The 276,054-nt window shown below is 41.2% G+C and overlaps 37 protein-coding genes and 1 long non-coding RNA gene across 65 annotated transcripts in view; 18 read left to right on the top strand and 20 right to left on the bottom strand.

Moving 5' to 3' along the window:
- LOC108038743 (Krueppel-like factor luna) overlaps positions 1–35,788 on the top strand; it is a 40,810-nt gene extending 5,022 nt beyond the window's left edge. The window contains exons 5-6 of the mRNA XM_044461863.1: positions 32,796–33,650; positions 34,482–35,788. Of these exons, the coding sequence (XP_044317798.1) occupies positions 32,796–33,650; positions 34,482–34,654 (1,028 nt within the window). The 3' untranslated portion in view covers positions 34,655–35,788. The remainder of the gene's footprint in view (positions 1–32,795; positions 33,651–34,481) is intronic.
- A 14,824-nt stretch (positions 35,789–50,612) lies between these two features.
- On the top strand, positions 50,613–57,470 carry LOC108051007. 2 transcript variants are annotated; one of them, XM_017132950.2, is made up of 6 exons: positions 50,613–50,725; positions 54,181–54,315; positions 54,643–54,787; positions 55,233–55,532; positions 56,059–56,173; positions 56,227–57,470. In XM_017132950.2, the coding sequence occupies exons 2-6, from the start codon at positions 54,264–54,266 to the stop codon at positions 56,374–56,376; spliced, it is 762 nt and encodes a 253-aa protein (XP_016988439.1). In that variant the 5' UTR covers positions 50,613–50,725; positions 54,181–54,263; the 3' UTR covers positions 56,377–57,470. The 2 variants fall into 2 exon arrangements, with proteins under 2 accessions (XP_016988439.1, XP_016988438.1); XM_017132949.2 differs by lacking the exon at positions 50,613–50,725 and adding an exon at positions 51,883–52,059.
- Positions 57,471–66,465: 8,995 nt separating this feature from the next.
- Positions 66,466–67,432, top strand: LOC108051006 (trypsin delta-like). The gene has a single exon (XM_044461205.1). The coding sequence runs from the start codon at positions 66,466–66,468 to the stop codon at positions 67,279–67,281; it is 816 nt and encodes a 271-aa protein (XP_044317140.1). The 3' UTR covers positions 67,282–67,432.
- Positions 67,433–67,551: 119 nt separating this feature from the next.
- On the top strand, positions 67,552–68,322 carry LOC123037079 (trypsin-1-like). Its single transcript, XM_044456554.1, has one exon. It carries the CDS (start codon positions 67,552–67,554, stop codon positions 68,320–68,322), a length of 771 nt encoding a protein of 256 aa, XP_044312489.1.
- Positions 68,323–68,763: 441 nt separating this feature from the next.
- LOC108053803 (hypodermin-B-like) lies at positions 68,764–69,717 on the top strand. Its single transcript, XM_017136528.2, has one exon. It carries the CDS (start codon positions 68,779–68,781, stop codon positions 69,577–69,579), a length of 801 nt encoding a protein of 266 aa, XP_016992017.2. The 5' UTR covers positions 68,764–68,778; the 3' UTR covers positions 69,580–69,717.
- A 310-nt stretch (positions 69,718–70,027) lies between these two features.
- On the top strand, positions 70,028–71,283 carry LOC108051004 (hypodermin-B). Its single transcript, XM_044456552.1, has one exon. The coding sequence runs from the start codon at positions 70,028–70,030 to the stop codon at positions 71,054–71,056; it is 1,029 nt and encodes a 342-aa protein (XP_044312487.1). The 3' UTR covers positions 71,057–71,283.
- A 9,021-nt stretch (positions 71,284–80,304) lies between these two features.
- On the bottom strand, positions 80,305–81,194 carry LOC108053801 (trypsin-1-like). The gene has a single exon (XM_017136525.2). The coding sequence runs from the start codon at positions 81,192–81,194 to the stop codon at positions 80,424–80,426; it is 771 nt and encodes a 256-aa protein (XP_016992014.2). The 3' UTR covers positions 80,305–80,423.
- A 119-nt stretch (positions 81,195–81,313) lies between these two features.
- Positions 81,314–82,280, bottom strand: LOC108053802 (trypsin delta-like). Its single transcript, XM_044461831.1, has one exon. The coding sequence runs from the start codon at positions 82,278–82,280 to the stop codon at positions 81,465–81,467; it is 816 nt and encodes a 271-aa protein (XP_044317766.1). The 3' UTR covers positions 81,314–81,464.
- A 23,172-nt stretch (positions 82,281–105,452) lies between these two features.
- Positions 105,453–108,084, top strand: LOC123038139. The gene is made up of 3 exons (XR_006417789.1): positions 105,453–105,916; positions 107,302–107,368; positions 107,448–108,084. It is a non-coding gene; the product is annotated as an uncharacterized LOC123038139 (long non-coding RNA).
- Positions 108,085–115,448: 7,364 nt separating this feature from the next.
- On the bottom strand, positions 115,449–123,520 carry LOC108043528 (polyserase-2). 3 transcript variants are annotated; one of them, XM_044461107.1, is made up of 8 exons: positions 123,434–123,520; positions 120,215–120,469; positions 120,114–120,159; positions 116,948–117,093; positions 116,392–116,892; positions 116,206–116,254; positions 116,013–116,143; positions 115,449–115,955 (listed from the first exon to the last, which is right to left on the bottom strand). In XM_044461107.1, exons 2-8 carry the CDS (start codon positions 120,423–120,425, stop codon positions 115,579–115,581), a joined length of 1,461 nt encoding a protein of 486 aa, XP_044317042.1. In that variant the 5' UTR covers positions 120,426–120,469; positions 123,434–123,520; the 3' UTR covers positions 115,449–115,578. The 3 variants fall into 3 exon arrangements, with proteins under 3 accessions (XP_044317042.1, XP_044317044.1, XP_044317043.1); XM_044461109.1 differs by lacking the exon at positions 123,434–123,520 and adding an exon at positions 122,111–122,176; XM_044461108.1 differs by lacking the exon at positions 123,434–123,520 and adding an exon at positions 121,064–121,099.
- Positions 123,521–124,054: 534 nt separating this feature from the next.
- LOC108045886 lies at positions 124,055–126,586 on the top strand. The gene is made up of 4 exons (XM_017125352.1): positions 124,055–124,171; positions 124,445–124,498; positions 124,585–124,742; positions 125,520–126,586. Exons 1-4 carry the CDS (start codon positions 124,055–124,057, stop codon positions 126,532–126,534), a joined length of 1,344 nt encoding a protein of 447 aa, XP_016980841.1. The 3' UTR covers positions 126,535–126,586.
- LOC108045887 (PRADC1-like protein) lies at positions 126,540–128,156 on the bottom strand. Its single transcript, XM_017125353.2, has 2 exons — positions 127,756–128,156; positions 126,540–127,092 (listed from the first exon to the last, which is right to left on the bottom strand). The coding sequence occupies exons 1-2, from the start codon at positions 128,049–128,051 to the stop codon at positions 126,798–126,800; spliced, it is 591 nt and encodes a 196-aa protein (XP_016980842.1). The 5' UTR covers positions 128,052–128,156; the 3' UTR covers positions 126,540–126,797.
- Positions 128,157–129,187: 1,031 nt separating this feature from the next.
- On the top strand, positions 129,188–131,227 carry LOC108045885 (CCHC-type zinc finger protein CG3800). The gene has a single exon (XM_017125351.2). It carries the CDS (start codon positions 129,392–129,394, stop codon positions 129,893–129,895), a length of 504 nt encoding a protein of 167 aa, XP_016980840.1. The 5' UTR covers positions 129,188–129,391; the 3' UTR covers positions 129,896–131,227.
- A 109-nt stretch (positions 131,228–131,336) lies between these two features.
- LOC108045884 (uridine phosphorylase 2) lies at positions 131,337–134,272 on the top strand. Of its 2 annotated transcripts, none has more exons than XM_017125349.2 (4): positions 131,337–131,661; positions 132,657–132,870; positions 133,098–133,781; positions 133,970–134,272. In XM_017125349.2, the coding sequence occupies exons 1-4, from the start codon at positions 131,525–131,527 to the stop codon at positions 134,180–134,182; spliced, it is 1,248 nt and encodes a 415-aa protein (XP_016980838.2). In that variant the 5' UTR covers positions 131,337–131,524; the 3' UTR covers positions 134,183–134,272. The 2 variants fall into 2 exon arrangements, with proteins under 2 accessions (XP_016980838.2, XP_016980839.1); XM_017125350.2 differs by having other exon boundaries at positions 131,556–132,609; positions 132,671–132,870.
- A 35-nt stretch (positions 134,273–134,307) lies between these two features.
- On the bottom strand, positions 134,308–142,183 carry LOC108045881 (receptor expression-enhancing protein 1). Of its 13 annotated transcripts, none has more exons than XM_017125339.2 (9): positions 141,763–142,182; positions 141,643–141,698; positions 139,732–139,804; positions 139,267–139,464; positions 139,087–139,200; positions 136,573–136,847; positions 136,042–136,168; positions 135,183–135,972; positions 134,711–134,836 (listed from the first exon to the last, which is right to left on the bottom strand). In XM_017125339.2, the coding sequence occupies exons 2-9, from the start codon at positions 141,672–141,674 to the stop codon at positions 134,817–134,819; spliced, it is 1,629 nt and encodes a 542-aa protein (XP_016980828.1). In that variant the 5' UTR covers positions 141,675–141,698; positions 141,763–142,182; the 3' UTR covers positions 134,711–134,816. The 13 variants fall into 13 exon arrangements, with proteins under 13 accessions (XP_016980833.1, XP_016980829.1, XP_016980828.1 ...); XM_017125337.2 differs by having other exon boundaries at positions 134,722–134,836; positions 135,072–135,975; positions 141,763–142,183; XM_017125338.2 differs by having other exon boundaries at positions 134,722–134,836; positions 135,072–135,972.
- Positions 142,184–142,635: 452 nt separating this feature from the next.
- Positions 142,636–148,499, top strand: LOC108045883 (nuclear pore complex protein Nup214). Its single transcript, XM_017125348.2, has 8 exons — positions 142,636–142,765; positions 142,821–142,959; positions 143,017–144,737; positions 144,797–144,978; positions 145,035–145,376; positions 145,432–146,630; positions 146,802–148,302; positions 148,367–148,499. Exons 1-8 carry the CDS (start codon positions 142,730–142,732, stop codon positions 148,389–148,391), a joined length of 5,145 nt encoding a protein of 1,714 aa, XP_016980837.2. The 5' UTR covers positions 142,636–142,729; the 3' UTR covers positions 148,392–148,499.
- A 649-nt stretch (positions 148,500–149,148) lies between these two features.
- LOC108045880 (serine protease 41) lies at positions 149,149–152,219 on the top strand. Of its 2 annotated transcripts, none has more exons than XR_001769361.2 (7): positions 149,149–149,467; positions 149,526–149,571; positions 149,672–149,817; positions 149,876–150,311; positions 150,894–150,942; positions 151,012–151,145; positions 151,203–151,315. XR_001769361.2 is itself a non-coding variant. In XM_017125332.2 (7 exons), exons 1-7 carry the CDS (start codon positions 149,260–149,262, stop codon positions 151,601–151,603), a joined length of 1,542 nt encoding a protein of 513 aa, XP_016980821.2. In that variant the 5' UTR covers positions 149,163–149,259; the 3' UTR covers positions 151,604–152,219. The 2 variants fall into 2 exon arrangements, 1 of the variants encoding a protein (XP_016980821.2); XM_017125332.2 differs by having other exon boundaries at positions 149,163–149,467; positions 149,876–150,433; positions 151,203–152,219.
- LOC108045879 lies at positions 151,674–177,590 on the bottom strand. Of its 2 annotated transcripts, XR_006417432.1 has the most exons (12): positions 176,971–177,590; positions 167,046–167,456; positions 158,657–158,727; positions 158,333–158,430; positions 156,718–158,222; positions 156,187–156,630; positions 155,340–155,912; positions 155,063–155,279; positions 154,609–154,829; positions 154,378–154,547; positions 153,839–154,140; positions 153,093–153,203 (listed from the first exon to the last, which is right to left on the bottom strand). XR_006417432.1 is itself a non-coding variant. In XM_044457387.1 (11 exons), exons 2-11 carry the CDS (start codon positions 167,245–167,247, stop codon positions 152,547–152,549), a joined length of 4,158 nt encoding a protein of 1,385 aa, XP_044313322.1. In that variant the 5' UTR covers positions 167,248–167,456; positions 176,971–177,590; the 3' UTR covers positions 151,674–152,546. The 2 variants fall into 2 exon arrangements, 1 of the variants encoding a protein (XP_044313322.1); XM_044457387.1 differs by lacking the exon at positions 153,839–154,140 and having other exon boundaries at positions 151,674–153,203.
- A 2,734-nt stretch (positions 177,591–180,324) lies between these two features.
- Positions 180,325–181,631, bottom strand: LOC108053138 (serine protease snake). The gene is made up of 3 exons (XM_017135723.1): positions 181,370–181,631; positions 181,104–181,311; positions 180,325–181,028 (listed from the first exon to the last, which is right to left on the bottom strand). Exons 1-3 carry the CDS (start codon positions 181,620–181,622, stop codon positions 180,413–180,415), a joined length of 1,077 nt encoding a protein of 358 aa, XP_016991212.1. The 5' UTR covers positions 181,623–181,631; the 3' UTR covers positions 180,325–180,412.
- Positions 181,632–181,850: 219 nt separating this feature from the next.
- Positions 181,851–187,302, bottom strand: LOC108053135 (mediator of RNA polymerase II transcription subunit 23). The gene is made up of 15 exons (XM_044461869.1): positions 187,195–187,302; positions 187,035–187,128; positions 186,018–186,982; positions 185,870–185,956; positions 185,605–185,807; positions 185,170–185,546; positions 184,929–185,103; positions 184,380–184,868; positions 183,987–184,313; positions 183,712–183,935; positions 183,576–183,658; positions 183,374–183,521; positions 182,656–183,313; positions 182,453–182,593; positions 181,851–182,393 (listed from the first exon to the last, which is right to left on the bottom strand). Exons 1-15 carry the CDS (start codon positions 187,237–187,239, stop codon positions 182,018–182,020), a joined length of 4,392 nt encoding a protein of 1,463 aa, XP_044317804.1. The 5' UTR covers positions 187,240–187,302; the 3' UTR covers positions 181,851–182,017.
- Positions 187,303–188,072: 770 nt separating this feature from the next.
- Positions 188,073–189,338, top strand: LOC108053143 (probable GDP-L-fucose synthase). Its single transcript, XM_017135734.1, has 4 exons — positions 188,073–188,276; positions 188,331–188,445; positions 188,503–189,060; positions 189,118–189,338. Exons 1-4 carry the CDS (start codon positions 188,152–188,154, stop codon positions 189,283–189,285), a joined length of 966 nt encoding a protein of 321 aa, XP_016991223.1. The 5' UTR covers positions 188,073–188,151; the 3' UTR covers positions 189,286–189,338.
- Positions 189,323–190,378, bottom strand: LOC108053144 (OCIA domain-containing protein 1). The gene is made up of 3 exons (XM_017135735.2): positions 190,207–190,378; positions 189,662–190,151; positions 189,323–189,600 (listed from the first exon to the last, which is right to left on the bottom strand). The coding sequence occupies exons 1-3, from the start codon at positions 190,264–190,266 to the stop codon at positions 189,389–189,391; spliced, it is 762 nt and encodes a 253-aa protein (XP_016991224.2). The 5' UTR covers positions 190,267–190,378; the 3' UTR covers positions 189,323–189,388.
- Positions 190,379–191,204: 826 nt separating this feature from the next.
- LOC108053142 (ATP-dependent zinc metalloprotease YME1L) lies at positions 191,205–194,550 on the top strand. 4 transcript variants are annotated; one of them, XM_017135730.2, is made up of 9 exons: positions 191,205–191,533; positions 191,639–192,024; positions 192,087–192,146; positions 192,202–192,391; positions 192,444–192,536; positions 192,639–192,721; positions 192,775–193,091; positions 193,147–193,537; positions 193,702–194,550. In XM_017135730.2, exons 1-9 carry the CDS (start codon positions 191,507–191,509, stop codon positions 194,363–194,365), a joined length of 2,211 nt encoding a protein of 736 aa, XP_016991219.1. In that variant the 5' UTR covers positions 191,205–191,506; the 3' UTR covers positions 194,366–194,550. The 4 variants fall into 4 exon arrangements, with proteins under 4 accessions (XP_016991219.1, XP_016991221.1, XP_016991220.1 ...); XM_017135732.2 differs by having other exon boundaries at positions 191,207–191,533; positions 192,648–192,721; XM_017135731.2 differs by having other exon boundaries at positions 191,207–191,533; positions 192,778–193,091.
- A 424-nt stretch (positions 194,551–194,974) lies between these two features.
- Positions 194,975–196,850, top strand: LOC108053141 (ER membrane protein complex subunit 8/9 homolog). The gene is made up of 2 exons (XM_017135728.1): positions 194,975–195,266; positions 196,252–196,850. Exons 1-2 carry the CDS (start codon positions 195,069–195,071, stop codon positions 196,663–196,665), a joined length of 612 nt encoding a protein of 203 aa, XP_016991217.1. The 5' UTR covers positions 194,975–195,068; the 3' UTR covers positions 196,666–196,850.
- On the bottom strand, positions 196,731–204,137 carry LOC108053139 (phosphatidylinositol 4-phosphate 5-kinase type-1 alpha). 5 transcript variants are annotated; one of them, XM_017135724.2, is made up of 16 exons: positions 203,814–204,137; positions 203,458–203,492; positions 203,227–203,376; positions 202,367–202,564; positions 202,171–202,313; positions 201,587–202,108; positions 201,429–201,533; positions 201,230–201,362; positions 200,963–201,050; positions 200,536–200,598; positions 200,109–200,195; positions 199,619–199,891; positions 198,451–198,667; positions 198,068–198,240; positions 197,892–197,977; positions 196,731–197,641 (listed from the first exon to the last, which is right to left on the bottom strand). In XM_017135724.2, the coding sequence occupies exons 1-16, from the start codon at positions 203,899–203,901 to the stop codon at positions 197,633–197,635; spliced, it is 2,370 nt and encodes a 789-aa protein (XP_016991213.1). In that variant the 5' UTR covers positions 203,902–204,137; the 3' UTR covers positions 196,731–197,632. The 5 variants fall into 5 exon arrangements, with proteins under 5 accessions (XP_016991213.1, XP_016991214.1, XP_016991215.1 ...); XM_017135725.2 differs by having other exon boundaries at positions 201,429–201,521; XM_017135726.2 differs by lacking the exon at positions 197,892–197,977.
- Positions 204,138–204,663: 526 nt separating this feature from the next.
- Positions 204,664–208,319, bottom strand: LOC108053136. Its single transcript, XM_017135721.1, has 6 exons — positions 207,664–208,319; positions 207,403–207,596; positions 207,166–207,328; positions 205,968–206,076; positions 205,717–205,898; positions 204,664–205,242 (listed from the first exon to the last, which is right to left on the bottom strand). The coding sequence occupies exons 1-6, from the start codon at positions 207,725–207,727 to the stop codon at positions 205,163–205,165; spliced, it is 792 nt and encodes a 263-aa protein (XP_016991210.1). The 5' UTR covers positions 207,728–208,319; the 3' UTR covers positions 204,664–205,162.
- A 625-nt stretch (positions 208,320–208,944) lies between these two features.
- Positions 208,945–211,934, bottom strand: LOC108053137 (fork head domain-containing protein FD3). The gene is made up of 2 exons (XM_017135722.2): positions 211,166–211,934; positions 208,945–210,460 (listed from the first exon to the last, which is right to left on the bottom strand). The coding sequence occupies exons 1-2, from the start codon at positions 211,510–211,512 to the stop codon at positions 209,422–209,424; spliced, it is 1,386 nt and encodes a 461-aa protein (XP_016991211.1). The 5' UTR covers positions 211,513–211,934; the 3' UTR covers positions 208,945–209,421.
- Positions 211,935–223,181: 11,247 nt separating this feature from the next.
- Positions 223,182–227,797, top strand: LOC108042669 (inactivation-no-after-potential D protein). The gene is made up of 9 exons (XM_017121063.2): positions 223,182–223,397; positions 224,888–225,480; positions 225,550–225,640; positions 225,695–226,050; positions 226,508–226,732; positions 226,794–226,905; positions 226,964–227,103; positions 227,160–227,456; positions 227,519–227,797. Exons 1-9 carry the CDS (start codon positions 223,361–223,363, stop codon positions 227,708–227,710), a joined length of 2,043 nt encoding a protein of 680 aa, XP_016976552.1. The 5' UTR covers positions 223,182–223,360; the 3' UTR covers positions 227,711–227,797.
- LOC108042671 (60S ribosomal protein L23) lies at positions 227,763–229,328 on the bottom strand. The gene is made up of 3 exons (XM_017121064.2): positions 229,273–229,328; positions 228,943–229,154; positions 227,763–228,015 (listed from the first exon to the last, which is right to left on the bottom strand). The coding sequence occupies exons 1-3, from the start codon at positions 229,283–229,285 to the stop codon at positions 227,818–227,820; spliced, it is 423 nt and encodes a 140-aa protein (XP_016976553.1). The 5' UTR covers positions 229,286–229,328; the 3' UTR covers positions 227,763–227,817.
- A 502-nt stretch (positions 229,329–229,830) lies between these two features.
- On the top strand, positions 229,831–230,977 carry LOC108042670 (SUMO-conjugating enzyme UBC9-B-like). Its single transcript, XM_044460156.1, has 2 exons — positions 229,831–229,960; positions 230,021–230,977. The coding sequence occupies exon 2, from the start codon at positions 230,264–230,266 to the stop codon at positions 230,741–230,743; it is 480 nt and encodes a 159-aa protein (XP_044316091.1). The 5' UTR covers positions 229,831–229,960; positions 230,021–230,263; the 3' UTR covers positions 230,744–230,977.
- Positions 230,978–231,567: 590 nt separating this feature from the next.
- Positions 231,568–237,759, top strand: LOC108042667 (spatacsin). Its single transcript, XM_017121060.2, has 6 exons — positions 231,568–232,752; positions 233,048–234,520; positions 234,575–236,047; positions 236,111–237,150; positions 237,227–237,388; positions 237,450–237,759. The coding sequence occupies exons 1-6, from the start codon at positions 231,691–231,693 to the stop codon at positions 237,667–237,669; spliced, it is 5,430 nt and encodes a 1,809-aa protein (XP_016976549.2). The 5' UTR covers positions 231,568–231,690; the 3' UTR covers positions 237,670–237,759.
- On the bottom strand, positions 237,745–241,251 carry LOC108042668 (putative inorganic phosphate cotransporter). Its single transcript, XM_017121062.2, has 4 exons — positions 241,199–241,251; positions 240,593–241,138; positions 238,082–238,746; positions 237,745–237,957 (listed from the first exon to the last, which is right to left on the bottom strand). Exons 1-4 carry the CDS (start codon positions 241,230–241,232, stop codon positions 237,745–237,747), a joined length of 1,458 nt encoding a protein of 485 aa, XP_016976551.2. The 5' UTR covers positions 241,233–241,251.
- Positions 241,252–243,673: 2,422 nt separating this feature from the next.
- On the bottom strand, positions 243,674–245,674 carry LOC108042663 (putative inorganic phosphate cotransporter). Its single transcript, XM_017121057.2, has 3 exons — positions 245,445–245,674; positions 244,311–245,384; positions 243,674–244,238 (listed from the first exon to the last, which is right to left on the bottom strand). The coding sequence occupies exons 1-3, from the start codon at positions 245,601–245,603 to the stop codon at positions 243,984–243,986; spliced, it is 1,488 nt and encodes a 495-aa protein (XP_016976546.1). The 5' UTR covers positions 245,604–245,674; the 3' UTR covers positions 243,674–243,983.
- A 1,686-nt stretch (positions 245,675–247,360) lies between these two features.
- On the bottom strand, positions 247,361–249,320 carry LOC108042666 (putative inorganic phosphate cotransporter). Its single transcript, XM_017121059.1, has 4 exons — positions 249,244–249,320; positions 248,838–248,974; positions 247,705–248,778; positions 247,361–247,638 (listed from the first exon to the last, which is right to left on the bottom strand). The coding sequence occupies exons 1-4, from the start codon at positions 249,263–249,265 to the stop codon at positions 247,420–247,422; spliced, it is 1,452 nt and encodes a 483-aa protein (XP_016976548.1). The 5' UTR covers positions 249,266–249,320; the 3' UTR covers positions 247,361–247,419.
- Positions 249,321–249,635: 315 nt separating this feature from the next.
- Positions 249,636–251,514, bottom strand: LOC108042662 (putative inorganic phosphate cotransporter). The gene is made up of 4 exons (XM_017121056.2): positions 251,493–251,514; positions 251,012–251,148; positions 249,883–250,956; positions 249,636–249,827 (listed from the first exon to the last, which is right to left on the bottom strand). Exons 1-4 carry the CDS (start codon positions 251,512–251,514, stop codon positions 249,636–249,638), a joined length of 1,425 nt encoding a protein of 474 aa, XP_016976545.1.
- Positions 251,515–252,299: 785 nt separating this feature from the next.
- Positions 252,300–254,688, bottom strand: LOC108042665 (putative inorganic phosphate cotransporter). Its single transcript, XM_017121058.2, has 4 exons — positions 254,560–254,688; positions 253,935–254,071; positions 252,786–253,877; positions 252,300–252,715 (listed from the first exon to the last, which is right to left on the bottom strand). The coding sequence occupies exons 1-4, from the start codon at positions 254,579–254,581 to the stop codon at positions 252,419–252,421; spliced, it is 1,548 nt and encodes a 515-aa protein (XP_016976547.1). The 5' UTR covers positions 254,582–254,688; the 3' UTR covers positions 252,300–252,418.
- A 566-nt stretch (positions 254,689–255,254) lies between these two features.
- On the bottom strand, positions 255,255–268,664 carry LOC108042676. 2 transcript variants are annotated; one of them, XM_044458608.1, is made up of 19 exons: positions 268,565–268,664; positions 267,376–267,549; positions 266,076–266,135; positions 265,454–265,614; positions 265,074–265,385; positions 264,281–264,451; positions 264,093–264,184; positions 263,752–263,914; positions 263,042–263,437; positions 261,416–261,589; positions 261,042–261,188; positions 260,808–260,961; positions 260,578–260,735; positions 259,535–259,655; positions 256,920–256,991; positions 256,046–256,582; positions 255,722–255,985; positions 255,571–255,668; positions 255,255–255,516 (listed from the first exon to the last, which is right to left on the bottom strand). In XM_044458608.1, exons 2-19 carry the CDS (start codon positions 267,434–267,436, stop codon positions 255,334–255,336), a joined length of 3,324 nt encoding a protein of 1,107 aa, XP_044314543.1. In that variant the 5' UTR covers positions 267,437–267,549; positions 268,565–268,664; the 3' UTR covers positions 255,255–255,333. The 2 variants fall into 2 exon arrangements, with proteins under 2 accessions (XP_044314543.1, XP_044314542.1); XM_044458607.1 differs by lacking the exons at positions 259,535–259,655; positions 260,578–260,735; positions 260,808–260,961; ... (9 more) ...; positions 267,376–267,549; positions 268,565–268,664 and adding an exon at positions 258,995–259,130.
- A 773-nt stretch (positions 268,665–269,437) lies between these two features.
- Positions 269,438–275,553, bottom strand: LOC108042674 (A disintegrin and metalloproteinase with thrombospondin motifs 16). Of its 2 annotated transcripts, none has more exons than XM_044458386.1 (8): positions 275,436–275,553; positions 275,080–275,316; positions 273,464–274,299; positions 273,282–273,410; positions 271,993–272,242; positions 270,456–271,251; positions 269,698–270,387; positions 269,438–269,642 (listed from the first exon to the last, which is right to left on the bottom strand). In XM_044458386.1, exons 1-8 carry the CDS (start codon positions 275,502–275,504, stop codon positions 269,563–269,565), a joined length of 3,087 nt encoding a protein of 1,028 aa, XP_044314321.1. In that variant the 5' UTR covers positions 275,505–275,553; the 3' UTR covers positions 269,438–269,562. The 2 variants fall into 2 exon arrangements, with proteins under 2 accessions (XP_044314321.1, XP_044314324.1); XM_044458389.1 differs by having other exon boundaries at positions 269,438–269,639.
- Between the last annotated feature and the right edge of the window lie 501 nt (positions 275,554–276,054).

Below are 276,054 nucleotides of genomic sequence, written 5' to 3'. Positions count from 1 at the left end.
GTGGAGTGAAAGGTATAGAGAAAATTACATTGCATTTTTGTAAAACATTGTTGGGTGTATGATATTTAGGGCACGCATGTGCAAATTTTTATCTGGAAATTGTACACATAAAGATTAAATATTTATTTTTGTTTACAATCAAATTTTATTAATGTTAAGTTTCTGAGCTGAATTAAAGCTTAAATGCTAAAAAACTGAGATTATTTAAATCCCTTCAAGTTGGCTAAGTTTAATAAGAAACTGTTAAATGCTTGGGAACTTATATTCTAATGGTCTATCAATCTGAAAGTTAAGGAGCTAAATTAAGGAGCTAATTATAGAGCGAAATTAAAAATTAATCAAAATTCTTATAATACCGACCGATACAATACCAAATACCTTCGCCTTAATCTGCGATACTCAATCAGATCACAAAAAAGATATTCTTGATGAGCAACAAATGATGAACAAACAATCTATTCGATAAGTAAAAGCGCAGCTCGTTTGGAACAATACAGAGATCTATGTTAAAGATATCTATCAGCATTAATATCAACCTATGATCACACTCCCCTTATAAAAAGCCCAAACACTAAATTCCTCAGATCTTCTACGGCCTACCCCGCACAGTCCCCTCTTCCGCGGATATGGGGCCGAGATTATCCGGCAATCTCGCAGACAAGTTCAAACAAAAGAGGAGACAAAACGTTAGTCATTGCCTAATGCTCATCAGGCGGAGCCATTCATACGTGAAAAAGCCTGATGAGCATCGCCGTGTGATCATCAGCAGATCGGCTGTGGGCCCATTAAGTTCATGCTGATTCCGCTGCGAGTATCGCTCCATATCCGACGCCCAGGAACCTGGCCCAAACAAGTGGCTGGGGATTCGGCGGGGGCTTCTCTGTGTTGGTTTACCCACTTGACCGATCGAGCGATCGACCAACCACCAACTGTTTGACCATTTGACCTTTGCCAGCCTTTCTCTTTGCTTCGATGTGAGTGTGTGTGTGTGTATATGTGTGTGAAGTTAACAGCAACGCCCCGAAAAACTGAAAAAGCCACAAAAAATTGACTAGATAAATAGATGGTTAGTTATACGGCCATCTACTCGCAGCTCCTCAGCCGTAGGGTGCCCAGCGGTACACCTAATTTAATTAAGAAGCCAGAGAGCTTACCTTAAATGGCTATACAGTAAGATTAACAGCTAAAAACCTGTGCGCTGCTCCGTTCATTAAAGATATCCAAGCCAAAGCCGGAGTCAAAAAGTTGTTGTCTCGCCGCGCATATTAATCAATTAGGCATGATATTAGTGAGGGCATCATTAATTTTGTCAATGCGCTCACCTGGCCACAAAAGCTATTTGAGAAGCGCATAGAGAGGCGGCGACGGCGAAGGCGACGGCAATCTCTCATGCTAATGGTTTATGGCGTGCTACCAGAGCGTCCACTGATCCACCGATCCACAGATCCGTGGCGAATGTGTTAAATAGCGTTAAAATTTGTAAAACAAACGGCACATAATGGTCCGGGTTAATTTCCAACCTTAACGGTCATCCCAAAAAAAAAACCTATACCACCCGAGCTCAGATTTTTCGGCACACATAAATTATGGGCTTTAAATAATTATGCAATTAGCCAGCGTAGCGATAGATAGCCTCGAATTGCCAATGAATAGAGGGCAAAGCCGTAGGCCCGAGAACGGCGGAGGAGACAGTGCCAAATTCCCACCAACTCTAATTGCAGTACCCGGGAGAGGTGAGAGCTGCGGCCACGGCAACTGCAACTACAACTTGATTTATTTAAGCTACCCAAACAGCCCATAAATAAAGCTGTTGAACTAGCCACCATTCCGGGAGCGGAGCGAAGGGAGCCGGCAGAAGGGTGGAGCCCCAAGACCGGGCAGGAGAGTCTCTGAGCCTGGGACATCCACAGTGCCTTACCCAAAAAACCGAAAAAACACAAGAAAAAAAAAGAAACAGTACAACATCGTACAATCCCACACCACCGGAGCCACTGCTTCATTGCCGCACCACCAACCACCAAACGATCGGCCTCTCGCCACTCAGGGGCATAGGCTTTCCAGGTTAAGTAGATGCGGCGACACGCGGGTCGATCCAGCGAGCGAACGACCTTAAGACGGAGATCCCAACCCGAATCGGGCGGATAGTGGAGGGGAGGGGGGTGAGTCGGCCAGGCGACGATGTCGGAGCATCGGCGCATCCACGGCATCTATCGAATGATATGCAACATTTAGTGAAGTGCTCGAGTACCAAGCATGGGCTGGGGCATATTGATGGCAAGGTGAAAATGTGACAGGCAGGTGGGCGCAGGTTGAGGAAGTGGTTGAAGGGAGAGAATCATGATCATAGCAGGATTGTATCTCGAAAGTATTATATTATATTTCCTTTAGTAACCAAAGCTAATGTGGCAACCAAAGACTACCGAATAATATTATCATAATTCATTCCATTAGCTTGTGTATTATACCATTCGTGACTTTGCTAGATAAGTTTCAACAAATTACATTAGGAGTTCGATTTAATAAGTCATTTCCAGAATATCAGCTTATTATTCAACCCGATAGGCCAGAAAAGACCTTCAGGTGTCAGTGCCCTTCTATCTAATATTTATCAGTGATTTTCTACCCTTATTTGTATTTCCAATGCATATGATATCTAAAAGTACGTCAGACATTTAGTGGGGTGAATCTTAATTTAATGATCAGTAGTTAAGTTTCAAATGATCATTGTTTTATAGAGAAACCTCTGGTCTAATCGCACAACCTCACTGAAGTTGTGTTACCGTTGCTGCACTTCATCGATTTGGGGATCTGGCCGGGCTGCTGATTTGGCAAATGCATCTGCTGCTCCCTCAGCGATAGTCAACTGAAGCCAGATCTCATAATCGCTGGCGGCTCCCAGCGACCTGGAGAGTGGAGACTCCACCGACTGGCCTCGCCCAGATCCGCCAGATCCACGAGATGCCCCAATCCCAGAACCCCGATCCCCATTTGCCAGGCCCGCACAATGCGATTCCGAAAAAGAGGGGAGATACTCACATCCAGTGGAGGGGCGTGTGGAGCGTGGTGATTGTTTTTTAATTATGCTTCAGCTGACACCCGGGCGGATGACCATTGGAGATGGGGAGATGGTCCGGGGATCGGAGGTCTGAAACTGAAACTGGGTGGAGACGCCGAGCCGTGTCTCTGGGCCTGGTTAACATGGCGCGTATGTAGCGCATCGAGTTGACTTGACTTGACTTGACTGAGTGACTGTGACTGGCTTTTGGGGTTATGTGAAAGGTCAAGTTCGTGATCGCATTCAAACATTTTTGCCAACCACTCATCTCGCTGCGCAGATCGGGCCCAGAGACCAGGGACTATAGACCAGGCCCAGACCATGGCCGAGGGACTGAGGAACTGGGGAACCGGGGAACTGAGACCCAGGCTGAGACTAAGACTGAGACTGAGACCAAGACCCGGGAGTAGAGTGCAAGGAACACGAGTGTGAGTCGCCGCCGCCGAAAAAAAGAAGAGAGAGAAGAAATACCCGACCCAAGCGACGTCGCATCGTAGAAAAATTGAAGATGAGCGTGCCACCACCACGCCACGATTCTGCCATTCCCGTCTCTGTCTCTGTGGACCCCATCCCCATCCCCAACCCCATCCCTATCCCCATGCCCATACCCATACCCATACCCATCCCTATCCCCCATCGCAATCCCCATCTGCCGCGGATCCCGCCGCCCTCGCCGGAACCGAATTGAGTGAATGTAAACTGTGGTTTACTTGTTTCCAGCGTTGTCATAGTAATTTTTCTGCACCATAACAACGGCCAGCGTCGCCTCCAACAACATCAAAATATACACGCAGAGAAATATCTCATTAAAAATATATGATAAAACATAATGTCAATGCAGGCAGCTTAAATATTCGTTTCAAAGCTCTCTATCACAAATTCAATTTAGAATTATTCTACTAATTATTGACTTGATTAATATATGTAGGGCTTGTTAGAATAAATTTTCTTTTAAATGCCTCAATTTTTTGCTTATTATTTTTCTCCTTCTCTATTCAAAATACGCTTTCTTCGAAGTTTAAAGTTTATTTATTTGAAGACTTATCATGAATGCGCTGTAATTTGGCATTTTCAAACGGTCAAACAATTAAAAAAAAATTCTAATGCCTAGTCTTGCTAGCACTTTCTCTAAGTGCATAAACTTTGGGGTGCTCTCGGATGTTCGGTGGCAGCACTCACCCGAAAACATTGAAACAAGCGGAGAAAAATGGAGATGCTGATGACACTGGAGACACGTTGTCTCTGGCAATCGTGCAACTGACACACCACCACCACCGACGGCACCACCAGCACCGCTAGTCCCACCAGCACCACCAATACCACCGGCAACAAAATGCTAGACAGCATATGCCACACGAAGTTTTGAAAAGATTACACTGGACAACAGGCGACGCGGATGGGGTGCGGCCAGCTGGAATTTCTGGGAGGGGAGGGGTGTGTCCCGAGGAAGATGATTTGGCAATTGTAATTGAAAGTTTATGCAAAGAGCAATTTCAAAGCTCTTTGGGAGGGGACAAATCAGTGAGGAAACTTCAGTAGCTGGAGAATGGCTGAATGTTTGGAATTTCTCAAATTAGAAACTAACAAAAAATTAGCACTCAATATATAACCTTTAAACCTTGAGCTTAGATCGATAATTGTTAGAAAGCTTTTCAGTTGTAGCTAATAAATTTTTTTGTATGGAAATTGAAATTTGGTGACTTTCCCCATTATCTTTCATTGGGAATACAAAAATCAATTCCATTACGATTATTTTCCGAATCTTTTCTGCCCCTTCATAACAGAAAAAAGGGTGCTGCGAACATTTCTTAGATGAAAACAACCAGAAGAGACTGGATTTTTTAAGAAATAAGACAAAGAATGTTCAAAAATATTTAAAAAGCAATACCCCTCTCCAAATAAAGTGACTTTCTTACCCAGCCAAAATGTAAAGTCTTTCAGAGGGCACCTGCTCTAAAGTGAAACACCCCCAACTCTCCGAATCCCCGGGGCTAATCAAAAGCCACTCAAGAAGTCCCTCTTTAGCCCGTTAAGCCCGGTGCCCTGCATCTTGGCGAGCATAAATCAAAGTGCCAACCGGAGGTGGAAACCAAACCTGTTGCACAGTGTTCTCCCGTGTGCGCATCTTCTCAGACCCAGTCAAAAAACACAAAAAAAAAAAAAACAGAAAAACCGAAAAAAAAGAGGATCATGCGAAGAGATCCAACCGAAAAATATACATCGAAACAAGGAGGCAACAACCACGCAGTCGCAGTTGCAGTTGCAGACAAGACAACACCACACCACGGCAAAGTAGATCCACGCTTTCGTGAGCAAACAATTCGAAAGCTGACAACGACCTGGAGGAGATCTCGGCGACGATCGATTCGTGTTAGTCATCACAGTCAGCTCGGCCCACACGAATCATAATGAGGCTGCTCCTCAAAACTGTGCCATTTATCGGATCGATAAGGCCGAACCGAGATCGCATCTAAGGATCTTGGCCAAACTCGAACGATCCGGCGAGTTTCCCAAGATCTTTTCGTGTAGCTCATTAGCCTGGCAAGCTAATTTCGCAAGCGATAGACAATGCCCCCAGAAATAAGAAATACCCAAAAAAAAACAAAAAAAAAAAACCGGAGGCAAGCTGGCTGCATATTTATTGGTCATAAGTGCGGCAAGCTCACAGACCGACAAACAAATAAACAAAACAAACAAACTGTAAAAATTCAGCAGGCAAAAAATATTTGAAAATTTGTCTCCGACTCGACTGGCATAGCAATCGCATATTAGCAATTTGCATTGTCTACTGGAGCACACTTGGCCTGGCCAAAAGACTCGAAACTGCGGCACTGGTTTACTTAACTCTGCCTTTCCAATAGGTGTATGTTTTGAACCCCTTGTTCGCCCCTCTTGTTCGGAGCTGTGAAAAAGAATTCTCTTAGCAGCGTCTACAAATCGTGCAACGGCAGCAGCTCGTTCTTCGTGTTTGCCAAACAAAAAAATTTGACTCATGACTTCGGAGTTGGAAATAACAAAAAAAAAAAAAAACACAGAGTATAGCCAAATAACCACCAACCACCCACCCATCTACCATTCACATCCTTTTTTGGCCTGGTCCTGGCCTGCTACACTTTTGGTTTTGCTCAAATTAGTCCGTGCATGCGGCGGGGAATGTTTCTACAAATTAACGCCAATTTCGTATCACGTTATTAATAGTTAACCATTAAATTGACCGCCCCCAACTCAGATCATTATCTGTTTTCGGCGGCTAACAAGGCTAACCGGCAGCAGCAACAACAACAACAAAGCATTGAACCGTCCACCACACTGTGATTCCTTTTCGGCCAAAATTGGTCTTGTGGACTGGTGGCCCGAATGCAGCTGCTGGCCAACGTCTTGCCTTAATTATCTGGAGGAGCAAAAAGTAAATACGAATATCTACATATAGACTAAATGCAGGATGCCTGCGAAAATCCGAGGTTTTTGGGGGCGGAGGAACAGCTGCGCAGCGGTCGCGTCACCTTTGTTTACCGTATCGAGCGATAAGCTTGTTAACTGTTAACCAAATCTGTAGCGGCCGATGCAATAAACATCGACGCTGGCCAAAGCCAACTTGGCCAACTCACATGGAGAACGCCCACCAACCAGGTCGTCGTCCATGGCCATGTGCAACCGGCTAATTCCTCATTGAACCCCAGCGGCTAATTAAGTCCCAGATTCAGATTGGAGATGGCGGAGGCCGGCAGATAGCGATCTGAATGTGAAGGTGGGTTATCCTGAGAAAGGAACTTTGACTCTTATCGCAGAATACCTTGAGCGGGGGAGTAGGGAAAGCCCCAAAATGCATATTGGAGGTCAATAAAGGGGAACACATAAGAGGATAGAATGGAGTGGTTGGCTGTAAAACAAATGGTATCTAAATCTATAATAAATTTTAGGGAATTTCTGCAGCTTAATATACTTCTAACCATAAAATCAGCAAAGTTAATTCATGTATGAGAACTGATATACTTTAGAATGCATTAAATGAAAAAGCTGATAGTTATGCCAAACACAACTTTTATCTTTTTTATTTAAGGTGTTCTTAAAATCCTCATAAAAGACAAACCAATCTATTAGAAAATAAGCATCTTTACATTTTTTAAATATTTCTTTAGGTTGAAATAGTATAGAATTAAATTATGAAGAGCTGGCACATTTTCATTGTTCCATATTCAACATTGGCTTGTAATTTAAACACTAAGCACAAACAAGTGTTTTGAATTTTAAAAATATAAAATACTATACTTGGTAACTATAAATTATTACTTTAAAATATTTATTACATTTTCATTTTATTTTCATTATTCAATTAAAATTGAATTGTAAATACAATGAGAACCATCCATAACACTTCTAAGATATGTATCATTGGAAACTTAGTCGCTTCTTATCATCATCATCTAATTTAAATAAATTTATAGATTGATCAAGTTCTGTTCTCAAGATACACCTCTCAATGCTTTAATTTAATTCATGCCATTGATTCCGTGTCAAGTGTCCATCGCTAAGTCATGTGTAAGCTGGCAAACTGACTGCGACCTGGGCTGCAGCGATGCATTAAGATAAACAAATGCGGATCGAAATCGGATAATGTCATGTAGCCATGTCATATGTTAGGCCAGCAAAAAGCTCCAAACTGGAGCACTAAGTCAAGCAAAAACCAACTGACAAAAGACAAAAACCAGCAAACGGAGAGCGAGGAAAAACAAAACAAACCAAAACAAAAACAAAAAAAAACATTCTTATCGATTACACCTGAGACCTCAATCAATAAATTGATTGTTAGCGATCAGTTTAAGGCAGGCAGGCAATGCGGAGCTCCATCGTTCCATCGCATGTGCTCAGCATACAAAAGAGTTTTTCCTCGTCGCCGGTTGTTCGGCGTTTTGTGGATGTGGATGTGGTTGTTGTAGACTTTGCTGCTGGTCGGCTCTTAAGATAAGCCGCCTGGTGGCTGCCAAACGCTCTCCGGCGGAGGCCCGTTCTTCAGATTCAGCCTGGGCCTCAGTCCCAGTCTCGGCCAGATCTTGAGCCAGAGCCCCAGACTGAGCCCGGGTCCAAGCACTTTGATCGCTGCATTGCGATAGGCCAGAGCAGCGTTTGGACCAAGTCCGAACGGGCCAAGCGGCGTTGTTAGGAAGTCGTCGTTGTCGTTTGCTGGTCTGTTTGTTTGTTCACTGGATGCGCTGAGGAAAATATACCATAAATATATTTTATTCGCTTATTTGTTAAAATTCTAAGACTTTTCTAGAATACAATACAATACAATGATTAATACTTTCGATTAATAGTGATTAAACTTATACGTTTTTTGGTTCATTACCTTTCAGTTAATTCAAAGCTAATTCTTAACATAACATTAAACATAAATAATAAAGAAATAATAATGATCTTTCATTTTTTCTTAATAGTTTCTATAAATATGCATTCAACTTCAAGGAATTCCTTAAACTCACAGCTAACTTAACATAATAAAAAGGAAAAATTAAGGAAATAAAAAGAATCTGTAATTTTTTAAATGTCCGCTAATAAATATTTTGACATTTTACCACATTCCTTCATCTTATTTACATTAATCGAATGAGAATGTTTTAGAATTTGTATGCGAAATCAAACGTGGAAAAGGTAATATTAACAATATATTATATTTTTTCTCTCAGTACAGCTCAGTTTTCGTCCATTGTCGCATACTGTTGTTGTTTCATTTCATTCGAGGCATAAAGCAAGATTTGTGTAAATGTCAGGTGGTAATAGTGACACTGTGCGCCACTTGATTGGTTTTACTTTGGCCAAGAGCCACAGGAAGGCCCCTCGCCCTCTTCCCATCTCTCTGTCTCCCTCTGCCCCTCTTTCTATCTCCCTCTCTCCGTGTGTGTGCCAATTTTTTGTTGTTGCTGCTTTTATGGTCGCAAGGTTGTTACGGTTCTCGGTGGTTGTTAGCATTTCTTTAATTGGCTCATTTTCGCGGCACATGTTCAAAAAATAAACAGAAGTCCAACAAAAATTTATTGCAAGTAAATTAAAACTTATACAAAAAACGGAGAGTCTCGCCGCAATCGCATTGCAGCCATCAATTAAACATGTAAATAGAATTTAACAAACATCAAGTCCCATGTGGCGTATGAGTAATGTCCGTAGGTTTTCAGTTGACAGTTTGTCGCGTTGCTTAAATTAAAAGAATTTTGCGGCTGGATTGGATTGTCAGATAGAATGGATCTATTTAAGACCCGTGTGTCTTTTGGGATCTGTAGTGAAACAACTATAATACTAATTATTGCATCATCGATGTAAAAATGGAAAACCAGAATTAGGAGTTATTAGTTGTTTTAAATTTAATTTACTTGCGTTTTATTTAATACAATAAAAATGTAAGGCTTGAGAAAAGTTTAGTGAAATATGATGATGATAAAATATTATTTAGAATTACCCCTATGATGAGAAATTACCTTCTAATTATGTTAACGACATGAAAATAGCTTTTTCGTAATAGCTTAGCTATTTCCAGGACAGCTCTTACTTATTCCGTTAGCCGAATGACCTAAATTTGTACTTTAACTCCACTTTCAAGGCTGGGCTACCTTTATCGTTTTCAAACTATTGCCACAAATCTTTCCTTAACGTTAGCTGCCGAACGTTGATGCAGCAGTGGCCAAATGGGAAGAAAATAAAAATAATAAAAGCGATTTAAGAGACGCCCACGAAACGCAGTGCCAGCGGCAACACCCTCACACCCAGCAGCAACATGAGCAGCACAACAGCAACATCAGCTGCGCAACAGCAACAGATCGAAGACCACAACAACAATTGGTAGTAGAGCCTTGGCAGTCGAGTTGTATTTGTAAATTGAAAGCACACGCTGCGTCATCAAAGTCATTAAACTGTCGACTGCTTACGGAAGTTTTTTTTGTTGCACTTTGGATGCTTGGGTGTTGCTCGTGTGTTGCTATTGCTTTTTGGGTGTGGATCGCTCTTCTGCGTTTTGTAACTGATATGCGACAAAAGAAACAGCAACAACAAGTCCAGCCAGCCGCCTGTGGGAGCATCCATCTGAGCACTGCGAAAAAATCAATAAAATATCAATAAAATTATTTTCAAGGCAAGACTGTTTATTACATAAAAATAATTAACTTTAATGCTCTAAAACTTAATATTCAGAAATCATTAAACAAATAATTCTTTTGTTTATTATTACTTCATAAGAATGTAATTCTCAGCGAATAAATATGTGTTATCGGATTATTAGTGGAAAAAGGTATAAATGTACAATTTTTTTTGACACTTTGTGTAATGCTTTTTTTCTGAGTGCACTTGTGTGTCACAGGAGGTGTAGGTGTAGAATGTGGCAAGCCACTCACTCAGTTGTGGCAGTCGGAAAAAGAGTCTGTTCCTCCCGCACTCTTAACCTCGGATCTGAGTCTGCAATTGGAAGCCAGCTTCAAGTGATTTAGAAAGAAATAATAAGTGGGGAAATCCACGAGGCTTCGTTGATCGAAGAGAGCTTATACTCTAACAATAGATGGAAAATATATCAATGATGTTAAATTTATTTTTTGTTTTGCTATTAAGAATTTTTTCACATGGTTTTTTTACATAAAAACTAATCATTTTGAGCATTTACAGAAATTTAAGAAATAATATTTAAAATTAGAAAAGCACTTGCTTACAAGATTTCATGGAATGTTTTAAGTTAAAAATTTTTTTATTGAAAATTATTAGTTTCCAAGAGTTTTTATTTGCCTTAATAAAACGAATCTGTTTTAAAGAATATTTAACAAATCAAAGAGCTAAGTTCCAAACTACTTTTTGTTTTGAAATCCTAATGCAATGGTTGTGCTCTCAATTTTGTGAGGGTATGCTTTTTTAATAAATGCGGCAAATGCTTAGAGCAGCTCCGGGTTTGGTTCGTCTCCGTCTTTGCGTTTTTCCCTCCCTTCGATCGGGTGTGTCTTCCAGCGGCGACAATTTCGCAATTCGCCAGGCGAAGGTGTGTTCTGTCCCCTCGGATCCCCCTAAAAAATAAGCCCCCTTAGATCCCACCAGACAGCAATTCATTCACTCATTGCAGTCGGTGCATTTCAAACGTCGTCGGCGTTTTAATGACACGCGCAATCCGCTTCGCCTGCCCAATTTGCCAATTTGTCACCGAAAAGTAAAACCGCATCGGGAATTGCCAAATTCTGGATGAATAACGAAATCCGTCTGCAGCCAGAAGAGGAGGCCCTAAGCCGCAGTTCGTCATTCGATTCGGGGAGTGTGACTTTGCTTCAATCGTCGTGACTTTCACAATCAACCTTCAGAAAGGTTTTCGACGACGACGAGTAGCGTGTACAAGGCGCAAAATGGGTTGCAGACAGGCAGCAAACCTCCGAGAGCAGCAACAAGAGGAATAAACTAACAACTTTTCAAAGCGTTTACTTTGGCGCTTCATCGAATAATATTTCTCACGTTCTATTTTTTTGTTGCTGCTGCCGAGGCTCTTTTTTTTCCCCCTTTTTTTTTTTTTTTTTGTTTATCGTCTTTCTGGCACTGGGAGATTGACTCGGTGCAGGGCATCAATAGACAGCCCAGGTCGGATTGGTTTAGTCTATAATTCGATCGCCCATCTGCTTTCTCAGTCTTTTTGTGCTGGAGTAATTTTGATCGCTTCGATATTTCGGGGGAACTTTTTCACGACCGACAATGGAATATAAAGCAAGAAAATTGTATTTCATGCATCGATCTTGTCAAGATTGTCATCGGAAGTGAAGAAAATTCTTACCATGATCATTTCCAAGAACCGAATTTTGGGTTGGCAATTGCTTTGATTTTTGTGATGAGCAACGGTTTACATTATATTAATTTTTGCTTTAATGATCAAATTTTATTTGTGGTATCTGTGTAAGCGAATTATTGCGACACAACTGTCATCTTTATAGATTTGTACGGAATATGAATAAAGAAAATGTTTACTAGTTTCTAATTTATTCTACGAAATCGCTTATAAAATTTAAAAGTCATTTATAATTTTTAAAAGACTTACTTTACATTTTAAAATATAAATATAATAACAGTTAATTTGATTTTAATTACATTTATTTTACTCACATACACATCAGAGCTAAGGGAGAATGTTCTTATTAAAAGGTTTTTACTGAAAATTATTGTAATTGGATTTTAGTGAAAATAACAAATCATTAAACTAACAAACATCTTAATATTAGTTTTTATTAGTTTATCTTCATATATATTATTTTTTCTTAATTAGTTAATTTTTATTTACATTGAAAAATTAAGTTACACACAGAAACATATATTAAAATGTTTAAGTTGTAAAAATGGAGTTTGAATAAAGGACTAATAATTTAAAGTAATTAAAACATATAAAAAATAAATTCATGGCAAACAAAGTTTAAAATAATTATGCTCTTATCTTTATTATGTTGACCTAGTGACTCCGCTCCGGACTTTTTTTAACAGCAACCAATTATTGTTACACAATTATGATATTTTTATTGCAAGGGTAAAAATCCAAATTAATTTCCTAAATGCATTTAACCGTAATGATAGTCCAATTAAATTGATGTATCGTTTAATGGGTATGTTAATGGTAATGGGACATAAAAAACAAACAGGGGGGAGGGGCAACACGGAATCCTTAATCAATTTCCTGTCAGCCATCAACGAGGTTCATTCAAATTCCTGTGTCTGTGTCCGCGGGGATTTAGCAATGGAACAGAGCGAAGGAACTATGTAAATGCTGGCAATCTCCATTTGGAATTGCCGTTTGGCCATTCCCATTCATTAGGTGGCCATTTCAATTAAGCCATAAAAGCCAAATCTGAACTGAAGACCAATTTTCCAAATCCATCCCATTCGCAGACGGTCTAACCGACCGCCTTTTTCCGCCTGTTTTCCCCCTTTTCCCATCGATTTTCCAGCCACAATGTTATTGCCTTTGCATGTTGAAAATCATAAAAATGTTAAATGACAAGCGGGCGCATGTTCATTTTAGCGTTGTCTGTCTGTAGTTGCTGTTGCTGTTGTTGTTGTGTTTGTTCGCATTGTCAAATTGCGATCAAAAACGCAACAAACGAAACATGCCACACGGAGCCTGGCAAGACAAAGTCTCAACCTCGGACCAGCAGCATCATGAATCAAAGCCAAAAGCTGAAACACCATCAAACACTCTTTGCTTTTCACAGCAACAACTTCCCCCCAAAAACAACAACAACAACAACCAGGGACAACCAGAATCAGCTGAATGCGTTTTAACGGCTACTTGTCTTTAGCTATTTATTGAAAGGATTTTCAACACTCGCACAGAGAGTCAAGGAGAGACCTGCTTCAAGAGGCCTAATACACTGGAAATAAAGAATAGGCATACAAATTGGTTAACCGCTGGGACACCTATTATTTATGTATGTTTATTATAATGTTTAGAAATTCTCTTCTATTCCGCAAGATTTCTTAATAAAAAATTAAACATGCAATTATTATTAATTGATTATTCAAATATATTTTGTTCTTTAAAAAGAAAAATCAAACAACATTTTTCCAAATTTTAAAGCTAATTTAATTTTCGTACTTTGCTGGGTTGAATATGGCCTCCCGAATTTTTAAAAAAATATCAATTACATTAAATTACGTGTAAGTGAATACCTGTTTGGAACTACATTTAATATGTTGATTAATTTAAATTAAAGATTTTTCTAAACAGCAAATTTTGTAAATATTATATAATATTTATTTAAACAGTTTGAATTCATAGCACTAGTTTATAATATATAAATAGGTTCTGTTAGAGCCCTCTGGATCTCGAAAATGTCTTTCAACATTTTATTTCTATTTTTTTTTTATTTCAAAATACTCTTATCAATAATTTAAAAAAACGAATGTGGATTTTAGAACTTACAGTTCTTATGTCTTACATTTTGCCCAACATTATCTCTCAGTGTCTTCCTCCGTTCAATCTGCGTTCGCTGCCTAAGTCTTCTGTCGACCAGCCGCCAGTTGCTAGCGTCAGTCATTCATGCATTCAATCATTTAATTCAATTTGAAATTGTACAACAAGTCGCACATTTGCGCCTGCCACATGTCCACAACCCCGAGACGGAGCCTCGACTCCGAGACAGATCCAGACTTTGACTTCGACTTCAACTGCGACTAGGATTGGGATTGGAATTGGGAGCTGTGTAAGCTGAGCATTGATGCCCCAGTCGGGTTGGGAAAACACACACATTTGATTATGAAAAGCCTGCGTCTGCAACTGCAACTTTTGCTGCGTCTCGCGGCTGCAACCAAATCGATAAAAATAATTGGTTGACTGTTGCAGCAGCAGCTGACGGCGACTGCGACTGCGACTGCAACTTCGACTGCGACAGCGACGTCGACTTTGCGCCTGCGCTCGAATTCTGTTGAATTTTCAGTTTGACATGGATTGCTGCTGTTGATCGGTTGGTCCCGATCAGGGATCGATCGGCGGGCAGGGGGCAGACGACCATTACAACACGGACAGCAGACGTTGGCGGTTTTCCCACGTTCGTGAAAATATTTTTTCGCAAATTATTGGTAAAATAAAATTGTGCACATTTCGGCCTAACGATTTGAATGTGCGCGCGCTCGTACAAGGAAATTAAGGCTGGCGAATGGAGTAATCCTAATGAAGCAATCCCAAAACACACACAGACACCATATAAATATGGCTGATGGATTCGATTGTGCAACAAGTGTGAGAAATTTCAGTGATATGCTATCGCTCGATAAAACAAATTACTGCGATATTTTTAGACATTCTGAAAGTAAAAGTTTTAGTAGATAAGAAATGAAAGTAGTGAACAAAAACCTTTAGGAAATTTGTTTTGCTAAAATACAAAATGAATAGAAGTATTTATAAGTTTAGGATTTTATATTATAATTTCTGTTTGGCACTATAGTAAAAGCTTTTTAAAAATTAGTTTCAGAAATTGTTGATTTTCTTTATAGACGCTTCTATTTTAAATAAATTTGTATTAATAATCAATGCACATTCCAAACTGCTTAATCTTAAATTAAATTTCCATTCTTGTGTTTAGTGTTTGATAGATGTACATTTCAAACTTTTTTTTTTGCGTTCCATTGGAGTGGAAGAATTGAATTCTTAAATTCAAATGGGTCTTACATTATTAGCAGATCATCAACCGGAAATGATTCTTTTAACTTGATGTAATCATATATAATAATATTCTTTAAATCGACATTTCTTTATGTATTTTATGCATACTTTTATCAGTTAGTCGATATTTAAAAATTGTCGATAAAATTGGTAAAGTTTATTAAATATTTGATCCCATCTAAGAATACAAATTTTCATTGACACAATTCTATCACAAAACAAGAGAGAACGCTATAGTCGGGTGCCCCGACTATCAGATACCCGTTACTCAGGTAAAGGGAGTGCGAGGGAGATGGAGATAGAAACTTTGATCACGCATAACTTTTTAACGAATGGTCCGATTTGAAAAATTTCTTCTACATTTCGATAGGTATTTATAAACACAATAAAACTGCATTTTTACTTTTCCGAAATATTTAAATTTATCGTATATAAGCGATTGTGGGCGTTAAAGGGGGCGTGGCACCTTTTTGAAACAAACTTGCGCTGCGTAGGAACTCCTAGAATCTGCATGCAAAATGCCAATCTTCTATCTTTTATAGTTTCCGAGATCTCAGCGTTCATACGGACAGACAGACGGACAGACAGACGGACAGACGGACAGACGGACATGGCTATATCGACTCGGCTAGTGACCCTGATCAAGAATATATATACTTTATAGGGTCGGAAACGCTTCCTTCTAGCTGTTACATACTTTTGCACGAATACAATATACCCTTTTACTCTACGAGTAACGGGTATAAAGATTCAATCATACTAACTCCACTTTCTTCTGCGTTACAGAGAACAATGTACGCAATCCGCCAATTAATATCCCTATCATTTAACACATGTTTAGCCAGTTTTACCCTCCCCATTAAACGCGTTGCGTAACAAGTTGTTTGCCCTAAATCATCTTGCAAATCTGCAGGAAAGAGAAACGAGCGAAAAATTCCTGCGCAAATTACGCAAAAGCTGGAAAAACAAATGTGAGCAAATTTTTATTTACTTAACGTGTGTAGCCGGTGACAGTTGTCACGGCTAGGAGTCCCACTCCATCGGACTTGCACTTTAAAAAATTAATTGCCGAGATTTATGAGCCAGTTAGTGGATCGAATCGGGTCCACGGGTCCGCGGGTTCGCGGGTCCGAGTTAAGTTGTATCTGCCGATGCAGTCCAGCTCGGAATCGGAGATGGAGTTGGAGTTGGAGTTGTAGTTGGAGTCGGAGTGCGTGCTCAGTCCGTTAGGAGTTTAGAGTTGAGAGCCTTATAAGGCTGCCGCGCTTTATGCATAAGCTGAACCACATTTTCCAGCCACTTCACACTTTTATCAGTTTAAAATATGAAGCGGCAAGCTATGGGAAAATCTTTTTATAGACCAACCTCTTTGGGACCCCTGAAGACGGAGTTAGCATCGCAGCACAGAGCCCCGCAGTAGAAAAGAGCCGACAGTCAATTGTGTGAGGAGAAAAGATTTGCGAGCTCCGATAAAGCCGAATGCAGTTGGATGCACTCGTGAGATGATGACGATGCCCGTGGAGGAAATGGAGGTGGAGCTGGAGCTGGGAGCTTTAACTGGGACTATAGCCGAATCGCTGAGAGAGTCGTTTTCCCTGGGGCGACTTTCGGTGTATCAACCCCCTCCCCCACTGCGGTTGCGGTTTCGGTCCGACTCTCTATAATTAGACAATAAACAAAGCCACAGACATAAGGCATTGGGTGAGCATAAGGGGCGTGGCCAATACCTAATGGCATACAACACACGCAGACACAGACACTCGGGCACCGATTCAAGCCAATGGGCAATCAAAATCAGCGACAAATTGTGCATTTTGTGGTCACAAATTGAGTTAACGCTGCCAAATTAGCGGCATGAATTTATCGCTCGGCCAACGGCCAACAACAAAACCAACTCACAAAGCGAAAACCAAAGCAAAGACGGAGCGGGATTCGATTCGGGTTCGGACTCGGACTCGGACTGGGGATTGAGAGTGGGCAAAGCCAAGCGCTTTAATTAAGTCTTTACGAGGCCAGCCAGTCGGGCAGCGGCAGCCGTTGTTACCGGGCACTGCGAGAAATCGCCACAGACCACCAGGAGCCGTGTCAAATTGATCCTATCCGTAAACAATTTTTCGGAAACACCAGCTATAATTAACCACACGATTTTCCGCTTAAAGCTGTTAAAAGCTTAGAGACCATGGAAAATCTGCTGTGACAGTGATTAAGTGAAAAAAATTCAAGAAATTTACCATCGATTAGAAGTGGATGGTTAATTTTACAATTTACATATATTTAATAGAACAAGAAAGGAAAGCTAACTTCGGACGGAGCCGAAGTTGATATACCCTTGCAGAATATTCTGTAAATTATATTCTTCAAAATTATTCATACGATGTATTCTTAATACTCAAAAAAAGTCCCAACTTCCTAACTTTAAAAACACCAAAGTTATGGCATTTCCAATCGTTCAGTTATATGGCAGCTATAGGATATAGTCGGCCGATCCTTATGAAATTTTGTATTTCGGATTGATTGGCCAAAAATAAAACCCATAGAAAATCACAACTTCCTAACTTCCTTACAAACACCAAAGCTATGGCATTTCCGATCAATCAGTTATATGGCGGCTATAGGATATAGTCGTCCGATCCTTATGAAATTTGGTAGGTCGGATTAATTGGCCAAAAATAAAACTCATAGAAAATCCCAACTTCCTAACTTTAAAAACATCAACGTTATGGCTTTTCCAATCGTTCAGTTATATGGCAGCTATATGATATAGTCGCCCGATCCGGCTCGTTCCGACTTATATACTACCTGCAATAGAAAGACAACTTTTGGGAAAGTTTCAAGCAGATAGCTTTAAAACTGAGGGACTAGTTTGCGTAGAAACGGACGGACGGACGGACAGACGGACGGACAGACGGACAGACGGACAGACGGACATGGCTATATCAACTCAGGAGGTGATCCTGATCAAGAATATATATACTTTATAGGGTCGGAAATGTCTCCTTCACTGCGTTGCAAACTTTTGACTGAAATTATAATACCCTCTGCAAGGGTATAAAAAGTCGCTGTAAGAAAAAAAATATTATCATTATAGTTAGTCGCTTTTCTACTGTCCCTATCTACTAAGCATTTTTACAGTTTTGAATTAAGCTCCCTAAATTAAATTCTAAAAACAAAATATTATCTTGAATGCTTACAAAATATATAGCTTTCCCACTAAGCAGCATTGATTTAAGCTCACTATAAAACACATTAAAGATAGAGTGTTAAAATTAAAAGTAAAATAAGCAAACATTGTGCCCATGTAAAGAATTTTGAAAATAAAAAATCACCAATTCCAATTTCTCTACCTATATTTTTACTCGTAAAGCAACGCCCACGAATCGCGGGCTTCTGTAGCATATATTAATTTTGTCAATATCTACCACACAACAAATATATTTCAAATTGAGCAATTATTTCGAAACCTATTAAAAAATTAAGTTTAAGATGGCCATATAAAAAAAATAAAAATGATAATAAAAATGATAAAAATACCTTACCGCCAGTTTGCTCCGCATCTTTATTGTTTTGCCGCACCAATAAAATACCAAATTGCGCCGTCTGTTGGGTACATATTTGTTTTGAAATTGGTTATCAGAGTAACTGGTGTTCGTTAGTTTAAGGCACTTGACTTAAGCGTTCCCCTTGTATTTAAATTAGAGTCCGTGTGTTTATTCGAGAGTTCCAAAAAAAAAATCTAGATATTTTCCTTAGATAAACGAAAATCTAATATAGCACTGTTGCCTTGAAGATCATTTTCTCAGACTTTTATGGATCTCTTCATTTTACTTTCCTTAAGAGTTTTCTGCCTTAAAAAAATGTTTCACTCTTATAGCATTTTGCCATCTTGGGCGAACGATTTCTCGCAGTGCACGTCTGGGATAGCCAGCACCATTTGAAATTGGGTGCACCTCGACTCGGATCGCTTAAATAAATAAATCTGCTCCGGCTGCCGCTGCTGCTGCTGCTGCTGTTGCAGCTTACTGTGGCCAGCAACAATTGGCGCTCGCCTCTTGCCACCAATAAAAGATCGCAGCTCGCTGATTTGACAGGTGAACAATTTTGGGGTTGGGCAGTTTTGGATCCAAGCTGCGAGTTGCAGCAGCCCCGGCATGTGTCGCTGCCTGTTGTTGTTGCTGCCGGTGCCCACCCACCTGGCTTCGATTGGCGGTAACATTTGTTTTGCTCGCCAGATTATTTCAACAAACTGGTGACAACAAATTAATTTAAAAGATTGCCCCGATATCAGCTCGGTTTATATTTTACTTGGGTTGTTAGCCTCCTTAGCAGCATCGTCGGTGGGTGGTTGTTAGCTCAATTGATAGCTGCAGGAAGATAGCTGACAGCAGGGAGCTGGGAGATATTTTATGAATACTTAACGGTCGACTGTGGGAATGGTGTGGGATGGTAATCCTTAGATGGGTACTTAGGCCATTTATATTGCCTTTATTAAGTTGGACCTAGCAGGTGAATACTTAAGTTTTTAACAAGGTTTTAAAATCTTTAAGCCCCTTTGTATTAAGATAAAGTATAGTTTTTATATGATGTCTGAATCAGCCTTTTATATAGTAAGCTAAATGTCATTCATTGAATTTAAAATTTGATTCTCATTTTGTTTTTCGCTACATAATCGAATATAAATTAATAAAACTACATCGACAGACTCCCTAATAAACCTCACTTTCAATGACTTCCGCCACAGGAGATCTTCCATCTTCTGTCATTCGCTAAATCTCAATCGCATACTGTTCGCTCTCAATATGCAAAACGTTGCTTTATTTTCAAACCGCAAAAACCAAAATTGATTGCACACTTCAAATACCATTGAAAAGGCGCATGACGGATGCGATCGGATCGGGCATAGAGACAGCCTCAAATAAATATCGCCAGGCCGGGCCATAAATAAAGCGAAACCAGCGAAAAATGTGCCGAAATCGAACATTGAACATCGATTTTGCAAGGTCAAACGGAGGAGTTGGAACTGGCTATGGGATCGCCTGTCTTTTGGGCCAAATCGAAGCTCCCAGCTCGCGGTTAACTGCTGGCCCGGGCCCTTAAACTTTTCAAAAGTCAACAGCAGTTTAAACTCGTTTGCAAAACACTAACGGGCAAAACGCCTCAGTGCCCCCTGCCGCGCTCTACACTCAATTTGTTTGCCCAGCGGCATTGAGAATTGGAGTGTCAAACTTTCAGCTTTCGATGCACGCCAGGATCCCTGGTCCCGGGCAACCCATAGTCGCAAACCGAAACAGAATCGGAGTCTTTGCTACACGAAGAAAAATCCAAAACATTAATTTTATAGCACGATCTGCGTACTCGCTTAATCCTAATACTAATCAAACAAATTGCAATCTGAAATCCAACAATGTTCAAAAAATGTTTATGAAAATAAGCCATTTCTTCTTAATTCCCTTATATAATTTATTTATTGTTTTTAATTTTACATTTGCTAAGAGAAGCTTAGGAATCTGCTATAATAATAATAATACAAGAAGTAAAAATATATTTTTTTCTTTTTCGAATAGTTTTTCTCAGTGCATTGATTCAGAGAAGGAGGAACTGCAGCGGAGGCTGCCTGCGATGGCTTCTTGCTGGTTTTGTATTGACATTAAATGAAATAATCTGCGATGATTGTGCATTAGTTGCAGTCGGATGCTGTCCCATGGCCAGGGACTGGGGTAATAGTTCTAGACTGCTTGCTGCCTCATGCAGTGGGCTTTGGAGGAGGCTAGGGCGGCGATGGGAGGACGGTAGGATGACTGCTCGTGGAGCATCGCTGGGTCGTGGTTCCCATGGCATGATTTTGCATGAAATAATGTGGCGCACGAGTGGGCGGGCAGAACCGTGCGGGGGGCCACTTGTCGTGGAGCAGTCGTTTTGGCATTGCCAAAGATCTAAAGCACAGTGGGGCAATGGCACCATGGAAATCAATCAGATAAGGGGATAATTCAGAAAGATTATTATCTGATCGACAAGGACTACTTTTATTTATGTCTCGAAATACTTACATGACATTCACGCGTTGTTTTTAAATAAATTTATTATTAACGTTAAAAAAAATTGTTATTTAAATTGCAATAAATTTAACTAATACTCTTGGGCAACCTAAGTCTATTTAAATAAAACTAAAACTGTACAGCTGACAGCTAACAACAAACACTTAAACACCTTGGTAACATACTTATTTCAAATGTATCTTGATTACCCAGTTTCAGGATAATACCAAAACAGCTTGCGAATTTTAACGCCACAGTGAAAATTAGGACCTCTTTGAGTGCAAGTTCCTTAGATTAGAAATAGAAGCAAATTTTCAATAATAATTATCTCTTTTAATTATCTATTTTAACTTGTCAAAATCATATTTGGATCAAAATTAAAATAATATAATCCTTTATTGCCAATATTTTTGCTGATCTCAAAATTATTTTTGGAAAGATATATATTACTATATCTCAATCCACAGTACCGCAGGCTAGTGTCGCCCGTTCGCTGTTGCCTTTTGGAAGCTTCATTCAGGCGCTTGTCTTTCGGTTTCTGTTTCTGTATTTTTTCTTCGTTCGGTTCGGGGTTTTCCGTTTTTCTGTTTCTGTTTTCAGCCGCCAAATTTGCGATGAAACAGGAACCGTTAACTGCGGCAATTTGTGCCTTTTCCCTCACTCACTTTCCGTCTCCCTCTTTGGGGTGTCTCTCAGTTAGTTTCCCACGTTATAATTCGTTAGATTTGCAATGCTTTTTTCGGTGTATTTGGACTGACTCTTGAATTTGGATTGCCTTAATTTTGGGAAGTTTTGGTTCTACCGCTGATTGACAAAGATGTTTTTCCATCTACAAAGAATATATTTATATTTAGAACGTGAAGTCCAGAACCCAATGTAGAAAATATTTGTCATCTTAAAACATTACTATTTATTAAGTTAAAAGAGCTTAACTATTTTAAGCTTTAGTTTTTTTAATAGAAAATTACAAAACCAAAAAAAAAGAAAATCGATGTTGATTTTTTGTTGTGCGTATTTTTAAACACATTTCCTTTAATTTCTCAACTTGTTTTTTGACAATTTTTTTAAGAAAAATATTTTAAATAAGGATAGGCGAACTTGTAAAAATTGTATTTTTGATAATAAAGGATATACATACATAAATACATTGAATGAACCAATTAATGGTAATGATATATTATATTACAAATGAAACTGCGTATTTCTCCAACACCTCACATATCTCAGCTGTGTCGTTAAAACTTGTTCAGCTTCTAAGATTAATTGAGGTATTAAGGTATTTTAAATTTCGAACCTCCGACGCTGTGTTCCTTTACATGTTCTCGGGTGTTTTGGGAGGTTCCTGGGATTCCCAGGCCTTCGGTTGACACTTGGACTTGCAGCCAGAGGAATTGGAATTGCGTGAGGCGAGGCCTTTCTCTTTTCACCTCTCTATTTCTCGTTCCCTATCTCCCTCTCTCTCTCTGGCATCACGTGCAAGCAATTATTTTATCAATCATTTAGGCGCTGGTACAAGTAAATGTTGTAGCCGCAGCTCAGCTCCTCTTCGCCTGTCTGGTTTTTTGTGGTGCTGTGGTGCGGTGGTGCTGCGGATCTTCAGCGGTGGTGCTGCTGCGGCTGTGGTGGTGCTCAAACAGCGAAAACGCATTTAATGTCTGCTTAGTGTGATTACGACGCATTAATGCCGTGCTCTCCAGCCAAATGGCCAACAAACGTCCAGGCATCTCCACCTTGTGTATATACGTTTTGTTTTTGTTTTTATTTTTTTTTCTAATTTTTGTTGCTCTTGTTGTTTTTGCGTTTTACTGTTTTACAGTCACCGGCCTCGTCTTCTTCTTATTCAGCTTTTGCCTTTTGGTGTTGTTGTTGTTGCCGTTGTTATATGTGTGTTGACTTTCAAATAAATTAAACATGAAGCTGGGATCATTTATTTCACTCGCTCCACCTAACCAGCGTGCTGCACAGGAAGAAAATTGAGGATGTAACTTTGATTATTAAATTTTAAAGCAAACAATTAACAAAAACATTTGGCATATTATATGACTAGGCCCATTTAAATTCGGCTAAAGCACTTTTAAATTTGAGAGAAACCCAAATAATGAATATTGATTAGGTAAATTACATAAAAACTATTATTATTTATTTTATGCATGTATGCACTATACTTTATTATTTATGCTGTCAAAAACCAAATGAAAGGCAATTAACTTTGTTTGTTTATGTTTGCTTCTTCCTGTCTCAGATTACTACTTGCAGTCTAAATGTGCAGCTGTGAAAATAAAAATTTTTAGTGTTATTTATTAATAATACCATATATTTTTTATTGTGTAACACTGACCAAGCTGACTAGACGCTCGTTTGGGGGCAAACCGTAAGCACATAAATACACTCACATGCACATACACACGGCGCAATGTTTCTTCATTTTCACATTAAATGTGCAATCCCCGACATTTGTTTGAATTAACACGCGGCAATTACCGCTCACCAAACCAAACTCCGTCGCCAGCCCCAAAAACCTGGGAGCTCGGCGATCCAATTATCCCAGCGGCAACGCCGACTGAATCTCGGAAAGAGCCTTCCAAAACGCTTTTCGGTCGTCTGGCGAGGATCGGGCTGAAGTCCATTCGGTGATTTAGAGGGTTGTAAAAGTCGGTGCTTAACTAGACAATCGATCAATCCACCGATAATGGCTGTGGCGATTGCGGGGCGCTAATTTTTAGATAAATAACATTAATTAATCTCGTAAACTTGGTTTATTCCCCGTAAAACTGATTAGGCGGCTACTTAATGGACTTGGACTTCATTCGGTACGCATTAATCAATGTGGGAGAACTGATATAACCACCGAATAGGGGGAGGATCAATATTGATTGGATGGATGTCTTAGAAAGGATATTTTTTATGGTTATTATGTCTTAGAAAGGATATTTTTTATGGTTTTATAAACCGAAATTACGTTCGAAATATACTTTAAAACTTTTAATATTTATTTGAATTTTAGTTAACAGTATATTTCGTATACTTCCTTTGTTCTATAAAGAAAAATAGATTCATTTTAATGAAATATATTAAATGGGATTTTTGATTTGTCTTCCTAACATTCATTCTTGACAATAAGTGTTATGCTGCATGAAAGACAGTTACAAGTTGTTGAAAAATAAATAATTTTCGCACTTTCTCACCCATTCCCACATAAAGCACACACGTGTCGATGGATTTTATAGAGATATTTTGAGCAAGACTAGCATTAAGTCCTCGCCTGCCAGCCCATCGATTACGTATGCGCATCAATAAATCAATGAAATGCTGCATAAAATGATCGTTTAATGCCCTCGCCCGATCGCAGTATCCAAGCCCAATCAGAATTCTCTGGCCATAGCATTTCATATATAGTTGTGCCGACGCAGTGCAGCCGTAGAAAAAACCACTTAAACTGCTTTGCCGCTGTTTATCTCAGCCGGCAGACAAAGAAATGCATAAATTATTTCTCGCAGGCATTTTAAAGCGCCTGTTAGCCGACTGTTAGTCGATTGCCAACTTGCAACTACCAACTGGCGATGTCCGATGGCCGAGAGCGACTCTGCCTACTTACTGGCCATTTAGAAAGCCTTCGCCTTCGCGGCCGTGTCCACGCTTTTGTCCATATTTGTACACAATTAGCAATGACACAAAAAACGAAAAAGCCAAGGAGAAAAACAGAATCGCGGCGGGAAAAAAAAATGCAAACGTAAAGGAAACAAACTTCACACACCATAAATCGATTATCATTGCACACATACCCACACTCAGAGTCACACACACTGACACACACACACACACACACAGTGACACCATGGCGGGACACGCACACATATATAGGCATTAAATCAAATTGCGCATTTTACGCCTCGTCTGGTTTGTGCATAAATTTATTTATCGGCTTGTCCATCGACATCGGCTGCCGTCGCGTTATCGCACACGCATCCACGCCATCATCATTACCATCGGAATAATCGTCATTATCGCCATTGCGATCGTCATCATCGTGATCGGCATACGGACATGGGACTGCGGACGACGGACATTGGACATCGACACGGACATTGCGTATACGCCATGCGCGCGCGATCTGCTTGTGTCTGTGCATGCATAAAATGTATAACAAAATTGTCATTAGCGCAAAGCATTTGTTAAGCACTCACAGATCGGGCGATAAGTCAAAGAAGGGGCCTAGCCGCTTGCAACTCCTTGATCCAGCTCCCAACTTGACCATCCACCTAGCCCACCATCCTTCCATCCATCCATCCATCCAACCATCCATCCATCCATCCAGCCATCCAGCCATCCAACCATCCATCAACGCCAGGAGAGAGAACACGCGCTGACAATCAATGGCGACAAGCGAAGCTGCCTGAAACGGGTCCGGTTTTGGGTTGCAGGCAGGCCAGCTATTTCACACCTTCGCAGTGTCCTGCACTTGGAAAAATAGTTGAAAATTCGAAGGATTTTTGCTATCAGTTTGGATCCTTTTATTGGCCATTAATTCGCCTTTTGACATTTTTTAATATTATATGATTGATATATCATTGCGTATTCGCTTCTTTTTATTTCATATAGATTTCAAGCCCCCTTAAACTTTTTAATTTATTTTATTAACAAGTAATATATATATCTTTGTCAACAAAAAGTTTACTTGATATGTTTTAATTGTTATTTCTTTACTTTGCCTTGATTTACTATGAATATTTTAAATAGATATCATTATTTTGATTAGTTTATTTATTTACTCAGCCAATAGTTATAGTTATATCAATTATTCAAAATTCTTATATTTTACTTTGTAATTTTATATTTTCCAAAATAAAAAAAAATGTGAGATATTTGATATAGAATTGATACTTTTAGGACCATAATCCATTTGTTTTGAAGATCACTGATAGGTTTTTCTCGGCGTGCACATGAAGCTCTGGGATCTTGTCTCTTTGGCTTTTTGGCTCGGACTGGGGGCTTGGTGTAAAATGCCTGCATGATTGGCATTGCTTTTGTATCTTCGGCCATGTCCGTGTGTCGTCGCCAGCTTATTGACAATGCGTCAGGCGTTTGCTCCGCCGGCGGTGGTCAGCTTTGATGACTCCAGTCGGCCTGTTGGCCAGTTAGCCAGAGAGATGGAGCTCAGCTGCGACGGAGCGCGCTCTAAAAACTAGTTGCGTTGACATACCAATTAACTTGACAAATACATAATTGGTAGCAAAAACAATTAAATGTCCGCTTTTTGCTGGCCGTTTGCTACCGCCTTTTGATCAAGAACTCCATGCGAGGCATGCCCCTAAATACACGACTCTGATCGACCATTTCGCTGTCAGCTTATGAGTCTCAGAAATTCATTTAAATTTATCTAGTTGTCAACGTTTTTCTGCCGTCGCTCTAAGATATTTGCACAATTTGCTCATAAAAAACAAATCAACAAAAACCAACAAAAAAAAACCTGTGGGAGGCAGGAGGATGAGGGGCCTGGCTTGGATTGGGGGTTATCTTGGATTGGAGACCGGGAGAGGGAGCAACGGCAGCCGCTAACGAAGCGCCGCCAACGTCTTGGCGATGCTGTTTGCTGATTTTCCTGTGGGCAGCCCTCGCTGGCTGAAAATACCCTTTGGGGTAGGCATACCAGACCGAAGACTTATTTTAATATTAGCAAAAATAATATAGTTCAACTGTTTAATAGATTTTTCATTTTCCAAATTAACTTATTTACAATGGTTGAAGTATTAAAATAAAAGCAATTAATTTAATTACTGAACAAACCAACGCTTAACTATTGAGTTTTGTATTTTAATTTCATTAAGTTTTACTGATATCAAAATTATATAATTTTAAAGAAAATTCTGTCTTGCACTATTTTAATCTTTAAATTCTGATTAAAATTTTTGTACTCTACAAATATTGCAAAAATTTATAATTTAGATAAAAAATTATTATAAATTATAAATTATTGTTTAGATATTATTCTCTTATACATTATGCTCATTATTTTAATATATTTTATTAAAAATTAACGAATCTGAAAATTACATTTAATTTGAAATATTATTTAAGTGACTATAGTCATATATAATTATAATTTTGTATTTCACTAACTTATTTTATTTTTATATTTATATCACATATTATGTTATTTAAATCCAAATACCTAAATAACTATTTTTTATCCTTTTTGTGATTTTTAAATGTCAAAAAGACGAAGTGAATAAGTGATTTAGTAAATTATCCCCTAATTTCCCAGTATTCAGCTAAGACTTAACAGAAAATGATGTAGTTCCCAAGTCTCCTTATCTAAAGGGCATTTTATTTTCACCATCCTATCCTCTGTTTTTACTTTTCTGGGCTGTTTTTTTGTGGCTCCTTTGGCTGTGGCTCTCTTTGGCAGGTGCAGTTTGCATTCGCTGTGTTGTTGCTCATTAGTTTTTTCCCTGCTGCCACAGAGTCTACGTCTGTTACCATTTTGGGCTGGCTGGGAATCGGGCGCTGGATTAGCCGGGCAGGCAGGCAGGTACTAGGTAAGACTAAGACTAGGGTGAGACGATGGTGGTGCAGCCGCCAAAAGGAAAATCGAAATGTTTTGCAGTGTGCAGTGTGGGAAAACTTTTATTTCAAGGTTCAAAAGACGCCCGCAGAGTGTGAAAAATGGCTGAAACAAAAAGCCAGAGCCGCGGCCGATCGGAGGGTATGTGTATGTGTTATAGTGGCGATTTCGACCGACGGCTGCCCCCACGGCGTATGCGCAATGCCATAAATCCAATGTGACTCGTCGGTGGCCCAAAACGTATCGGAGTCAAAGTTGGTCAAATGATGTGGCCCAGAAAGCGAACGGTTCATGTGTGAAAATTGCAGAATCCAATAGACACGGACACGGATACGCAGCCATGTTGTTTCATAATTATAACTTAAATACGACAGTTTCATATAAAAATCAACTAGTAAATCAACGTAAGCGCGCCTGGCAATTAAGTGGCTAGAAACGTAACACACGATGGCTGTGTTGCCCGGTGGTGCCCGGTGGTGCTCTGTGGTGCCTTCTGGTGGCTCGATGCCTTGGTGGTGCTTGGCCAAGCACGTCGCTAAGTTGGGCCCGGAATCGGACTTGGAGCCAAGTTGAGCTGCGCTGCCCAAGCCAGCCAAGCGAACTGTCAATTATAACCAATCGCACACCAAGTGCACATTAAACCCTATCAACTGTTTTTGTAATTTATTGTTCGCCTGGGTTTTTCTCTCTCTCCGCTGGCCGCGTCTGCTTCTCATTTCTAAAGTTGCAAGTTTTGCAGTCGCATTTGGTGCGAGATCCGCATTGCACATTGCACACACCGCGCTGCACAGTGGGCAAAAAGTGTTAGCAGAAGTGATCACCTTGCCAAATTTTATTGGGCAGATATCATATATAATTACCTATAATTGAAATTCTATTTGATATGATAATATGGTATATTTATTTTATTCAAATTTATTAAGGTTGAAATCCCATGAGAATTTCACCAAAAAAGTTACCTTCCGAAGTAGTAAAATTTTGTAGGGTACTAAATTATTAAGAATTGTGAGAAAGCTCAAATATTCTTTCTATTTATTTACTTAAAATCAGTAAATAAAATATTTCCATTGTTCCCTTATGTCAAATTAACTAATTAAAGGATTATCTAAGGTGTATAATTTATATGTGTATAAATAAAATAAAAGTAATTCGGGGATCATAGGGTATATTTATTGATTTAATTTTGTTTGTATTGGGACTAGAAATTGAAAAGCACTGAACATGTTTGCTAGTTACTTGGATTATACCATTTCTCCATTAATTCTCCCTTTTCAAATAAATATGGTATAATTAATGAATGTACTTAATTCACCATTCATTAAAAACAAAGAAGACATAGACGACTTAAAGGTATCCCTTTACCCAGCTACTTATCACCACGGTTGCCTCTCTCCGGCGATGACTGCTTTTGTGGCTTGGTCTGGGGACGATCTGGCCTCATCATAATTATCGCCGACTGCGACTGGGGCGGCACGTTCGACTACGCACACTAACAGTAGGGGCGGGAAAGGGGAGGGGCTGGGGCTAGATGGGGTGATGGGTGGATGGGTGGATGTGGATGGGGAAGGGGCTACTTGCTGCTCAACGTAAATCTAGCTAAGTCAAATGAGCAGTTTATGGCCACAGCGACGACCATTTGAAGACGCGCCAAAGGAGCCCGAGATGGAGGAGCCTGTCTATATAACTTCGCATCGCATCGCATCGCGTCGCATCGCATCGGATCGGATCTGCCGGGTGCCACTTGGGGGCAACATTCACTTTTTTTATTGCACCACTTTGGCAATAGGCACAAGTGTGATTTCAAATCTCTGGGTCGCCCGGTGTTTGGTGTTTGAAGCTCGGTGTTTGGAGTTTGGAGTTTTCTGGCTGTTTGCTGCCTGTGGCCTGTAGCCCGTTGCCAAAGCCAAATTGGCAGAAATATGAAGTCAGCGTGTGCATTTCGGTAAAAGCGGTGATTACAAACACACACATGCGGCTATATACTCGCAGTTGGACAGGAGAATGGCCATTTGGGAGACGAGAAATATATGACAGCCGGAGAGTTGCCACATAATGCGCATTAGCATACGCCAGCGTAGCATCCAGTATCCAGCTCCCTTCTCTCCGATCCCATCCGATCCTCATTGCTGCTGCTGGACTTCCCTTTCCAGCAATTGCAAATGGGGCAAAGCGGAAAAGACACAGAAACAGCACAGCAACAGCAACAGCAACAGCAAACAGCACTGTGGGCTGACGTTGATGGCCAGTTCAATTAAATGCCATCAATTTTAATAACGCGCCTGCCTGGGCTAACGGACCTCAACCCGGGGCTTACTTTACCTGCCTCCCTCGAAAACTACAGTCCAACATCTGCAGTTAAGCCCTCCCCAAGGCATAGTCCCTGTAAATTGAAAAAGATGAATAGCTAATATGCATAGTTCACACATTTGAACATGGTTATCCAGTTTATAAATACAAATTACTTTTGAATTTTTGTTTTTAATTTAATAACGTATTAAGTGCCTTATTAGTTGGTGCAGGGTGTAAGGAATATTAATTTCAAACAATTTAATTTGGAAAACTATATTCTGTAATATATTATAAATAAAGTTTTTGAAAAGGTTAAAGACTGAGCGATTAAATTATATTTTTTTAAACAGTTCTTATTCAAATCTGTAATAAGTTATTAAGTCTCTAAACTAACAAGGTAAGGGAAGTGGATTACAAAATATATATTTAATTGTCATACAATTTCAAGACTCACAGCTTTAAAAATAAATCCATAAAATGAACATAAAATATATTACTGTTAGCAAGGGATTGTACTTCATGTGAAGGTGGATGGAGGTTTCTCTTCACGACGTCCTACTGTAAGTCTGCAACCTCCGTCTGCTACCTTGGGCACTATAACCCGGTGCTGGTGAAACAAAACGCTCGCTGGCATGGAAATTACAAATGCATCAAGCCAGGGCACACATGTGTAGACAGAGACAGTCGCAAACGCACTTGAGGCACTTGAGGCTAAGAAACCAGCGGACTAGCGGACCAGCGGACCCCATTCTCTGCTTGGCCGGTCAGTCTTAGCCCGGTTTGGATGGTCGGGTTGCTGGCTGGCCGCCATGTGGCCCTCGGTCATGTGGAGTTTGCAGGCTTGACAAAGCACTTAAGCCTGGGTCACTTGTACAGTTCGCCTCAATCCCCTTTCGCTTGCCTTTTGTTTTCGACTCTGACAAACGAGTTGCAACGCCAAGAAGAGTGAAAATTGAATGTGCTTAGCGGGCGAAAAAATCACGGGCGGGTTGGGGGCAATGGAAATAAATGTTAAATACTTTTTCAACATGGACTAGGGTGTTTATTTGTCAAATTTTTTCGTACTTAGTTTCAGGGAAACTTATATGGTTTTCCCAAAAAATACATATTTCTTCTGATATACCATAGGATTTACTAAGAACCATAATAAAATTTGTAAAATTTTTTCCTCAATTTAAGCTAATATCTATATTAAAACGTAAGTTATATTTCATTCTTTTTATGCGTTTTCGTTCAGCATCGTATATTCTTAAAATCTTTAGTTTCCCAAATAGAATTTTTGAAGAAACCTGTTTAAAAATTGTTTCAAATTTACAAACAGTCATAAAAGTTGTCATTAAAATTTATATTTTGTAAATTGTTTTGGCATAAATTGTTTGATAGTTTAATTAGAATATTTTGAGGATTTTGAATGTAAATAAATAAGTACTGCAAGTCCAGGAAATAAAGAAGCCAGAGTCTTCTACTCCAAATATCGCAGTAAAGAAGCAACGAAAATCTTGAGCCAAGACAAGTGGCCAAGTTGAGCAAACTTCCCAGCGACTTCGGTTTGCTCGGCGGAATGGAGCACCCTTCAAAATGGGGGGCAGGTGGGGCAGGTGGGGCGATGGCGCTCGGCGACCAGCAGCAGCTGCAGTTTGGCTGGCAATTGATGTTGATGTCGCGGGCGCCAAAATCGACACACTTGTCCCAACTGCAACTGCAACTGGAACTGCAAATGCAACTGCAACTGGCAGCCGAAAGTGGCAGTCGTCGTCGTCTGGAGCCCAGAGTACAGGTTAAATGGATCACGACTGCACGGATTCGCTGTCCGTCTGAATCGGAATCCGCGTCTTCGACTCTTGGAGCTGGAGCCTCCGTCCGTTCGTCGTCGCTGTCTGGCGGCCATAAAATACGCGACATGCAAACGTTTTTGATGCAATGAGGCGGTCGAACGAAATTAGGAAATTGTGTAAAGACTCTCGACTGACAAGCCGAAGTGTTCCCGGCCGCCGGTTTCCCTGCTCTTTAACAAGCATGCTCGGCAAAGTAAATTCTCATTTGGTTTTTTTTTAAATTTAACCCGTCATAACCAAGTAAATTTTTATAAAAAGGCATACTTGTTTTACGTTTATTAATGCTACTCATTCAAATTTATTTTAAATTCATACTTAATTTTTTTTAATTATAATGCTTTATATCTTGTATTTTCCAAAAAGAGCGGTCAGAATTAAAGGACTTCGTTTTATAGAGTTGCAATTATTTGGAAGTTCATTGATGAAATCTTTGGCCCTTCTGAATATAAAATTTCTCAAAATTTATATAAAACATCGATCAATAAGTTTCCCTCTTTATTTTATGGGGTCGTTTTGCAGCAAACGATATGGTATAAATGATTTCAAGCTCAACACGGTGGAATCTCCTTATGCATCTATATGATTCTTTCGTTACACCTTACAAAAAGATAATGTTTATCGTGATTAACTCTTTTCAGTTTTAAAAATGAATATTGCCAGGGTATTTTATCCTTCGACTTATTAAATTAGTATTTGTATGCCTTGGTTTGGCATGGTTGGGAGTTTGTCTCAGTTTGCGGTTCATTTACGAGGCTCATTAGGCTTTTGCGGCCATAAAGTGGCCCCACTATTTTGGCCATTTTGCTAACCAAATCTGAATTGGTTTTTCCCACCGCTCACCCCTCCGTTTCCCCTCTTCCCATTGCAGCGAGCACTTCGCATGGGAGCAGCAGCAGCGGCGGCTCCAACAGCTGCAAATCCTCGTCTGCGACAAAGGCGATTGGCTACAGCAATGGCAAGCAGGGTGGATCCTCCGGCTCATCCTCGTCCTCGGGCTTTGGAGCGGGCTCAGCAGGTGCCGCTTCGTTGGGGGCCTTTGCCCGCCAGCAACATCAGCAGCAGCAACTGCAGCAACAGCAGCAGCAGCAGCAGCAGTCGACGCAGCAGCAACAACTGTATGCCTCCGGTGTGTCCAAGTTGCCATTCTCGCCGTTCTTTGCGGCCTCGCCATTCTTTTTCACCTATCGACGGATCAGCGGCAGTGGCAGCGGCAAGCAGGAGGACAACAACAACAGCTGCAGCTACAACAACGGCAGCAACAGCGGCGGCAGCGGGGCAGGATCTGCGGCAAACAGCATGCAGGACTACGACCGCAAGTTCTCGCTGCTGAGTCTGTTCAAGAATCCGTACAAGTTCGGAGATGGTCAGGCCACGAGGAAGTCCTCGCCCACTGGCGGATCCAGCAAGTCCCTGGCCTCGGGCTGCTCCTCCTCCTCGCCGAGTTGGAAGAGCTACGCCGGCTCGGGCTCACCACATGCCGCCCTCAATCCTGCCTTTGGGGGCATGGCTCTGGGGGCGACGCGCAAGGATAGCAGCAGCTTCAGCGGGATTAACTTCGGGGGCGGTGGATCCGCCTTCGGACGATCCTCCTCCGACTCGACGGCCAACGGCGGCTACAATGATCTCTCCAAGAACCGCAAGGTACACAAGTGCGACACCGAAGGATGCGACAAGGTGTACACGAAGAGTTCGCACCTCAAGGCGCACAAGCGAACGCATACAGGTGAGGTTCAGTGGATTATATTTTATTTATCAATTTTTCACGGTTATCAAGCATAAATGTATACGATTAATAATGAAAATTACATAGGAAATGGCAAGAAAAGAAAGTTTATGTCATGTGTGTTAGATATAATTAGATTAGGTCAGTCAATTTTTAATTTATTTGGTGGCACAGAATTCCAAGAAATATGGTTAGTCCTTTTAACTAATACGTTTTGCAACTAGGTAATGAATTCATCATATTTTAATCATAATTCATAAACTTAAAGCTGTATAGTTAAAATTAATTGAAAGTTTTAAGTTTTATTTTAAAGATTTTAATTTTGTTTGAAGTAAACATTTCTTGACTAACACATATAAGATTTAAAGATTATAATAGTTTTGGCAAAACATATTTTTACACATTTAAAAAAAAATTGAACAGCGCACTCTTTATCGTATAAATTTCCATGTTCTTTTATTATTAATTTATTTATTTAATAAATACTCATTTTTAACATATTTTTAACACAACTATTTTTATGTGAAACCTAGTAGAATTATCGATTTAATTCAACACATTTTTGACTTAATTTTGTTTTTGATTTTCAACCCATATACTAATGCAAAAGACACTTTTGTTAGATTCTCATAAAAAAATTGTCTCACGAAAACAGGTTACCAAATAAGGCAATGAGATATGCTTATATGAGATATGAGCAAGATCTCAATTCTTGAGATCGCAAGAAGTGTAGTTTTAAAGGAAATAAAAAATTTATAAATTTGATTTAATTTTGAAAATGATGAGGAATAACCCACAAAAAAATTAATAAAATGAATCAATCTTCCGCAGGTGAGAAGCCGTACGTGTGCACGTGGGAGGGCTGCATCTGGCGCTTCGCCCGGTCTGATGAGCTGACCCGGCACTACCGGAAGCACACGGGCGTGAAGCCCTTCCGCTGCCAACTGTGCACCCGGAGTTTCAGCCGCTCGGACCACCTGTCGCTGCACATGCGCCGCCACTGAGGATCTGGAACTGCCGAATGGCCATACATACTCGTACTCGTACTCGTACTCGAACTCATATCCGAGAATACTCATCTGAGATGCTGCGGGGAGCAGCTCTTGGTTATTTATATGCACTCGAACCACTTCCATTGATCATTTACTGAGACCAGATATTCCATATCGCTTAAGTAGCTCAATTTACACCTTAAGAGGGCTCAAAGCCCAACTTAGATGTAGTTATACTGTAGTTATGGGGCGGAAAGATTTGTAAAATTTTTCACATTTTAAGCCCAGAGACAATTGCCTTCAGAAGCCAAGTTAACAAAGTGGATTTTTACCTACTACACATAGAAATATCTGCATAGTTAAATATACATATATATACAGATAGTTTTGGATTGGTGCTAGCAACTTGCGTGTACATAGATCTAGATAAACATTTACAGCCTAGTTCGGTAAGAAGAAATTTAACTAATTTTAGATCAAATTTTTATTGGTTATTAAGTAGAAAATTGTATACAAAAACACTACAAAAGAGGCAAAACAACCGGAAGAGCCAAGCAAAGCAATATTTATATAAATATATATATAGAAATTCTCTCATCTGTAGGGTATTTAAAACATTTTGTACTATACGCGTATGATGTGATAGTTGATGAGGATTTTGACCAAGTGGGGATCGGTAAGGAAAGTGCTGAATAGCTAGTATGATACTTCCCAATTATCAGACATATGAAACTAAAACTGTATTTTTTATAAGTTTTAAATCATTCGAATTCAGAATAAATCTATTTTAGAAAGTACTAAAACTATTTTTCTAAAAGAATAACTAATGAAATACTTTCATTTTTTGCAAACACATTTCATTAAACATCTCAGAGCATTTTAAGAATTTAAACACATTTCAATATTTTTTTATCATTGCCTACATTTATTTATAAAACGAACAATATTTGCCAAGAAATTACCAGTAGATAAACCAATGTATACAATTCAAACTGCCTTATAGCTACGGAACGCACTGTATTCCCTGGCGAGCCCCGAACGCAATTTGCCTCATACCAACTGTCATCATAGATTTTAGCACACTCACAGACAAACACAACACACAAAAGCAAAACAAATTGTATTATTTTTTGAGAAATAAAAGAAAAGCGAATACTTTTTTGTACCAAACGAAGCCTTGGCCGTGCTCATTACGGGATCGCTGGCCAAATCCGCGAAGCATTTTCATTTGAATGAAAAATCAATTGGCGCACAATGGGGCTGCGGTCTAACGTTAACCCACAAGTGTGCCCTCGGGGTTCCCGTGATCCCCTCCCCATCCAGCACTGAGATGTGTGGCAAGTTGTCAGCGAGTGCCGGCCGCCTTTTGCTTTTGCTTTTGCTTTGGCTTTGGCTTTTGTGGCACGGCACGCACTCCCCGCCAATTGCAATTGTCCAGGGGAGCATTGTCGTCGTTTGTCGTTTTGCAACTTTGCAACGTACAACTGCGCGTTGTTTGCAATAATAAAGATGACAAATTTCTCGTCATTTGTAATTTCAATGCGAAAAGCCGGAGCTTGGAGCTGGAAGCTGGGAGCTGAGAGCTTGGGGCTGAATCTTGGGCCTGGTACCTGGGCTAATACGCATAACTGGTTGGCTAGATGGCTTGGATTGGATGACACCTGCAGCGGAAATCAGTGCATGAATAACGCTCTCGGTCATTAAGGCACAATTGTGAAATATTACGCATACGCCATGGCAATTTATTGGTAAATTAATAACATAATACAAGGCAGCCGACAGTAGCGACTACTGCTACTGCCGTTTATATTTTTTGCTCCCAACTGCGCTTAGTGGTGTTGCCGTCACCGCGTTTAGCATAAAGGTTAGACAAATATAACAGACCGGTTTTTTGGGTTAATTAATATGCCTTGGGTCAGGTCAATATTGCGGCGACTGTCGACTGTGGAAGATGCTGGAGGATGGGTTTGAATGCCAGTGGCTGGTGGGCTGGGGAGGTCAGGTTTAATGACCCAAACGCATATGCAAATGAGTAAAAGTAAATAAAGTGAGAAGGTGCCTTAATTAACACTGATCGACGCTGGGTATGCCCTGCAGCTGCCATTGGGCAATTCTTTTGTGTCGAGGTAATCCCAAAATGGGGACTTACCCATGGTGAAGAAAAAGGTAATGAAACGAAGTGAATTTGATGGAAAGTAAGGTAAGTGATTTATCAGCGCCATATCAACTTTTAAACCGCACATAACGGATCTTGTACTTTTATATTTATATTGTGCAAGCTTCCATTTAAATACCATCTTTATTGGATACTATTTCATAAATATAGCTGGTATCTCATAAGTTTATTCGCTGTTAATTTATTCCATTATAAACTAGATGTCATAAAAAAATCGTATGCTCATATTTTATGAGTCATAATCCATGATTTAATTATATCGCACATACCCCATGCCACCCAGTGGACAAATATCAACTGAGCACATTTAGATAAGCACTGAAATCACAGCGGTGCTCATTAAAAACCAATAAAGTCGCGTTGCGATGCAGCCAGCTGGCGCTGTCCATCAATCGAAGAAGGAGGATGAGGATGGAGGATGGAGGATGAGGATGAGGATGGTGGATCTGGGATCTGGGAGCGGGATCTATATACATATGTGTGTCTTGGGCTGTCGGCAGATGTCCATCAGACAAAAAGCGCTCCAATAACCAAATCGACCGGCCAGCAATTGAAGGAGTCCCAGTTTGCAGCTTGGATCTTTCGCAGAGTTTTGAGTTAGACCTCGCATCCACATCCACCTTTACACAGGGAATTATTTAGTTAGCAATTAGATTTTAAAACATTCAACATTTGGTTTTTATATTTCAGTCATTTGTAAGTGTAATAAAAGTTACAAATGGTTTTTATTGAAAATCGTAAATTATTTAACCAAATAAACTAACTGAAAACACAACCCATTTGTGTAGATTCATAAAATAAATATTGGAAAAACAAAATGTTACGAAAAATTTAAATATTGCAAATAAAAATAGTTTATGATGAATATTACTTTTCTGATATTAAATAAGTCACTTTCTTTGGTACTTTATTGAAAACATATACAAGATATATGGCAAAAAAATGTTTCCTGTGCACTTAGCCATCGACATCCATTTTTAATTTATTGTTATGCCTTTCTGCTGCCTTTTGGCTGCTGCAGATGCAGTTCGAGTTGCTGCAGGAGGTGGAGATGGAGATGGAGCAGTGCGGCAGTTGCAGTTGCTGTTTGGAGCTGCTGGTCGTCAGGTCATGTGCAATTTATGAAACGGCTTTGCATTGGCCGCGGCCTGATTTTTGAGACACATTTGGATTTGGATGACTGTCGCAACGGCGGCAACTTCGGCAACTGCGGCAACTGCGGGCTGCCGCTTCTGTCCGTTTGATTTGTGATCGATTGTGTGTCGTTAGTTTGCGACATGGGGCATGAAATCTTTGACACCTAACGGTAAACGAACGGGCCGCGAGACCTCGGATCACAGCAGTGGGTGCTCCAGCCCCCTGGATGCCCTGTCCCCCATCAACGGCACTAAATTGGAACGATGATGCCGGGGCAGCAGTTGTCAGTTGGCCAAAGTGTTTGGCAGTTTTGCCATTTATTTTACAGGTGAGTGAGCATAATGGACAGTTGCCCGTCGCAGCAGCAGCAGCAGCAGCAGTTGCAAGTCGCGAGTTGCAAGTTGCAAGTTGCTAGTTGCCGGTACGCTGCTTGCCGGCTGGCGGGTACATGCTGTGCGCTTTGGCTCAATTAAAAATGGAATCGTCTGGAGGAGGTCGCCTCATTTGACAATTGCCCGGTCCCAAATACAGGCAAATAACCGTTTGTGCCTGTCCTCGCTTGGCTTTCTTCCCCATTTCCCCATTTTCCCCCCGCACATCGCTTCTATCCGGCTGTCGCTCGCAGTCCCATGTTTAATTTTGTTAAGCAAAAATGCTGGAAATTAAAATTCCCATCACACCACAAAACCCATAAATCATCTTTTATCTAAGCGAGTCTATCGGCGCATGTGAGCGCGCGCCAACTTCGGTTCGGGTTCGTTCAGGAAAAACAACAGAAAACCTCCAGCGAACGTGGCTAAACTGTGTATACGCGATGCTGCCTGGACGCGATTGGGAACCTGCTCGGACCTCTCCTGCCTTAATGAGAATTTAATATTTTTCAATAAAAATTTGTAAAAGGCGCGTTAGCTGCTTGTCCGGGGAATCGGCCTCTCTGCAGACTCCACTCACCGCATCCACCCGATTGGGTGGGGGCGTCCAGGCGGTGGGGGGGAAGGCGGGGGGTGGAGAGCTGTGGGGCGGTGCACATTTGCCATGTGTGTCTTGGCTATTAACGCACTTTTGCTTGTGGCCTTTGGGTATTGGACATTGGGCTTTGGCCATGGCCTGGCTAAGACCGCGCCGCCGGTGAATCTGCGGCCCGAAACGATGATTTCCAACAAGAGCAGAGGCGGAGGCAGAAGGGGGCGGGGCAAGAGAGGGGTCTTTAATGTGGTTCTAACTACTTTTATGATCCTGTACGTACCATGTTGTAATTGTGGGTATTATATTTATATTTATCGTTTGTTTTGCACTCATTGAAAGGAGGTTCTTATTAATAAACGTCGAGTATATGGGCTTTGAGAAGAAAGAATTAGGTATCAGTTAGCTTAAGTAATGCAAATCGGTGATATTTGTGCGGTGGCTAATATGAATAGTAAATTTACTAATATGAATAATAAATAGTAAGAGAATAAAATGTGCAGTGTTGTATGAATGCTAAAGTAATGTTGGCAAGAAGTCCAGTTCCTTCCCGTTTTCATGGGCAACTGCATTTAAATTATATTTTCTTTTTGGAATAATTAAAACAATGAAAACAATATTACAAATGTCTTAAAAATCAAACTGGTTCAACTAATTTAGAGTAATTTTTCTACAATTTTATTTGTTTTAGCAGTTTATTAACAACTTAGGAAGGTTCAGCATTTTTAATGTTTTTATTATTTAATGTGTCTTAGTGCTAATTTAGGGTATAATATTTGATTAAAAATTGTTCCTTATAAAACAATTTTTTTTTTAATTTTGGTTGGACTGTTGATTGCTTTGCTTTGCTTTGCTTTGTTAATATCCATGTAACCCTTTTCAGTTGAAAGACTCAGCCTCTGTTCGTTGCCTTTTATTTGTTTTTGTTTATTGTGTGGAACTGTGGTTTGGCTTTTTTGTACCCTTGCTCTAGACCTTAAAGCAGTTCCAGGCCCATTTTCCGTTGCAGATCCTAGATCTTAGTTTATGTCCCTCTTTCCCAGTTCCAATAATTGTTCTATTCCCAGTTTTTATTCCACTCCAAAGGCGAGGTCCCTGCAAAATGTAAGGCACACAATGCATACGAAATTGGTTGCTGAAGTTTAACTGACATTAAGCGTATTAATATATAAAACAGGAGCGGCAGCGAGGGATATGAAATGCGGGACTCGGCCAAGAGTGTCAATTGTCAGTGGCTGTCGCCGTTTAGCCGTCTTGTCGGCTGGGTCGAGGCCTTCTGGGCCAGGTCTGCGAGTACGCAGAAGTGGGCCTAAAGACCCAGCCCATCGTTGGCGGCGCGTGCAGACTGTGGGCCTGCTTTAATATGCCAACAATGACAATCAGCTGTCACCTCTGGTGCGCCATGTGTCTAGAGTCTAGACGCCAGACCGCGATCCCGACTGCGGGCCAAAAGAAATTGCATGCAACAACCTGAGCGATTGCAGACTGGGCTCTGATTGTGGCAACAGCAACATCGTGGCAACTGGCAGCAACAACAAATAAATATGTCATTTGGCTCATTATAAAGATAGCAAAAGTCTCTTTCTCCCTGACCAGAACTGAGCTTGCAGGTAGCAGCTAGCAACCAGCAACCAGCCACTTGCAACTGGCAACGTGCAACATGCAGCATGCAGCGTGCGGCGTGCCCCCAGAGCTGCTGCGTCACATTTAAACGTTTAATGATAATTTATGAATGTTGTTGTTTTTTATTGCAACAACAATGCCGTAAACCAATAAATCTTAAGGATCACATAAATCTTGGCGCTAACTGAGACGGCGACTGCAGCGCCAGCAACATCAACATCAACAGCAGCAGCAGCAGCAACGTCCGCAAAACAGAGCAACTTCCACTCACAACTTGCCACAAGTCGCGGAGAACCATTGACCAATTGGCCCAAACTGATATACCCTAATAACCGAAACGCACACACAATTAACATGGGCATTCAGGAAGTAAAAGTACTGGCCATAAGCCAAAAGGTGCAGGTTACAAATTAATTTTTACAGGTGCAAAACTTTCGAAGGGGAAATATGGTTTGGGATGTGTTAAGAAAAAGCAAAAGCAAAACTAATTTAAAGAGGAACTCTTGGGGAAAAAATTGTTTTATGATATTAGCTTAGGTTGATGATATGGTAAACAATATAAAATTAAGGGGGCTTCTGGTGTGATAGACATACAATAAAGATTTATACAATAATTAAAGAAAACATCTGTGAAATAATTGAAAGCATATATTTCCATTCATTTACTTTGCTAGTATTTCCATGCCTCTATTGAGTAAAAATTTAATGGAAGGCGAACAAAATTATGACTTCATTATTTTTAAAAGAAAGCTTTTTTTAAAAACAATTTCTACTAAGGAATTAATTTATTCGTTTGTAAGGAAGATACAAAATTGTTTATAATTAAATACTTAATCAAAAATATCTATTGGATGTACTTTGTTCTATATCCAAAATTCACCGTATTCTATTTTGATTAGGGCCTTAACTAAAATTTTCCAAAATTCGTGTTAACATTTTAAGTATTAAAGCAATTGTGTTATTAAAATAATCCAACAGAGGCTGAGTTTAGATCACATTTTTGTTGAGTATCACCCACCATAACTTATCAATAAACTTAAAATATATTAAAATCCCAAGTAACACTCTTTGTATTTCAAATTAAATAGATCCCTGTACTACCATTCAAATTACCGAAGAATTCCTAAGCTGATCCAAACCAATTTCTAGCGCTCTCAGGCACATGTTGGATCTAAGTTACCCCATATCTCTGAAGGATATAAACAATAATTTGGTTCACTTGATCAAACGGCGGGAGTTGCTATTGACAGCTGCAAAACCTTGACGTCGCTGCCTGGCTGGTAGTGCGTGATTTGAGCGGTGCGATGTGGATATGGATGTGGTGCATTGGTGCAGTGGTGCAGCGGTGCGGTGGTGCACTCCTGCGGTGCCCGGCTTTGTGGTCTTCTAATGTGTTAATAGGAATCGTCCGCTGATGCCGCGACTGCGACTCTGGGGGAGATTGCTCAATTGTTTTTGCTTTTTAGAAAGGCCTCTGGTGTAGGCTAATTTTTTTGCCCGCTTGCGAGTATTGGATTTAATTTAATTTTTGTGCTTTTCATGCTTCGTTAACATATTTTGCTTATAAGGATTTCCCGCGAGCAGCAAAAAGAAATCACAACTGATCAGTGAACATGCCGCCAGGCAGCAACTGTTGCTGCTGCGGCTTCATTGTTGCTGCAGGTGCATGTTGCCCCAACAATGCCATAAATTGTGACATTGGTTTTTGCTCTCCCCCTCGCACTCCCCCAGCATTCCCCTATAAATCCCCCAACTCCCCCTCCTCAAAAAGATACCCACACATACACACACACACACACACACAGAGATCTAGTGACCGAGAGCAAAAACTTAAACCTGGCTAATTCTTTTTTGTAGTCCAGACCGCTGCAGGGGCAAAAAAGCTTAGAACGAGTTTTGGCATTTACGACTCACTCACTCTGGGACCTGCACCACCCCCTCTGCGGCCCCTCCCCTCCCCACCCCGCCCCATCCGCCTCGGAAAGTGCGGTGGTTGCGGCAGTAGCCAACTGCCACCGCCGCTTTTTTCTGTTCTCGTTGTTGTCGCTTGCCGCTTGCCGCATTATGTTGCTGCTTAATTGGTTATAAATTAATTAAACGTCGATTAATAATCCGGCTTCTTGTCAGTTAAAGCCGCCGTCGTCGCCGTCGACGGTTGGTTAGTTGTAGGTTCTGGGCTTGGGAACAAGAACAGTGCAGTGGTAGCAGCAGAACACTGTTAAAAATTTAAATTAGGTAATATGAAATACTTTTCAAAATGGCTTGTAAATGATGGAAAACGAATGTGTTAAGCCTTAATTTGTACATCTCATATGAAGGTTAGGAAAACAAAATATTTTATTTGCTTACAAATAAATATATTATTGTACATTTTCATCACCTTTTTAATATGAAGCACCATACCTTAAGGACTAGAACAAATGTACAAGAAGAAATACTTTTCACTTATTGACTATTTTTTAGTTGACAAATAAATTGAATGCAATCAATATGGGTGATGGTAAATTGTCATTGATAAGTATAAATAAAAAATGTTTTAACTATTTTTTCATTTGAAAGTATCTTATGTCTTATAAATAATATAACTTAAATAAAATAAATATTTATTTAAAAAAGAACGCGTAGAACGTTTTAAAAAAAATTGCAAAATATAAAATAATTTTAAACATAACTTTCGTTTAAATATTCATGCCACATGACAAGTTAAAAGAAGTCAGCAAGCACAAATTCAACTAAAAATTCGCAAATTCTGTAAGTAAATTTAAGTTACATACATTACCATTGCTTCATGATGCTAAACGACTGAGTTTTTGAACACTCTCTATCTTTATGATTACATTATTTAACAGACATTTTTCTCTCTGCAGTGGCTACAACAACCATGGGCAGTGTCCAAGTACCAGCTTAAGTCTCACACACACTCACGTGATGAGTTGGCAATAATGAACTTGTTGTTGTCGCTGGCTTGAACTTTGTGTAGAAGCCAGAACAGCAGCAGCAACAGCAACAACAACAACAACAGCAGCAGCAACAACTTGGGCCACAGCAGCAACATCGGCAAGCACAGCAGCAACAAGAACTCATTAATGGGACTAGACACCGCGTTGGACCCGGAGTATCGATGACCATTTGGGCGTTTGGGTTCAGCAACTGCTGTCAGCCGCTTGTCAACGTTCTTTTGCTCTTTGGCAACGGGCGAACAAAAAGGTTACGGGTTAAAAGCTGAAGGGAAATATGAGAATTTCCCGCTACCAATTCAATAATTGGAAAAACATCGATGCCATAACTGAAATGTTTGCTGTGAGCGCGAGAACAAATTAAAATAAATTAATTATTCAGTGAAAAGTTGAACACGAACATGGGGCGCACTCACCACTGGCTGCAATAACAAATGAATTGGTAATGAGTCGTTAAAGGAACCAGGGCAGATGATGAAATGAACGATGCATTTATTTATGAAACAATTTGTAGAGAATCTTGTTGAATTAATTGAAAGCACAATAAATGTTGAAAATATAGGAACTCAAAAAATGGCGTTGGGCTGGAGGTGTAACTAAATTATTTAATTAAGAAAAGAGAGAAGCAGATAATGAGTTTTTTCAAGCCTATTACCAGACTGGGTAAGTAGCTGTAGCTAAAGATTAAACCCAAAATGCGTTACGCATAATGGTTTTTAAAGTCTTGTTATACCCTTGCAGAGGGTATTATAATTTTGGTCAAAAGTGTGCAACGCAGTGAAGGAGACATCTCCGACCCTATAAAGTATATATATTCTTGATCAGGATCACCTCCTGAGTTGATATAGCCATGTCCGTCTGTCCGTCTGTCCGTCTGTCCGTCTGTCCGTCTGTCCGTCTGTCCGTCTGTCTGTCCGTCTGTCTGTCCGTCTGTCTGTTTCTACGCGAACTAGTCTCTCAGTTTTAAAGATATCGAATTGAAACTTTGCACACACCCTTCTTTCCTTTGCACGCAGTATATAAGTCGGAACGGCCGGGATCGGCCGACTATATCCTATAGCTGCCATATAACTGAACGATCGGAAATGCCATAACTTTGGTGTTTGTAAAGTTAGGAAGTTGGGATTTTCTATGGGTTTTGTATTTGGCTAATCAATCCGACATGCCGAATTTCATGAGGATCGGCCGACTATATCCTATAGCTTCCATATAACTGATTGATCGGAAATGCCATAACTTTGGTGTTTGTAAAGTTAGAATGTTGGGATTTTCTATGGGTTTTATATTTGGCTAATCAATCCGACATGCCGAATTTCATAAGGATCGGCCGACTATATCCTATAGCTGCCATATAACTGATTGATCGGAAATGCCATAACTTTGGTGTTTGTAAAGTTAGGAAGTCGGCATTTTCTATGGGTGTTATATTTGGCCAGCCAATCCGACCTACCAAATTTCATAAGGATCGGCCGATTATATCCTATAGCTGACATATAACTGAACGATTGGAAATGTCATAACTTTGGTGTTTTTAAAGTTAGGAAGTTGGGATTTTTTATGAGTATTAAGAATGCATCATATGAATAATTTTGGAGAATATAATTTACAGAGTATTCTGCAAGGGTATATCAACTTCGGCTCCGCCCGAAGTTAGCTTTCCTTTCTTGTTATCTTTTATTTTCGTTCACTTCAACTCTCACTTTTTATATTTCTTTAATTTAATCACCAATTTTGTTGATTTTCCTATTTTACATACTCAAATAGTTTAATATTTATTATTTTGAGCTTTTAAAATATTTTATGCTGATTGGTTTTAACCATTTTATTTTAAATTAATATTCCTAACACTTGGCTTTACTTACAATAATGGATGTGCAACATGCTCAGACAATTATAAAAACAATAGACTATTAATTACATTTGTAAAAAAAATAGTTCGTGGTTTGGTTGTGGGGACCGATTGGCCAAGAATTTTGAATTCTACCACATTGAATGATTAATATTGAAGGACTTGATGTAACTTAATTATTGCTGTATTATTTTTGGAAAATAAAATGTTAGAATTATAATTTTTTTCTTTGGAAAAAAAAATATTTTCAGTTTTTCTATTATTATATTTAGTAACAAATACATTTTATTTATATATGCCATGTTTTTTTTTTTTGTTAGGTTGCACAGTTTTGGCTGCTAATTAATGTGGCTTTTATTTTGTAATTATAATCAATACATTGTTTCACCTTTAAAATATTGTTGTCAAACTTTTTACATGGGAACGTCTTCCATTGATTTCACTCCGTCTGCAGAGATTCACCTGCTGTTTGACTCTCACTATCTATTTGGCCTTCCCATTTTTGTTTCCTCTTTGAAACCTGCCACTTCACCCAATTTTCCTCCATAAACTTTGAAGTCCCTTCTGTTCTTGCACTGACCCAGCATCACCCCACCATTACCCCCACCATCACCATCACCTGAGGCGAGTGTACACTCTAATCTGACAGGTATTTGATTTGATTTACCAAATAGAGAGGGACGGCGAGAGGCCGTGCTAGAGGGAGAGAGAATGCAAATATTTACACCCTATTGTTGCCGTGCTCTGTGTATTTGTAGTTCATTTCAGCACTTCACAACCACATCCACATCCACTCGAGGCGACATCCAAGTGATGCCTTTTGTTGATCGAGTGCTTGCCACGCACTTCACTCTCTCCGTCTCTGTCTCCGCCTCTAGTCCCGTCTCTTTCCGCCCCATAGTTGGAGTGCCGGACAACGGCGAACTGCTACAGATATTCCAATGCTACTTTACCGCTCACGAAAAGTGTTTCTCGGCTGTCTTTCCTTTATTTTTCGGGGTTTCTGTTTTTTCGGTTATTTGTTGGGCAGTGGCGATTAAATCACGGTCCAGCCCCGAAGAAGGCCACCGAAGATTTGTACACGGAAACAAAATGAAGGCTAAAATATGTAAGAAATTCAATAGATCTAAAGCCAATCTGAATTAACTTTTGTCTTATAGAAAAATTCGGGTGGTCTTATTATTTTATGATGTAACTTAAAGAGATTTTTACTTTGGGCACTAAATTAGGAGGCTCTTTTTAATATAGTAAAACAAAGAAAATAATACAAAAAATCTAACTTTTTTTGTATATTTCTGCGGACGAGTGGAAATTTGTACTTTAGCAAATTAAGTATTATTAGTATAAATTAAGTATTATTTAGTATATTAAGTATTTATTATGCTAAAGTAACTTTTATCCAATTTATAAATACGGCATTTAATTTGTGGGTAGAATGTTAAAAACGATATTCTATCTTATCAAAACGAACACAATCTTATTATTTTTTTTTACGCAATTTCCTTGAACAAATTTATAAATTAGGATAAAAGTTTTCTTAAATGTTGTATGTATTGATGCTTTCACTTGTAATCAATACCATCAGTTATAGATTGTTGGACCCCTATTTCTTTCTGTGTACTTGCCCACATCCCCACCTCCTCCTAGCGGAGTATCTTTTGTGTGGGCAAGTCAAGTGCCGAATGCCCAAATGCTCTTCAACTCATTGTTAACCCATAGACGGGTCGCGTAATGATCCAAAACCGTCAGTCGCCAAAGCTTCTTTCTCACGTTTAGCGCCTGGGCCTAGGCAATGGCCAAAAGCGACTTGAGGCCTGGCTAACAAGTGCCGGCCATTCCGCACACACACACACACACCAACTCGCTCAGGAGAAAAAACGAGCTGTAAAACGTCAAAATATACGAGCACAGAGCGATTTAAACTGTCAACGCTGCCGTAAACATTGTCAGTGGCAAGTCGGTCTTTTGGGGCGGGGAAAAGGGGCCTCTGGCCAAAACTGGAACCATGGAGAGCTCGGCTACTTGTTGCCTCAAATTTGCTTATGAGCAGGCCAAAACAGCCGTCCAGGCGAACTGCACTCCACTCCACTCCGAAGTCTGTGGCCTGGTCTAATGTGGCTCGTAAATCCTGGCCAAAACGGCCGAACGGACAGTGGTTGCTAGCCTCGTTTTTGGCCCGACCTGATGGATGTTGTGATGCGGCTGGGGCGGCACTTGGCCAGATTTACGCCCCGCAATTAACGTTCTAATCGCCTCAATTTGTTTGGTGTGCCGGGGAACGGGGAGGGGGCCGCAAAGCAGGTAGATAATCAGCCCCAACAACCTACAAGTCAATTGAAAGTGTCAACCTGCTGATACTGCTGGTGACGATGGGGAAATCCAACAATTAATTCGAGTTTGTGCATAAAATTAGTAGAGTAATCTCTTTGATTCCGACCGAAATTTGGCATTGTCGTTAAGTGTTTTATTGCTTGATAACAAGAGTTAAATGTATTCACATATAAGAGCAGAAAATAGTTCTGAATAAAAGCAGTCGAGGTTTTTTTAGTGAAACAGACGAAGTAGTAGTTTCAGTAGTTTTAGTTGGTACGACAGTCCAAAGAAAAAAAATTTATATTAATTTACTGCGATAAATAGTTTAATCTTTAGACACCGTAGATATAAGATGATCATTGTTTTGAGTACAACAACAAAATGTCTGATAAGAAAAATTGATAAAACAAATTATCTTATTAAATTAAATACCTACATTTTTAATTGTAATTGTACACAATGAATGATTATGAATTAAAGTTCATTTTTTCCATTCAACTATGTTATAGAAGGTTATAAAATTAAAAGACAGGGATAATAAACCTCCAACAAAATTCTTCTTAAATATCAAAGTGGCGCCTCAGTCGCAAAAGAGTGTTCGGGTTTTGAACTATACTTCGCTTCTACATTTACTTTACTTTTCCACTGTAAAATATTCCTTTCTCAGTGGCGCCATGTTAATAAAGCGGAAAAGCTTGTAATATCCTATTTAGGTGGCGCCAGTGACACATAAAAAACCATTGGGTCCACAGAAATAACAAATTATTCTTAAATATGTATAGATAAGAAATAAAATAATCTGTTCTGTTCACATTTTCATTTGTAAATTCTCAAAGTTTTAGCTTTTTAACACTTATTTTTTTAAAGTACATAAAGCTCAAGTGGATGGATATAACCGAAAGGATGAAGTCATCACATCATCATATGTGAGATGTACAAAAAGATATTGCTTTCGCTGATTCTGTTTAAAAGGCTCTTATTGTTACTTGACAATTTTACTGAGAACGCTTAAGACATATTGAAATATTAAAAAAAATGTACAGACTACTATGATATGAAAAATATGAGTGAAAATATATAAGCTTTTCATTTTTTGACAGTACATTTTAAATGAATGTTACACTATTTTAAATTGGCAGCAAGCTATACTTCATTCTTCAACCATAACCAAAGTAAAACCCAAAGTAATCCCTTTCAAACAAACTCTTTAACACCCAATTTCGGTAACAGAGCATTAACAGTGCTGGCCAACTGTCCATTAATTTCCCGACTGGCCCTTTGTGAACTCATTGCAGTTAAACAAATAAAAATAAACTAAGCGTAAATACTTAAGAAGAGAATAAATGCCACGAGAAGAGTTTGTCCTTTGTCCGGCGCCCACTAAACCAGCCCCTCGCCAAAGGACAATTGACCTTTTGCCGGTTTCGGTTCTGGCGGGTTTTCCCTATTTTGGCCTACTTGATGCGTCTGCGTGCGTGTGTGTGTGTGTGGGTGGTGGGGTGGTTGTGCTAAACTTTAAATTGTCCAATGCTACGTGCCCCGCATGCGGAGTTCATAAATCCAAGCGCTAAATGTAAACATCAACAGTTGCCCTGCTCCGTGGGCAGTAGCAATACTAGCAACACCAATAACAACAGCAACAGCGTGGGGCAACAACAACAATGATGGCAAAAACTTGCAAAGTTCAAACACAAACTAATGCAGCAGCAAAAGCAGGAACAAAAGCCATGCGAGCCACACCCATCTACCGCCCACACTCACTGCCACCCACTCCTTTTGGCCACTTTCACCGTTGTTCTTGTTGCCATTCTCGCACGGGTTGTTGTTGTTGCTGGTGTCCTTAATGCGCGATGGGCAAATGTGTGTGCATGCACAAAGAAAAAAAAAAGCAAAGTCGACAATAAAATAAGATTTTAAGCTTTGCACTTTATACCTCAAAATTATGCAAAATTCTTGAAAAATTCCTATTATCTACAATTTATTAATCGCAACCTAAAAATTTTTGTTAAAATTAAAATATTTCAACACTCTAATCTTTTGTTTGTATTTGTATCACTTACAATTAAAAATAACTGGGAACATAATTTGATTTTGTTTTAATAATTTATCAATATATCTTACCCTATTCCTAACAGATAAGATTATTTTAAAACCATTTGGCAACTGTATTCTTATTTTCGGCGAGTGCATGTGTGGGTATAGGTGTTAGCCGGTTGGCTCTTGGCATGGCCAGAAGGAGAATACTCCTCTGGCAGGTCCGGCCAGGGAAGGCAAGTAAAATAAAATAAACTTGAGTTTTGTTTTCGTTTGTCGTATAAGCAATGGCTTAAAGCTTTGCTCCCACTTCCACCCTTCATCCTTAACCCAAACGCATGCGGCCAGTGGTAATGACCTCCCCACACACACTCACACACACAGGGCTTGTTGCACTTGCCAAGGGTTAAGTTCCGATAATTATGGATGCAAAAGTGGAGCACAAAAACGAAACTGGAAGTGTACAACAATCCACACGGCAGTGAATGTGTGGCGTGCTACACTTAAAGTTGTTTACATTTTTTGCTGCATTTACATATTCCTATTGAAGTTAAGTAGCTTTAGAAAACAATATTCTACCAAAACTATGGTTTTTATTATTTTTATATAACCGGATTTGAAAGATTTAAGTAAAATGTTTGAATTATGAGTCTAGTATAGGTATATTTCAATCAGTAAATAAAGGCTCATCTTTTTTTAATGGCTAAATCTTTTATTTAGAAAATTAGTTTGTTTGTGTAATTTGTTTGTATAATGAAGTCATAAAGTCAAGTATATACGTACGTGTTTTGGACACCTGACTTTCTAGGGCTATTAACCATTTGTATTTATTATTTAAAACGTACTAATAAGCACTATCTAATCTGAGGTGTGAAAGGGTTAGATGGGTCCCAGTTCTTAAGTGGCCGATTCAATGAATTTTGACTGCATATATAGATAGACCGTCTGGTACAATTAACTCTTTGAGTGTTTTGAATCAAGTTGAACAACTTCCTTTGTCTGAACAAATAGTATTAATATTGATTAATTAGGTGAGTGCTAAATATTCTGGTTATATGCGCATTAGCAAAAAAAATTATAATACATTTAGAGTTCACACAATGCTTACAAAACAATTGCAATGGAAATTTTTACATTTAGTGTAAACTCATTGTTCGGATATTTTCAATAAAGATATATTAAATTTAAGTTGGTAGTGCCCAAGTTTAATGATCCACATATATGTATATTATCATTTATTATTATTTTTCATTGCAATCATTATTACTAAGTTCATACTCATGGTTGTTTTTATTGTTTTATCAAAACAATATGAATTGCTTTAGAGGCTTCTAAAAATTCCATTCAACTTTGTCAGATTCATTTAGTCTGTTTTCTTTCTCCCAATTTCACTTCTAATTGACTGCCGACCCACAGACATTTCAAATTCCTTTGTCTTCGATTGCAATGGAATAATCAAACTAACAGGTGTCCAATCCCCGTGATAGTGTCTTCATTGTGCCCAACTATTTATGGTTGTGTCTGGGATTTGTTCGGAACTCCATTTGGAATTCCCCGAGGGCAAACAATCCAAGGACGATGGTGAAAGGAAATCTCCGCCTAATTTAGACTGTGTTTACAGTAAATATGCAAACAGACCGCTAAATTGGCATATAGCAAACAAAAATCGAAGCATTGAAGCGGCGTGGAGGTGGGCAGGAAAAACAAAGGCAAGGACACACGTGTAAATCGAGTACTCTTGAACCTGAAGTTGATTGTTGTTGCTGTTACTTCTATTGGCACTTGGCAAACATAAATAATCAAATATTTCACAAAACGACAAAAATGATTGGCAAAGTGGGATGGATAAACGCCCCTTCCTCGGACAAATAGATTATCTTATCACCGAGGCCCATTTCCTCCTTATTAAATTAATTGAAAGGCAAATAGGCAATGAAGCGCCCATGTCTTGGGATTAGGCTATCATCGGCTATCGGCCGCCTTCGAATGCCAACCGCTTATCATTTGCACTCGTTCAGCGAGAAATACCTGTTGTTGCAGTTGCTGCCGTGCGTCGCATGTTGCAGCCCGCCGGCAACATGTTGCTCGCGTGCGTCCTCGGCTTTTTGGCTTTGCCTGCTCGGCTCCAATGCTCGGCTGCCATTCGCTGGCCGTTCGACTGGCGCCGCTTCTTCTGCCGTTCAGTGTCAGTACGCTTCTGTCACTCGTCCGGCCAACAACACGGCGCGCTTGCTCCGCTCAGGTCCGCTCCGATCCGCTTCGCATCGATCCGCCTCGATCCATACCGCTCGTCGACGTCAGTCGCCCACTGCAGTTGTCGTTCGAAAGTGTCTCGCTCGGCGGCTCCAGCGGCGATCCGATCCAAGTAATCAACCAAATTAAGACCAAAAGCAGTTCAAAAAAATGTATAAATAAACAAAAGAGAAAACCGGCTCTTGAATTTGCACAGGGCGACGAGCTTGCATGCAAGATCGCCATCGAGAGGCTCGTCCGACAGCATTCTTGCATCACGTGCAGGCCGAGCCACGCCCCTGCACCGCCCCCCCTGCCACTTTCAAGGCGAAATTTGCTCTGAGAAAAAAAATTGAGATTTTTCTGCGATCAATGCCTTTTTCATTTCATAGCTACGGTCCCGTAAATTTTTATTTATGCAAGCTTTGCCGGATTGCAGAGTATATCAATTCTTTCCACTAGAAAATAAATATATAGGAAATCTTAGAATGTCATACACTTATATAGTTTTTCTAAATGAATCAGATAGACCGGTTTTAAGTCAGAGTCATTTTGTTTAATTATATGTTTTGATGTTATTTTCTTAATGATTGGATTATTAAAAAAAAAGAAACAAATTATAACAACTTAGAAAATAAAAGGGAATAACTATCTCTTTTTCGTCCTAATCAAAGTCCAAATGTTTTTAATTTTTCTCTCTGTTTTTAATTAAAATCACTTTTAAAAATTGCAAATTTACAGTTCATTGTGCAGGCTGTTTCATTCCACCTCCTCCGTTAAGTGTTTTGTTTTCGTTACTCAATTGAGCCCCAGAACCTTTGAAAACAGCTGGGTAAAGACAGGCGTAAATTGGCGGCGATTTCAATAAGAGGAGGTGCGAAAGGCTCAAGTGTTTTTTCCACTATGTTGCGATTGCAACTTCCTAATTAAAAGTGCAAAACTATGCACATGTAAATTTTTGAAAGCAATGGCCTGTGCAGTTTCCTTTATGTAAACCAAAATAACACCTTAGTAAAAGTAGTTGCGAAAACCATCCGATGTGTTTACCTATTTTTGAAAGCAATGCCCCTTTGCAGTTTTCTTTAAGTAAATCAAAATAATACCTTAGTAAAAGTAGTTGCAAAAACCATCCGATGTGTTTACTTATTATATTGCTTTTATCTCTTACTTAACCCTGACCTGTACCAATTCCATACGGCTCTCATATTTTTCTTCAATCATTTGAACGTCAACAAACGTCGAGAAATCGTTGAGAGGCTTTTAAAAAGTGTTTGTTGTCTGTTTATTTGCGTATCGTTTGTTTATGAGCATTAAATGCATCTGTCCGAGAACTTTGAATGCTCAATATTTATTTGTATTTACATATTGCAATTAAAACATAAACGGCCACAAAACATAATCAAAAGTATAAACAATTTACCTCGTCAAATGTATGAAAATCAACAGCAATTTGCACAATTTTTTCTTTTCATTTGCTTTTGTGCAAATAAAAGGAGAAAGGGAGAAGAGATGCATTTCGACCATGCCAATAATGAAAGTACAAATGCATTTTATTCAATATAGGAATTTGCAATTTAGACCTACTTCAATTATGATAAGTATTCGCTTGCCGCTCATTATATCGAGAGATGTTATTAATATTGTTTATAAATACCTATAAATAATATTTTAAGCTTTTTTAAAAAACTAAAAATTAAAAAATATTACCCCTTTAGTTATTATCATTAGTATTGATCTATCTTTTAAACAGTTTGAAAAACCATTGACCAAGTTAAAAATAACTAAAGTGAGTTTGTCCCACTATTTTGGTTTGAACAGCTCATGTGGGTTGTGTTCCCAAAGTATACTTTGACCTGTCCACGCCACATTTGCAACGATAATTGGCAAAGAGAAAAATAAAAATAAAAGCACCCACAGCAAGAAAAATATTAGAAGGAACCCCAAGTCAAACAGAAAGAGTCCAAAACACAAAATGAAAACAAGAGCGCCTCTGACGCGGTGCTTTCGCTTTTCTATTCATCGCAGACATCTGAGTATTTTTAAATAGATTTTTGTATCGCTTCATTCTGCAGCTTTTATTTGTCAGCGTAAATTCTCTTTTACTGCGACTTGATCAAGCCGTAAATAAGTTAACACACAAGTGGGCTGACATTGTGTCAAACTATTAAAACTGCTGAAACCTATAATCTGCCATTAACATATGCATTTTATAGTTGTCATGATTTTATATTTTTTCCATTGATTCATTATTCAGCCAAACGAGTTACAAGCACTTAGCTGCACTTGCGAAAACAATTACATTGTGCAAATCAACAGAAAGAGACGGAACGTGAGAAAATGCACAATTTGTGGAATCGAAACTGGAGCTGGACTCTGCTGATTTTCCCGGGTGAGTATATAGAAATGTGAACGGATTTGGGGTTATCTTCTATATAAAATCTGACACGATCTGTCCGAGTTACCGTTTAGACAGCAGGAGAAAAAGTTGTTCAAAAAATTTATGAAATGCCAATTTCACTTACGTTTAACTTTATTACCCCCGACGCACATTTGCAACTTTGTTGCAACTGACTGGCTCTGGCTGGTGCTCCTGCTTTTGGCCAAGAGTCTCAGATTGCCTTTTAGCTTTCAGCTTGAGCACTATTTCAATGTTTCTGTTTGTTTGTTTATTTGTCTCTCACCCACTACTACCCGTTCTGGGCTCTCGGGTTTCCAGTCCTGCTCCTTCTCTCGGTGGCAAGTTCGGAGGAATGCGGTCAGGAGGAGTTCTCACAGTGCGCCGAACCACTTGATATGCTGCAGTTAACGTCGAACTTCTCGATTGGCCCGGCCAAGAAGGAGGAACTGGAAGAACTTTGTCAGTAAGTGGCTCCATGGAAAAATTCCCCCGTCGATCTGGACGCTCTGCATCCAACTCCCAAACGCAATCTGTTGAGCACGGAAAATAAGTGCTCCATTGTGATGATCGATTTTGGAATTGTTGTATCTATATTGCCCAAAGAAATTAAAACAATATTGAAATGGTTAAATTTCCTTTTAAGCTAATCCGAAATTAAATGTTCAAATTATTTGTTTTAGATATTGACTGCTAACAGTTTTATTTTTTTGTAAATTTGAATATAATTAAAATTTTATAACTAATCGTTTACCCTTAATATACATAAAAACAGTGCATAAAATATAAAATATCAATTTAAGCCATTCAACTTTTTAAAAAAATATTGTTGGTCAGAAAAAGATACGACAATTTCCAGTTTACAAGCATTACTTGATGAAGAGTAAAAAATAATTTTTTTCTGTCCCCAGTGAGCTGCGCAAGGGAGTGAGGTGCATCCAGAGTTACACCCGCCGTTGCATGGATCTGCAGCAGAGGAGTCAGTTCAACAAGCTCTATCATGGAACCAACCAGTACATCAGGGATCTGTGCAACAAGGGCAAGTTCCAGGACGAGTACCTCAAGCACGTCCGCTGCTCCGCGAAGGCCAAAGAGGAGTTCGAGGTGTGCTCCAATCGGTATAAGGAGACCATGGTGTTCCTGAAGCCGAACAAAAACCAGGAGAACTCGGGAAATGGGACCCTCAACGAGAATATTAAAACCATTTGCTGGTAAGTAAAAATACCGGATCACCTTAATTAAAAAATATTTTTTTACCTAAAAGTGTTCGACTACCATTTATAAAATGAATAAACATTTTTTTCAAAGCAAATTCTTTTATAGTACTTACAGTTATTTTATATCATTAAAATTCTTGATTCTTGTAAGCTTATATAAAATATTATTATTTTAAAATTTTGAAGATCAGTTAGTTTGTATAGTTTATGATAAAAACCTTAATTATTCTTTAAACGAAAGGCCTCGATCTTATTAATATTTTGTTTTCCCTTTAATTCCTTATTACAAAAACAAAAAGTAATTTAATATTAATAAAATGTTGCATATTAGTAAAATGATAAATATTAAAAATGATGTTAATAAAGGGAAAACCAAAAATATTTCCTTTAAAAAATAATATTACATCTTTAAAGGAAATCAGTTTTGTTTTCCCGCTATTAAAATCCATACAAATTGTCAAATAGTATTTTATTTAAATTATAATGTTTCATTACTTCACTTGTAAAATTCTTATTTCAGCTCTATCAATAAACTTGTGGATTGCTCTGAAAGTGCTGCCCGAAAGATCTGCGGCGACGAAGCGGGCCAGTTCACACGTGAACTGGTGGACAAATATGCCAACAGCCTGACAAAAGTAAGCTCAAGGAATCACTCTAAGTGAGAAGTTTTGATTAATTTATTTTGCAGATCTACTGCGAGGACTTCAACCGAAATAAAACCCTGTGCCGGAATGGCGATGAGAACGGCTCCAGTCGAATGGGTCCGAATCTGAGCAGCTTAAGCCTTCTTTTTACAGGGACACTACTTACACTGCTGGTCAGCAGAGTAAACAGATAGATGGAAGAACCGCAGCTAAGTGCAAATATATAGAACCAGTCTTACCAAAACGGAATTATGCTCCGCAAAAGAGGAGAGAAGAAGGAAAAATAGTTAAGGTTTCCCCCATCACACCGAAAGAATTCCACACGCTGTTGCATACTTTTGGCTGTCAGTTTAGGTCACAAAAATCCATAGAAGAGCCCCTGAGAAATCGAAAGGAGTAAGCTATAAAGTAAAGTACTTGTTAAGCATGTTATGTATACCAGTATGCATATAAATAGAGGATCGGAGAGCGGTGTCAAGCATAGCTAAGATCGTATATATACGGATATGTATGTTACTATATAAAGGATATAGGCTAGCTAGTTAGAATCAGTGTTGAGTGTGGCAGGCAGGTTAGTTGATGTTGGCCTTACTTTCCAATCGTCGTCGATCGTGCAATACTAGAGTTTCGTTGAGTTTGTTGAAGTTGTCCAGGCTTTAAGTGTAGACATATTTTAGATAATACCCTTAAGTTTCACAAATCGTTGTTAGCTGAAGTTAGAGCGCGCCCCTACCCACCTTTGGTTAATTTGCAACACCAAAAATGTACTGCGCTGGATGTGTGTGTGTGTCCCCAAAGGATTTTGAAGTGCTGAATCCGAATGTGGCCAAAATGGACTATCACCATCTATTAGGAACACATACCCGCATCATAGTATATTTGCATACGTCAATTTCTGTTACCCAGTGCAATCGAAAAACGCACATACACCTCTAAGCGCACAAGAAAAAATCCCCCGGGGATTTGCTCACATATCGGCAATAACTTTACATAAACTAAAAGTGCATTTCTGTGAATCAGGATTTTATAAATTATTTATAAACTTATTTAGTGGATAGCGTATATTTATTTCAAACACTGTAAATACCTTTAAAAAAAATATTCAAATTGGGAAATATGCATAAAAAATATTAGTTTAACTTAAAAACACACACACACACCTACTTACAAAAACTGTGAATATATATTATGATTAAAGAGTAACATTTATTTTAAGTAAAACACACACATGCATATGCAAGGAAAAACAATAAAAAACGAGAAAATAAATTAACGCAAAAAAGTGTGAGAAGAGCGGCGAAATAAAAGGGGAAACGAAAAAGAAGGGGAGGAATGGAATTCAAAACGAAGCTGGTAATATTCTACAAGTCGCTCAAAAATACAAATTTATCTGTACTGTTAATAGCAGCTAATGGGTAAAGTCGGATTTTAAAATCACTTTTTCGGGTCCTTTAAAAGCAGAATTGATGACAATATATGAAGTTTGTAATATTTCAATGTGGCCGAAAATTAAAAGTTTCGGCTTTGTTGTCCGATTGACTAATCAATGTTTAATCCCTCGAATTGAACTATTTGGACCAGATTAAATAGTTATTGCAATTGATTTAGCTAAAATAATTGAAAATTGTTTATTTTTACTTATATAGGTATTAACGTGGAATTATTAGTACAACTAAATTTAAAAGGGGCAGACTTTAGATAATCTGTATCTATACCATTCTTAAATCTTTGTCTACTTATAACCAAAGTTGATACATACCACATTTGGTAAGAGTATAAAAAGCGAACGAGTGCCGCCGTGCCAAAAATGCTTTTTACTGCAGGATAAAACCGAGCGCAGCCAGAAAGTATGCAACGCGCCCCGTCCGGCGCCCAAAAGTATGCTGCGCAAATATGCCAACTCTGGCCGGCGTTTACCAGAAGCGTTACGAGAAGGGGTTACGGAAGGGGTTACCGAAGGGGTGACGGAATGGGTTACCGAAGGGGTTACGCGAAGGGTTCGCCACCATGGGAAGGCGGCGACCTGCTTCTGGGGCTGGCCATAATTTATGTTTATGTGGTGCGTTCATTAGACTAGCGGCAACGACGTCGCCGACAACGGTTGACTTCTCGCCTGGCAGCTAATTTATAAGGTCGGATTCATGGCTCAAGGACATATGTGGGGCCAAAGGGGGCGAACGGAGCGCCGGTCGGGTGCAATAATTACAGTTATCGCACTTGGCCAGCGGCCGAGTTTGCGTTTGACACTCGCAATCATGGTCGGACATTGATTTCGTCGGGATTTGGCAATGAATTGTGAGTGGTTATTTGGTTAAACCTGTCTAAACTGCCAGGCACTATCTAACACAGTCATCATAGGCAGATAAAATACCTGATTTAGTATAACCAGTTTGTGGGTTAGGTATCTTATGTTGCAGTCAAAATTAAAGTTCATTTTTAATCTACTCTACCTTAGTGCTTTGTTATTATTTTAGGTACGATTAGTTTATCTTTCGATTGCTCAATTTGCCTTTCTACTACAAATTTCATTGCATAAATATCGATACCGAAAATTGAGCTTACGTACTCTACAATTTTTCAAATGTAATTTCGGAATGGATTATTTGCTTGCCAACTTAAAAATCCCTCCCTTTGATGTCTCCCAATCGTTTTCTTTTTCAATAAAAATGCATTGACATCTCTTGCAATCACATCTCGGAATTGCATTTTATAAGAGGCCATGTGAGGCATATTTGGTCTCAGGACCAGGACCGAATGCTTAACCAATCAATAACCGAGTTAAGAGGGGAAGTGACTGGAAGTGAGCTGGGGCCCAGGTATCTCGATTGCAGCTCAAATATTTACGTTTCCATTTCGAGTGGGCAGGGATCGGAGGCTCACAGCTCCCGTGGGTCATTTTCAGCTTCATTTGTTGTGCAAATAGGCGAAATGCATTGCCATTGAGCACCGCACTTCGCATTAATTTGAAGTCATATTTTGTATCTTGAGCGTTTTCGTTGCTGCGGTAAATGCCGTTTGGCCATTTGATTGCATTCGTACCATTTTTTTTAGTTCTTAATTAATTGAAAATATCTTTGGGTAGCTGTCGAAGTGGCAGGATGGCAAACAAATTGACAGCCAGTTGCAGCTCGCATTCATACGGGAAGTGTCGAGTGGCCCTTTCATTCTGCACTCCTTCTGCTCCTGCCCCAACTCCTTTATCCAGCTTTCATTTATTTCCCACCCACATAGTCCTGCGCCCTTGCTGAATCCCGGCAGCTCTTTCACTCATGTTTAATCCTCTTTAAGCGGCAACAGAACGATTATATTTTGATTTTGTTTTCTGCTTTTGTTGCATCCCTTTGGTCGCCGCTCGCTTTTGTTTTTATTTGCACATTTCCGCTGCGACTAATCTGCAATTATGTTTTACATAGAAATCCTATCGCATCCCAAACAACAACGTAGTGCGAATGAAAAGTTTTCAACAGTTGTGTCCAGGCTTGATGGTTTGTCCTGCTGAGATAGTTGCGAAATACAAATATTAAACAACAGCAACACCAGCGACATCCAGAGACAACGGAGCGAATTAACGGCGGAAGCTTTGCCCGGGCCAACGCTGCGTATGCGTATTAAATTTCCTATTTACATCAAATCAAAGCGAAAGGAAATCACAAAGCGCTGGAGATAATTTAATACTAAAAAATAACTGAAAAAGGAAAATAATAATAGCATATGGATGGTTAATAAATCAGTAATGTCATGTCTCTATAAAAAATGCAGTACCTTTTTTTATTAACTGAAAGCTACTTTTACAGCGCGGTGGAATTTACTTTGTTTATATGTCGATTTTCTGACTATAAAGAAATATTCTTATTTTAAAGATGCATAAAAAAATATAAAAATATTTTTGAAATATATTAATAGAAGCAATGAATTAACTATATGAAGTCCATGTTAAATTCAAAGATACCTGACAACTATTTATTCAAACAACAGTAAAAAAAGTTATTATTATTAAATAACACATAACAATCAGAATACCTAAAAAAAAAACATAATGCGTCTGCAAAAGCATCATTAAAATGCACAAACACAACATTTTTTTTGTGTTTAATAATTCGTAAATTAATGCATCACAGTTTCATTGACAAAATTAATAAAATCAGTTTAATTAAAACGAATCAAAACTCAAGCCAAAACTTTTCGTATCACATGTTTATTACACCCGATTGAGCAACAAACAACAATCATAATAAACAATTAACAGAGCTGGCATCAAACTCAAGTTGAGCGCATTAGCTTTTGAACTTGCAGCTAAGACTACTACTGCTGTTTTGTCCAGAATGCTAAGCTACTAAGAATATTTAATAGCTGCAGACATGCTCAAGAGCTCGGGCTGGAAATCCGAAGCCCCTCTTTGAGTATTCGATGCATTAGGAAGCATTTACGTTTTGTTGCTCCCACATCATATTCACTTTGAGTTATTTTCTTTTCTATTTCAATTGCAAGTCACTTGGAGAGATTAAATGGGCAACTTGCCCCTGCAACTCCCAGAACCCCAAGTCCCCTGAATCCCCGAAACCCTTTCGGGCAGGACATCCTGATGGCCATAAATGCGCTTGTGGTTGATAGGTGGTTGCCCAGGAGTTGCTGCTGCAGGTGGGTGAGTGGGTGGGTAAGTGGGTGGGAATGTGGGTGTGTGTGGATGGGTGAGTGGGTGTGAGGTTAAAGGATGGTGGTGGCCAGCTTTGTCAGCTGTTGGCCAGCTGGCTCGGGTCTCGAATGCATTTCGGTCATGATAATCATGTTGGTTTGCTGCAAGTTGCAACTTGCATCTGCAGCATGCGTTGCATTTGCAATTCCTGGCTATACGGCCATGGCCAATGGCCAATGGCCGATGGTCGATGGGCCTGTCTAGCTAAGCCTGCTGTGGCTTGTCGTGGTGTGGTTTATGGCAGCATCTTGTCCAATTTATTACCACTTTCATTTGGTAGCATAATAGGCAATGCACTCGCACGCACACACAAATACACACCGAGAAGAACCAATGAACTTCAAATTAAATTAAGGTATCCCAAACTATATGGTGAATTGTAAACAAATACATCATATAATTGCTATCTGGTTTTATAAAAAGTTATTTTCCAAACTCAAATTAGTTATTCCTTAAAAAAAAAACTCTAAGAATTCGTTTTACAATGACCTGATTCACAAATGGAAAAATAATTAAGGCAATCAAAACTTATTAAACAAGTTTCAAGACACTTAGATTTGATTTTTTAAGTCTAAATTATTTAAATCATGTTTTTTTTTTCAATTGTGTACTAAAATATTTTTCTCAGTGTGTATGGCGCACTTGCGGCGAATGTTGCCAGCCTGCCAGCATACACATAACACATATCTATAACACGTAGCACTCAAAAATACTCAAACATTGAAATTGGAGTTCTAGTTTTTGGTTCTCGTCTCGTTTCTGCTTCATCAGTTACATGCTTTGAATAATTCAAGCGTATTTTAGGCCATAGCAGGCAAAATGTTTTCCGCCTTGTCAACCCCTTTTTATCCAGCCTGCAATGAACAGACGGATTTTGTCTGCCTGAAAGTTATTAAATTATTTTAAAATCACCCCTTCTATTGCACTTCGAAGCCACAAAGGCAGTCTTTTTTGTTTTTGTGAAACATTACCACTTTATAAAAATTGTTGAAAAACTGCAATTAAGGCATTTTAAGGCGAACTGGATTAGCATAATTCAGCGGCTCTATGTTTTCCAGCCTCTTTGCTGCTCCTCTGCCACATAACGTATACGCTTCCTCTGTCACATTACGTATACGCAATGCTTGACGCCAGCCATTTGTGCTGCATATCCCCAGGCGCCACTGGCGAAAAATAAAAGACGAGGCACAGATTTCTCTCACTCTGCGGCGGCTGCTAAAAAACAAAACTCAAGTGTTGAACGCAACCACACCCCCCACCGCTGCCCCCTTTATGTCTTTTGTGGCCTTTCGCTGTTTGTCAACAGCAGCGGCAGCCAACACTTGAGGGGGCGTGTCAGGCGTGTAGGCGCTTTTTAATTGCACTGAAAACAAAACGCTAAACACTTGTTGGCTGCCTGGATGGCTGGCTGCCTTCCAGCTAGTTGTCGCGTGGCAAATGGCGGGGTGTCATCAAAACTCTCCAAACAGAAAAGCCCTGCCGCCGCCTCCAGCAGCAATTTGTGTTGCAGTTGCTGATGTTGCCGCTGTCGCTGCCGATGTTGCTGCTGCTGCTACTGCTGCTGCAGTTGCTTTGATTGTGGGCCATAACTGCGAGACAGCTTCTATGTGCCGCTATTGTGTCGCTTTTTTTCCGCCGACATTGCTGAAGTTTCGCTTTGATCGCATTGTAACATTTTGCGACAGTTTTAGATTGTAATGGGCTCCCTGGGAGAAATGGGAATAAGAACGACTCTGAATTGGATCTGAGATTGCAAGTAAAACTGTGTAGTGGTAATAGTATTTCGATAAAACTAATAAAAGATGAAACGCCGGATGTAACAAAGAACTTTTACAGTTCAACGTTATCGACGATAAGTTGTACGAAAAGTATATTAAAAATTATCAAAAATTATAAAAGAATAAAGTTCAAGCACAAAAAAGGATTACAAAATTTTGATTTTTTTATATTTTATATATATTTAGTCTTATATATTTGATACCAATTTTATGTTGTTAATATAATCTAGAATTATCTACCATCCATAGCTTACAAAAATAATAATTAACAATTTTTATTAATTAATATTTATTTATAAGACTGTCAAGAATTAATACTCAACGCAACAAACATATGTATTTATTTCAAAAGACTAATAACATAACATTAGTATATATTTAATTAATAATACATATTTATATATATATTTAAGAATAACATTGCATAAGCCCGTCGACTTTGACCGATTATTCCTCTACAGTTTTAACAATGTTTAAGTTATTGGTTTAATGACGATCTAGTTAAAGGGTTGAATATAATATAAGTTAATACTATTAAAAAAAAAAACTGAATTTAAAACCAATAGTTTTTTTTCAAAAGAAACCCAAAACCTATAAATTATTTAAGTAACCCTATTTTAAAAACGAGTTCACATTTTATGGTTCAAATTGCATTAACAACATTTATAATCGTTTTTATGTATTTGTAACATATTTTATGCCTCCCTCAGACGTTTGATTGACTTGCCCAAATGATTGCCACATTTAATTACCCCATTCGATCTGATAATGTAGTTAATTTTCAATTTTACTTTTTCCGCACAAACATTTTGCCGTGGAGTTCGATTTATTGTTCGCTTCATTGGGACAACATGTTTAATTAACGAACACAGCGAAGGCGAGTTTGTCACTGACGTTCGGTGAAATTTCTGACTCTCTGGTGACATTTGAAAAGTTTAAAATAATATAATTTTCGACGCTATATGGCAAACTAACAAGTTCGACTCGGAAGCCCTGGACTGAGGGGTGTAGGTGGGGATGGTCTTGGGGATATTTTTGGGGAGTTTGTCTTAGCTAACTTTTCGCCCGGGAAAGGAGAAACTTTTTCTACTGCACTGTTGCACCCACCCACACACACACACACACACTCACACTCACGAAGATCTATTGTAAAATATGTAAGAAAGTTTTCTCAGCTTGGCTGGGAAAACGCTGCGTTTTCGGAAAAGCCAGCAGCAGAAGCAGCAGCATCGACGTTGTCTTTGGGGAAATTAAACATTTTCTATTTGAAAACTTTACCGTGTGGGGGGGCGGAGTTTGGAGCGGTGGATTTTGCTAAGGTTCAAGAGCAACAGTTGCCTTTTGAACTGTTTCGGGTCACACTTTGGCATTACGTTAGTTCCCTTTGTTCCACCAACAATTGCGGAAGTCATAATTTTTGCGCTGGCCAAGTTTTCGGTTTTTTGACAAATTTAGCAGCAAATTGCCGGCAGAACTTTAGTGTGAGCATTCAAGCCTGGTGTCGGGAATGGAGTGGAATGGGAATGGGAATGGGCCCGGGCCTTTGGATCCAAATGTCAAGCGGCTTGCTGTCATAGGTGTTGCATATTTAATGCGCCGACGCCGATGGCAACACCAGCAACAAGAGCAGCAGCCCCAGCGCAGCGATTCAGACAAGTGCACCCAGAGTGCATGCAAATATTTTTGTCAACGATTGTTTTGCCGGATCCCTCGATTCCGAATGGCGAGCTCTGACTGCGGAATGTTCGCGGAGGGGAGGGGAGGGCGGGAAAAGCGGGTCAGGGAAAAGGAAACAAGGACACTGCCCGCGCCCCTTGTTGTTGTCAACGGTTTGAGTAATTGTCGCTGGTGTGAAAATTGGCAACGATGCCATCAAGCTGGAAAAGGATTTACTGGGTTATGTATGAGCCAAAGGCTGATTGAGATGAAGCAGCAGCTGGATCGAGTTCCAAATGGCCATCGATGGATGTCTATGGCATCAGCAATCTTGCCAGGACTGATATAGACATTATCGCAGAAAAAAAGCCAATCAAGGCCATATTTAAAATAGGACAACACTAATGTCTGATTGGATTTACATTGTAAGGTTTTATTTATGATATGATAATGCGAATAATTTGAAAAAAAAGGAAATCAAAACTAGTTGGATGACAACTTTATAATATTTGTAGTAATTACTATTTACCTAATTGAAATAAATAAAAAAAAATATTTATTAATTTTGATTACTCACATTAATATTGGTGAGTATAAAAGATATTTTTTCAAACATTATACTCTAAGAAATAATTTTAAGAATATGAAACTATATTATTTGTTCTCAACAAAAGATAATATTTAAAACAATACAATTTGATTTTCAAAAAAATTTTAAATTAATATAATTGATTGACAAGACATCAATGCTCTTATTACCAAAGCACTAATGCAATAAAACCCTCATAAAGCGAAAGAACTTTTACTGATTTTGCACAAATAAAATCAATTAAATCGAGCTGTAAAAACACCAAAACAATATTTGATTACAAAAAACACCCAACAGATGATTTTTTACCACAGACTGGAAAAAACTTAGTTCCAGAGGCAAATTGAAAACACGATTTCCCGCTGAAGCAAGCAAAAACGCCACAAAAAAGGTGATAAAAAAGCCGGCATCGAAAAATGATTTTCACATTGATGAAAATTAAATGCGAGTCGGGGCAAACCAATGCGATGTGTTGCATCTGTTGGGGCATTATCAAATAATTCAGTTGTAATCTATTTTAATCCGCCGGCGTGGCCCGCAAAACCGCCCCACTTGACATGTCGAATCATCAAAATGTTTGTTTGCTTGGCCTCTGGCCCCACCCATTTACCGCCCACAACTCGTTTCCAACGTCCAACTGTGAAACTATTTATTTCGATATTTTGCTAAACATTGCCCAGATTTAAATTTCCATTCATGTAAAATCGCATAAATACATACAAATGTCGTTTGATGGAAATGTCCAGCTATATTTCAGTCACCCATATTTTTTTTAACTGCGTGGGAATTATTCAAATAATTTAAGCGGCTTAGTGTAATGGCTGGTGAGAATTTTTCAAAAAACATGAGGATGGGGCTAAAGCAGCTCTAAGCGGAAAGAATTCACGCGGTTGCTTAAATTATACAGTATAATTTGGGAATATAGATTACCAACTGCATGAAAAGGCAACTGAATAAATAATTGTTCGGATTTATATTCAATCGATTGGTTAGAAGCTTTTTATCCCCTGAAATGTCAGTACGGCTTAACAAAAACGTTTCTCTTTTTGACTGCAAATGTTAGTTGTTAGACTCGATTTAGAGTGAAACAATGTTTTGGCCTTTTTTATATCATTTTAAAATGTACTTCAATTTTTGGTGTATGGCATCATCGTAAAAGTGGCTTCTGAGCTAAATAATTTCTAAAACAAAGCTATAAGTTGTACTTAATTCTGACTAAATTAAACCTTGCCTTTTTTTGGGACTATTTAATTATCAATGTTGAAAATCAGTTAAGTTAGCCACTGTATACAGCGTACCAAAGCTTAGATATTTTTTGGTACCACTGAAATTGCCCTGTTTCTTGTCTTAAATGAACTTACCCGAGTTAGGTTACCTCACCCAATATTCTTAAATATTTTTTCGATATTATAACATACATTCCTAAATCCTTCATATTCATTAAAAGATACAAAGCAACAAAATTCCAAACGAAATGATGGATGACTTTTTTGATAGTTGGCCTGCTCAATCCACCGCGGATCCCATATAAAGCAGCTCCTATTTGTGCAGAAATCAGTTCGGGAAAATGTTCCACTCCCTGGTCTTGCTCCAGTTTGTGGCTCTGCCTTGGCTGGTTATTGGAGAACATCGCATCATAGGCGGCAATACAGAAAGTATTAAGGTTGCTCCATGGTATGGATCGCTCATAGCAAACTCTAAACTGAAGTGCGGCGGTGTGTTGGTGAAGAACAACTACTTCCTGACAGCCGCCAAGTGTGTGGATGGCTTTGATGTAAGTGATCTGCAAATAAGGTTGGGCACCAGCAGCTGCGAATCGGGCGGATCCAAGGTGGGAGTCTGCAAGGTGAAAGTACATCCCCAGTATTCATCCTGGCGCTTCGACAACAATCTTGCCCTCCTGAGGACCTGCGAGCCACTGGTGGCCACCGATGAAATAAAGCCAATTGAGAGCTCCGACAAGATTCCGGAGGACAATTCACAGGCCAATGTCACCGGCTGTGGTGCCAGAAGGGGCAGTGTGTTCGATATTGACAAAGGCAGGGCGTTCAGCGGCTTTTTCGACCCGTTAACCGATATGTTTCTTAACCTGCCTAAGCAATTGCACAGCGCCGAGGTGCAGATCCTCAACCAAAATCAGTGCTCATCCGACTGGAAAAAGATTGGATTTGGATATTTCTTTTTGCTAAACGGAATCTCCGAGCTGACCATATGTACCAAAACATCCGGCAAGGGAGCCAGCGTCTATGATATGGGTGACCCTTTGGTGGTAGACAACAAGCTCGTGGGCATTTTATCCAAGCCAGGCTGTTCCGCTAGGCCCGATGTGTACGCGAATCTCAACCAGCACAAGACATGGCTCGATGATAATACCAAGGAGTAATCAAGGGCCACTTAAGCTAGTAATAAACTAACATCAAACTACATAATGGAACTTATTCGTAATCAACAATTTATCTTATATTCCCTACACAAAATATTAATTATTTAAGGTACACTTGTAAGATCTCAGAATAAAGAAGAACATTGCGCAACGGTTGAATAATAGTGGGGCCAATCACAAATCAATTTAGAATGTCACCCCTTCTTTCGATTTTCTTCCAGATCTTATAAATACACGTGCCCTGCAAAAGGAATTTAGATAAAAAACAAAATGCTCCAGACAGTTTGTCTACTATTTCTAGTGATCATTCCGTGGTCGGCGAGTGGAGCTCCTGATAAGTGTGGGATCGTTGGCGAACAGGTCATGATTAAGGATGTGCCTTGGATGGCATCGATTCGGTTTGACAAGAGAATCATTTGTAACGGTGTTATCCTCAACACCAAATACATACTCACGACCTCGAATTGCATGAGAAAGAGGGCTCTTTCCAGACTAAAACTCTCCGTGGGAAGTAGTTCTCGGGGCACGGGTGGCACTGAGGTGGGTGTCTGCAAAGTGACCTACCACCCACAGGTCGGCAAGAAGAACTTCGGCAGCAACTTGGCTCTGATGAACCTGTGCGAAGCTCTAAAGCTCACGGACAGCATCAAGGAGATCCAGGTGATCGACAAAGAGCCCGATCTGAAGGCCAAAGCCACAACCTCCGGTTGGAGCACCATCATGTGGGGGGCCTCGCTGAGGGAACCATGCGAGACCGTCTCAGCGTATGTACTACGAAAACTAGATGTCAACCTCCATGATCCGAATTCATGCTCCAAGGATCGAAAGCGATGGTTTAACATCTCCTCCGGCGACACGGTGCAAAACATTTGCGTCACCAGGAAGACCGAGAGCTGCTCCTTCGACAAAGGCGCTCCAATGGTCATCGATGGCAAGTTGGCGGGCATATTGGCCCTGGGCGATTGCTCCAAGGAACCCGAAGTCTTCATCAATTTGTTCCATCACAAGGCCTGGCTGGAAAGTAATTCAAAGGACAAGTAATGCCCAAAAATGAATGGCCATAAAATTGATCAATATAAAACATATACATAACATTTATCTTTCAATCGACATACGTTAGACTATTTTACCGTTGTATACCTATCAAATATATGTATTTGTAGGACCCACCATTTTTACACACAATTACACCTTCTTTAAGCTGCTAAACTGCTTTTAAAATTCGGAAAAGTGCAGTGCCATGGTGCTACTCTATTCCTGACACACTACGACGTGCTGTCTCAACAATGAAATAATAATAATTGCTGATCTACATTTATAAAAGTTCAGGTCAGCATGCCTAATTGACATTTTGATGAATTAACCGCGTAACATTCCGAAACAGTTAAGGGCTATTAATCCATGTTGCATTACAGATTGATTACAGCTTAACAAAACAGTTTCGCTATATTACTATAAAACTTAAAAACACCGGAGTAATCAATTCTATTTGCGATAATGATTCTACCAGTGGCGCTACCACTCTTTCTAGGGCTGTGTGTGCTCGTCCTTTCCGAGGACTCGGAGGACTCGGAAATGGAAGTCGACAAGTGCGACAACACCACTATTGGCGGCGAACCCATGGACATAAAGGACGCCCCATGGACGGCTTCTATTACGGTCAGGGAAAAGGCCAAGTGCGTCGGTGTCATCTACAAGTTAAACTACATCCTAACTGTGGCGCAGTGTGTGGATGGCTATTTGAATAAAGCCATTAGAGTGCGAGTTGGAAGCACCACTCGAAGCGATGGAGTTACAGAAGCCACAATCTGCGATACCATCATTCACGAGAAGTTCAATCTCCAAGCCACTAACTATAATGTGGCCCTGTTAAAGTTGTGCAGTCCGCTCAAGGACTCCGCTACGATAAAGCCGATCCAGTTAGTTGATAAATTTCCAGCCGATGGCTCAAAGGTCTTGGTCACCGGCTGGCCATCCTTCAGGTGGTGGACAGAGTATTTTGATCAGTGTCTGGAAGATCTAGCCCACAAGCTGCAGAAGGCCGAGGTAAAGATGTCCGGCAAAAAGAAGTGCATGAAGGACTGGCCAGAGAAGTATCAACTCGGTAGAAACCTCACGGACGAGATGTTCTGCACAGAGAAGACCGCCAAAAATTCTTGCTCCTTCGACTTGGGAGCACCTTTAGCCTTCAAGGAAAAACTAGTTGGTATCTTGGTCAGGGGCGGCTGCTCCGCCCGACCCGAAATATACAACAATCTACAACTTTATAGGTCCTGGCTGGACAAAAACACCAAGTAACTACACTTCAAAGCGTGAAAGTGAAATAAGGTTCACAAAGCACACTATTAATAAAAACATTGGTATTTGAGTATAAACAAAAAACTATGAAATAGTACCCCTAACTGAGAAAAAAATATATTTTATAGAAAATAATAATCTGTTGTTCAATAATTCCGATTTTATAGCGCTAGGCTCAGAAAAGAAGTTCTACTGCAGTTTTATGCCGTGGTAGTTATGCAATCTGCCTATGTTATGCAGTCACTAACATTTTAAATTAACAAAGCTATGAAAACCTATTAAGATAGAGGCAAATAACACACATCACTTCCTAATTGGCAAGAACAGAAGGCAAACCATCACTCAATTTGAGGTATGACTTAGCAGATAAGGAGTGTAAGCCAGTGCAACTAGAGAATTTTGCCTATAAATTGAGTTCCCCATGCGGTATTAAATTCAGTTTACAACAATGATCCGGCTTGTGTTGCCCCTTCTGCTGGTGGCGCTTCCATGGACGGTGTTCGGTGACCCCGACCCCCAGACCCGCATCATTGGCGGCTATTCCGTGGACATTAAAGATGCCCCATATCAGGCGGCCGTAATTGTGGATAGCAGTGCAATTTGCAGTGGTGCCATCATCAGAACAAATACTATCCTCACGGCAGCTTCGTGTGTATATGATTACTCCATTGATTATATTCAAGTGCGTGTGAACACCACGTCCAGAAACTACGATGGAACTGGAGTTCTGATGCCAGTCTGCGGGGTCACCATCCATCCACAATACTCCTACTGGCGCTACGACTTCAACCTGGCTCTTCTGAAGTTGTGCGAAGAACTGAAGACCTCGGAAACCGTTCATCCAATCACTGTGACCGACCGACTGCCGCCGGATGACGCCTGGCTGTGGGTCACCGGCTGGGGATCCACCTCTTGGTGGGGCAGCTGGTTCGACAGGTGCTTCGGCAGTCTGCCACTCCAGCTGCAGCGGGCATGGGTCAGCGTCTACAATCGGGAGCAGTGCGCCGAAGATCGGGCCGTTTGGTTCTATCTCTGGGATAATGGCATCTCGGGATACACCCTCTGTACCAACTACGGCGCCGGAGGATGTTCCTACGACGTGGGAGCACCGCTAGTGAAGGACGGATATCTCGTGGGCATTCTCTCCGACGGCGGCTGCACCACCAAACCCGATGTCTACGCAAGTGTGATTTGGTTCCAGAGTTGGATAGACGCAAATACGTCCCCTGATCCAAAGGGTACTACTTCTGGGCCTAGTTTTACATCTTCTACGACTGTACCTAGTCCTACATCTTCTAGTTCTATACCTAGTTCTAGTTCTTCTACTTCCAGTGTAGCATCTAGTTCTACCAGTACTAGTACTACAGCTAGACCTATTTCTACTATTTCTATCACTACACCTAGTTCTACAAGTACTAGTATACCTACTACTAGTAATACACCTAGTTCCAGTCCGACAGATGCTAGTACTCTTTAAAGTTCTGCTATAATCATAAAGTTTAGTTATAATACTAGCCTCGATGATGGACACGTAAAGCAACGACATCCGATTAGTTTTAATTTCCATTTACTTTCCTGACAGCAGGTTTAAAGGTTTTTTAAGGGACCAGATCCTTTTACCAAGTTTGTTCTAAAAATATAAGATATAGGTAACTTATTAACACTCCACAATAAAGAAGCTGTGACACTCGCTTTTAAAATCTACCTTAGCTCGTTTTTCCCTCACGTGTTGAGTTTTTTTTATACCGAAACCACAATCCTGGGGCTGCACTCACAGTTTCCAAGGCTGTGTTCATGGAAATGTCCCTACAACAGCCTCTGGTCATTTGCATTATTCATGCTGGTCAAGTCAAACAGAAGAGAAGTACAGTTTGGGGTAGGTCGAAAGTTAAATACCCTTAGTGAGCAGTTATTAATATATTTTTAGAAGCAATAGTGTCGTTACACGACCAATAGTTCAACTTGACCAAGAAATGACAATATTTCTTCGAAAATTAAATCTTTAATATATTTTTTCTGTTTTATTTCCTTTTAATTTCAAGTGGCGAAACACTGTGAAATGTGCTCCATTAAATATTCAGTTTTACATGTATGTACTTAAGTTAATTAAAGTTTATTTTTTGGTCGGCCAACAAGAAGCCAAAGACAAATCGAGGGTGAAAAAGAGAGGGAGTCTTGGTGCGGTGGCAACTCGTGATGAAGAGTCCCCTTAGGTTGACACCATTTATAAGCTGCCTGGCAGCTGCCTGCATCCATTTGTGGCGAGTGCAACCGCGTTCAGGTTCAGCTCGCCACGTTCGGGCTGACAAAATCAAGATCTGGGGACATGGGATTTACTTGGGCCAGGTTGCCCCGAAAAGGAAAATACTTTTAGTGCAAATTGAAAAGTTCTCTCAGCTTGGACAAATATCTGCAAGAGTGGGCAGCTGCTGCAGATGGCAATGCTGATGCTCCTGCCTCAAGGACATCGACACGAAAGCCGTTCTGACCATTTATCAGAATGTTATTGGCCGAAAGACAAAAAAGAGGGCAGCGGGAGGAGGAAAACCAGAGAAAGGACATCCAGGAGAACGAAGACAACTGCAATAAAATGCAATGTTTCTATTACAGCGATTTACGTGCACACACCGAAGCTGAAAGACAGTGGTAACTCTGTAAGTGTACAGGAAACTATTTTAAAATAAATAAATGAGAGATTGAAAAACAAAAATGTATAGAAAGGGCTGTCATAGAAGTGTGAGGGAGAATCCTTTTAGTCCTTTTTTGATAATAAACTTGTTTTACTTCTTTTACAGCTTCTTAAAACTAAGATAAATAAAAATTAAAATTAAAAGCCTTTTTAAAAAATTAAATAATTATTTTTAAAATACGCTTTTAATTCGGGCAGAACTTTTTTAAAATAGTTACTAAAGTTCGAAAACGCTTAAAAATACAATGAATTAAATTTTTTAAATAATAGTGATGGTTGGTTTCTTTTATTTACTTTATGTATTATTTTGGGAATTGCGGAGATTGTGGCAAATAATGATTTCCTATACATTTATACATTTTGTTATATATACTTGTATATCTAATTTATACATTTTTCCGCCACCCTGCCGGTGCTTCACTGTACCCCACACTCCACTCCACCCATTTAGCATCACCTCGCAGCGTGAGCAACATTTTTATGGCTTCTTGGACGAGCGAATGGTCTATTTTGGGCAAAGCAAAGTTTTCATGGGATGCTGTCCTTCGCGAGGCGACTTGTTGTAGTTGTTTAGTTGTTGCAGCTTTTGGGTTGTTTGTTAACTAGCAGCAACTAGAAGATAAGCAGCCGAAATGTTTCTCTTGCCGCTGGTCAGATGCATTTGTTTCCCTTATTCTTCTCGTGCGCATCCTTCGCTGCTTTTTTTCTTTTTTGGCCATTTTAATTGCTGTTGAACTTGGTGTTTTGGCAATTGCCCCGACAACAAAACAAAACCCATTACAACAAAAAGACCAGCAGCAGCAAATCGAAGCAATATATTTGATTTAACTTGTTTGCACAAAATAGTTTTGTTGGCCTTTTTACTTTGGCGCGCACAAATAAATTTGTTGACGCGCTTTGAAAACTATTTTGGGAATTGCGGAGATTTGTGGCAGAAAAGTAAAATTATTATTGCAACCATTGCAACAATTTATGGCACTGAGCTGAATGGCCGCAAGTCGAACGAAGTATTTAAGAATTAAGTTCAATTATGTTAGTGGGAATTGAATGGCGAAAATAAATGCTAACTGTGTTTGGCACTCACTTTTGAAAGCCGAAAGTAGTGCACATAATGGAAGTGTTTAAATAGTGCTTTTTATTTTCAAATAATGTGCTCCTATTGTTCAGTGGCAACCGCACTCAAGTGATTAAATATTTAACCTCGTTTTTGTTGTGCACATTATTTTTATTCATATATTATTTTAAACACATTTTCATTTTCCAATTAGCTTTAATATGTTTTTAATTCATGCACTAGGATATTTAATTGAATTTTTTATGCAAAAGCGATTCTCTTTTCTTTCACCTTTTTTTTTTAGTATGCCCCCCAAAAACAAAGCAATTAAATCCCCCTCTTTATTTGGCAGCCAAATAGGGGGCAAAAACATTTAAATTAGGATTAGTTCCGTATGTGCGTGAGCTTTTAAATCAAAACATATGCCGCGGCCAAAAGGGTGGAGACAGCAGGATGCGTTTTTGGCCATTCGGCATATTTCTTTACGCCGCGGGAATATTGATTTGGCCCAGCTAGCAGGGGGGCACACACATAAATTAATGTCCTAACAACATTTGTAACTGAGCAGCCGGCCGTTGGTCATTGCCCGGACCGATTTCCATTTCCCGCTCCGACACATTTCGACAATTCCGGACAATCAGAGACATTTGGAGCCGGGCACGTCGTCGCGCGCATTTTCAAATTATATTAATTTTGAATGGCTTTTTAGAAATTAATAATTACATATGACAACCATGTGTGCACGTGGGTGTTGTGTTGGTGTTGGTGGGTGTTACTGGGTGTGGATAGTCGGACGTGGCACTTAATTTTTTGTATTATACAACTGTCAGCAACCCGACGGTCAACGGCTTTAATAGCCATTGAAATTGTCACAGCCAACAATAACCAACTAAAGCTTTAAGAAGCTAATAAAAATAAAAAAAGCAAATAATTACTGTGGTTTCAGGCCAATTTAATTTTTTCACAAGACAGGAAATTGCTAGCTTCGAACCTTTAAAAATAATATATAATCTCGATTAGCATCACCAGGCTAGTGTCTTTCAGTGCAAACTAGTCTTTTAGTTTGGTAATGTTTTACCAAAATTCTTTAATATTTCATTTATTATTTATAATATAAATTGATTAATGCATTTTAGTTTTAAAACAAAAGATTTACAAACAACGGCTAGCATATCTTTCTGTACCTTATACTTTCGTAACTTATACATCTTAAAAAATGTTTTTATTATATATTAAAAACAAAAAACTTTTGAAAAAGTAGAGTCTAGTCAATTTATATTTTCATTTTATAATTGTATTATTTTTTGTACTACCTTACACTTTAAAGTTCCTCCAGCTAACAAAATGAATGGCTAAAATGGTGTATGGGTTTCTCTGAACATAATATAACAAATGGATGTAAGACCAAGAAGAAAACAGAATAATTTAATCTATAGTCCTTCGAAAAATTATAAACCAAAATGGCTGCCTTTGAATATTTTTTGTCATTGTATGCCGGCAGGATTTTTTGCACTCTGTTTTGGTTAGCCCACATCACATCCGATTCCTTCTACCATTCCGTTTTGGTGGATTCTTTTTTAGGTCCCCATACGCAGGCCACCAAATGTTTCTCGATCCCGGACTGAGACCCAGAGTCTCTGAATACTTTGGCCTCCCCCATTATTAATTGCTAACGTGCGCTGATTTCTTTGCTACACTTTTTGCGGCTCTCCATCTTCCTGTTTGTTATTTGTTGCTGCCCTCCTTTTAGCCAATGTTCAGTGCGATTTAACCCTTTCGCTGGCTTGGCTGCTGGCTTCTGGCTGCCGGTTGTTCGTTTGGTTGTCTTGTCCATTTGGCTCGGCAGTGACATTCATGCACCGGCGAGCAAACCGACGCTCCAGCAGATGAGCGAGGTCCATGGCCAAAAGGGAGTTGCTAGCGGCGGCTCAGTAGGGCAATAAATCAATGCATGCTGCTCGGTTTGGGACGGTCTTTAAAGGCAGGGTAATTTTGCTGAATTTAATGCATTTTCTGGGCTCTAAAACTAATGACGAAACCATGTCAAACGGAAGCCATGACATCGCGGTCGTGCTGCCTTAATTAGCTCCATTTTTTTGCATCGCACTAAACTGTTGGTTCAACTTTGACTTTGATGAGTCCACCTGCTGTGACATGTAACTGTACTCAGTAATTTCAAACGAATGAGAAATGAAAAATTTATATTAAGACCAATGGAAATTTAATTGCACTTAATTTTTGACACTTTTTATTAATTTGACACAATCTCTACAGAAACAAAGATTTCAATTCGAATGATAAACTATTCAGCAAACGCCATTTTAATAATTTCTGTCTTCAAAACATAGTCTTAAGATATATCTTATAAATGAAAAATACATTTTTAAATGATAAACATTCATTTAAGTAAATCTTGTCTATTGGGCTTTACGAATACAAAATTTCGCACATGGAAATTCTTAAGCAAATCAAAAACGTAAAGTCAATTTTGTATTTGCCTGAAATTTACAGCCATTTATAGGTAAAAACATTTATTAGGATTTCGTAGTACTTTTGTCTTTAGAGTAATTTGGGTTTTAAAATAGTGACATGGGAAGAAGTAGTATGTCTTCTTTTGCTTTTTTAGCTAACGATGAAAACGGCTCGAAGTTTGCTAAAGATTAAAAAAACAATATAAAGTTTGGTTAAAGGCAGTAATCATGCTGAAATGCAACAAGCAATGGCCAAACAATAACACATTATAAATTCTTTTGGTAAATTCGCTTGAACAAATGCATTTAAGCCGGGAATGCAACTGCAGCTGCAATTTAGTTACTTTCAGCGGTTTGGCTGCCATCGAATGGCGGATTGTGGTGCCAAGGCCAACAATGGGCCATCTCCGAAATATATTGGAAAAAACTGGAAACCAAAAACTGAATGGCAAACACACCGAGGCGGGAGCCGTGAAAGGAGGCCCTTTTCCGGCTGCAATAAATCTGAGAAGGACGAAAGGAGGCGGGCAGGATAAGTGGTGTTGCCTTACAAGTTGCCATGACATTGTCATGCATATGAAGTGCCTCGTGCACGTACTACGTACTGCATATGCATCTGTGTGCACAACATAAATGCACACTCACACAAATGCCCAAGCACACATTGTCTGGCGGCCTTTAATTGCAGTTACAGTTGCAGCAGCAGCAGCAGCAGTTGCCGTTGCCTTGGCTTTTGGGCCGTGTTTACAAGCTGCGCCAATATCGCGCTGCTATTAAATATATTTTCCACTGACCCCTGATCCCCTCACACCCTTTGCCTTATCAGTGAATTTGTTGCACAATTTAAGCCGTGATTGTTTCGGCCTCGTCGCTGCCAGCGACTCATTTTAATTTAATTTCTATTTAAATTCATGTCATCTATGCGCGAACAAACTTTCCGCCAACAAATTTTACGGCCAACACTCAGCTCGCAGCTCTGGGCTTAATTACCCCTTGCTTATCAAAACATCTCGAAGAAGAAGCAGTAGATGTGGGCCAGCGCCGACGACAGTCGAGTTTCCTTAATGAATTATTTAATCTGCGCCCCTGCATCTCCGACCAACGCCCCCGCCCCGCCCCTCCTTTGGCGTCTCGTCTGCCACTTGGCGACATTTTCTCGGTTCGGCTAACCGACATTTTTTGCGCCCGACTTGTCAGCCCCATCAGCACGGTGGACAAATAGAAAAAAAAGCAGTTTTGGAAAAACTTACATTAAGGTAATTGGCCCACCGAACTTATATACACACTACGAAAAGCGGCTAATTACATGAATTTATTTTTGGTCTTAAGGCAAAAAAAAGATACTGCATTAACTACATAGTTGGAGCTAACTAAAAGCATTGCAGCTTATTGATTTAAAAAAATGGTAATGTAAAATTTGTTTATCTCACAAAAACTTTAAAAATCATATCGTTAAGCTACGCAATCATCTCGCTCTTTTAAAAAAATCCATTAAGTGGAAGGTAATATTTTTTAAATGAAGCTCTTTTAACGATATTTTGGATTATTCTATTAATATGTTAGAAAGTGAGCTATAGTTAAGAATCTATTAAATAGATTTAAGGATTTGTAAGTTTATCTATCAAATTTTGTTTTTATTTTATTTACCAATTTAGGTTTAATATTAAAATAATTAAGGAAATTCACATACTTGCACTTGAAATCTACCACATTTTATTATTAAATCAAATCAGAATTTAACCATCTAATCATCCTTCGAAATTCAAGGTACTTTATCAAAATCACTAACTAATTTTTAACCTGTCCTTAAGTCAATTTATTCCTTGCCAAAGCCAATACTCCCCCTTAAAGGTGAAAGGAGAAAAATGCTGCAGCTAACGCAAATAGGCCACAGAACCTGGCCGACTTGCGGTTGGGGCTGCACCAGCCATAAGGCTAATAAGTTAAACGACACCGTGACACAGTTACGGGGGCACATATTAATGCCAAGGCGGCATGCTGCCCGCCAAACTGAGATGCCAGGATATCGGGAGGTGCTGGAGGGAATCCTTGGTTTGTTCGGCTGAGTGAGCGTATTTGTTTACCTATTTACCGCGCAAATGAAGTTGAAAATAACTGTGAAATGAAGATGAAGTGCTTTGGTCAACAGGAGCAGCCGAGCAGAGCAGAGCAGAGGCAGTGGCAGTGGCAGAAGGACATCCCAGACAGACCGGCGCCTAAATGGAATGTAAATATTTGAGCAGCGTCACAGCTACGGTAGCCTTAACGGTCCTGAGGAAAAGAGTGAGGGCTGGGGAAAAACCGAGGAGCAGCAGCTTCAGCGCTGACTTGTTGGCAACTTAAGTGTCCGTGTGTGAGTGCCACGGCACATGTACATCTATGCATGTCAGCTTAGTATATACACGGTGAAAAACTTAAGCAATTTCATGTTTTTGAAAAAGTTCCTGAGACAGGAGTTTAAGTTAGATATTACAGTTAGTTCGATAGATCTTTTTAAAGCGTTGGCAGTGCTCTTTCTCTTTTATCTATTCTATAATTTATTTAATGCTCATTATAAGTTATTATCAAAAGCTTACATTTTTAAAATTTGTCTGCTGTTTGTTTGTTGGTTTATAATGACAATGACTTATCAATGGGTAAAATAATTGCATTTGTAAAGGAATGTTTAATCGGTAAAGTTAGAAAATAGAATAACCAAAAATAAATTTCTTCAAAAAGCAAATACATATAACCTACCCTAAAACCCAAAACACATAATAAAAGAATTCATCCCAACCGTAACTGTAAGTGTCTCTAAACAATAATAGCCGAAGGCCTCGTAGTTAGTAATTTGCCCTGTAATATTAGCTTTGGTTTTGTATTTATAATAAATAAACAAATAAAATTTGTTAAGTTAATTTAGAAAATATATAACTTATTAACTTAGTTCGCCTTGCTTGTAATTATACTCCAAACAGATATATCTTCAGCTAAAATCCTTTATTTCGATATAATTATAATAACATATATTTAATACCATAGGGCTATGAAAAAGCTGCAAATAATAAATATATTTCATGATTTCTCTAACAAAATATTCTCTTTCCCCCGGTTTCTCCACGTGTATGTGGTAATGTGTGACTGTGTTTAACTTGGCAGCCGTATGTTTATTTTAGCGCTCTCCCGCCTGACAGCTTCGCTCCCCAAAAAGGCCTTAAGCGGCAAAACAATGGCCAAGTGAAGCCATTGAAGGACGACGTGCTTACCGGCTCCAAGATCAGTTTGGGTGTTGGAAATTAAAGCCAATTAAAAGACTGGAGATGTCTGTACTTATGTGTGTGTCTGTGTGTGGGTGTGGGAGTAGGTGCTGGGCAACTTCAGTCATATTTTTTGGCATAAATCAAAACGAGCATCTTCTAGAAGGACTTGGTGTATGACTAAGTTCAAGGCAGAGCACTAATGCGCATGGAGGGCCCAAAAGTAGGCAACACTTTTGAGGCCAAGCAAAGGGGGTCGAGCATCCTTGCTTAAATGTGAATGGCGTCTCTAACTGAGACTAAATGTCTGCCAAACCCTTCCAGTCAAGAACTTAATTAGTATTAAAATATTCCTTGCAAGCTAACGAACATCAAAGCGAAATGCATCAGCGCAAATTAAGGAACTATTTAAAATAGAGCAAGTCTAATAGCCTAATTTTGTAGCATAGCCTTTAATATGGCACCACAGTTTTTAAATATTGTAAATTAAGCGATTATGTCTTATTATTAATTGTAATACTAAATAGAAGCTATGAATAATTAGAACAAATTTGTATGTATATATTATAAATGAATGAACAAATTTAATTTTGCATTTATTTAAAACACTTTAATATTTATTTATTTGTAAAATGTAAGAAAGCGAATTTAATTACGAATTTTTTTATAATAAAAAAAATTTTATTATTATTATTCTTGACAGGAAAACAAGAAAAAGCAAACTTCGGCAAGCCGAAGTTTATATATCGATTTATATGCCTATATTACTAAAAACAATGAAGCAATGTCGATTTTGAAATGCATTTTTCCATCGTTTCTATGCTATATGATATTGTTGTTTGATTTTAACTGAATTAAAACCATAATTCCAAAATATTAAAATATTAGTTATAAATCCCAAAGAACAACAAAAAAAGTTATGATTTGTTTGAATTGTTTTTCCAATTGCTCCTATGGGAGCTATATGATATAGTCGCCCGATCCGTCTCGTTCCGACTTATATACTACCTGCAATAGAAAGACAACTTTTGAGAAAGTTTCAAGCATATAGCTTTACAAATGAGGGACTAGTTTGCGTAGAAACGGACAGACGAACGGACAGACGAACGGACAGACGGAAAGACGGACATGGGTAGATCGACTCTCCTGGTGATGCTGATCAAGAATACATATATTTTATAGGGTCGGAAATGTCTCCTTCACTGCGTTGCAAACTTTTGACTGAAATTATTATACCCTTTGTACAAATATATAAGCTATATTGGGTTACTATCTTTAATAAATATATTCGATAGGTATAGGTACAATTGTCCAACAAATGTGGATATTTAGATAAATGTTAGGTATATGTTTGTAGATAATTGATGTAGCCAAAAACCTATTCATTTTGGGCATTACTTGTCCTTTGAATTACTTTCAAGCCAGGTCTTGTGATGGAACAAATTGATGAAGACTTCGGGCTTCTTGGAGCAATCGCCCAGTGCCATTATGCCCGCCAACTTGCCATCGATGACCAGGGGAGCGCCCTTGTCGAAGGAGCAGCTATCGGACTTCTTGGTGACGCAAATGTTCTGCTCCGTGATGCCAGTGGACATGCCAAACCAACGCTTTCGATCCTTGGAGCATGACTTCGCATCCTGGAGGCTAACATCTAGTTTTCGTAGTACATACGCTGAGACGGTCGCGCATGGTTTCCTCAGCATGGCCCCCCAACTGACGATGCCCCAGCCGGAGGTTGTGGCATTGGCCTTCAGATCGGGCTCCTTGTCGATCACCTGGATCTCCTTGATGCTGTCCGTGAGCTTTAGAGCTTCGCACAGGTTCAGCAGAGCCAAGTTGCTGCCATAGTTCTTCTTGCCGGACTGCGGGTGGATGGTCACTTTGCAGACCCCTACCTCAGTGCCACCCGTGCCCCGCGAGCTACTTCCCACGGAGACTTTTAGGCTGGGCAGTGCCTTCTTTGCCACGCAGTCGGAGGGCGCGATTATGTATTTGGTGTTGAGGATAACACCGCTGCAAATGTTCTTCTTGTCAGATCGAATCGATGCCTGCCAAGGCACATCCTTAATCGTGACCACATCGCCAACGATCTCACAGTTATTAGGAGCTCCACTTGCCGACCACGGAAGGATCACTAGAAATAGTAGACAAACTGTCTGAAGCATTTTGTTGTATATCTAAATTCCTTTTGCAAGGCACATGTATTTATAAGATCTGGAGGAAAATCGAAAGAAGGGGTGACATTCTAAATTGATTTGTGATTGGCCCCACTATTATTCAACCGTTGCGCAATGTTCTTCTTTATTCTGAGATCTTACAAGTGTACCTTAAATAATTAATATTTTTTGTATTGAATATAAGATAAAGTGGTGATTATAACAAAGTTCCATTATGTAGTTTGATGTTAGTTTATTACTATTATAAGAGGCCCTTGATTACTCCTTGGTATTATCATCGAGCCATGTCTTGTGCTGGTTGAGATTCGCGTACACATCGGGCCTAGCGGAACAGCCTGGCTTGGATAAAATGCCCACGAGCTTGTTGTCCACCACCAAAGGGTCACCCATATCATAGACGCTGGCTCCCTTGCCGGATGTTTGGGTACAGAGTGTCAGCTCGGAGATTCCTTTTAGCAAGAAGGAAAATCTAAGTCCAATCTTTTTCCAGTCTGATGAGCACTGATTTTGGTTGAGGATCTGCACCTCGGCGCTGTGCAATTGCTTAGGCAGATTAAGAAACATATCGGTTAACGGGTCGAAAAAGCCGCCAAACGCCCTGCCTTTGTCAATATCGAACACACTGCCCCTTCGGGCACCACAGCCGGTGACATTGGCCTGTGAATTGTCCTCCGGAATCTTGTCGGAGCTCTCAATTGGCTTTATTTCATCGGTGGCCACCAGTGGCTCGCAGGTCCTCAGGAGGGCAAGATTGTTGTCGAAGCGCCAGGATGAATACTGTGGATGTACTTTCACCTTGCAGACTCCCACCTTGGATCCGCCCGATTCGCAGCTGCTGGTGCCCAACCTTAGTTGCAGATCACTTACATCAAAGCCATCCACACACTTGGCGGCTGTCAGGAAGTAGTTGTTCTTGACCAACACACCGCCGCACTTCAGTTTAGAGTTTGCTATAAGCGAACCATACCATGGGACTACCTTAATACTTTCTGTATTGCCGCCTATGATGCGATGTTCTCCAATGACCAGCCAAGGCAGAGCCACAAACTGGAGCAAGACCAGGGAGTGGAACATTTTCCCGAACTGACTTCAGCACGAAATAGGATCAGCTTTATATGGGATCAGCGGTGGATTGAGCAGGCCAACTATCAAAAAAGTCATCCATCATTTCGTTTGGAATTTTGTTGCTATGTAACTTTTAATGAAAATGAAAGATTCAGGAATGTGTAATATAATATCGAAAAAATATTTAAGAATATTGGGTGAGGTAACCTAACTAAGGTAAGTTCATTTGAGACAAGAAACAGGGAAATTTCAATGGTATCAAACAATATCTGAGCTTTGATACGCTGTATAAAGTGTCTAACCTAACTGATTTTTCAGCATTGATAATTCAAAAGTCCCAAAAAAAGGCAAAGGTTTAATTTAGTCAGAATTAAATACAACTTATAGCTTTGTTTCAGAAATTATTTAGCTCAGGAGCCACTTTTAGGACTAATACTAATAACTTTCAGTACAAAAAAGGCTCAGAAATAATTTAATGATATAAAAAAGGCCAAAACATTGTTTCACTCTAAATCGAGTCTAACAACTAACATTTGCAGTCAAAAAGAGAAACGTTTCTGTTAAGCCGTACTGACATTTCAGGGGAAAAAAAGCTTCTAACCAATCGATTGAATATAAGTCCGAACAATTATTTATTCAGTTGCCTTTTCATGCAGTTGGTAATCTATATTCCCAAATTATACTGTATAATTTAAGCAACCGCGTGAATTCTTTCCGCTTAGAGCTGCTTTAACCCCATTCACTGCGTTGCAAGGGTATAATTAATAATATTTTTATTAAACTATATAACTGTTTAAAAGCAAAAACAAACTATTGGTATTTACCAAATAATGTTTACTATTTTTATAAGTCCCCAATAATATTTCTTACATTTAGACACAACAATATGATACAAATGCTTTTTGCATAAACCATTACTTTCTATTTTAAGCAGATAAAAACAATACAAAACAAGAAAGGAAAGCTAACTTCGTGCGGAGCCGAAGTTGAAATACCCTTGCAGAATATTCTGTAAATTAATTCTCCAAAATTATTCATATGATGCATTCTTAACACTCATAAAAATCCCAACTTCCTAACTTTTAAAAGTTATGGCATTTCCACTCGTTCAGTTAAATGGCAGCTATAGAATATAGTCGGCCGATCCTTATGAAATTTGGTATGTCGGATTGATTGGTCAAAAATTAAATCCATAGAAAATCCAAACTTCCTAACCTTACAACCACCAAAGTTATGGTATTTCCGATCAATCAGTTATATGGCAGCTTTAGGATATAGTAGGCCGATCCTTATAAAATTTGGTAGGTCGGATTTATTGGGCAAATATAAAACCCATAGATAATGCCAACTTCCTAGCTTTACAAACACCAAAGTTATGGCATTTCCGATCGTTCAGTTATATGGCAGCTATAGGATATAGTCGGCCAATCCCGGCCGTTCCGACTTATGTACTGCGTGCAAAGGAAAGAAGGATGTGTGCAAAGTTTCAATTCGATATCTTTAAAACTGAGAGACTAGTTTGCGTAGAAACAGACAGACGGACAGACAGACGGACAGACGGACATGCTTATATCAACTCAGGAGGTGATCCTGATCAAGAATATATATACTTTATAGGGTCGCAGATGTCTCCTTCACTGCGTTGCACACTTTTGACCAAAATTATAATACCCTCTGCAAGGGTATAAAAACTTAAAATTAACTGAAAGCTGGATATTTTGTTAGGTAAAATTAGTAATCCAAATTAAAAATCCGCTTTGTAATAATCCGTCCTTGACTTTCGGCCTGTTAGAGTAGAAGCAAAGAACATTTATTGCTATTAATGAATTGCATTGATTGCAATATTCGAGCTTTTATCCGTCACATAAGTCACAGGAAAGCGGATTATTTATTTTGAATGAAGAGACACACTCAACTGTGGACTACCTGCCTCAGAGAAGAGTAAATACCCCACTTCACTTGCACTTGCCTTTGGATCCCCGGATAATCTACTTAGAATCAACTGCAGTCTGTTTGAGAATCTTTTCAATCGGCTGGAAAATCGCTTATGGACAAAACTCCCCCTCAGCTGCTCCTTCTGGCAGAGCTTTCATTTAGCTACATTTAACGTCAATTGTTTTATGACTACCAGCAGCAGGAAAAACAAAGTCGGACAAAAGGAAAAAAGACTGGCATGCCGAAAAAAAACGATGATTTATTCAGCGCGAAACGGTTTAAGGAGCAAAGAAAAATCTTAAAAAAGAAACACAAACTAAAAACTTAGCACAGAGCGCAAAATTCGCTAAAGTTGCATTTTCCTTGGCTTTTCCGTTTGGCTTTCCTCCGGCGCCAGTCTTTTGTGGAGTTTATCTTGCGGCTGTGGTTGTACTGCGTTCACCTGAATTGGACCATGGAGCAGGTGGCTATTCAGGTGGAGCCTGCTGCTGCGGTCACGCTTTTCTAAGCGTTTTCTTATCGGCAGGGGAGGGTGTTTTCGGGTGGGGGAAAGGGGGTAAGGGGGGTAGCGGTACGACGGCCACGTGACCGCACGCTTTTCCAGATTTTTCACTAAAAGATTTGCAGCATTTCGGCTGCGGCCTTTTGTTGCAGTCGCCTTTTAGCCTTTTCGCATAAAAACGACGCTTGGATGCGGTGCCTAATGGGCAACTGTGCGGCTGAGTGGTTTGGCTTAGCGCCGAGTCCTTGACAAGGCTCTCGCTTTGTTTGTAATTAATAACACTCGATGCTCTTTCAGTTCGGCCGCACATTTCCATAATTAAAAGGCTACAAAATCCACCACTCGCACCCACCGAGATGCCGCTTAAAGATTTAAGATTGCAGAAGGAAAGACGGTTGCATTCCTACTCGTAAAAGGGGTTTAATTTCATGCAACTCGAAAGTGGCAATAAAGACTGGGCCGGGCATTCCAACACGCACACATTGCAGGTGGAATCGAGGATTCTGCGAGTCGCAGGCCATCAAATGGCAATGAAGATGTTCAGGCATTCCGACTCCGACCCTGTGTTCGTGCAACAGTTTTGCCATAGAAATCTTTCAATTTGCCTTCAGCTGGCCTGAACGGATAATGTCCCCGAGTGTCGAGCGCAAAAAAATAAATACTCAGCCGGAGAAAAGTCGAGAAAAATCGGGGCGAGAAGGCGAAACAAAAGTGAGATGAAGGACAGTGGTAACGGGGAGGGGAGAGGGGGTTGAGGCAGCTCAATTGCAGGACAATCAGCACAATTGATTTCCCCAAAGTGCCCGCTTCCGGGCCCCTCTGGCAGCCCAGCATTAAAAGGATTTAATGCCATTTAAGCCAAACAATGTGAAGACAGTAGAAGCCGTAGTGGCAGCAGCAGAAAGCAGAAACGTCAAAAGAGTCGGCGAAACGGGGCGAATCAGCGATTCCGCCCCCCCCCCTCCCACCCTTCTCCCCCATCGCTGACTTGCTCCTTACTCACTCGACAAAAAGTTTATCAATAAAATAACTTGTCGGCGAGCGGACTCGGGAAGTCTTGAGAGCCAGAGCTTGACTCCCCGATTCCCCGTCAAGTCAAGTCGAAAATTGCAGCAACTTTCTGTCACAGAGAGCTCTCGCCCCGTCTCGCTTCCTCTTGGTCATTCCCCCCTCTCGCTCTGGCTAACGGACTGGCAGCTGGCTTGTCAACAGCCAAAGGACAATTCAAGTGCTGCAATCCTCGAGAAGTAACTTCAATTGCACTCATAGTTTCGGTCGTAGTACAAAATTGCCATATGACGTATACGCCATGTATGACAATGGCAAACCAACCTGCTGTCTTGTACCAACCGATTCTGAGCCCCTCTCGAAGCCAACTTTCTGGGTCCGGCAATTAGTGCAGCTTGTAGGGGGCGTGGTTCACTGGGCCCGCCTTTCATATGCCCTGATGGAAATGAGTCTTCAAATTGATTATGCATCTCGGTGAAGTAATGCGAACAGGATTGATCCTTCTCAAAGGGACAATTCTTGGGCACACAAATACAACAAACATCTTTGGTAACTTTAGTCAAAACATGTAAAGAACTTTAATTCAAAATCGATTGAATAATTGTTAGGCTCAGAGATCAAAATCATCGAAGATTCATTTTTAAAGAGCATGCTTGAAAATTTAAAAGGAAATAAATTCTCTTCTGTGTAAATTCGTCATCATAAACAATTTTACATCATTTAAAAATAAACTTTTCCCTCAAGTGGAACAGGCTGTTAGACAGCATTTAATTTAATTACTTAAATATTTTAAATCTTGGTGTACAGAATTAAAGTTATTTAGTATTATAAAATATTATTTTATTCCTAAATAATATATTTTGAGTACATGCTACTTTATAAGATCATTTTATTAAATATTTTATTATTAGACTTTCATAAATAAGTTTTTAAATAAACAAATAAATTGTAAAATACATTTTAAAAGCAAAAATCGTTTTTAAATCAAAATTGTTGTTTTTTTCTTTCAACAACACTAAAGTTTAAATCAAACGAACACCTTTTAAGCAATTTTTTCTTGGGGTAACCTTCACCCTTCCGTGGCAACAAATCTCCCTATTTTTGATGTCACACAAATCCGGGTGAAAGCGACCAATAAATTATTTAATAAACATCCCTACGTGACTCTGTCTGTGACCTTCCGGTGGCCACTTGAGCAGAGACCAGGTGAGAATGCAAGGGCCACCAATACCAAACCGATCCCAATGCTAATGACCAATTCCGGACAAAAAGGCAAGGACGAAGCCAAGTGTTGGCCTCGGACTGGCGTTGCATTCTTGACTTTGGATTGTCTCAAGTTGCCTGTTCTCTTATGCACGAGAACGTGCAACATTTTGTAGGCCTTTTGCCCAATTTGGAGCCAAAGAGCGGAGGGAAATGTGTGGAAATGGGGGAAAAGTTCGCTGGGCGTTTCGGCAATTTGCAAGTTGACTCTCCGCCGGGTAAGTGGCAAATGTGAAATTGTTTTGCTAGTGGCAATAAAAATGAAGGCAGAACAAAGGCAGCCTGACAGCCGAGAGACAGCAGACGAGATGGCTATAAATGGCTTGGCTTTGCCCCATCCTCAACCCTTCTGCCCCGGCTTCCGCTCACATGGCTGACTTAAACAAATGACTTTGGGTAACGTCCTTTTGCTTGTTTATGCATAAATTCTAAATAATCCTGAAAAGTGAAATGCGCCAAAAATGCGCTGCGCTCTTTGCCACATTTTCGTAATGTTTGCCAGCTGGATTAGTTGACTCCAAGTGGGTTGAACCTCTGCATTGCTTATTTCCTCTATCCGTCTCTTTCCAGCCACGCCTCCTCCGCACCCCGCTGATACTAAATATCCCTGGCATATGCGTAATAATGCTGCGTTATCAATTTATCCCGGTTTGGTCTTCTTTCGTTGTTGCTTCAATGAAATTTCCATTTTTTCTCGTTTCAATTTCATTCTGTTTTTTTTTTTGTTGCTTTTGCAAAAAATTCAAATTACGTCAAAAATATCAAGTGAACCGCAATTTTCGTACAACAGCCATTATCCTTATTTTGTCTGTGTGGCCTTGTTTTTGTATATTCTGCAACCCCCGTTCACGGCAAATTTTCAATCAATTGCTACTCTTTCAATTTCATGCATGAGAGCTGCCTAAAAGGTAAAATGTTAGTTGACCAGCCAGCAAGCTGCCACCCCTCTTCAACACCGAAATAAACCCGACACCCCCTTTCCCCCATCTATTGTTGCGGCTACAATTGAGGTATTCAAAAACTTTTACGGCCCAGACGGAGATTGCCAAGCTGGCTCGGCTTGCATTCAACCAACCAACCAGCCAAACCCACCCAACAACCCAAGCCCACTTGAATCGTTTATTGTTTTAATTTTACTCACAGGCCAGCAGCAAAGGCATTTGCACATTGTTTACCATTCTGGCATTTGGCTTAGAGCGCACATTTGATGGCTGAGAAGGGGAACCGGTGTTGTTCGCATGCCATAAGTGAAATTGACTGACGCCTGTGCGTATGCATCATGAAATTACACAACTCGATGGAAATCTCCTACTCCTCGTATTTTGTATCACTCATTTCAAAACTCCAAAGGCTTTATTGGCAATGTAAAGACCGCCTGACTACCTGTCTATTACCATCTTCGGAAATCTAAACGGATTTGCGAAAGGGGGTCGCTATTAGTTAAATGAGGCAATAGCTGACTCCAATTAGTTATTGCACACAACAGTCTTGGTTTCGAGTTACCGAAATATAATTATTCGGAAAGGAGTATTGATTTTAATTGCATTAAACAGTAGTTTGTTACTGACCAAAATTAACTTTTGTTTTAATCTCACATGTAGAATAAGATAGAAATGTCGGCAATTAAATGTATTAATCCTGGTTTACATTTACTGAAATATAATTATTCGAAAACGGCTTACGGCAATTTTGAATTTATTGGCCGTCATTAAATCGTAAAAAGTCACTGGTTATAAAGAAATGTACTTTTATGAATTATTTATTTATTCGGTCTTGTTCATTTTTTTTTTTTAACGGACTGTTGCTTTGTTTTTTATTTTGTTATTTTTTCTGCTTAAATTCCCGAAATCACACCTTTTATAAACAAAAAAGGAAAGGATGAACTCAGCTTTTGAATTAAGCATTTATTGGCCTTAAAGGCATTGGCAATCAACAATGCTTGTTGGTTAAATGGAGCCGAACGGTTGCAACTGCCACATGCCCATTCCATGCCCCTTCGGCAACGAAGCCAAGGGCAGCCAGCCGTCCAGTGGGCAACTGCTTTATTTTAGAAAATTTAGTGGCAGCCACTATGGCCAGTGCAACAATTTTTGCACTTCTCTATGGCAACGGTCAAGAAGTGGCCGACAGCAAACAAAACAAAATGGCAGTGGCTATTACAAAAAGTTGTTAATTTTTACGTAATGGGAAAAGTTTTTAATCTCGCCAGCTAACCCGAAACAAACACATGCGAGAGCCCAATAAAATCCGGCTTTATGGTATCTCTGGCAGCAAATAAAACCTCAAATAGAGCAGCGAATAAACCAAAACCAAATTCAGTTGCAGATGCATTAACGGCAAAAACAGCAGCAACTGACGAGTTGGAAATAAAAATTAAATTTTTGTGGCCATTTCAGCCATTTACAATTAACAGACCGAATGGAGTCGAAACTAATTTAGCCAGCAACCTCTAATTAGTTATGCATCCCAAAAATTCGATTTGCAACCCATAAATAGTTGCCGTTGTTATCGTTGTTGCCATCAATAAGTGATAAACTTCAGACAAATTTGTCAAAATTAACTGTCACAACATTTACAAATTGCGGTTGGATGTTTGTTGCAGCTGTTGCCGCAGTCGCAGTAATGTTGTTGCCGCACTTGGCTGGCGGCCAGCAACATGTTGCTGGTGAAAACCATGTTGCCATGCGGTTAGGAAGCAACATGTGGGCCACCAAAAAATAATAAGTGGGTAATAAACATTAAAGTAATGTATTAAACATTGACAGCATCACGCTCGTATTTATTTCCAAAATTAAAAATAATTGTTAAATTAAAAAAATAAAAATGTAACTATAATTGTAATTGACTTAAACCTCTTATTTTTTAAGTTGCAAATAAAAATGTACATATAACTCTTATATACAAATTTCAAAATACAAAATAATGGAATGAATTATTAACACTACCTTCTGCCCGTTCAGCTACTTGTATATTTTCGAACAATATTAGAAATTTTGAAATTTTGTAAAAAGTATATTTTTAAACTATATCCTATAGGTGCCATATAACTGATTGATCGAAAATGCCATAACTTTGGTGTTTGTAAAGTTAGGAAGCTGGGATTTTCTGTGAGATTTATATTTGGCCAATCAATCCGACCTACCAAATTTAAAGATCGGCCGACTATATCCTATAGCTGCCATATAACTGATTGATCGGAAATGCCATAACTTTGGTGTTTGTTAAGTTAGGAAGTTGGGATTTTTATAAGTATTAAGAATGCATCATATGAATAATTTTGGAGAACATAATTTACAGAGTATTCTGCAGGGGTATATCAACTTCGGCTCCGCCCGAAGTTAGCTTTCCTTTCTTGTTTTTGTCTACTTTTATTAAAAATTAAAATTTAAGTTAAAAATTAATTAATTAATTAAAAATTAATTTTTTAATTTGTATAATATAAGTTGTAATGTAATTGTCCTCGATTAAAATAGCTGAAACTAGCAATTATCTAAACATTTATTCTACTTTCACCAGTAAAAACATATGTTGGTTACATTTCCCTCTTAATTGATTTTCTTCACCATCAAACTGTCCTGATCAGTTATACTGCATATTTAAAAATAATGTTATGAAACCGATGTGATACCTTGATTAAAACATATTATTGCACATTCTTCCTAAAATGTAAGTCTCTGGCATAAAAATGAAAGTCATAAGTGGCCTATACTATTTACACTTAGTGGTAGTATTATTAGTGTGAAAGTGTCTCTAATTGTGCAATTGCCATTTAAAGTCCCTCGACATCTGTTATTCCATTGCTTCATTAGCAGCCAAACCAACTTTTTATCATATAAGCCAAAAGCGACACATATCAGCCACAAAAACTAATCAGCACGCACTGTTGAGCTCGGTTCGGTTTGAGTGCGAATTGGGGCTTGCGTTTCCCTTTTTTATTTGAAAACTTCTTGAGAGCATAAATTTCAATCCCGCGAGATATTTTCAGCAGCTGCAAAGTTGGCCAACAACAGCTCGAAATTAAGCTGTGACAGTGCCAGCGTGGCTATCACTTGTGCCAGCTTCAAGTTCTCCAAAACTGAAGTTCCAGTTCCAGTTCTCTGGAGTTCGGATCGTTCTTTGGCCCCATGGCGGGCATAGCTGGCAAAGTATTAAAAGTGTCCAAATGATGATTGTTTTGGTTATGGCCAAGCCCTCGGTTTCAGTTTCACACCCGGCTAAGACCGTCGAGTGCACTGGGAATTGCGCTGTCTGCGGTCGCTGCCTGACAAATGTCTTCCGTCTGCTTCTAGGTTGACTTTTGTTCCGGTCCTGGATTTATTTCGATTTGCAGCAATTTCAGAAGTTAAAGCCTGCTGAGCCGGCCGAGATTGTCCTGTAATTATTCTTCATATTGATTTTCATTCCCTTGGCCAAGGAGGTGCAGCCGCAAGCAGTTGTTAATCATGCACGCGTTGCAAGGAAAATTCTCCAGTTCGCGAGGGTCGCTATTGCAGTATTTACACGGGCAAACCACACCCTTAAATTCTTAAATGTATTTATTATTGTTTCCATCATTTGTTTACTTTTTGCGACGCAAAAAAAAAATGTTGTTCAACGCATTTGACGAATTTTTTACCAACATCCATGTTTTTGGCAGCGGGTGGAGCTACCCGGGTTGTGAAGTCAACGGCATCAGAGACAAGGGAGCATATAAAAAACCCGCAGAAAGCAATTATGCTTAAATTAAAACTCATTCATTTTTGGGGAGGAAGGGGTGAAAAAAATTGCAAAACCCATAACAGAATCGTTTGTTATGTGAGTAATATACACAAATGCGCATATACAGATGAATGATAAATATGTGTGAACATGAAAATTCAATGCCAATGCCCAAATAAGTGAAAAATTTATGCAATTCTTTTATTTCGTCGGGTTTTTTTCTCATTTTCCCTTCCACAATTTTTTCAAATTCAACGGATGCTGTGGCTTGTCGTTGTTTGTTCTATCCCCTGCCATCGTACCCTATTAAAATGAGTCCAAAAGCAACAGAGAAATCAATGGCTACGAAAAACATTCGGTCGCTTGGCTTGCATGGCGTATGCTTGATTTGTCGCACATTACGCATACGCAATGACTTGCCAATTGCAGCCAATTAGATGCTGAAAAGATGCCTTAAAGTTTTCAGGTTATCCCCAACCCCAACATGTATCATACACAGAATTTTGATTTGAAGTTGGGGCCATCATTTCGCTTGCTTTTGTGTTTTGTTTGGGGTTTTCTGTTTGTTCTGCTGCTCCTACTTATTTTTTGCCTCCTTTTATTCTATTCTTTATTATGCAGTAAACTTTCTCGGCAGCCGAGCAAAGTTTTCCTCAAGAACGAGAAAAAAGGAAAATAATTTGTGAAAAAAATAAAGTTTTTGGCGACCATATCCAGGAGAAAGTACGTGACGGGTACCTTAGACTAAATTCAATTCCATTGTGTTCAAAGCGGGTGGTCGAAGGGGGGTTGTAATGCATACTTTGTTGCCTGGTTACGTGAGCCTGCTGAGCCTATTTCCCCCGAAGCGAATCATCGCGAAATTCCCCTAATTAAGGATGGCCAAAGGACCCTAGGATCTGCAGTGTGATAACTCTACCTGCAAATAATGGGAATAAGGCAAATGGAGAGTGAGAAAAATATACAAACCTTTTGGCCATGCTGACATTCTCGCTTTGGGGGCAGCATTATGGCTATCATAACTCAGTCAGTCAAGTCCTCCATCTTCATCGTGGTCTAAGCTGCACTTTGCCAGTTTCTTTCTCTCATTTTTTTCGGTACGCTATTCTCGGCTTTTTTATGGCCTTGTCAGGCGAGACTTGTTTGTTGCTGCTGCTGAACTATTTAATAATGTTCTCCCCACAGGAGAGCCAACAATGGGACAAGGTCTGCCACCTTTCATGGGAGGCCAAAGTTCATTTGCAAGTGCTGGATAGTGGGTAACGATAAGCTGGCTTTGGGGTATGTCCAATTTTAACCGGTTTCCGATCTGCAACTTTTGTTGAAAGAAGAAGACTTTGTTTAAGATTTTCACTTATTTTAATTAATATTTCTGTTACAGTCTACAGTAGCCATATAGCTAAATAATAGATAAAATGAAATATTAAAATACAATTACATTCATTGTTAAATATGTTCTTACTTTAGAAGCTTTGAATTTTACATTTGTTGAATTTGAAAGTGTTCTTCTAATTTTGTTCGGCTTTTATTTTTATTTTGCAGCTTATTCAAGAATTCAAAATTAAAAAAAAAGGTAAAATTTTACTAATTCTGTTTATGAAATCCAATATATTAGGACACATTCGTCTTTCACACTTAGTTAATAACCATGGTAAGGATCAGTTGAAAAAAAATTAACTTTGATTAATACAGAACACGATATTAATGGCAAATTTTATTATCTATAAAAAAAATAGCTTATAGCAGTTTTATTTCACAGTGTTCCTTCACTTAAAAACATAAGCCTGAAGAAAATCAAAGAAAGTTCGACACAATTTTCTAGAGGCCCGCTGTTTTAGCCCAAACTCTATTTATAACCTCAAGTAGCCAGAAGCTCATACGTGCCAACAAAATGGTAACAGAAAACCATTATATTTGAATTTTAACGCTTTCCATTCTTATTAATTAAATATAGCTCGCTGACTTTAATTGACATAAACTCTGAGACGTCGAAAAAATGTTTAACAGATTTTTAAGCTAACGAATTTTATAACCTGCCCGTTTGTTGTGCACTGTTTTTTTTACTGGGTACATCACTAGTCTTTTTTATCCCAGTCGCAGTATTTTTTCTGCACCAGGCGCTGCAGGAGCGCATCCCAACTGCAATCCACTTTTGCACTTAGCAGGGATAACGTGCGGCTTTTTGTCAGGACACCAAAGGGGCGAGGGGAGGGGATGTCAGTTCAGACAAAGGAGGTCTACAGGTTGTCGCAAATATCACACCAACTTGTCATGTCCAAACAGTTGATGGTCGTGTCAGACTGTCCTAAAGCCTCAGCCTCCTCGCCATTGTTTTTTGTTACACAACAAAAAGTGGGAATGAATTTTGTAAAAACTTTACGATTTTTCTAGATTATCAACAAAATTTACTTTAAAAACGATCTATATATACATATATATATAATATTGTCCAATATCACAGACAAATAAGTATTTCAAATTTGTAATTATTTATATATATACTTTTTATTAAGATTTTTTCTCCGTGCACTCAAGAAAATTCCCATTTCAATAGAAGAAAATACGACCAGGATGGATGGGTATTAAGTAAATTTCAATGATTTCTATGATAGCTCATATCAGTTTGGCTCGTGGCCATTTGCCTTTTCGCCGCTAACAAGCGCTGCTAATTGCACTCGCACACACACACACACACACACAGATGCGCACGCACACACGCCCATAATGAGGCGGTGGCCACAAAGCAAATCCAGGAAGGAGCGGGAAGACGGAGGACTACGGTGGACGCAGGACTCGGCAGGACTAATGGCTCTCCGCTTCCGATGCCGCATCAGTGCAGTGCGCAGCACAAAAATTTGCAGCTTCTTTCGGCGTTGGCAAAAATTTAATTTAGAGCCAAAAACGTAACGCAGTGTGCAGTCCCCTGTAACAGACCTCCTCCCTGGTGCACATTGCACTGGACCTAAAGGATCTGAAATGGGTCCCAGACTGCCACGCCCCCTGCCCCGACTGCCCCCCACCGATGGCCCATACCGCTCGCCTTGCCGCTCTGCCGACAACGTAATTTATGGCATTCCAGGACGGCCTTTGGACACTGTAACCGCATTTCTTGTTGCCACGACTCCGGCTCCGACTCTCCGCTTTGGACCATTGCCGTGTTTAGAGTTGTCCAGCATCCAGCACCCAATCGGTAATGGCCAGGGGGGGAGGGGGAAAGATCTAGGAAAAGCCAACTCGAAGGAAGGAAGGGGGAAGATAGGGAGCTACGAGCTGTGCGAGTCAAGAGTCGGGAGCACCCCGAAAATGCTGTGAAATTAAAAAATGTGCTGGCCAAAATTAACGAAAATGGGCTAAGGATTTCACCGGCACCATCCAGCAATTCACCCACAAATGGGGGCTAAAAATGAGGTTTTGGGGGCAAGTGGTAACTTTTATCGCTTTTGCACGCTGAAGGTACAAATGAAAATGTTCCTCATAAATGAGAAATTGATATTAAAGGTGTTAGATGCGTGACTGCGATACAGTACTAAGTTAAAGAAATTCGAACCATTTATTAGAACATTTAATTAACGACAGAACTTTCTAAAGTTTTAATTCAATTTTAAGTCATAATTAATTAAATTTTGTTAAATAAGGTTTAGAAACTAACTTTCAAATAACTTTGTGGTAAGAACAACTCCAAAAATTGTTAGTAAATCTAAACCAAAACATAGTTTTAATAATAAAAATTAAGTTTAGCCAATAGCTCGCTTAGCAATAACTTTTGTTTGCCAACAATAAGCGAAAGATAATTGGAATTAAATCCAAACAAAATCAAAAATTAGTTTGGCACTTTAATTACAAAATGCAGCTAGGGAGCCCAAATCACATTTTTTTGAAAAACAATTCCAATTAAATCCGACGTGGAACTCAAAGGAACCACAGGGGGAGGCGAAAAGGGAGGGGGATGGGCTACATTTCACACCTCAAGTTCATAATTATGTGCATTTGATTTTCGCTCACAGAACACACGAAAGTTTCCACAGGACAGGACGCACGCATTTTCCACTTGGTTGCACTCATCTGCCCCTCGCTGCCCAGTTTTTCGCAAATGGAGAAAAAGTTTAAATGTTTATTTAGTTGTTTATTTGTTTGCTGAGCTTTGCTCGACTATTTGTTGTTCAGTTGAGTGTGCAGAATTTTCGCCCGGCTAAATATTTTCCCGGTTACCTTTTCAAAGGCTGTTGGCCAACAATAGTTTTTCCCCTGGTTTCCCTAATTTTCATCTATCTTTTCTTGGGCGGCTTTTTTGTTGTTGTGCAACAAGGCAAAAAACTAATTTTGAAGTCAATTAGAAATGTTTTTACATTTTTCTGGTAATGGGGGAAGGTAAATAATGTGTATTACCGCTTAGTTGGAGTTAAGTGGGCGTAAAGGAATTTAGCCAACGGATAACAAGTAATTTTTTGGATCAACGATCAAAGTGATGAAGTTGACATGGGTTTAAAATTGCTATTTTTTTGGTATTCATTTGGCATATGCATGATGAGCTAAAAACATTTACCTAATTATTTAACTATTCCATTTCCAACAAAATCAGATTTAAAGCTAGCTAATCCTGTTCATATTTATTTAAGAAAATTTTAAATTTCCTATTTATATTTGGTGTCCGTACAATAAAAGTATATCTTTTAAATTTCACATCCATCTAAGAATAAATTATTTACACCGATAATATTATTTTCATATCAAACAGATAAAAAAATAATTTCACCTAATTTAAATGAATTTCCTGCTAAAAAATGTATACATAACCCATTTGCCGCTACAAATATCTTTAGTAACCTATCAGATGCATGGGTTGTATCTATGATCAGTTTGAAAAGAGTGTATACCTTCCTTGGAATAGCTTAAATGTGAAGTGTTATACAGCTGTACTCGCTTATTTCCTGTGCTTATTGTCGATTTCCCGGCTGCCAGCCAGCGGTACCTCTTCCGCTCATTTTTCCGCAATATTTGCCAGCAGCATCAGCCGAGTTTTTAGCGATTTATGATCCGAGAGTGTGCGCTCCCAGCCGGCAATTGCAACGGATATAAACATTTCTCGCTGAACTCATTTCATCCGCACATCGGAGGGGAGTTGGCCAAATACTGGGACTGGGACTGGTCCAAATGCCACTTCCTTGTGATATGGCACGTGTCGTTCTATGTGCGAGTTCCATATATTTGTGCGGGGCGCTTTTTATTTCGTGTGTGATGTCTGACTTGCCAAAGTCGCTGCAATCCGGCGTGCTTATGTTTCACTTTTCACAACATAAATCCCCGGGAGAAGCTCGAGGAGCTGAAGCCGCAGCGCAGGTATTCGCAGGGCTTTCGCAGATCTGGCATAGCAGAGATGTCCGCCCAACTCACAACTCGAGACAAACTTCAGTTTGCTGAGCTATTTATTTAGATGCTTTCCCGGTCCACCGGCCCACCTCCCCTTTGAGCAGCTTTGAGCTACTGTAAAGGAATCTGAGCCATGCATTATCCTTATTATTGCTGACTGGCTGCCAGGTGGGGGCAAAGGCTTATGCTAGCTTCTGTTCAGCTAGCAGATAAATATGATATGCCCCACCCACTGCCAAGTCAAACGACAAAATCATGAGTTTTGAATTTACTCATCCCCCCCTGCTGAGCCAACCACTCTTTAACCCCATCCCCCATTCGAAGTAAAGTATTATTTAATTTTGCCCCCCTACTTTCCTTTGAGTTTTTCAATTTTTTTCATAGCTACAAAGTAATGGCCGCGCGGCCATATTAAAAATATTCTATATACATATTTAAGTGCATCTAGACTTGGTCAGAAGAGAGTGGGAGGGTGTGAGGTGGGGGCAACGTCAGAAACTTCGGAAATTATTACTCTGCTTTGTTTTGTTGTTGCCAGTCGACTGCCCCTGGCCGTGGCTTTGGTAGTAAAAAAGCGTTAGCGAGTAAACCAATGCCCTACAGGCTGGGCAAGGTGAAGTCCTCAAGCACCTGCTAAATCGAGCGATATTCCTGTTTGCCGGTGGAATTATTAAATCGACCTGGATCAAAATAAGGGCTGAAATTAGGATCAGTAGCTTTTATTTCATTGATGGTCCTTAATTTGGAATTAATCTCCCAATTTACCTTAGGCGTTATCGATTACAAAACGGCGGCAAAACCTAACATATTCTGTACTTTTGTAATTAAATTGCACTAAATTAAAAAATATAATTATTATATTATTAGTTGTAACTGTCCACTTATTTTTAAATATCCAAAAATAAAATAAATATAATAATTTAAGTACTAATTGGGAAATTAATCAGCAATAAATAAAATTAATAATTAATCTAAGCTCATTCCACTTTTTTAATTAAACTGAGCTGTATATTAAATGTTTAATTATACTAATTAATCAACACAATTTTACTATTAATCCAATTGTACCCTGTTTCTCTTTTCAGAATTTCAAAATAATTTAACAAAATTTAAATATAAAACCATTGGCATACAATAACCACAAGCAAGAAACCTACTACACAATATTTCGAGTACTGCATCCGCAAATCTAAAGCAATTTTCCGCAGTAGCTCAGATGCAGTGTCTGCGAGGCTGTGAGGGGAAACCCCTCTACACCCCTCCGAGCCATCGCATTACAAAACCCCTTTCCACCAACCCCTATCTGTTTCTGTGGCCTGCATTTCTACTTTGCTCATTAATAACGTACCAAAAAGAAAATAAGATACTCAGCGGCCAAGCCAGAGCAAACAAGTTGCAACAGCCACGGTGGTAGCAAATAAGTTACAACTACAAATATATATATATATATATTTATATACAACAACAACATCATGTTGACTGGCCACAAAAAGTTGAGCGGAAAACCAAGTCAAAATTGAATTATGAATATTTAAAATGTGTTTAAGCATTGCGGCCGAGAAGACCTCCTCTCATCTTCGTCTTAGGCCACTGATGAAAATCCAAAATAGATGGGAATATAAAAGCCGCCTAAAGTAGATATTTATATACAGTAGAACTTTCATAAACAAATCAAACAATAATAATTCGGAATTTATACTTAAGAAACCTTTAATAATATCTTAACCACCAATTATAAACCGAATCGCTTAAAGATAATTCGCCCAAAAACAACTTCGTAAAAAAATCTTCATTCTCACTTCTCAATCCTAAGTTTTCAAACTTAAATTTAATATTCCAATATATTAAAATTAAAATAAATAGAATTAGAAATATTTAATACTGATATTCGGTTTTGCTATAAAGGATATCGGACCTAACATGAAAAATAATTGGGTAATTTAACTTAAAGTAATAAAAATAAAGCAATATATTAAAAAAATGCTTTAAAATGAGAAACTTTAAAGGTATGTCTATTCGTTTTTTTGCAGCGAAATCTGTTCAGAGCAATTAATACGAAATGCGCAGGAAAGTATGCTCTAAAAATGTTTAGGCTGAGCAAATATGCAAGGCAAAGGACAAGGCTCAAATCTCAGGGCTTAGAGGGCCTGGTGGCCAAGTAAATGTCAAGTTGGCATAAATAATTCACCGTTGCATCCAGCCTCAGCGGCTGTGGCAACATCATCAACATACACAAACACACGCTCGTGCTGCAGGTTGCATTGTCCTTGCCGCATGCCTCATAAATTCGAGCAAATGTCTGTCAGTCGCACACTCACTCATTCAGTCATTCAGTCAGTCAGCCATTCAGCCAGTCAGTCACTCAGTCACTCAGGCAGTGAGTCAGGTCCGCTCGAGGTGAAAATCTTAGCACTAATGGCGCTGTTTTACATAATTGCCGTGACATTGTACAAATTTATTCAACTGCAAGCTGCAACCTGCCAACAGCAGACTACCTGTGTGGCATGTGTGACCTCGAAACAGGATTTATGGATGTAGGCGGTGTTGGAATACCCTTTACTAAAAGGGAAAGAAAAACTCAAAACACTTCCAGAAAAAACTGCAATTTTTAATACTATATACGCATTGGGGAATGATCAAGAATATAGAACAGTCCGACTAGAAAATATCTCTTCTTTGATATTTAACTTAGTTTTCATTTTAAATGTAAGAAATTGAGTAACGTACGTTACAGAGTGGTAAATAAAATAAACAGAATTCATAAAAATAAAAAAATTATATTTATTGTTTACAATAATTTCAGATGTTAGCTTATCATTGAAGTGGCAAGTTTAGAATACGGTTAATTAAATTAAAAAATAATATTATATCCAAAACAATGATTTTTCTTTAAGTTAATTTCTTTTTGTCATTATTACATTTATTTTAATATGGTGTTTAAAAACACTTACTAAAAAATATTTAATTCCATAAAAAAATTATTTGAGGTATTTTCATCGAATATTTGTAAATCATCTTTTAAAGAGAAATAACATATAGCATCAAATAAAACACAATTAAAACACTCTAACTGACTTTGGACTCATGCTATCTTGGACACTAAAAGGGGCTAGAAGAGAAACAACCACTACATCAGGGAAAGCAAATAGTGGGCGGAACACATCAAGAGTGAATTGCTTACTGCAACTCTGTCCACACCGCTCACCTTTGACCCCTTGCCGTTTTTGAACAATGAAAACACCGAAACGGCAACAAACAGAAGAACAGCAGGCAGTGTTCAGCTTTTGTTCTCTCTTAAAATATAATAAGTCAACAACAACAAGCAACAAGGGCAATCAGTCGGGGCAACAAAAGCACACAAAAGCCGGAGAAAGAGACATATACTATGACTTTCTGGCCCCGCTGCATCATTGCCACCTTGAGCTTTGGGTTATTGGGTTTTCACACACTCGTCCAGACACTTCCCACACCCCAGCCTCGGTGTCCTTTTGCAACACCCATTGCACTTCTGAGCTTCTAAGGATGCTGCGACAGCAACAACAACAACAGCAGCGGGTAAATTGCTGGTTGCAGGCACAGAGCAGGAAATATGAAGTATGTTGCAAATTAAGGCGTTTACTTAGAGATATGTCTTTAAAATAGAAAGATGGATGAGATGAATTCTTGGGAATTTTAAGGGAAGGGAAACAGAATAGCAAAGTTTTTAAAATCTTTTATTTTTTTTGTATTTTCAGGGTTGACCAACACAATTTATAAATAATTGTTTATAGTTATTACAATAGCAATTCAATTATAAAGCAATCAATAAAATTTTTTTTTTAATTATCTATTTTCAAAAAGCGAATACTTTATTTTAAAAACTTAACAAAAATTAATAAAAGTGCCTTCATATCACTTTAGAGATTTTTATATTAAAATACAAATATGTATATAGCTTATGCAGCATTCTCTGTCGAACTATAATTACAAATATTGAAAGCAAATCTTCCAATTTTTCTTTTCAATAGCTCTTGACTTTCATAAGGTAGAAAGCCAATTGCCAATGATATATTTGTATTCGAGCTTTCAAAAATGCCAGCCCTACACCAGCTAAACACACATTTGAGCAACTATCAACGTCAACTATGGTTTAATATATGTACAATATAGTGCCCGAAAAAGAGACTTCCCTTCACCTACACACCACTCAGATCCAAAGGCTGTCCGAGAACTATCCGCTCATATAGTCCATATATAACTGAGCAAACAACTCTGACTTTGAATTTTCTGGCCAGCACTGGCAAACACCCCATATGATGTCCATACTGTCGGAGCATATCACTTTGCCTTGGATGCAGAGGTCCAAAGGCCAGGAGAGCACAAAAGTTGATAAATATTTGCTTTGTCAAAATATTTGTGCATACTTTCAAGAGCCAGGAAAAGCAGTGGAAAGTGGTTGAAAATCGGGGGAGGGTAGAACACTTTCACGCCTCAGTGGGCCTGGTCATTTTTGTTGTTTAGTTTTAATTGTGCCAATGACTTTAGTGGCTTTGGGCCTTGTCAAAGTTTGACCTCTCACACTAAGGGAGCCCTTCTCAAGGACCTCTTTTCACACACACCCTCCCCCCTTTCCTCCACCCAAAAACCACCCTTTTCATTGCCATTAGCCATGTTTGATATTAATGTGCATCTGTGTGCGTGCCAAGAAACATGATCTGGTAGTCACTTTCCCCTTCGACCCCTCCCCCTTTTTCCCCTGCAGTTTGCAGTTTTTAGCCAAACTACTTGACCATGCCATTTGACAGTAACCACCTCGTGCCACGCCCCCTTGCCGCAGCCGCCTCCCGAGGTATCGCGTATTTATTGTGCATGGCACATGCGGCGCTCGCATGTTACATTTTATGTTTGCCCAGACTTATTTGTGTGAATGGGATGTGTGAGCTGGATGTACGAGTGTGTGAGTGAGGAATTTATGCTGCCGACTGCACTTGCAAAAATCATGATTAAATAGGGCAATAAGAATTCAATTTGAGGAGCATCAGAGCTAGAAGCGGATAAAACGCCAATAATAGTCAAAGCGAGAAGTACCAATAGCGTTTAAATTATAATAACCTAGAAAAGGGCGAGCGAAAATTAAAAAAGTCTATTAATTTTAGGCACTTAATATTAAAACAAGTACTTGTAAAACATTCGAGGTATAATAAGATAAACGAAGCTTTTTAATCTTTCGAAACATCATTATTATGTTATAACATTATTTACTTAAATGGATATATCTGGAATCCTGGGGGTATGCTTATCTAAGAAAATTATTTAATATAAAATTTATAATAATTCAAAGATTAAAAGCATGTTTTCATTTCCAAATTGGAAATTGGCACTAAAGAATTTTCAAGTAAAATAAAATGAACAAAATATGTATTTGTGCGAATATGGAATTCACAGAATCAATGGACTATATTTGGAGCTTTTATGTTTCTAAATACAATTTTAAAGCGATTATTACCCAATAATTTTGTAATTTAAAAAGAATATCTTTTGAGCTTAACGATGAAGGAAAACAATTCCAGCAAAACATTCGAAAGTCGATTTCCGCGCAGTGCACACCGTCTGGTGATTCGTGGTGGTCGTGTGTTTAGTTTTCGGCCACGTGCTCCGCATAATAATAAGCGGCATTCGAGTCGTTGCAGTTGTAGTTGCAATGCCACAAACGCTGCTCTCTGGATGCTCCTGCTGCAGGTTAAAAGCGCATTACAGCTGAACTTCATAAATTGCAGCAGTAGGGCTACAATGTTCACATGCCAAGCAGTTGGTTAAGGCTTCCCAGCCACCCAACACATTCCCATTCCCCAGGCCAAGAGTCACTCTCATTGCAAATTCCAACTGAGCCTGGGTCTCAGGCCAAATGCAAAATCATGCTTACAAAAGACACGCTTGGGACCCGCAGAGCACATGTCAAAGGGCAATGACAAAAGCCAAAAGGTACCCAAAGCTCATTAGTCGAATCAAAAAGGTGGGGGGAGGGGGGTTCGAGAGGTGGCCCGAAAGTGTAGGAATAGCATTAAGCATTAAAACAGTTGGCGCAAATTGAGTTGAGCTCGTCTGGGCCAAGACTTTAGTCGGCACACAGAATCTCAAAGGTCTTAAAGGTAAATAACCATATTTGACACAAAATTATTATATCCTGTGTTAATGGGGCATTGATAAAAGAGGAACTTAAGGTTTCAGTTTGCTTCTTAAAATCATAACAAATTAAAATCGCAAAGTTTAAGCAAGCCGAAAAATAGCAATAGAGATGAGTACTCATTAAAACTTTTCTAATTTACCGATGACAAATCATTATTTATTACACATGCGAATGTAAAAAGTTGATTTCAAGAGATTACCTCAACGACATATTACCAATTATTTTAATACACTAGAGACCAAATAAAATGAGATGGGAAACTAGTAAGTAAAATTATTTGAAAGGGTAGCCAATCCCATTCATCAGTTTTTATTTGGCAACAATTTTAACAATCAAGGCCAGTTATCATTAAAACTTTAGTAATTTAACGATAGCCAATATTGATTTATATGTGAGAATGTGAGAAGTTTCTTACCTCTAAGCCATATTACCTCTGATTTCAATAGCATTGAGGACAAACACAAATGAATAGACACCCGTTTTGACAGCCAGGTAACCACGGAAACCGTCAATCTTAGATTGAGAAGCTGCAGGATCGATTTCGTAGTCGGACTTCCGGGTGCTCAGACACAGGTTCTCGCAAGAAATACACTCGTTTCCAAGCACATCTCGTGCTAATTGACAGCATTTCCGCATTTCAGAACCAACGCATTTCAGTTGGGGCTGCATCCCGTCATCTATTCAGTGTCTAAAACAAAGCCTGTTTCTCCATTGAATTTATAATCAAGTTGACATTGCACATACATATATGCCTGTGCGCCACCGAGCGATGGTGAAGTGCGGTTATATGATAATTAAAACTCGAGCCCCGAAAACTACGGCCAGGAGGCCTTTTGTTTATGCTAGCCGAAACATTTTCCAGTTGAAAGAGCGCACAATTACGCGCACAATGACACGCCCTCACTCGCATAATTGCGGGCTGATAGCGAGCAGTTTGTAAATGGCGCCGGGCTAACTGCAGATTTGTTCCGACCATTTGGCATATTTCTGCAACAGAATCTGAATCTGAATTTGAATTTGAATTACCACGCAGCAGCGCGGGATGCCGTAGAATCGGTGGAATCGGTTGCAAGCGATGCGCTAATTTGAAATGCCACAAAGGCATTTTCCCAGCGTCGTCTGGCTGCCGGCCATTGATTGCAATTATTTTCAGGGCTAGGTCCGGAGGTGGACGTAATTGCGACTCAATTGAAACATTAAATCGCTAACGTAATTGATTGGGCCAGCAAAAATCGAATTAGAGTCGATTAGACATCGAGACTTGCGACTTGAGGGTTCACTCAAAGTTGATGTCCTCAAAAATCTCGTGCCTGTGATAATTGTCCTGCAGCCCTGGGTAAGAAATCCAGACAGCAATTTTTGAATTTTGTCGCGACTGCTGGATAACCATCAGTTATTGTTTCATTTAAATATGTAGCATATACAAAACAAGTGATAAACTGAAGATGTGAACAAGTGAGTGATGAAATTAGTGAACAAGTGAGTGAAGAACTAAGTGAACCAGTGAGTGAGTAAGAAAATGAATGTGTGAGTGAGTAAGAAAATGAATATGTGAGTAAGCAAGTAAGTGAGTGAACCTGAAATTGAGCAGTTAAGTGGACAAGTACTGAAACAAGTAAACTTTGAACACCCGCTTAAACGAAACACAAACTTTTTTAACTAACAAAGTCAAACATTCCAATTTGAGACTCGTCGTCTTAGAAACGATAGGGTTTATGGTTTTATTATATTTATTATTAAATGAATACCTATACTTTTATTCTGCTGTATTATAATTATTATTGACTATGTTTTTCTTTTTTGTTTACATTTATTAAAGTAAACTTAGTATACCCCTGCAGTCTACCAGTACCGGGTATGATATTCAGGAAAAGGCAGAGGGCTTAAACCGTTGAAACCTCAAAAACCGAAACCGAAAATGCACTCTACCACGCTCAACACACATGCACTCGCAGAGAGAGAGAGAGAGAGAGACTCACACTAGCACGGCACCACCGTTAATTTGCCGTTACACACACAGACGACAGCGGCGCCAAAATGAATTCAATTAATTAAATTAGTGTTGAACGGGCAGTTGCAGTCGCACACCAAATTGGAAATGGTAATGGAAAAGCGATAGTGGGAAAGAGACAACTGGAATGAGCGATACTCAGCCAGAGATCCATAGAGCTTAATCGGAACTGTAGCTTTCCCGAATCGAAACAGTAACCCCTTTTCTGCCAACATAAACATAAACATTTCCCCAAAGGTAATATTTAAAATACCTCTAACATATATATTTTACATATAAATGGAGCCCATATTCAAGACCTTGCGTAACCGGGAAGTGGCATCCCACACCCCTACCAAAAGGAAGTATAAACGCAAGCCAAAGGAAACTCTGATGGAAATAGCTAAAGAAAAAGAAAATGATAATAATATGGATAATGATGATCCCATCTTTGTACATGATTCAAGGACTCCGATAGCAGTTATCGATCTAACAGACGATAATATTCTTGCGACAGACAATGCATCCCGAACAGTTGGATCCAATGAAATTGCAAATAATAATGATCAAGATATCTATCTTGTGAATGTTTTAGAGGATCCAATGCTAGTCCTCGAGCGTATCTACTGGGATAGAAATGCATAATGGTTATCTGACGTCACAGTATGGATCCTTAGGGTGCAAAAAAATAATCGAAAAAGTTCCATTAAGTCCAGGTATAATTACATAGCTCAGCCAACTCAATTATTAACTTTCATGAATGGCGAACAAATTTTGCAAAGCGCCATCTGCTGCGGCTGCATTTACTTTTGGTGTTTTCAATTTTTATTTTTAATTTGCCTCGTCTCTCACATCATTCCCTCTGCCCTTTGCTTCGATTTTTCGCTTCCTGTAAATTGTATTAAACGTATATAATTAAGTTGGCCCAACTGGAGGTAATAAATTATGACCCCCAACCCGCTTGGCAACTTTTCCGATCGGCAACCGCCATTGCAGTTGCGACAGACAAATCGAATTAGCGACAAATGTGTTTATTTTTTTAATGTTTCCCATTTTAACTCATTTAAGGCCCGATGAAGGGTTTAAACGGCCGGCGGAGCCCATGTTAAATGCTAATCTCTAACAGCTGTTCCATAAGTCAAGTGAGATGTCATGCGAGTGGCGGGCAAAAAAAAGGTTTTTTACAGTCGACGTTCATCATGGCATGAATTACGGGGCGTCAAACTGTCAAGCACCCAGCCCCCATCCAACTTTTTTTGTTTTCTACCACCCACTTCAAAGAAGACAGATGAACTAGGTCTCATTCCCCATGAAACAGGGATCCAGTGAGCCTCTATTTTCTGTGACTATTGCTATTCATAAAAATTGCTCAATTCCGCTGGCGTTTGCTGGTTTACGTTGTTATTCTTTTTTTACCAGGCTTTGTTGCGTTGTATCACTGACACACCCCCTCTTGAAACCCGCGGGCAGAGATTTTTCATGCAAACAAGTGATATTTTTGTTGACAACCATCCCCTCTTCCTTTTTGAATGGTCGCGAAAAAAAAACATTTATGCCTAACATGTTGGTCTCAAAAAAGAGCAGAAAACGCAACCAAAATGGGTTGAGTGGATTGTTTATACTACAGCACATCCAAAACCACGTGCACCCACCCACCGCCAACCTCCCGAAACTTCCTCTAGTTTGTTTAAAAAAAATTATGACTAAAATTATGCAATGTCATGTGTGTAGGCCCACCAAAAAGGTCCTTAAAAACATTTGAAAATTTTGCATAGTTGGCAGAAATTTACCAGGCCATAAATTACTATTTGATTCAATTTTTAGCTAGCAAACATATGTTCGTAAGTTACAAAAAATGCCATTTAAAATAATAACAATATTTAGTTGCAGCTGCAGCAGCCATTTTGTGCAACAGTTGCAAGTTTCATCTTTGCTTTTGGCCTGCAAAACAAAAATAATTAATTTCTGCAAACACAAAAGGAAACTGCAAATCGTAGAATATTGTAAAGTTAACCAAATTTGTAGGAAGAAAATCAAATGAGACATATATAGTTTTATAATACTCATAAATAACTTATTTATCTATATTTTATTATTGCAGATTTTCCCTTAAGAACTATTTTATGGAATAGCGCCATTTCAATGCCAATTTCAACATTTAATTGAGGGTAATATTATTGCTATTGTATTAATAAACAATTAATTTAAAGCTATACTAATATTTGCCTTAATTCTTAATCATTTTAGATTTTCCATTTCCCTGGATTAGTAAATTAACCAATCGGAATAAATCTGTTTTCATCAATGATTAATGCGAACAATTCAGCTGTTTAATTAGTTTATTTTATGTTATTTGTCTTATTTCTCAGTTCCAAATTCAAAATTTCGATTTTTCCAACAAAACTAATTACCGTTAATTCCATCCACTTAACTTGATAAATAAGTTATAGTTGCCACATAAATTTAAAATTCACATAAACAAAAATCAGCCCCACAGCGAAATTGACCCCTCACCTGAGGCGCCGCAATGTGTGCAACAAGTTTATGCATCAGCACGCCAGTTGAAGCTTGTGAAGCGATCTCATAAATTATCCCAGCTAAAACCGGCGAAAAAAGAAGGCAAACCTCGCAAAACCAGAGAAAAAAGCAGCTGGCCAGAACAAACTCAGCCCGCAGAAGCCGCAAACATGCAAAGCCAAAAAAAAGGGGTAACAGGGGCGTGGAAAAGGGGGCGGATGGGAGGATGGGAAGCGGAAGTGCAGCGGCGAGTGCAGCACCAACTAAGCACGTGTCAAGTGTGTGGCCCAAGTTTTAATTTGCCCGAGGCATCCACTAACATCCCGTACTCCTAAGACTCACTGAAATAAAAAAATAAATTGTTAAATATATATCTGTTGGCTTAAAATAAAATACAAATATTTTCTTAACAAATGCCCATTGGAAAATGTAAAATCATTCACCAACTTTTGCTTAAATAAGTCCACAATGATATCCTTGGGATGATATTATTTTTGTTGAGTATTTTGTACTTAAAATGTATTTTGAAATGTTATTCATGCTCTTTTTATATTATTTTGACAATTATTGAAATTGTGTTTACATTTAAACAATTATTTCAAATTTGATATTGATTTTTTCTCCGAAGAAAACAAATTTGTTTTAAAATATTCATTGAGAAGGCTTGTGAAGGTGAAAAGCAAAGGTTAAGATAGATAAGAAATATTACATTTCACTATATACATTTTAAATTCATTTGTGTTTTAAGCAGTGTAGGAGCAGAAGGATTCCGATCTCTGACGCTGAGTAACTGTCAGGCCCGTTAGTTGCTGGAGAGCCGCCTTGATGGCTGACAATGTCATCAGTTGCAGCTGACGCAGCAGCAGCTATATGGCAGATAGAGCAGATGTAGCAGATATAGCAACAGTGGAAATCAGCAGTGGCAGTAGCAGTTGCAGCAGAATTGCAGGGAGTCAACTTGTGCAGTCCCACTCGCATCGCTTGTTTTTTTAGGGGCTCTCTTAAATCGCGTTGGTAGGAAATAAAAGGGTAGCAGACGGCATGCCAGCACTTTTTAAATTTTTTAAACATTTTCGGCTACGAACTGCAAAAATAGCCATGATCCATATTGGTAGAACTAATAAGTTTTAATTGTGCTTCAAAACTACAGTTACACATAACAAAATTTCAATGACATTTTAGAACTTAACTTAACTCTATAAATGTGTACTATATATTTTGATTTAATTTATTTTGATATTCCGTTGAGGCAGACTGGGTTTTTCAAATTAGTTAATTGGTCACTTAATCAGTTAAATTATTATTATATTTTATCTAGGAATTAAAGGAATTATTGAAAGAAAATTTACACTTTTACATCATTTTGAATTCGACTTCAAATATTTTATTTATGTGAAATAAATATGTTATGCTTCTGTGATGTAATATTAATACCAAGTTATTTTCTTTTTCTATTTCATAATTTAAGGTTGATATTTCATAATTACAAATAACTCGAAAGTAACCAAATAAGCATTAAACTTTTTAAAGCTAACTGTTTTCATTTGGCGATAACTTCCCGGATACTCCAAAAGTCGAGATCAGTTAACAGGATAGATGCTTCTGTGGGATGCGGGCGTGGTGTCTATGACAAGTGGACAAGTGGGTGTGACTTTCCATCCCTCCAATTCACCGCCTTTCACCCACTCTGCCACCATCTCCGCTGTTGGCTGTGTGAAACTCTGAAGGGGCAGATAAAGCGAGGCTCGCCTGGACGCTGTCAGTTAGCCAGTCAGTCACTCAGTCAGTCAGTCAGTCCCTCAGTACTTCAGTCAGTTAGTAGGGATCCACGGAAGCCCCCCTCCCATTCACTCCCCTTCACCGACGTCATTTGCTGCGTGTTGAATTGTGTTTTCATTTGAGTTTTGTGCGGCGCTGATTGCCGCATGCCTCAATGACATTTCATTTATTAAGTGGGCGAGTCTTTCGGCAGTTTGCCTTTCCCTCACCCGATTTTCGCAATTCAGCGCCGCACCAATTAACTATGCAACAACCTGCTGACGTCACCGGTGTAACCGATACCGATCGGCGGTAAAACGGGCATCGGAAAATCCGGAGAGTCATGTCCCCACCTTTGATTTGTTTGGCAAGACTGTGTGAATGTGTTACTTATATCCGCTACAAAAGAGCATTTGCATATCAAATGAATTGTAACGAGCATGAAACAAGCAAAAATATCATAGGTCCTGCCATTGCCTCAACCCCCCGATGGTCGATCCCTTTTAGCCAACTGAAATATAAATGTTAATCCTGGCGGCGTCAATTGCAAAACGTTCAACGTTGTTGACAACCAACGGATGCACACAACCCAAGTCCAGGTCCCGAAACAGGCACAGAATGCGGGACACAGGACACAGGACCTGGCACACAGCTCCCTCGCAAAATGCTGCACAGCGACAAAATTTATAAAACTCTTAAATTAATTTTTTAATTCAACAAAATATACATAATTTTTAATTGATATTTATTTATTTGTTTGCTAAGTTCCCTCGAGTTCAAAGTTTAATATAAGTACTATCAAGGATTATAAGCTATTTGCAGATCTTATCTCTTATTAGCATTTATATACATTTTTTTTAATTTTTTAAAAATAAATCTTAGGTTTTTGTATTTTGGTTAATGGGAATATGTTCAAAACTAATAACTTGAAAAGGACTTTTTAAAAAGTTCAAGATTTCGATACAAATAATTTAAATAAAAAACTTTAATTTCCTAATATATTTTTCTCAGTGTTGTTTCCTTGGCCCGGGCCAGTGTGTCAACGGGTTTTTAATTGATTTTCATGGCTGCAGTTTTTGATTGTGCTGATTGACGCATCAAATGAAGTGACTTCGTCCGGGCGAAAGGACAACGGGGCAGCCCGGCAAGGACCTCCGGCCATGTGTCTGGGCCATATCAGTGACGAGACAAACAGCACAGAGCCAGAGAAGAGCACTGAGCACAGAGCCCCACCGCCCAGGCAGTAATTAAATTTGTCAGCCGGACAAAACGTTCGGCACTTTGTGACCTACCAACTGCACAACGTTGCGTATGCGTGATGCGATGAACTGCAAAGGAGTTTGTGTGAGCAGTGTGATGGGGGCACTGGCTTATTGCATTTTAATCACTGCATTCAGTAAACTCATTGTTTATCCTTACGGCCGCCTTCTCTCCATATTTGCTTGCAAATATGAATAAATAAATGAATAACTCCGATGTATCAATGATTCAGCAAATGAATGCAGGCATTAATGAATGATTCTTTTTCCATCTGACATTGGCCACTAATGAGCCGCTTCTGACGTCAATGCTGTTTACTGTCCAAAGTCAGAGGTAGAAAGCCGGGAAAAATCCGTGAAATCGGAGACTCAATTTAAAAATCATTATAAGCGCACATTAAGCGTAAAAAATTAATGAGCAAGTTGCGTCAACAATGAGCTAGGACCGTGCGCCAGGATATCCCTCGGCATGGATGTGTGTGGGTGTGCTGCAGGGAATCCAAGGTGCGTCCGCTCCTGACTGCATCATCCTCTCTATAGCCTGGCTTCAGTTTCATAATGGTGGGAAAAAGGAAAAGCAGAAGAAAAATAAACGCACCCACACACAAAAATGGCAGGAAAATGAGGAAGGAAATCTCCAATGGAGGGAGACAGGCGGAGGCGGGGGGGCTGCAGATGCCCCTTAAGGAGCAGCCGCTCTGATAGGATGTCGACTTGAATGGCCGCAATGGCATTGGGTTTCGGTTAACGGTAATAGACGTGAGGCACTCGGCCAGGTCCTTGGAAAAAGCACACCGAAAGCAGAGACTCCCAGCCAAGGGGGGAAAATGCAGAGGCAAATTCCGTGAAATGCGAAAAATGAGGAAGCTGATCTTCCTTTGAGCTATTAGGGTTTCTATTAGAAGTATATAATTTATTTTACGAACCTGGATAGAGTGTCTAAATGGTTTTTGTTCTCAAACATATTTATAGCGCTTGTTGATAATGTTGGAAATATAAACAGCTACTTTTGTATTAAAATAAAAATATTCTCGTATTAAAATATTTTATATTTCAATTGTGAAAGCCGTGTTAAATGCCTTTTAGGAATGCTGCAGTAGGTTCTACAATAAAAATTTCGATTGAAATCTCTACGGTTGAATAAAAGGCAAATGTATTTCAAAATAGAGAGCTTCGTAAATTCTAAGAATTTTTTTTTGTGCAATAAACAATAAACATGTCCTAAACATGAAAATGGGAAATAGTCGGGTTCAAAAATATGCTCGTTTATAGACCAAGAATAAACTTAACTTATATTAAACTAACTAACTACTAACTTATAAAATACATTTTCAAGCTTTAAACCACTCGAGACCATTAAACCTTGTATTTTTTTCCACACCGTTACACCTTTTTGCCTACGCCACTGGCAACCTCTATTCGCTTAAAGTCTACAACATCGTTTACTTTGCCTAACAATATTTAGTTTGGCAACAAAAGTCGCAGGCTCACACCCCAAAGGACCCACACACACACACACACACACACACACACACCGTGCCCCAAAAAGGAATGGGAGGCTTGTGTTCCCGCCCCCTTGCCACTCACCCCCTAACAACTCATTTGGCACTCATCAGTAGGTCAGGGCATTGTTAATGCGACATATCCTTGAAATCCAGGACGAGATCCGTTTAAATTGTTGAGCTTTTCCTCGGACGAACTACGGTCCCGAACTCGGTCTGCATCTTGGTCTCCGGCTTATTCCGCATGCTTGTCACGTTGTCCGGCGCTGAAAGGAGACACCAAACGGGGGCCAGAAGTTTTTTCACTTCGTGCCCGGACAGATTGTCCTGGCAGGACCTCCGGAGATGAAGGGATGGGGATGCCCGGCTGCTAGGATGCTGGGCTGCTGGATATCTGCGTGCGTGTCCCCTGCTCTTTGTTGGTAATTACCTCAAGTTGGTCATTTGATGATGCGCAAATCCCGTCGAGCAGGCCAGAGCATTGAGCTGTGATTGCGGACGCAGGTGGAGTTTCCACCCCCACTTCCCAATGGACGAACTGAATCCACAGGTGGGTGTGTGTGGCCCTGAAGCTAATTGCCGTTAAGTGCCTGGGCAATCCTCAAACGTTTGATATTTCAACATAAATAATCCCAGTCAGTTGGCTGTTTGGCTTGGGGCATGATGCTCACAGAGCTCCGAGCTTGCACAGTGACAAATTGAACGATTGGGGCTTGTGGAACGCTTAAAATAGAAATGTCTAACTTTGAAACTACCTATTAGAATGGCGAAGGTCTTGTGGTCATTTTGATACATTCATATTGTAACTATGTAAAGCTTGTAGAAGAACCAAACCAGTTGAGAAGTTGTATTATAAAAATTAGAACTGTTTTTATGTAAAGCTACACATAACAAATTTGCCTTTTAATGAATTTTATTAATTATTGTATTTATCGTATCAAGAATGATAAATGTAAGTAACCGAAAGTAAATTTTCAAAAGGGACTATTTGACTCACATTGATTTGTGTGCTTTTGATATGCTTAATCAGATGTATTTTCTTACTGGTGTATTTAGCAAACTATCTTTGAAGCCATGGATGTTCTCTGTATTTATTCCCTGTGTGTAGGCCGTAAAATAGAGTTGTGGACTTGAGACAGCCCTCCAGGGGTTTCCTTATCAACACTAATCATTCATTTTGGAGTATTTATTAGTAGTTTAAAGCTATGTTTATCCGGTTTTGTTAGCTAGATTATGATATCATTGGAGCTACTGATGAATTTATTCCCTGTGTAGAGCTGGGGGAGAACGGCGATGGAGACAGTCCGCCGGGGGTTTTCCCACCGCATGGTCAAAGTGCTTTTGGTCGCTTGGACCACTTAAGCACAGCGCTTTAGCCATGCTGGCTACTACCCTTAAACCCAATCCCCCTCCCCCCTCCTTCAACCGACTCTGTGGGGTTGCTTTTTTGGCGGCAGCACGTGCAGGTGGAGCTCCGGGTGCGGCTGCTGCATCACAACGCCCTGACACGGATGCGGACTAGCTGAAATGCAGCTAACGAACCGCAATTGCGGTCACATTTCATGAGAGCGGGCACGCCGCCCGCTGGACACTAAAACTCGCCCCAGGAGGACCTTCACTCGCACACGGACGAGGAGGAAACACTGGACGACTGATTCAATTTGCAGCCAGCGACAGGCTTTTAGTGCACTCCCCAGTGCACCACCACCCATCCCACACCCATGGCCACACCCATTCCCATGCACATCCTACGACTCCCGACTGTGGATATCATCAAAAATTAGCTTGTTTGACGGGACGGCTGCTGAGGTGGGAGCAGTTCCAGTCCCACAGCCCAATGAGCTCATGTGGCATTTTAAATGCATGTGCAAACTTCCGCTGGAAAGGTCGGGTCAGGACTGGGTAAAGTTCACAGAGCAACAGGTATATGACAGTCCAATTAACTTGACTGAATTCAAAATGAACTAAATGAGCTTAATGAAGCACTTGTGAACAAAATAAAGAATGACCTAATTAAAGAGAATGACGTATAAAATTGGAACATAGCAAAAACCCTTACTATAAAATCATTTCGTTTTAAGTTTTACCGAAAAGAAAATCTATTTATTTTATTTTAAAATATGTAAATATGTACATATTGTAGAAAGTCGTTTTCCATCTGTTAACGTCTACTCTACACGTTATTCTGATCAATAATATATACAAATACATTTCATACCTTTAAGTCATATTTAACAATATTGAAAAAATACAAAGGTCTAATAACATTTATATCTGTAGCACAGTGAAAAGCAACTTTAAAGTGAAGTTCCGCTTTTTGCCCGACTATCCTTCTGTTTTTTATCCTAACTGCCTCATCACACTAAACTTAATGAGCAAATTAGGGGGAGCTGGTCGGTGGGAAAACTATTTGGAGGACAGCTGAGGACGACATCACATCCAAAAGATGCTGCAATAATTATGCAAATTTCAATTTGGCACGTCTAGCCGGGACTCGAACCCACAGCAGCAGTGACACCTTCGTTGGGCAGGCGAGAAAACAAGGATGAAAACGGGGACTCAGGACTCAGGACCCTGGCAATTTGCAGGCTGAGGCAGTCCCAGAGAAACGTGCGAAAGGAACAGGTCGTGACCCCGCACCTCAACTGACCCCCTGAACCCCAGAACAACCAGCCACCCACACAAACGTAAGCGCATTTTAATGATCTCATTTATGCTAATCTGCAAACGCTCGAATCTGTTCACGCACACAGACAGACAAAACCACAAGGGTGTGGGGGAGGGGGGTCACTAACTGCCACCGGCTGGTAATGCTAATGAAGTCTAATTGAATTTCGGACACTTGACACGTCCCACAATCTCTGATCTCTTGTTGACACGCTGGCGCATAAAACACAGAGTACAAACCAGCAATTTAATGGGAGTGGAACCACAAATGGGGAAATCCGATATTGATATTAAAACATGTGTATCTAGATGCTTTTATAAAGTCATTAAAACAGTGGTAATCATTTATGTCGCCCTATAATTTCATAATTTTCTATATGTGTATCTTAAAATTGTTGAGTAGGGCGCTTCTTCTAAGAAGCAAAACTGAAATTTATTAAGCAGTGAACGGCCTATAAAGATATTTATCATCATCAACCACACTTAAAAATTTTTTTGTGCCCATAATTGTTTTGCCTTAATCATAGGAAAATAAAAACAAAACGTGCGCATAAATAATGTATATTAAGCAAATGGCCTCATTTTATGAGAGCCTTCCACTGATCTTATTGATAATTCTGTCGATAGACTCGTTTCTCAGTTAAAGGTGAGACCTTGTACACTCAAAGTTGGTTATTAAAATTGGTTTGAGTTAACGACATTCGCAATCCAGTCTGTATGCGCCATAAGATTTGTGAAAACTTGTAATCCATTGGATAAATAACTGACGATACCCAGAAGGACGAGCCATTCCTTTTCCAAATACATAACCTCTTTTCCCAAAACATCGCCAAGTTTTCCATAATTTTTACTTACTCCAGCCGGTGTTCTTACACAAACTTGATCTAGTTTGATTGCTCTCCCAATTTCGGTTGAACATATTTGGTTATTAAAAAGTTCAACGGTGTATCGATAAATATGAACGTGCTCTTCAGTTTGCACATAGTCAAATGTAGTAAAAAGAGAAGGCTGACTATATTTTCTTGCAAGCATACATATCGGTTTGAAGCCGTCTGCAAAACATAAAGAACATTATTAAAAATTCTAGAACCGTGGAATAAATTGGTTACCTATCTTGACGGATTGCCTCAGTTTGAGTAATGCTACATCATTTTTGAAATCATAAGACTCTGGGTGCTTAAAGATCGCATCAACTCTGAATTCGTTATGGATTCGTGATGTTCCTGCCAAGCCCACATCTCTGTAAATATAAATTATTTAATTTGTATACAAATTACTTTCGATCACTTTAATACTACTTACAGAGAGTCGGCATCTTCTGGTAGGCCTCTGGAATTCGTGATAATAAATCCTACAAATTAAAACGGATTATTGCTGGTAAAAAAAAGAAGCAAATTGGGGGAATCGGTTTTCATATTGTTACGAATTTTTAAAATGAAATTTCCGATTCCTTGAAATTTGATTTGAATCGTTGGAATAGATACGCACTGTCTGTGATAAACACACCCTGTCCCATGAAGTTAGGTGCATAAATTTGTGCTCGTAATTTGGATTGTAAGGTACTACCACTGCAGTCATTATACAACCAAATTTTTGGTTTTGGACTTTCCAATGTTGCAAAAGCCTTTACCGTTGTCTTAATCCAGTCGACATAGCTTGTTACATCGGTATAAACTCCCTGCCTGGAACAGCTTATTTTGCCATGACCCACGATGACAGTTTTCACTTCATTGTGATATCGAATAGGTATGGTCAAAGGACCAGTTTCGGAATCACAGATTTCGTTATCTGAACTAACCGCACAGATCTGTTTCAAATTGGGATACCCGCGGACAATCGAATAGCAATATGATCGATCAATCCGATTAATGGTGATGTTTTGAAGTGTTTTGCTTATCAGGTCCCAGGCAAATGCTTTCAAATTATTTTCGTAGCTTATTTGATTATTCATTGTCTTATCCAAAATAATGCAGATTGGACTAATGTGGACTGCGAAGAAAAAAATGTTATAAATTTTTGTTAAGCGATCAAACTATTCACAAACCATTGTAGACCACTGGACGCGACAGCTTAAGCAGGCCTATATCATTCCGGTTACCGTCGGCTTCGTACGAGTTATGTATCACGGCCAAGATGACTCTATACGTTTCCTTTGACAGTAATTGGTTACTTGCTCCCAATGCCACAATTCTTTAAAAGGTATAAATAATATTTCATGTACCGTTTAAGTGGATTAGAGGTAATATTATTTCTTGTGCAAACTATTGTTTTTTTAAATTCAATTTCTAAAGATTGGGTTTAAATATAAATGCAAAATATCAAATAAACTTAAAAAATTGTATTTTATTGTCAGTCATTTTAAAATTTGTAATTCTAATTATAAAATTCTTTTTAAAACGCCTTTACATTTTAAAAAGAAGGAAATTAAAAAAAGAATATATGTATTTTTTGTAAACGAAAATCTAAGTCTGAAAAATGTATGTCTTTATCACAAATCTTAAGCAAATACATTGGTTGTAAAAAACGCAATGTTTCAAAATACATATACATATACAAGTATGTATGAGAACGCTCTGACTAATCAAATAATAAATTTGGTCTTAGTTTTTCGATTCTTTTTTCTTGGGTTTTTTCCGAAATTTAATTGATAAATAACCTAATGAGTAATGAATATGAATAAGTAATGAATTCGGTATTAGTTTTTCGCGTTTTTATACCCTTGCAGAGGGTATTATAATTTCAGTCAAAAGTTTGCAACGCAGAGAAGGAGACATTTCCGACCCTATAAAGTGTATATATTCTTGATCAGCACCACCAGGAGAGTCGATCTAGCCATGTCCGTCTGTCCGTCCGTCTGTCCGTCCGTCTGTCCGTCCGTCTGTCCGTCCGTCTGTCCTTCTGTAGGAAGTTGGGATTTTCTATGGGTTTTATTTTTGGCTAATCAATCCGACCTACCGAATTTCATAAGGATCGGACGACTATATCCTATAGCCGCAATAAAACTGATTGATTGGAAATGCCATAGCTTTGGTGTTCGTAAAGTTAGGAAGTTGAGATTTTCTATGGGTTTTATTTATGCCCAATCAATCCGACCTACCAAATTTCATAAGGATCGGCCGACTATATCTTATAGCTGCCATATAACTGAACGATTGGAAATGTCATAACTTTGGTGTTTTTAAAGTTAGGAAGTTGGGACTTGTTATGAGTATTAAGAATGCATCATATGAATATTCTGCAAGGGTATATCAACTTCGGCTCCGCCCGAAGTTAGCTTTCCTTTCTTGTTTTTTTGTGTGTTTTTTTATGTTGCTTGTCAAAATTTAATTCACTAAATATGATTTTGATATTTGAGTTCAATGAGATACAGTGACAAACTTAATTATTGGCACAGCAAGCATGTTAAACTTTGAGGCTATTTTTCTTCTTATAATATGCTGATATTAAAATAAAACAAAATATTTTTAGATAGAATCATTAATTTTTTGTTAAATACAAGTGACTTCATTAATTTATCTTTTATAAATAATTTATTAAAAATAAAAAACCAAAGAATGGACCAAATTTGCCTGAACAAAATTATTGGCACACTTGGGTTTTAATTAACTATTTTATTAAAACTTTATCGATTTGCCCACTTTTTTTTTAATTATCACATTTGCCTCTATAATCTTAATGGTATAATGATTAATTTTATAGCAAAAATTGTTTTAGTGCCTTAAAATAAAGGAAAAGTTGTTTGACTTTACAAGGTAAAAATAAAATCAACCGCATGTGTCCAAAAATTAAAATTTAATAAGCAGGATCAATGCAAATCGAAAGTAAACATTGGGGAAAGGATGCCCAGAAGCCATTTTTCCCATTCGGAGTCCTTTGCCGCATTTAAAGGACCCACGCAGTTGCAAAATGCAGGGCACACTGGCTAATCCATGGCTTTGAGAGGCCAGGAAAGCGTAAGGATCGTATAAAAGGACAATGTCAACCCCCAGATCTCCTCAACACGTATCGAAGTTGATGATAAGAAGGACTTTGGTAAGAATATTCACCCAACAGCCTTTTTCAGGCCCTGCATGATGGTTTCTACAAATGAATTGCTCCTAGAAAAAATCCATCGGCTTAAAAGGGGTTCTAACATAAGCTCTTTGCTTGGGGAAAGGATTATTAAATCATACGAGAAGGTTGAAAGGACCCAAAAGTCGATTGGCATACTCAGATATAAATTTCCCTGCACTAAAAGGTTGTTTTTGACTTTTAAAATCTATTGATTTTTTCTAGGTTCAATTCGTTTGTAGAAACCATCATGCAGGGCCTGAAAAAAGGCTGTTGGGTGAATATCCTTACCAAAGTCCTTCTTATCATCAACTTCGATACGTGTTGAGGAGATCTGGGGGTTGACATTGTCCTTTTATACGATCCTTACGCTTTCCTGGCCTCTCAAAGCCATGGATTAGCCAGTGTGCCCTGCATTTTGCAACTGCGTGGGTCCTTTAAATGCGGCAAAGGACTCCGAATGGGAAAAATGGCTTCTGGGCATCCTTTCCCCAATGTTTACTTTCGATTTGCATTGATCCTGCTTATTAAATTTTAATTTTTGGACACATGCGGTTGATTTTATTTTTACCTTGTAAAGTCAAACAACTTTTCCTTTATTTTAAGGCACTAAAACAATTTTTGCTATAAAATTAATCATTATACCATTAAGATTATAGAGGCAAATGTGATAATTAAAAAAAAAGTGGGCAAATCGATAAAGTTTTAATAAAATAGTTAATTAAAACCCAAGTGTGCCAATAATTTTGTTCAGGCAAATTTGGTCCATTCTTTGGTTTTTTATTTTTAATAAATTATTTATAAAAGATAAATTAATGAAGTCACTTGTATTTAACAAAAAATTAATGATTCTATCTAAAAATATTTTGTTTTATTTTAATATCAGCATATTATAAGAAGAAAAATAGCCTCAAAGTTTAACATGCTTGCTGTGCCAATAATTAAGTTTGTCACTGTATGTAATTATCAATCTTGACTGTAGTTCCAAGTGAAATCAAATATTTTTAATTTTAAGTTTATTATTGGATATATTTTTGTTCACTATTCTTGTGCGAGGTTCCGAATCGTGATCAAAATTGATTAAATAGTTAATAGAAAAATGTTTTTCTTCTAGTAAATAATTTAATGTAAGGAAAAATATTTATTTTCGGAATACTTACAGGTCTCCATGGTCTACCATGCAATGAGCAGCAGCCAAAACAAATTCTGAAAAACTATTTCATGTTATCAACAAATTTTTTATTTTTACAATTCTACGAACCTTTATTAATCAGCGTCCCGCCACACAAAAAATGAGTATAATTTGTTATGGCTGCCATCCAGGGAGCTGCTTGATTAGTATTTCCACAAGGTTCCTCCAGAAACGGAAAGGCATCCGCATCCGAAGCCACGTGGCTAAGGAGCAAAGTCAGCAAAGGAATCCAAGCGAATGAAGTCTTCATTTCAGGGGAATCTCGAAACGAATGAAACATCTAGTGATAAGATCCGTCCTTATCAGCAAAGTAAGCTTAAATTTCTTGATTTAAAATGAAATACAGTATAATAATAGAAATGAATGTGGGAAATATTATACATAAAACAAATTTTAACAAGAAAGGAAGCAAACTTCGGATAGCCGAAGTTTATATACCCTTGCAGTTATTACAAAGCGATTTCTATCGATTTCTATGCATATAGTACTAAAAACAATGAAGCTGTGACGATTTTGCGATGAATTTTGCCATCATTTTAATGGCAGCTATATGATATTGTTGTCCGATTTTGACAAAACTTAAAGCGTAATTCTTATATAGTAATTAATTACTAAATCTCAAAGGAATATTTTCAGATTTCAGATTGACTCTCCTGGTGATGCTTATCAAGAATATATATACTATATAGGGTCGGAAATGTCTTCTTTACTGCGTTGCAAACTTTTGACTGAAATTATAATACCGTCTGCAAGGGTATACAAGTTATAGATAACCGAGTACAAAACAAAAAAAAAACTTTCTTTAAGTTTAATTTTTTCAACTTAAGTATACATTTAAAGAAAAAAAAACCCAAATTGAGTAAATTTTTATATGGTTGTATTTATAACGTATACGTATACGTGTATACACGAACTGACTTCAATTGGAACACGACCACTCCATTTCACTCTTCCAACCAGAATGATTCACAAACAGCTTGCTTGCAAACTTATGTTATTTAACATAGCTTCGATAAAATTATCGGTAACTTAAAATAGTGCAACCTTCTATTAGCCTACTACGGATTTATTAATAATTAACATTTAATTTTTAAAATGAGAAAAAATGTAATGTACTAAGTTCAAGAAAAAATTATATTATTTGTGGTAAATAAGTCTCGCTATAGGAACTACCGATCATCACTAAAATTAAGAATTAATAGAAAACTTTCACTTCTCGAATCGAAAGCTAGCGAACTCATAATTAATACAGAAATATAAAATGAAACCCAACAATATGAATATTGTTTTAGTCAGGTTTAAGTAAGTGGATACTTATATTTAAAACATTTATCATGTTAATAACAAACGTTAAACACGGTGTGTCCTATTTTTATGAAACCTGATTTTAGTATTCATATTCTGATTTATACTCGTAACTCGTAGAGGAAAATAATGTGAAGACTACGTAAACTTTGAATTGCCAATGTTTGATTTTTTTAAAAAGAGGACATTTTTATTTTGAGAATTTAAATGCTACATTTCAGAACGTTAGAATTTTTTCAAATAATTATATCTAAAAGCTTATACCGAAAATAACAGCTTATATACCCTAATAATTTTGATCAGAAGCTTATAACGGGAGACATATTCGAGAGACTTTTATTTTTAAAGTACTGTCGTAATATTAACATTAAAAACTCTTTTTACCCAAAGACTCAAATGACGATTATTTACGTTCCTGATATTTAATGGTATAGTGGTCAAACTAAGCCCAGAAAAATTAAACAATTCCAAAACTTAGACTAAACCACTTATTTAATAGTAAAAAATTATGTTTCGAGAAAATCGTGGCTAAGATAAATGGAAAAAAAACTATTAACAGCCGAGTTTTTATTTGTATGTTATTATTGAAAAGTGAATAATAGAAATAATTTTTTTTTATAATTTTACACTGGGTGTGCCACTTCAGAGCTATTAACATACAACTTTCCCAACGTATTCGCGCAAAAGCCCCTTTAAGCCCTACTTAAAGAGGCTGGTGACACGACCCGTCGATTGCATTCCCGGTGGCCAGGATCCGTATCTGAACGATGTGTGGCTGTGTCAGTATCCGTATCCGTCCGGCTTCATCTCGACGGGTTCCAGCTGCCGTCCTGCGTAGTGAACATTTGCGTTTTTGCGGCTGCGGCGGGCATAAAATTTCCTATGCATTCGACCACATTGAAATTTTCTCGTAATATTTGATTTGATTTTTAAACAAAACGCTGCCGCACGCCTAGTTAGAGTGAGATAGTGGCACTGTCAAGTGACGAGCGTTGGTCAGGCTGACATATTGACAAGGGGATTGGGGGTGTGCATTCCGCTTTTATTAGCATGCCAGTGTAGCAACAACAAATCAGACAACGCAGCTAATTTACATGAGCGTTCAAACAGGGGGTAATGGGAGTTGGGGGACTGGACTGACAGGAGCTGATACTCGTATCTCACATCCCGACAGCCTGCGGCTTCTGTCTGCGGCTTCTTTCTGCGGCCTGGTCATGGATATGGACCTGGATCTGGGACTGGACTAAAACTGGAACTGAATCTGTCCCTGGCCTCGTTGCCAAATCGTTGAACAGCATTTTAAGTGCCCAAAAAGTTTAAACCGCTTTCGACTTGCATTCATTTTCATTTAATTACTTTGACGTAAATTTCGAAACTTTATTATCGATGCGGGAGGAGTACAAGTTTGTGTTAACCCTCTGTCTGCCATTTACTAAATTAACTTACAAATTTCGCTTTATAGTTTCTTTTTAAATACTACAAATAATTGTTTGAGGAAATGGGGGCCAAATAAGGAATAACCTATACAAATAATAGAATATTTAGACCCAACTCACTTAAATATAAATATATACATTTTAAACTTGAGCAATATTATCATAAACAAATTGGCTGAACTTACTAGTTAGCTTCTCTGTTGTAAAAATGGGTTAAGGCGCTTAAAATATTAAATTTACAAGCAAAGCTCTCAAAAGAGCAGGCATGTCAAGGTGGGAATAATTTACAGCGAAAAGTTTTGCGTGCACATCATTTTACCAAAAAAAAAACCTACTGAGTACAAAAAAGATCAATAAATAAAAATGACAACACTTGAAAAATGACTCGCCAAAGTCGTGTGTTTCACCAGCTTGCATTATCTAATAGAAAGTCAAGCTCACAATAGTTTCTCTATTATTTAGCTAGGAAATAAACAATATCCCCGACATGCATTTGATAATTTTCTATAAATGTTAGATTCGTCTACATATGTATGTATGTACTTACATATGTACATTTGCAGTCTGCAATGTCAAGCTCATATGTTTTCTTATCAGGGTTTTAAAGGCAACTCAAAGAATTTAATGAAGGAAGAGGGGAATATACATAGCTCAGAAAGCATAATCAGCATCTCCATTAAGAGCTGAGAGAATAAAAGAGAGAGTGATTGGGGGAGAGAGTGCGATCACCGAAACCATGACAAAGAAAAGCCCCACCAGACACGCGATAATAACAAAGCCTATACATATGTATGTACATGTCATAGGGAGTTTACACATGTCCGATATGGATCTAAGCATACACATATGTATATATGCAAATTTGAACACCGGGAGATAGTGCTCGACGATAACAGGGCTGATTCCTATCTAAACTGTAACAGGTGCCCAGCAGACTCGAGAACCGCGATTCCCGTTGGGTCCCGAGATAAAATTGATTGATAAGGGGGGAGGGTTTTGGGTTGTGGAGGGTGGGGGGTGGTGAATAGGGGTCGGCAAGAACACAAAGCTCAAAAAAAGAGAGCTTCACGCAGGAAAGCTTCAGCACACTTATTGTTATTGTTTTCGCTCTCTTTGCGGCTTGAGTTTCAATTTAGTCAATTTACCGTTACCGTTACAGTTGCACTTGATGAGCGCCGTCGAACAAACAGCCGAAGCGGACCCGTGGAGCAGCCGGAGCGGGAGCCGCAGTCGAAGCCGCAGCCGAGCCACATCAATCGGCTCATCCTGGCTGCACGACGAACTTGTAAGTTTGGGGCCTCAGTTGTGGCTGGACCGCCAGCCGCGATCGGTCTCTCTGTCCCGTTAAATGTGCTCTCTCCCGAAACCGTAACTTTCTCTCCCCACCCACGCAATGAGTTTTTGCTGTGAATGAGAGCCCCGTCAACTGTTTTTGTAACTGTTACTTTCCACTCTCTCCCTCACCGTGCGTTCTTTGTCCGTCATGTATCGAAATAATGCGGAGAGCTCTTTCTGTTTCATCAATCGCCTGAACGGGAATGCCAATGATGAACTGCAGCAACCGGGAGAGCACGAGCCCACTTCCGCTCTTTTGGACTACTGTAAACGGAAGGTGGGTGTGGGTGTGGTGCGATGACCGCTCATTGATTACTTAACACCACCCGAATCGTGGGAACTGACCAACGTCTCGCAAAACAGTTCCTCCGACCATATGTGGCCATCCTGACGCTGGTGGGCCTCAACCCCATCTCCACGGATATGAGCAACGTCCGGGCCTGCTGCAGCTACGTCCAGGCGCTGATGGTGCTATTCGTCCTACTGGTGGGATACTTGTTGCGGTACATATGCGGCTATAGGTGAGTTTTTGGGACCACTACTAAGTACTATGATACACTGAGACACAACATTGCATATCAATTCTGTCCAAAAATATTAATTCCCAAGTCATTTACCAAGTGGTAAATATTTCAATCATTACAAAGAAAGTGAACCAACCAAAGAGAAAATCATTGCAACCAGTTTATCGCATCATGTAAGCAAACGACATTTAAACGCGATCATGTGTACATACGTTTTCTTATCAATTGTTTTACAAAAACAGAAAAACCTTACCAGCTTTTAAACAAAAACAGTAATAAGCCACAACTCAACTATTCATAACAATTATAAAAATAAACAAATATTACGATTTTTAGAAACGGATTGTATAACACAACAATAAAACAAATGTAAACAAGTTTAACACAACGTAAACATCCCCAGAAATGTTGATTGTTATAATATTTTCAACACGTTTTTTATATGATATTATTTTCATTCATAATTAAACAAAAAAAAATAATAAAAAATCCGTTTTAGAAAAAAATAGTAAAACATATTACTTTTCTCGACAATTTGTCATTATTTTACATATATATAAATTTTGTAATCAAATTAATATTAGATTTAATAATAATTTGTATTTGTTTTATGGAGAATTCTGATATTTTTAGGAACTATGAACATGTCTTTGTTTTAATTAGTCATCAAAATAAATTGATAATGTTAAAGCCCAAGCGAAGAATCTATTTTTTATCTAAATAACGATGTGCTTTTCAAATTATATCTTATCATCTAAACAATTTCTATTGCAGAGGCGATCGTGGCTTCACTAGCTACCGAGATATTCGGCCCATCACCAACGGAACAGATGGCGGAGCAGTTACTCCAAACACCATAGGAGAACTACTCTTTGGGTTCATAGTGCCCAGTGGCTTCAACCTAATGGCTTTCATATCCGCAGTGCTCGTGTGCAAGGTTATCGACCACGAGCAGCTGCAAAACCTCATCGAAAGGGTGTTCCTGATGTCCGCCAAACCGAAAAGACTCTGCCGGATGTTATGGCTCTTTCTGGGGGTGGCACTAGCCCTGCTGATTTTGCTCTTTGGCTACGCCTGTTGTGTGGTAATAATGCAGCCCACCCAGATCGTGAAGGTGTTTTGGCTGGCAAAAGCCCTAAGCGACTGGGAGACGTGGCTGCGTGTGGGCCTGCTAGTGACCATACTTCTTCAAGATCTCGTGGAGATCATCATACTGAGCAACTACTATATCGAGTGTTATTTGCTGAGGATGCATCTAGAAACGTTATCGCACAAGCTACTTATGCACTCCATCGATTCCCTAGATTGGATGAGGGAAGTGCTCGAGTTCCGCAAGCTGCTAGAGCGGCTTAATCAGCACGTGTCTATCCCGGTGTGCTTCCTAATTGTAATGAATCTGGCATACGCCTTCGCGGGACTAGTGTACCTCTTCAAGGACTTTGATTTCCACTACTGCGCGCTAAAGCTCGTCCTACTTAACATTGCCAATGTGATGTTGTGGCTGTTTCTAGGACTGCTGCCCTTTTTCGTGGCCTCATCAGTGACTCGTGTGTGCCAAAATGCCCAGGCGAATGGTCATCAGATACGAGTTAGACCTTTCGTATACCACAATACCTCAGCGGAGGATCTCAACTCGACGCTATTGTTCGCCGCCTCGCTGGACATGTCCGCCAAACTCTTCCGAATGCCCATCCAGCCCAACTACCTGTGCTTTGCCATCCTCGTAGTGGTCATTGTGATCCTCACGCTGGGCATGTGCCTGAATCTCAACGCCCTGGGCAAAATATAACCAAGTACAAGTACGCATTCGCATATAATAATAAACACTTATAGTATTTGTCTAGCTTACAACTTTGCGACCTGACTGACCGGCTGCTACGCAATTTATTTACAATTTATGGCTTCCGTCTACGAATTAGCTACTTATTGGTACTCTAAAGTTTAGTCTCATTTCCGGTCTCGATTTCTCTGCCTTCGAGTATGCACTTTGGTTTCAGATCGTATGAGCCTCCTCCACACAAGTCCTTATTCCTTGCTGCAATCCTGCTCCCGTCACCACCCCAGCCACGGCGGATGGTTGATCTTGGAGGGCGGGATGAAGGTGAGGTTAACGGGTATGTTAATTAGGGCGTGCACCCTTTTCAGTCTGTGCAGCGTCGACCGAATGATGACTCCGTTCTTCCCGAGCAGAAAGCCGGCCGGTATGTTGGCGTCCCGTTGGGAGTTGTCATGTATCATCTCGATGTAGTGCTCAAACTCTGGCGAGCTGGGATTGTACTCGGTAATGATTGCGGCCAATGCACCCGCTGCTTCCGCCTGCAGTGTCTTTGTGACAAAGGAGCAATCCCTGTAAAGTAATAGTCAGTTAGAAATAATTAAACAGAAACCTGTAGGTATATATATTAATATTGCCCTTTTCCCAATATTTTTTAAACATCTGTAAATCATGGTTATATAAAAAGCAGTCCAATATCTCAGTACTTGGCAAAGGCACAAATTTTAAATAAAATCGTGATAAAAATCCCATTTGAAAACAAAATATTTAATTTATTATGTTAATATTATTTAAAACAAAATTTATCCACAGTTTAGCTACAACCATTAATTCTTGTTAAGGGTAGCTTCATTCCAGGTAAAATGTTATGTGAACATTAAAAATAAACCACTGTCTACAAGGTTGTTATGTGTTACATACATTATTTTTGGAAAACAGATATACAAAGCGATCTAAATAAAAGGTTAAATTATAAAGAATCTTCAGATACTTCGATGGTCACCTGCGAGGCACGTAACTAGATTGTTTGACTACTCATGATAAGTATTAAAAGACGGAACGCGACGGAAAACGGATTGTTAGATTGACAGTTTAGGTAAAAAGCTTTCTTGGCATAAGTAGGGTAAAAAGTGCTGATAAGAAGTACCTAGGTATGCACAGGGGCACCATCTCCTAGACTCCTGCCATCACTGAAGATAAGCCCTATAAAGTTCTAGCTATTCTAGCGGCTCTTACCCTCTATCGATGAGTGCGACGCCCCCATTGATGTCCCGTGCATTCCGAATCTCCTGGCAGGCGCCAGGCGGATCTGTGAGCACCAGCGGCACGCCCTCTAGCCGCTCCGAGAAGGCGGATCCGAAGTCCTTGGCTGGACGTAGCCGGTACGTGTATTCCAAGTCCGAAGGCGACAGGATTTCAAAAAACACGTCACCCGCTATTATGTCCTGCGTTGTGATCGGTATCGATATCGTGGTGCTGGCTCGGATGAAGCGGCTCAGTGTGGCGGCAAGCACTAACCAAACGATTAGCATTTTGGCCACGCACGCATAACTAATGTAAATGTTTGTTGCAAAAAAAAACAAACTAATATCTTATGGCGCTAGTGATGGACCAGCCGTCGAAGGTCCCGGTCTGGCGATGCTATCGGCCGAGGCGAAACTATCCAAGGTATCGAAAAATGCCCAGCAGTGAGAAAACTTTAAAAAATATGTTTATTTTTTTACAAAAGTCTTCTATCTTTGAATAATTATATTTGAATAATTATATTTTAACATTTTTATACATTAGTATTTCTGTTTTTAGGGAATACCCTTGTTACATAAACCGATTATTTGTACTGTCGTTAGTTAATTGCTTGGTAAATTTAATATGTTTTTAGAAGGTATTTAATGCATTTAATTTTTAGTTAAGTAAATAAATGCATCTAAATATTTAACAGCCTTAAAAATAAAATTTTTTTGTTATGTATTAGCAATTAACCCTTATTGAAGAAATCGATAATTTGTCTTATTACAATAGCTCTCTATTTTTTGAGTAATTTATTTGGTACTTGTTTTATTTTGTTTAAAGCTAGTATGGACATGAGTAATAAATAAAAGGGGCTTTCATTATCAACTTTTTAATATCCGGCATTTTTAAGCGCACCCCTAATGTGTCAATCGGTAATCGATGCCTGTAGTTAGCGAATTTCGACGAGTTGTCATTTTCAATAGCAGAATCTAAATTTAAAAGTATAAACTATTACAAAAATTACTTAATTTTTTACACAGACTTATTTCGATAACCTTACGCCTAGGGATATCTCTAACGCCTAAGCCGATAAGAATTTTGCCATCACCACGGGCACACTGGTTACGCATGGAGAAAAAACACAAAATTGTGTCGAACCAAATTGGGTTATGTAGTGACCGCTAGGTGTCGAACATCGTCTTGTGCTGTTAAAAGCAAAATGTTTGAATGGAAAATGAAAATTTGAATTCTGTTAAATGCAGCAGGCCCAGTAGGAGTAGTAAGACCACGGCATTGTTACACCCCCTCAGTCTGTTATTTCGACACTGAATCGACGAACCCCGAACCAATGTGCACCGCGTGGAGGGCCAGTGTTGCATTTAATCGCAACCGAAGCAACTCTGACGAGTAGTCGATACCTCACCGATTTAGTACTCGCTCGCTCAGCGGCAGCCATTTTAACTTTTGGCGTCGAAAATACGGCGAGGAAATCTGAGGAAGCCGGAGATCCTGTTCGTCTGTGTGGTTTTTTCGCATCCAGCGCAAGCAGTGTGTAGTGCTCGAGGGCCCGTGGAACCAGTGAGTGTGCGAGGAAGTTGAGAAGTTGAGAAGAAACCGATCCGGAATCTAACCAAGAGCGAAGATGTCGATGTCTGCCACGTGCTACAAGTGCAACCGGCCGGGCCACTTTGCCCGGGACTGCAGTCTCGGAGGCGGCGGCGGGCCGGGCGGCGTTGGAGGTGGTGGTGGCGGCGGGGGCGGCGGCGGCGGTATGCGCGGCAGCGATGGCGGCGGCATGCGTCGCAACCGCGAGAAGTGCTACAAATGCAACCAGTTCGGGCACTTCGCACGTGCCTGCCCCGAGGAGGCCGAGCGCTGCTACCGCTGCAACGGCATCGGGCACATCTCGAAGGACTGCACCCAGGCGGACAATCCGACCTGCTATCGGTGCAACAAGACCGGACACTGGGTTCGCAACTGCCCGGAGGCCGTCAACGAGCGCGGGCCGGCCAATGTGTCGTGCTACAAGTGCAACCGCACCGGACACATCTCCAAGAACTGCCCGGAGACCTCGAAGACTTGCTACGGCTGCGGCAAGAGTGGACATCTGAGGCGCGAGTGCGACGAGAAGGGCGGACGGAACTAGGCCGTGGCACCACCTCACAAATGTAATCATCGAAGGAGGAATGAGTAATATTTCAACACACGAAGAACAACCCGAAGAAGATAAAGAAAAAACATAAAAAACGAAAAATCAATTTGCTACAACATTCACAAAAGCCAGCCGACAGCAACAACAACAAGAAGCGATAGCAGCACCCAAGTCATGATCAACCCCTCCAAAACACATCCCCCCATTAACACATGCAGATACTATAATCTAATCCAGAAAATTATCCAGTAAACCATCTCTGATTCCAAAAGCCGAGCCTGCAGCGCGGTGCCAACGTCCCTAGAACTGAGAGAAGAGAAGAAGAATTAGCTTTCCGGGGAGGAAAGCCAGAAGAATCAGTGGCCAAGAAGGAAGAAAGGCTCTTCGAGCTGTGGTACGAAGAACAAGAAGACGATAGCCAACGGCAGCTGTGCAGCCGAGAGAGCAGATGACGCCGACGAAGAGGAAGAGGATGAAGATGAAGATGAGGAAGACACGACGACCCAATTTGTAAGATGAGACTAAACCGCAACAGCAACAAGAGAATTCACCAAGCAAACCACTTTACTATAATTATACCTATATGATTATGCTGCAAAAAGTGTTTGAATTTACTAATTACATTATAACGAATGGAATGAAACTATATAAGATTATATAAAGAAAAAAATACCTTAAAATACTATATAAATGAGCCTAGTAGGAGTTCCACAGCCAGAATCAACCGAAAGAAAAAGCGTAAATAAAAATGATTAAAAACCAATGAAAAAGCAAAGAAGCAGAGGCGGCGAGAAGACGTTACGACTCGACTCCATCCAGCTGCTGCCGGCGAGCCTTGGGAATTCTACAGGATGTACGACTGTCTACCCATTATCCCACCACCACCCACCCACCCCACATCCATCCATACTATACCACACACCCATTATCCAAGACGCCCGGCAAGATCTCTCGAGCGGGGTAGCTAGCTATGTAGCGCATTGCTGTGGAGCCAAAGGGGGCAGCAAACAAGAACAGAGAAGCAGACAAAGAACAAGAAGAGAACATCAACAATGGTAGACATACGATACGACGACTATGAAAACGGAACGCAACGCTGGAGAGGATGAGCTAAGCGGTTAAAGCAGAAGAAGAACAAGCAGCACTCAGAACTCAGTGGGAAAGAAGAAGACAACAGCACACACACACCTTCAGTTCAGTTGGACGGGACACAAAAGATGCGAAACCTACGTACGATGAAGAAAATGAAAATTCAAATATCACTGTGATTGTTTTTTAATTGTAAATTAAAATGCTGGAGCTGCTGATTTGAGACAAAAAAAATAATCCTCTGCCGTGTCTATTTTGTATGAGGGAGAGGGTGTACTAGTTCCGCCAAGATTTTAAACAAAAAATACATAAAAACATAATCTGTTCCACGAGCTTGCCGCATTTAACAAAAAGTGTGTACATAAAACCAGTGGGGCCCATTAAAAGCAATATTAATACATCGTTTAATTGAATTCACTCAAGGAGTTACCCCCTGCTTTTATTTTAGTAGATCCGCCCCTGACCAGGAGAGAGCGATCCATCTTTCTCCCTCCCTCTTCCAACCAGTTTACCGGCAACTGCAGCTGCGAACACATGGCGCAGGCAGCTGATGGGGCTCTCTCTCTCTCTCTGCCCGCAAAATCTGCCATTGTCTTCCCTGTTTGTGTGTATGTGTATGCCGCTTTCTTTGCGCTCCTGCCCTGTGTGCAATTCACATACATACACACGCGGTAAGTGAAAACATACATACATGTATATCGCCGCAAAGTACAGTCGCCGCTAATGGTGAAAACTGGCTGTGCGAAATAAGGCAGAGAGAGCAAGAGAGAGAGAGAAGGCGGGTTGGGGTGGCAACTTACAAACTCCGCCGGTTGCACTTGGCAACAAGTCGACAATCGACTCCAATTGAGGGTCAAGGTCAGCGCTCGCGCATCAGCTGCTGCGCGCATGTGTGACGTCGACGGCGGGGCTCCGCGAAAGCTGCGCTCCAAGTTTCTGTTTCTGGAGCTGCAAGAAGACCAGATCGCGAAGTGGTTTCGGCGGTTCGCAAGCCGGTTTGTCCTCTTTTTCGCGGTTCACTATATTTTATTGCGGTCCGATCGCGGGCCTTATAAAATAATCGCTGCATTTACTTAGGCCTACGAGGGGAGTTTCACATGTTCTGAAAACGATTGCCAACTTTGGTCGCATTTAGTAGGGAAAACTATTAGTTTTCAACTAGTCAATTTTATAGTTACTACTTCTAAGTACCCAAAGTATGTATATTATGTTAGAGCTTAGCTAAAAATTGGAATCTTATAAATAAAACAAAATTGCATTTATATTTTCATACATTTATAAGTTTTAAGTACTGAATTAAAGATAGCTTGGGAATAAAGATAGTTTGGAAACAAATAAAATTATTAACCAAAAGACACAAGAAAAATGCAAATATTATTTAGGGTTGGTTTTACAATATTATTATAAGTAACAGTATTTTTGTCAAAAAGCTTTTCTATAAAATTCAATACATTTGACAACTTTTGACTTTTCTATTACAAAATATAAATCTGAACCAAAACTGCTTTTGGAAGCATTTTCTACAAAATTTCTATTTGTAAAAAAAAATATAAATATGCCTAATAGTAAGGGTTCTGACTGCACGTGTCGTTTGGCCAAAGAGGTGTGCCTGCTAAAAGGTATCGATTAAAAAAATAAGAATTCCCTGAGATCCATTTTCATGCAGACCGAATCCCTTAGCTGTTGTGAATGCCCAGAGCAAGACGCTCTCCAAGTTGGTCCGACAGTTGAAGGATGGATGCCGAAAGGATGAGGAGCCCAAAGAATCCACTCTGTGCGGCCTGAATCCTTGTCTGAAGTGCTTGCAGCCCGACATACTTTATCACCTGGGGCTTGACACGGAGACCACTGATTTTCCCAAGGTGTTCGGCGATGTCCGGGTAAGTCTGTACCATATTTCGAATATACTCCTTAAAAACTAAGACCCTTGATTTTTGTCTATTATTGGGGACTCAGATAACTGAAATGACTATAACATTAGAAAACTAAATATATGATTTTGTAACTTTATAAGGTTAGCCCTAAAACCATGAGCTTACTAAATTTTTGTTAAAGTCATATTACCATATTTCTAAAATATTTAAAAAATATTATTTTCTATAACTAGTTCGTTTGCATGGGGGGTACACCGGGGCGGATGGAGAATTTTGCCTACTACTTGATGCAGGAGATCGGCCTTAAGATAAATGCAGCAACCAAGCTACGGGACATGGCTGAGGGGGGCAGGCGATTCTCCATGTTCAAGGTGGGACCTGTGCTCTGCGCCAGCCATGGAATGGGCTGTCCCTCAATCTCCATCCTGCTGCACGAACTTATCAAGACAATGCATCACGCCAAGTGCCAGGATCCCGTCTTCATCCGAATTGGAACCTGCGGTGGCATTGGCGTCGATCCCGGAACCGTGGTCATCTCCTCCGAGGCGGTGGATGGTCGGCTCAATCCCGCCCACGAGATTCTGGTACAGGGCATCAGTGTCCAACATGCTAGCCAGCTGGACGAGGGTCTGGCTGAAGAAATCAAGTCGTGTCACGATCCCTGCACGGACAACCATGAAGTCATCATCGGTCGAACGCTGTGTACCCAGGACTTCTACGAGGGTCAGGCTCGATTGGATGGCGCCTTTTGCGAATACACACTCGAAGCGAAAAAGACCTACTTGGAGGAGCTGCAGAACCAGCAGGTCAAAAACATCGAAATGGAGAGCCTGGCCTTTGCCGCCCTCACCAGTCGGGCCAATATAAGGAGCGCAGTGGTCTGCGTGGCTATACTAAATCGCCTCAATGGAGATCAGGTGAGAGTCTAGATGTTTTGGATCAATGTAAAATACAATTGATCAATACAATCATTTGAAAAACTGTAATATAACTAATTTTTATCATAATTATTCAAACATTATTTTCTGCTTGGTAGGCTGAATAGATATTTTTCCCTTACATGCGCAAACCTTAACTTTTTATTACGAACTAAAACCCAATGTAGATTAAAACACCGCATGAGGTTTTGGCCAAATGGGAGAAGCGACCGCAGGTGCTAGTTGCTCGCTACATACGGAAAATTCTTTACTTCAACGAAAATGATTCCGACTCGGAGCCACTTGAAGAGGAGGAGTGTGAAGAAACGCCAGAGAAGACCAGGGCTTCACAAGGCGGTGCTGGAGACACCCAAAAGGCGCCCGAAGTGGAGGCTGAATAATAATCCTGGATTGGAAATTAATATCACTACTCTATGTCGACTTGTGTAAACGAATAATCATTAAAATCCTTAATCCGTATTAAATCTCTATTTCCTGAAGATGTCATTAATTTCAACACTGGACGTTCAGTTCAATGGTATAGATTCTTTTATTTAATGCTCAATTACAATATCAGGAATTTATGCTACACAATTGATAGGTTTCTTCTGGTTTCATTTTTGGTTAGTACGGCTTTTGGAGAACCTTTGGGCAGAGGCTAAGAGACTCGCTTAACGCTAAACTAGTCACGAAATGAGTACCGATAGCAGCCAGGTACGTACTGCACCTGGAGCTCTTATAGAATCACAAACAAAGTACACAATGCATATGCATATATAGCTAATATTATCATAATCTGTATCGACATCCGTATTAAGTTACAATTTAAACTAAAACATGAGGTTCTGGTTCTATGGATTCTACTTCATGTCCATCAGTACCACCTAAATCAACGTCCTGTTGAAGGTGGATGGCCGAAGATCGATGCCCCACTACTTCTCCGACTTGTTGCGCGTTTTGGCCTGACCAGTGGCAGTTCCACCCACCTGGGATCTGTCCGATTTCCGGCTGCTCGAGCGGGGTAAAGTGGTGCAACTAGCAGACATGAATTTGTCCTGCAATAAATAAAGAAGGTAAAGCAAAAGGTTAAACTATAATTTTACTAAACACTGTCCAAACAACATGCTGCAAATCCTTAAATCTGGGGGTTAGTAACGCAACTGTACAAAGGGGATAATGCCATATTTGGGGCCATGAAAGTTAGAGGCGGAGCTGACGTCGCCCGGCGGTGAGCGAAACATAACACTGGGATGATGAGAGCTTCGATAACGGGCTTGCGGCTGGGCTTACTTCAAATCTGCGTCTCTCTGGCCGCCAGCTGCTCATCCTCCGGCCGCTGGCTGGGATTAGCTTTGTTACGCAGCACATTAGCTTTGATATGCTTGAACAGTTGGCCGATACCTGACTTTCGTTCCACGCTGCCCGTCGATGTCTGGCTAATGGTGTCCGGTTGGGGACTCAATGAGTGCCTCTTCGGTGGAAGGGGCGGAGGTGGAGCACGGCCCTTGCCATGGTTTGCCCTTGGCCGCAAGGACGGCGATGGTGAGGCCGATGAGGAGGACTCTGGTTCCAGCTGGGCACGGAAACTATGCTTAATCTCCTCCAGGGTGGCCCGCATTTCTCGAGGCGACATTGGTCGTGGTCGTTCGGGTAGAAAAGGATCTGGTGCGGATGCAGAAGTGCTTAAGACCAACACAAAGGGGTCTATTGGTGGTGATACAAATGGCTTGCATTGGGGAGGTGCAGGTGCATAAGTTTCAACCGATTCAATCATACTCTGATTTTGTGAATTATTCTTATGTACCTCCTCGAAGGAATCGTTATTTCGTTTGGCATCCACTTCGTCCGAAAATATTTTCTTTGGTTCTTCATATAATGCATCTTTAAACTCTTCCTCTGTTATAGAATTTTCCTTTGGATATTGAGAAGATAACTCTTCCTGCTTTCCCTCTACAATTTCCACTTCATTTATGTCCTCTTCTATTAAAGGCAACGCCTCATAAAAGTCATCGTCTTCTGCATAATCCGTTATCTCCTCCCTCACTACATTTTCCTCATCCTGAATTGGGATTCTTTCAAAACTCTCCACAATCTTTAGTTCTTGGGCCACTGGAACCGATTTCTCCCCTCGCACACCTTGAAAGTAAAGCTGGTTTTCTAAGTAGACTTCGTCCCTCATCTCTTCCAGGAACTGCTAGCCAACACCAATCTCTGAATGGATTAAGATAGTTGCAGATGGAAAAATAGACATTATGCATACCTCATTGCGTTTGGACTTGACCCGACCCTTGGAAGCATTCGTCATGGAGGAGGTGCGACTAAGACCGCTCACTGGTTCGGCACTTGAATAGCCGGAGCTGATGTCATCCTGGCTGCGAATGTTGTAGCTGGAAGGGGTGGGAAACCAATAAATAAGATAAGAATATCAATATAAGTACCACGAAGTAGTACTTCAGCTGATTTGCTTGACTATGGAAATGTATAGAAAATAGAGCCCTAAATGAATCAGCGGTGTTTCTCATGTTTGTGATTCAAGCAACTCGAAAACTGTACACTGATTGAGTCATCCAAATTCGAGAAGATTTTATAATATATATATTTTTATATTATTTCCTTATTCTTTTATTAAGAAACTGTCATTTCTTCTGAAAAATGGTGGCAAGTTTTCAAAGGTCGATGGAAAAGCAAAAAAGAACTAGTTATCAAGGAAAGCCTCTAAGCTTTTTAAGAATTATTTTTGGTTTGTTGTTATCGTGGTGCCCTTGGCATGTTTTTAAGATAAAATACTCACTTGAAATCGCCTGCATTTTTGGCGGTCACATCCACCTCCGTAAAATACATGCCCGTGGAGTGGCGTGTTCCGCTTCCAGATCGGCCCACAGGCGTCTGATTTCTTGGCCTTAGGAGACGAGCACCCGTGGGCGGTGAACGCATGACCACTGCCGACGAAGCCATCGAGGACATCATCACGTCGTCCAGCTCGTCCTGCGTGCGATGCATATCCGGTTCGCTCAGATCGCTGAGGCTGTAGCTCCGCTTGATCGTCTGCACCAGATTGCCACCGCCCTTCAATGGACCAATGGATTAAAGTGGTCGTGGTTGGTGGAGTAGAGTACAAGAGTTGGCATTTGAATAATTTAATTTTAACTAAAACTAATCAAAATCTTAGGTGTAAGCATAGCAATAATACATGTGTGGAAAAAATTAAAACTGCAAGTGGGCGACAGGGTTAAGGTGATGACGGTTGTGTGTATCGCTGAGTGTTTAAAATTCGATTGCTCGCTGAGTATCTGATGTGGGCTGTTGACCATCTTCAAAAGCCCTCCACGTCAACATCGGGCGTGGGATCGCGCAGCTTGCGACGCGAGCGGATCACATTTGTGGAACTGCCGGTGGCCTCCACATCGTTGTTTCTCTGGCCACGTTTTCCTGCCGTTCTTGCGGTGGCCGCAGCGCGACGTGGCTGAGATTTTCGGACGGGCAAATCCCGCAGCCGAGCTGCTCCGGCATCGCCGATGGGCTCATCCTGGTGCTCTGCCTCCTCGGACACCTCCCGAATAACCAGTCGCCTGGTTTCGACCCTGGGCTCGTAGACTGTCTCCGTGTAGCTGTCGATGCTGCTTAAGGAACTGGCCCTCGGCAGCCAGTTGTCCGTGCTGTCCATCGTGTCCTGACCCCGGGACAGCTCATCGGCCGAATGGGAGCCGTGCAGGCCACGTCCGTGGACCGAAGGAGCCGTGGTCAGCGCATAAGTCTAGCAGTTAGCGGGTTAGTGGCAATCGAGCGGTGCAGGCAGGTGCATTTAGTTGGGATTTTTGTTTTGTTTGTTTGGTGGGTTAAATGCAAAGAAACATAAGTGAAGAAACGAAAAAGTTAATTAAAAGATAGGCAACGCAAAAGTCTCAAATTGAAATGAATTGCAGCTGGGTCAAATGAAGCACATAGACACACACACCCAAGAATTGTCTCATGCCCGGTATCTATTTATATTTATATGCCCTACCCTAGAGGCGATTCCGAATTGGAATTAGAATTGTGCAACTGGGCAACTGGGAAGGGGACAATGGCGCTGGCCGCGTGAAATCAGTGGAATGCAAATGTTGAAACAAGGAGTGCCTGGCAGATGTCTTAGGTATAAACAGCACACAAAAGACTCTTTTATAGGACCCGAATAAATACTTGAAAGTGTACACGTATCTTTTGTTCCAAGGGCAAACGAGTTTCTTTGTCTAGGAACAAAGAAGGGTAGCAGCTCCATTCTCTACAAGAATTTCGATGATTAATTCGTTTTATCGGTACATCATTAGTGAAGCTTAAAATATATTTAAGTTTATAAGGGTTGCATGATCAAGCAAAGTAATTCAATCAAATCTATAAACCGTATGGCTGTATTACAAAAAAGAATATACTAGGTAAAAAAAGAATAATAGTTAGAGAGAAACATTTTTCGTTTAAAGTACTTATAAATGAATAACTTTGTCTGATAACAAAGAGTGAACCTTAAGAATTCCAGGAACCGGGTGACTAACTCGGTTTCTTTGTTAAAACTTTTATTGTCAGCTAACCACCACATTGTGCAACTTAATCAATTTAATTAAATGCACTTGCACCTTGCATTTCGCTTCATTTTCGTCTAATATCTTCTCTATTCTTTGACCTACATAAACGGGCAATTATTTATCGACTGCATTAGTTCATCATTGAGTTGTCTGTGCCCTCCAGATTATAATCAATCCCACAAGTGTTTTGGCCCACATCTGAATTGTTTACAAACAGTTGTGAATTCCGACGGGTATTTGTGCTTTGGTTTGTTCAGTTTTTGTTTTTATTACATTGTTTCAACATGATGATTTATCTTTTAGCGTGTATCACGTATAGTATATATTGTGATCTTCTAGCTACACAAAGAGAAACACACTACAAACTAAATCGAAACAAACACGCAAATGGCACAAAAGAGCATTCCATTTTAGACGTTTAAACTAAATAATAATAAAAGTAAATGTGAAGAGAAGGCGAGCTGATGATTAAGGCGATGATTATTCTCTTGGTGAGGAGCTCCCTGCTGCTGCGGATTCGCTGACCAGTTTGGCGATGATTAAGATGAGCACGCGAGAGTGTTGCGCAAATATTTCGAATATAGAACAGCAGAAGCTGATGTTTGTTTGCTGCTCATTTTATGCAACGACGCTGGAGGCGATCGAAAATGGCCAAATGAATGTGGTTGAGCGAGTCGAGTGAGTGTGCGAGATTGTGGGTGAGTGTGTCAGTGAGGGCTGTGTGTGGATTGTGTGGGAAGGATTACCTTAATGGCCGTCTGCATGAGGACATTGGTGGCGTAGTTAACTCCCTTCGAGCCCAGCTGTAGGACCGCCGAATAGCCACGCTCTTTGGCCTGATTCACATACTCATCGATCTCCTGCGCAAAGAGAAAAGTACGATGTACCGAGGAATAAATATAAATACATGAGTTTTCAGATCCCACCTGTTCGTGGCGTGTCAACATCGGATGCACGAATTTCCGATACAGTGTTGAACTGCCCTTTGTGGCCGGCGAGAGAAGCCAGAAGACCAGGGCCACCTTCACCTCGTAGTAGAACGGCAGCCAGGAGATAAAAATGTCCGTGAATGTTTCAATGCAGGTGAAAAATGCAAAGACAATCCAGTACATCATCCATTTTACCTAAATCATGACAAAGCACACGTAAATATCTGAATATTTGTATATAAATTATTAAATAATCTCTTTGTTAATGATACCCGCAATTTCCAGTAATGTATTTAAATGAAAACTGACAAATAATATGATTTCGAGGTTTATTATACAAATTATATGAAATGACCATTAAATTTATTAATAGGAGATGATTTTAAATAGAGATTATAAATTATTATAGAAGGGCTTCGACTCGATTGATAGTTACGTTATTGAGAATATAGATATACTTACATATTCCTTTACATCCTTGGTCCTGACGGCCTTGTAGGAGGCATAGGCCGGGTAAAGGGTGCCGCAGAACAATCTGAAAGCGGGAAACAGTAAACTCTGGGCACAAGTGCGCGGCGCTAGGAATATGACAATCAGCGAACAGATGCAGGCCGTATTAAAGGAGAGACACGGGAGAGGACAGCGCTGCAGGAGCTCCAGCATTCGGCCCAGGGCATTGAGATTCTGTACCACTTTGGGAGTGGGAGCGGTGGCCAGCGGAACCTGCTGCTCCACTATGTAAGTCCCACTGTACTCATTGTCGGGGAAATCGCTGTCCAGCGAGCTCAGTGAATCGCCCAGGTGATACAATGGATATTGAGCCCGTTGCTGTGCTTGTGGGGCGTAAATAAACTTTGGATAGACGGGGATAATATCCTCCGGCTGATCCTCGAGCGAATAACTGCGACCGTAGACGGTGCCCGGCGGATGACGTAGGCGTCGAAGATTAGCTGGCCGCTGATAGAAGAGCGGCTGCGGCTGCTCCTGCTGATAGATGGGCCTCATGGCAACGGGGATGCATTGCCCGCAGCGCAGGTCGCAGATCGTTCCTGGTTGCTAGAACGCCGAGCAGAGACTGCCTGCCGGGGCATGAAGAGCGATCTGCGACCAGAGATCCGGCGTCTAACGCTCAGCCGGGGGTCTATTAATAAACCAACGATCGGGTCTAAAGAGCGGCAGCAATAGAAGCAGCCGCAGCAATGTTTACACGGAGGAACGTACCGCAGTTCCGAGATACAGACGCGTTAAAAAAAATAGCACATCAATTTTTGAACATCTTCAAATCTTCTTGATAAATAAGTATTTGTGAAAACAGATGAACTTGAAAATGGTAGTTATCCAAAAGTTTACTGAATCAATATAAGATATAAAATTGATTGGCATATAATAAACGATTGAAAGCCCTATATGACTACTAAAATTATTAAAAGTTTTAAAATAAAATTGGCATTACATCTTTTTGACTTAAGATCTAAAAATTTGTATTTTAAAATTAATTTACTTTTCTTTTTTTATATTGTGCCAAAAATTCTGTTACTTTAAAGAGTCTATTGCATTTAAATAGTTTAATCATAGAAAATATATTATCTGTGTAAAGTGTAATCTGTGTAATGAATAATCTGTTTTTATAAATAATATATTTTGTTTGGAATTTTTTTTTGAAGATTCAAGAGTGTTACACACATAAACCAACGTAATATAAATAATTTGTAGTGAGAAATTTGTCGGTTACATTTGGGGTAAGTCAAAAATGTAATCTTTAAACAAAAACCTTAACTCAAAGTAATGGGATGTAAACAGTTCACTGTACTGAGAGGCTGAACAAAGATGGGCTATCAACTTGACCGCCACTGTGGCATACACATGAACAAAGGTAACGTTGCCAATTCGACCGCGATCTATAAATATTGACAACAATAGCCGCTGTTCGCGGAGTCACAAAGAGAGTCGCCGGGTCGCCGGCTAGCTATATCCACATGTTCTGCACCCATATCGGGCGAGTCGAGTGCGTCGGCCTCGGAAACTCGAAAAGTAGCGACTCCAAATTAGGCGTTGCAATTGAGGGTTACGCACACACACAATCACACAATTGCGCACGAGTGAACGGTACTCTGCGACAGCTGATTAATAAACAAACAATCTGGCAATCAGAGAAACCACGGAAATATACAAAAATCAGAAGCGTGACGCCCACACAATTGGGAATCAAAAACGGTGACTTTCTGAGGTGCTTTTCTCGATTCTGAAGGCCGAGCTTGAACATTTTTTTTATTTTTTTGGGGGTCAGCCAGATGCAGCGCTCTCACTCGCACTCACGATCTGCTCGCTTACGGGGGCTATGAATTTGGAAATTACTGGTAAGCGATTACTCACATTATGAGCCGTGAAAACAAGCTGCTGATCATCTTGAAGGCCTTCGATTAGCAGTTCTAAAAGAAAAACAGGGAGTATGTATTACATTGGCCCATTCCGTTATCCTTGCTTCCTTCTCACCCTTAATTATCACCTGCTCCCACTCGTGTAATTCCCTCGACTTATCCCGTGTTTAAAATGATATTTGGGAGACTTTGAAGGCAATTTCGAAATAAACTTCACTTCGTTTTATATCACTCGAATATTCCTTTTTTCTTTGTGGTTACTGCGATTGAAGGAGGAGGAGGACTTCGAAATTATTTGGCTACGCAATTTTTAGCACCGTGTTGCGTCGCCACTGGATAATTGCAACTCGCCAGCTCGGTTCCAACTACATGGTCTTGTGCAATTTCAATCGGAAGAGCCGATGGTTTTGTGCTCACATTTGCGACTGCATTGCCCGCGAACAAATCGCTTTTGTTTAATTCTCAGCAAACAAAAAGAAACGCTTGCTGGACAGAGACAGACGAACAACAACAAAGCTGCTGCGCTAGCGATGTGCAGAAATTTTCGTTCTAGGGCATAATACAACAAAAATCCCAACTCAAAAAATACCATCAAGAAACTAGAGCGCTCAGGTCACACCATTTTTTTCACTTCATTTTTTTTAACCGGTAGTTTCACATTATCTTTTTAAAACCGGAAGTTTCATAATAAAAATGTTTTCCATACTGTTGGCTTGACAGTGTTGAGTTGAGTTTATATCAGTATATACGCTATTTCTAGCTTAAACTATGTTCAAAACATCTGTTTAATATTATATGAAAGCAGAAAATATTAGACATGTCGAAGACTGATTTTTAAAAAAAGGTTATCAATATCTCAAAATACAGATTAGTGGACACTATGCTTTAAACGAATTGTTTTTTTTTTACTAATTTTGGTGAGTTCTACCATGGTGAGTTTACGCAAAGTGACCGTATGCGATGTGGCGCGCTTTTTGTTTCTCAGGGTTTATACGTCTTTAACCTGCAGCCACACCGCTGGCTCGAATTGCGAACTGACAAACTGCATGAATTTGACGAAATAGTTGGGAAAACTAACAAAAATGGCTCAAAGTGCACCAGCCTGCAGGGACACGCAGGTAAGATGAATAACGTCAAACTGAAATGTCAAACACTACAATGAATTCGTCACAGGATTTTCAATTTAAACTGCGCGACAAATTTGTGGCGTTCAAAAAATGCGGCGAGCCCCGCAGTAACGTGAAATTGCTGGCCATCTCAAGCAGCCGGGGATTGCTCTTCGTCGGGAGTCCAACGCATCCGGAACTCAAGGGTAATATCGTATAAATATCATAGAAAAACTCTATTCCTTACCAGGACCTCCCTACAGTTATTATCGTTAAGGATCTGGCCAATGCCAAAAGTACAGGACAACAGCCGCAGGCGCGACTTGTCCCACTGCCCAGTGTACCGAACTACATCGCCTGCAGCTCCGATGGCAACCTGCTGGCCGTTAATCACACCCAAAACGGCACCAGCCTGCTCAGCATCTATACGGTGCCATCGTTTATGACCCCGGATGTTCGACCTGTCTATAGTATACGCCTGGCGGCCGAGGACCATGTGCACGCTGTTCAGCTGCTCTGGAATCCCGTCCTGCCCAACAGCCTGGCCGTCGTTCTGAGCAACGGAGCCCTCGGGATGTACGCCCTGAAGGAGGGAGGAAACTTTGAAATGCACTCGCTGGACAAGAACCAGCAGGTGAAGTGCGGCTGCTGGTCGCCCAAGGGCAAGCAGATAGTCCTTGGCTTTCCTGGCGGCAAAGTGCAGCAGTTCAAACCAGACTTGACGCCGGCCAAGACCCTAATGTGTCCACCCAATGTGCACGACGCCCCCTTCGACACCATCGCCATTCAGTGGCTTTCAACGTTCCAATTCGCAGTGGTCTTCCTGCAGCACGGCGAGGACTGCAATCCGTCTCTGTACATCGTTAATGCTCCCAAGGCCGGAACACCCAGCTACATAAACTACTATGACATCTGCTACAGCCTGAATGGACCGAGGAATCATCAATTTCTCTTCAACCATGTGCCGCAGTGGAACCTGCTGCTCGTTATCTCGGCCAATGGTGTGGAGGTGGGCGTCATGGGCACCTCGGAGGCCGGCGACACGCCTGCCTGGCAGCAGCTAACTTTGCTAGATGAAGCACGCATTGAGATGCCACTGAGTGAGGCCACACAGGAGGAGACCTTCCCACTGGGCTTTGTCTACGATACGTCTACCACGCATCAACTAATCATCAACGAGCAAAAGATCCAGACCATGCCCATGGTGCACGTTTTGGGTTCAGACGGAGACCTGCTTTCTTTCGATTTTCTGAATATGCTGCCGAACGCAGTATCTGTGTGCTCGCCACCTCCACCAGTAGCGGATACTTCAGGACAGTTCAGGCCATTGAATACGTTGCTTCCCAGTGAGGAGGAGGAGCAACCGGCTGCGGCTGCCAGTCCGCCTCCCAAGACTCCTGCGGTAAGCGCTCCTTCAGACATATCGTTCGCCTTCACACCGAATACAGTTACTTCAACTCCGGCTCCTGCAAAGGATAAGCCGCCATCGCTGTTTTCCGGGTTTGGAGCCGCTGCAGCCAAAGCTCCTGCACCACAGCTGTCCTTCGGATCTGCTCCGATTCCTGCCCCGCAAGCGTTTGCAGCTTCAACTGTTTCTGCCACCAAGCCAGCCATCGGGTTTGGTGGATTTGGAGCTCCAACAACTACTCCGGCAATTGGATCCATGTTTTCCGCTCCCGGAGCAAATGCCTTTGGGGGCATGGCTATTAACAAGCAGGCCGCTGTTTCTATGGCGCCACGAATGGCTCCAGAGTCAACGGCTCATGTGGCCGCTCCCGTTAATAAACCTCTGTACACTGTTCCTCCGACATTTGCACCGGTGGCCACAAAGCCAACTGCGTCAGCGCCTCCTGTCACCATAGTAGAAACCTTCAGGCCGGATGACACGGAGCCCATTATCAAAGACATGATAGCGCTGCAAATCGAGTCCTTCAGTCAGGACATTGAAAAGCAGAAGGACCAGACCAAGGATTTGCTCAAAGGCGTAAGACAATCCTAGTCATATATTGACTCGTTTATATCTTTGTTTTATACATTTCACAGATTGCTGCTCCTTCAGCTTTACGCGTGTATGCCAAGCGATTGGATGATCTTCAAGAGCTTAACGAACAAGCCAAGGATGTGGAGTTCGAGTTGGATGTTCAGGGATTACGACAGGGTCTTAATGAGGCTTATGCCATTGTAGCCGAATGCCGTGGCAAACTGGAGATTTACAGAAAACCAGAGTGGGTAGCATAATCTTTTGTTTAGAAATACATTTTAAGGAACTACTTTTTTTTAGTATTACACGGCTGATGAACTCAAGCTCCTGCGACCCCGCTGGCCGTCGCATGCTAGCCCGTTTGCAAAGTTATGTGGCCGCCAACGAAGCACAGCTGCGTCTCGCCCAACAACATGTCGATGTGCAGTGGGAGCAGTTCCAGGATGTGGTACGGCGCAACTCCAAGTCTCGCATGCACATGCCCTGCCTGGAGGGTATCTACCAGCGACTGACGAGGCTGCAGAACCTCACATCTGACCAGCGAATCCTACAAAACAACATCAAAGCAAAGCTAAAGGAGCGCGGATTGCTCCAGACTGCACTACTCGACCAGGAGAACAGTCGCACTCGCACCAACGAAGCGTAAGTAGGTTATTTTTTTTCTCTGCTCAAGCCTTAACCCATAATTTTACTATAGAGTGGACACTTTGGCCGACTCCATTCTCTCGATGAGTCTTAGCCACGTAGTGGACTCTAATGCAGCCAAGCTCACGCAGCAGAGACTGCAAAAGATTCGTAAGGTGGTCCAGCTGCAGAAGGTCAATATTATATGTCCCCAGCGACCAGATCGCGTGGGTCTCAAGTCAGAGGTTATTTTGGAAACAAAGCGTAGGGCAGAGCAGATTAAAAAGACGGCTGCAAAGCCCACTACGGCCAACAAGTTCACTCAAGTAGCAGTGGCTCCTCCTCCAACTCCGGCTCCGGCTGCTGGACCTATGCCTCTTGCTCTCCCAACAGTGGCTTCTCAGCTGCCAAAGCCAATGCCATCTAAGCCTCTCATTGTGGAAAAGTCTGCAGTCCCTATTCTCCCTACTACGTCCGCAGCTACGCCGTTCTCCTTCAGCCAGAGCAGCCCGTTCGTGAAGACATCCACTGTGACACCAACGACAAATACTGTGACCCCTGGTGAAGCTGCAAAACCGGGCCTCTCTATGTTCGGCGGAATGGGCAGTGCTAGTTCCAGCTTTAGTTTTGGTGGGAGTGCCAAGACGGCGCTCTCATTTGGAGGAGGTTCGCCAGCAGTGGAAGCGGCTCCAATGCCAAAACCAAACCTTTCGGCAGGAGTTGGAAAGGATCAGCCTGCAACAGAGCCAGCTAAGCCCAAAGAGCAGAAAGGAGGGCTAGAAATTAAGCCGGTGATACCGGCAGCAGAGACTACAAAAGTACAACCACAAACACCAAAGGCAGAGGTCGCTAACAAATCCTTTGGTTTTGGTGGCTTCACGGGAACTGGCGGGGCTGTGGGAAGTGCTTCTAGCTCTCCGTTCAGCTTCGGGGGATTGGGCTCATCACTTGGCTTTGGGGGAGCAGCCCCTGCTGTCCCAAAATCTGAAGCCCCCAAATCAAACGCCACAACCGCAGCTGCAGCCACATCCGCTTCAGCTTCTCCATTTAGCATGTTCTCGGCAGCTTTAACTAAGACAACCACCAGTGAACCCACAGTGACCAGTAGCACCACCACCACCACCGTCACCAGTAAGCCCACCCCTGCAAGTGGTTCGACTATTGCGGCTGAAGATTCTTCAGAGAAAACAGCGAGCGGTGTGACCAGCAGCTCGGATCCTATCGGCGGACTTTTCAGCTCTGTAAACATTTGCAAGCCGAACACACCAACAGGTAACTTGTGTTTTCTATACGAATATCTGTTATGCTTGCACTTGCACTTTAAGCAATGTTACACAATTGTTTGATTACGTCCCATAGACATTTGTAAAAAATAATTCTATACACGCTTAAACATAAAAAAGTATAGTTACCAAAACTAAGTTGGCATATGTTGTTTTACAGATTCCGCCAAACCAGTCAATATTTTTGGAAGTCTTAGCAGCGGTTCAGGCTCTGGCAGCTTTTCGTTTGACGGTGGAGATGCCTCGAAGGGATTATTTGGCGGCACTACCCAAGTAGCAACGACAACAACTCCTGCAACAACTGTTGCGGATGCCACAATCAAAACTGATCCCATCACAACAACAGCAACGGCAGTTCCAACTGTGGCTACAACTTCTGCATCAAGTGCAACCACAGTTCCTTCAGCTGCAACACCAGCCGTCCCGCCATCCACTACCGCACTAGTAACATCTAGTAATACTGTTCCCGGCAGCGCTTTCTCCTTCTCGAACGCTTTCAGCAGCCTCAGTGCAGGAGGCCCAGGTGCGGCTCCAAGTACCACTTCTGCTGCTCCTTTACTTGCGAGCAGCTCCACCGCATCCACCGCCAGTAACGCCTCATCTTCAGTGTTTGGAGGTGGCTTCGAAGCATCAACATCAACAGTGGCTCCGGTGGTTAGCCCCTTCCAAACGGCTCCAAAGAGTTCCGCACCGAGTGGAAACATTTTTGGCACTATACCTAAACCGGAAACCAGCGTTTTTGGAGCAGCTTCTGTTGCACCTTCAAATACACCGGCTGCACCAACAGGAGCTGCACCACCCACGGGTCTCTTTGCATCAGCCGCCATAAGCAATCCGTCGCCATTCGGCAGTCCTCCAAGTGGAGCTGCTGCCTCTGGCGGTAATATTTTCGGACAGGCCGCAAAATCGAGTGTTTTCGGTCAACCGGCGCCAGCAACAGGACCAGCCGGCGGAGGATCTATTTTTGGAGGCGCAACCAACGTACCATTTGGATCGAGTTCTATTTTTGGGGGAAGTAACCCCCAGAGCCCCGTAAGCGCTCCAGCTGCTGGAAGTGCTTCGATCTTTGGCCAAAGTGTGTTTAGTCAGTCAGCGGCAGGATCGCCGGCAGCTGGTGGAAACATATTCTCCAATACAGTGGGCACCCCGCAGGCTTTGGCCTTTGGCGGCGGAGGAAGTTCGATATTCGGATCACCTGCACCCGCTGCAGCCTCGCCTGTCTCTGGCGGTTCGATCTTTGGCGGTGGCAGCAGCTCTGGTGGATTTGGATCCTTCTCGCAGACAACACCAGCTCAGGGAGGCTTTGGTGGTGGATTTGCTCAGGGCGGTGGAGGATCAGTGGCCCAGACCGGCTTTGGATCACCGCAAACGCCACAGCAGCAACCTGCGCCGGGTGGATTTGGAGCCAAACCCGTTTTTGGCGGGTCCCCAGCCTTTGGAGCGAGTCCCACCTTTGGGGGAGGTCCCACCTTCGGCAGTCCCAAGGGATTTGGTGGCTTTGGCGGGGCTACCCCTGTAGCCTCACCACCAGCGTTTGGTGCTGCACCTAAGCCGGCTGAAGGAAATATATTCGAAACTCTTGGTGGCCAGGAGTCCGGCCTATCCTTTGGAAATCTAGCACAGACTGGAAACTCGAATGCCCAGAAACCAGCCTTCGGAGGGTGAGTAATGGTAAAAAGTTTCATGACATTTCTTAGCACTAACAAATTCCCTTTTTCATTTCAGATCGAGTTTTATGAATTATCGTTGAGTTATTGATTCCTATGTTCGTTCAGTGTTGGTTATATATACGATTACCATAACATCATTAAATTTATCAAAATACTGAGAACTTCCCTGTTCCCATGTTTCTTTTTAATTGCAAGTTAATCAGAATGCTCTCTTACTGGAATCGAAAGTGGGTAGAGGTTGATTTAAGCATCTTCATTAGTGGCTGCAACGAGTTTATCTCAACATCCGTGTTTTATTTCTTTCTTATATCGCGTAAAATGCAGAGGACCCATTGAAATTGGAATTAAACCAATGGACATGACTTCGCTGTTTTTAAACGTATACGCATAGAGTAATTACTTGTATTTTCTGAAATTTGGTTTTAAATTTATTTATCCCAAGTAATTTATACAAAAATAAAAACTTTTATCCAAATTATTGGATAATTAATTGAATTAATAAAAAAATAATTTTTTAAATTATAAATGTTTAATAAGTTTCCCTTCTTGTCCAATATGAAAACAGTCATACATTGCAAGCCTACGTCAGAAATTGATTCTAACAAACTGATTAACCACTGGCTACATTGCAGGTATTTTTAAGGTAATTAATATTTTTAGTTTATTTATTTTTTTAAATAAATTGAACTAATTTAACTTTCTCATGTTACAAAGAACTAGTTTTGGGAATAATTTTTGTTTTGCTTGTTAACTTTTTAAACTCATTTGAATTTTTTTGTTTAATTCCCAGCTGCAGTTTTTTTTTTGTTTATTAGTGACATCATTTGAGCACCAGCAAGCATTTCTGCTAATGATAACGTTTCTTAAAAAGCAAGATTCGAGCTTATTTAGCTTCTTAACCGAGGCTTATCGCGATTCGTGATTCATTCCGTTCCTGACTCGAGTGAAATGCATACCTATTTTGCATTATTTGCTGTGCTCATTTTGGTTTTTGGCCACCCTGGGGCTTTCCAGTTTTTAGAGGAACCATGTGGTGGTGGCTTAAATACAAACAAAATAGCCAATGGATATAATGCAGGAGAAGAGGCTGCTGCCTGGATGGCAGCTATAAGTAATGCCACCCATTTCCTATGTGGCGGAACTCTGATTCACAAACGTTCGTATTTAAATACATAGACAGAATTGATTGATAATATAAAATTATTTTTTTTCAGGCTTTGTTTTAACTGCTGCTCATTGCATAAATCATAAAAATATCCTGTAAGTAATACACATTTGACATGTGCAGTCGATACTTGATATTAACTTCAATCTGGAATGTTTATCAATTAATCAATTAAACTGTTTTGACTGATTGAAGGTTCGTGAAATTAGGAGCTTACAGAAAAAGTCAACCTACGGCACAGTACGATGTAGAAAAAAAAATAGTTCACCAATTACACAACGAATTCAGTCGCGGCAATGATATAGGCCTGCTTAAGCTTTCGGGCAGTGTTGTCTACAATGGTAAATGAAAGGTTTTGATTTATCTGCACCATTCTATATATTATATCTTTCTCCGCAGAATTTATTTACCCAATCTGCATTATTATGATGAAGACAATTAAGAGTCTTGTAAGAGCTGCTCCGAAGTTTGCAGCATTTGGCTGGGGCCAAAACGGCAAAGGCCAGGAAAACGAAATACTTCAAACCATTACCCTTAACAACTTAAATCCAAACGAGTGCAACAAAACCTTGTATGTGGTTGTCAGTTCGGAACAGATATGTGCTGGTGTCGATAATGGAGACACCTGTCTTGGCGATTCCGGTGGTCCTTTGACCACCAGAGTCAATGTTAATAAGACCAAGTATCGCGAAGTTCAGGTCGGCATCGTGAGCTTTGGCAATTCCGATTGCAATGGACCAGGAGTATATACCGACGTGACTAGCCATATGGACTGGATACAGGAAACAATAAACAAAGAAATTGTTGAGGAGTCCATACCCGAGGAACCCCTAAGGTTTGACAACGTTCAAGATATGTGGCTGTACAGGGAATGCGGTGGTGATACCATTGCATCGAACTTACGGGCCAACATTTTTGGAACTACTTTCAGTACCCAGGGCGTGCTAATCACATCCCGTACGTAAATATATAGACTATAATAAAAAGTTTTGCGATAAGGCACTTGCCCAAATTTAAAGTTAGACAGGAAATGAAGATCGACTCGACAATTCGACGTGTATATCCAGTTATAATTATTATTATACTTATAAAATCAGGTATGCTGATTCTCCTAGATTGTCATATAGACTATATGGAAAAGTCGTATGATTTTTAAAAGATTTTTATATCTCAAGGTTTATGTTAGAAACATATAAGTTCCGTCTATTTTAATAATACTCGATTAACCATTCCTGCCCCAATTGTACTAAACTATTGTTAAATGTAAATTTAAACAGTTTTAAAAGTAAGAGACTATTTGCGTAAAAATAGACGCTTTGACAAGCCGATTGACTCGACGGTTTAAGCTGATCATGAGTATAAATACCTGTAGGTCTAATTTAAAAACTTGTTTAAAATAGTCCCGATTGATTTCTAGGTTTTGTCCTCACAAATGCAAGGTACTTGCGGGAAAATGTTGCTTCGCTGTAAGTAATTTCAACGTGTTTGATAAGAATGATTTAGATATTTAAAGTGTATATTTAACCATTCTACAGATATGTAATTGTAATGGGAATAGAGAGCTCCTATGGTGAATACGGAGTTGACGCAGTCTTTGAGCACCAAAAGTTTTCAGACGAAAAATATGATATTGCTTTGCTTAGACTTAGTCGATCGGTGAGGCACACAGGTAACCTAATTATTCTACAACTCTATTTATCCGATCACTGAGTTCCTTCTTTTGCAGAAGGATTAAAACCGATATGCATGCTTTCGAACCTACAAATCCAACAAAGGGGAGAACTTAATTTGCCCTTGACTATATTTGACTATGTGCGAATTCAAGAACCCGTGAAAATTTATGCCGTTCTTGTTGAATCTATTGGTTTCCTCGAATGTTCAAGAATAATCCAAAAAGAAGTCGAAACGGATGAAATTTGTGTGAAAACGGAATCTCTCAGTCATAGTCACCGATTTGGAAATCCTGGCGATATTTTGGGAAAAAGGATTATGGGCTCGGAAAAAGAATGGTTCGTTTTGTTTGGTATCGTAAGTTACTCACATAATGGTTGGCACGTTGTTACAAATATAATGAGACACACAAAATGGATTGCAAACACCGTCGATTTAAATAATTTGTCCAACTAAAATTTCTTTCCATAAAATCTAAACAATTTTAAGTCAGAGTTTCACACCCAGCCTAATTAAAGAAAAGGCCTTGGATTTTTTAATGTACTTAACTTTATTTATATGTACTATGCGTATATTTAATTTGATTAAATACAGTGACTATGTTTCTTTGCACATATAAAATAAAACAATGCGAAAACATTCTGAATGCACGTACCTAACTGCAAAGTTTGCTTAATAATTTGTGTGATTTGTGTGGCTTTGTTTTGTTTCTTGTTGTAATTGCTTTAATGTCTATGCAAAATATTTACAATTCACTAAGTTGTGGAATTATGCGTTGTGCGTTTTGTGGTAAAGCTGCGCACCTGGAAACGCCGCTGCAGCAGAGCTGCTTTATGGCAAAATCGAAACTAAAGAGAGGAGGAAACGAAAGTGCACAGAAAAATATTAGATCGATGTCCATTGGATCAATTTTAGATTAATTTGAACTGTGAATAATTAATTTGATTTTAGCTAAAATCAATTTTTGTCAAACACTTATATTTTAAAATAGTATTAGAATTTAGTTTAACAACATTGATTATCGATGTTTATATGAAAAATATTAAATTAAACTGAATTCTAAGTTCGAAAAGACTATTTTGGTATTATCAAAAATAACACTTTAAATACAAGTGGTTGCCGTAAAAATCACTTGGCTGAAACACCTATTAAGGTGTCCAAAAATAAGCAGTAAAAAATATTTAAATGTCTTTCAAAGTGGAGCCATCAGAATTCTCTCTCTTGTAGACGCCTTTCAAACCCTAGTGATTTCTCTGGGACCCTATATACTTATCTTGAAAAAAAATGATCTAGTATCAAATATTTCTTTTTCTGTGACTTAACGGACGCAAAACAGATGGACGGAGTACAGATGGTAGAACTTAAAACGAGCTTTAAATAAAAAGATGTGTTTTGAGCTTTAGTGCTTCGGATCCTTGTTGTAGTCCACGTAGACGCGTACTACCTCCCCGGAATACTTGCGCTGCGAGGGCATGAAGTAGAAGTCGGGCGTGTCGGATCCTCCGTTCTGCCGCGGATCATCCCGCGACCGATCGTATCCAGAGTCGCGATCGCGGTCCTGGCGGCGCCGTTCCTCCTCCCTCTCCCGCTCCCGGTCCCTATCCCGGCTGCCCTGACGAGCGGCACGCCGGTCATGGGTGTAGTAACCCGACGGCTGCATGCTGGCCGGGCTCTGTTGGTAGTGATGCGCCTGACGGGGCAGAGAATAAGCTCGCTCCGCATAGGAGCTGCGGGAATAGGGTGCTCCTCCGCCTGCTGCGCCAACGCTGCTCTCCTGGGTGGCTCGTCCATTGGTGCGACTGCCATTTCCATTGGTGCCGTTCTTGCCCTGACCATTAGGACTCTCGTAGTACATCTGTGACTTGCTGGTCGGTGAATGCGACATCGGAAGCGTGGTCTGCTGGCTGCTCGTAGTCGACTGGTGGCGGTGGCGTCCCTTCTCCTTAGTCGACGTGCTGTTGGTATTGTTCTTCTCCTCCGTCTCGCCATAGGGATCAAAGGCGTAGTTGGTGTTCGAGGCAAACTCCTTCCAGGGCGAGTTTTGGATCAGTTTCTCCTGCAAGCATAAAGAGATTTGAGCATGATTAAGTTGAAATATCCTTGGTTTTCTTTTAAGGCGCTCAACCAGTCAGCATTTGGTGTGGAAATCTTTAGGAGTTGGGAACTAAAGAACTGTCGGGTTGTTCTATTATACGCAGACAAAATATTATTTGAGACTTAATAGGAAATCAGAATTTCATAAATCTTTTTGTGCCTTACTGTTCTGCAATGTACCTTGCGCCTGCGTTTAAACCGATTCCTTTAATCCTAACCAAAATAAAACGCAGGATGATTCAGTCGGAGCATGATGATTCAGTCGGGTTAATATTATTCGGTGAAGTTTTGTAAAGATGAAAGAGAGCTAGAGATCTAAAATAGGATTGGGAGTTTTTGGGAATTTCAACTTAGCATATTTCAAATGCTGACTGGCCAGGAGATCCCGCACACAAATAACGTGGAATGGGAATGAATGTTATTAGAACGAACTGGAAACACAGAAAAAGGTTAAGAGACAGACAGAGAAAGAGGAGAGGATAAAGGAGATCAGAGATTACCTTCCAGAGTGGCTAAGGTGGGTGAATTGTTTTTGGGTTAGGTGACAGGGTTAATACAACAACAGATACCACAAGAAAATATAGAGTTTTGAATTACCCATTTAGTTATTGAATTTTGATAAACGCGGCGCCTATGCAGATACAGATACAGTACAATTGTCAAGAGGTTTCCGGTACTTAAACTAACTAAAAGATGGGTTCAGAATAAAACGTAAATGCTTAAGGCAGTTGTAGCCGATGCTCGGGTTTCAGGTGTATCGGGCAGTGGGATTTTTTATAGTATATCTGATCTGAATTGGTTTTGTAGAGTGAGTTTTATAGATCGCTAGAGGGCTGATAGTAGCGCTGGTGCTGTCGCTGTTGGTACATGCGCCACTCTTCGGGTATTACGTAAACAAGCTTTGAACGACACGGGGGAAATATTAATAAGAGAGGAATGAAAGAAGCCGCGCCGACGCAGAGAAGTTACACCTCCAATATATTGATTATTTTGAGAACTGCGGTATAAATCTTTTTATACAATACATTTTTTGTGTATGTATTTACTTATTATTTTTCTTGAATATTGATCTCTCTTCTCTGTGTTGGCTTAGCTAATGCTGACCCAATCGATCGTGTAGTTTTCTATCCACTCACCTTGGTATTCTTGCTCTTTCGTGACGTCTTCCAAATGGTGCAGATGGCCTGGATTAAGGCGATGAGGACCAGGGCCGCAATAAGGCCAAGCACGATGTACAATCGTGTCTCAGAGAGGTCGAAGAAGGAGAGTAGTGTCTCCTTGGCATTGGGCTCAGAGGAGCTCTTGTCTACACGAATAATATATTTGTTAGCCCATGGAAACAAGGTAGTGTTTATTACAATTCTCACATTCCAATGCCTCGAAGTCCAAGTACTGAGGATCCACCGTTAGTGAACCCACTCGTCCGGTGGCAATGTGATCCTTCAGGGCCGATCGAATTTTAGCAGCGTTGTCCAGAGCTGCTGCCTCACTTGTTTTATCCACCGTGTTGGTCTCTAAATCGTGTTTTTTTTCCACATCCGCCTTATCGAACATGGCCTGAACCTTAGCTACCATGGTACTGCCCTCCCTGAAAATAATTAATTTATAATTAATTTATGAAAATCCAAATATATATCATTGAGTATGTTATGCAGTGAAATATATTTAACATTTAACATATTATCTAAAATTTTTTAAACAAATTATCAAATAATTTGTTCCTCAGAATTGATTTAAGATCAATTCAACTATTTAAGGACTACTCTAGTTTAACTGTGAACGTTTCATATGTTCATTACAAAAAGTTGTCTTCCTACTCACTTTTCGAATCCGAGAATCTCCGTTTTGTAGTAACCAGTCTGGGAACTTAGGATGCCATTGAATGAATCCGATATGGTGGCCGCCAGGTTGTTGAACTCAACGGTTCCCGGCTTCGGAGCTTCATAAGATTCGCCCAGGTTCATCAGCTTTACGGCCACGGCGTAGACCAGACGGCTGGGCGCCGGAGTGCTGGTGCCCACAAAAACTGACTCTAATTCTGAAAGATTAAATAGCACAATAAGTTGAGAACTCTTACTTTTTCTTTTGAATATCTTACCCTTTCCACAGGATTTGATGCAGACACGTTGAGAAGAGATTGGAGGAACTTGCTCATGCTTACGTATCTTCTTGTTGACCACATTGAAGGCACCGCCCAGAACCGGGAAGAACAGATACAGGCAGTGGTCGTCCGTGAAGGACAAATCCTGTTCGTCATTGCTAACACGCTTGCGATTGAACTCTAGAATGGTGACACCCTTCTCGATGCGTCCGGAGGCGTTGTAGATGTCCTGACGATCGTCCAGCTTCGGAGGAGAGTAGCCTAGCACCCAAGTGTCCATGAGGAAAGGTCTTCCACTGCGTCCGTCCACCCAGCCAATGATCGCGTCCGTCTGCGACATTCTCTGGTCTTCGCTGAAGCCAATTCCCGTCCAGGTCTGCGTGTTTGACGTCTCGATGTGCCAACGCATCTCGTCGCCCTTTCCGACCGTCTCCCAGCTGGCATAGTACTCGCAGGTATGCTCCTGGGGTGAGCAGTTGGACGGATACTTCCAGTGGCCGAAACAATCGTTATCCAGGACATTGGTGCCAAGGTCGTTACGGTCCGTGCTCGTGGCTGGTTTGTCTTTTTCTGTTTTAAAAAATAAGAGTCCGAAACATTGCAATATAAAAGTGAATAGTTCAAATGGTTTATATCTACGACTAAGAGGGTTTGGAATCAATACTATTTTTTAAGGATATCTTAAAGTTATCTTATCTTCTCTTAAAACTTAGTAAAGCTTGTAAACTAAAATATTAAATTAATCTTATCAGTTTACAAACTTTTTATCTTTTTGAGATAAAGATTAGAATATGTTTTGTATTAACAATAGAATGATTTTAGTTCCAGAATCTAGATTACTCACCAAAGAAATTGATCTGCGTGACACCTCGTTGCATTTGGTGTCCATGGTATTTCAGTTCATCTGGCATATAGAAGTCCTTGACGGTTGAGGACTGTGTTTCCAGACCGGAGGCTGGCACGTGCACGTAACCTTTTGGTTCCTGGCCCTTGGCCCAAATCACATGGGTCAGGGCATCATCGAGCGTGTGATCGGTGGGCTCATTGGCTACCAGTTTCTTCCGGAAGATGATCGTGGTCACGCCGTTCTCTTCAAAGCCAGTACCCAAAGCAAGATTAGACTTGCCACCGAAGAATTCATCGGTGCGAGGCGTTGACCGATCACGGGAGTAGTAGTCACCCACCCTGCTGGCCATTCCTCGAGCTGCTCCAATCACGATGTCCGTGCAGTCCATTGGGTTGAAATCATGTCGTGGTGTGTACGGATTAAGTCGGTATTTGGGTGACTCTGTGGAAAAGTATAAAGAAATCGGATAAGGATTTTTTTTTTTATTAACCTTTTTTTCAAGATATTATTAAAATAAATTATCCTCACCTGTATCACGGCGTTGACGATCTGCTTTGGTGCTAACACGATAAGAAACACTGGTGGAAACGGAGGAGACTCCTTGCTTTTGGGTGAAATCTCCGGCTACTCTCTTAGTCTTGTTTGTGCTTTGCGCTTCCGGTTCGCTTTTTGGCTCCGGTTCACTCTTCGGTTCCGGTTCGCTCTTGGGTTCGGGCGCTGTAGTCGGCTCCGGTTTGCTTGTAGGCTCAGGTTCACTGCTTGGTTCTGGTTCGCTCTTGGGCTCTGGCTCACTCTTCGGTTCCGGTTCGCTCTTGGGCTCTGGCTCACTCTTCGGTTCCGGTTCGCTCTTGGGCTCTGGCTCACTCTTCGGTTCCGGCTCGCTCTTAGGCTCTGGCTCACTCTTCGGTTCCGGCTCACTCTTTGGTTCCGGTTCACTCTTAGGCTCCGGCTCGCTCTTCGGCTCTGGTTCACTTTTGGGTTCCGGTTCACTCTTCGGTTCGGGTTCACTCTTTGGTTCCGGCTCACTCTTGGGCTCTGGCTCGCTCTTGGTTTCCGGTGCCGCTCTTAGTTCGGCTAAGCGTTTTGGCTCTGGTTCGCTCTTAGGTTCCGGTTCGCTTTTGGGCTCCGGTTCACTTTTGGGCTCCGGCTCACTCTTGGGTTCCGGTTCACTCTTAGGTTCCGGCTCACTCTTGGGTTCCGGTTCGCTCTTTGGTTCCGGTTCGCTCTTTGGTTCCGGTTCACTCTTGGGTTCGGGTTCGCTCTTGGGTTCCGGCTCGCTCTTGGGTTCCGGTTCACTCTTGGGTTCCGGTTCGCTCTTGGGTTCCGGTTCGCTTTTGGGTTCCGGTTCGCTCTTGGGTTCCGGCTCGCTCTTCGGTTCCGGCTCGCTCTTGGGTTCCGGCTCGCTCTTAGGTTCTGGTTCGCTCTTGGGTTCCGGAGCTGGGCCCTCTACCGTTGTGGTCAGATCTCCAATGTCTCGCACCAGCGGGAAGTTTTTGCACTCCGGAGTCATACCACGCGGCCTCCAACCCAATCCTACCCATGAGGTGCTGTTGACCTTGAGCACCATTTCGATCTCCTTCTGCTCCTCCAGCAGCCTCCAGTAAACGTGGTAGTCGGGCGAGAGCTCCTTTTTTGCATACGAGGAGAGGTCGAGACTGGTGGTCTTGTAGGGCGATCGCTTGTTGCATCCGATTCCGAACCAGCCAAAGTTGCAGTAGCACTGTTTCCGGGGCAGCGAGGTTCCCCCAAGATCCTCGCACTTGCCCTGAACACCACAATCGGAGTCGACGGAGCACTCATCCTTGTACTGGCACTGCGGGCCGTAGAAGTTCTTGTCGCACTTGCATCGCGAGGGGAAGTACTTGCCATTGCCGGAACAGGTTTCCTTGAAGTCCTTGCGCAACTTGATATCCACATCGGCGCAGGACCAAAAGCGGTAGCTGGTGGACCACTCATCAGCCTGACGGAGCAGCCTAAGAGTGCAGTTGAAGCACTCGAAGTCTTTCGGTATATTCACCTGGTACGATTGAGCGCTATAGAAAGGAAAGTGTTTTCAGTTAGTTGTAAACGGTATTTTAAACCATATGATAGATAAGAAACCCGCATATCTAGGATATGAGTCAAATTAGATATTTAAACTTACGTGACATCCGTGCTCACAAATTCCGAGTTATTCACATGTGGGGTTAGGTCCAAAACAGGTCGGTCGAGCACATCCAAAAGTTGCAACCGAAAGCCGCCCTGGAAAAGTTGCGATAATGATTATGGTTGCGCCAAAACAATGACTGAGAACTTGTGACGCGATGTCGTGCAACCACAAACATGGCAATCTCTAGTCTCACAGGGCTTGACTTTGACTGCGTGCATGTGAAGCAATCGTTCGAGAATGGATTCTCGGCTAATTACCCCTCGGCGATAGGAACGCCAAAGGGGCGTGTCTGCTCCCATTGCATCAGATTCATCTTACCTTGTGCGCATAGGCCAGATGCCAGGTGACGTTGAACTGCGTTCCGGAGAGCAGCGAGGTTCGGATGGAGCCTGGAAGGAGGAAATCAGAGCGTGATCAGTGGGCCAGTGATTACGGGTGACAGTCGCCGTCGTGGCCCATCTATTTGCCCAGCTCCAGTCACATAATTAAATCCACTCCCCCTGGATTTGGACTGGTTCTGCATTGGATGGCAACGAGTGCACCTGCGTCTGGAATACTTAACTCCCTCCGCAAATTGAGCATGACAGCCGAGGAGCTGGTGTGCACAAGGCCCCCCACATACACATACATATATGTACATTTGTACGTGCCAAGACCCAGCCCCAAACATCTTTGTGAACCTGCCCAGGCAAATTTCATACTCGTCTCTTGCATAAGAGCCATGCGGTAATCTCCGCTGAATGCCGCTGACCAGCTGTGAAAATATTACAACCTGAATGGGGCTTAGGCTGGAGGGACAGGGATGCAGATGCAGCTGCACAAGTAAAAAATCCTAGTCAAGCTAGTACAAAAGGAAAATTTAAAAAATCCAGTCTATCTGCAGCCAATGAGGAAATTATATGTAAGGACAAACTACAAGCACATTAACATTTAACCAAAAATCCGTAAATCGAAATCCCCAGGGCCCTCGACTTTAGAAATTGTGACATGAATTACATTTTTTGATCGATGATTTAAGCTCGCTACCAAAAATTTAAATCTTGGACGTGATTGATTTAAAGATTTAAAATCCAATCCAATCATTCAAACCAATACAGCTCAAAACCACTGTCAAGTTTTGTGATAACCTCTGATCAAAACAGAAATCTAAGAAATATAATCTCACAAGCAACTCAAACACCTTGGTAAAATTCTAACGTAAATAAGATTAATCTTTTATTAACTTAATATAATTTTTGTTTTAAGTAAAAAAAGAGGAGATATCAGTAACTTATTTAACATTCTACAATATATTGTTCATAGCAAATTAATGCCGTCATATTTGTTATCTGAGTCAATCTTTTATTAACTTAATATACATAATATTTATTCCAATTAAAAAAAGAAGAGATCTCAGTTACTTATTAAAAATTCTATGTTGTTAATAGCAAATTAAAGCCTTCATAGTTTTTCTCTGTGCCATGGATGGACCAGAGGAGCTATCAAGGCCCAGCTCGCACATCGTTGGCAGCCAATACTCGGCGAACGAGTCGCTAATTGAGGCCATTAAACGTTTATAGCTCGGTCTGCGAAAGCGAAAGGAGGAGTGCCACTTTCCCGATGTCCCCGCGTTTGTATTGGCAAATAAGGAAGCTGAAAATTATGATTACTGCTGGCACGAGATCGCGCAGCCAAGTTAGCCAAAGTCATAGAAGCTGGGAACATAAAAAGCGCTGACCACTTGAATCATTCGATAGCTGTTCAATGGTCGTGCAGCTGCCAGTTGGTCATCCCAATATGGTCATAAGCTGACAGTCGACGCGATGGACATGACGCCAAGTTGTTTTGTACACCCCATAAGAGGGTATATCTATTAGATGCAACTTTAGAAACCTCATCTTTACAGCTCAGTTTTCAGGGTATTCAATGGTTCATGATACTCCGTTCCGAAGTCAGCTAGCATCATTTGTGGGTCACTGGATGCTTGTTCTTGGCGGAAAACTCTTGATTTCTATTGCGCAACCATCAGAGGAAAATCAGAGCTCCACTCAGCTGGAAACGAAGTGGACTTCCCTGGTTGGTTTTCTGGGCCACTGGGAAATGCAAATCAGTTCGAATCGAATGCGGATCAGTGCATTCTTAACATTTGATTGCACCTGACGACCGCACAGACCTCACACAGCTTCCCATGATTTGACCAGATTTCGCTTTGTTTTGACTCGAAACGGAAAGCCGCCAAACCAGATCGAGAAATGGGTTAAGCGACTATCGGTGGATAAATCAAGTGTTCCCATTAATAAATCGAAACAACAGACAAATTATGCCCGAAAAGGGGCGGCTACCATAGCGGCTCGACCTGTATCCGAATCTGAATCGCATCTGAATCCATGCACCAAATTAGCAGGTGTTTTTTCGGTGTTTTTTCCACATTTTTTTTTATGTTTCCCATGGTCCGGGCCGATCGGTCGAAGTCGAAGCCAGCCCCAAGTCCAATTGGAGTTGTCTGGTTAATATTTTGTACGCTTTTTCGTGTTTCGCTTCTACTCCGTCATATTTCCCATGAGCAGGCCCGCGAAAGTTGTTCACCTTTGCGTTTTGTTTTTGGAGGCTGCTGAAATTCGTATCTGTGTGCTGGTTGAGCTTGAACTCGCCGGCGACGTCTGGCCATTTCGAAAGTCCGTCCCGCTCGCCCGCTGGATTCAAATCGGTCGGGGCCGCCTTGATTGGCCGCCTCATCTCTGGCGGAGATGCGCGTGAAATCGGTTTATAATTGATTGGAAACTTGGCTAATTTGATCATAAGCTGAATTCCATCGATTGGCGGAGGGAGGGGTTTTAGGCGGAGTGTGATGATAGAATTATGGTGGTCTAACGCCGAAGGCATATTGATATTGAAACTCTTTACAATTTTTTATAACTTACTTAAGAAAACTTATTCATCAGATGTCGGTTAATACAATGAAAATAAATATTGAAATGTTCTCTTTACCATAAGTTGGTAAGAGTATAAAAATATATTTTTATTTGGGATTAACTGCAAAGCCACAAGGGGCTAACAGATTTATTTTGAATAATTTTAGTCCTTAATATTTGAATTATGTTTATTTTACACAATGATTGCTGTGTATACATAAAGTTATAAATAATTGAAAAGAATGCATTCTTTAGTACAGAAAACCGAGTCTTATCCATTGTGAAAATCAAAGCTATTACAAGTGCCTAAAGAACAGCAGTTCACTGACAGAGGGAACTCATCACTCTGGACATGGGTGGAAGACCCCGGTAGGCATTTTTAAAATGGGTGGCATTACATCATCCTCAAGTCTACCCCATCCCCCTGCAATGCAATTTGCGGTTGTTAATAGAAGAATGTTTGCTTGCATGCATTCTAATTGCATAAACCAACCAACTACAACATTAGCCAAATATGGTCGACGCCTCTCACGTAGCCGTAAACAAAGACTTCCGCCACACGGACCACTGTACAGGGTGCACTGCGAAAGGTTGACAAATACACTTCCAGGCAGCGTTTTCCTCGGCTAACGAAGCGTTGCGCATGCGCCGTGGAGGGCAATAAATTTCAGCATTTCTTGCCACCAAAACAGGGAAAGGGGAGCGGGGGGAGCTGGGGGAGCGGCATAAGTAACGTGCCATAAAATTAATTTCGCTTTGGCAACCCTACACTAACTGCCAGTTGCCACCGTTCGACGCCACTGCCGCAAATTAACCTGACCAACTGAATAACGTCTGGCCAGCTTTGGCAGTTCTCGATATTTGCCGTGGTTTGATGCAGTTGCACGGAAAACAAAAAACAAATTTATTCGGAAATCATACAAACGATGTTTAAAAATGTTGTTTTACTTTGATATATAAATTTAAACAATACATTCAATATCACAAAAAAAAAACCTAGCTGTAGAAGGCATTTCCTCATTGCATTTCGTATAAAGTTAGGATATTTTTTTAGGCGAGTATAATTCTAACAATCAACTTTTTATAACTTTGGTCACCCTAAAAATTCAAAAATAGATACATTAAATAGATTTATTATGGCTCTTATCTACTAAGTTATGTGACTGACGAGCCACTGTTACACAAATTCGATGTTTACAAAGTATTTTCATTGCTGTTTCGGAGTTCATTTATAGTGTGTTTACAAATAATTTGTAATAGACTATTCATTGGTTTGAAATTTGATTGAAAAAGACTTGTGCACCATGGACCTTAAATCAATAAACATAAAACTTTATTTTCTCGAATAGTCTAAAGTAAATTAGAACATTCAGATAAGATATCATGGCTTTAGAAACTAGAACTAACAAATATGGCAATTGTCTGTCTCCTTAAAATTGTAAGGCTTTTTTCTCTGTGTGCTATTTGCATTCCCTGTGGTGTTTACTGCTGCTGTGGTCAAGGAGTTTCGCTTTAGTTAATTGCTCGTGACGTTGTCTTGGCCAGCCCCTCAGGGGGCCTCCGACCGATCCAATCCAATCCAATCCGATCCGATCCACCGCTCCACACTTCGCTCCCCAGTCCACTCCACTTGCCGGTTGGTATTTATGGCTCCGAATGGACTGGGATGCAGATAGATTTCAATAGATGTATGTGCTTGTTCTGTGCCGTGCATGTGTTGCTGGCTACTTATGCATTCCCCAACTATATTACGTATACGTAGCGAGGTCCGTGGCGACGGCTTAAATGTCATTTATGCCCGTCGCTCTCATTGATATTCTGAATGGCTCACAATGCGACATTTCGCTACAGGATTTAGCAAAGCCAACGAAGGGGATCTCGGACTGAAATATGAGTTTAAGGCATTGGCAAAACGACTGCAGTTTCTAGTGATAAATGGCTTTGGGTTTTTGTCCCGGCAACCTGCGATGATAAATCTGCTGCCGCGCTTATTGAATATTGCTCAAGTCGGCGGCCGTATTATGGATCCCAAAGCTGCAATTGTGGCCGACTAATTAACATTTGCATTGAGATGATTGCGCTTCTAATTATCGAAACCGATGTTTTGTCAACCCCATTGGATTGCGATTGCCCAAGCTGTTGGCATCTCCCGGCATGTGTCACAAGAGGCGACCACAGCTTGACCTCCATTCCAGTGTGCTCAGCACGCCAGCAGACAATTACAAGCCATGTCGAGTCTTTCGGCCATAAAAAACAACATAAAAACAAAGCCAAATCAAAACAAATCGTGTAGCAGCAGACACAGAGACAAAGGCTGTGGAAAAGAGTGTCAAACACGAACAAATTGAGATGGATTAGACGAGGCTGGAGATGTGTTGAGAGGGGTGAGCACAATGCAAACAAGATTCAAGATGCAAGATGCTGCGCAGAGGTCAGCAGTCAGTCAGTCACTTGAGTCCCCATTTCCAATGCCTGCGTTTTTGTGGCCCAGTGAACCAGTTGCAAGTTGCGGATGGAAAAAAGGGCAGCCGCATCGCAGCAGCAACAACTGAAGCCTCATTTAGCTGTCACGGTTAGATACAGATATAACGGCCCATTTGCAGACAGATCATGGGCGCAGATAGACTAAGTTTTGGAATTTAAAATATACAAATATCAAAGGCAGATATTAACATTTGACGATGAGGATCAAACCTTAAGAGCCAAGCTTTGAATGGAAAATTAACTTGTTTTGGTTTTCAGAAGGAAGATCAGCTAAATTCGTCAGACAAAATTCAAAAATTCAATACACTATTTCCCATTAATAGGTGAACATTTCTTATTAAACGTGCACTATTAATTGTATGAACTTATTGTTTATATGTAGTTTATAGTTTTCATTTTAATAATCATAGCTTTAAGAAGTGGGTATCTATTTGACAACGGTGTGTTTAAAGCACCTATTTAATATAAGAGAATATAAAATTGAATTGTGAGGTCTTATCTAAAACGAAATTAAATCATAAGTTACTTATAAATGACTTGGGGAACTCAAATGACCAACCAGAAATTTATGCCATTGTATTTTCAAAGATCATTGATTTATTACATTTGGCACATAAATATTTTTCTTCCTTCAAAAACATATATTAATAATTTTTCCGCTAATACAAATTGATTCTGGCTACGTCCATGGATATAGTGGTTAACATTATCGTCGTGCCGTAATCGCGGATTGTGTCCGGAATATTTAGCCCCTGCCGGCATGGCTTACCGCTCGCCAATCAACGCGCTCTGCCCCCGGCGACTTCTGTGTGCCGTAATGCACAAGTGAAAGTTTTTCACTTGCAGCATGTTGCATTCCACTTTGCCTCTCGTCGGCGCATACATCATCATCAAGGCAGCCAGTGAGCTGGAGCAGCAGCAGCCCCAAACCGCAGTTGCAGTTGCAGTTGCCATGGCTCAGACCTGCTTTTGGCCAACTCGAGACGCGTTTGGCAAGCTGCAGCGAGCGGCAAACAGCAAACAGAAAACAGAAAACAGCAGCCGCAGGCGAAGGCAAAAGTTGTCATGCCCCAAAATGGGTTAAACGTGCCACCGTTGCCCACGTTGCGTATACGCAATGTTCGCGCGCGTATATAATTAAGAAACCAGGCAAAAACAAAGCGAAATGAAACGGCAAACGAAAATGAAAATAAAAATATGGTCAAAAGTGCTGCGCACAAAAATGTCGTTCAACGGGTTGCACACTCAGTACATTATTCGAGTGTGTGCGATACTTTATGGACATATCCATGGAAATTGATTTGGCATTTTGATGCGGCACACGTGTGCCTGTTGCCAGTTGCCAGTTGCCAATTACCAACCATCTCAAGGCAATTGTCGGCAGCGAGTGTCTATAATTGATATGCAAACAGTATCGATGGGACTATCCCACAAAAAAAAAGCACTTAGTCCGTCTTGAATCAGCGCAATCAAATGTCAAAACTGAAGAGCCAGCGCAAAGGTGTTATTTTTATTTATTTTCGAAAGTGCATTTTACCAGGCGCTCACAAGAGATCCAACGAATATCATAATCGTAATGCTCATAATTTGTGTGACCCAATTTCTTTGGCAGTGGATCCACATCCCCATCCCCACTCACACACCTGCGAACGAACAAGTGAATGGCGGTCGAGTTGCTTCTCTCGCTCGCGATATGCAAATTAATTGGTAACACTTTGCTGCCGAGGCAACAATAACAACGCGGCAAGTAGCATTGAGCAAGATGCCACACATAACAATAACAACGAAGCATAAGCATATGCATATTATGCAAGCGAGTGCAAAAGCAAAAGTTTTTCAGCTGCAAAATGCACGTCTCTGAATTATGAATACATTTAACCGACATGCAGTGCGTTTCACAGGTGTAAGTCATTAGCAGCCCCACTTGAATGACATAAATCGATTTTATTTCCATATATTCAAGGTTTCGAAGTGTGCATAATGTGGATTTTATGACTTGAACTTCGCCAACTACAGTTTTGAAATGCAATTGTTTGTTAAACTTTTTATAAGTCTTATGGTGGCAGTCAAACTTAGCTCCAAAACTTCTATAAGGCTAGTATGATTTACCCGTAGATAGTAAATCCAATTCCTAAAAATCTCCTTCAACCAAATTACTAAATTAATTTGAATTGACTTTCGCATAGAGTCTGAGATAAAGAATTCTGTAGAATCGCTAGGATAACTCAATCTCTTTTGTGCCAATAAATGTCGAACGAATAACCTAATTGAACAAAGTTTTATTGGCGCATGTATTGTTCTGAATGTAATAAAATAAAAAACTGTGAATAGTCTGGAAGATTTTTATATGCTTCATAAAATAATATTTGGTAAGTAAACATTTGAACAATCTGTTTTGATGAATGCATACGGTGACTCAATGCCAATAAACGCAAAGCTCAATTCGTCAGAGCTATTTTAACTGAGGCTTAGTTTAATAAGAATAAGAATGGAATGGGAAAAAATAAGACCTTTTGTTTGGTTTATGTTTTAAAGACAATCAAACAAAATGGGATATATTAATAATTTTAATGTTTTAAGATGGATGATGCACATAATTTCCTATTTATCATTTAGGTCTCCTCTAAGCTTATGAAACACACTGTATTCCTATGAATGTATGTGTGAATTGAACGTGCTTGACCAATTACAGTCGGCAAACAAAGCGCACATAACCAGCCATAATAAGCCATAATATTATATTCAAAGCGTGCCTGGCAGACGAACTGAGTAAGCTAACCAAAGTTGGCCAACAATCGGCAATTGGGAAATGCAATTTCAGTAGAGCTAGGCCAACTATTGCTCCTGTTCCAGCAGCTGTATTTCCCACGAAAGAAATCAAGCTGGGGAAATGCTTTTGCACAGGGGAAAATTACCATAAGACTCATTCAAAAGATTCATCTTAGCTTTCAATGTGAAATGTTATTTGGAAATCAAAATATTTGTTGTACCTCTGATAAAGTGATAAATATAGGAGATTAGAAATAATGAATGCGACAAATATCTGTACCGCTCAAAATCGAGTCGCATTTCTGAATGTTTAACATAATTAACACGTTTGAAGCTATTTTTAAAAATTATTAGAAATGTGGTGCGATTAATGTCACTTTATTAGGGGTAAGAAATGTCGCCACAATAAAAATAACTCGCTAAAAAGGTTCCTTTTTGGCAAAAAGAAAAAACCAATTGCTACGAATTTGCTTAATATTTCTTTGTGTAGTCTTCAACCGTTTTTGGCTTTCCAAAATCCAGGTCACTTTCCCAACAAACCAGAGCCCCCAAAGAACACTCACCTTTGGGCATGCCACAAGGCGCCTTCGTCCGCGCATTGTCCAGAAAGTCCAGATCGTATTTGCGGGCAGGTGGATAGGTGAGGGCCACATGGGCCTCCGATCCGAAGTATCCGAGGTAGCAGCACCAGGCGGCGAGCACCAGCAGGGCGCTTGTGCTCCAAGCGAATCCGAATGGCGAATGTCTTGTATTGTTTATAGACATTTTGTATTTTATAATTTATTTCTTTACAATTTCTGGCGATTGTCGGGGAGTCTCCTTTCGCATTAGCACCGCGTGGCGTGTCTATTCAAGCGCTTCTCTTTCTCTTCTTTTGAGCAATTGATTTTCACGGGGATTTTGGCAGTGTTCGGAAATTATATAATTAATTTCGCCACAAATTGGACGCACATCTCAGCGGCTAACGGTTGACTCTGAAAGAAGGCAATTTATAGAAATATTTATTAGCCGAGAATTGCATCATTTTTTGGGGCCTAGAGTATCTGTCAGATGGATCTGTGAAAATGATTTATTGCATTGGCCAAACAATGACAAGGAAATTTCCCACAAGTCCATTAAAGTTTCTTTTTCAGAAAGTGTCGAAAGATACGTTTCTCTTTTATTTTTTGCGGGTTTTCAGTGTGACAGGCAGATACATCGAAGCGATCCTCCCGAAGCGCGGTTCAATGCTCGATCGGAATTACTATATAGTCGTACACATGCCATGTCCAACGCCTTCGCAGCTGAGTGAAATCGAAGGTCTTGCCGCGTTCAACAAACTAATCAAAGCCAATGACAGCTGCCCCCCAACGAGTCGAAGTCCAAACTATGAGATACTTAGATACTTGGGCAATTAGACGAGTGTCTAGCCCCGAAGTCCGGCAAAAAGCTTGTCTAATGAAACGACATAAATCAGGGGCCCAAGCTACCTGCTCTGGGTTTTGGTTTTTTTTCTGGCCTAGCCCCCGGACTAAACGACAACAAATGGCGTTGAAATGGGCGTAAAAATGTGGCACGGCCGGGGCCAATTGTTTGGATATGGAAAATGGTGCCACAGTTTTGACAAGCAAATTGCATGCAGCATGAAATCTCTGTTTTCTTGCCCCAAAGATAAATCGACGACAATTGGTGTTAGTTGGTCTCGGGGTTTGGCTGATTGGCCAAAATCTCAGCGTTTCACGCGAATGGGAACGGGCAGATACGTTTTGACCACCACTCCATTCCGCCGTGCTCCACTTTTTCCAGTGACATCCCAGGTGGGCAGCGAGCACCCAGAGCGGTAATCACCGAGTCATTGTCCAATGCCAGACCCCCAGAAATAGAAATATCTATATAAGATATATAAACATTTTTATAAGCCATAACGGTAGCCGCAGCGACTTCCGAGGCGGCAGCTGCCGCTCTGGGTGACCGCCTCGTTTGGTTTTGATTACTCCGGCTCCGGTGCTGACCAGCAATAGCAACTGTCTGGCATTGAGAGCAGCATTAACAATGGTAACAACATCAGCAACATCGACTGTGACGACCACTTGGCTTGACATTGAAGTCGCCAAAGCAAAACAAAATCGAAAAGCATGTAAAAAATGTTAATTAAGACGGGGCACACAAACAAATGGAGTCGCATTAAACCAGTATCTGGAGCAGTCTCCGCAACTGGGTTAGAACTATGGGCTGAAATTTTAATTGCAAATTGGATTCCTCAAATAAATCGTATTTTCTATGTTTTTATTAATAATTAATGGTTTTTTAATGTTTTTTAATCTTCAAAATGAAGATTAAAGCTTTTTTACGATTTCATTTCGATTTTGCGAACGCAGATTTAACTGGAATGTTTTTAAAGAATTTCTATAATAATATTTATTTTATTGAAAATAAATTACTAATTTCCAAACATATTTTTGGGTACCGTAGAAATAACATTTTACCCAGGTAGAGTTTCCCAATTTTAAGTATATTTTGATTTCAATAAATTCCCACTCTCTTCTCTAACTTTTTTCTGTTTATTAACCCGTGAAATTTAATCTTACAATTAAGAAATCTGCCCTTAACAAGTAAAAGTTGGACCTAATAAAATGTTGAAAGTGATCTGCCTTTTTTGTGCAATCCAATATGCCCACATTTGGGGCACAAACCGACCACAAGTAATCTAATGGCGCCCAGCTGGAGACGCAGTTGCCAAGAAAAGTGGGAAACTCCGGGCTCGGAGCCATTCTTTGAAATAAGTCTGCGTGATGCCGAGTCAACTGGCTGGTCGGGCTGTCATGAGTTGGCCAAAACCGAGGTTCATTACCCAACTGACTAAGGGAAAACGATTCGAGTCTGGAGTGGAAGTTAAAGCTGACTTAAGAGGCTCAGGTGAGCAATTACTTTAATTGAATTGCCTCTCGAGTGCTTTGCATTTCCACTAATTAGAACTGAGATGTAATTAACGGACCGCCTGGCCACATAGCAAATGCTAGAGCGAAACAGTTTCGAATGCAATTCACACGCCATTAAATTAAAGTGTTCAACTCGATTCGACGCGAAACACGCTGAATGAAAAGAACACTTGACTCGGTTTCTACGACATATCGATTATGGCCAGCCAGAGCTGCGGACATAAACATTTGGCCACGCTACTCATGTTCGATTCACGGCGACATCGAGTGGAAAAAATGCAGTCCAACTGGTTACGAAATATTCGAAAAGCTCATTCATGTTGAGCTTCAGATACGATTTTCAAAATACGCCAGCCGCGATACATGTATCTGTATCTATATTTGTATCTGTGACTGAGTCGGCCTCAGCCTCTTTGTGTGAGTTTTTTGTAGCCAGGCACCGGAAACCGGTTACTGGCCCCAAAACAAAATATAGTCAACTATTAATGGATCGACTATAAATCGATGCTATCGGACCCGGGCAAAGTCGGACTCTGGGGCGGCAAGTGTATCGCCTATGGCCGCTCCCAAAAGCCCCGAAATTAGAGCCCGATCCGCGGCACACTCTTGACCAAAATACCTTACTGGAATTATGCGCGCGCGCTCCATTTTCAGCCAGCCAAATTAGAGAATAACATGGCAGGCAGCCAGCAACACGGCTAGATAAGTACAAAATTGTTAAGTAAAAGAGCTGAAATTGATTTTAAATGGGACCGAGTTGGCCATTGGCGATTGTGTAACCACTTAGCGGCTAAGGGAGAGGCTAACGAGGAAGAAAACATCGCACAGATTTGTTACAATCGACAGGTAAAAACAATGAGTTAATGCTTATAAAAACTCACAAAGATTCATATACATTTTTTAACGATTTTTTATTTAAAGAAAATTCACACTTTTTGATAATTACACAGGACAACAGGGGTTTGATGCAGGCTTCTAGGCGTTAATTTATGTTAGTATAGACAACATTAAACCAGTAATTGCACAACATTCAGTTATTTGAGTTTTAATATGAGAAAAGTGTACTGCATTTCATTGATAACATTAGATAGCTTAGAAGCCATTTTTTAGGAATCTATTTAAATTTGTATTATATTTTTATTAAAATAAAAGATGGGCACGTTTTAGTAATCCTATTTAAATGTAATCCCAAGTGTAATTTAATGTGGTGAACAGGCTTTAAAATAACAATACAAAATCATATGCTTTTAGCCATAATTGTGCGTCACATTTTGTATTTTATTGAATTTATTTATTATTTGCTTCTATTGTGTGTGTTGTCTTAATGTCGCATCTTAGATTTACTCCAAATGTAAGACACTTGACCTCAAAACACTAGATCGCTCTGTAAAGTAAAAGGTCGCAAAAACAAACCAATTTTTAAAAATAGAGGAAACTATCCAGAAATTGATTAGCGGGCTGGCGCAGCACACTGACTTTCTAATCGGGCCTTTTTGACGAACTGTTCGAGCCGTTCGTCTTTTCGCACCACCCGGCGTATGGGTAATGTGTGGATTTTGGCCGGCGGCTGCTAACGGTCCATGTGACTGGCTACTCGATTCAAGCCAAACAGATCTGCGGCTGATGTGTGGTGCGAAAATCAGCTCGTCATGATGGTTATGCGAGTGCTGCTTTTTATGCTGTTTGACTTAAACATTTCGTGTTTGGATTTCTATTTGCGCGAAATTTCTCAACTTTAATGTCACGCACCACGAATCCGCCACCGAACTTGGACGGGGAATCGTCGATAATATGTGATTGACAAACATGTGTGCCAAGTTGGCTCATTATAATTACCGCCCGGCCAAGACGTAAGTGTACAGTGAAAAAAATTATTGCATAAATTAATACAAACATTTTTTTCAGATATTTATATGTGTTTCTAGTTTACGTTCGCAATACATAATTAACCGATTTCTAGAGTTGTTGCCTTCGTTTTATTGAGAGAAGGAGCAACCAATGTCAGCTCCCGGCTATGAAAAGTGCTAATGCTCGTTAATCAATTCCATTGGCGGAGTCCACACATCAGAGCGCCGATGACATCTTCGGTTCGCAGTGAAAGTTTCCTCGTCCGAATCGAAGTTTTTCATTGAATTGTGTTTATTTTCTATTTCACCTTCGATTTCGAGTTGGATGCCTTGGAATGCAACTGAGGAAAAGTAAACACACACAAAGTAAACAATCACTTTCGATGGTTTTCTATCAATTATGAAAATTAAGCCATCACTGAGATGACAAATGATTCCATATTTGGCTTTTTAAAATATATCTTATGCCCCCACGTTTCCGATCTATTGACATTGCGGCTAATTTCCGTTGATTTGCATAGTGGAACCGAGTAATCCCGTGGAACTGGTGCAGCCAGTTTGGCTCCAGGGGTCTTTCGCTTTCGGCATAAGTATTTCCGAAATTAAATTAATTCGTCGTTTGGCTCTTGATTTCTTTAACTTTCACAAGAACGAGCTACACGGGTTTGGTATGGAGGGTCACCTTTGGGGTCAGGGTGAATCCAAGGGTTAAGCCTCGACTAACAAGCGAACAAGCAAACAATCGTATATTTGCTGTCGCTTTATGGCCGTTAAACTTGATCTCTAAACTGGCGAGAGCCATCCAAAGTACTTGTACTCGCAGCCGTAGTAAACTTTGTCTATAAGATCATATTTCATACAGACAGCATCGAGATTAAATGATGGCCGTTGCGGCTGAGTGGGCTTTTGGTATTAGAAGGCAGGCAGGTTAAGAGGAGCAGGAAAATTACTGACAGCTTTATTTTGTTTGATTTTGTTTGCCCCTCACTTAGGTGTATTTACCCATAAAGCCAGTCATATCAGAGATTACTTCCAACTCGGTTATTAAATGTTGAACATTTCTAGTATTTAAAAAAAAATCTATTCATATTCAGAAAAAAATGTATTATTCTTTTATGTAAAGTATTTATTTATGAAGATACATCTTAGTACTTTAAGCCTGAGCCAAAATTTGGTTTCGATTATTAAAGTAATTCCTTCTTAAGTCATGTTGTGATTTATTCTTTATTAGCACTAATAAATTCTTTGTTATAGTAATAAGAGTCCAGCAAATTTTCGTTTCAATTGTCAATCATTCGATTTTCACAGTAGCGGATCTCACGTTCGCGACGTTACTTTGGCTATAAAAATGTATTCGATTAAGGCGCAAATCGTATTTATAAACATTAAAACGTTCGCGGTATATTCTCCCGTACCTTCTCCCGGCTCGACTTTTGTGCAAATTCATCTCAGCGATTGGCGTCAGACGATCGCAATGACATCCCCGATCACAATCGCAGTCGCATCCACCTGTTAATTTATTAATGAGTTGCAGAAACCTGTCCGAGCTTTACATAAATACCCGTATATAATCTTTACAAAATGTGCCCGAAAGTCGTTAACGGCAAATGCTTTTTAACTCTCTTTTGTTGGCCGATCGGGAGAATAACTTTCGCAAAAATAAAAATGATTTGGCAGACGCGTTTGTGTGTCATTTGGGGCGTGCTGGCCAAGCGTTTTTCGGAGCGAGAGCAATTGTCCAGTGATTTCCATAAAAATCTAAGGTCAGTCCGCGGACGCCTTACGCATTCGAAGTGAGTTAAAGCAAGCTGTATGATCGCTGTGTTTGTTTAGTTTTGTTACGGTCTTTTGCGTAATCCGATGTACGATTATGTCCATTTACACGGGTTACCTACAAAGCCGCGGCATTGAAATGAACGCGGCTCAAATGCCAATACATATGGGCCCAATACAAAAGACTTAGGCAACGAACGCGCAGCATCTCGGCGTGGACAGCGTAAACAGTATAATAAAAACAATCAAAAACTCAACTAACTGCCATTATAAACAATTTGGCAAATGAATGCGAAATATTCGTTATAAAACTGGAATATACGTATTAGTATGGCCGAGATTGTTCAGGTTCGGTCTGAACAAGTGCACATATTACAAATTGGTTTTTGTCCGACTTTGACAGTTCAAATTACTTCTGAAGAGTCAAGATGCGCTCCAAGGTCCCCCCACCTGAGCCGTGTATATGTTACCAACCAGTTTGCTTAGCCGAATGGACCCCACCCCCCGAATCGACCATTAGACAAACCTGCCCGACGACGACGGATCAGATTCTGATTCTGGTTTCGTTTGCCCTCGCGCATTCTCACTTTTTTATTTTGTTTTGGCCGATGGCTTTTTGTTTTAAGATGTTATTTTTCGGGGCTTATTGGTATTTTTTGTTTATAAGGCGCTGGAATTCGCTGCGTGTAAGTATGTTAATAATAGAGCTTTATGTGAGTGGCAGTAAATACTTTTATAATACCCCTAAAGTAATATGGGGGCTGAGGCTCAGGGAGAACCTGCGTGGTGTGGGCAGCCTGCCACAATCTCACACAGACTCGCACGAGCTCATGTGCCAGTGTTAGACGTTAGATGTTAGATGTTGGTGGATGCCATCCGGTTTTGGCCTTTGCAGCTGCCAATGCTGTTCGGCTGCATTCCGGGCATGACTAAGAGAGCCGCGATTCGCGGGAGTTATTACCCTCAAGGTCACTTCTGCCTAGGTTTCTGTTTCTGCGGCGGTCTAATCTTGGCATGACTCGTCGTTTGGTCAAATCGATAGTATTCAGAAAAATAATTGATGTGATACTTTTTTATGCCTCCATATTCCAAAAGTTGATGTATGTTGTTAATTTTTTTATTGTAGCATTTTTTATACCCTTGCAGAGGGTATTATAATTTTGGTCAAAAGTGTGCAACGCAGTGAAGGAGACATCTCCGACCCTATAAAGTATATATATTCTTGATCAGGATCACCTCCTGAGTTGATATAGCCATGTCCGTCTGTCCGTCTGTCCGTCTGTCCGTCTGTCTGTTTCTACGCAAACTAGTCTCTCAGTTTTAAAGATATCGAATTGAAACTTTGCACACACCCTTCTTTCCTTTGCACGCAGTATATAAGTCGGAACGGCCGGGATCGGCCGACTATATCCTATAGCTGCCATATAACTGATTGATCGGAATTGCCATTACTTTGGTGTATGTAAAGTTAGGAAGTTGGGATTTTCTATGGGTCTTATATTTGGCCAATCAATCTGACCTACCAAATTTCATAAGGATCGGCCGACTATATCCTATAGCCGCCATATAACTGATTAATCGGAAATGTCATAACTTTGGTGTTTGTTAAGTTAGGAAGTTGGGATTTTCTATGGGTTTTATTTTTGGCCAATCAATCTGACCTACCAAATTTCATAAGGATCGGCCGACTATATCCTATAGCTGCCATATAACTGAACGATTGGAAATGCCATAACTTTGGTGTTTTTAAAGTTAGGAAGTTGGGATTTTCTATGGGTCTTATATTTGGCCAATCAATCTGACCTACCAAATTTCATAAGGATCGGCCGACTATATCCTATAGCCGCCATATAACTGATTAATCGGAAATGCCATAACTTTGGTGTTTGTTAAGTTAGGAAGTTGGGATTTTCTATGGGTTTTATTTTTGGCCAATCAATCTGACCTACCAAATTTCATAAGGATCGGCCGACTATATCCTATAGCTGCCACATAACTGAACGATTGGAAATGCCATAACTTTGGTGTTTTTAAAGTTAGGAAGTTGGGATTTTTTATTTATATATAGTTTAAATGCCATATAACTGATTGATCGGAAATGCCATAACTTTGGTGTTTGTAAAGTTTGGAAGCTGGGATTTTCTATGGGTTTTATATTTGGCCAATCAATCCGACCTACCAAATATCATAAGGATCGGCCGACTATATCCTATAGCCGCCATATAACTGATTGATCGGAAATGCCATAACTTTGGTGTTTGTTAAGTTAGGAAGTTGGGATTTTCTATGAGTTTTATTTTTGGCCAATCAATCCGACCTATCAAATTTCATAAGGATCGGCCGACTATATCCTATAGTTGCCATATAACTGAACGATTGGAAATGCCATAACTTTGGTGTTTTTAAAGTTAGGAAGTTGGGATTTTTTATGAGTATTAAGAATGCATCATATGAATAATTTTGGAGAATATAATTTACAGAGTATTCTGCAAGGGTATATCAACTTCGGCTCCGCCCGAAGTTAGCTTTCCTTTCTTGTTTATATATAAGATATTTATTGCCAATCAATATTCTAAGATTACAATAAACAAGAAATAATGCATTATATGTTATATTAAAATTTCTGTATCTACATATATTAAAATATCAGTTCCCTATAAAAAATGGTTATTGGTGAAGAAGTGTATTATTGCTCCAGCTTTAATTTGGGTGTTTAAAAAAAAAACCATCCAAAACATATATTATTTAAAAATACAGATTAATACAGTTAACATTATATTTTTTCTATGTAGGTACCTAAATTCTTGTCTGATCGGCTTAGAGGGATATCCATTAGCCGGTATCTTAGCTAAGCGGCTTAAATGGAACGGAGACAAACAGTTATCGAGGTGATGAAAACAAAGAAGAATTAATTAGATTCCGCTGCTGGATAGGGAAGACTAATGAAAGCTAAGAAGTCGCCAACGGAGTAGGTCCCCGGAATACAGGTGACTCAGAGCGAGTTCGACATTTATTTTTATTTGGCTGTGATTAATGGACTTACAGAACGCATACGCGATTTTGGCGTTTCGGCCATTCTTAGCTGATTCGCCCGACCTCCGTTTTTAGAAGTGATCTCATCTGCCACAGCTTCGGTTCTGGCGGCCCACATCGATCTCCGGAGAACAATCCCAAAAGCAGCTGTCAGCTGCCAAACGCTAATATGCAATAAATTATGCCTGGCACTGTGTGTGCGTATCGTGTGTGTCTATAATTACAAAGGTTTCGTGGCGAATTTCACTTTTTTCCATCTTCCGCTGCGGCATGTGCAGGGAATTCCGAAATGAGCGCCCGTTTGCATTGCCAATTCAGCAAGCATTCCTTCTGCTTCCTTTTCTTGGTCTTCCTACATGTCCCACATATGTACATATAGTACATGGTCTTACACCCAAACAAAAATTACACAGCAAAATAATATTATTTTACAAATAAATAGGCTGTTTTATTTAAAATTCGAACCGTTTTGCGATATCTAAAAATAAATAATTACTTGACGTCATTGATCAATTTATCAATTAAGAATAAGTTTTTTTAAAACATGTTTTTGTATAAAAACTAATATAGATTCATTATTTCGATTATGCCAGAAATATATATCTTTTTTGAATACTTCTGGTGTAATTTCCTTAAAAGAGTCAAGATACAAACTTACTCGTAATCCACCGAAATTACAACTAGTTTCAAATATAGTACCCATATAGGGTAACATTTATAAAGTATTTTTAAAAGTAAAACTTTATATTTTATGATAAATTGTATGTATCAAGTGTATGTGTCAGATTTGGTACCGAATTGGCAAGCTTGAAGGTTATTAAAGATTTTTTAACACTTATATTCGAAACCACTCAAGTAAAGACCTACTCAAAAATATATATTTTTGTTAATGTATTTAATGTTCCTCGTAGGCTCACCTGAAGAAGGAGAACGAACCGCAACGACGGCGGCGAATGCCAGGGCGAGATGTGGGCGGCGATAAGTTACGAAAAACGCAGGCGCACTAGAAGATCCGAATCGGAATCCGAATCGAAATCCAAGACCGACTCCTGAGCTAATCAAAAGTTACAGCACGCACGCGCTTCGGTTAGGGGCTGGGGTAGGGGGTCGAGGGGCGGAGACCACGACACACGATCAAAGTCAAAACAATGCAGTCGCGGCACTTTCAGCGTTTCTTAACGTTCTTCGCTGATGATGCACACCGCGCAATTCCAATTCCAGTGGATTGCACCCCACAGTTAAGTGAGTACTGGGTACTTGGAGTGTGTGTAGGAGGTGATGTGTTAATCAATCAACGAGCGCGCATCGAAAGTACAATATTTGCCACAATTGATTTGGATACTTCTGGCGGTTTTTTTGGTTGTCTGTTTCTATATTTTTTGTATTTGCTGCAACGGCTGTACGTGACTGCCGCGCACTTGCACAACGACCGCAAAAATCCAGGGGATCCACGCTCCGGAAGACACGACGAAGCGACGACACCGCAATACACAGCAGGAAATCGCAAGTCCAAGCGCACCACACGTCCGCACTCAAGTGCGTCTCGATCGAAACTGAAGATCGAATCGGCTTGCAGGTGAGGCGAGCTCTCTACTCACACCTGAACACTCTCCGAGAAGCTCTCTCTTGAATTGTTTTCCTTCGGATCTGGCAACGTCAAAGAGCGGCTTCAGCTTGAACAGGGCTACCATCTGACGTCGCAAGTGTGGCAAATAAATATACCCTATGAGATCTATTAACTGATCACATCTAGCTGTGAATAAAGTGTCTTCTAGGAGGCTTGCAGATATGTACAGTACTCAAATTTTAAACATAACCAAAAATAGCACAGGTCGACTATAACTGAAATAAAGAACATCCTATTAATTATTCGCTTTTAGAACCTTTAAAAGGGCTAAACAATAAATAAGTAATCTGCAGATAAAATCGTTTCCAAATTATAAGCGTTTACTTGGGTTGTGTTTCTCGACCAATATAACTGTTTAAAACCACAATATTCAATGTTAAAATACTTACAATAGGTTTTGAATATAAACTGCCACCTTAGTAATTTTTTATGTTGCTTAGTGTTAAGTAACATCAGTGAATAGAAAAATCTCGTTCTGCTACTACTTCAATAAAGTTCAAAATATCCTAAGGACAAATTTTTCCACATAGTTTAGTGATTCAAAGCCGACTATTTCAAAAACCTTTAAAAAATATTTTGACAAAAATATTAAAACCACAACATTAAAACATTAAAACACAAAATAGCCGAACACAAAATAAGAGAGAGATGTAAACTGTATCATTTTTCAGTTAAAGTAAGCTTTAAACCATTATTTTATTCTGTCCTTTGATTAAATTTTTGAATACATATACAGTGGAGTACTGGATACTTTCCAGTAAAAGAGTCACATAAAATCTTCAGCTATCTGCAAAAATCAATCCTTTGCTTACTTTCTGTGAGCAACCTCCTAGTATATTCTAAAAAAAACTTTGAGTTCCACCCGCGGCTTAGCCCGAATCGTGTAAATAGAATGGACAAGGTAATCGCCTTCCGGAACTGGCAGAACATTTGTTAACTTATGATTTAGAAATTGAATGGGAAGCTCCTTCACAAATATGTCGTGCTGCAATAACTAGGTTATTATCAAAAATCAAATGAGAATAATAAGTACGTACATTGTATGGACAAGAGTGGTTCAGGTTCGAATAGGAGATAAATAATTCATAGAAAAATTGAATCGTTGGATTACGCTTTCCCTTGAAGTACTGACAAATGTCGACCGTCATGTTAAAGAGAAATGGCTTATACCCATTTAGCCTCTTTAACACCCTAAAACTTACCTGAAATATGTCAGCAATAACTAATCGATTAATTAAAAAAAAAAATAGAAAAACTAGGTACCATTAAATCATTAAACGGCAACTGGTGAAATTTAGCGCCGAAGGACATATATTTGTAAGTCCGATTTTTTGATTTCAGAAAGCATTCATCGATATCCAAAAATTCCTTGTCCAAGGACGTACATATTATGTTGGTGAATTCGAAACTGCAGTTGACCTTAAGAAAGTGATTTATTAATTTGTGGTTTCCCATCATATCCATTTCTCCTTACTTTAAATCCTAGTAAAATCACAATTAGAAGGACCAGGGATAATAACTTGAACACCACCATATCTTATTGAGTGTTGAACTGCACAACCAATGACTCTAATAATTTTAATGTTTATATTTATAAGCTGGGCAATTAACTCAAGCGATAATAATCAGAATATATAATAATATATAATAATCACAAATATGAAATACTTTTAGTTGAGGTATTGTGAAAGTATACTCGAATATTTTTAATACGTTTGCTGGCTTACTATGGCTTATATTAAAACATGGAGCGAACAAATAGTACGAAAATTGTATCATCTGATTTCCAATAATTTGTTTAAACTGCAACCTTAAATATAAATTAGGTTAAATAAATATAATGTAGGTTATACATTTTTAGAAGCAATCACCGATAAATATCCGTAAATCCAAAGTCCAATTAAGTTCAGTTTTCGATTCTAAACTCGAACATGCAGTAATACTGTATATGTATTGAGTAAAATTGGCTTTACACTCAGGAGGTATATATACATATATCATTAGATGGACCATAAGAACATAAAATTCAACATTTTATTAGCTTACATTTTGTATCATTAAATAAGGTTCAGAATAAAAAACTTGTCTTTGACCTTTAAAAACCAATTTGTTCGCTCTTCCTCGCTTAAAGTTATGTCGATTTTGCGCTGCATTTTGCCATATGCTTTATAGGGTTGATAACGATTCCTTCTACCTGGTGCACTTCTCGATGAATACAATACAATAATCGACAGATCGTTTATAGATAAACAGATATTGTTTTTAAAGAAATTTACAAAAAACAAATTAATAAGCCATTAGCCCAATTTCTTATTTGTAATACTTTTATGATGTGATGATTTTGTTGTATTATTAGCTGATAAGAATTATATATCATATGAACAAGAGTTTTGTTTTGATCTGACCTATCATGCTGAACTTGGATTAAAAATTGTTTCCCTCTAATTATGTTCCTTAATTAAGGTTGAAGGATAGTTCCAAATGTAACGTACAGATATATATGTATATATATATATATATACATATATTATATATATATATACATATATTATATATATATATACATATATTATATATATATATACATATATTATATATATATATACATATATCGACAATATTAGCTCATTGCTTAGGTAAAGAATAATATTTAAAAGTTAAGTTGTATTTTAAGTATATCTCAATTTAATTCAGGTGGTTCTGCCGATTAATTGGCAAGATTTATTCCGGATTTAGTTGCCCCACACAATGCTCTCGATCCAGTCAGTGAAAAGGTGTACCTTGGTGTAGACACTCGGGAGTCCTTGGGAACCACAAACCAATCCATAGGACACGATCCCGAGCACTTGCTTAAGACAAGGATAAAGCGGATGCTGCACGAAGATAGGTCCGCCGGAGTCGCCGTTGCAGGTGTCCGCTTCGCTGGTCATTGATCCTGCACAAAACTGGGTGCGCGTCTCGATGGTGAAACGCAGGCGTTCCTGGCACACCTCGTCCGTGAACCGCTGCAGACTGACCTTCAGAAGGTGAGAGGATTTTACACCGTCCTTGGTGAATCCCCAGCCGGCGGCTGTCACATGTTCGTTATCGTTGCCGCTGGTGGGCGGCAGGCATACGGCCGCCACATGGTCATTAAACACAGCCTCCCGATCGAGTTCCACAAGGGCAATGTCGTTCTTAAAACCCAGCTCTTCGTCCTCAGTATCATAGCCCGGGTGCACCACGTAGTTTACCACCCGAAAGTCCTGGACCTGGGCATCGTCAGTGGTGCTGTTATAGTCCAAATCCCCCAGTCGAACTACAAATTTGGGCGAATCGAAGTTTGGATCTAATCGTTCGGCCTTAGTTCTGGAATTCGGAGTAATTATTATTTTATTTAAAAAATTTTAGAGATTTAGGCTTGGAGAACTTAGGGCCACTTACTCATCCGTTTCAAGGCAATGAGCTGCAGTCAGCACAAATCTGGGATGCACTACAGCTCCACCGCAGTCCCAATTGGGTTCGGACTTGTTACCCCGCCTGGTGCCGATCAGCGCCATAAAGGGGAACTCCCGACCAGACGCCTTTGTGCCGCCCACAATAAAGGGCGTGGAGCGACAGGCCGCTCTGCCCTCGTTGTACTGCTTGCATTCTAAGACAAATTAAAAATAAAATAATAACAAAAGGGAATCATTGTGAAAACCGCTCACGCTTCTCAAAAGGCCTTGTCTCTTCGACTGGTTTCAGGTTTTGATGATCCAACGGGATGGGACAACAGACAATATCGTTGAACTCGTCGCAGTACTTGACTTCAGATCCAATCAGGTGCTGGTTGTAGAATATCACTGGGCAGTCGGAAGGAGTCAAGTCTTTGCACTCGCCCGTGCCATTGTCGCAGTATTCGGCCACTACAGCGACTGAAACAAACAGCAACAGCCACTTAATGCCGGGAAACGCATCCATTGCCGAACGCTTTGAGGGCACAACTGAGAACGGCACTGGAGGTTGACCAGATTTACTACCACAACTGAGCAGCGACGAGCTTTAAGTTCAGGCGAGTTCTCAGCCAGAATCACAGACTCCACAAATGACTCATTAATGTAAGCTTTTGATTGAAGAAATTAGCAGGAAGAGATGGACTAAAAGTTGTGAAGCCCACTGATAATATTATTAAAAGATATTTTTTTAAAAATGTTCTTAATTTATATCTGAGAATGGTTCACACAACACATGAAAATTAAACATACACAATTACACGACGATTAATACAATAATGGGGTAAATAATAAGATTATACTAACTTTAAATTAAGCTTATGTTTCTATGTCTGCTTGTACTTAAATAAAAAAAGTTTAGGTCTAATTGTGTCGCATGTTTTGCATGTGCTGATGCTGTTGCTGCTGCATGTGTTGCATGTACATTTGTTGCTGCTGCTGATTGAGTTGTTGCAGGTTGCCACCACTGCCCAATGGAACACTTGTTGTTTGTACCGCATTCACCTGCTGCTGTTGCATTTGCATTTGCTGCTGTTGTTGCTGCTGCTGTTGTTGTTGTTGCTGCTGCTGTTGTTGTTGCTGCTGTTGTTGTTGCTGCTGTTGTTGTTGTTGCTGTTGTTGTTGTTGCTGCTGCTGCTGTTGTTGTTGCTGATGTTGTTGCTGCGGCTGCGTTTGGTGCTGGGATTGCAGGGGGGATTGCGTTTGACTTGTTAATGCATTGTTGTTGGCGTTGTCGGCGCTAAAATTAGATGGAGTCTGATTAATTCTAAGCTCACTTTTATTTCAATTTATTCTTACATCTTCTCAGAATGAATATCCTCCAAATTGAGATGTGTTATAAACCTCAGGCGCATCTGTAGCAGGGGTCGTAAACGCTTAATAATAGCCTCCGATTCGTTTTTGATAATGTTACCCACATGTATATATTTAATGTGATATCTGAAAGTGATAGAAAGATATTAGCTTATTTTCTATTAATTAATTTCTCTCAATTGGCTTACAGGAAATCGCATATTTGGTCCATGTACTGCAATGGTTTCGGTCCATGCTGCTTGTCCACAATTTCCAGAATCTCGTAAAGCAACACGGCAATGCCGGCCACGGCGTTCGGTTTCTCCAATTCTATTCGCTGCAGAAAGGGTCCAAATACGTGGCATAGGTACAACAATTGCTGCTCGGTTCGCACGCAGGGCTTTAGCTTATCCTTGAGGTATCTGGTCATCGCCGCCAGCTTAAAAGCCCCCATGTGGTGAAACACCGAGTGAGCCACGGCCAACACTACGGCATACGTCTTCTCCAGCATCGCCTCGCGCACCGTCTTAAAGTTAAACAACTCGAATGCATTAAATCTGTAGGTCCAATTAAGCATATTGGGTGTGTTGAGCATATCCTGTAAGCGATCATAGATGCCACTCCAGTAGGGCTCTGGCAAAGCGGCCAAAACAATGCCTACGGCATTTATGTAGCTGTGTATATCCTTCTGCGGAATGACCGCATATCCGTTGACTATTACGTCAATGAGATTGTTGGCCACCAAAGTGGGTGCCACGGGTAGACCCAGCAGTTCCACACAGGTCACATAGAGCGCATGAGTTGGGGCATTTGGGAACTCATTAAAACGCCAGTCGGTGGAATAGAAAACATTCTTCCCACTGATGGCTGCAACATAAAGGAAAGTGAATATTGGAATATTGCGCACCACACGCATATCCAACTTACTGTCTGCCAGGCGTCTGATCAAGCTCATATAGTAACTTAATTCAGGGGTCCATAGCGAGTCCTGGTTAAGCAGGAACGCCTTATAAGGATCACTAACACTCCAGTTCGGCGGACGAATCTCGGTAAAAGCGCTAGTAATTGCACCCACCTTAAAAAACAGTATATTACCCAGATGAAAAATAATATTTAGAAAAACTCCTACCAGTTTTTTCTTCAGCGCCGGACGATCTCGTAAAATTCGCTCATAATAATGAAGGGTGTTGTAGAGATACGTTATGGGGCGATCTGCAATTCGTAAATTTTAGTTTTGAGAATCTTTAGATGAGCTTCTTACGCACCGTGGAACTTGTAGAGGATGCTCAGATGATCCAAAATAAATCCCAGTATCTGGTGAACATTCGTGATGGTAAGCTCGATGAATCTGTGCACCACCACATCCAAAACAGGCAGAAATCTTAGACAGACATTGCTGAAGTATACGGGAAGTGGAATCTGCGAGGCAGACTCGTCTAGTGCGAACTTCTCCGGATATTTTTGGTGGAAGGAGAGATGCTTGTCCTGCCTAAATAAGATAATGAAAATATATTCACTTTTTTAAAAATTGAACACTTACCAATTGCTTTGCTTCCAATGATCAGGGTTGTTGTCCTTGCAAAACTCCTGAACTCGATTCCTCAGCTCGCTGGCTTTTAGCAAGAGCAGCTGGATGATAAGAAAACAGACTTGGGCCTCGTTGCCTTCGTGTGTTCGCAGGGCCAAGCAAAGAACAACTCTATCGATGGTCACTACGTTGAACTTCCAGATCATATTGTTAATCGTGTCAACGCACTTGTGAATAAAATCACGACCATCCGAGGAGCTAGCCACTTCGGCCACCAGATAGTCACAAAACTTGCGCAAGTGAGTGGATAAGGCTCGCGCACTAATGCCCTCCAGGATTCTAAAAGTAAACAGTTAATAACAGTATTAGCGGAAAAGATAACATCGTTATCCCTTCGTTACGCACTTGTAAGCAACTGGGCTTATGTTCTCCGTCTCCCAAATTATTTTGAAAAGCAGGCAAAGGAACAAGGGGTTTGTAGTTGGTCGAAGGAAGTGCGCAATGATGTCGTTCTCATTTGTCATGGATGTCCATGTGCGGTACTCCTCTTCCACGGCCTTCTTTAGCTGTTGCTTGTTCTCCGGCGGTTGGTTGTTTTGGGTAAAGTACTCATTTAAAGCGGGTGGGAAACAGGCCAGAGAGTGAATAGGCCACGAGTGCGGCGTGTGCTGAATAATGTTGGACAGGAAGTCTTTGCACCACCCCTGCATTTCATCGCCGCCGCCGTGTACATGCATGGAGCGGGCGAGTGTTAGGATGAGAACACGGTTAAGTTCCTCGCTCTCATTAGACGCCACTGCTCCGGGAGACTTATCGTTAAAGTACCGCGAAAATTGTGGCTGAAACTCCGCAGATCCAATGCTGGTTATCAGGCGCAGAGCAGTAGATTCAAAGCTGGAGAGAAAATAAGTCTTAGCTAAATCTACATACCTGAAATATATAGTTGTAACTCACCAAAGATTGAGCTGCATCTTGTTTGTTTGGGGCACGGAGGACAAAGAATGAAGCAGAGATAGCAGTTGCACCCTGTAGTGGGTGGGCACATGATGCAGCCGGTAGGAAAACATCTCCATCAGGGTGTGCAGCATAGCCCAGGCATGGTTTTTAAACACAGTTGGCATAAGTTGGCCTGCATGGGAATACATATAACTGTGAACACAAATTGTGTTTGACCATGATTACAGGCTACACTCACTCAGGAATCCCTTAATGCCCAGGGACTCGATTTCAGTATAAACCAAAAGTCTGGCATAAGTCTCTAATAGCGCCGCAGCTGGAACTTGTCCTTTGGTTTGGGCCTGTTTTAGCATCTGAGTCACAAAGCTGTGGATTAGCGACATTTTGCTGTGCACTGTCAGACTGTCTAGAACTGTGACCGAAAAAGTTACAGCTGGTATCTGGGCGCCATTTGGTGACTTCGAAGAGCCATTAAGAGCATCCAGCAACAAGCCCATGGGTCGCCCAAAGTACTCCTGATTCGTAGAATATGCATTGCAGATTAGAATGATGCGAAAGTCGTTTCCCAGGGTCATGTTCATCATGGTGTTGGGCGTGACCAGGTGCTGCAAAAAGCTGTGTATAAACCAATAAATATTTGAAAAAAATAATCAGGAAAGCATTGAGATATTACTCGTAATGGTTTTTGAGCGCTATGGGCAGCGGTCGAGTAATGTTCATATTCTCCACTCGCGCTTTCTTCATCAGGTGGATCCACACGCAAATGGGAGCCATATGGCGAACCATAGAAGATTTGTTAATGTCTGGCAACTTGAGTGGCTCCAGTTCCGGATAGAGGAGGTCAAACAACCTGAACACGGGCAGGAAATTGGTAATCTACAACGAAAATGCATTATAAATATATACCATTTGATTAAATCCAGTAATTATTATCCTACAGGATTCTTTTGGATGCTTCCAGATATGAACTGCAAGAGGATCCACATAAGCTGGTCACGACCCTTCCTAAGCTCCAACTTTGAAAGCTATAGGTAACCAAAAATCAATTAAAAGGGATCATAAAACATTGAATTATATGGAGACTACCTTCTCGTGAAGAGCCAACACAATGTGCATAAAGCTCACAAACTGGAAGAGCACAAAGTAGATGAGCTGCGAAGAAAGGTGAAGCCAAACCCACTCGTACGGTGTGATTTGTTCGTCTGAGGCGTTGAACCCACTGCCCGCAGTGGCGTCATTTGCCTCAGTCATTTCCATGGCCTGGACGATCAGGTTAACAAGCTGCTCTTCCAGGGCATTATAACGCTGCTTTTGGTGCTTTTGCAGGTTCAGCATCTGTGAGACCATCTCCCTCGAGTACGGCTGCTCCAAAACGTAGCGGAGCAGGGGCTTTTGCTCCTCAAGAAGCTCTGGCTCGTAGGGCAGGCTGCCTTTAAAGTTAAACTTTAGGGTGTTGTGGTCCAGTCTCCAGGAATTCATCATGTGATCGGCATAGCCGAAGTGCTCCACGATAGGTAGCATACTGGCGTGCCCGATAATGGAAACCATTTGTGCTGTAGTGCGGAACTCCTCCACAAAGTCGGTCATCAGCCTGTTCAGTTTCCAATGGTAGGGAAACGGGCGCATAATCTCGTTGGCAATGAAATAGGCGGGTAGCAGGCAATTGTTGCGGTCGAAGATGAAGCGCAGGATATCCTCGACGGCCAAAAGTTGTGGCATGTAGGTGACGTTCACGTTGAGCGGAAACCACTGCGCCTTGTCGCGGCACACCTTCATAATCTCGCGCACGCCCTTGTAGTCCACCTGGGCGATCACGCGTTTGATCAGCCGGAAGCTCTCGATCCAGAAGGTCCGGTGCTCGAAATCCAGTTTTTCGCACATCAGCACCTTGTCGCACAGCATCCTGGCAGTGATCACGTGTGCGTCCACTAGTTTTGCCAATGCCGCCATCAGCACCTTGATGTGGTAACCGGAGGCGCTGGCCGCCCGTAGCAGATACACCCGCAGTACCTGCTCCCGGTTCTCCTGTGCCACGTTCCCAAAAACGGTAACTAAAATAGATACTTATTACTGGTTGAAATCTTAATGAGTGGGTTCACTTACCCAAATCATTGGCGAAACTGGTGGCTCTCTCCTGCTCCCCGTTTGGTTTGAAAACAATGACGCTCACAAACGCCTCGTCAATGGAATCCACCTTCTGGATTATCAAAACAAAAAGTTAATCAACAGGTGGTTTTCAAAGTTTTCATATGTTCGGTGTTACCAAAAACTCATTGACTGTATCTATAACTTGCGTTTCCATATCCATTTAAATTGTTTTTCGCATTTCCGACACCGCATAAACAAAATCGCGTCTGCAATTCTTCTTCGCAGTGTTACCAGTGAGTGCACAGACACACATCAAAATCAGAGCTGTCAGGATAAAATAAGTAGCTATAACCTGCTGTAAATGTAGCTAAAACTGTGAAAAGAGTACCTAATAATAGGAAAGCATTTAAAACTTTGTTTTCTTGTTACAATATTTGATGCACAATATTTATCAGCTGGTCCGTTCAAAAAGGGAACTACATAACTTTGAAAGGATACATTTATTTTTCGTTTTAATTCAATCCATGTTTAACTAAAATCGCTTTTCATTTTATTTGTATCTCTTAAAGCAAATATTTTAAATGAAACATATAACCAACATATACATTTTAATTGTTCTATCTACAATTTTCAATATGGGAAATAGAAAAATTAATGTTTTAGTAATGTTGTAGCAAATTAAAGAAAAATAAAAATGTTCAGTACATAAATCAGCTTTTTCTCAAGGTAAGTTAAAAGTAGCGATTTGTTTTTTTAAATAGGTAAGGTACAAACCATAACAAAATTGTATTTAAGTACGTACCTAGGTATTAATTGGGAATTTAATTCCATTAGTTTTAGAGTTCAGTCAATTCATGACGCAAATCTAGAGCAAGTCCTAAACAGTTTTAGGAATCTCCCCATAAATAGTTTTATTCGGAGGTTGCACAAAAATCTCTTCGGTTGAAATTGGGTTGAAATTTGTATGTACATATCAACCGACATTTCACACCTGATAATTCCCGCTAAAATATAGCTGAAAAGCTATGAGCATTACTGCTTGGTAACCGGCATTTTAAACTCCTGGTCACACTTGGTGTTAAAGAAGTTAACAATAAATAGTTGGTTTATCCGTGGAATCGCACAAAACAAAATGAAAAAAGTGCTGGTCACAGGTGGAACTGGCCTTGTAGGCAAAGCCTTAGAAGCGGTAATTAAGGAGCAGGCTCCAGCTGATGAGCAATGGTACTTTGCCGGCTCGAAAGACGCCGATTTGACGTGAGTTAATAACAACCACCGAGCGAGAAGAACCGTAAACAAAGGTTTCCACAGAAATCTGGCAGCCACGCAGGCACTCTTCGCCCGGGAGAGGCCTTCGCATGTTATCCACCTGGCAGCCATGGTCGGCGGTCTGTTCCACAACATGAACAATAACCTAGACTTCCTGGTTAGTTGTAAAGTACAATCATAATCCGAAATCCAATTTCATTATAATTCCGTGCAGCGCAACAACTTGCTCATTAACGACAATGTCCTGCAAACGGCGCACGAACAGGGCTGCAGCAAGGTCGTATCTTGTCTATCCACCTGTATTTTTCCGGACAACACCAGCTATCCAATAGATGAGACCATGGTGCACAATGGGCCACCGCACCCGTCTAATTATGGCTACTCATATGCTAAGCGACTGATAGACGTGCAGAACCACGCCTACCACGACAAATACGACCGGCTTTACAGCTCCGTGATTCCGTGCAACATTTTCGGTCCGCACGACAACTACAAGCCCGAGGTAAGCCATGTAATTCCGGGCATGATTAATCGGATGTACCAGCTGATAAAGGAGCAGCCAGAAGTGCCAGAGAGCGAAAAAGTATTCACAGTCTTTGGAAGCGGAAAGCCCCTTCGTCAGTTTGTGTACTCACTGGACTTGGCCGAGCTTATGATCTGGGTGCTCCGGGAGTATGACAGCGTAGAGCCTATCATTCTAAGTGTAGATGAGGCTCAGGAGGTGACCATCTACGAAGTGGCTAAGGCCATAGCCAAAGCATTTAACTTTAAGGTGAGCTAAAAATTAGTATTTTTGGGATATATAACTTCATAACTGGTCCTATTCCAGGGAAAATTGGTCTGTGATACGAGTAAGGCGGATGGACAGTACAAGAAGACAGCGTCCAATGCCAAGCTTCGCTCTCTCCTTCCTAACTACGCATTTACTAACTTTGAAACGGCCATCGAAAAGTCGGTGGAGTGGTACAAAGACAACTACGATCAGGCCAGAAAGTAATTTCACATTGAAGCCCCTACACAATTGTAAATAGACATCGTCTGTACACAGAACTTTATGCGCGTTTTATGTCCAACAAAATAACAATGCCTAATGTGCCAGCTCAGTCTGTCCAGGAGTCGCCGTATTGATTCTTTCTGCCAGCGGCTGGCTCCACGGGTCGCTGCTGAACGGGAGCTGGTGGTTCGTAGGGCCGCGAGTAGGGACTTTGCTGGTGCTTCGAGTGCTCCTCACGGTTCCTTCGTCGCAGGTCTTCGTACGACTGACCCGGCTTGGCTGGTTCCAAGGGCAGATCCGTGTCTAACATCGAAGCAGCTGTTGAAAATAAGAGGTATATTTAAACACTACTTGAAGCCTAAGGTTTATATGAGCCTACAGTCCAGAGTGGGCCGATAGATGTCGTCCAGGCCGGACATGGTTGGGCGCGACTCCGTGTCCAGGTTGAGGGCAGTGCTCCTGGCCGGCTGATAGGCCTCATCGCTGTACACGTCCGCCGAGCTGGGCGAAAAGGGGGCCAGTGTGAAGGCCCTGCCCAGATTCTCGTCCGGTGTTATGGAGCTTATGACGCCGCCGCCCTGCCTACGCTGACGCAGCAGTTCGCCCAAGTGAGAGTTGGGCAGACGCATAATCTTTTCTGCACACTTCTGTTGGTAGCTGAATTTGCCGACAAAGTAGCCCAGAATGACGCCCATCACGACCTTTGGAACGGCTCCGTACTTCCCATGTCCTTGCAGATAGCCGTTTTTGACGCCAAAGTACGCCAACAGGCCGAGTCCGGTGCCGAAGGGCAGACTGCGCTGGAAGAATGACTCCGTATTGCACTCACGTAACGCCTTCACTTCCTCCGCGGAGAACTGATAGTCCGCCTAAAAAAGTTTAAACACAGCTGTAGCAGGGGCTAAAGGACTCTTTCCTACTCACCAGTGGGTGGGGGGTGTGTTGCGGCGGTTGCTGAGAGCCATCGTTCAGCGGCAAGTCCATGCTGACACAATTTAATCCAGAATTTGTGAAATATATACGGACCACCGACCGGTGCAGCTTTTTTGCCAACCCTGGTCGCCGGCGAAACAGCCCTGTGACCACTTACATGCGTGTGATGGTCGATCTTGGCGATAGTTTCGTGAGTTCAAAGCCTATTCACACAGGTATCATTTCTGCAACAGCGACCAAATTCCGTAACAGCGCCATTATTTTTAAACCATATAAATGATTTTTATTTGTGTCTTTTGGGATTCTTAAAAGGATATTTATTTTTAATTAAAGTCAGCTGTTGTAACGGCCAGAGTTTGAATGTTTTTAAAAAATCAAATATCATTTTTATTTTATCAAAGATAAATAAATATGCAGAACAATAAAAAAATTAATCTGTGGGGCGCAAAGCGACCTAACCAGCAGGAATAAATGGATGAGGGAATGGTGATCATCACATCATCCGTTAAAGGAAGATGTATTCCTTGGGTCTACCCTGCTCGGGCTGATAGTAGTTATAGTGGTGACAATTTTCCTCCAATATTTCTGAATAAAACTCTTCTTTAAAATAATAATGCTAAAATTGTATCCTGAACAGTTTGTTGTAGTTACATTTTTCTTCTCTTTTTAATGCATTATTAAAGAAATAGCGGCTGTTGCGGAATTTGTTCGCTGTTGCAAAAACTTCGCCTGTGTAAATAGGCTTTTAGCTGAAAAAATTATTAAAATATAGCTATTTAAAAAGGGCACGTAAAATCGTTTAAACAAAGTAGGCAGGCAAAGTTTTGTAAGATATGTATATATTTTTGTATGGGTATTTTTTTTTGTAAATTTATTTATATGCCAAGTATTTAATAAAAGTATTGTCCTTTGAGACCTTCTAAACGTTTATGATGTATCCAAAGTGTATATTTTAGTATATAGAAAAAAATATTTCAGTCAAACAACAACAAAAACAAGCGTCAACCATTGACTGTGCCATTAGCAATTTTTGAGCTCTACACCAAATTGAAAATTAAATCAAGCTAAAAATCAAAGTCACTCAGATAGACTTTTCAAAATTGTCCGTAAGAAACCACTGGGAACGCGTGCTGAGGGTGGAAAGTCGCGCACCACCAGAACCAGGGATGCAACGCGCCCGACGCGACGAGATTATGACATTTTCGCTGTCAAGTAAAGTTACAGCTGTGTCGTCTGCTGGCCGCGATTCTGAGCCTGTTATTGTAATTAATTGAAATTTGTACTTTTGGCAATGTTCTCCACCACCACACACTCCGTGGTAAGTCCCGCCTGCGGCATCCCATTGATCCGCCCACCTGACTGCTCTCTCTGTTTCACTCTCCACTCATTTGCTGGCATCGGGGGATTTCGAATGCGATGACAGCCCTACCTGTACCTAGGCAACTTTAGCAGAAAGCCGCACTACTACTCTGTGAATCGAACCAAGCTGCACGGGAGCGCTAGTGCGACGCGCTTCTCCAAGTCCACCCGGAGTCATGACCTCGTGCTGGACCTGAGGAACCTGCTCAGTCGCTCGGGTGCCAGCTTACAGGGCATGGTGGAGAAGGCGGCGCGACTGAACGGCATTCTCGACCGGCAGCTAGTAAATGAGGTGCTAGCCAAGGTAACCAGCATGCTGCCCGCCATGAGGGATGTCCGAGTCACGCTAGAGGAGCCGGCCACACCGATCGGTCGTGTCCAGCTGCAAAATTATCAGTTCGAAGTTTCGCTTACCGGAACAGCAGGTGCTCAGCTCACAGGCGCCAATGTGTAAGTCTATTTACCTTCAATCCCTTCTAAAGGCTCAGGTTAATCTTTTTTCGTACTTTTAGCAAAATGATTCCAACCAAAACGCCAGGTCTTCTGGGTCCGCTTTTCTCCCAACATCAGCTGTGAGTGTACGGAACCAATTTACTAATTATGTCTGAACTCAGCTCTCCCTTATAGAAAACACATACGTGGCTTTAAGACGGATCGCTCCATTGAGGCGGAACAGAAGCGCAATCCGACAATGACCTCCCGGCTAAAGAATGCGCTGGCCAACTCTCCCCAGCGGCTGGAGGGAGAGACACCTTTCCAGGCTGAAAAGCTGAGACGGCTGCTGGCCAAGTCCGATGATCATGGATACAATAATTCGGTATGATTGCAGTCCGACAAACTCTCCAGTTGTACTGATTATTTTCTACTAGGAGAACCTGAAGATTGCCTTTGCCGAGGGATACCTAGCCGCCGCCAACGCCGAAGATTCTCCAAAATCAGGAAAAACAATGAAGTATCTGAAGGTACGATTTCATATTCATTCCAAGTCTGCCCTTAAAACTTGGAAGACCATAGAAGGCCGTTGTCTTCAGTCTTTTAAGTAATTCCTAGTAATTGTCACGCAGACTTTACAGACACTCGTCGTAGTCGTCGTTTTCCTTGGAATATTCCTGAGCTTCTTCACCACCTCCAATGGATCCGTCTTTCGGTGAGCCTCCATGTCAATTTTATTGCTCTTGGTCTGATTTGCCTTTCTTTCAGCAGCATCCAGCTGGGCAACCAGGTGGAGGTGGATCCGGAGGAGATTAACGTCACCTTTGAGGATGTCAAGGGGTGCGACGAGGCCAAGCAGGAGCTGAAGGAGGTCGTTGAGTTCCTGAAGAGTCCCGAGAAGTTCTCCAATTTGGGTGGCAAACTTCCAAAGGGAGTGCTCCTGGTTGGCCCCCCGGGCACTGGCAAAACCCTGCTGGCCCGAGCTGTCGCCGGTGAAGCAAAAGTTCCTTTCTTCCATGCTGCTGGCCCGGAGTTCGACGAAGTGCTCGTAGGCCAGGGCGCCAGACGAGTGAGAGACTTGTTTAGTAAGTGGATCTCCATCTGCGTTAGAATTCAACTTAACATGAATACAATTTACAGAGGCGGCAAAGGCCCGCGCCCCGTGTGTGATCTTCATTGATGAAATCGACTCGGTTGGCGCCAAGCGAACCAACTCTGTGCTGCATCCATATGCCAATCAGACCATCAATCAACTGCTCTCCGAAATGGATGGCTTCCATCAGAATGCCGGTGTCATCGTCCTGGGCGCCACCAACCGTCGTGACGATTTGGATCAGGCTCTGCTGCGACCTGGTCGCTTTGATGTGGAGGTAATGGTGTCTACACCCGATTTCACCGGTCGCAAGGAGATTCTGTCCCTATATCTGACAAAGATTCTGCATGACGAAATTGATTTGGATTTACTCGCGCGAGGTACCTCCGGATTTACGGGAGCAGACCTAGAGAACATGATAAACCAGGCGGCTCTAAGGTGGGAAATTTTGCTCCATGTAGACAAGCTATTCAGATTTAAAAAATGCTTTAAGCCAGGAATCTTATAAAACAAGATTTACCATATTTTCTTTATTTCAGTTTCAAGATAAATAATTTGATTAGAGTAAATAACGTAATTCTTTAATTTCAAAATTTTTACAGGGCCGCTATTGACGGAGCCGAAACGGTGAGCATGAAACACTTGGAGACGGCACGCGACAAGGTACTTATGGGCCCCGAGAGGAAGGCTCGCCTTCCAGACGAGGAAGCCAACACCATAACCGCTTACCACGAAGGCGGTCACGCGATTGTGGCCTTTTACACCAAGGAATCGCATCCTCTTCACAAGGTGACCATTATGCCTCGCGGCCCGTCACTTGGCCACACAGCTTACATCCCTGAGAAGGAGCGCTACCACGTCACAAAGGCGCAGCTGCTGGCCATGATGGACACGATGATGGGCGGCCGTGCTGCTGAGGAACTTGTCTTTGGAACGGACAAAATAACATCGGGAGCCAGCAGCGATCTCAAGCAGGCCACCTCGATTGCCACACATATGGTTAGGGATTGGGGAATGTCGGACAAAGTGGGTCTCCGCACCATTGAGGCGTCGAAGGGTCTGGGCACCGGCGACACCCTGGGACCCAACACCATCGAGGCCGTGGACGCGGAGATCAAACGCATCCTCGGCGACAGCTACGAACGGGCGAAGGCCATATTGAGGAAACACACCAAGGAGCACAAGGCGCTTGCGGAGGCGCTGCTCAAGTACGAGACCCTGGATGCTGACGACATCAAGGCAATACTAAACGAAAGCCAGACGTAGTTTTCCCATCAGTGTAAATTGGCGGAGTCAAAGGATCTAGAGGGAAGACCAGGGGTGGCCTTCCATCGGACATTCAGCTGAACTGCTAAATATTTTTTTGTTACAATATATAAAAAAAAAACAGAAAAAGAGCAAAGCAAGAGCGAGACGCAGACGGACAGTTAAGAAATAAAATGTTACACATATTTAGTTATGTTTTCCATCATCCACGTTAGTATTAAATATTAGTTTGAGTAATAAATCATATTGAAATCGGAGTTAAATTTCGCGCCAACCAAAAATGTGCCCAGATCGCAGAACCTTGAAACGTTGACTTAAATCATAATATTTTAAAATAGTCAGTAGCCAATAGGCAACACATTTCAATCTTAAAATCTGTTTAAGTTCTTGTTTATCTTAGAATTTTTAAAGCTTCCAAAACTGTTTATTTCGGTATTTAAAAATGAAAATAAATCAAATCGAATTTTTATTATATAGTAAACCATTTTTGCAATCCTTTTACCTAAGTGAAATGAAATTTAAATTCATAAAACATCATCCGACCTTGTGGAATCTATTTAGTATTTTGTCGTTCCACAAATGGTATGTTTCGAAGGTTACGTGGTTTTATTTAACGGCAGAGGTGCGGTCACACTGCTTAATTGTCGAATTCCAATTCATGTTTAATTTTTTGCTTAGTAAATTGAGATAATAATCAGAGAAAATGTGCGACTACAAGATTTCAGAGCGAGCCTATACCAAGTTGATATTCCACGCGGCCAAGTACCCGCACCAGGCGGTCAACGGACTCTTGCTGGCCGAGAAGACCTCAAAGGGCACCCTGGTGGAAATCGTGGATGCAATTCCTCTTTTCCATCAGTGCCTCCATGTCACCCCCATGGCAGAAGTTGCCCTCATGCAGGTAATTGCCAATCGCCGGTCAAAAAGTACCAAACCACTCGGATTCGGGCAGCGATGTTGATGCTGAACATTATAGTTGCAAAGCTATTAAGTCTACTATCTCAAACATTTTTCTAAGTCTAAATTTGTAAATCTCGACGTTCAATGATTTTTAATCCATTTTAAAACAAAATAAGAAAGCTTAAGTTATAAAGTAGCAAATTATTTTAGTGTTGAATGAATACAAATCATTTACTTTTCCTAAGTACATTGGTGAACTTACGTGTAGTTGTGTTTCATTCTACTTTAGTTTTAATTTTATTTGCCTTTCCCATCAATAATATTGATAAGTTAAAGATAAAATATTATGCGAATATGTTTTTGAAATTATCTTATACCCCATTATTATTATTAAATCGAGCATTTTTGTGAAACAAAATTATTATTTTAAAAAAGTAGTTCATTTTTATTAAATCGAACATTTAAAATCTGTTATTTAAAAAAAGTAGTTTCGTAAAAAACCCGCTTGTACGCTAAATTACCTGAATAGAGCTACTTACAAATTATAGATCTCCATGAGTATTGACCCAATCAATACCGAATTTTGGGAATAGGCATATTTAACTAATTAAAAAAACGTAAAATAAAAATAGGTTTTATTCGAAACCCATTTTATTTCATTAATAATAATGTAATAATAAATATATTTTCATGCCATTTAATTTGAATTGTTTAACTTTTAAGCTTTTTTGTACCCTATACAAAGAATTGAGTCAAAAACAAAAAAAAATGATTTTAGGAACCTATAGTAAAATAAGTATTATATTTTCCCAATTAACTATGCTTTACGAAACTTATTAATATCTGTATCGGCACTTATAATATTATTAAAGCTGCAAGATAAGTCGAAACCGAAATTGTAAAAGTGACTCAGTTTGTATGGAAATAACAAAGAATTCGTCAATATGGTTTTTGATATCCCATATTTACTTCTTTACTGCTTTCAGATCGATGCGTATGCCGAGCGCGAGGGACTGGTGATCGGCGGCTACTATACTGCACCGGAGAACTTCTACGACAACCAGATCGACAAGACCCCTGCCGCCAAAATTGCGGACAAGATCCAGGAGAACTTCAAGAACGCCTGCTTCGCGGTGGTGGACAACAAGTTGATGACCCTGCAGCACGACCGAGCCGCCGTCCAGGTGTACAGCTGTGTTGGAGAATCTGGCGCCCGGTGGTCAAAGGCCAAGTTCACGCTGTCGCAGTCGACTCAAACGTTGGAGGGCGTATCGCTGCTGCTGAAACGCGGCGCCATGCGCGATTTGGTGGACTTCGATAACCATCTCGACAGCCCAGAGAACGACTGGACCAACGACTTCCTGAACAAATCGCTTAACGACCTGCAGAAGCTGTACTAGTCGATTGTTTTTAACGTACGTTTGTTTTAGTCTAGCAAATTCGCATTCAAGGGAACACGGCAGAATTTCAACCTTGCAATTTAATTTATTGTAATTACATTTGGATTTCAGTAATCTTTAGAATAATGCATATAAGTTAAATAACATTCAACTAATTAATAAATAATCAATTCTTTCATCATGTATGAGTCGAAAGTTGTCCACAGTCCGTGTCCGTCCGTTGGTGTATGTAATATCTTATGTAAGTCCTGTTCCGTTCTGTTTTTGTGTTGAGTAAACCTAAGCGCGTTACAATTATCGTTAATAAATACAGATGAATAATATGTATATAATTTTGCTCTTGGTTTGTCCGGCTTGTAAATTGAAATATTTTACAATAATATTGTAATATCGCGATTGCTGATTATACATAGGTATACATAATACGTACTTAAGTGGATATATCGGAGATCGAAAGTATCGCAAAAACGTTTATTTATATAATTTCAGTGTATTGTATATTTTCATATTATCTGATAGAACGCATAACGAACTCTTTACACCGTACACTAAATGTATAGGGGAACGGGATTGCGGAGCTCGGATCTCCAACTGGATGCCATCCTGCGCACTTTACTCATATTTGATTTGCCACTTAATTGCTTTATGCTTCTTTAGTTCTGTATATGGGGAGTATGCTTTTGTGTATAATATCATTTGCAGAGTTGAGTTATGTATTTGCTGGATAGTTTTCACCCGATGTCCGCTGGAAAGGATGGGCAGGTGTGGGTGTGGTCGAGGGCGTGGGCATGTTATGGGAATCTGTTCTACGTGGGGCGCCTTTTGATTATATCCTAGCTATACAATAGCGCCTGAACACGCAAGCATAATCAGTATGTAAGAGTATGAGGCATATTTTGCTCGGACTCTGTCCACATCGTGATATATCTGGTTTGGTGTGTCTTGTGTTCCGTCATCACATGCTATGTTAGTTGATCTATAAGAATGCAATAGAAAAGGTATGAATCAGTGGAATGCAAAGAGGAAATGGGGAGTGAAGAACACCCAAACGGAAAATGGATTGCAATTTGGAAAAGTCTAATAATGTACGATTTTACATGGGCGTGTGCTACTATCTCTGGGGTATGAGTATGTTATCTCTGAGCAGGTGTAGTGGGTGCTGCGGGTCGGGAAGTATCTGTGTGTGTTTGGGATCGTATCTAGAGTTGGCCACCTCCGATATTTACCATTCCCGCGGACAGAGAGTTGATGGCATCTTCCACCGTCGGCTTGTGTCGATCGATTTTAGATGAGTTTATGGGCGAGAAGTTGTCTACGATTGCAAGCGTGAACGAATACACATATACAGATAGATATAGAAACACAAAAAGCGATTTCAAAGCAAATCTCAAGTGCCAATTACCGAGATCACCACTCGAACTGGAGTCCGTAAAACTGGGTGTGCCCTCTGTCCATGTGGGAGTGGAGCCCTCACCTGAAGCGGGCGGTGTCCAGGCCAATCCTCCGCGGGACCCGTACTGGCTGCTCGACGAAGTGTCCACCGCCAGCAATGTATCCAAATGAACCTCGGAGACGCTAAGGTGGTAAAAATAATAGTTGTTACTCTAAATTTTAAAGAAAATTTTAACTATAAGTTATATAGTTTAAAATAAATAAAAAAAAAATAGGTATTGTGTTAATAAGGGGTTTTGGCCATAAAAACGGTGTGTTATCTTATTAGAATCTTGGATAAATGAATGAATATTGTGTAAGGTATTTTTATTTTTCCAGAAATTCAGCTCATACCTCACGATGTCCTCCTTGTAGGAGCCTCGATAGGCGGGTCCAATGTTCATCTTGCGATCCAGGTAGTAAGACTGCTGGTGCTGCTGCGACTGCTGATGATGGTGGTGATGATGATGGGACCGGCGCCCTATCGACGAGGTGCTGTTCTTGTTCGAGCTGTCCTCGGAGATGTCGTCAAAGGCGGGGGGAGGAGTCGAGCTGCATGAGGGCGTTGTGCCTAGCAATACAATGATCAGAGCAGAACATACAACGGAATGAGTGGCAGAAGTATACAGTAGTAGAAATGTTGTAGAATTCTAATAAAGGGTTGTGGATTTGTGTGGTGGAAAAAGCTAGGTGCAAGCGAGGAGCTACTCCCGTCCCAGTCCACGTCCCGTTGATCCTTGGGTGCCCTCGCTCTCTGGAATCGTGGAAGGCGCTGCCTTCGGCGCCCGTCTCTTTGCCCGCCTCGTCTGCTGTGGAGGAGGATCCTTGGTCAGCTGTTCGGCTGGCAGAGGATCCGTGAGCTTGGGCAGCGGTCTTTTAGGGCGATGAGTCGCCTCCAGCTCCCGCTTCACCTCCAGAAACGCACTGACCGACTGCAGCAGATTGTCCTCCTCCTGCTGGTTGTCGCAATCATCGCCACCGAGAGCCATATCCACGTAGTGAAAGTAGCGCTTCCGCCTCTGTTGACGCTCCAGCTTCTCCTGAACTCCACGCCTTGGCGAACGGTGGCTGGGAATACTGCCCGAGGATCGGGACCGTCCGGTACGGTAGCTCTCCGCTCTTATTGGCGGAAAGTTCCGAACAATGGAGCCCACTGATGATCGCTCGCTGCGCGCCACAAAGCTGTTCTGCCGCTGAAAAATGTCCACATGGTTGAGCAGTCGTGGCGGTTGGCGCCGGAAGCTGCTCTCCGATCGAGCCGTGGAGTAGGCGGAGTGCAGGGAGTCTCGGCGCCTCAGCGAGGAGCTCCTAAGCAGCGCAACTGTAGGCTCTGGAAGAGGAGCAGTTGGAGCACGTAGACCATTGTCCGGAGCATCGAAAAGGTCGTGGAGTTCCAGCCAATCCTGGACGTTGCTGGGCGAACGACGATCTCCGAATCGAGGCATGACCTCGTTCGTTGGCACCTGAAGGGTGTGTATGTGTGCTGGTGCCGGACTGGGATTAGTGGTGTGCGGTTCTGTACCTGGTGTCGTCCGATCCTGGGCATCCTTGCGCCGTGGAGAACCGCGCGGTGGTACTGGCGGTGGCACCCGTGTCTTCAGATTGCTGGCCGCCGGAGTCCGCTGCTTGACGGGCGGAGGTGCCCGCTCGCTGGTGGCACTGCCAATAGCTGGACCATGGGCAGCTACTCCTCCTCCGGCTCCTCCTGCTGCTCCCGCTGGCGTTGGCTCCGTGGTGGGCGGCTTGGATGGCTGGTGAATCTTGCCACTGCTGTGCGAGTGCGAGGCATGAACCGCTGAGAATAAAACAGAGGAATAGCCACATTCGAATTAAGAATCAAGTTGAAGTATCTTAAACTTAATACGAAAAGTCTAAATTAGAAGAGTATACTACAATTTTCGAGAATTCCTTAGCATAAAATAGTTAACTGTAGCCATAATTTACATTTTAAGGCGTTTAATGTACAGTCCCTGCTTATAGCTATACTTTTATTCTCAAGAAACAATACTTACGCCTCGTGACCACCTCGTTGTCGCTGTCGATGGAGCGCTGTATAGCCTTGGAAAGGCTTTTTCTCTTCGAAGGCGAATGCTTAAGCGCTGCAAAAGTCAGGCAAAATCGGAAATTAGTTACAGATGGCTTCAAGAAGTTGTAATAGGAAAATAGGGTTCAAAAAGCATAGCACTTCCAAAGCAACTATGCGAAGAAGCCAAGAGCAGTACGGTTGCGCCGGGATGCCAGGGATGCCGGGGATGTGAGGGCTACTAACGTGAGATTGAGAGGCATGCTTTGGCGTCCGTTTCGAAATCATATTAAACCAAGTGGTAAATACAAAATATCGTTATTAAACTCCATTAAATACTCATTAAAGAAGGTGTAAGAAAAATTTAAGTGAGAGATAATCAAAAAATAAGAGACATCGATCATTAGTTTGTTTACCTATGTAGCTGGTTACCAAGGTACGAAATTTTCTGTGATTCCCTTTGATCTCTGGGAGATCCACTATATGCGTACGTAAGTGTGGGGTGATTGCATTCGAGACATGGTCAAAAAGAAAGCAGAGAACAGAGCGGTTGGTGGTAATTGATTCGATATCGAGAGATCTCTTTGGATCGGCGTCTACTCAGGCCAAGTGTACCATATTGCATTTTTGCTGCACATCAATTGATCAACCAAAATTAGCAAGCTACGAGTGTCTAATGGTGTTCGGTGTGTGAATGTAAACGGTGTGTATGTGTTTTTGGCTAAGTATCTACGCAAAAATGTTTGGAACCGGAACTGAGTGCTTGCATAACTCGGCCAACTGCACACAAAAATGCCTTACAGTACGAGTACTTAGCCCGACTTCCACGCCCGGCCCACTTACGGGAGGGTATCTTGCGGAACACGGTCTTGGCCATGAAGTTTTGGAATCTTTGAGCATAGAACGAGGGCCGGCAGACCGATACGGTTTCCTGAAAGATTCAATATTAGGGGACATCAGCTAAGTTTATGTATACAGAGTAATAATTCTAAAATTATTTAAATTTGAAATTATTTAATATAAAAATCTTATTAATAATATTAAAGGGAAAATTATATATATTAATTAAAGCCTCTATTATAATAAGAAATTTTGATCTACTAATCTTACCCCATCGTGTATGATGCTTTTGAAAGTGTGCTCCAGTTTCTTTTTCAGCCTGTAGGATTGCAGAATGTCGATAATTCCAATGTAGAGCAGCAGGCGTTCGCCTTTCTCACTCCTCGCCGGAATTCCACCGGGTCTGTAATTGGGTTAAATGATCATATCAGATCACGAGAAAATATATAAGGGAAACTGTAATACTCACGGCACATCCTCCTCGTCGTCGATGGGTTCACTCTCCGCCTGAATGCTCTCCATGGCCGTGGAATGGGCCACCAATCGCTGACGATTCACGGACCTATATGCCGCACTGGGTTAGCTCTTTAGATTTCTTCTATATTACCCGAATGTTGAGATACTCACTTATTTCTGCTGATGCCCGTGGCCGCATCGCGATCCTTGCCGTCGGCATCCAGCGCGTCCAGCGGATCGTCCACATCCACGTCGGAGTCCTCGGCCAGCGGAGCTCTCAGCGGTTTCCTTTGCTCGCTCTGCTTCTCCCTTAGTGCCACGTCCAGGTTGTGAACGCCGAGAAGCAGGGAGTAGTCCATGATCTTGAAGGACTCCAGTACCGTACAGTCGCGCTGAATGGTCTTGATCAGTGCGGAGTAGGTCTCAGCCTCCAAGAATATGCCGTTCGGATGCTGCTCCATGAAATCGAGGTCCTTATACGTGGGCGACTTCTTGGCACGCTCCGCCTTGTTGGCCTTGCGCTTGAACGTGGAGCCCTTTAAGTCGTATTTCAGGTGCATCCTTACGGATGAGGGCAGCAGATTGTTCATAACCACCAGGCGAATGTTTTTGGCGTTGCTTGTCTGCAGGCAGTACAATCCGAAGAACTTTGGCAATAGAGTGCGCGGATTTTGATTAAGATTCATATAGTAACTGTAATAGGGATTACATTTAAATAATTTGTCTGCTAAAAATGGTAAGAACATCACACCCACCCAGGCAGTAGTTTCTGTAAGAATTCGCCCTCTTTATGTTGCACCGTTTTGATGATGAACTCGTCGTCGGTTGTCAGGTAGAATATAGAGCCGGAAGCACCAGGATTGGACAGTTCCCGAAGCGGGCACGTGCACATGGACATCTGCAAAGGTTATCCATTAGTTTCTGCGTATTTTCATCACGATATTCGCATACCATAAAATCATCTGGCTGGATGCCGAACAGATCCCGAAAGTAGCGAAAAGCAATAGGCGCGTAGATCTTGTATCTGAACTCGCTGTAGTGGTGGGCAGGTGTAAGGCTAGAACCCTCTGGCGGAAAGGTGATGCTCTCGATTTCCCAGAAGTCCATCATAAGTAGATCACGCTTGGGCTTCGAGGCTAGGCTGCCGACCTGCGATATTTAAAGGTTGATTATAAAGACCTGATTTTTGTAAGGAAATCTATTAAGATGTGATGAATTTTTAAAGTGAAAAGCCTTATATAGTCAATAGAAACAATTATAAGACCGTGGGTAATTGGTAGTTTTGAAAGTATTGAGATTTTCTATTAAAACACAGTTCCTCGCCTTTTCTAAGTTAAGCTAATGATTTAAACATTAAGAGGCTATCAACAATCAATCATTTCAAAATATTAAACAATCTTAATTATTTATCAAATTATGTTTAAGCTAAATTTATTGAAATAGTACATATTTTGTAAAAAAATTAATTTTGGGAACCTATGGCCTAGTTTATTTTTAATCTGAAGAGGCTTAGATAAATAATTTATGTTGTTTCAGTTTTTCTGACACCCAGGATAACTCCTTAAATATATATCCTAAAAATCGAAAATGGCATGGAAACCTAAAGTGGTTGTGAATCACCTGATTATAAAATAAACATATTGAACCTAAAATTAAGGAAATAGATACTTTTAAGATGTTTTCTTATTATAAAGGGTGCACAAATTTATGGGCTCAAAATATTTTGAGTGATACTTTTTCAGACATTTCGTATCTCTTGCTATTTTTGTTGCACTTCCAAATAATTGTCTACAATTTGTACTAAATCTTACAGTGTGCTGGATTCCCAGTTGAATAGAGCCCATGATCTGCGACGTTTGTATCTTCTTGTATGTAATCTCGCCGCCCTCGCCGACGCGTCTGTGGCCAATCTTGCGCTCCTTGTCCGCCTTGCTGGCCGCTCGCATCGGTCGGTTGCCCAGCTGGTTGATTGGGAGGTATTAATTGATTGACCCGATTAGTTTGGATTGGAGTGACCTCGGGGGCATGCCGGATGTACTTACCTCGGGCGATGAGTTTCCCACATGGTCGGTGGAGGCTAAGGAAAAGCGGGCAGAGTTTATTATTAGGAGTCATGTTTAATTCAGGCCATGACGCAGTCGCCTGGTCAATCACCGCAACTTGAACTTGGACAGGCCCCTGGCCGCCCAGCCCCGACTTTCTTTTGTTATCAATCCGAAAATATAAATATGAACCGATGGAAGTCCGTCGTCTGACAAGTGCGGGGGTGGATTCACATTCACGCTTCTTCCCTCACGCGAGACACATGCGCCAGGGGCACTTCCATTTGCCAGTCATTGATTTTTTTTTATTTGGGCGCTGGGGAAAATGAGGTGACAGTGGCTATAGCTATAGTTACCATTGCTGGGCTCCGCCAGTTTGGCCTGCGACGCTGAGGAGCTGTCCATGTCGATGGTGTTGATGGTGTCGCCATCGCCGGAGGCCATCGTGCTCCTCCAGGTGTCCTTCTCGCTTCGCACCCGTCGAGGGGTTCACTAGGACATGCTGCCCGGCGGAGATTTTTAGCTATTTCAGCGCTGTCCTCAAGTTTTGCGATCTGCTGGGATTATCCAATCAATTGGGCTAACTGGGGGGCAGAAACCTTGGCTTTCGTCTGGCGCTGGCGTCAACGTTTTCGCTGTCTACGATGATGTGTTGATGGCTCCTCTGCCACTGCTGTCATTTTCACTGCATACTCATAGGCATATTGGAAGGCCTGGAAAATTTGCCTGCTGGAAGCGTGTGCGCAGGAACGCGCCCAGGGTTGCATTCACAGCCAGTCTCGATTGCGGAGTATCCGCAATATATTTAGATCTTTACTCAATTATGATAATTCCGATGTGACATTAAAAGAAGACAAAAATTTAAATGCAATCTGTAGTATTATTATTAATATTACATTTTTCTCATTATGTAAGACTTATTTACGATCTCATAGATAGTGCCATTTTTAGTGGATTTATTGCACATCCAACATTAACTTATATTTTCCGATCAGTTCGTGAACAACCATTGCATATTATTTGGCGTACTAATGGGATAGTCAAATATAAACAAAATAAAATCTGACTGTGGACCGATATAAAAACACATTATTTATTGAATTGTTATTCGAATCCAAAAATCCAAGTCTTTGCTGTACAAAATAAGTTGTTTTGAACTTATCTCATTTGAATCAACCCAGAATGCCAGAAAACTACAACAATTGGTCCTGCTATGATTTATTTATTACGTAATTGAATTCAGGCTTGATTTCGTAATTTTACAATAAAAATACAATTTTAAAATTTTAATTTATTAGCAAAGAAAAACAACGACGAAGGCGGTTGGTTTAATGCACTTTTAATGTTTCATTTTTTGTTTTATTAGCGTTTCTGTACTCAATTAGACCTATACATTATATATAACTATAATATATATTTTATTTATGTGGTAAATATATGAATACAAGAATTTCTTGTTATGTGAGTTACTGTTGTCTTTTTGTTCTTGTTTTATGGGTTCGTTTGCTTACGCATTGTGGTGTTTGTTTTTGTTTTGTATTTTGTTATCCTTACAATTACATGCATGTACAAAATAAGCGCTTTTTTAAAAATACCGCAAAAAATTACGTTTATCCGTTAAAAGTCTATTAAAAATTAAAGATTATCAAAGTTTCTAGACCAAACTTAAAGACAAATGTAGCCTACATCAAAGGACACTACCAAACTAACTGCTTAGAGCTAAGGATGCGATGGACATGACTACGGCGACCGTTGTCCATTTGCGTTGTATAGTTGAGGCCTTATCTGTGAATAGATTAAATACCACAAATTTAGTCAATCTGGATGATTTTATAAAATACATTTATCTATAAAACAGGGCTATAGATTTTTTTAAAGGAGATCATAATTGGCAGACTTGACCTTGTTATATTTTATGAAAACGGAGGCCCCAATGCTAGTTATAATTTATTAAAATAAAGAAGGCAACAAATTTTATACACATAAAAATATTGTGAGTTTAAAACTTTTTGTATACATTTTCTGACAAATTTAATAATAAACGATATGTTTACTGGTTATATTAAGCGTGATAATGACCCTATACATTTATAAATATTTGAAATTGTAACTTAATTTTTAGTAGGCAAGAACTTTTATAACGACAAGTCGGAATCCTTAAAATGATTATTTCGTTGATGCACGGATAATAAGTTATTTAGATAATTACAAATAACATAAATAACTTATGTTCTGCAGCCCCTGCTATCCTGAACTTACCATAGAAAATAGTCTCCCGGCGCTTGGTGTAGTTGGTACCAATCAAAATGAACGCACAGGTGATCGGGGTGGGGGACTCGAGTTGATCTCTAGGAATGCGGGTGCGTACGGTCATGCTGTAGAGGCCACTGGGGTCCTGGTCCAACTGAGTCAGCACCGAGTCCAGTATGTGGGTGTCAAACCTGCGGATGGAAAGATGAAATCCTGGGGTTATTCAATTTCACCAGCCACAATGGCCGTGCTCATCTTACATGACCGACAGCATGGGCTGCGGAAAGACGTGCTGGACTGCACACATTACGTCCACATCCAGACGCGAGCCGCTCATCCGCGCTTCCAGCATGAAATCCGACTCAGGAACTATGAGCCGGCAGACAGGAGCCAAAAAACAAAAGGTCGTGAGAATTAATCAAGTGTCAAACTAAACAACGAAACAAAACAAAACAAAACCGTGTACCAAAGAAAAGCACAAAACAGCGCAAACAAGCGGCGGTTCCGGACACCGCAGAGACTGCCACATGACACGCATGCAAATATGAAAGCGAATCACACGTGCCCAACAGACAGGGCCCAACACACCTGCACCGGAAGAAAAGAGTCAACCCCCGGCTCGAAAGGATTTAACTTAATTGAGCATGCCTTAACTCGATAAGCTAAACATGAGCAATTGACCTACAACACCTGAAACAACATCGAAAACTATCTCACAGCGTGATTCCTTACTTATAAACCAAAATAAATAAATGTTTAGCTATGGATGTGTGATATGGTATAGTTTACGGACTTGCAATTCTTGAAGTGTCTGATGGTTGAATTTCATGGAAAAGTAAAGTTGTGCTAGCTTTAAATGTTGTTGAAAGAAAAAAAATCATCTTTCATTTATGAAGATAACACACTGATTTTTCTATACTATATATAGGGATGATGTGCAATCAAAAGGAATTAGGTGAGAAATAACCAATACTGGCAATATTTAAGTTTAGTTTAAGTTACAAGGTAATACTAACTTCTAGTCGTTTGTATTGTAAGCTTTAAGTACTATCAGATAAGTCATTAGACTGCCTTTTAAGGATATAAAAACGGGTGACCCAACAAAACTTAAAAAAGAAAGAAGCTTAACTGTATCAACAGGCTAATGGTGAAAAATAATAAAAGAGAGCTTTTTTATGCAATGCTTTCTTGACTTTTGTAAATGGCTTTAGAGTACATAAATCATAATTTTGTCTCCCTGTGTAAACACCGACCCAAACACCTATGCAAACACACGGGCCCAAGTCAAGATGGGGGAGGGCAAGTGGGCAGGTGGTTAGGTAGGCAGGTGGGTAGGTGAGCCGGTGGGCAGGTCACCCGCCAGAGCCACCACCTTAGACCTCTCACCCTCCCCAATCTCCCACCCTTCGCCGCACATCTTTCACCGCCGATCCTTTTAGCTGCGGTCGTGACACCCACCGATTATTTGCAAGCGGGCACTCCGCTTATCCGTAGACTCGAAGGTCTGCACCGCACACGTATACTCCCCCGTCATGTTCCAGTCGGGATTCTTTATCGATATAACACCGGGACTGCCCTCCATAGTGAATATTTTGGTGTCTATCTTCGACTTCATGAAGCCCTACAATCGCAAGAACAAGACAAAGACACCACTCGATTAATGTTAATTAATTTGCTGCCCCCTGAGTGACTCACCATGGCGAACCCCTTGACCGAGGGTATCCATTGGTAGATGGAGTGGTTGTTGAACAGCCACTTGAGGACGAATCCCTGCTCCCGCGGCCCGATCTCCACCTCACAGTCGAGGACCAGAGGATCGGGTTCGTGGTCACGCAACAGCGTGTAGGTGCGCGGCACCCGCAGGTTGGTGATGCGCACGGAGTGGGTGACTGCGGGGGGAATACGGATAGGGGATAACTTTGGGGTCCCATCGGCCTATTTCTGGGAAGAGCTCACCCGAGAGTAGCGTCAGCACCGCCAGCAGCGTCGCACACAGACCCCGTCCTCGCCAGCCCGCCATGTGGACTGTCTTCTTTGCGACCTGGTCCGGAAACTCCGGGTCCTGCTCCTCCGGTTCGCTGAGGCTAATTCAACCGTCTCCGTGGTGCGTGGCTCTTAATACTTATCTGGTTGGTTGGACGTAAATGCTTATCGTTGTTTTTACGGGCTTAAATGGAGACATGGGGGCCTTTGCTCGCACTCATTATCACCAATCTCATCACAGCAGCAGCAGGGGGATGGTTTTTCTTTTTAGGATACGGGCACTGACTGGTACAAAACTTTTCTCGCCTCGATGAACTCAGCACCTGGGCAGCAGCATCTCCGTGGCGGAGTGGCAGGACATCTCGCGCTGCCAGTTGCAACTATTGCAATCTCCTTTTATGACCCGGGCCATTTAAAGTTTTGCCCACATACAGCACTTTTTGTTAGCGAAAAATCGACTTTTTGCAGCCATATATATACGTGCGATAGTGTGTGCTGTGGGGTCCTTGCAACTTTAGTCCGCGGGGGCGAACTGTGCCAAAAAGGAGTTCGTACTCTCGGCGTAGCGCGTGAGTTCTGCCGTTCGGATACCAATAGTTAGTGTTGGTATCTTCTACGGCACTCTGTTGTCCCGCTTCCAGGCGCAGCTTTTAATGTTTTAACACTGGAAGACTTTGACGCGTCCCGAGAGTCGAGCTTTTTTGGTAGAGCTGTCCTTCATCGGCCTCTTCGACTTGCGCCATATCAGCTGAGTGGCGTCCAGTGCGCAGGCGCTAGAGCTGAACTGATTTCCAAGCACCGTTGCTATGTCTTTTTTGGCTTTTGGGCGCCAGATTTAAAAATCAAGAGCTTTTTTGTCACACAAGAAAAATTAAAATATATATTTTCCGAATTAAATAAATTATAACTAACTAAGAACATAAAAACTAAACATAAATTCAACTTAAAAATGTAGTCTTTTAAAATTAACATAACTTTTCCATACTGCAAAACACCTTTACAATTGTTATTTAATTTATACAGATTTGTAAAATAACCCTTATATCTAAGGTTTTTTATATATTAACACCGAATAAATTGAGAAAAAATTTATCGTGTTTTTCTTTTTTCTGTCAAAAATTGGTTTAAAAAAGTAGCATTACCTTTAACAATCTCACAACCAATAAAATTTACCTTAAAGAAGTACTTACCATTTAATTAATATCGCTTTTCATGGAACATCCTTCCTAATCATTGTAAACTATTGTTATGTTGTTGTTTATTCAATTTTCAATAACATCAGCAAAAATCTTAGTCTAATTTATAGTTAATAGTGTTCCTCTTGCTTGGATGTGTTACAGTTACACGCACACACACGCACACTTACACATGAATAGTACTTGTATGGTAGATATAGGCCTAGGATCTAGATCTCTAGAATTCACGTTAAAAGTATGCTATAAATGTGCAATGCATCAGATTTACATAGATATACGCGCCGATATATATGTAAAGTACGTAAGTGGACTGGCAACTATAGCGTTGGCTTTGATTTGGTCGCATTTAAAAACTCGAGTGCTGGCTCCTACATCCTACAGATACACCTACTGATCACTACTTGCTGCTCGGATTGGATTTGTGGGGGTGGAGTGTTAAAACGTGCTTAGATCGAAACTGAAATCACCGTTCGATGGACTGTACACAAGCCAATCGGTTTTGGGGGAAGCTCCGGATGGGTTGGTCGAATCCCACCTAGTCGCTGGCCTCCTCCTGGCTGGCGCGGTGATGCAGGTGGTGGCCAATCAGCGTCTCGATGCGGAAGTCCTTGGCGCTGGTCTGCTTGCTGGTCCTCAGGACCAGCGGCTCACTTTCGAACCGTCTCCTTGGACTGGAGCCGATTCCCATTCCCGGTGGCGAGCTGTTGGATGCCTCCGCAGGCTCAAAGATCAGTGCATCCGGCGGTGCATCCAGGCGATTCGTACAGGCGCTATCCACCGAATCCGAGATGTGTGAGTCCTCCTGCTCATTGCCGCTCTCCACGTCGATCTTGTCCTCGCAGGAGTCGTCATCTCCCTCGGCTTCCGCATCTGCCTCTGTGTCCGCATCGTCGTTGTACACATTGAGATCCATGTAACCACCGCCCGAAACCCGATGTGCGTAATCCCTGTGACTGGAAATTCCCGCAGCACTGGCCACAGTCGCCACATCGAAGGCGTAGGGGCTTTTGTACTTGGTGGCGCGGCTGCCCTCGGATCCTCCTCCTCCTCCACCGCCGGAGCCACTGCTATGCGGCAGTGCATCCAGAGCATCCACGCCTCGTCCGCGATTGATGAAGGGCAGTCGGTCGAATTTGTCACCCGACTGACTTCCCTGGTAAAATGAAGCCTCCGCATTTGCAAAGAAGTTAAACTTCTTATCCGCCCTTAGAGCTGAATCAAAGACATCCGCTGGGTTGTGGACCACATCGAAATCCCTGCTTCCATTGAAGTTAGGCACATTGAAGTGCACCGGAACGAGTGGCACGGGTTTACGGATCCAAAAGGGAGATAGTGTCCCGAAAACCGCCGGAAAGGAGAAGCGTTGCATGGTGGGAGCTCGTTTGTAGCGCTTGCGGCGCCGCAGGAAGCTCCCGTTATCGAACATGTCCTCCGCCAGCGGGTCCAGCGTCCAGAAGTTGCCTTTGCCCGGATTTCCAGGCTCACGGGGCACCTTTATGAAGCAGTCGTTTAGGCTGAGATTGTGCCGGATCGAGTTCTGCCAGGCTGGAAATTTATCCTTGTAGTAAGGAAATCTACAAATAAATTAAATAAATAATTAAAATTTCTTCTTCATTTATGCATAGTATTATTTTGAGATGTTTGTATTGAAATAGTCCCAACCAAACTAACCAAATATATATTTGTTAAGTCCGAAAACTGAATATTAACGCCGACGCCGAACGCCTTGGGAAAAACTTTCCTAACAGTTGTCATTAGTCTTTAAAATTCTTTATAAATATTATTAAATCTTCAATTCTGCCTAGACAGGGCTTCACTTATTTTCAATTTTACGTTTATTTATCCCAGACCATATGTTTTTAACCATAAAGAGGAGTTGATATTCCATGTTTACTGCCAGACTTGTTTCCGTTTAAGCTTTTGAATGTATTTAACTTGCAAAATTAGTATTATCTCCGTTTAATGTCATTTTTGTTGGCAAAAAATCAACAAATAAGTTTTATAACATTGCATATGTGCAATCCTGAAGTCTAATTTTTAAAGCTTACAGTGTTTAGACAATTAATCTTGCAAATGGAATAATAATTTTCGAATATAAAACAAAGTCTAAGAAAAAACCAGGTAGTTTACAATAAACTATATTTTATTCAAATAAATCATAAGATCTAAATCATATATAAATATATTGTGGCCCATTAAATTTTATAAGTCACAACGGCTAGGCAACCTTAATGCAAAACTTTGTAACCAAGAGATAAAGGATTTTAGGGATCACTTACCGCGACATGATGAAGTCACAGATCCCGCTGAGCGTGAGCTTCTTATGTGGCGACTGCAGAATGGCCATGGTGATGAGGGCGATGTAGGAGTAAGGTGGCTTCACCAGCGGACCGCCGCTGGATCCGGAGCCGTCTCCGCCGCCGGCACCACTTCCTCCGATGGCCGACGGCTCAATGTCGCTGTCGTCGCACCCCATGGACATGGCATCTGCGGCGGCGGCTCGCGAAGATGCACTGCATCCTATTCCACCGCCGACGGAGGAGCCGCCTCTAGAGCTCTTGAGCAGCGGCGGCGAAAGGGAGACACTGTCGTGCAGAGTGTGCATGGGATCCGTGCTGGTGTGCATGTTTGCAGGGAATCACTGTAGTCTGTTTGAGTTGAAGTACTGGATTTACTTAATTTATTAGAGGACGCAACACTGTTATTTTTGGTTTGACTATTTTGCTCAGGAACTGTGTTCGTTTTGGCGTTTCTTCACTAGCTTCACTTGGCATTTGCACTGGCATTTAAACTTGAATTTTTCGCTTCCGCTACTGTTATCCTTCACCGTTAACCGTTCACTGTCACCGTTTCCGCTTGGGTCCTGGGGATAACTGTACATATGGCCAGCAGTGGAGTGGAAAGTTGGCTAGCGCGTCCGTCGTCGTGTCCGTTGAAGGCGGAATCCGCTGGCCAAATGTTAACTGAATCGCAACGAAAACGAAAATCCTCTCGCCCAAAATGTTTTTCTACATAACTCAAACATTTATTTATGAAAAACCGCTGCCATTGCCGCTGCCGCCGACGTTTCCCTGAGCTTTTGTGTCGCCGCTGCTGTGTTTTCGTATCTCGAATAACTGTGATTCTACTGCCAACGTCGCCGTCGACGCAGGCAGCATCTGGGCAGAGAGAGAGAGAAAGAGAGCGCAGCCAGGCCTCTCTTTCTGGCGGGGGATGGGACGATATCCTCCGAACCAATCTATGGCGCCCTCGCTCTTGCCATCCCACTCTTTCGCACTGCATTTGTGTGGCACAAAATGGTGGAGTGCCTCCTGTAAATGTGATATTTGTGTTTTCCTCTCCAAGCGACGGCAAATTGGCAGCGACTGCAGAAGCCAAACTCGCGGGGTGGGGGGGATAAACATTTTGCGCAAATTTAGATACCTTTTGCCGCTTTGACGTCGTGGCTCTTAATAATGTTTCATTATGTCAGCCACATGGAGGCAGGCGTCCTTCCCCTCTCCCCCACTTTATTCCGCTCCCTCTTTTTCTCCCTTCCCCGCCCCAAATGTTATGCTTCAAATGTTAGCATTTTTATGTGCGAATGTTTTTCTAACCGTATGTCGACGTTTCTTGGTTTCTCTCGGTTTCGCATTCTCATTCCTGCTTTCTCTCCCTATGCACAGAAAGAAAACTTAGTTTTGGACCAGATATCAGACAATGGATAAAGATAAATAATCAAATTCGATATTGAGAATTTTTTGCTTCTGCGGCCCAATAATTCCCAACTAGTGCGCAGCGAATTAAGCTAGCTATTGCTAAGTAAAATCAAATAATGCTGAAGATTGAGACCATCTCGTGGAAATAAAATCCTCTTTGAAACCTGCTTATTAAGCTGAAAAAATTAACATCCATTGGACCTAACCAAGTGGCAATCTTTCGTGCAAAAATTTGTCTTCCATATCAAACATTTATATGATTTGTTTTCTTTTCTGTGTACTTTTTGGATGTTAGAGTGAGAGGGAATTGAATGCGCCATTTTTGCCAACATCCTCTAAACACAAAGGGGATACAAAAGCGAGAAAGGGTAAGGGGTATAGTGTACATGTGTTTGCTGCATTTGTACTTGTATCCAAGTGAGTTTTGTATTATTTCTCTTTTTCATTTTCGCTGTTTTTGTTCTCCAGTTGTTAGACATTGCTGTTGTTGTTGCTGTTGTTCGGCATTCAGTGTTTGGAGCCTTCCCTTTTCAAATTAAACATTCAGTAGTCACTTTTATTTGTTGTACTTTGTTCAAATTAGTTTTCCAGTTCTGCGGAAGTTACCCACACAAAGACACACACTCACACATAGACACGAGAACAGACACAAACACAATAATGGCCGCCATCTTCGCATCCAGGACAATATTGATATCGCTTCTTTCACTCTTGGCATCGTTTTCATTATTCTATTTTAGCTTTGCCACCCCAATCCCCAATACCGTCGTCCCCTTTTCCACACTGTTACACTTACGAATCAATGATTTTTTGGCCAGATTTTTAGGGGCGTGGCATCGGCATTCGGTATGTATCTTTATCCCGGCTTAGTAGTGTTGGCAAGGGGGATAAATAGGAGGGGATACATATATGGGGACTTTTCGGATCTGTCCGACGAGCAATTTAGATGCGGAAAATTTATTGCGACTTTCCTTTGTCTTTTTTATGAGCAAACAGAAAATTTTATGGCTTTTAACCGAAGTAGTTCAGCTGAAAATGTAATCAACTTCCCCCGAGCACACAGAAAATATAGAAATATATTATCAGGTAACTCGTTTCTGCCTAATGGTCAGTAATATATTTAAGCGCAGTGGATGTTAGTTATATTTCTAGTATTAACTCTTCTTTCTATAAAAAAAATGGTAAGAATGTTAGAATTTTCATATTAAACTCAATTAAAGATGAAAAATTATTTTCATTTTTATAAAACTTCATTTCAGATATTTTAAGTGAATTCTAGAAATACTTTGTTTATAACAGTTTATCTAGTAATAAATATGGGGGTGACATTATGATACCAAAAAAATACAAATTTAAATTAACAATTAGATATTATGAATTTTTTAAATTGATCAAGAGTACAGTAAGTTTTTAAAATTTATTTTTAATTTATATGAACTGGTGCGATTAACAATAGTAATTTTTCAGACAAACAATACCACTTATAATCGTTTTAAGTATCAAAGATATGATCCGTTTTTTATACATTTTTTATAATGTCGAGGATAATCTATCGATTCTCACCAGTCATTGTGCCATTTTTCTCTTCTCATCTGCCCACTTAATCCCCTCAGAAGATTCTATATATCAAAAATATTTGCTCTTTCAATCCACTTTTCATTACTTATCCGGATGCTCAATAGTTTCCATGGTAATTAAACGTTTCCAACTATGCGCACCTCCACTCCCCCAATTCGCCAATCCGTGGTCATAGCCGTATCCATGTCCCCTGTCAGACTACGGTTAATCAGCGCTTAAGCACAGCATGAGTCCGGACGAAGGACTCTGGCGGCCAGTTGAGCGTAAGGATGTGGTGCATTCAAGCTTTCGCAGGGGAACAATTAACTTATGGCCAAACAATAACGCCGAGGAATGCACGCTGACAGGAACCAGCCACCAGGAGCACATCCTGCTCAGCTCCAGCTTCAGGTCTATGAAAATATATCCTCCGTACTCATACTGAGCTGCAGCAACAGCGGCATGATCCAGCAATAATCCCTCTTTTGTCAGCAAATTTATTGCACACAAACAAACGACCAAAGGATATGCCAAGCGGATGAAGCGGAGCGCTGAAACGGGGAGGGTGGTGCTCTGACTACGGATTCGGATTTGGGATTGGTCTTTGGCTTGGATGAGCGCAGACTTTTGACAATACAAATTTTTATTGCGAAATCTGCAAAAGGCAAATAAAAGATTTGACACTTGAATTGCTTTGACTGCAAGGATTCGGCAAGGACAATCACTTATTTCGACCCAAACAAAGGCGACAGTTGCCAGCCCCAAACGATGTCCCGCCTTCGAAGCGCTGCACTGAGGAAATAATATTCAGAAGCATATCTTAAATTATTAACTAAATATATATTTAAATAAGTCAAATTGCATAAATATTTGCAGTATTTCTACATTTTTGTGTTCAAATATTTGGAACAATTCTTTAAAAACAGATAGAACGAAGCGTTTACGAACCTATCAAATCTATATAATCTTGATCGGGATCAAAAGTCTAGTTATGCTACCCATGGCCCTCTGTCTGCATGTATGAATGACGAGATCTTCAAAGCTATAGAGTAGGAAATAAGCATGCAGATTCTTGTGATAGACCGCTGCCCAAGTTTATTAAAAAGTTGGCCAAGTCCACTTTACAATAACGCCCAGAAGCCGTGAATTTCTGTGCAGACAGAAATGGCTCTCCTAATCCTTACGAAATAATTAAAAATTAAGTCAATTTGCTCTTTTTTTTAGCCTTGTTTACTCTAACAACAATTTATCTAGAATCAAGCGATTTTTGAAAAGTCGGCACTTTTGGTGCATTCTTTACGGTATCGACGATTGAATTTACCACAAAGGTGCCATTTTTAGGTAGCATATGGTATATGTATTTAGTTGTATCTTACTTCAAAGTAGTATTGTGTACACGTTTTTAGTTGTTTTGTTTAAGGTGACCACGGTATTTCAGTTAAAAAGATTTTTCTAAATTATTAATAATTCTAGTTTTTTTCGAATAATTAAAAAAACCATTTTTGTTTGGAGAATTTTGTTTGTTCAATTGATTGATTTTATAACTTTTTTTTTGTCTAAATGCAAATGCAACTTTTATAAAAATCAATATTTGACACCAACTAACAAAGAATATTTAATAATGTATGCAAATTAAAAAAATTATATTTAAAAATCAATAATATCATGGTAATCAAATAGTAAGTTTAGCATAAGACTTATTTATAATATTTGCTATACGTGAAAGCAATTTTTAGGAATGTAAATCGATCTGCATCTTACAAAAAATCTTTTATTTAATCGCCAAATTGAGTATTACTTTCCTTATAAACAAAATTATTTAACTTTTCCCAAGTGTACATCAATGAAATGAGAGCTCCCACTAATTTGTGCAGGAGAAGCCGCATCCTGGATCGATGCACGGTGGCACCTGCTAGATGGCAAAGGCAAACACTTGAGGCCGTATAAGAAGTTCGGGCCGAGGGATGGCAGGTTTAATAGCTTCACTTCTTATATGTCATTATTAAATCTTTGAAGTATCTGAAGCGCAGAAAACAAGGCAGGACTCCGGTCGTGAGAGATACACATACAGGCACTTGAATACTTGAGTGACGCTCAATTTGATGGACAAGGACGTCGAGAATCAGCGAGCAAACCACCCCAGGACTGCCAGGACAATGGGAAAAATCACAGCAGGCACCGAGCGAATTGCACAACTGCAGCCGCAAATTTTGTTTCAGGATCTCCAACCTGCCAACAAGTGGCAAGCACAACAATGGATTTACCATCCTCCCTCCCCTCCGAATCCCAATCCTCATGAACGAGCTGGAATATTTCACGCTCGATTTATCCCGGTTTTTTTTTTCAGAGGGTTGGGACAAACAGCAAGTGCCACACACCAATGTTTCGTGGCTCATTTCATTCAGTTTTGTTCATTTGATGTGGATTCGGATGATGATGATGGCTGTGGTGGTGGTGCTGATGCCTTTGCCTAAGCCTCTTGTTTGGCGGCAATAAAAATCGAGAACCGTGTGCCTAAGCCTCCTCAGCAACCCACTCCCCTCCCCGCACTCAGGATGTCAATTTCTCAATTCATAAATAAAACCCAAAGCCCTTTCAATGTGTCAGCACAAGTGTGGAAATTACTGGGCGGGTGGAAATGTGGAAAAGTGGGCATCGCTGGTTGAGTGTGTTATTGTTGTTTATTTGCTGCTGGAACTGCCTGAGCCACCTATAACCGCAGCCCAAGGACTTCCGCCCATCACCCCCCTATCCCCGCGTTTTTTCTCCATTTTGAATTGCTCTGCATCGTCGAGGAACTCAACTGGGTACTTGGATCGCATTAAGTTGATTTATTATGCAGCGCAGAATTCAATTAAGTGGGATGATTGTCACTTGTCCGTATGCCACGAAAGCAAAACTCTCTGAATACGGGATTGGTTTCCCCCTTTGCCTTTTGCTCTCTTAACTGTTGGGGCGTGGCGGCAATTTGGACAGTTGGTAATAACTATATCGGGTACTGATCCGCTGCCTTCCCGGGTTTTCCCCTTTTCATCGTGGTCACGCACAAGCCGTGAAAGATAATCGTTTATTTGTTTTGGTTTCGAGGATTATGAAGTCAAAATGAGAAGGGATTTTCTTTAAATTGTTTGGAATGATTTAACTCATCATTGTATTTAAGCTAAATTAAATCTTTGGGGTTTCTGAACATCTGCCACTGGTTTTTTAACGGAAAAAAATATGGGGTTTTAAAGGCTATGTGTGTTAATAAACAAGCTTATCTTCAAAAAAATAATAATAAATAATACTTCGCGTCAAAAATATGTATCTTTTCAAGGGTAAAAATAACATTTCCGACCGTATAAGTATATATATTCTTGATCAGCATCAACAAGGAATAATCGGGAAAATAATATTATAAATTCGTTGTTTCATACCATATACCCATATACTCGGATTTATAGTAATTTTTAATATTTTCAAAATGAAGGCTATACTTTTAAAAAAATCGGACGACTATATTATATAGCTGCCATACGATCGAAAAATTTCATTGCTTCATTGCTTTTAAGCATCAAAATCGAAATTTAGAATATTTAATTTTTGTAATTGCTGCAAGGGTATATAAACTTTGGCCTTTAAAAGTTTGCTTTCTTTCATTATTAATATGAACCAGTGGGAGAATTTGTATGTCAACAGGGCGTATGAGCAATCATTCAGTGCTAGCTGATTTCAGTAACTGTCCTTAAAATCGTGGGATATGTTTATTAGTTGCTCAACCGTAAGCTTGACAACAATCCACAAAAGGAATAACATATCACACCGACCAACTTTAGAGCGAAACAAATTAAAATCAAACCAAAATGAATCAAACAGTGACAAGTTGTGAAAGGGAAATTGAAGAATGGTGCAAGACACGCCTAATAAGTTGTCAGTGGGCACGTGTGCCACGTGGATGCGTCCTTTGTAGGACTGGGTGTCGGGTAATTCACACTTCCGGCCAGGACATCGTTTGAGGGTGGAAAAGAGGAGTGCCGCTTTTGGAATTTCATTAAATAATCGTTAGTGTAAATCAATTTGTTAGATCAAAGCAATGTGGGCGACATGGCGACAAATGAAAAGAAAATAGAGGACACAATGCCCGGATATGGACACGGCGACTCCCGACTCCCAACTTTCGACGGATGCTGGCCGTAGATATTACCAATTTGCGCTGCAAATAAAATTCGAACAATAAATATTTGCCTGCACTGATGAGGATATCACAAACAAGTTAACACGTGGCCGAAGGACCGCGAAGTGCGAACACGTGCGCAATGGTGTCGAGGGCTATCAGTGTCCAAAATCAACAATATTGAATGTGCAATCATCTTGGCCAGGAGCTGTAGGGCTGGGGAAATAGAATGAGTGACCCGAAAACTAGACGATTTTATATATATTTCATAGAGTATGTTTGGCTAATTTCATTCTAAATAAGATCGTGAGTCTTTAAAGTTAAAAATAAAACAATAAAATGCGAATTAAACATTTATTTTCGGTTGTAAAATTAATATGCACAAGAACCTTTATCTATTATAGAAGAAATTAAAATAAACATGACAGGGCTGATATGCATATATAAAACATGTTTTATCATCATGTTGTTTATAAAATAAATTAAGTATAAAATATGATATGGAATAAGTTGTTGATCTTGTTGAAAAACAATTTAATCACGTCCGATTTACTATAGTAAACCTATAGGTTATTTTCACATCGACTATTTTTGTAATGTCTTCGAATTACAGATCACTTTGAAATCGTTGTGGATTAGATAATATCAACTTATCGGTATAAAAAAAGCCATCTAAATATTTGTAGAATTAAATGTTCGTTAATAACTAAGCATTTTATAGCTGCAGAGATTTCAGAAAAAATCTTTTAAAACAATTTTATGCCTTCGCGGCCCAAAAAAAAAGCTTTTCTTTTTCGTCTTTTCTTTTACCCTGGCCTGTCTCCATATGGAGCCGGCAAATCTTTATTCCCATAATCGCATTAGGTCGCCAGCCGGATGAGCACTAAATCAAAATCGTCAGCCACTACCCACTCAATCCTGCCCAGGCGAAAGCACCCATTCAGCCATTTGATTGTCATTGTCCTTCAGCTGGAGTACAAGCGTTTGAAATTTAATTTAACGCATTTACATGCAGCTTAAGATCTCCGGCTCGGCCTCAGGCCATGGTAAACAAATCAAATGTATTTAGAGGAGTGAACCGAGCCCAACTCAAACAAAGGGAAGCGAATGAAATTTCGAGCCCGAGGAGGAGGAATCCTTCGGCGACCCTGCGCACATCCACGGATCGGATCGGAGGGTGGTTCGCCCGCTTCGAGCGAGTTGAAAAACTCAATATTTGAATAACTTACTACCGTGTGGAGAGCAAACTTTCAAGTGAAGACCGAGGACACTGGCGGGTCGCAAAAGGACAATTATTTGCTCACGCGTTGTCATTCAAATTGAGTTTTAATGTTGGGCGGCGCGCATAATCCCGTAAATCCCGTTCCCGGATCTCAGATGCAAGTGAACGAAGTCCTGGCGGCCATGTGGGCACCATTATTTGCTCTATCACGTTCATGTACTAAAAGTTATGAGGACATTATATGTACAGCCGTAGTAAACACAAATATCTATAATCCCCTCCCCCTGCGGGCATTCCGTGCGTCATTCCGGCCGAGTTGGAAGTTCGGAGTTCGAACTCGAGCTGAGTACACATGTACGGGCGTAATTGTTTGTAGATGTCCTTAAATGTCGTGAGAATATTCAGTTGGTTTGCCTCTCCCGTCGGATGCCCCTTTTTGTTTTGTGTATCTTAACGAGGAGAGAACGCCTGTTGCGCCTCTCAATGTCGATTATAAGTTTAAGTTTCAAAATACATGAGAATTCAGTTAGTTATGCATCTTAGAGATGATCTGCTCACTATTACAACGTTAGTAACATTTGTCCACAGGAAATAAACTTAATTTAACTATGAAATTTCTGGTCAAATATAGTCTCGTATTACATGACTAATAATATGCAGAAGAATTATTTTAAAATTGTTATTTAGCTAAATGAATCGCTTCCGATCATAAAAAGTAAATATATTCCTAATCAGCATTAGCAGCCAAGTCGATCCTAGTAATATAAAAACAACATCATTTTTGATTTTAATGTGTATATATTTGATACATTATCATATACATTTTTCGATCGTTTATATAGAGTTTCGATGTTCACAAACTGATTTCAATATTAGTCCAGTATTGGAGTATATATGTATGTTTAAAAAAAATGTTTCATTTTTTAAATTAATTTCTCCTATGGCAGCTTATTTATGTAGTTCTACGATTCTGTCCGATCCGAATTATATTTTGAATTTAAAATAAATTCGATTACTTACATTTTCATTTAAAATAAATAGTCAGAATTATAATTAAGAGTACTTAAATATGATTTTTCGGGTAAAAAATTATTTCAAAATGACCAATTTTGAAAACTATACAAAACCATTTTGCGATCATATCAAAATCAAATCAAATCATTCTATTTATATCAATTAATGGGTCTAGCTCCCTAAAACTAAAATTAAACGTAGAGAAGATGACGAAGTATGAGAAAAAATGTTGACTTTAAAAGAGCTTTCAATTAATTTTACCAACAATTCTCCTACGACCGGTGATAGAAGGGGGCTTACCCCGGTGCTAGGTAATACTTTCTCACTTGAGTTTTGTGGTTTTGTGATTTGCCCAGTCCCCGCACCCGTCGCCGTCCCCGGGACCCGAACAATTTCCATATTAATCCAAATCCGAACCATTGCCTCAAGTGTTTTTGCGCAGAAAACTGTAATTTTTATTCATTTCCAGGACGCAGTCTGAAGTGCCTGCTAAACGATTATTAGCAATTTGATATAACTGCATGTAAGTACAACACGAGAACAAGTCAACAACGGATTCGCCCACACATACATGCACGTGTGGCCACTTACATAAGAGCCTGCCAGTGTGTGTGTGTGTGTGCGACAGCAAACAGTAGAAAATCACTTCAGTTAACTAAATCCTCGCAACAACCATGCGCCGACTGCGACGCAGCAGAGCAGCTTCTGCATTACGACAAAGAGAGAGTGAGAGAGGGACATCTGAAAAGGACACCGCAGACAGCAGCCATTGCAGGGGGCGTGGCTGCGGCCAGAGAGCCAATCGGAGAGGCGGTGTCCTGCGAGCAGAGGCGCAAGCAGCGGCAGAGGCTGCAAAGGGACGAAACGGAAGGGGGAGGTAAAGGAGAGTTAAGCTCATTGCCATATTTTCGCTCTGCTCTCTTTTGAATTTACTTTACTAACAAAACATGACTGTTGGGAGGCAAAAAGGAAATTGTTTTATCAAATGGGTTTCCTTACGCTTTTTTATTATGAAATTAATTTCCAACATCGTTTCGCAGTCGTTGACGTTCCACCTCCCCGTTCTGGTGGCCATTTTCCAGTTTCACTCGTCCTGCCCCCAATTTCCCCCCCGCCTTTGAGCATGTGTTTACTCTAGTTTTCCTTTGGAGCTGCCTTAGCCTTCCTCCTTTCGTTTCATTTCGTTCGAGCATTTAATGGAAATGTTTGCATAGCCATCTTCCTTTTCCCCCCTTTTCTATTCGCTTCCCCATTTTCTTTTTTTCCGCCTCCTCTGGCAAAGGCATTAAAATGCAAATCTTGATTATGAATTTAAGCTTGGCAGACAAATTAAATTCATTCGCCACTTGAAACCCTGAAACTTTTATTTGATTACCTTTAGCTTTGTCTTTTGCTAAACTTCAAATGAATCCTTGTAAAAGCACAATTTAAAAAAATTCATCAAAAAATGTTGCATACTTGTTGGGACACAAAATGTTGATTATTTGCCTGGTATAATTACTTACCAATATCTTATCCTAAATAATATATTGTAATTTCAAGCACAAAAGGAAGAAAATGTAACTTTGGAAATCTGAAATTTAAATACCATTGCAGTTATTTGAAAATGGATTCTTTATTATACGAAACCGACTTGATTATTAATTCAATATTCTATATGTTGGCAACCTGTTTTTTTATATACATAGAAATTGTTTTGTTTGCAAAACTCGAGATCAAAGTTGGTTAGTGAGAATTTGTGTTCTTTCAGCTAGAGTATCATTTTGTACTTTAATATTGTTTCTTCTTTTAAAACGTTTTAAAGTTTTGAAATTTAATTTTAGCTTGTTAAAATGTTACAAATCATTTACAGATACATATGTTTAAGCCCCTATAAATTTGTGCCACTTTTAAGGTACATTTTCAAACATTTTAAATGTAAAATGTCAACCAAATTTGTTGCAAAGGTAAGTGTATGACATATGTTATTTAGTTGTAAGTGCAATGAAGGAAAAAGATAAAATCGATGGGCATTGCTGGTCAACACTTGTCGGGTTTCTTCTATCGGAGTGTTGAGTTCAGTATTGGTCAAATCGTATAAACAAATTAATATGGGCAATAAAGTCTCTTGACTGATTTTTCTTTCTCGGCTCTATGTTCGCGATTGTAACCCATATTATGACCGTCTTGGGAAAGCTATATATTATGTGAGTGGTGTCATAACAGACAGTGAAAGTTACTCAATGCAGTGGAAGCACCTCCGCCAAATCGATAGCACTGTAGCATACAAAAAAATATTTTTATGCTTGAACTTAATTCAACAAATATAAAAATTAATATTTATGTATAAAATTTGATAAAAGAAAAAGTATCTGGTTACGGGTTAATTCTTCATATAATATCAGTTGTTATTTTTTTTACAGAAATAGCATTATGGGCATCATTCTTACGTATGAGCATCATTAAAACGCGTTTTTAAATACAATTTTAATTTAATTTTTTATTAGAATCATTTTTTATTGGCGTGTAAATATATAATGACTAGTTTGTTTTCTTTGTTCTGGGGCAAATTATGCAGACCAGTGTAATCGATACGAAAATCATACTCAAAATAGAATGGCCACTAAGTCAGTTAGCAAGAATGTTCGCCCGCTAATTGTAAAATCAGTTTAGGCGCACTTTTCAATGGACTCAAATCGGGCGCTGCCAACGCGGAATATTCACGACTAATTAATAATAAAACTTAAGTTATTATAGACATTGCTTAAAATTAATTTGGTGCGTTTAATGTCCGGACAGTGAGTCGCGAGTTTGGATTGGATTACAAAGCAGTCGATCCCAACCAGCGAGGATGGTTCAGTTCCTGGGAAATCCGGGCGCCGCTGGTGGTCAGTGTCCATTGAGTGGTTTCATGACCAACTGCTAATCAAATTTGCAGCAAATCCAGGGGGAACTTGACCTTGGTGGGGCCACCCTGTAGGGGTTTTATGTGCTATAGAAAGATTAATTCGTGGTTATTAATTTGAATTTTTGAGATTCCGAAAAGATATTCTATTTATTTAATGAATCTATTATATAAAAAGATTTTCTACTTATACATGTTCCACCGTCCAACTCAATTAATTTTTAATACACTCTAGAGATTTTGATTTTATATTTTTTTGGTTGTGCTTAAGGAACATGAACATAGAATTCGCGGTTGTGTTCTTTTTTATTTTTAGTTTAGGAAACTTAACACAAACGTTCAATAATTCGCGAAGAATGGCTTAACATGACAAGAAATCGCCGCACAATGATACAATAAACCGCGAATTCTTCATAGTAGAATGGCACAACTTCAACAAAGGACTCATAAATATCATACTCAAAATAGAATGGGTAGCAACACAGTTAGCAAGAATGAAGCCATTATAATTAGGAGTACAATTTTTCAGATAATCTTAAGGAATGCATTTAGAAAGTTTAAATTTTTTGTTAAAAGTTTGCAACACAGTAAACAGCACGACCCTATAAGGTATATATATTCTAAATCAGCATCAACAGACGATTCGATCCAGCCATGTCCGACTGTCCGCCCGTCTGTCCGTTTGTCCGTTCCTACGCAAACTAGTTTCTCAGTTTTAAAGCTATTTGGATAAAACTTTTGGAAAAAGTCTTCTTTCTGAAACAGAAACTATTTAAATCTGAATAGGACGATTCGACCATGAGAATAATCGGGAGAATAAGGGAAATAAAATTTAAATTTGTTGTTTCTTCACATCAAGGTTCTGTATTTTTTAGCAATTTTAGAAATAAAATAGTATTTTATGGGTAGTATATTAATCGGAACAAGCCGGATCGTCTTACTAATCGGGTCCCATAAAAACAATCGGGAAAACGATTAACGATTTAAGAATTTCGACACTACTTTTATAAAAATCAGACATATTTATGGATCGTTATGGATCGAAAAAAAAAAAATTTAATTTAAACATCGAATAGTTTATAATTTAAAACAATTAAAAATAAAAAAATTATAATTATCGATTATCATTTTTTACCATAATAGTTTTATTCAACTTTTTTCATAATTCAATATTCTTTTTCAGTGAACTTAGAAAACAGTGGAATTAATTATTTAATGACCCATTCGCAAAATTGATTTTTTCCAAAAAGTACATAAAGTAACTAAGTTTTACCAAATATTTTTTCCACAAAAAATTACCATGTTTTACTATAAATTCCCTAAAAATTGGAATAAAGGACAAACATATTTTAATGCTTCTATGATAAGTCTTCGTTACTAATTTTTGGAAAAACAGTTTTCTGATAACATAGAAACAAATATACTACATAGCCTCCATAATTCTGATTTCTTTAAAATATAAACTTTTCGCAGAGCTTATTCACATGGTGACCCTGGACAAGACGGGCAAAAAGTCCTTTGGCATTTGCATAGTGCGAGGTGAGGTTAAGGATTCGCCGAACACAAAGACCACCGGTATTTTCATCAAGGGCATTGTGCCCGAAAGTCCGGCGCACCTGTGTGGTCGCTTAAAGGTGGGCGATCGTATCCTCTCGCTTAATGGAAAGGATGTCCGTAACTCAACCGAACAGGCGGTCATCGATCTCATCAAGGAGGCCGACTTCAAGATCGACCTGGAGATTCAGACCTTCGACAAGAGCGATGAGCAACAGGCAAAGGCAGATCCGCGAAGCAATGGCTACATGCAGGCCAAAAACAAGTTCAACCAGGAGCAGACCCCCAACAACAATGCCGGCGGAGGTCAGGGAATGGGAATGGGTCAAGGTCAGGGTCAGGGCCAGGGAATGGGCCAAGGAACGGGTGGCATGAACCGGCAGCAAACGATGCAGAAACGAAACACCACATTCACGGCCTCAATGCGACAAAAACATAGTAACTACGCTGATGAGGATGACGAGGACACCCGAGACATGACCGGTCGCATTCGCACGGAGTCGGGCTTTGAGGTGGGTAAACGCTGATACTTTGGCCGCAAAGGTTTTCAAATATCCGTGTTTTTAAATCACCCCTTTAAGATTGATCGCGCCTCGGCTGGTAACTGCAAGCTCAACAAGCAGGAGAAGGATCGGGACAAGGAACAGGAGGATGACTTTGGCTACACGATGGGTAAGGGTCCCCCCAGCCATTAAATCTTAATCACAGCTCTGGAACCCATCGCAGCTAAGATCAATAAGCGGTACAACATGATGAAGGACCTCCGAAGGATCGAGGTCCAGAGGGACGCCAGCAAGCCTTTAGGAATCGCTCTCGCTGGGCACAAGGACCGCCAGAAGATGGCCTGCTTTGTAGCCGGTGTGGATCCAAATGGAGTGTTGGCCAGTGTGGATGTCAAACCGGGTGACGAGATCGTCGAGGTCAACGGCAACGTGCTGAAGAATCGCTGCCACTTGAACGCCTCTGCTGTGTTCAAGAATGTGGATGGAGATAAGCTGGTACTGATCACCTCGCGGCGCAAACCCAACGATGAGGGCATGTGCGTAAAGCCCATCAAGAAGTTCCCCTCCTCATCTGATGAGGTATGTTATTGCAACTTAATGTTCAATAGTAAACAATTTGTTTTTTTACTGCACAAAATCTAAATTTGTTCCTTAACAAAATATAAATAGAGCAATTTCAGCTAAATAATTCGTAGAACTTATTTTAAGAGCGATAACAAAACAATTTAGTCACAAGTAAATGGAACTAAACTAGCTACAGAAGACATCCCAAGCAATATATTACTCATTGATAAGATTGATCCATTTTATTAGGGTCATAACAAGTTTTCTTAAGGGTTAGAGCATAGACTCTTTTTGTTTAACATTTATTAAGAAAATAAAAATCACAAAAATAAATATCAATGAAAGGGATGATCACTACATAAGTTAATATTCTAATTGGAATACTATTGATATGTTCCTAACTTATGAGTCTTTTAGAACAAGGGTGACCTAAAAGTTAAAATACGATCATGTGTTCTCTATCTTTTGACAGACCAAGTTCATCTTCGACCAGTTCCCGAAGGCGCGCACAGTGCAAGTGCGCAAGGAGGGTTTCCTAGGAATCATGGTAATCTATGGAAAGCACGCCGAAGTGGGCAACGGCATCTTCATCTCGGATCTGAGGGAGGGATCGAATGCCGAGTTGGCGGGCGTGAAAGTGGGTGATATGTTGCTGGCCGTGAATCAAGATGTTACCCTGGAATCGAACTATGATGATGTGACTATTAACAAAAACGAACCAGACGATTTGTTTGCAAGCCATTTCTTCTTGACCTTAGGCAACTGGACTGCTAAAACGTGCTGAGGGCGTTGTGACTATGATTCTATTGACTCTCAAGAGTGAGGAGTCCATAAAAGCGGACAAGGAGGCGGAGGAGAAAAAGAAGGAGGGTAAGCTTTGAATTAAACACGTTCATCAGCCAACCACTTTGAACCTAATAACCCACAGAGGCCAAGAAAGAGGAGGAGAAGCCACAGGAGCCCGCCACAGCCGAAATCAAGCCCAACAAGAAGATACTCATCGAGTTGAAGGTGGAGAAGAAGCCGCTTGGCGTCATTGTCTGCGGCGGCAAGAACAACCATGTCACGGTGGGCGATCTCCAGCTAGTTAAAGTACAAATAATACCATAAATCTCTCCTGGCAGACTGGCTGTGTGATCACACACATTTATCCCGAAGGCGTCGTGGCTGCTGACAAGCGCCTGAAGATCTTTGACCACATTTGCGATGTGAATGGTACAGCAACCCACGTGGGAACCATGACGACATTAAAGGTCCATCAGCTATTCCACACCACGTACGAAAAGACGGTCAACTTAACAGTCTATCGAGCCGATCCGCCGGAACTGGAAAAGTTTAATGTGGACTTCATGAAGAAGCCGGGCAAGGAGCTGGGTCTCTCCCTTTCACCCAACGAACTTGGATGCACCATCGCAGAAGTAGTACGTTTATAACATAGACTTTCAGAGAAAGGTGCATCTCTGAAATACATTTCCATCCGCAGATACAAGGCCAGTACCCAGAGATCGACAACAAACTTCAGCGCGGAGATATCATTACCAAATTCAATGGCGATGCCCTGGAGGGCCTCCCGTTCCAGGTGTGCTATGCCTTGTTCAAGGGAGCCAACGGCAAGATATCGATGGAGGTGACTCGACCCAAGCCCACTCTGCGCACCGAGGCACCCAAGGCCTAGAGACGATCCTCCGGTACCGAAGCAGGGCAGCATTCAATAAAAGATCCGACAATTCTAATTCAAAACAATCTGTTTTCCGTTGTGGGTTTATTTGAAAAGGAAACTCCTTAGGCTATAGAGCTTGCATTGGATGCGATACGGGGCCACAGATCAGCGCATTCCTTGGCCACGGGTCCAGTGATGGCCGAGCCCTTCATTTCGCCCTTGTTGTTCACTATTACCCCGGCATTGTCTTCGAAGTATATAAACACCCCGTCCCTCCTCCTGAACGGTTTGCGCTGCCTAATCACCACGGCCGGCATAACCTGGAAATATGTAAAGGAAACAATTAGTAAAATAAGTAAAGTTTCAGTGGAATTTATAAAATATTATTTGGGAAGTACTGGTTCAGGAAATTTGAAAGGCGTTGATAAGTTGAAAGATCTGATATTGACAAAGTAGTGTTTTAAATAAACTATACTCTTAATTTGATCAACTCATATTTTAAGTCTTTAATTTAAGACTTCAATGGATATAATTGCTATTTTACGTTAGTAGACATTTTCTTTTCCTACGATTTTTGATCAAAGCTAAGAAAAGGTTTTAAGCTAAACTTTCAGACAGGTAAATTTACACTAAACAAGAACAAGAACAATAAAATTTAGTTTAAAACCGACGAACGTAAAATGTTAATATAACAAATAGAGGAAATATGTTATTCGAGTACTAGGCAAACAAATTAAATATATACTTAGCCTATTTTAAATAATCTTAATAATGATCATTAAAATAAACAATTGAGGGTTTAGTTTGCGTCGAAGAAATTTTACAAAAACCAATCGAAAAAACGTGCTCTAAAGCGATATGTTATCTTTGCCGGCATTTCATATTAGAGAAGTATTGGTAAAGTTTAATGAATGAATGCATTTTTATAATTCTATGAAATTTTTACTGCAAATTTTATATTGTAGGAAAACAAAAACACAATACAATAAATGTAATATAAAGAACAAATTAATCAATTCCAGAGAAACCCGTGATTTAAAGTATTACTGAACTAGGTTGGCTTACAAAGCCAATATAAATATAATTAATTCTTTCACAAACACTTCATTCAAAGAATTCGTACAAAAACAAAGTAAGGAAAAAAACGTGTTCACTGGGAGCAGCAGGTTGTTAAATGAGGGGGGTAACCAGCAAAAGCAGGGAATGAAATAGAACTGCCCATTTGAAATCCCCGGAAGCACACTCACCTTCTTCCTGAGCTCGGGCTTTCCCTTCTTCACGGTGGCCACGAACATGTCACCGACGCCAGCGGCGGGCAGACGGTTCAGACGACCACGGATTCCGTGCACGGCGATCACGTACAGGTTCTTGGCTCCGGTGTTGTCGGCACAGTTCATCACGGCGCCCACGGGCAAACCGAGGGAGATGCGGAACTTGCCTCCCGCGGTACCTCCACGTCCTATATTAAGCGGAAACACAGAGAATTAGTTTGGGCACTTCGGCATTCTCCACACACACGGCGGCGTCACATGCTCGCAATTTCACGCTTTAACCGCACACTTCAATCGGATTTTTACCTCTCTTCGACATTTTTCTGCTCGCGGGCTGGTTATTCCAAGATTATTCGCTAGTTGGCCAATGAGATGATTGAATTATTAGCAAAAAGAAAAACGTGGAGATTTTTTCTACTTACTTCGCCGGAAACGAAAACGAAAAGGAGGGAAATACGGTGTGACCGCCGGTCTACCGTCAAAATATACCACGAAATATCGAAAACAATACCTAAATATTACCAAGAATATGTATGGAATGGAGAAGAACTTGGATAGAAATCTAGCAGTGGCTCAAACCAAGCAATGTTGCTAACAGAAATATTCCGAATCCATGTCCACTTGGAAGCATGTAAAAAACCAAGTTGGCACTACTGGTCGGTCTTATAGAGTGTTCAAACCCCAAACAGTTTCTCTATCTCCCAAAAAATGCTACGTGCATTTACAATGGAATCCCTATGAAGCTCTCGGCAAAAATTATATTTTTAATATAACTAGAGCCCCAGTGGCGTGATAACAGCAAATGTCGTCGAGGACTCGATATTTTGGTAATATTCGATTATTTTTGCCATTTTTTCATATTGTGCAGCACTAGCGCAAAAAAACAGCTGTTCTAAGAAAATCGAAAAAAAGGCGGGAAAAGTTATAAGTCATAGAAAAGAGCCCATAAATTTCACCATAATTTCTGCATGATGTTCCAACGCAAATAACAAAAGTAAATCATATTTGTACATATACTTTGACTGATTTTAAGACGATCTTTGATTTCATTTAGGCCTTCGTTTCACACTCAAAACAAAAACAGCTGATGCATAACTGCAGTTCTGACCTTTGGCGAGCACAAGAGAGAATTTGCAAAGAACGGTAAAAACGCCATCAAATAACTGAAAGTAGGCATTTTTGTTCAAGTGCAAACAGCATCGGAAAGGAAAACGAGGGGACTAAAGAGTGAAATTGCAAATAAAGCAGCATTTTAGGATACACACTAAACGGAAGTTGAGACACCGAAGTTCTGAACATGTCTGGCATTGCAGTCACGCGGTTGGGAGAGGAGCGAAAAGCTTGGCGCAAGGATCATCCCTTCGGATTCGTCGCCCGTCCCGCCAAAAACACAGACGGCACCCTCAACCTGATGATCTGGGAATGCGGCATTCCCGGCAAGAAGTCCACCCCTTGGGAGGGCGGCCTTTACAAGCTGCGCATGATATTCAAGGACGACTACCCCACCTCGCCGCCCAAGTGCAAGTTCGAGCCGCCGCTGTTCCACCCGAACGTTTATCCCTCGGGCACTGTCTGCCTGTCGCTGCTCGACGAGGAGAAGGACTGGCGCCCGGCCATCACCATCAAGCAAATCCTGCTGGGCATTCAGGACCTGCTTAACGAGCCGAACATCAAGGACCCGGCCCAGGCGGAGGCCTACACCATCTACTGCCAGAACCGCCTGGAGTACGAGAAACGTGTTCGCGCACAGGCCCGCTCCATGGCGGCCACGGAGTAATCCGATCCCTGCAAGAGGATTCCTTTGTAGACATAAGCAAACACACATCTAGGGGGTACGCGTTTTCGTAAATGCTCCTCACATCTAATTAGTTTTACTAAGTTTACTTATGTACATATCTAAACGGAACTCTACTGCGCACACAAACTACATTTTTGTATACCGCTAAATGCAATTGATATTACTCATTTTGTACTCCTTCATCTAAAATAAAACTCTAAAAGTTCTCTAAAATTTTAGGCGCTGGTATGTACTTAAGAAAAAATATTACATTTTTCAGGTGGATAAGCTTTCGAATGGCTCAGAGAGATAATACATATACATGCGGACCTAAAGTCCATTTTTAGTTTATTTTATTATTTTAAGTATACTTGTACCTTTGACTTTTTATCCCTTTTGTTTGGTAACCGAAAATCATAAGTTTTATTTGATTGATTATTAATGCCTAATTTACTTAATCCAAAACATTTTTTGATTAGATTTCCGAGCTTATTTTTAATTTAAATGTTTTAGAAACTTTATTTTTAGGTTTATTATGCATGTATAAAAATACAAATCGGAATTCGTAAAGTACCGCTCATCACTTTTTATCTCTAATGATGATTAATTGATGAATTTGCCAGCACATAGTGATGAATTTAAATATGGCCATAGGAGAATATCGAGGAAAATTCATCGCAAATCATCACCACAATTGTCAGACTGATGAGTGACGAATTTAAGTAGGGAATTAAGGAACTGCAAGGTGGTTCATTAGTGCCAACGTTCACTGTATGTGGAACTAGTTTAACCACAGATAAGGTTCCGGGGAAGAGGAAGCAGATTCAGCTGTTTTCCTATTATCAACTGTTGATTGCATTGCACTGTATTGTATTGTTCTCATTCGGAGGCGAAACAAAGGGATGTGAAAAGGCCCGCAGAACATTCCAAAAACTCCGCCCAACACGATGCATTCCGCCCAGGCGCAGGCTCAGGCCCGCGACAAGATCTTCAAGAGCTGGTCGGGGATCAGTGAGGTGACCATTATCAAGGAGGTGGCCACCAAGGGCGAGCACATCGACCTGTGCTTGGAGTACTGGGCGAAGAAGCGAAAGATCCCCATCCCAGAGTACCGCCACTACTTCTACGACGTGGTGCAGGCTTATGTGCAGCGCCTGCTCTCTGAGAGACTCGTCTGCAAGGCGGAGGACGTGATCCGTAATGTGGACCGGGATGTGAAGTGCTTCTTCTTCCAGTTCGCCTGCGAGTGCCAGGACGAGGAATTGAGTGAGTTTGTCCTGGATCACCTGCGCAACCGGGAGCCATTGATGTACGAGCAGGAGGAGCCAGTGCTGGCGTATCACTGGTCCTTGGTCCAGCAACTCCGGGAGTGTGGTGCCCTTGTAGCCAAGCATCAGGTGCAGCTGCCCCGTGTCCACATAGAAGCCTTGATGACCCTACCCGAGGAGGCACTGCAGTTGCTGCTCGTAGAACTATACTTCGCCAATGGCAATGAATCTCTGCTGGGTTCTCTCTCCAAGGAACTGGTCTGGCAGCACCTGGTGGATAGCAATCAACAGACAAAGCTTCAACGCTGGTGCCGTTGCCAGGAACTGGGTGTGGAAGCCCAGGAAACGCTCTCTCCCTTAGAACAGGGTTTTGCCGCCTGGAAAATAGATGACAACATGTACGAATACGCCCTGGAGCAACTGAAGCAGCCCAGCGAAGTGCTGCGAAACTTCTTCGCCCGCGCGGGCTACTTTTTCAAGGATGAATCCGGCGATATTCCCACTCTGCTGCGTCGTCTTTGCACAATGGAGTGTCTGGGCAAGCATGCGGATCTCCTCAGCCGCCAGCCCCTGGCCAAATATCTGCTAGATCGTGGTCATCACTCACTGCTCCTTATGGACTGCGTCCCAGTTGCCTCGTTGGAGCAGTTGGCAAGCAGTGAGACCCATCAGGAAGCCCTGATCAACCTAATCGTCGATCTGAAAACAAATTCCTTAACCGAGAACGAGGGATTCGAGTTGGTAAGTCAGGATATAAGACTTCAGCTTATACTAGTAATACTAGTATTATTCGTAATTCACTTAGTCAATAATAATTAAATAGTATTTACAGATTAGTAATTTGTTATTGTGTGTAATAACTAACTTAATAATTTAATACTTTTATTGTTATTGACTTGAGCATAAAATGACGTTTAGATAATCAAATGAATTTTGTTGAAAAAATAATGCAAACAATATTTAAATATTTAAAATTTGATCAATGTATTTAAAATAATTATATCCGTATTTGTAATTCATTTTTTATTTTATTTAGATTTCCAAGAGCGTTCAGGCATACTTGGAGAAAACTCACGATTCCGCCGACTCATTTGAAGGCCACCCCTTGCTCACCTTCTACGACTTTTTGGGTCAGGAGCCAAGTGTGCGCTCCCTGGAAGGATTTCTCACTAGCACCAGCTTGGGTCGGGTGCCCTATCTTAAATCGCTGACAGCTCGTTTCGACCACGGACCGACGAGCAGCAGTTCCGGCCTGCCCACTGCTCAAGATCTCTTTCTGAAGTTTAAGCAGGTGAATCTGCCGCTCCTGGCCTCCGTTGGACATGGTGAGCCAATTAGCTTCTCAAATGCGCGTCTGTGCCAGCGTTATGCCAGGAAATCTCAGCTGAATTACACCCACTACCTGAAGCAGCAGAGGAGCGCCTATGCAGTTTATTACCTAATCACAGAGCAACTTCAGCTTTATGGCCAGATCACGAAGACGCAGCTTTTCCACGCCTGTGAGACGGTCACCCAGATGGCATTACAGCACGCTAGCGATGAAGAGCTGGTAACCCATTGCGTGGCCTGCTGTGAAATGCTGGGCTTCGATACTCAGCCACTGAGGAGCTTCCTCCTGCTGCAGCGGAAGCTACCAAAGCGCCAGAGTGGAGAAAGTTACTCGGAATTGCTGGCTGGTTGGGATCGGGATTTGGTCCAGCAACTAGAGGTTAATCCCACGGAATTTCCTTTGGAACTATATCAATCCCTAATGCGCCTGGCTGTTAGGGATACTCCTGGAAAACTTCCAGTGGCTTTGCTTGAACACTACGCCTCTAAAAATGACTGGTGGCACTTGCTGCTCATCTTCCAGTACTTCGATCTTCCATTAAGTGAGCTAAAGAAGCTGTTGCCGCATTTCAAGTCCTCGCCACTCGGTGTCCATCTGCTGCGCGCATTAAGCTATGAATCCTCTGGCGATCGCCATCATAAAAGGAGCTTCCAAAGACCGCCCCGTCGTAGTGGGGAAACCCAAACAAACTCGTCGCAAGAAACGATGACCAACTCTTCCCACAGTTCAAATCAAGATTCCAGTTTGCAGCAACTTCAGAGGAACACGGATCAGTCCCTGTGCACTTTGCTAACCCACACCACTCGACAGGATATCTTTGCCATCATACTGTGCAGCACCAATAGACAGCCAGACGAGATTATTCCGACCACAGCAAAGTTTCTGGAGATGATGGTTGGGAATACTCCGTACTGCAGCAGTATCAATCTCTTAAGACACTGCATCCGGCAGGAGCTGCCTGTCCTGGCTGTGCTGGCAGCCACACTTAGCGAACAGAACCGAGATTGGTGTTGGCTAGTTTGGCTCTCGGTGGCCAGTGGTCAGTGGAGCCACCAGCTGCAGGAGGCTTCTAAGGTACGCGAAGATAATCGATCGGAGTGGGTGTGGTCTCTTATCCGAGAAGCTGTCGCAGGTGGACATGTAAATGCACTTCTACACAGCTTAGAAATTTTCCAGCCGGTGAGTACAACTAATTGTAAAAATAACTCTTTTGTTAAAAAAACTTTTTTTCAGGATTGCAAATTCACGCATCTGTGTCGCTTCCTTCAGCTGACAGCACACCAGGAGGATTTTAGCGACGCCACGATTGTGGAACTACGTCAGTTCTTTTTCAGCTGGAGCCAGGACTCAGTAACTCTGCCCCTTTGTGGAAGCCTACCTCGCCAACAAGTGTTGCATCGCTCTATCAGCCTTCTGCTCATCCAACTACAGTCCAATTTTGACTGCATTTTGCTGCAGCAGCGATTTCTCGACTGCATCTGTCGCTCGGATGTGGGTGATATATGTGAACTGCCGGATTTCTGTCTTCTACATAAAGTTTTCGGAGTAGCAGCCACCTGGCTGCGGAAACTGAGCATTGATCTGGAGCAGCTGGTGAGGAGGGATAGCTCGGAGTACAGACGACTGGTTGATGCCCTAACTGAGGCACGAGCTTATGAGGAAGCTCTCCAATTGGCCACCTTGCTGCAGCTGCCATTGGGTGATATTGTTTATGGAAAATGGATGGCTGAGCTGGAGGCCGGAGAAATAAGACCCCACCAGGAGTATGAGAAAGAGATCCAACAGCATGCCTTGGCACCCGCCATTCTGGTGAGCTTCCTGCTACAGGCAGCCTCCTCCGTTGGCCAAGTGGGCCTCCGCCGATATGAACTGCTTCAGAGCACACTGGGCGTGATTAAGCAACACCACCTGTTCCCTAACGAATCCTTTGATCGCGATCAGATTGAGTACGATATGGTTTTGTGCTACCTGCAGCTGCCGGAGGATCAGCTCTCTCTGCTAACCATTTACCACTCGGAGTACTATGAGCAAATCATGCTTCAAGAGCGCTGTGTGCTCTATAAATCCTTCTCGGAACTCAAGGAACTAGCCGGGATTGATGACCTCAGCATAGCTGATAAAACAAAGCTAACCTCGGAGATGGAAACCAGACTGAATACTTTACTAAACACGCTTTTGGACGAGGGCGACATTGTGGAGGCACTTCGGCTTCAAGAGCTTTTTGAATTCCGACCGAATGACCTACGCTTCATTGTATTTGCAATGGCATTGGCCGAAGGCATGACCAGCATTAGTAATCTGTCGAGCAAGGAACGCCAGCTGCTCGGCGAAATTGAGAAGAGTGCGTTTCCAAAGTTCAATCGAATCACTCTAAATCAAAATGTAATGAATCGTTGCGATAGTGATCTTTCCGATAGCTGCTCGGATAGTGTGGCGATGGAGTTCGAAGAGATTCCTTCTAAGGAAAAGCAGCAAACGCTGGACACATTGCTGGGCATTGGATCGAAGTTGAAGTTTGGCGTGGAGCTCGGCAGGCGAATTGTTCTTGCCTATAGGGCTGCCATGTATCTGGACAAGGAGTATTTGGATGTGCTGCGCACCAAGGATGCCAGTATTCTTTTGAAGAGTGCCGCTGCTGAGGATTGCCTGCAGCGTCTGTTGGTGGTCAGTGATATACAAATTTCCACGCGGATGACGCCTGAAGAAGTGAGTCTCTTTAATCCTTTTGTGTCCGATTGTAGGGATTAAATTTCATTTCATTTCTTACAGATTGCCGAGTGCTTGGCCATAGAGCTGACCACATGCATCTTACGACCCCGGTTCTACATCTTTCATGCCAGGGAGCAGCCAAGAAGCGCTTTGAAGAATGCTGATCTCTGGGGCCACAGCATCGATAAGGATTTCCACTTGTTCCTTGATCTGGCTCCCAATTCAACCATGCTGGGTAATTGTCTGCTTGAGTACTGTGATGCCTTGAAGGCCTATCGTCGCTACCAGGTGGGCAAGGTTTTTGAGAAAACTGAAGCCTTCGATAATCTGTCCAAGATTATTACACTCTATGGATTGCCAACGCCCTCTCCTACGGGAACATTATCAGGAATTCCCCAGGTGCTGTCGCACAAGAAGCTGAATCAAATTTATGTGGAGCTCTTGATCAAGGCGCATCTGTGTTTTGTTCACGAGTGCTCCATGGAAGGTATTGTGAGCGTCCTCCAGAAAGCGAAAGTCCTTAACGGTCAACTGGCCCAAGCGAAATCCTGGTCACTGATTGTCCGGATGCTGATTGGAATAGCACGTTACCGCGAGATGTTCTATTGCTTTGATTCACTGATTGAGAACGAGCAGTTCGAGTCTTTGTTGGGGCAGTTCGACGAGGATCAGAAAGGCGGACTTCGTCAGGCAATCCTTAGCTACCTAAGGGAATATCAACCAAAGAATGGAAAGGAGTTGCTGCGACTGGCGGCCCTGCACTTCCTCATGTACAAAGAGTTGGCGGAGATGTGGACAGAGGAAGCCCAGGAGTTAGTAAACAAGATTCAAACCATTGCCGAGCAGACCAACAAGCTGAAGTGCTCTCCGGAGGTTCAAGCACTACTGCAGCAGGCGTTGGAAAATTACACACATGCTACGGAGAACTATCTGTTGGACAACAAGCTTCTGCTGGCCCAGCATAGTGTTTCCCGGGCGGAGCTGATGGCCATGCAGTTGGATCTCTTTAACAAGGCTCTGGAAAAGCGGCAAATGTGTGTGAGCGTCATTGGAGTGCGGTCAAGGGAACAGTTTCGGGAACTGGTCAACACCCATCTGAGGTATATCATTTCGAATAGCTGACTTGATAAAATACTTTTAATCATTTGGGCTTAAATTGTAATGTTCAAATTTCAGCGTTCCACAAGCACTAATATTAAGTCGAGCCTATGGCTACGACATTAACTGGAGTGAGGCCATCTTGTCCCAATTTGTAGTACTTCAGGTAACCAACTATCTTCAGGAGTATTTGTGCCATCAACGCATCAATGACGATGTGATTGAACAGGTAGTCAAGGGGTAAGAATGTTAAGCATTTTACTTAACTTTCTAATTAATAATTATTATTATTTTTTTTTAGTTACTTGCTGTACTGTGAAAGTAATGCTACGAATTATAAACAGCAGAAGTCGCTAGCTCAGCTGGTGGAACTGATTAAATCAGTGATCCTCAAATACAAGTTGGCTTCTATTTTAGGGCTCAAATCCATCGTGATCTCCCTGATAAACGATTCCTCAGTTTACTATCTACGGGACACAAACTTCGGTCGTACCGATTTCCATACGGAAGGAGAGACGTGACATATATACCATTGTGATTTTAATCTGATTTTATACAACAACATAATTGCTAAATACGTTATTCAAAATATACATTTACAAATAATTAAATTTTTCGAAGGATAGCATTTCTTCGGGCGCCTTGTAAGGCGCTTCTATTTTTGGTATCGCTTCTGTTGAGGTCTTTTTGGATTGGGAATCATTCCATGACTGGACAGTCATTTGACCGAAGATCACGTAAAACAAGTTGCCCAGGAACAAAATCACAGAGATTCCAAGGAAAACAGAACGCCACTGCGTGCGATCCGACTGAAATCAAAACTAAATATTATGCACCAGAATATTAAGTCTAAACTTGTAAATAGATAAACATGTACAATTATATTGCTTTTGCTTAACTATTTAAATATAAGAACTTATGATAATTACCCACCTCGTTGGTAACCGTTAGTCCAATAACGATGGGGGATATCACTCCAGCCGCAGACATCAATGTGTTGCTGATCCCAAAAAGGAGTCCAGCGAAATTGGGCGACAAGTCCACGTGGTTGAGGGAACTACCAATAGCCTGTCCGGAAATGGCAGCTGTTGCTGCCACCAGGCAGCACATACTTCCCACTACGTTTCGATCGCTGAGGTAGGATAGAATCACCAAGGACACAGCCGGAGTCCACGTGGCAAATGAATTGATGGTCTTCCGGAGGATGGGCAGGGAAATGTCACGATGTCGGGTCAAATAGTCAGACAGGAAAATAAACCCGTACGACGACATTAGCATGACCACGAAGGGCAGAGCGGAGAGCAGGGCATTCACCGCGATGCTGTAGTGGAAGATGCCGTGGATATATCGTGGAATCTGTTGCATCAGCGTATAGAAGCTGCATGCCTGGCTCATCTTGCAAAAGGCCAGCACAATGAACGGCCGTGAGGTGAGTATTTGAAGCCAGGGCACTGGAGGAATCTCACTCCGAACAACCTGATTCTGCTCCAAAGCCAGTTGAATGTGTTTTCGCTCCGCCAGTGAAATAAATCTGGATTCGGACGGGCAGTTAGCCCCATAACGTAGAAAAAGAAGGCACCATGCAATTCCCAAGTATCCTGCGATTATAAATAATTATTGGTAAGTATCTCGCTTAAATTAGGTTAACATTGGAATATAATAAATTAGGCTTTTCAAATCATAGTTTATACCTTCCATTTTTATTCCTCAGCTCTGGTATTTACGTAATTTTAAATTTAAAAATAAATTTTTGTTTAGTATTCTTTTTAATTGTCACAGTAAAATGAGAAAACCATAATTTGTAAACAGCAAAAAAAAACAAATAAAAATATTTACGTTTTTTGAAAATGTTTTTCGCATAAGGCGTTTTATCCATTAACTATGATTAAAAAAAAGAATTCAAAAATTATTAGGTTAGAATACCAGAGAACCATCTGCATTGTGGCAAATTATGTTTACAAAAGCACAGTGTATAATAATTTAGTGCATATAGGTCTGAGCAAAAAAAGGTAAATTTTGTTATTTAAAAATACAATTTTTTTTTTTATTTTTATGTATTGAAATTAATATACATGAAGTTAAAATATAGCAAAAAGCAAACCTCAGCATTCAATGTTTATATACCCTTATCTTACAAAGGGTATTAGAGATCAACTGGAGGACATGACAAGAGCAACACTCCTCACGAAGCTGTTCAAGAATATCTTTACTTAATAGGGTCGAAAACATCTTCCTCACTGCGTTGCAAACTTTTGACAAAAATTATAATACCCTCTGCAAGGGTATACAAATCATTCAACGACTAACTAACTAACTTCCAAAATCTAAATTAAATCGAAATGTAAGTGTTCTTTTAATTGTTTAGAAATGTTTATATGCATTTTTCATGCAACAAATGTTTTATCACCGAAATAGTATTGTGTTGAAAATGACGAGTATTTAAAGTCAACTATGGAGTATAAATTAAAGTCAACCAGCATTCAGTGGATATTATGAAATAACCCGTAGTAGTAACTTAACACTACAGTTATGGTTTATTTTATTGTTTGGTTTTTAATTACACTTCAATATACAATGTAACAATTGATAATAGATAATTGTCAAGATACTAACAATAGAAAGTGGGTTTATTGTTTGCTTTATTGCCACCAAAACTTCCCAGCTTGCCTCGTTTAGAAAAAGTTCGTGAAGTGCGGAATCGTTAAGTTTTTGTAAAAAAGGGTACAACTTATTTTTTTTAAAAGAGGGCAGACAGCCATAAGATTTTGGACATCCTATATTCACACTTCGATTTCTATGGCAGTTATATGATATTGTTGTCCGATTTTGACAAAACTAAAAGAGTAATTCTGATATAGTAAATAATTACTGTATTTCAAAGGAATATATTAATAAATAGAAAAAACTGCAAAATTAAATTTTTTTTTAAGTTTTTCTGTTTCTTAATTTTTTAATTTTCCTATGGGATCTTATAATATAATATTTAATTTACTTAAAACCGTAATTCCTTAGTATTTAAAAATTATGAGATCCCAAAGAAAATACAAAAATTAAAAACAACAAAGTCTTACTTTGTTATTGTTCTTATGGGAGCTATATGATATAGTTGCCTGACAAGGCTCGAAAGTCAATAGAAAGTCAATTTTTTTTGAAAGTTTTGAGTAGATAGCTTTAAAACTGAGGGGCTAGTTTGCGTAGAATCGGACGAACGGACGGACGAACAGACGGACATGGCTAGATCGACTCTCCTGTTGATGCTGATCAAGAATATAAATACTTATAGGGTCAAAAATGTCTCCTTCACTGCGTTGCAAACTTTTGACTGAAACTATAATACCCTCTGCAAGCGTATTAAAAAAACAAGCCTCACAAACTATTAAAAGGAAGCAACTATTAAATTCATGAAGAAATTGGGATTGATAGGATTAGGGATACTAAACGTACCTGGCACATAGAAGGAGCTGGGCCAGCCAAGTGGCGAGGCAGAGAGTGCGCCACTCAAAGCGAATCCTATTATTGTGCCGCAATCCAATCCCGTGGTCATCACTCCGCCCAAGCGATTGGCCTCCATCTTGGGGCACCACTTGGCCAGATGGGTGTACAGACCGGGCCACATGCCCCCCATCGCAAGTCCCTGGACTATTCGCACCCAGAATAACAGTTGCCATCCGCCCCAAGCCAATACGAAGGGCGTGGCAATGCTGAGAAGAGCGGTCACAAACATGATGGCCAGCAGCAGAATCTTGGCTCCAAACCGACTCGAGAGATAGCCACTCATCAGTTGGGTGCAACAGGAACCCCAAAAGGGACTGCTGAGGATATACGACTTCTGCTGCTCCGTCAACCGATATTCCGGGAAATTTGGGTGACTACTGTTGGCATTTGTGAAAGCCACAATGGCCACGCTCATATTAAACCTTTGTGCCACGGTCAAAGTGGCGCATATGAAAAGGAACAGCACCTGCAGGTGGCGCATGCCCCATTTGGGACCTGCAAAAACAAAAGACTTTGACAGCGAACTTGGCAAATGCACCACAAATACGAGCTCACCCTTTGCCACCAAATTGAATGATCTTATCGTCATTGCGAGGCGCAACAACCACTTCGACCAACGCGAATCACCGAACTAGCAAAACTAAAGATTGGCAATGCAAGTGATTAAGTAGCTTCTAAACTAGTTTACCCGCCAAATAGGCGAACAAGCCTCACCGAAACTTGAATTCTGGCCGCGTGCCGCTGACAACAATGTTTCAAGTTCTAGGCATATATACATGTATATATTGCATACTCCGATTAAAGTGATCTGCATGGAAAGTGAAACCAGATACCAGAGGACATACAAATAAAAGATCGTCACATAGACATATATTTATGTACAGGATAAAAGACGCAATCTCATACAACAAAATAGTTTTCATAAACATTTATATCTATAATACGTGCAACATATTTTACAATTAATGGATTCGAATTGAATTAAGTTGATTAAGTGCACTGCACAGAAACGAATATTCAGAAATATAACAATTTCAAATAATATTGAATTATATCTAGATTCAGGTTAGCCAAGCTCGTTCATTTTAAATTTGGCCCATCAACTTTAAAATCTTTCTTAGCAATGTAGCGTCCACTTTTTATTTTAATATAAGCTTATATAATTAGGTATATTTTCTAATCTTTATAAATGTAATAAACATTATTTTATATAATTATAATTTTACATAGGGACAACTTTAAGTTGGAAAAAACTTTTACCTGGACTCTTATGTTCTGTAGTATGTACACATATAACCAATACCCACTGTACCAATAGTACTTAAGGGATACGCACTGTTACACTTTGTTGCATGTGCTTACCTAAACACAAGGCATGGTTCGAGTAGACCATATCACGATCAGCCGAGCTCTGCCTTGAAGATCATAAGTGCATAGGTCAGCAGATTCCCGTGCCTTGACTGCACAAACACTACCAGTACATACTACCTCTCTTGAGCTAGCCGCTGTCAGCAGCAAGAAGCATAATAATATATGTATAAGAAATACATAAATGCGGCCGCTGCGCTGCCGGGAATGCCTTACTTAAGTTTCACGGCCTTAGCTTTAAATGACAGTGTTAGATATAAGCCAATTGAATTGAAAGGACCTTCCTTAAATGGAGCCTTTAAATATCAATATATATATATGTCTTTAAATAAAATACCTTTTATAGTTCAAACCATAGAGAAAAACTCTACCACTCGACTAGAATGTTTCTCATACAGCGATGCCTTTAAAGACGGAAGTAAAAAGGTAATTTGTTGCTCTTTTTAAAAACAAAAAAAAATTTAATTTGTATCATATATATTATTAATACTAATTAAAATGTTTACAATATAAGTTCGAATGTTCTTGGTAAAATCCGTATAACACCTTATGCAAACCAATAATTGACAAACTTTACAAATATTTTAGCATATAATTTTTTGTTTTTTAAGCTTTTATTTTTTTTTCGGCTAGTAAAATAATTTCTTCTCTGTTACTAAAATTTTAAGATTTTAGTTCCTAGAACGTACATTCGAGAGATTTAAGAGGGAATACAAATCATCTCTAAACAGAACACGTAATGAGTGCCCTTAAAGATCCTCATCTCGCAGTAGTCAATCATTTCGCTTTATAGACAGTTTAATAACCGAGCGTTGAACTATCGCACACCCACTTCTTGCCTCCATAACTCACAGTCTCGTGGGATCTGGGTATAAAAGCAAACAATAACAATGACAGGTGCAAATTGTTCTTTCCGCAGTAGCTGGCGGTAAGTTCTTATCAGAGAGCAAATATAACGCCGGCAGTCAGCCAGGCACTTTATATCAATTGCCGGAGCTAATTACAATCACTTTGGTTCCGGGCACTATACTGCTTTTTTTATCAAATGAAAAAGCGATCGTTAGGCGATAATTACTGCTGAATTAGCCGCTGATAAGATAAGGCCGAGAGACCTTACTCAACTTAAAAGTAGGCTGGTCTCAGAAAGGGATTCCACGATCTTAAATAGTCATAGATCAGAACCATTGCTAACAAATACCCAAAACAGTTGATAGGAGTGCAGATCATTACGGTTAGTTGACATATAGAATTTGTAGACCAACTTAGATTTCAGCAATCAACACGTGTGTACAACAATCAAATTACAAATAAACATTGAGGCTTACCATAAGCAGAAATCTGTATTAAACCATAAATCCAAAGCCTTAAAAATCTTATTCGAGTCAGAAGTGGTTAGTCAAAATAGAGCAAAGTCCAGAGATTAGCTTCAGATACCTCTTAATAAGAAGTGTGGTCTGATAGAAAACCAAAAATATGTGACAAAACATAGATTTTACTTAACCGAGATCCCATTCCCAACCACGAGCTGCTAGTTCAAATAAAGCAAAGTACAAAGAGCGAAGAAACAAGTCAACAGTTTATTTCTAAGTATCACAATTTTTATATATTCACAAACAGCTGTGGCAAATGTTTTTCAATCCGTCGAAAGGGGCAGTGCAAACCACTCAGCTCCAGCTCCAGCCATTGACAATTGGTCGCATGAGCCTCAATCCAAAATAAATATGGTACTTATATACATTTATAAGATAAATTAACAGATTAGATTGCGCTGGCCGATCGGGCTCTTCCTCGATTCGAGTGCCAAAATCACGAGCGATTGGTAACAGAACAAAGCGATTCAATTGAAAATAATTTACTTAAGCCTCGCGATACGGTCACGCCTTATAAATAGAATAAATATAAATTACAGCCTACTTATGGTTAATACTGATTAACAAAATCAATTGTTCTGGGCCGCCACTTCCGCCACAAATCACTCGATCGCTTTTGCCGTGTACCTCTCCGGCCAACTGATTTGCTGTTCTAAAACAGGATCGATGGGTGGTGCGATCTCTGCGGGCGAACTTTTCTGCTTTTCGCTGGCGGATTCCGCGTCCTTCGGTTTCAGGTAGTCATCTGCATCCCAGGGCTGCGCCTTGGCGGTTCCCCAAATGATGAAAACCACATTGCCCACAAAGAAAATGACAGCTGCCAGTCCAAAAACGATCTGCCATTGCCCGCGATTGTGCTGTGAAATTGGGAAATATTTATTATTGTTATTGATTTGGGTTTTTCCTTATTTTTTCGAGGGCTGACTCACCTTATCGGCCACGATCTCTCCGGCAATCAGTGGTGTGAGGATGGGAATAACATTCGCCACCGTGTTGCTCAAGCCAATCAATATACCAGCGTGATTGGGTGACAGATCGATGGAGTTCAGGGAACTACCAATCGTTGCTCCACTATTCACGCCCACCGACACAGTCATCAGTATGATGGCCAGGTTCTTGTTCTCCTCGCCGAGGAATCCGATGCCAATCAGGGCGGCAGCGGGAATCCAGAAGGATAGCGTGTTGAACACCTTTCTCACGGCAGTCAAGGACAGGATCTTCTTCTTGAGCAGCACATCGGCAGCAATCAGATAGACGTAGGACAGCAGCCACATGGCCAAAAAGGGTAGCGATGAGAACACCGCGTTGCTCTGGATCTCCATGTTGAGCACTCCGTTCATGTAGGAGGGTATTTCCGCCTGGAGTGTGCTCAGTCCATAGGTTTCCGCACAGCGGGTCACCAGAAGGGCCAGGAAGGGCACCGAAGTCCAGATGGCCTTCCAGGGAATGGGTATCGTGCGTTCGTGGAAATCCTCATTGTGCTCCAGCGAGGACTCGATGTACTTGCACTCGGCTTCGCCAACGAACCGGGATTCAGTGGCATTGTTGGAGGCGAATATCAGCCAGAGGAAGCACCAGGCGGCGCAGAGAGATCCGGACACATAGGATATACCCGGCCAGCCCATCGCTCCCTTGGCAATCATGCCACTAATGAACATGGCCAACACAGTGCCGCAATCCGTGCCCGTGTAGCTGAAGGCGCCCAGGCGATTCCTCTCCTCCGGCGGTGACCACATGGCCAAGTGCTCCGTGACGCAGGGGAAGATCACTCCCTGGAATAAGCCCTGAAGGATGCGGATCGCACAAAACACTTGCCATCCTCCCCAGGTGAGGCACCAGGGCGTCATCAGGCTGAACACGGCCGTGCCACAACTGGCCACAAAAAGGACCACTTTGGCGCCGTAGCGACGACACAGGAAACTGCCAGGACAAAGGGTCAGGATGTAGCCCCAGTAAAAACTGGAGAGTATATACGACTTCTGTTTCTCCGACCATTCGAATTCCTGGGGGAAAGCAGCCACGTCAGCGCGATTGTTCGGCTAATGATATCACTTGAAACTCACCGGAAAATTGGGATTCGTGGTCGCCGCGTTGGTCATGGCCACTATGGCTACACTGACATTCAGTCGGGCTATGTGCATTACGGTCAGGCCCAGAAAGAGCAGGAACGACTGCAAATGCCGAACGCCCAGACGAGGGCCCTTCGATGGTTTATGGGTCATGATCACAAAGCAAAACCAGGAAGCTAGTCCACTAGGAACACCTTTTTTTTCCAGTTAACCCGAGGTCTGCACTGCCGAATTGGTAGAATGGTTCTAAGCCCAATCGCCATTGCATTGCCAACATTTATACGGCGACAGAAAGCTTTGCGAGCTTGGGCCGGGCCCCTCAGCGATATCATTCACTTATTTTTATTTGTCCGGGGACTCGCAGGTAAGTCCCCAGAGAGATGGTTCAGAAATAAACAAGATCGGTTTTACTTTGACGCAACTCCTCGTTCCAGAAGGCGACTGACGTATCCGATCTATTGTTCTATTCGCAAGCGGGCTGAGAAAGCATATGCATATGTTTCTACGTAGTATCAGTAAATATTGATGGATTTACACAAAGTTTAAGTGGGAGCTAAAAAAAAAAAGCACACCCACTCAACACCAGAGACGTTTTTATTTGGCCAAAAGATTTATGGCACTATTATCAACTAACGTTTTTGTTCAGCAGACCTAGAGCCGTGGAGAAAATAAATCCGATCCGCTAAAAGCTCGAAACGGAAAGCGGAAAGAGGCAAACTTAACATGCCACTTGAACAAACCAGACCATCCATAAATGAATGATTTTATTTATTTTTTGGAATATTATTCTTTATGGCCTTAATCTCGTCGAAACAATGGAACGCTACTGATAAGCGATGCTACCAGTTAAATAAATAATAAAGTAATCGATAATGTACCGAGCACACGGCCAAAGTATTTATACTGTTTCTATCAATTTATTGACCTTTATTAAATTAAGGAAAACTGAGATTAGCCAAACCGACTTCTTGGCGGTAGGAATTCGAGTGATTCCCCTTGCCACTCAGTATGTTATGAGCTAAAGCTTAATGGGTTCCAGATTAGATTACCAAAAAAGCTGTAATTATCTTCTCAGGGATTCGAGCTTTTTCAGATTTTTAGGGATCGTAGTAAAATAATCAAAAATAGTGGTTTCATTAATGGCAAAGCTTTCGCCACTTCCTCATCGAGTTGACAAACCGGGCGGTTTAAAAATAGATTGTCAGTTCTGTCCGACCATAAAAGAAACAAGAGAGAACGCTATAGTCGGGTGCCCCGACTATCAGATACCCGTTACTCAAGTAAAGGGAGTGCGAGGGAGATGGAGATAGAAACTTTGATCACGCATAACTTTTTAACGAATGGTCCGATTTGAAAAATTTCTTCTACATTTCGATAGGTATTGATAAACACAATAAAACTGCATTTTTACTTTTCCAAAATATTTAAATTTTTAAAATCGTATATAAGCGATTGTGGGCGTTAAAGGGGGCGTGGCACCATTTTGAAACAAACTTGCGCTGCGTAGGAACTTCTAAAATCTACTTGCAAAATGCCAATCTTCTAGCTTTTATAGTTTCCGAGATCTCAGCGTTCATACGGACAGACAGACAGACAGACAGACAGACGGACAGACAGACGGACAGACGGACAGACGGACAGACGGACAGACGGACAGACGGACATGGCTAGATCGACTCGGCTAGTGATCCTGATCAAGAATATATATACTTTATAGGGTCGGAAACGCTTCCTTCTAGCTGTTACATACTTTTGCACGAATACAATATACCCTTTTACTCTACGAGTAACGGGTATAAAAATAAACTCGCATTATCCTTTAAAATCAACCAACAATCAAACATTAACAAACTCATCTTATTATTAATTGAAAATGCATAGTGCTGATATATGGGTCCATTTATTTTATAACTCACACCTAATCTAAAACTAATTTCTTATATAAATAGTTAACAGCTTATTGCATTTATTATCTGCTGGTATTTTCGTTGATTTTAAAGGAAGATTCTTCTTTAGGTGTCTTTTGGCTGTTCGAACCATTAGCAAGCTCAGGTTCCTTTATCTGCAGATAATCCTCGGCATCCCAGGGTTGTGTTACAGCTGTGCCAAAGATCAAATAGACTAAATTGCCCACAAAAAAGAAGACGGAGGCGATGATGAAGACGATCTGCCATTCTGTCCGATCAGACTGAAAAAAAGGATTTGAAGTACAAGTTAAGGAACTGTCTAACAATAAACATATGACAATACTCACATTATCCTCAACAATCCATCCAACTACCAAAGGAGTGGCTATTGGCACAAAATTCGCAGCTGTATTTACAATTCCCATCAGAATGCTGGCATGATTTTCGGACAGATCAATGGTGTTCAAAACACTTCCAATGGTTTGTCCACTATTGACGCCCACACTGATGGTCATCAAGGCAATCGCGTAGTTCTTCTGATCCTTTCCCAGGAATCCAATGCCAACCAAGGTGACAGCAGGTATCCAGAAGGCTAACGTGTTGTAGGTTTTTCTCAACACGGTCAATGTGACTGACTTCTTACTCATTAGGACATCTGCTGTGACTAGGTAAATATACGACATGATCCACATGGCCAGGAATGGAAGTGCTGAGAAGAAAGCGTTGCTCTTCATGTCCATGTCGAGGACTCCGTTCATGTAGGATGGGATCTCGGCCTGCAGAGTGCTCAGTCCCCAGTTTTCAGAGCATCGTACTACGAGCAGAGCCAGGAATGGAGCCGAAGTCCAAATCGCCTTCCAGGGGATTGGTATGATGGTCTTGTGGTACTTTTCACTATGCTTGAGAGATGACTCAATAAAATGGAGTTCTTCTTTTCCTATAAAGCGAGATTCTGTGGGATTGTTGGCTGCAAAGCCGAACCACACTGCACACCAGAAGAAGGCACATCCAGCCGAGACATACGAAATTCCGGGCCATCCCAAGGAACTCTTGGCTATCATTCCACTGAAGAACATGGCACTCACGTTGCCACACTCGATTCCAGTGTGAGCCAGAGCCCCCAAGCGATTCCTCTCCTTCGGAGGAGACCATCTGGCCAAGTGCTGATGGATGCAGGGGAAAACCACTCCCTGCGCCAGTCCCATTAACACTCGAATGCCGCAGTAGGCCTGCCATTCGCCGAATCCGATGAACAGCGGTGTCAATGCGCTGCAGACACCGGATCCGAAGACACCCCAGAACATGACTCTCTTGACTCCATACCGCTTGCACAGATATCCCCCCAGGAACTGGGTGAAGATGTAACCCCAAAAGAAGCTGGACAGTATATACGATTTCTCCGCCTCTGTCCAGTCGTATTCCTATGGAGGTTGTAAAGATTAGATATATTATATTTCTTTTATATAAACTGAAGTCTTACGGGAAAGTCCGGGTTCGTGGTCTCCGCATTGGTCATTGCCACCACCGACACGCCCACATTCAGCCGGCCTAGGAACATAACAGTTATGTTGAGGAAGATCAGTAGGGCCTGGACATGCCGCATGCCCACCACGGGTCCTGAAACCATTATCAAAAGTAACTATCAGTATCGCGATCACTTCCTGCCTGCAAGCAGTCGGCAAATAAATCTGAATTGCTCTTGAGACATCGTTATCGGCGCCATAATTGGAGTGATTTATGACCACTTAATGGGCGTGCGAAAAACCCGATCATTTCGTTGGGCGTAGTGCAAGGTCTCACTTCTGAAGAACGTTTAAATTGTGTCAAGATCATGGAATGTCATTCCATTCACAAATCCGAATCGAAGGATTTCCTTTTCCACACACCTTTGTTAATTTCTGCCGACATCGTCGTTCTGATCGATGAAATTAATATTCCAATACTTTTAATCAACCGATCCGCAGCACTGTAGGGAATTAAGTGAATGATTGCAGTAACATTGTGTTGACTTAAATCCAAATCGAATAAGCCGATAAGACTTATTTGGCTTATCTGAATATGATAAGGTCAAATCGCGGTCGAATTTGAACATTAGCTGAACACGCGACTTAAAAAAAAAATGTACTTTTATAAAAGGGGCCGGATTTACTAATTGAATTTACCAATTAAGATATTAATACTTAAACACATTATCAAAATTTAGGCCTTTAATTACTATTATATTACATTTAACCAACTTGTAACTATGCTAGACATTAATGATTGTAAAAAACAGGTATTATCTATCCAGGGGATCTAACGTATTTTTAGGCATTTCATTCATAGCAAGCTCAGGTTCTTTCAATTGAAGATAGTCCTCAGCATCCCAGGGTTGCGAAACCGCCGTGCCAAAGAATAAAAATACACAGTTTCCGAAAAAGAAGAGTACTGATGCAATTAGAAACACGATCTGCCACTCTGAGCGATTTGTCTGAAACATAAATGGAATTAGTTGGGTTCAAATTAGGAAGATGTGCAAGACTTACCTCTTCCTCAACGATCAAACCAACAACCAGGGGAGTCACTATTGGCACCACATTCGCAGCCGTATTAATGATTCCCATTAGGATACTGGCATGATTTGGTGATAGATCGATTGTGTTTAGGGAGGTTCCAATGGTTGCACCACTGTTCACGCCCACACTGATGGTCATCAGAACAATGGCCCAGTTCTTCTGGTCCTGGTCCAGGAATCCGATTCCAATCAAGGTCGCACAAGGGATCCAGAAGGCCATCGAATTGATGGTCTTTCTGAGGGCCGTCAAACTAAGTCTGTTTCCAGCGAGCAGAACATCGGCGGTTATCAGGTACACGTACGACATGAACCACATGGCCAAAAAGGGCAGCGCCGAAAAGAATGCATTACTTTTCATGTCCATATCGAGAACGCCGTTCATATAGGTTGGAATTTCGGCCTGTAGGGTACTCAGACCCCAGGTCTCGCAGCAGCGGGCCACCAAAAGAGCCAGAAACGGAGCCGAGGTCCAAATAGCCCTCCAGGGAATGGGAATAATGGTCTTGTGATAGTCCTCGTTATGCTTCAGGGATGATTCAATGTAGTGCAGCTCCGCCTCTCCTATGTATCGGGATTCCACTGCATTGTTGGCCGCAAAAAGGAACCAGAAGAAACACCAGGCAAAGGCCACTCCTGCGGACACATATGATATTCCTGGCCAGCCTATGGGACTTTTAGCTATCATTCCGCTGAAGAACATGGCACACACGTTGCCACACTCGATACCCGTGTGACTGACGGCTCCCAAGCGATTCCTCTCCGCCGGAGGAGACCATCTGGCCAGGTGCTGATGAATGCAGGGAAAGATCAGCCCCTGAGCTAAGCCCATCAGCACTCGAATTCCGCAGTAGCCTTGCCATCCGCCAAAGCCGATGAAGAGTGGTGTCGCAGCACTGAAGACACCGGATGCAAAGGATCCCCAGAGCATGACACTCTTGACTCCATACCGCTTGCACAGATATCCGCCCAGGAACTGGGTGAAGATGTATCCCCAATAGAAACTGGATAATATATAAGACTTCTGCGTCAAGGTCCAATCATATTCCTGATACAAAAACATATTGTGAGCGAATGGTAGATGATTGAATTGAAACTCTTACTGGGAAATCCGGATTAGTGGACTCTGCATTTGTCATGGCGACCACGGATACACCCACATTTAATCGTCCGATATACAAACACGTTATGTTGAGGAAAAGCAGCAGGGTCTGAACGTGTCGCATTCCCAGTAGGGGTCCTATAATGATATAGCCAAAATAGTTAGTAATGCGGGTACTTCAGAAATCGTAGGGTTGGTATTCAGCAGATAGATCTTAAATCCACTTGAGATGTTGTTATCAAAACTACACCAGCTGGACAATTTATGGGGTGTGCCGAATGGTGCGACGGTTAATCAGTCCTTAGAACCAGTTAAGTGTATTGACTTTATGGACACTTTCCAAGAACGATCGATTAAAGTCCATAAGTAGTTTTTAATTCAGCTCTTTCTGTTTGCAGTATTAGGTAATACGTTATCTTCTTACCTTTATTTTAAAGAAAGAAAGTATAACTAACAAAAGAAAAAGTATAACTTCTGTTTACCTTTATTTATTTCAGCTGTCATTCTTGAACTGCTGATGGCAATTTGACCCTTCTGCGTCCAAAATCGTACAATTAATAAACTTGAGTGAACCGTAGAAATACCACACCATGCCACGATTTTAATCGTAAGAGTTATAATAAACTTTTCACTTAATCAGCTAGATTATCCCGTGATAAGGTTTTAACGCGTGCGTTTTAACGCAAAGAGTTTATGTCAAGAGTTAAGAGAAAAAGGCACGCGATTACGATCGTAAACGACTAAAAACAGGAATGTCGGTGATTATACCAGTTAACTTAATTTGCAGATAAAGGAAATCTAATACTATGGACCATAAACCCAACCATAATCAGTTCTTTATATTTTTGAAAAACTGACCTAAGCTAATCTGGGACCCTCACTTTGATTAACTAGTATCTTTAGTAAAATCTGTAACAAAACAACTCAAAGGTCAGATCCGTTTTGAAGTGATAAATAGTATTTAAGGCAATATTATCTCTGGTCACAAAATTCCCACGTATTTATCTTAACAAAACTGGTTACGCCTTCTTCTCTTATCAAATTTCAATTTGTTAGTAGTTAAAACACATGTCAAATTAATTGAAGGACCAATCGATCATATTTCCACAAGTCACATACGTCAATTGCTTGCTTATTTACGATCAGTACTCCCACTGCTTTTTGTAGTAATCAGTGTTCATTGATAATGAAGTGACAGGTAGCACCTGAGCCTATAGCTCAACAAGGTCATGGATTATTTAAGTTCAAGTTTTTATATTTACACCTTAAATTACTCATTGGGACAACATTAGACTTAATTTTATTTATTCTATAAACAAAACTCTTGATAAAAAAGAGTTACGGACCAGCCGCGAGTAAAAATATATTGTTGTTTTCGAGTTATAGATAGTTTGTCTCTTCCAGGAACTCAAAGTTCGTTGTTGCTCAGATTCTCCTCAGTTAAATCCTTTTTGGTAGCTCCATTGCTTTCTAATCCAGCTTCACTTTCCTTACGTTTCGCTTCGTCCAAATAGTCGTTTTGGTTTGTTTTCAAAGCCTTAGCATTTCCATCCTCTTGTAGATTCAAGGTTCTTTGCTTATCCATAAAGTCGGCTGCATCCCAAGGTTGATTAACCATCTGACCAAAGGCTAGATAGATTATGTTGCCCACAATGAAGATGACGGCTGATATGATGAACACAATTTGCCACTGCTCACGATCGTGCTGTTAAAGATAGGAATAGGGAAATAAAGTTAAATATGTTTTTAGTCTGGGGAATAAAGTTTATACTCACATCATCTTTCACGATAATTCCAACAAGGAGGGGCGTTAAAATGGGCACAACGTTAGCCGCCGTATTAATAATTCCCATAAGAATGCCAGCATGATTTGGTGACAAATCGATTGTGTTAATCGTACTACCAATTGTAGACCCAGCATTGATTCCCACATTGGCGCACATCAGCACCACGGCCAAAGTCTTCTGATTACTGTCCAAAAAGCCGATGCCGATCAGTGCAAGAGCGGGCACAAAGAATGCCAACGAGTTCACAGTTTTCCGAATGCCAGTGATGGTCATGACGCCTCTGGTCAGCAGGATATCCGCGATGATCAGGTAGACGAAGGCCATTATCCAGGAAGTGAAATATGGCAAAGCCGAGTAAAGGGCATTGCTCTTCATGTCCATCAACAGGACTCCGTTCATGTAGGCTGGCATCTCGGTCTGGAGGGTCGAATATCCCCATGACTGGCAGCATCTCGTGATCATTAAAGCCCAGAAAGGTACCGAGGTCCAAATGGCTTTCCAGGGAACCGGAATCGGTCCAGTGGCCTTCTGCTCTGCCTCCTCCGCTTTGCGACTGGAGTTGATCGACGTTTCAATATAGTTAAGTTCCGCCTCACTAATGAACTTGGATTCCCTGGGTGTGTTGGCTCCAAAAATCAACCAGATGATGCACCAGAAAATGCCTACAGCACAGGACACGTAGAAGATTCCGGGCCAGCCGATGCTCGAGGCTGCCAGTAGTCCACTGGCAAACATGGCCACCAGAGTTCCACAGTCAATACCCGTGTTGGCCAGGGCTCCCAATCGATTTCTCTCATTCACCGGACACCAGTTGGCCAGATGGGCGTGGATGCAGGGGAATAGGAAGCCCTGGAACAAACCCATTGACATCCGGATAGCGCAATACGCCTGCCAGCCACCCCAGGAAACACACCAGGGTGGGAGCAAGGCCAGAAGAGCTGATCCAATGGTGGACACAAACATGGTAATCCTGGCTCCATAGCGCCTGCACAGCCATCCACCCAGGAATTGCGTCAATATGTAGCCCCAGAAGAAGCTGGATAATATGTAGGAGCGCTCCATTTCATTCCACTCGTACTCCTATTAAGTTTCAGGCATTTAATTGAATATCTTTAAAGGAAACCTCTATAAACTTACTGGAAAATTCGGGTTAGTATTCTCGGCATTTGTCATCGCCACAACCGCCACTCCAGCATTAAACTTGGCCATATAGTTGACCACAATCGACAGAAAGAGCAGAAAGGCCTGCATATGACGCTGGCCAATCATCGGACCTATTAAATCAGAAATAAATCCCATAAGTAACACACTTAAGTGGGTCTGGAAATGCCTATTGTAAAATGTTTCCTAATCCTTATCGGTTGTTAATATATCGCTTCCTCTATATATTTCTCTAGGGGAAAGTTGTTCACGTGTTTAGAAGCCACTTAAATCAAAGGTTTTGGTTACTTTATGATCAAATAAAGCGATTTAATCACATGAATTGCAGACTGGTTGGGTTTCATTGAAGAGGTTTTAAATGATTAACAGTTGCCACGTAGAAAGTTAAACAACTAAAGTAGTTAGAAAGGTTTGATTGAAAGATTTGAAATACAATTATTAATCACAATTTTTCAAAACAATCTAAACTCAATACAAAATTGAAAAACCTTTTTTTATCCATCTCTTCAAAGGTCTGATTAATTCATTACTACTTTTTTCCTGAGTGTCCTTAACCTTGAGGAGCTACTTGAGTAGAATCCTTTCAGGACTTCTAACTAACCCGTATTCGTAACCGCCGTCATATCCGCACCACTTAAATTCGTACCACACACTCTAAAGATCGAAATTGAACTCAACACTTAACTTGCAGCCAGTTTGCTTTAGACCTTTAATTTCATTGGAGAGCTAATCGAACCCGTCGCCAATTTTGAAGTGATACCCGCTTAATGGACACCAAATCAGGGCACTTCACAAACACGATATTGATAAGGAAAAAGCAACAATGAAACCGAGGGTATGTACTCGTAAATCGGAGCGATAGCGGTTCCACAACGGAAAAACGGACAAGCGGACAGGCGGACAACGGACATCGGACAACGGACAACTGATAGCGTCAGACAGAATGGCTTTGAAAGGTGGTGGGAGGTACGGCGCCTGTAATCCGGATGCGATAGTGATGAAAAGGGAAAGGCCCTCTTGAAGCACTCGTACAACTTTAAAAACGTCATTGATTTTTCACGTACGACGGCTGCCCGGCAAGGTCTTTATATCTACTAAGCCTCTTCAGAGGCGGTGGCTTAATCTTATCGGTTGCCAATGGCAAGTATCTGCATCATGCATACTCAACGGATCCTTCAGGCTTGTGCTGAAAACCCCGTGCCCCCAGAATTTCTAAAGATAAAGTGTGAAGCACTTCGACTGATAGCGAAAGTTGTCCAACCAACCAGGGCGCCAGGCACGAGCTACTTATCGAAAACCTTTTTATATTGTACTTTATTGGACTATATAACGGCTTAAAATACCCTAAACTATACATATTGCTCGACCCGTTCGCTCAGCGGCTTTCCTCCTCCTCCTCCTGCAGGCGTAATATATCCGCTTTGTTGATGAAGTAATAGCTTGGCTGTCGTCCTTTTAAGTCCTTAGCGGTCCTCTTAGCCCCGTTCTGAATCAAAATCCGGCTAACGCTCTCCAGCGCGTTCGTTCCCATTGCATAGTGCAATACAGTGCGTTCCAGCTGGGAATTTTATATGTTATAAGTAGAGATCAAGATAAAAACGACCCTACTCACATTATCTGGGATTTTCAAAGCCTCAGGACAGATTTTCACCATATGCTGAACCATTTCCTCTGACTCCTTCAACACCGCTATGTGCAAGGCCGTTCGACCTGAAGTTAAGGATCATAAAATTAAGGGAATCTCTTTAATGATCGTTTCTTACCATAATAGTTCTTGGTCTTAATTAACCACTTGGCATTGGCAACATCGGTCAGCTCCATTACTCGCTCCATGTTGTTTTCCCTGACCATCTGATGGAGTTCTTCACGAGTTTCCTCCAAGCCACGAAGATTGTTCAGGAACTGGCTAAGAGTTTCGTTCTGTCGGGATTGTACCACATCGATAATGGACTGACCGCTTTCATCCTCGACGTCTAGAATGTGATCATAGCCCTGTAGAGCCAATTGTTCGAAGGGTTCCACGTCGCCTTTTTAATAAAATAGATTGTATTACTACCCTAAAGAAGGATCCACTAAGGTTAGCCTACCGATAACCGCCTGAGCCAGGACATATCGATCGATCTCGGCCGCATTGTTGGGCTGATTCGCTTGGAGCGAGACGTCCCGAGCCGTGCGATACAACTCATCCCGGTAGGTGACGTCAATGCCCGACTCCTCAATAAGAGTGTAGAGGGCTCCCCTACGATGGGAGCGGGCACAGGCGAAGTGCAGCATACTTTGGCCGTGCTCATCCCGCTCCTCCATATGCTGCACCGCCAGAGCTCCCTCTGCATCCTCCTCCACCAGGGATCTGGCGTCCAGTTCGATGAGATCCGCATTGGTGGGACCAGGACCATTTCGAGTGCCGACCATCCGTTGGTTTGAGCTGGCATTCGACTTGGCCAAAGCCAGGGTGGAGGTGGAACTGGTACTGGCCTTGCTGCTCCCCGAGTGGACCTGCACCTCGGTCATTGGCTTGCGATCCCCCATGAAGTGTTGGAGGTAGTTGGTCAGATAGGCCACGGGGTCCCTGGGTCTTCTGTTGGCTATTTCAGTGAGGGCCTTAATCAAAGGATCGGCGAGAGCTAACGCAAAGAAAAGAGAGGTTATTAAGCTCCTGGTGTGAGAAGTTCCTATATCTACTACATATCTATATACTAATTATATTTCTGGAGTCATAACTTTTTAGCGCCACCCAATATAAACTTTTAAGCTATAAATTTATTTTACGATACGGCCATTCTTTTGTTGTTAGTGTGTTTTTCTTCGGAATAACTTGTTTTCTTATCTAAAATTAGGTTTCTAAAAAATGTCGTTACATTTTTGTCACGGAACTGTAAAAGTTATTCATGCAAGCAATGTATAGTTAATTTACGTTTTCTTCACTACTTAACCAAAGCTCAAAAGTTCCCGGATACTTACAATCAGCCAGATATTTTCCCTGCTCCGTCTTGAAGATGGGATTGGCCTGAAAGGACACCGGCTGCGCCTGACCTGTGTGGAAAACAAGCTGCATTAGTCACACCAAAGGCCCAGGATATCGTCAGTCACACTCAGTGGGTCGATTCCCAGAAATCTATGTACACAAAGCGAGAGGGGGAGCATTTTTTGGAGCGGGAAGGAGGTAAACAAACAAAGATGAGGATGCCGATGGTGGAACTCAAGAGACGTTGCAAATCATATTGAAATCGTGACGAGATCACAGTCATCGGGCAAGACACAGGTACGGATACAGCTATGTAGGTGTAACTCAAAGCGGAACTTACGATTGCAGATTAACTTTAAACGCAGCTAAAGCGGAGGAGATTTTAGATGAGGAGACGAGGCAGGTATCAATCGAGTAAGGTATTTATTGTTTTAGTACTTAAGATTTACTGTGCTGAGGTATTCTTTGCTTTTCTATGTACATTCAATTTGGATTTATCTCTTTTTCTTTTAGTTACGATCCACGATGCTGTTTTTCTTGCGTTTGAAGATCTTCACCAGCATGGTGGCAATGTGTTTGGAGTTTGTAAGCGACATATCCTTTTCCAGTGACAGGATATTCGTGACTGCAGTGCAGTAATCCTGGAAAAGCACGTATTCCACCACACCCATGCTTTGCATATTTACAAGGCGCACGGTCAACTTTGAAAGGCGATTTGTCACCATACTCAAGCCCCTCACGGAACACAAGTGTCGCAGATTGTCCATCTCCTTCATCAGATTGGGCAACTTTACAATGGTTGTCATCTTGAGACCAGTGCCCAAATAACTTGGCCTGGATTGGAGGTATCCCAGGAGGTAGCTCTCCTTGAAGTGCAGTTGGCTTTCCAGATAGGATATGGCTCTTCCCACTCTCGTATAGGCAGCTCCCATATCCGCAGGCTCTTTGCTGCTGGTTGTGGATATTATTCTCAAATGCTCCTGGCAATTAAGCCACACTGCCAAATTGTTGGCTGAATTAACAAACACTCCCCTGCCATAAGGCCAAAGAGCTCCGTTGAAAGCTGTGCACTCGGCAGCCTGCACCAAATCCTGGGTGTCTAGAAGGGGAATCATCAGTCCCAGACTGCTCAGCATCATCGTGACCTCTGAATCGGTTTCCAAGAGCTCGGTCATCGTGTAATAGTTTCCCGAGTCCGTTTCGCCAATGGCATCCGCAAAGTTGGTGGTGAAAATCTTGCTCATCATTAGGCGCTCCGCTTGCTCTAGTTGGCCAATGGTGAGATTTAAGGGTAGCTCCAGCTGATCCAGGTTCCTAGAGACCTCCACCAAGCAACGGGTGACCAGAAGTGACTCATCGTCAAAGACAAAAGCCGCCGTGTTGAGCCTTTCCCCGTTGTCCATTGGAAAGTAAGCCAGACGCGGTTGGGGCTTGAAATCAGCATCGATACTCAGGCAATGCATATCCTTCAGCAGCGGCACCAGGAACTCCTGGAACACCACAAACACATCAAAATCTGGGGCTATAATCCCGCAATTGATGTCTTCCTCAAGGTGGCGAGCCTTCGAGGTTTTTCGCATGGCAGGCCACAGGACATCGAAGAGATTGTGGTCGAGTCGGGTTTGCCGTCGCTTGATTTTCTCGTAGACGGCTCGCTTTAGGAAGCGACTCAGATAGCTGGTCACCGAAAGCTGCAGCGAAGATGCACTCAGGGGCTTTCGATGGGACAGGGCCGATGCCGTAGTCCCGCTCAACAGCTTGCCCGATTCCGAAATGACGCTGTAGCAGCGCTCCAGGGTCCTCGAGATCTCGCCATCCTGCAGCTCCCGCCGGGCACTGTGCAGATCGTCGGGGACTGCTCATGGATTCCGGAGCAGCATAGGTTATAATTTTTGGGTTGGACGGTTATCAGTTTGCACACACAGACACACCAAAGCGAAGACAAAGGCACAGAGATACGGACGGGTACGAACAACGACACCATGACAGATACGGATGAAAGGACTGCTGGGTGGGTGCTCAAGAAAAAGGCGCAGGTGCTGGGGCGGGATGGTGCGGTTCGCTTACATACCGAATATTTCATCAATATTGCCAATGATTTCGTTGAAAAATTCATTGCGATTTCCCTCCATTTTTGCAGGACAACCGACGACTAAGTATCCAGCACGTATACGCAGTGTGTGGCCACGGAGCGAAGGACACGGTGTGCTGCACGGTGCGACCGAAAATCGATGACTGACTTGGCCAAAGCTCGCGCCGAGCTCAGTTAGCCCCTACAGTGGCTACAGTTTATAGTTTATAGCCCGTGGCTTGGCCCGCCCCCTCGGCACAGTCGGATGTTTGACTTGGCAAACAAATGTATTTAATTATTTCGGTTCACCCGCGGCACGCGTGTGTGTTCGTGTGTGGGCAGCGAAAGCGAGTGTGAAAACAAAAACGCCACTAAAGCCACAGACAAAGCAAAGCGGCATGGCCTAGCACTATCTGCGGAATGGGTGGATCGGGTGACCTCAATGGGGGGTTCATGTGGGTGTGGCTGGTGGGTGGTAGTGGTTGGTTGTGGTGGTGCCTGGTGAACGGTCAAGCTGGAACAGCTGCCCCGTTTCCTTACCCTGGTCGTTGAGCAACTGGTTCTCCAGTTCCTCGGCACCGAAAATGTTGAGCAGCTCGGTGTAGTTGAGAATGTTTTTCGCCTTGTCCTTGTCCAGGTATAACTCGGCCGAGTGGCCCAGCTGCGTGTGTTTGGTTATTGAATTTTAAATCAAACTCTGTACATTATTTATTTCGGGCTAATCACAAATTTATGGCATATTGATTCCCACCGCAGCAGACATTTGAAAGTCAAGGGAGGCAGCGTATCGAAAGAGCCTTGACCCGATTTTAATTTCAGTTTAGGGTGAATAATTTAAAAATAATTTTGAACAATTTTGTCATTTTAAATGCAATTGGTCGATCAGTTTTTCTCTAGGAACTCGGGAAGGATTCTTTTCCTAACCATGTAACTCTTTCTGCAATATTATTATTTCAAATTGGGGAAATTAACACACTGAGAAAAATAAAGGCACGATTTTATATTCTTAGAGGGCACATTTCCGACCCTATAAAGTATATATATTTTTGATCAGCATCACCATGCAGTCTAGTTTCTATGCAAACTAGTCCTCCAGTTGTAAAGCTATTTGTATGACACTTTGCTCCATATATTATAAAAGTCAACTTATAGCTTCATTATTTCGTAAAATATACCTAAATACTCCTATGAATACCCATTTTTAACGATTTCAGAATAACTGTTTTCTTTTCTTAACGATTATATCATAAGCTGCCATAGGAACGATCGATAAATAAATCGGATAATCGACCTAGCTTCATTGTTTTTAAACATTTAATTCGAAATATAGAAGATTTCATTTTGGTAACAGCTGCAAGGGTATAAAGTTTGCTTCCGTTTTGGTTAAAACAAAAACATACCAAAGCATTTTAAAGTACCAAATAAACTTCGACTTTTGCAATAAAGTAACAACAAGCTAATGTATGCCATAAATATATTATTGCATACTTTTGTCTTCACAAGTGAATTTCAATAACTTTGGATTGGTAGAGCAATCCGATAATATTTTCAGTGAGTTACGTTTTCTTCCCTTCCTCACTTACCTTGTCCAGTGATTTGGGATTGGCGCCCAACTGCAGGAGCATGTTGTAGAAGTGGCCGTTGTCCCTAATTGTGGCTGCGTAATGAAGCGCCGTGCGTCCGTCATTATCCGTAATGGTCATGGTCTCCGGAAAACGCGACGCCAAGTACCGAACGATGTCTGGCCCGTGAAAGGGGAAAACCAATCATACAAATATAAATCGGCTTTGGGGGTGTGGGAGGAGAGACCTACCCGTGTGGCCGAAGAGCACGGCCACGTGCAAAGGCGTGGAGCCATTGGGCGATATGTCGTTCTTGGCAATGGCAAACTTCCGGCGATCCAGAGCCTGCTGCAGTGCCAGCAGTCCTCCGTCACGTGCCGCGTCATGCACGCGATGTATTTTCTCCTGCCGATGGGAAACATGATGCATGCCGTAATTAGTGCGCCAGAAAGTGGCTCTTCCTTCCTGGCATTCGGCTCGCTTACCATATAGCTGGGCACGTTGTTGAGAAAGGCCTGTATTTCCGGTTCTTGGGACTTCAGACCCACCAGGCTGCCGCCCTCGCCATTCAGCACGATCTCGGCCAGCTGCTCCAGGTCTCCGGACTCCACAATCCGCTTGATGCGTTCGTTCTACGGAAAACAGGAAAGCAACATCTCCAATGAAATGGTGGGGATGGCAAGACCGCAAAACGAAGTAGTGCACGATTGAAAGCGCTAAGGGTGATGATGATTTGGGGTTTAGTAGAACTCGATGGTTTGCATTATGAGTGACGTAGGTGCGAACCCAAAAACAAGCCAGGTGAGCCAGCAACAAAGGGCGATATGTAGACAGAGAAGAAACGGATAGCTTTGTATACTTCATCAATTGCAGTTTGAGACTGAACTGTAAAATCCTCGGGTGCACCCTGCACAAAGCCCTCAATGGCCATTGCCGATGTCAGGGACTCGTTGCCATCGTCCTCCGGTGAGTCCTGTCCCGGCTGCTGATCCTCCTGCGGATTTCCTCCTTTGCTGTCCGAAGCTATTACATCCTGTTCAAATTTATTTGACCACTTAAGAAATTATGTTTATTTGGTTGGGAAGTGATCTGGACATGGCTACAGAGTGCAAAGTCACATAAATACATTAAACAGGATACATTTATTTTTTACAAGGACTAAGTGCTGCTACAGGTGACAATGCCAGTTCTGAACCCATTACATATACCTAAAATTAATAATTTAGCACATAATAAACTAAAAAGCGTTTATTCCCACTGGTCATAAATTAATGGGACTGTCAAGCAATTAAGCACTCAATCTAAAGGCAAATTAACTTGTTTGAAAGCCCACATAGCGTATACGCAATATCACGCATACGCCTAGTTTTTCCAGTTTTTATTGAAATGCAGCTAGAAATAGTCATTATTACTGCCATAAGCACCGCCCACTACTGCATTTGATTATCCCTAACAAATGGCTCGACGGACTGCAACCATTTGAGGCGCATTTCATACATGGTATATTTGCCATATATCAAATATCATATATCTAATGCCTGCAACTGTTTTGACGTTTGCATGTTCAGTTCCCATTCGGACCCACCAACAACTGGATGCCTCTGACAGTTGAGAACCGACTCCGCACCCGACTCAACCTCAGTCTCCGTCCGATTTTCCGTCCCCCAGTCGAAATGTCAGGCGGACGAAAGTGAAAACGCCCAAGTCGGGCCTGCACATATATAGTATGCAGGTATATGCATACGTTTGCCGGATCGGAGTGAGTGCATTATTATAAAGTCTATCTGTGGGTAAACAGCTGCTGATTTCAGCCAATCGATAAGCTCAAATTGGGGGCAGACACTGGCATTGATTCGATCTAAGGCAATAACACACAGAAGTGAAACTGAAAGGGAAACGGATGCGGAAATGGAAAAGGAAAAGGAAACAAACACACGGATTGTTGGGCAGGTCTCGGGTGCATTAGAAAAACGATAAACAAAAGACACAAGTTGCAGGTTTTGCATTCCATTTTTAATTGGTTACTGGTAATGGCTACGGCTAAATATATTGTTATTCAAACTGTATTTCGAAAGAGGAGAACATAACACTGGCTTTACAAAATATATATCTATATATACGTATGTATAGAGATTTATAAAGGATTTCACTAGGCTTGGTTATTTCGTTATCAAAGCGAGCTTATGTTGAAGTTGATTGCTAAAGTTTCGCATTTTGCTGCTGATTGGGTTGCGGCTGAAGTTGTTGCTGTTGCTGTGGCTCTTGCAGTGGTAAAACAAATTGATATGAATGGAATTTGAGTGCCTGCTGCAACTGATTGATATATAGTTTTTGTTTTTGTTTTGGTATTTTTTGATTTTTTTTGGTACGTTTCATTTTACAGTTTCACATTGAAGAGGGGGTAAATGGGTTGAGCGAACGGCACACACAAAACGTGAATAAACTACAAAACGTTCGAGGACACTTAGAGCACGCCCATCTGTACCTCATCGTCGTCATCGTTTTCGTTCTCTGACTCGGCCTCCTTCTCCTCAACGGACATGGCGGCCACGTCCGGCTCCTCTCCATCCTCGGCGGTACTTTCCGGCCCATTCGCTACCTCCTCCGCAGCATCATTCTCCTTCTCCACTTCAGTCTTTTTGGTTCCTTCAAGCTCACTCTCAGTGGCATCCTCCTCTGGCTGCTCTGGCTGCTCTGCCACCTCCGCCTCCACCTCCACGACCTCGGGCTCAGATGGCTGATCCTCCTGCTGCTCCGGCTCCTGCCCGTGATCTCCGCCATTCTGCACGATCGCCGCCTCTCCATCTCCTCCTCCATCCTGCCCAACTCCGTCTCCTTCAGCCTCTCCGCCTCCATCCGCGCTTACAGCTCTTGCAATATTCTGTAAAAGTAAACAATTGTCGACTGATTTGCTTTCCAAGTGATTACACAGTTTCCCACTACGGTCCTTCGATCTCAGTCTATGTACAGCGGAATGGGGAAAGGGACTCTAAACAAAAAGCGCAGAGTGCCGAGAGAAAGGTGAAAGGGAAAAGCGAGAGCCGACAATGGCTTACTTTCACAGACTTTCCGCGTCCCCAGAAGCTAATTAAATTGCAAAACACCGAAAGCCATTTTCGAAACGTGCAAGCAAGCAGCTAACCATCGAAAGCCAAAGAAAATAGGGAAAATAAAATGAAAAGGCGGCGGACTTACCTCGGGCTCGCTGTCATCGCCATCGACTTCGCCATCGCCATCGCCATTGATCGTGTTGAAGGTGGCCGGCGTTTCCGGTCGGCGCTGCAATGGCGAGCCGGCTTCCGCTTCCGGCTCCGCATCCGCCTTGGACAGATCCTCATCGTCGTCATTGGCACTCGTACTGCGATTTCAAAATGCAAAAAATTCTCTCTCAAAGCCATGCCCCAAAAAACACACCAAACACAAATCAAAAGGGAGCGATTGCATTTCGCCAGCAAAAGGCAGCCAAATTTAAGCCAAATCTGGGGTCTAGGACCCACCAACCCACCAACGCACCCACAAACCAGCTACCCACTCACCCATCGTTGGTGTCCAGCTCCGAGGTGTTCTCAAGGCTGTCGTCCAGCGATTTGCGGCCATTCACCGACGGCGGCACCTTGATGTCCAGTTTCTGGTGGGAGAAAGGGGAAGAGGGAAAGCAGAGGAGAAGGAGGAGGAGGAAACAGGTTGGAGGAGCACCAGTCAGGGGAAAGGCCAACCCACTCACCTTGGAGCCGGCATCCCCGCCCGCACCGCTGTCCACTCCACTGTCATCGCTCAAGGCCTCCCAATCGGTGGCGCTGTCGGGGGAGACGCGCGGCGCATCCGGCACATAAACCAGGAAGGCGCGCTCGATTTCGTGCGGCTTGTGCCGATAGTACGAGGGTGTCTTCATTTTCTGAAATTGCCCCAATGAATCATTTTAATTGCTGCTCAACCATCAAAAAAAAAAATATAAAACAGCGATCTAAGCCCGCACGAACCTTAACGAATTCAATTACACAATTTTGTAAAAGTTAGACTTGAAAATATTCTGTTTACTTTCACAGATACCTTTTTTAAAAGTTTTCTGTAAAAAATATTGACAGTTATCTTAAAAAATAAGAAACCTTTCTTTAAAACCATCACCAATAAAGGACCACTGTCTTCTATACATCCCAATTCACTTTGGTATCTAGCGTAAACAAATAATTTGTTTTGAATTCATAAAATCTTTATCCTTGCGAATTTTCAATCTTACTTCCAATAAACCTACTTAAAAATCATTTCTAAGTCAACATATTGCTGCAAGCAATAAAACCATTTCGCGAAATCCTCATATTATATATATTATCTTTAAATTTCAAAAAAAAATTTTGTGGAGAGAAGTATGCACTATTTTATGCTTTACCCCATAAAGAACCTTCATTTACTGGCTGCCTAAATATTTTGCTTTGAACTAGGAGTGTGTTAGGGGAATGTTAGCCCAATAGTACCCCAAAGATAGCTACGAATTCGACGGGACTCCGTCACCCACTCACATAATCGACGGCCTCCTCATCGCAGCCCGCTTGGGTGAGCAGGGTGTAGCATCGCATGTTGTTCTTGGCACTGGCGGCCCAGTGGAGCGGTGTCTTCCCGGTGATGTCCGTCTCGTGGGCTCCCTCCGGCCAAATGCCCACCAGGTTCTCAAGGATCTTGGTGTGTCCCAGCCCGGCGGCCTTGTGGATGATATTGAGGCCGTTGCCGTCCTTGCAGGTGACCAAAGCACTGGGAACCGGTGGCTCCAGCTGCGCTTGCACGGTCTCCAGGCTGTTGTCGATGACGGCCTGGTGCAGATCCTTGATCGCATTCTGTGCGGAGAGCGGAAATGGGGTTTTCACCTGGGTGAGGTTAGGGGATAAGAGGAGGACTCCCTCACCATGACATGGGGAACGGCGGCCAGGAAGCGCTTCACACGCCCATTGTTGCTGGCCTGCTGGCTGAGGCGGTTGCCCTGGCCCGCCCACAGAATGCGCGTCAGCTTGCCGATGTCCTTCTCATGAATCCAGATCCGAATGGTGGATAACTTCACCGAGAAATCTATTAGCCGAGAAATGGAAATTGAAAACGTGGAAATTAATTTTCCTAGCCCCAATCCCAATCCCACCCACGACCCGATTGCGATTTCCAATTCATTTTCGCCCTTGTTCGTGCTAGCATGCAATTTGCCGAAAAAGAGCCAAGAAGCCAAACTGAAACTGAAAACTAAATTAAAACGAAAATAAATGCAATGAATGTTCCGGCTCGCTTAAAGTGGCATTAGTGGAAACTTGAGACAATTTCCGCCGGCGAAACTTTGCCAACTTGAAATGCTTCAAGGTCGGCGCCAAACTTTTTCGCAGTGCAAAAGTGGGTAACGCCCCCCGGTCGTCGTATCAACATATTAAATCGCCCGCCAGCCCACTGAATCATTTAGTGGAGCAATTGGAAAGCCAACACCTGGATGCGGAAATGCACCACGTATCCGCACATTGACATACACCGACCATTCAAATACGCACCTTCGTTGTCGCGGCGCTTGCGTCCATTTTGTCCACCCGTCTGTCCATTCATCGGCATGACTGCAATGGGAGCAAACATCTTCGCTTAGACTCGGTTGATCGGCTTACCAAAATGTATACAGGAATATGTGACAATATAATGAAGGAACAATCCATTGCCTACTTTCCTTTCGATTGCTTCTCTAATACCTGTCCTTTTTTTTTGCGTCTGGCCAGCTTGAGCCGCGTTGGCAAACTAATTCTTGGCCTGGTCGAAAGGTGTTGAATTTGGGTCCCTGTGTTGTGGTCAAAAGCCAACGGTCGCAAGGAGGAATAATTGCGTCCTGTTCGCGCACTTCCAACTTCTGACATGAATAAATAACTCTTGGCTGTGTGTGTGATGGTGTGTTATATAAAGCGAAAGAGTCAACATTTTCATTAGAGTTACCCCAAAACAAATATGTGGAAATAGAATTTCCATTTGCCTGATTCAAACTTGATTAGCATTCCTTGGGGAGAAACTCTAAACAATTTCGATGGCTTCTTCTACAAAATACTCTATACTGCTCGAGGGAAAATTCTTACCCAGAACATTTTAAATTCTTTGTTGGTCCTTAAATTCACATACCTAATGTGTCAAGGTTTTTTTAAGTAGCTGAAAAGTTCTTAAAAATTTATAGAGCACACTTTTAGGAATCTTTGTGAAATACTGCCAACTACTCTGCCAAAAATGTCTTCTTGCATGTGAAAATGTAGAGGTCAGCTATTAGCGTTCTTTGGAAAACAAATTCTAAGCAATTTCCTTAGCATACTTTAAGGATTCTCCACGAAACTATCTATACTGCCTTGGAATATGCTTCCTCTTGATGGGGAAATTGTTGGCCAGTACATTTCCATTTCTTTTTTAAGCCTTCACACCCACATAGCTTATGTGTCAAGGTTTTGTTCTCAATCTATTTTGGGTCTAACACCTTGAGGAATTTCTTGACTTCCTTTCGAGCAGTGACATGTAAATTAGTTGGCCGCGGTGAATCATTAAATTTCCATTCCATTTCCCAGACCCCTTTACACACACGATTGAGTGGCAATAAAAACTGCTCGAAAGTGCCACGGAAATGGCGCATTAGTGTTTGCCACTTAATGTGGCAATCAGCCCGCACCCGCGAATCCCCTGGCATTGTAACTTGTTGAGCTGACACCCTTAACGGCACGCAATATGCAAATTTTGGCCACAAAAAGCGCCTTTCTTTGGCGTGTTGTCACCACAATTTCCCTCAATTAGGATGAATGAATATGAATATGTATTCACTTGCGAACTCACCTTTGGGCGGCGATGAATGGTAGTAGAGCCCCTGGAATCTCCTTCGTCGCTTGGGAGGCATAGTTGTGTATATTTGGGAATATTTCGTTTGGTTTAAGATAGAGAATTACTAGAGTCCTCGACTCTTCACATCGCCCCAGTCGCGATTCATGGATTATATTTGTTCACTTGGCACTGGAAAAAGGCGATTTGAAAATTTCGAAATCCCAGCGATGAATGAACCGTTGTCCTGGCAAGTTCAACGACGTCTGAATTGACAATTGCACCTACTCAGCTGCTCAACTGCTCAACTGGACAACCGAACAACTGGACAACTGGCCAGGTCCTTGCGTGTATGCATACTCAATGGAAAATGCGGGAAAATGTGGGAAATGTGGAGCTTGGGGGCGTACTGAGAGTCACAACCAGTGTTCACTGCTGAGCCCCACACATGTGATTTTTTTTATGTTTTATTTATTTATTTCACAATTTGCCAGGACCTTTAATGCGCTCCGCTTGTTTTGCACTATGACAGGACACTGCCCGCTGCACTAGACTAGTTCCCAAAAAAGAAAAAGGAACGCGTTGAAAACAAACCAATTAGCTGCGAATCGATTTTTCGAATTCGAATGGGCATTTTATCGGAATGGGCACACAAAAGCTGGCCAAGTTTCGGAAGGAGGTACAGGTCAAAGCGTCCTGCCCCAAGGTCCTTAAGAAAGGAAGACAGCACGTGCTCTTTGAACACTATTGATGAGTAATTCCACTACAATATGTAGTACGCACTTGCGTGTGGTCAAAATTTTAAGACCAACTTGACACAGTTTCCCAGGAGAGCTGCGTGAGTAGCCTCCAAGGTTTTTCGTCACTCCTGCCCCAAAAAAAAAAACCGAAATGTGCTGACCCAAATTTTAATAGTTCCCCAAAGGGCTAGGAAAATGTCACTGGCAATTAGTATGAGGTTAAAACTCATTGTCTGGTTATATTTGCCTTCAATTAAATAGTTTTGATTGCGCTTCACATGAGTTTATAGACGATCTATGCATTATTCATAAGGTTGGAGTGCTGGCATTGTTTGCATGAAGTGCACACTGGACAGGTGCATTGAACTTGACAGGATGTGCCCCGAAGGATACGTATTAACCCTGCTGTTGGTCAAAAAGCTAGTCAACTCAGCAACACAAGTCACAAATCACGGCGTTGCACACACTTCACTTTTCCGACTAATTTTCCGTTGCTTTCCGCGTTTCCTTTTTCCACTTTTTTCGGTTTTTGGGGCTTTGTGTTCGTTTCGATTCGATTTGCACGGCGCGCGCTTTCCTTGCAGACTGTGGCATATTCAGCGATTCGTAGGTGTTTTATCTAATTTTTTCCTTCACGCACACCACTGGAAGTTATTGTGTTTGTGTGTAAGAATGTTTGGCTGATTGCTGTTACCCTTTTTGGTATTGAGTATTGGTAATTGCTGCCATCGTTTGCATGCGAACGCCAAAAAAACCTACACAAATATTACCGAAGGAAAATCGCTGGTGGGAGGTGGGTAGTTGAAGTGTAGCCAATATTGAAAAGTGAAGGCGGGTCCCCGCAAACGAATTTTCAATTTCACTATCATTATCTGCCAACATTTTTTGCATTGCAATTAAATAACCTTCTCTTTGTGGTCCTGAAAAATGGTAATAATTAAATTCATATATTTCTGATTTTTGAATTTATACTTCTCATAACATTGGTAAAGTGTAGCCAATATTAATAAAATAAGGTCCACGCAACCTAATTTCCAATTATAGTTTTAGTCCCGGAAAAAATTACTTAATGTTCAAAGATTTCTTATTTTTCTATACCTTTTTAACACAAATTTCGATAATCTATTAAATTGAATTTCAGTTTTAAAACCAATATTAAAAAATGAAAATTAATATTTCAATTCAATAACCAATCGTGATTCCAAGAAAGGCAAGACTGATTTCTGATTTACAACCTTTTTTACCTATTTAAAACACTGTTTAAATTTATCCTTGAATTTCATTGTTCAAAATGGAGTCCTTCGAAAATCTTAACATGTAGGTTACTAAAAATAATGGGATTCAATGTTTTTAATCGTTTATTATTTCATATATATTTCTTAGGCAGTTGTGTGGGCAGCCTTGAACTTAAGCTAGAACTTAGAACTTAATCGACTAAGGGAATTGTGGCCAGGAAGCCATTGGGCTATCGGCTTTTGCTACTCAGTTCGTCTGCGGAGACGTGAATGGGTTTTGTGAATTCGATGTTATCGGCGGAGATATCTGCTAAAATCAAATAGTTAAAATTACGCACAACTACTATCAAGTACCATCTACTCACCAGAAAGTTTAAGGTTCTCAGTGCCATTTATCTCCGTTATGTTAAGTAAATCATTGGAATCCAGACTTCTTTTCCGCCGCGTCCTCAGCTGACCCAAGCTGATGTGGGTCTTCTCCAGCGGCAGATCGTCATCGCCGAATTCCAGACACCTGCCGTATACGCAATACCGTTTGCCCACCGGCGAACAGCGAGTGCCAGGTGGGAAGTGTCCTTTGCGGCCGTTTACCAGGTAGTACCGGTACTTGATGAACTCGTCCTGGCATCCCACGCGGCAGCTGCGGTCCGGCTCATCGATGCTGGCCGAGATCTGGGCTCCATGGCCGGACAATCCGCGCACCTTCTGGCGATAGCGGGCGCAGGTCTGCTCCGCATACTCAGCCGCCGTCTCCAAACGCTCGCAGGGTTGGATGCGGTACGAGCAGAGCTGGATGCTCTCCGCACCAGTCAGCCGGGAGGTCACTCCCTGGACGCCCTTCGAGTCGGTTATGCAGTTGGAGTGGCAACCCGGTTGGACCACCCACTCCGATTCCGTGGACGAGCTGCGATCGAGGGCAATCAGCGAGGCGGAGGCAGGTGGAGGGGGTCGAGATATCTCCGGGGAATAGGGCTTGGGGTAGGTCCTCCTCTTGTACGGCGCTGGTCCTGCACTGATGTGGTTGCCTTGGCCATACGGAGGTCGTTTTGCCACCTCTGTTGTGGCGAGTAAAACAAACATTCCATTAGCTTAATTATGGATAAAGAAATGAAGACGTTCTTACCATTCTCATAGTGATTTTTGTGCTTAATCCCCTCCTGCCGCTCCGCATACCGCTGGTTGGTGGACTGCGGCCTGCTCTCCTGATCCGAGGAATCCCTCGTCGGGCGCACTGATCTCGCCTGGCAGAAGCTGCTGTCCATCTTAAAGAAGTTGGACGTGGAGTTATCGCAGGAGAAGCGCTCACATCGTCCGGAAATGCAGTAGGTAATGTCCTCGGGGTTGTGCTGCTTCGACTGGCAGGTGGTGCCATCCGGGAATGTCCACCGGCGGGACTTGGTGCCGTTGCTTTTGGTGCGGCAGAAGATCTTGCAGGAGGCATCCAGGGTGGTGCTCAGCTGCTGACCCTCGCCGGTAAGATCCGGATCCGACTTCCTCGCCTGCATGCACACCTGGCTGGCAAAGTCACCTATCGTCTGCACCGGCACCTTGTGGCACTGCGGCGAGTTGCAAGTCACAAATCGCCGATCCCTGCCCATGCAACGGGAAGGGAAGTTCAAGCAGCTCCTGTTGAAGGTGCGAAGTCCCGTGCTGCCCTCCAGTAGGCGTCGGGATTGTCCGTACAGGCACCCGGACTCACAGGCACTCGGCTCGCTCCATTCACCCCAATTCGAGGACGATCCGGGCAGCTCGTTCCCCAGCGGATTGTAGTCGTGCAGCAATGGGGGTATCCTGTTGGGCTCGTGTCTAACGATCTTCTCGTGGGTGGCTTCCGGTACGTTTTCAGGTGGCCAGGATTTGAGGGCTGAATAACTGCCCTGATTGGAGGCACGCGCCTCACAAGAACCACCGCGGCACCACTAAAAGAACAAAACAACATGATAAATAAAATGTTTAAGTGTCTATACACAGAACAATAATAGTACATTCACCAAAAGGTTCGGTTATGGCATTGTTATTAAATTAGGAATATTACTTATTCTATTCATTAAGTCTTTAAGAATGGTCAACCAATTTTTGTATGATTTTTACAAAGTTACAAGTCTTTTTATATGACAGTCTTTGATTTTTCTTCTTAAGCAGTAGCGAAAAAATTGACCGTTTAAAAATAAAATAAAATAATTTTCTTTTGTGATTAGCTAAAAACCGCCGTTAGATTTCTTACAAATAATTTGTATTTTTTAAAATAGTGCCCAATCCTATCACTATTATTAACTATAAATGTATGTGGGATAGTACATATTTGGATTTATTAATACGAATAATAACTTCAAATGATAAATGAGACCAACTTCTTAACCGCAACCACACTCTAGACGACTTCTCGCTTTTCTTGAACTCCTTTCTTGCTGCACTCTCTGATCTTCAATGATGTCTACCATTCGATTGATTGATACCATTTCAATATTTTCGATTAAATAAATAGGGCTATTCATTAAATAAATTTAAGATATATACAAAAGCTGGATTAACTTAAACTAACTTTACCAATCCTACATGTATTTGACCTTTGTTTTAAAGAAATATAACAAGACAATTCAAGTAAAGATACCATTTCTCCAAACTTTGATATTTTTAATAAATTATATATTTTGCCATACCATATTAGCGCCACACTCGGTGCCTTCCAGAGCCGGGTGAGAAGTCCAGGGCAGTCCGTTCTGCCGGCAGTGAAGATCCCGACAGATTTCCATCTTGCTCTGGGTGCTGGCCTGCATGTAGTTCTTTCCGAAGCGCAGCATGCACTGCTGGTTGGCATTGAAGCGCTCGCCGGGAAGACGGCCACCCGCAGTGTGATCATAAGGACCCACAAACTGGTCCCGGTCGAAGAGGCACTCGGCCTGAGGATCCCTGAAAAATAATACAAAACCAATTTAAACTTTTTAAATTTCCTATGAAGGTCTAATTTATTGGTGTCCTGAATTTAAATCTAGAAACATTACGATTGAACATTTTTTTAACAATATAGCTAAGGGCAACTCTTGTGCTCTTTTGTATGTATGTATCTGTTCAATCAATTTTAAATAAACTTTTAAAGCTACCTAATTTTTCAAATCTTCTTTATAGAAAACATTAGTTTGGGAAATGGTGTAGTCGTACATGCCAACAGCGGTCTTCATAATATTGTTTGGAATAAAATATTCAAAAAGTGACAAAGGGTTGCACTTGGCCATGTTTTAAAAATAAACAAGAGAGAACGCTATAGTCGGGTGCCCCGACTATCAGATACCCGTTACTCAGGTAAAGGGAGTGCGAGGGAGATGGAGATAGAAACTTTGATCACGCATAACTTTTTAACGAATGGTCCGATTTGAAAAATTTCTTCTACATTTCGATAGGTATTGATAAACTCAATAAAACTGCATTTTTACTTTTCGGAAATATTTAAATTTTTAAAATCGTATATAAGCGATTGTGGGCGTTAAAGGGGGCGTGGCACCTTTTTGAAACAAACTTGCGCTGCGTAGGAACTCCTAGAATCTGCATGCAAAATGCCAATCCTCTAGCTTTTATAGTTTCCGAGATCTCAGCGTTCATACGGACGGACAGACAGACGGACAGACAGACGGACAGACAGACGGACAGACGGACAGACGGACAGACGGACATGGCTATATCGACTCGGCTAGTGACCCTGATCAATAATATATATACTTTATAGGGTCGGAAACGCTTCCTTCTAGCTGTTACATACTTTTGCACGAATACAATATACCCTTTTACTCTACGAGTAACGGGTATAAAAATAAATCAATAGTCCGTTTGGTTGTTATTGAAGTTCAAAATGATAAAAAACGCCTGATTTTTTAGTTTTCTGGTGTAATTTAGAATCTGCGCGCCAAAGTCTGTATATTTTTAACAAATAAGTACAGATCTCTCTTTAACTTACATCAAGAAATCCTCAAGATAGGTGCGCGAACACTTGGACCAGGTTACCTTGCCACTTCCCAGTTTGGGGGACATGATGTGCATGGTGGGATCACAGCTGATCTCCTTGGCGTCGTGCCTCATTCCCAAGCTGAAAGATGAACAGCAGTTAGGTGACATCCACCACATCAACGACCCACTTACTTGTGTCCGATCTCGTGGGCCACCACAAAGACGCTCTCGAAGTGCTTGGCCTCGTTGATCGTGCATGAGTAAATGGAGGTGCACATTCCCTTGACCGTGGCCATGCCCACCACCTGGCTATTGGCCTTGCCCTTCTCATAGGTGACCAGGTCGAGACCGGTCAGGACCAAGGCGTGGTCGTAGTGCAGGGGATCGGCATCGGAGAAGGGGTTCAGTTTCTCCTGCCACTTGCAGAAGCTGTTCAGGTAGTTCTCCACATCCCTGGAGCGAACCAGGCCGGGAGGATCCCACGACTTCCAGATTTCCAGCCGCTTCAGCACAAAGTTGATCCGACGACCCAGCGTGGGATGGTGATACAGCAACTGGACACCGTTGATCATGGCCAGCAGAAAACTGACCACCTGGCTATCCGTGTTCGTGGGAAAGTTCCGCTGCATATGGGCATACAGATCGCTGTCCACGAAGATGGCCGTTTCGATGAAGAGCTCCTCCGGAATGTCCGACCAGCGGTTGCGCGGCGGGTTTCCAATGTAGCGACGCCTCCTGCGATGCCGCTGCTGGTCATGATGATGGTGATGGCGTGGCTGGAACCGCAATCTCAGCGGCGACTGAGCCTGCGACTGGGCCCGCAGTCGCCTCCGCGGTTCATTGAACTCCTCCGCATCGGGCTCGAACTGCAGCTGGCTGTCTAACGGTGGCGCCGTTCGCCTTGACGACGCCCCACTGTACCCCTTCTTGTCCACCCTCGCTTGGTAGAGCACATGCGTCCCGGTTCCGAAGCGCGAGGGTAGCGGATGGATCACCAGGTCACTGCCGTTCTGCTGGAAAACGCCGCGCTGCGGGGATCGAGGCGTGAAAAATTAATAAGCGTCGGGGATAAACAAACAGCAATTGCCGCAAAAGAAAACACAAAGCATATGAAAGAGTTAAAAAAGCTATCAAACTATTATGCAAAAATATTTAGAAAATGTTGTTCCTAAAATAAACAACACTTATAGATAGATTCTAAATATCAAACTATTTGTGCTTTATTTCTTAAAAAACAATGTTAATGAACTTTTTTTACTTATTTATAAAATGTTTTATTATGAATGTATTTCTCTGAAAAATGTAAATACTTTTAAATGCTATTGTAATTTTTTAAGGACACAGAGTAGATATAAATTTATATAATCAGTAAATTTTTGTTCTCTTAAATTTATTATTAAAAGGTAAAAAAAAAAATTAGCACAATATATATTCGGATTTATGAGCCAAAACAGTTGAGGACTAAGAACTAATAAAAATAACTAATAATAACCCTGACGTTGTTCAAAACGTTTTATTAGTTGGGATTTAACCAATTTAAGATGAGTAGAATTTAAAAATTGTTTGTGACTCCGAGATTTAAGTTTTTTTCCAAAATTGAATGCCTTTTCTTGGAAACCTCAGAAAATTTCGTTAATTTCGTTATAAATTTCGTTATAAATTTAAAATTTGCAGCCTTAGAACTAGAAATAAAGCCAAAATTAAATGTCTTTTCTTGGAAACCTCAGAAAATGGGGTTTTATTTCGTTATAAATTTTAAATTTTCAGCCTTAGAACTAGAAGTTAAATATTAATTCGAGTGCACCTACCACGTTGCCGGGTTCGCAGAGATCGAGAGCAGCAGCTGGACTCCGGTAGAAGCATCGCTCCAGGCGCTTGAGGAGCTGCGGGGAGTGCTCCACGAACTGCGTTCCATTTTCGGTGCGGCGGATGAAGATGAAGGCGTCGTCGATGAGCTGCGGTGACTGCTGCAGCTGCAGCCTCGCCTCCACTGCCTCCCCCGCTTCATCATTCACCTCCCCCGCCGGCATCGCGGTGCTCGTCATCTGCCGAATGCATTTGAATTAATTAAACTGTTCGCATAATGACCGCAACTGGAGCAGCACGAGCTGCTCTCTGGATTTCGATTTGGATTCGGTATGGGGACTTGGGCTATTTCATTCACCTTGTGCTGGCACACTGCGGCGCTGACGTCGCTTTTGGGGATCCCCCTCATCCGCCACCTGTGCGCCATCCTCGTCTTGGGAAAGTCCCTCCTGCTGCGCCTCCTGTTGTTGTGCCAAGTGCACGAGTTTGAATTCGGGCGCTGCCAGGTAAACAAACAACATAAATGCCTGCCATGAATCAATGCCAACAACTGTGCAGATTTCCACGCCCCCTCATATAACCCACCCCCCCTGCACCACCTTCAAGTTGGCCGTATAAGTTTTGCATTCATTGATTGCAGCTGTTAAATTTTGGGCTCCCAGCTTAATGACATGTTGCAGTTGGTTATGGGTCATGGCTAAAAGACTTGACCCACTCAAAAAAATGATTTGCTAAGCATATTGTCAAAAGTACATTTTAAAGTTTGGAATATGTATTTTAATGGTAAAGTTCGAATAATAATGTTTTAAGATGATACATATGGCACCAGAACCTATAAGCTATTTAACAGGCTGTTTAAAATCGGTAAAGAATATTAGCGAATAAATTCACAAACATTTTAAAAATAAATGCATCATCTTACAAAAATGTAATGAAAGGCAACAATTGAAAAAAGTTCTTTAACTATTTTAGGTGAA

The sequence above is a fragment of the Drosophila rhopaloa genome, unplaced genomic scaffold (genome assembly GCF_018152115.1).
Source record: "Drosophila rhopaloa isolate 14029-0021.01 unplaced genomic scaffold, ASM1815211v1 contig_115, whole genome shotgun sequence".
Classification (NCBI taxonomy): domain Eukaryota; kingdom Metazoa; phylum Arthropoda; class Insecta; order Diptera; family Drosophilidae; genus Drosophila; species Drosophila rhopaloa.
Note: the sequence above shows the minus strand (reverse complement) of the source record. Positions and strands in the feature narration are given on the sequence as shown.

Coding starts and splice junctions, on each gene's coding strand:
- LOC108051007 (XM_017132950.2), top strand. CDS start 54,264: ATGCACAATTTGTGGAATCGAAACTGGAGCTGGACTCTGCTGATTTTC. Junction 54,788..55,232: donor GAACTGGAAGAACTTTGTCA/GTAAGTGGCTCC, acceptor TTCTGTCCCCAG/TGAGCTGCGCAAGGGAGTGA. Junction 56,174..56,226: donor ATGCCAACAGCCTGACAAAA/GTAAGCTCAAGG, acceptor TTTATTTTGCAG/ATCTACTGCGAGGACTTCAA.
- LOC108051006 (XM_044461205.1), top strand. CDS start 66,466: ATGTTCCACTCCCTGGTCTTGCTCCAGTTTGTGGCTCTGCCTTGGCTG.
- LOC123037079 (XM_044456554.1), top strand. CDS start 67,552: ATGCTCCAGACAGTTTGTCTACTATTTCTAGTGATCATTCCGTGGTCG.
- LOC108053803 (XM_017136528.2), top strand. CDS start 68,779: ATGATTCTACCAGTGGCGCTACCACTCTTTCTAGGGCTGTGTGTGCTC.
- LOC108051004 (XM_044456552.1), top strand. CDS start 70,028: ATGATCCGGCTTGTGTTGCCCCTTCTGCTGGTGGCGCTTCCATGGACG.
- LOC108053801 (XM_017136525.2), bottom strand. CDS start 81,194: ATGCTTCAGACAGTTTGTCTACTATTTCTAGTGATCCTTCCGTGGTCG.
- LOC108053802 (XM_044461831.1), bottom strand. CDS start 82,280: ATGTTCCACTCCCTGGTCTTGCTCCAGTTTGTGGCTCTGCCTTGGCTG.
- LOC108043528 (XM_044461107.1), bottom strand. CDS start 120,425: ATGTTTCATTCGTTTCGAGATTCCCCTGAAATGAAGACTTCATTCGCT. Junction 116,144..116,205: donor CCAGAAGATGCCGACTCTCT/GTAAGTAGTATT, acceptor TTATATTTACAG/AGATGTGGGCTTGGCAGGAA. Junction 115,956..116,012: donor GAGGCAATCCGTCAAGATAG/GTAACCAATTTA, acceptor TATGTTTTGCAG/ACGGCTTCAAACCGATATGT.
- LOC108045886 (XM_017125352.1), top strand. CDS start 124,055: ATGAGCGCCGTCGAACAAACAGCCGAAGCGGACCCGTGGAGCAGCCGG. Junction 124,172..124,444: donor CCTGGCTGCACGACGAACTT/GTAAGTTTGGGG, acceptor GATGAACTGCAG/CAACCGGGAGAGCACGAGCC. Junction 124,743..125,519: donor CGGTACATATGCGGCTATAG/GTGAGTTTTTGG, acceptor TTTCTATTGCAG/AGGCGATCGTGGCTTCACTA.
- LOC108045887 (XM_017125353.2), bottom strand. CDS start 128,051: ATGCTAATCGTTTGGTTAGTGCTTGCCGCCACACTGAGCCGCTTCATC. Junction 127,093..127,755: donor GTCGCACTCATCGATAGAGG/GTAAGAGCCGCT, acceptor ATTACTTTACAG/GGATTGCTCCTTTGTCACAA.
- LOC108045885 (XM_017125351.2), top strand. CDS start 129,392: ATGTCGATGTCTGCCACGTGCTACAAGTGCAACCGGCCGGGCCACTTT.
- LOC108045884 (XM_017125349.2), top strand. CDS start 131,525: ATGGCGCAGGCAGCTGATGGGGCTCTCTCTCTCTCTCTGCCCGCAAAA. Junction 131,662..132,656: donor TTCACATACATACACACGCG/GTAAGTGAAAAC, acceptor ATTTTCATGCAG/ACCGAATCCCTTAGCTGTTG. Junction 132,871..133,097: donor AGGTGTTCGGCGATGTCCGG/GTAAGTCTGTAC, acceptor TTCTATAACTAG/TTCGTTTGCATGGGGGGTAC.
- LOC108045881 (XM_017125333.2), bottom strand. CDS start 140,274: ATGAGGCCCATCTATCAGCAGGAGCAGCCGCAGCCGCTCTTCTATCAG. Junction 136,848..139,086: donor TCATGCAGACGGCCATTAAG/GTAATCCTTCCC, acceptor GGTCCATTGAAG/GGCGGTGGCAATCTGGTGCA. Junction 136,169..136,572: donor AAAAATGCAGGCGATTTCAA/GTGAGTATTTTA, acceptor CACCCCTTCCAG/CTACAACATTCGCAGCCAGG.
- LOC108045883 (XM_017125348.2), top strand. CDS start 142,730: ATGGCTCAAAGTGCACCAGCCTGCAGGGACACGCAG. Junction 142,960..143,016: donor AACGCATCCGGAACTCAAGG/GTAATATCGTAT, acceptor ACCTCCCTACAG/TTATTATCGTTAAGGATCTG. Junction 145,377..145,431: donor CGCACTCGCACCAACGAAGC/GTAAGTAGGTTA, acceptor ATTTTACTATAG/AGTGGACACTTTGGCCGACT.
- LOC108045880 (XM_017125332.2), top strand. CDS start 149,260: ATGCATACCTATTTTGCATTATTTGCTGTGCTCATTTTGGTTTTTGGC. Junction 150,943..151,011: donor CGGGAAAATGTTGCTTCGCT/GTAAGTAATTTC, acceptor ACCATTCTACAG/ATATGTAATTGTAATGGGAA. Junction 151,146..151,202: donor TCGATCGGTGAGGCACACAG/GTAACCTAATTA, acceptor CTTCTTTTGCAG/AAGGATTAAAACCGATATGC.
- LOC108045879 (XM_044457387.1), bottom strand. CDS start 167,247: ATGTCTATAAACAATACAAGACATTCGCCATTCGGATTCGCTTGGAGC. Junction 158,431..158,656: donor ATCTGGCCTATGCGCACAAG/GTAAGATGAATC, acceptor CAACTTTTCCAG/GGCGGCTTTCGGTTGCAACT. Junction 153,204..154,377: donor GAAAGAGCAAGAATACCAAG/GTGAGTGGATAG, acceptor TTATGCTTGCAG/GAGAAACTGATCCAAAACTC.
- LOC108053138 (XM_017135723.1), bottom strand. CDS start 181,622: ATGGATGCGTTTCCCGGCATTAAGTGGCTGTTGCTGTTTGTTTCAGTC. Junction 181,312..181,369: donor GACAAGGCCTTTTGAGAAGC/GTGAGCGGTTTT, acceptor AATTTGTCTTAG/AATGCAAGCAGTACAACGAG. Junction 181,029..181,103: donor CATTGCCTTGAAACGGATGA/GTAAGTGGCCCT, acceptor TCCGAATTCCAG/AACTAAGGCCGAACGATTAG.
- LOC108053135 (XM_044461869.1), bottom strand. CDS start 187,239: ATGGATATGGAAACGCAAGTTATAGATACAGTCAATGAGTTTTTG. Junction 184,869..184,928: donor AAGATGCAGCTCAATCTTTG/GTGAGTTACAAC, acceptor TTTTCTCTCCAG/CTTTGAATCTACTGCTCTGC. Junction 183,936..183,986: donor CATTGGAAGCAAAGCAATTG/GTAAGTGTTCAA, acceptor TATCTTATTTAG/GCAGGACAAGCATCTCTCCT.
- LOC108053143 (XM_017135734.1), top strand. CDS start 188,152: ATGAAAAAAGTGCTGGTCACAGGTGGAACTGGCCTTGTAGGCAAAGCC. Junction 188,277..188,330: donor TCGAAAGACGCCGATTTGAC/GTGAGTTAATAA, acceptor AGGTTTCCACAG/AAATCTGGCAGCCACGCAGG. Junction 189,061..189,117: donor CCAAAGCATTTAACTTTAAG/GTGAGCTAAAAA, acceptor GTCCTATTCCAG/GGAAAATTGGTCTGTGATAC.
- LOC108053144 (XM_017135735.2), bottom strand. CDS start 190,266: ATGGACTTGCCGCTGAACGATGGCTCTCAGCAACCGCCGCAACACACC. Junction 190,152..190,206: donor AACACACCCCCCACCCACTG/GTGAGTAGGAAA, acceptor AAACTTTTTTAG/GCGGACTATCAGTTCTCCGC. Junction 189,601..189,661: donor CTATCGGCCCACTCTGGACT/GTAGGCTCATAT, acceptor TATTTTCAACAG/CTGCTTCGATGTTAGACACG.
- LOC108053142 (XM_017135730.2), top strand. CDS start 191,507: ATGTTCTCCACCACCACACACTCCGTG. Junction 192,025..192,086: donor CAGCTCACAGGCGCCAATGT/GTAAGTCTATTT, acceptor TCGTACTTTTAG/CAAAATGATTCCAACCAAAA. Junction 192,722..192,774: donor TCCAATGGATCCGTCTTTCG/GTGAGCCTCCAT, acceptor CCTTTCTTTCAG/CAGCATCCAGCTGGGCAACC.
- LOC108053141 (XM_017135728.1), top strand. CDS start 195,069: ATGTGCGACTACAAGATTTCAGAGCGAGCCTATACCAAGTTGATATTC. Junction 195,267..196,251: donor CAGAAGTTGCCCTCATGCAG/GTAATTGCCAAT, acceptor TACTGCTTTCAG/ATCGATGCGTATGCCGAGCG.
- LOC108053139 (XM_044460925.1), bottom strand. CDS start 203,901: ATGGCCTCCGGCGATGGCGACACCATCAACACCATCGACATGGACAGC. Junction 203,377..203,457: donor TGGGAAACTCATCGCCCGAG/GTAAGTACATCC, acceptor CCAATCAACCAG/CTGGGCAACCGACCGATGCG. Junction 200,599..200,962: donor GTTCCGCAAGATACCCTCCC/GTAAGTGGGCCG, acceptor GTACGCATATAG/TGGATCTCCCAGAGATCAAA.
- LOC108053136 (XM_017135721.1), bottom strand. CDS start 207,727: ATGGCGGGCTGGCGAGGACGGGGTCTGTGTGCGACGCTGCTGGCGGTG. Junction 206,077..207,165: donor TGCCCGCTTGCAAATAATCG/GTGGGTGTCACG, acceptor GCCGGCTCATAG/TTCCTGAGTCGGATTTCATG. Junction 205,899..205,967: donor CAGCCCATGCTGTCGGTCAT/GTAAGATGAGCA, acceptor TTCCATCCGCAG/GTTTGACACCCACATACTGG.
- LOC108053137 (XM_017135722.2), bottom strand. CDS start 211,512: ATGCACACCAGCACGGATCCCATGCACACTCTGCACGACAGTGTCTCC. Junction 210,461..211,165: donor TGTGACTTCATCATGTCGCG/GTAAGTGATCCC, acceptor ATTTATTTGTAG/ATTTCCTTACTACAAGGATA.
- LOC108042669 (XM_017121063.2), top strand. CDS start 223,361: ATGGTTCAGTTCCTGGGAAATCCGGGCGCCGCTGGTG. Junction 226,051..226,507: donor TCCCCTCCTCATCTGATGAG/GTATGTTATTGC, acceptor ATCTTTTGACAG/ACCAAGTTCATCTTCGACCA. Junction 227,457..227,518: donor GATGCACCATCGCAGAAGTA/GTACGTTTATAA, acceptor TTCCATCCGCAG/ATACAAGGCCAGTACCCAGA.
- LOC108042671 (XM_017121064.2), bottom strand. Junction 228,016..228,942: donor AGCCCGAGCTCAGGAAGAAG/GTGAGTGTGCTT, acceptor ACATATTTCCAG/GTTATGCCGGCCGTGGTGAT.
- LOC108042670 (XM_044460156.1), top strand. CDS start 230,264: ATGTCTGGCATTGCAGTCACGCGGTTGGGAGAGGAGCGAAAAGCTTGG.
- LOC108042667 (XM_017121060.2), top strand. CDS start 231,691: ATGCATTCCGCCCAGGCGCAGGCTCAGGCCCGCGACAAGATCTTCAAG. Junction 236,048..236,110: donor CGCGGATGACGCCTGAAGAA/GTGAGTCTCTTT, acceptor CATTTCTTACAG/ATTGCCGAGTGCTTGGCCAT. Junction 237,389..237,449: donor ATTGAACAGGTAGTCAAGGG/GTAAGAATGTTA, acceptor ATTTTTTTTTAG/TTACTTGCTGTACTGTGAAA.
- LOC108042668 (XM_017121062.2), bottom strand. CDS start 241,232: ATGACGATAAGATCATTCAATTTGGTGGCAAAGG. Junction 238,747..240,592: donor CAGCTCCTTCTATGTGCCAG/GTACGTTTAGTA, acceptor TTATAATCGCAG/GATACTTGGGAATTGCATGG. Junction 237,958..238,081: donor GACTAACGGTTACCAACGAG/GTGGGTAATTAT, acceptor TTTTGATTTCAG/TCGGATCGCACGCAGTGGCG.
- LOC108042663 (XM_017121057.2), bottom strand. CDS start 245,603: ATGACCCATAAACCATCGAAGGGCCCTCGTCTGGGCGTTCGGCATTTG. Junction 245,385..245,444: donor CCACGAATCCCAATTTTCCG/GTGAGTTTCAAG, acceptor GCTTTCCCCCAG/GAATTCGAATGGTCGGAGAA. Junction 244,239..244,310: donor GAGAGATCGTGGCCGATAAG/GTGAGTCAGCCC, acceptor CCAATTTCACAG/CACAATCGCGGGCAATGGCA.
- LOC108042666 (XM_017121059.1), bottom strand. CDS start 249,265: ATGTCGGCAGAAATTAACAAAG. Junction 248,779..248,837: donor CCACGAACCCGGACTTTCCC/GTAAGACTTCAG, acceptor CAACCTCCATAG/GAATACGACTGGACAGAGGC. Junction 247,639..247,704: donor GATGGATTGTTGAGGATAAT/GTGAGTATTGTC, acceptor CCTTTTTTTCAG/TCTGATCGGACAGAATGGCA.
- LOC108042662 (XM_017121056.2), bottom strand. CDS start 251,514: ATGACAGCTGAAATAAATAAAG. Junction 251,149..251,492: donor GACAGCTGAAATAAATAAAG/GTAAACAGAAGT, acceptor ATATCATTATAG/GACCCCTACTGGGAATGCGA. Junction 249,828..249,882: donor GTTTGATCGTTGAGGAAGAG/GTAAGTCTTGCA, acceptor TTTATGTTTCAG/ACAAATCGCTCAGAGTGGCA.
- LOC108042665 (XM_017121058.2), bottom strand. CDS start 254,581: ATGACGGCGGTTACGAATACGG. Junction 253,878..253,934: donor ATACTAACCCGAATTTTCCA/GTAAGTTTATAG, acceptor GAAACTTAATAG/GAGTACGAGTGGAATGAAAT. Junction 252,716..252,785: donor GAATTATCGTGAAAGATGAT/GTGAGTATAAAC, acceptor TATCTTTAACAG/CACGATCGTGAGCAGTGGCA.
- LOC108042676 (XM_044458608.1), bottom strand. CDS start 267,436: ATGCCTCCCAAGCGACGAAGGAGATTCCAGGGGCTCTACTACCATTCA. Junction 265,615..266,075: donor CAAGCGCCGCGACAACGAAG/GTGCGTATTTGA, acceptor CTCGGCTAATAG/ATTTCTCGGTGAAGTTATCC. Junction 256,583..256,919: donor GGGAAAATATCTGGCTGATT/GTAAGTATCCGG, acceptor TCTTTGCGTTAG/CTCTCGCCGATCCTTTGATT.
- LOC108042674 (XM_044458386.1), bottom strand. CDS start 275,504: ATGGCGCACAGGTGGCGGATGAGGGGGATCCCCAAAAGCGACGTCAGC. Junction 271,252..271,992: donor CCGAGTGTGGCGCTAATATG/GTATGGCAAAAT, acceptor TTGTTCTTTTAG/TGGTGCCGCGGTGGTTCTTG. Junction 270,388..270,455: donor CAAAAATCACTATGAGAATG/GTAAGAACGTCT, acceptor TCGCCACAACAG/AGGTGGCAAAACGACCTCCG.